At 48.4% G+C, this 262574-nt stretch overlaps 3 protein-coding genes across 5 annotated transcripts; 1 reads left to right on the forward strand and 2 right to left on the reverse strand.

Moving 5' to 3' along the window:
• Nucleotides 1–10170: 10170 nt before the first annotated feature.
• On the reverse strand, nt 10171–51256 carry UBXN1 (UBX domain protein 1). Of its 3 annotated transcripts, none has more exons than XM_075326368.1 (10): nt 51173–51256; nt 48671–48731; nt 44279–44332; nt 44079–44203; nt 43119–43164; nt 32940–33131; nt 14418–14469; nt 13327–13455; nt 12972–13155; nt 10171–10410 (listed from the first exon to the last, which is right to left on the reverse strand). In XM_075326368.1, the coding sequence occupies exons 2-10, from the start codon at nt 48727–48729 to the stop codon at nt 10370–10372; spliced, it is 882 nt and encodes a 293-aa protein (XP_075182483.1). In that variant the 5' UTR covers nt 48730–48731; nt 51173–51256; the 3' UTR covers nt 10171–10369. The 3 variants fall into 3 exon arrangements, with proteins under 3 accessions (XP_075182483.1, XP_075182484.1, XP_075182485.1); XM_075326369.1 differs by lacking the exon at nt 51173–51256 and adding an exon at nt 48824–48914; XM_075326370.1 differs by lacking the exon at nt 32940–33131.
• Nucleotides 51257–51281: 25 nt separating this feature from the next.
• Nucleotides 51282–167193, forward strand: LOC142254963 (tesmin-like). Its single transcript, XM_075326367.1, has 13 exons — nt 51282–51430; nt 55758–56079; nt 66794–66905; nt 69066–69106; nt 103457–103609; nt 115008–115158; nt 125679–125752; nt 133352–133428; nt 135789–135851; nt 152977–153079; nt 154720–154857; nt 158300–158409; nt 166636–167193. Exons 2-13 carry the CDS (start codon nt 55813–55815, stop codon nt 166805–166807), a joined length of 1461 nt encoding a protein of 486 aa, XP_075182482.1. The 5' UTR covers nt 51282–51430; nt 55758–55812; the 3' UTR covers nt 166808–167193.
• Nucleotides 167194–183594: 16401 nt separating this feature from the next.
• On the reverse strand, nt 183595–207158 carry LOC142254915 (spexin prohormone 2-like). Its single transcript, XM_075326270.1, has 6 exons — nt 207019–207158; nt 206859–206933; nt 206668–206725; nt 199590–199667; nt 199288–199384; nt 183595–184134 (listed from the first exon to the last, which is right to left on the reverse strand). The coding sequence occupies exons 1-5, from the start codon at nt 207037–207039 to the stop codon at nt 199293–199295; spliced, it is 324 nt and encodes a 107-aa protein (XP_075182385.1). The 5' UTR covers nt 207040–207158; the 3' UTR covers nt 183595–184134; nt 199288–199292.
• Between the last annotated feature and the right edge of the window lie 55416 nt (nt 207159–262574).

The following is a 262574-nucleotide window of genomic DNA, read 5'->3' on the forward strand; positions in this document are numbered from 1 at the left end:
ACCGCTTGCCTACCCACCGTACTACATGATCTGTATAATTAACTTCTATTTATATATGTATTTATTGATGTGTCACATGGAAATACAAATTGTATTTCATTTTTAAATTGTCTTAATAAAATTGTATTTTTAACCTTTTTCACCTTAAAAACTCCGTTGTCCTCTCATGTCTATACAAATACTCAACATGTGGACATGGCCTTAAAGGGGACCTATTTTTGTTGCTTTTCTAATAGGTGTCAGCCTACAAATCAGAGTGTGTGTGTGTGTGTGTGTGGTGGTGGTGGTGGTGGTGGTGGGGGGGGGGGGTCTGTGTTCTGAGATCACCACCAATTGTGTTAAAGGTAAGCAGGTTTTTGCTGTGTAATCTGAAGACAGCATGCTGCAGGGGTTAACACAGATTTCAGGTATGTGTCTCTTATCAATGTCATTGCTGTTTACCTACAATGTTTCAAGAGATTATCATTGCTGGACTAGGTCGTCTATTCTGGCACAGCCCCTACTGTGATTAGCAGTTCACTAGCTATAGACATTGTATACAGAGCTTGGTGTGGGCGGGGTTAGCTTTCTCAGCTCTGCTGCATTGCTAGATCTAAACACTGATTGTGTCAAAACGGCTGCACCTAGTAATCTTGTTACAGAATAATGTTCTTCTGTCAACTCTACTGTCTTGTCAATTAAGTAATTCATGTTATTATTTAAGTGGTGCTGCGGTGATACCAGAATTTCCCACGGGATCAATAAAGTGTATCGTATCTAAGTGATACATCATGGGATTCAGGATCTCTTTGCCTACGTTATGCTGCTGTCGGATGAGGTAGAAAAAAACCTGCTGACACATTTTCTTTAACCTCTTGGCACAGCTCATGAAGTTAGAGCGCACTACTCCTGCAGGACAGCATGCACAAAGTGGTGTGCGGTCTCATAGAAAGCCTCCAGGATCTGGTGTGTCCATGCTTTACTTAGAAGCTACTCGTGAGAAGGACTCAAGAACTCCAATAACCTGAAGTAATTAGTAGGAATCTCCCATAAGTTTCTTAATTGGCTTTTTATTATTAGGACGGTCTTTCAGATCAAGCATGAACACAGTCCCCGTCATGCGGCTTCTATGGGGAGTGAGTCCTGTTTACTTTAAAGGGAACCTGTCACCACTTTTTTGGCCTATAAGCTGCGGCCACCACCACCGGGCTCTTATATACAGCATTCTAACATGCTGTATATAAGAGCCCAGGCCGGGAGTATAACATAAAAAACACTTTATAATACATACCTAATGGTCGCGCGGTTGACCATATGGGCGTCACCGTTGTCCGGTCCCGGCGCCACCTCTTTCGGCCATCTTCGTTCTCCTTCTTCTCTAGCCGCGGTGCATGATGGGTCCGACGTTATCCACACTCGCCAGCATTTAGGTCCTGAGCAGGGCAGATCAAAGTATTGTAGTGCGCCTGCGCAGGACCGGCGAGTGTGTATGACGTAGCTGCGTCATGCACCCAGGCTTCAGAAGGAGGATGAAGATGGCCGAAAGGGGAGGTGCCAGACAACGGAGACGCCCATACGCCCAACCACGCGACCGTTAGGTAAGTATTATAAGGTGTTTTTTATGTTATACCCCCGGCCTGGGCTCTTATATACAGCATGTTAGAATGCTGTATATAGGAGCCCGGTGGTGGTGGCCGCAGCTTATAGGGCAAAAAAGTGGCGACAGGTTCCCTTTAAAGCCTTATGGAGAATGTCTGGCCGAAGTTCATGGTTATTAAGCAAAGGGGTAAAGACCTGAAAACTGACCCCAGACCCATCAGTGCTGTGATAGTTACAGGGCCCTTGTTTGTGCTGCAGATTCCCTGAGTCCAGCACCTGTCACATCCCATAGAGATCAGCCATCTGCACGGTAAACGGAGATTTGTCATCACAAAATAACCCCATGCTTCAATCATAATTTAATATTATATTATTATTTTTCAATTGGCGAAATCTAAACGCCTGCGCAGACATATCCGGCTTGCGCATGCGCACTTATGTATTGTGTATTGGGCTTTGCCTACAGTAGGGCGGAGCATAGTGCGCATGCGCGAGCTGGCGTTGTCTCTGTGCATGCGTGAGATTTTGCCCGGCTATGTAGTGGCATCATCCAAAGCAAGAGGAGGGAAAGACGCCGAACCAAGGACACCCATCAGACCAATCCATCCGCGGGAAAATTTAAAGGGGGAGTCAGGGCCTAATATACACCTTTATGGACTGCAGCACAGGAGCCGCTGAAGAGGCTCGTCTATGTTCAGACGCAAAAAAAGTTGGTGACAGGTTCTCTTTAAAAGGGGTGGTTCACCCATATTTTGTATTTGTCTAGTTCGGTATTATATTGAGAAACAATGTTTCTCTCAAATACCTTGTGTTGGCAATAGTGCCTGTGAGAGGCGCTATTGCAGACCGCTGTTCCCGCTCCAGTGACGTCACCGTCAAGTGCCGCACACGTCACATCCGTGCAGCCGGCTACAGTCTTTCAGACTCACTGAGCTGTGGGCGGCGTTTCACCGCTGTCACAGCCCACCTGCTCCCTCGCAGCACAGAGCGTCGCATCTCCTGCTTGCAGCGTTCTGCTGTGAGGGAGCAGGTGGGCTGTGACAGCAGTGAAACACCGCCCACAGCTCAGTGAGTCAGGAAGACTGCAGCTGGCCGCAGGGATGTTACGTGTGCGGCACTTGACGGTGACGTCACTGGAGCGGGAACAGCTGTCTGCAATAGCACCTCTCACAGGCACTATTGCCAACACAAGGTATTTGAGAGAAACATTGTTTCTCAATATAATATCGAACTAGACAATAAAAAAGAGAATTTTGTTACTTACCGTAAATTCTTTTTCTTATAGTTCCGTATTGGGAGACCCAGACCATGGGGTGTTTAGCTCTGCCTCCGGAGGACACACAAAGTACTACACTTAAAAGTATAGCTCCTCCCTCTGAGCTTATACACCCCCTGGAGAACCAGATCTAGCCAGTTTAGTGCAAAAGCTGAAGGAGAATAGCCACCCACAAGTAAGAACCGGAACAACCGGAGACTCTGTCAACAACAACAGCCGGTGAAAAACACGCGGAACAAGAAATTGCCAACAGGCAACAGGGAGGGTGCTGGGTCTCCCAATACGGAACTATAAGAAAAAGAATTTACGGTAAGTAAACAAAATTCTCTTTTTCTTCATCGTTCCTTATGGGAGACCCAGACCATGGGACGTCTCAAAGCAGTCCATGGGTGGGAATAAACAGAAAAACTAAGAAGTAGGCAGAACCTAACTTCACAAATGGGCGACAGCCGCCTGAAGGATGCGTCTGCCCAAGCTCGCATCTGCCGAAGCATGAGCATGCACTTGGTAGTGCTTTGAAAAGGTATGCAGGCTAGTCCAAGTGGCAGCCTGACAGACTTGTTGAGCCGTAGCCTGGTGCCTGAAAGCCCCAGAGGCACCGACAGCTCTGGTCGAGTGTGCCTTGATCCCCGGCGGGGGAGGCACCTGAGAACACTGGTAGGCGTCCGAAATGGTCGACCTAATCCAACGGGCTAAGGTCGGCTTAGAAGCAGAGAGGCCCTTGCGCCGACCTGTGGTTAGCACAAAGAGAAGTGCACCGCCTAAGAGCAGCGGTGCGAGACAGATAGATCCGGAGAGCACGCACCAGATGCAGAGTATGCAGCGCTTTTTCAAAGCGATGAACAGGAGCCGGACAAAAGGAAGGTAGGGTAATGTCCTGGTTAAGGTGGAAAGGAGAGACCACCTTAGGAAGAAAGTCCGGAGTCGGACGGAGAACCACCTTGTCTTGATGAAAAAACAAAAAAGGTGACTTCGAAGAAAGCGCAACCAAATCGGAGACTCTCCTGAGGGAAGTTATGGCCACTAGAAAAACCACTTTCTGAGAAAGACGAAACAAGGAAACCTCCCTAAGAGGCTCAAAGGGGGGTTTCTGCAAAACCGTGAGAACCAAATTGAGGTCCCAGGGATCCAAGGGCTGCCGGTAAGGCGGAATGATGTGAGACGCGCCCTGCATGAAGGTGCGGACCTGAGCCAGCCGGGCGAGACGCCGCTGGAACAGCACTGACAGAGCTGAGACTTGTCCCTTGAGAGAGTTGAGGGACAGTCCTAGCTGCAGACCGGACTGTAGAAAGGACAGAAGGGTCGGCAAGGAGAACGGCCAAGGAGAATGGCCGGAAGAGCGACACCAGGATAGGAAAATTTTCCAAGTCCTGTGATAGATCTTGGCGGAGGAAGACTTACGGGCCCGAGTCATAGTGGAGATGACTTCAGGAGGGATATCAGAAGCCGTCAAGATCCAGGACTCAAGAGCCACGCCGTCAATTTGAGAGCCGCAGAATTCAGGCGGAAAAACGGACCTTGTGAGAGAAGGTCTGGACGGTCCGGAAGATGCCATGGCACCTCTACGGACAGATGGAGCAGGTCTGGGCCAGTCCGGAGCAATGAGGATGACTCGACGGCCCTCCATTCTGATCTTGCGCAGGACTCTGGGCAAGAGAGCTAGAGGGGGAAACACGTAGGACAGACGAAACTGGGACCAGTCTTGAACCAGAGCGTCCGCGGCGAATGCCTGAGGATCGTGGGAGCGAGCCACGTAAACGGGAACTTTGTTGTGACGGGATGCCATTAGGTCCACGTCCGGAGTGCCCCATTTGCGGCAAATTGACTGAAAAACTGCCGGGTGCAGGGACCACTCGCCACTGTCCACGGTTTGACGGCTGAGATAATCTGCCTCCCAGTTTTCCACGCCTGGGATGTGGACTGGGGATATGGTGGACTTGGAGTCCTCCGCCCATTGAAGGATGCGTTGTTCCTCCAACATTGCCAGGCGGCTGCGTGTCCCGCCTTGGTGATTGATGTAGGCAACCGCTGTCGCGTTGTCTGACTGAATTCGGATGTGCCTGCCTGCCAGCAGATGGTGAAAAGCTAGGAGAGCCAGCAGCACGGCTCTGGTTTCCAGCACATTGATCGAAAGGGCTGACTCGGACGGAGTCCAAGTGCCCTGCGCTCGGTGGTGGAGACATACCGCTCCCCAGCCGGATAGACTGGCATCCGTGGTGAGGATCACCCAGGACGGGGCCAGAAAGGAGCGCCCCTGGGACAGAGAGAGGGGCCGAAGGGGAATAACGTCGGGGCCTCAGCAGAGAGCGCACCGCCAGTTGGAGGGACTGCTGTTTGACTAAGGGCAATCACAAGTGCCGGCAAAGTCTCAAACTGCATCCCTAGGTACGTGAGACTCTGGGTCGGAGTCAGAGTGGATTTGGGAAGATTGACAAGCCACCCGAATTGGGCTAGAGTGGCGAGAGTGAGCGAGACACTCCGCTGACAGTCCACGCTGGATGAAGCCTTGACTAGAAGGTCGTCCAGGTAAGGGATCACTGCCAACCCCTGTAGGTGCAGGACCGCAATCACTGCTGCCATGACCTTGGTGAATACCCGAGGAGCTGTGGCCAACCCGAAGGGGAGAGCCACGAATTGGAAATGTTCCTCTCCGATTGCAAAACGTAGCCAACGCTGGTGTGAAACTGCAATTGGCACATGCAGATAGGCATCTCTGATGTCGATGGATGCCAGGAAATCCCCTTGGGTCATTGAGGCAATGACTGATCGCAGAGACTCCATGCGAAAATGCCGCACCTGAACATGCTTGTTGAGAAGCTTGAGATCCAGGATGGGCCGGAAGGAACCGTCATTTTTGGGGACTAGGAAGAGATTTGAGTAGAAACCTCTGAACCGTTCCCGGGCAGGAACCGGTACAATTACTCCGTTGGCCTGCAAGGATGCCACGGCCTGTGAGAAGGCGGCGGCCTTGGAGCAGGGGGGAGTTGAGAGAAAAAATCTGTTTGGCGGGCTGCAAGAGAATTCTATCCTGTAGCCGTGAGAGATGATATCCCTCACCCACTGATCGGAGACGTGTTGAAACCACGCGTCGCCAAAGTGGGAGAGCCTGCCATCGACTAAGGACGTTGCTGGCGCGGACAGATAGTCACGAGGAGGCTGCCTTGGCGGCAGCACCTCCTGCGGTCTTCTGTGGATGCGCCTTTGCGCCGGAGCGAAGAGAGGGGGCGGGGCTTGCTTGAGGAGCGGGATCTGGAGGGCCAAAGAGACCTACAGGGGAGGGGACACACACTGTAGTGGGAAGCGTTCCTCCCCTGTGTAGAACGGCCGCCGGGCAGAGCCGAGCCTGTCCCTCTGCATGAGTGACATGCAAGGGCAGTGAAACCGAAACTAGGCCTCCGGCGAAGCCGGGGCCTAAATTTGAGCGGCGCAGCCGGCGCGCAGGCACCATCGGCGCGGTTCTCAGGCGACAGCCAGAGAACCCGCCGGAAATGTCATAAAACACAATCAGCACACTCTCCCACAACAATAAAGTACAGGGACCCCCAATATATAGACGTCTCAGGTACTTAGCTTGCTGAGACGCAGGGTTCCAAGTCCCTGGGGATGAGTGCTCCGGTCCAGCAGGGTCCTGAAGGGCTGCGGATGGAGACCGGTCTCCTGCCAAGCATGGAGACCGTGCTGGCTCCCACTTCAAGCCAGAGCCCAGGAGGGATGGTGAAGGAGCGCGGCATGTAAGGCTCCAGCCTTGGAATCAACCTTAAAGTGAACCTGTCATCAGAAATTTAGCTATAAAGCTAAAAGTTCCCCCCTCTGCAGCTCCTGGGCTGCATTCTAGGAAGCTTCCTGTACTTCTTGTGGCCCCTTTTATACCAAAATAAACACTTTGTAAACTTGTACCTTTTCTTATGCAAATTTCGTAAATCTTCCATGGGGGCGGGCTGCCTGGGGTCCGTTGCTGTCCTCCAGCAGATTTACGCCGCCCCCGAACGCTGAATTTCAAAGCTCAGGACGCCGCCCCTGGGTGCCCGTGGGCCCGCGCATGCGCTGTTCCACTGTAGCAGTGCCGTGCACTGTGTGCACGTGTGACCGCTGGTGACGCTTTGCGCAGGCACGAGGTTATGGGCGGCACTGTGAGTGTCATCAGCAAGTGCCGCCCATAACCTCGTGACCGCACTTTCCCCTATTACTCCAGCGTTATGCGCAAGCGCTCGCTGGCCAGATGACCGGACGTCACCTCTTTCCCATCCTGCTCAGCAGCAGGTGACGTCCGGTCATCTGGCCAGCGAGCGCTTGCGCATAACGCTGGAGTAATAGGGGAAAGTGCGGTCACGAGGTTATGGGCGGCACTTGTTGATGACACTCATAGCGCCGCCCATAACCTCGTGCCCGCGCAAAGCGTCACCAGCGGTCACACGTGCACACAGTGCACGGCACCGCTACAGTGGAACAGCGCATGCGCGGGACCACGGGCACCCAGGGGCGGCGTCCTGAGCTTTGAAATTCAGCGTTCGGGGGCGGCGTAAATCTGCTGGAGGACAGCAACGGACCCCTGGCAGCCCGCCCCCATGGAAGATTTACGAAATTTGCATAAGAAAAGGTACAAGTTTACAAAGTGTTTATTTTGGTATAAAAGGGGCCACAAGAAGTATAGGAAGCTTCCTAGAATGCAGCCCAGGAGCTGCAGAGGGGGGAACTTTTAGCTTTATAGCTAAATTTCTGATGACAGGTTCACTTTAACAACACCGCCGACACAGTGGGGTGAGAAGGGACATGCCGGGGGTCCAGACTTGGACCCGCTTTTCTTCAAACTCTTTCCAAAAATCAAAAATCAGATGAGAATGCATGTGTGGATGTATGCCTCCTGAACACAAAGCGATAAACTGACTAAGTCTTCTCACCAGGGGGTGTATAAGCTCAGAGGGAGGAGCTACACTTTTAAGTGTAGTACTTTGTGTGTTCTCCGGAGGCAGAAGCTAAACACCCCATGGTCTGGGTCTCCCATAGGAACGATAAAGAAAAATATGGGTGAACCACCCCTTTAAATAGAAGCCTTATATGAGCATGCTGTAATCATGTCCGAAGATACAGGAGGAGGAGAAAGTGAGCTGTGACATTTGCTACTAATAGAGGTATTAACACCAGATCCACTATCCACAATAATGACATCACAGCTCACCTCCTCATTCCTTAAAGGGGTGGTCCACTACTTGTTCAGCCCCTCCACATTCTCCATGTGCGCCTTCATAACAATAATAAAGTCTATACTAACCTCCGGTGCTGGCGCGGTTCTTGCGATGTTCGATCGCGTGTTCCTCGGTTCATGTGACATTGGTATATCACGAAAGACCCGTGACCAATCACCGCCGGCTTTTATCCCCCCGCCGTTGGACACAGGAGCAACCAACAGGAAGTGAGCACCAGCCGCAGCGCTCACTTCCTGTTAATTACTTAACCGTCCGAAGGCGAGGAGACAGAAGCCGGCGGTGATTGGACGCGGGGCTCTCGTGTTATAACAATGTCGTAGGGCCCTGGGAACGCGAGATCCAACATCGCAAGAACCATGCCGGAACCAGAGGGGAGTATAGGCTTTTTTTTTTTTCTTATGAGGGTGCACATAAGGAATGAGAAGGGGCTGTCCAAGTACTGGACAACCCCTTTAAGGAATGAGGAGGTGAGCTGTGATGTAATCTACTGTGTATAGTGGATCCGGTGTTTATACCTCTATTATCAGCAGATCTTACAGCTCACTTTCTCCCCCTCCTGTACAATGACTGATAACACCTATATATGGTAGATAACACAGGATTCACCATTTACAATAGGGGATGTCACTGCTCACCTCCTCCTACTCCAGTACAATGACTGATAACACCTCTATATACAATAACACAGGATCCACCATTCTGAATAGGTGATGTCACAGCTCACCTCCTGTAAAGTGGCTGATAACACACCATTCACAATATGTCACAGCTCACCTCCATGCCCTCCTGTATAGTGAGAGTATAATAGGGGATGTCACAGCTCACCTCCTCCTGTACAATGACTGATAACACCTCCATATACAGTAGATAACACAGGATCCACCATTCACAATCATTGATTATACAGCTCACCTCCTCCCCCTCCTGTACAATGACTGATAACACCTCTATATACATGAACACAGGATCCACCATTCACAATAGGTGATGTCACAGCTCACCTCCTCCTCTGCGACTGAGAACTCCTCTATATACGGCAGATAACACTGGATCCACCATTCACAATCGGTGCCACCACAGCTCACATCCTCCCACTCCTGTACAATGACTGATAACACCTCTATATATGGTAGATAACACAGGATTCACCATTTACAATAGATGTCACAGCTCACCTCCTCCCCCTCCTGTACAATGACTGATAACACCTCTATATATGGTAGATAACACAGGATTCACCATTTACAATAGATGTCACAGCTCACCTCCTCCTACTCTTGTACAATGACTTAGAACACCTCTATATACAATAAATAACACAGGATCCACCATTCACAATAGGTGATGATACAGCTCACCTCCTCCCCCTCCTGTACAACGACTGATAACACCTCTATATACATGAACACAGGATCCACCATTCACAATAGGTGATGTTACAACTCACCTCCTCCTGTTCGACTGAGACCACTATATACGGTAGATAATACTGGATCCACCATTCATAATAGGTGACATCACAGCTCACATCCTTCTCCTCCTGTACAATGACTGATAACACCTCTATATACAATAACACAGGATCCACCATTCACAATAGGTGATGATACAGCTCACCTCCTCCCCCTCTTGTACAATGACTTAGAACACCTCTATATACAATAAATAACACAGGATCCACCATTCACAATAGGTGATGTCACAGCTCACCTCTTCCCCCTCGTGTACAATGACTGATAACACCTCTATATATGGTAAATAACCATATTCACCATTCACAGTATATTATGTCACAGCTCACCTCCACCCCCTATTGTATAATGACTGATAACACCTCTCTATATAGTAGATAACTCAGGACCCACCATTCTCAATACAATGACCTTTGCACACGCTCATTAGACACTTCAATAGACAACAAGGTGTGTCTCTGACTATTGTGGCCCAGTACCTGTATTGTTGACTGAAACAACAGGAGGTCAGAGTGTAAATAGCCCTGGTGGCCGGTGTGAAAGCTGCAAGATTACTAATTTTGATGTCAGGATAGTTTCTCGGTCCTTCTCGTCCCTCGCTGTGGGTGGAAACACTGAAGTAACAGACATGAGACCAGAGAAGATTTCACACGACGGCTTTATTCCCCGGCAATACTTAATCTAGCACATGGCGTTCTGGAGGTGAGGGCGTCGGTCTGTGTCGTCCTCCTTATGGCATCGCTCGCTGATTTTCCTCCGTGTTGCTCTCCGCTTTCAGGTGTTCTCCAGATTTCGTTTTTTTTTGGTTGATTTCAGACAGGAAAGAACTTTGTGCAGTTTTATTTCTTAGCAACAATCAAAACTGCAGAAGGCACCAAACCTGGAGAAGAGTCAGAACAATCAAAACCGGCGAGACACAAATGACTACAATGTATATTTAACAAAAAAAAAAAAAGATAAATCTGCGAGGACCCCTGGATACCAAATACAAAAACGGGGTATGGTAATGAGGCAGAGCTGCTCATGGCGGTACAATGTACAAGTATATGAATGATATTTTACAGCTCGGCCTGCAAACATGACAAAAGGGAATCCTCTATGGCTAGAGGAAAAAAGGTTTAATCATCACAAACAGCAATTGTTTACTGTGCGAACAGTGAGACTAGATTATTTACTGTAAGAGCAGTAAGACTATATAATCTTCACCGTGAGGCCACAGATTCTTTACTGTACAAGTAGTGAGGCTACAGATTCTTTACTGTACAAGTAGTGAGGCTACAGATTCTTTACTGTACAAGTAGTGAGGCCACAGATTCTTTACTGTACAAGTAGTGAGGCTACAGATTCTTTACTGTGAGCAGTGAGGCCACAGATTCTTTACTGTACATGTAGTGAGGCCACAGATTCTTTACTGTACAAGCAGTGAGGCTACAGAGTCTTTACTGTACAAGCAGTGAGGCTACAGAGTCTTTACTGTACAAGCAGTGAGGCTACAGCTTCTTTACTGTGAGCAGTGAGACTACAGATTCTTTACTGTGAGCAGTGAGGCTACAGAGTCTTTACTGTACAAGCAGTGAGGCTACAGAGTCTTTACTGTACAAGCAGTGAGGCTACAGATTCTTTACTGTACAAGCAGTGAGGCCACAGAGTCTTTACTGTACAAGCAGTGAGGCCACAGATTCTTTACTGTACAAGTAGTGAGGCCACAGATTCCTTACTGTACAAGTAGTGAGGCCACAGATTCTTTACTGTACAAGTAGTGAGGCTACAGATTCTTTACTGTACAAGTAGTGAGGCTACAGATTCTTTACTGTACAAGTAGTGAGGCTACAGATTCTTTACTGTACAAGTAGTGAGGCTACAGATTCTTTACTGTACAAGTAGTGAGGCTACAGATTCTTTACTGTACGAGCAGTGAGGCTACAGATTATTTACTGTATGAGCAGTGAGGCTACAGATTCTTCACCGTGAGACCACATATTCTTCACCATGAGAGCAGTGAGATTACAGATTTTTTACTGTAACAGGCGTGAGACTACAGATTCTTCACTGTGAGAAGTGAGGCTATGGACTCTACTGTACGAGCAGTGATACTACATATGCACTGTGCGAGCAATGAGACTACAGATTCTTTACTGTAAGAGCTCTGAGACTACATATTCTTCACTGTGCAAGCAGTGAGACTATGGATTCTTTACTTTATGAGCAGCGAAACTACAAATTATTTACTGTGCAATTAATCAGACTACGGATTCTTTATGAACAGGGAGACTACAGATTCTTTACTGTACGATCAGCGCGACTAGTGATTCTTTGCTGTACAATCAGCAAGACTACGGATTCTTTACTGTACAATCAGTGAGACTAGTGATTCATTACTGCACAAGCAGCGAGACTAAGGATTCTTTACTGTTCAAGTAGCGATACTCTGGGTTCTTTACTGTACAAGCAGCAAGACTACGGATTCTTTACTCTGCGAGTAGTTAGTTAAGGGAAGTTGTAGGTTGAATTTACTTAACCTATGCCTTCTTTCAATTTTAAACTCTATCTACATTTCATTTTGCTTTTACGTACTGTCACACATGGCAATAATGGCTCTAAATTGTGATGGACGTGGTTAGTGAATTTCTCCCCACAGCAAATAAGATATTTTGGAGTAAAATGCACACAATAAAGGCAGAAATTCAGTGAGAAATGTGGCCAAGGAGATCATTTCTGTCTGTCTGTCGGACTATTATAGACGTTGACGTAACCACTGACTGCAAATGATTAAAATATCCACCCATAGTGAGACTATCGGGACCCCCAGTGTAGTACCCCCTTAGGTAGAAGGTCCTGGTGTGTATTCTTCACTCCCTTTTTTGCAGGTCCTCTGATTTGCACAACTTCTCGCCATGTAAAAGCAAAGCTCATACGACCAAACAGAACACGGGCTCCAAAGGCCACGGAGCCGCTGTACGGCCCCCGTGGTACGCACGCCCTTGGAGAGGACCATTATTATTTATGATCTTATCAAGTCTGAGCTAATAACAGATTGTGAACCGAGTCTAAGGAAGAATAAGGAGGAGGATTTTTTAAGGATGCCCGTCCCTGGGTGGTGTCCACACTATCTATGGTAAGGGTCTATTGATTTGGATACAACACATTTACTAAAAAATCCACGTGTGTGAATAATGGATTATCAATAGGGATGATCGAATACCTCAAATATTCGGCAACACCCATATTTACCGAATAAGTCGCCGCTATTCGACTATTTGCGAATATTCGATGCACAATGTAAGTCTATGGGAAACCCGAATAGCAACTATTCGGGCTTCCCATAGACTTACATTGCACATCGCATATTTGTATCGCGGCGACCTATTTGTCGGATATTCGCAAAGCCGAATATTTGAGATATTCGATCATCCCTATTTATAAACTAGAATTACTTCTCACCAAGTTCTTGTAGCGGTTTCTCCATATCTTCCTCTGTGAAGACGCGGCGAGGGAATGAAGTCAACAGGTTGAAAGGCCCCTCTGGACCACCGGGCCAGTTTAGTTCCACATATAACCGGACAGCTGCCAGTTGTTCCCGGGCACGAAACGTCTGAGACAAGGCTGTGCCATCAAGTAGGCGCACCTGTGGGTGTAGAGGACTATTAAGATATGGTTCTCCAGTCCCTCCCCCCCGCCCCCCCAAAAAAATCCACTTTGTTTCATGGCCTCAGCCTTGTGGATTAGATTTTGTGAAGCAAAAATTGCCCGATCTTGCAGATTTTATATCCTGTGTCCCCCCCGCTCCCCAATTTACCTGAATTCGGCACTCATCGTATTCCTTCTTGGTGGGCGGCTCCTGTACGGGGGACGATGGGGAGGGCGTGGGCGCTGCCAGAGGCGATTCTGCAGGGGGGGATATTGGATCTGATGTGGACCCTCCGTACTAAATTAAAAATTGTAGGATAAAGCAGAATAGGTTGCAGCGCGTCAGAGACTACGATGGAGATTTGCATTAAAGGGAACATGTCAGGTGCAATTACCCGGCATTACGAGCAGTTCTGGTGCATATTGCTAATCCTTGCCTAACCGTCCCTGGATCTAGTAGCATAGATAAAGAGATCTTTAGAAAAAGTATTTCTAAAGATCTTTTATCGTACGCTAATGAGCGCAGGGACTAGTCCCGTGGGCGTTACTTCCCCTGGCTAGTCGGCCCCATTAGCATGTTAGTACACCCCTGTGGGTCTGCTATCATGCTAATGAATGTGCAGCATCACAGGAAGATCTCACTTCTCCACCGCCATCGCCGCCAGACACTGGATTTTGGTTCAGTTCGCATGACCCCGGAGTTTCAGGCATGCGTACTATGAAGCCGGGTGTACTCGTCCTGGCTTCAAACTGAAGAAGTGCTCATGACCGAACTGCTCGTGGTTCTGGATGCAAATTGCACCTGACAGGTTCCCTTTAATATCAATTAATAAAAGTACAAAAGAGGAAATCTGAATCTGATCAATATTTGGTGTGACGGGTAGAGTTGGGTGGATCAATCTACAGGACCCGGTCCATCGGTAAGGTCGGTGCTCCGTGATTACTGGACATGATGAGGTTCGCTAATCTCATACCTTCCAGGATCCCGGCCACGGCTTATGATTAGCCTCTATGTCACAACGTTATCTGTGTCATGCCACAAAAATGACGACGTGCCGGTGTCAACTTGTCAAAAGTGGTAACGGGGATCCCGGAAGGGAAGCTATTTGTGAGCCTCCCTTCCAGTTGCGCAGGTCTCGATCTGTCAAAAGCTGCGGCGGAAACATTGGAACGTAAGAGATTCGTGAGCAGCAAGAGACTCCTGACCTCACTGATCAATGAATGGAGGTGATGTACCCAGGATCAAACAATTGCACCCACCTTTCTCGCTCGTTCTGCTTTGTCTCGTGCAATCTTCTCTTTGACGCGTTCTCTATAAGGACAAAAAGAAAGGTGACGCGTAGTCTACACCACAGTATCGCACAGCGTCATCTAAAGGGTCAACACCAATTCTGAATCCCAGATTCCTAATGTAAACTTTTTGCCTTACTAACCCCAACAGGGTAGGGGCCTTTTTTCTTTTTTTCTGCATGTACAGGTCTCATATACTATATCTAATATATATAAAGCTGAGTGTGTGTGTATGTCCCAACACAGAATGGTTGTGCACCACTGCGCGTCACTAGCGGTACCGCATATGCCCGGGGTATTTTACTTGCCGGTGATTCAATCCAGAGCGGGGTGCGTGTCACAAAACAAGATCCAGAGATGATGATGAAAGAAGAGAGGGAACTGCACTCCTTCGCTGTGCTGGAAATTTTTTATTTAAACAGGTGCAAGGTAAAAAGCTGGAGGCAACCTGTATGCCAGCTCCTGCTATGGACGACGACCGTTTCGCCTATTAATTAGGCTTCCACGGGTCCACATGTGGTAGTAGAGCACCACCCCTTTTATAGGAGTGCATACAGGTTACGTCACAACCACGTTAAAAACAATGGGGAGTAACATAACATTAAAAATACATGAATGATGCATACAAATGCAAAAAACATCATGATATTTGTATTAAAAAATAATGAGGAAGATTATGCTGTTTTAGTTGCTGAACTTGATGATTTGAAACATGATACTCGTATGCGGATGTCTAATGATGAATGGATGTCATTTTGTCAGAAATTAGATAAAAAACTGGTGATTGTGCAAACTGAGATAAAAAACAGGAAAAGGGAGAAGTTCCCGAGGGATAAGAGAGATTATGGGGTCATTCCGTGTCAAGTGGACCAGTTTTAAAAATCGTCCCCACTCGACGTTCTCCGATTTTGCTGAAAATTTATAAGGATGTACATGTATGTTTGAAAAGAGGTTCTGTAAATTTTTAGGGCCAGATCTCCAATATATTGGGCACTGTTGACCTTTCACTGGAGGCCCCCCCCAAGGCTGCGGCTTCAGCTAAGAGGATTGTGCACACTTTGGCACATAGCCATTAGAGTTCTATACTGGCTATGATGCTGAAATTTGGCATACTAGCTCAACTTTTGCTGCTAAACGCGATAAAATTATTACCGGCTATGACAAAACAATATTTCGGCCGCAATTTTGTGTCAAAGTAGCTTGCAAAACGCCTCGCATAAAATTTATGCCAAACTTTGCCCATATATAACTCAAGGCCAAAAACCAATAGGAACTGGTGCTTTACCCTGTACAACAAACATCTTCATGACTTTGCATTGCTGCAATATCACGGTCAAAGCATATGTATTTGTGGAAATATTCACACCCACATATGATGAAAAACTTAAAAAAAACGAATTTTACCTATTTTTAGGTCAAATTTCCCAAAAAGGGTACCCCTAAAATATATTCTGTTATCATTTGAAATAGCACATTTTTCTCTACAAGGATCATTGGGGTTTTTTTTGGAGTCTCTCCATTTAAGAAAAGAAAAATGCCACTGAACATGGTGTTATTTATTAATACGCAATGAATTGCTAACTGCACTATTCAAACCCTTGCGTTGGTCCATGGTGGTTATACCACAACCAATTCCCTAAGAATTGGTATTATATTCCTATTAATTGTAATAATGCTGTCTTTCAAGAATTGGCAGCCCCATCGCCTAGGAGCCATGGCCGATAGCCGTGCAAGGCCAGTCGCGGGTGGTCTCTTTATCGCAGGTTCCAAAGCCTGAGGGTGGGTGTCTTTGCCTAGGATCCCAAGCCTAATATTGGGTATCTTTTGTTGGTTCCCAAGCCATAATGTTCAGTCTAAGTAAGTGGTCTGGAATTGTTGCTGAATTTGCAACATAAATCGGTTCAGAGAAGCTGTATTGTCGGCCCATTGCTGTTGCAGCTGGTGCTGGAATTATTGCAATGATCGACTGCTCGGGAATCCAGCATGTAGCATTTCTCACAGGCCAGTGAAAGAAGCGAGCTGCTCCATGAGGATGCATAAAATGTATTAATGCTTCATGGTCGTCGACTGAAATTTCAGAAATATTTCCAATAGACCAGTTCCTATCGTAAATGCAGGCAATGTATTGCCCTGGCTGGAGGTTTGCAATTGGCACAAAAGGCATTTCTGATCTGACAGATCCATCTACATGGGCAATGAAAGATGAAGGGTCATTTCACACCCTTGAAATGCGAATCTTTTTGTCATCAATTTCATTCTCCATCAATAAAAAATAAATAATATATGCATTAAAATGTAACAATAGTCAATAGGTTTATAGGTTTTTGATTATAATAGACATTGCTAGCAACAATACAACTCTGTAACATGTGATAAGAATCTGAAAATCAAACACAAAATCAATGCATTACGTGCATACATAACACCATGTTCAGTGGCATTTTTCTTTTCTTAAATGGAGAGACTCCAAAAAACCCCCCAATGATCCTTGTAGAGAAAAATGTGCTCTTTCAAATGATAACAGAATTAATATATTTTAGGGGTACCCTTTTTGGGAAATTTGACCTAAAAATAGGTAAAATTCGTTTTTTTTAAGTTTTTCATCATATGTGGGTGTGAATATTTCCACAAATACATATGCTTTGACCGTGATATTGCAGCAATGCAAAGTCATGAAGATGTTTGTTGTACAGGGTAAAGCACCAGTTCCTATTGGTTTTTGGTCTTGAGTTATATATGGGCAAAGTTTGGCATAAATTTTATGCGAGGCGTTTTGCAAGCTACTTTGACACAAAATTGCGGCCGAAATATTGTTTTGTCATAGCCGGTAATACTTTTATCGCGTTTAGCAGCAAAGAAGGGAATTTTGTTTACTTACCGTAAATTCCTTTTCTTCTAGCTCTAATTGGGAGACCCAGACAATTGGGTGTATAGGCTATGCCTCCGGAGGTCGCACAAAGTACTACACTTAAAAGTGTTAGGCCCCTCCCCTTCTGCCTATACACTCCCCGTGCTCCCACGGGCTACTCAGTTTTGGTGCAAAAGCAAGAAGGAGGGAAAATAATTATAAACTGGTTTAAAGTAACTTCAATCCGAAGGAAACTCGGAGAACTGAAACCATTCAACATGAACAACATGTGCACACAAAAAAACAGGGGCGGGCGCTGGGTCTCCCAATTAGAGCTAGAAGAAAAGGAATTTACGGTAAGTAAACAAAATTCCCTTCTTCTTTTTCGCTCTATTGGGAGACCCAGACAATTGGGACGTCCAAAAGCAGTCCCTGGGTGGGTAAAATAATACCTCGTAAGAGAGCCGTAAAACGGCCCTTTCCTACAGGTGGGCAACCGCCGCCTGAAGGACTCGTCTACCTAGGCTGGCATCCGCCGCAGCATAGATATGCACCTGATAGTGCTTCGTGAAAGTGTGCAGGCTCGACCAGGTAGCCGCCTGACACACCTGTTGAGCCGTAGCCTGGTGCCTCAAAGCCCAGGACGCACCCACGGCTCTGGTAGAATGGGCCTTCAGCCCTGAGGGAACCGGAAGCCCAGCCGAACGGTAAGCTTCGATAATTGGCTCCTTGATCCACCGAGCCAGGGTTGATTTGGAAGCCTGTGATCCTTTACGCTGGCCAGCGACAAGGACAAAGAGTGCATCCGAGCGGCGCAGGGGCGCCGTACGAGAAATGTAGAGTCTGAGTGCTCTCACCAGATCTAACAAGTGCAAATCCTTTTCACATTGGTGAACTGGATGAGGATAAAAAGAGGGTAAGGAAATATCCTGATTGAGATGAAAAGGTGGATACCACCTTAGGGAGAAATTCCGGAACCGGACGTAGAACCACCTTGTCCTGGTGAAAAACCAGAAAAGGGGCTTTGCACGACAACGCTGCTAGCTCAGACACTCTCCGAAGAGAAGTGACTGCTACCAGAAAAACCACTTTCTGCGAAATTCGTGAGAGGGAGATATCTCTCATTGGCTCGAATGGTGGTTTCTGAAGAACCATCAGCACCCTGTTTAGATCCCAGGGTTCTAACGTTCGCTTGTAAGGTGGAACGATGTGACAAACTCCCTGCAGGAACGTGCGTACCTGTGGAAGTCTAGCTAGGCGCTTCTGGAAAAACACAGAGCGCTGAAACTTGTCCCTTAAGGGAGCCGAGCGACAAACCCTTTTCCAGTCCAGATTGAAGGAAGGACAGAAAAGTAGGTAATGCAAATGGCCAGGGAGAAAAACCCTGAGCAGAGCACCACGACAGGAAAATTTTCCACGTCCTGTGATAAATCTTGGCGGACGTTGGTTTCCTAGCCTGTCTCATAGTGGCAATGACTTCTTGAGATAACCCTGAAGACGCTAGGATCCAGGACTCAATGGCCACACAGTCAGGTTGAGGGCCGCAGAATTCAGATGGAAAAAACGGCCCTTGAGACAGCAAGTCTGGTCGGTCTGGTAGTGCCCACGGTTGGCCGACCGTGAGATGCCACAGATCCGGGTACCACTGTTGTTGTGCCGGGACGCCATGAGGTCGACGTCCGGCACCCCCCAGCGGCAACAGATCTCCTGAAACACGTCCGGGTGAAGGGACCATTCCCCTGCGTCCATGCCCTGGCGACTGAGATAATCTGCTTCCCAGTTTTCCACGCCTGGGATGTGAACTGCGGATATGGTGGAGGCCGTGGCTTCCACCCACATCAAAATCCGCCGGACTTCCTGGAAGGCTTGTCGACTGCGTGTGCCGCCTTGGTGGTTGATGTATGCCACCACTGTGGAATTGTCCGACTGAATTCGGATCTGCTTGCCTTCCAGCCACTGCTGGAACGCTTTCAGGGCAAGATACACTGCCCGAATTTCCAGAACATTGATCTGAAGCGAGGACTCTTGCCGGGACCACGTACCCTGAGTCCTGTGGTGGAGAAAAACCGCTCCCCACCCTGACAGACTTGCGTCCGTCGTGACTACTTCCCAGGATAGAGGACGCAGGTGAAACTGCGCGAAAGGGACTGTGTCAGATTTGACTTTGGAAAATTGATGATCCACCCGAAACTCTGGAGAGTCTCCAGGGTAGCGTCGAGGCTGTGTTGGCATGCCTCTTGAGAGGGTGCCTTGATCAACAGATCGTCCAAGTACGGGATCACCGAGTGACCCTGAGAATGGAGGACCGCTACTACAGTAGTCATAACCTTGGTGAAAACCCGTGGGGCTGTTGCCAGGCCGAATGGCAGTGCCACGAACTGCAGATGTTCGTTTCCTATGGCGAAGCGCAAGAAGCGCTGGTGCTCTGGGGCAATCGGAACGTGGAGATAAGCATCTTTGATATCCATCGATGCAAGGAAATCTCCCTGGGACATTGAGGCGATGACGGAACGGAGGGATTCCATCCGGAACCGCCTGGTCTTTACGTGTTTGTTGAGAAGTTTCAGGTCCAGGACAGGACGGAAGGACCCGTCCTTCTTTGGGACCACAAACAAGTTGGAGTAAAAACCGTGGGCCTGTTGCTGAAGAGGAACAGGGACCACCACTCCTTCTGCCTTCAGGGTGCCCAGCGCCTGCCGAAGAGCCTCGGCTCGCTCGGGAGGCGGAGAGGACCGGAAGAATCGAGTCGGGGGACGAGAGATGAACTCTATCTTGTAACCGTGAGAGAGAATGTCTCTCACCCAGCGGTCTTTTATTTGTGGCAGCCAGGTGTCGCAAAAGCGGGAGAGCCTGCCATCGACCGAGGATGCTACTAGAGGAGGTAGAAAGTCATGAGGCAGCCGCTTTGTTAGCGGTGCTCCCAATGGCCTTTTTAGGACGTGACTTAGACCGCCATGCATCAGAGTTCCTTTGTTCTTTCTGAGACCTTTTGGACGAGGAGAATTGGGACCTGCCCGCGCCCCGAAAGGACCGAAACCTCGACTGCCCTCTCCTCTGTTGGGAGAGGTTCTGCTTGGACTGGGGTAAGGAAGTATCCTTTCCCTTGGATTGTTTGATGATTTCATCCAGGCGCTCGCCAAAGAGCCTGTCGCCAGAAATTGGCAAACCGGTTAAACGCTTTTTGGAAGCGGAATCTGCCTTCCACTCCCGTAGCCACAAGGCCCTGCGGACTACTACCGAATTGGCGGTCGCAACTGCCGTACGGCTCACAGAGTCCAGGACAGCATTCATAGTGTAAGACGCAATTGCCGAGGTCTGGGAGGTAATGGAAGCCACTTGTGGTGCGGCCGCTTCAATTTTCGCTTGACCTGCTGATATAGCTGGTAGCGCCCATACGGCTGCGAATGCTGGGGCAAAAGAAGCTCCGATAGCTTCATAGATGGATTTCATCCAGAGCTCCATCTGCCTGTCAGTGGCATCTTTAAGCGAGGCCCCATCTTCCACTGCAAGTATGGATCTAGCCGCCAGTCTGGAGATTGGAGGATCCACTTTGGGACATTGAATCCAACCTTAAACCACTTCCGGGGGAAAAGGAAAACGTGTATCCTTAAGGCGCTTAGAGAAACGCTTATCCGGACAAGCATGGTGATTCTGGATTGCCTCTCTGAAATCAGAGTGGTCTAGAAACATACTCTGTGTACGCTTGGGGAACCTGAAGCGAAATTTCTCCTGCTGAGAAACAGACTCCTCCGCCGGAGGGGCTGAGGGAAGAATATCCAGCAACTGATGAATGGATGCAATAAGATCATTCACTATGACGTCCTCGTCTGGAGAATTAAGATTGAGAGCGCTCCCAGGATCAGAATCCTGATCAGCTGTTTCCGCATCATCAACCAGAGAATCCCCCCGCTGAGACCCTAAACAATATGATGTCGAGGGAAATTCTAAGCGGGCCCGCTTAGACGATCTGGGGCTAGGTTCTAAGTCCGAACCCTCCGTCTGGGATGTATGAGATACCCCGTGAGGACATTGTTGGTCCAACTGAGGGGGGTCAGGGAACAATGATTCAACAGAGTCCCTTTGCTGAGATACCGGTCTGGACTGCAAGGCTTCTAGTATCTTAGCCATAGTCTCAGAGAGTTGATCCTTAAGGGCTGCAAACTCAGTCCCCGTCACCTGGACAGTGTCAACAGGTGGCTCCCCCTGGGCCCCTCTTAGCAGAGGATCCGGCTGAGGAAGTGTCACAGGGGTCGAACACTGTACACAATGAGGGTCAGTGGAACTTGCCGGTAGCTGGGTCTTACATGCGGCGCAGGCAACATAATAAGCCTGTGTTTTGGCACCCCTGCCGTTTATGGGCGCCATGCTATAGTTTTCCCTGAGTAACACAATAGGGTATATAGCCAGAAAGAACTGTGCTCATACAGTGTAAATTATATACAGTACACAAATAATGTACCAATACAATACAGCACCATGGGGCTAGCACCACATGTGCTGCTTACCAGCCGCCTAAGCGGTTGTGAGGCCACCAGAGACCGTGTCTGGGTCTCCCATGAATATGTCCCTCTCTGCAGCGTCGGTGGAGCTGACAGGAATGGCTGCGGCGTCCTGACGAGCTGAGGAAGCTGTGGGCGTGGCCTAGAAAGAGCGCGAAACGGGCGCTCATACTGTGCACAGTGAGGGGAGTGGAGCATGTAAATCATACTCCAGCCCTCATTGCTGCTCGCTCCATGCAGCGTCCCGCCCTTCCCCTGCCTGTCAGGGCTGAGGGCGGGAGAAAACAAGGGAAACTAGGCCGCAATGAAGCCGGGGACTGTAGTAATAAACGCGGCCGCCGTAAAAGCGCGGTCGCGTGAAAGTCCCCGGCGAACTACAAGTCCCAGCCGCGCCGCAGTGTCCCGTGGCAACGGCGGTCAGTGCGGTAGCCCTTACATATAAACACACTCAGCGACGCTGAGTGTGTAATGGCACATATAGACCCGGTCAGCGCCGCGGTCCCAGGTGCACTAGCACACCCAGCAAAGCTGAGGTGATGCCGTGCGCGGTCCCCATAGGGATACAGAGTACCTTTAAGATGCAGGGCCATGTCCCTGAACGGTATCGGCTCCTATCCATCAGGCTCCACAGGAGTTGTGGATGAAGCCCGGTCTCAGTGCCTGGAGACCGATAAGATCCCACTTCACCCAGAGCCCTAAGGGGGATGGGGAAGGAAAAACAGCATGTGGGCTCCAGCCTCCGTACCCGCAATGGATACCTCAACCTTAACAACACCGCCGACAAAAGTGGGGTGAGAAGGGAGCATGCTGGGGGCCCTATATGGGCCCACTTTTCTTCCATCCGACCTAGTCAGCAGCTGCTGCTGACTAATCTGTGGAGCTGTGCTGTGCGTGTCTGACCTCCTTCGCACAAAGCAAAAAACTGAGTAGCCCGTGGGAGCACGGGGAGTGTATAGGCAGAAGGGGAGGGGCCTAACACTTTTAAGTGTAGTACTTTGTGCGACCTCCGGAGGCATAGCCTATACACCCAATTGTCTGGGTCTCCCAATAGAGCGAAAAAGAAAGTTGAGCTAGTATGCCAAATTTCAGCATCATAGCCAGTATAGAACTCTAATGGCTATGTGCCAAAGTTTGCAAAATCCTCTTTAGCTGAAGCCGCAGCCTTGGGGGGGGCCTCCAGTGAAAGGTCAACAGTGCCCAATATATTTGAGATCTGGCCCTAAACATTTACAGAACCTCTTTTCAAACATACATGTACATCCTTATAAATTTTCAGCAAAATCGGAGAACGTCGAGTGGGGACCACTGGTCCACTTGACACGGAATGACCCTATGAGAAAAATCAGGATTTTCTGCTGGACTAAGGACAAGGCTAAAAACTACAGACAAAAATCCTATATTAAAAGGAAAGGCACCAGTGGCTCTAACAGAGGATACTGGACCACGGACTCTGAATCTAGTGGTTCTGAGGATGTGATACCAGGGCCCTCTAGTATAGCACCTGCCCTACCTAGACCTGCCGCCCCTGTAGAAAACGCACCCGACGGGGGGTGGGAAGAGGCAGAGGCCACAAGAGGAAATCGGTCTCTTGGAGGAATTGAATCATGACCTCCAATCTCCCCCTGATTCAATCATCAATTTGTCTTCGCATACGTTGTCCCCGGATATGATTTCTGTATTATCTAAAGGGTTCAAGTTTTGCATTCCTGAGGAGTTTGATTTTGCAGATTTTAAGGTGGATTTATTTAAGGCTATCAGGAAGATCCACTTATATAAACATTTTCAAATGGCACCCAGCACATCTGGCATGATTCCAGAGGGGCATTTACCTTGTGTGGTGGATAATGATGTGTTTGATATCACCGGGGCGTTTGACTCAGCCACGGTCCACGATGCAGGACTTTTGCTGAGTCTAAATGAACCCGAAGTGGTATCACACCCTGAGTTAGTTACTGCTGCCAGTGAACCTCCAAAATTCACAAAAGGAATAAATTCAGATTTTTCCCTGCCACTACACCTGGTAACCTCATTGATGTTTTTCAGGACTCGGTCTTGAAGGACATTGAGGCATTGATTTATAAAAAACATATACAAAATCTTAGCCAGGCGGAGCTTTCTGCTATACATACTATGCGGGGTTGGGAGGACACGGTGTTCCGGGAAGCAGATAAGGGGGGCAACGTTGTCCTCCTAACCAGTCAGAAGTATGTCCAGGAATGTTTGAGACAATTGTCGGACAGAACCACCTATACTCCTTCTTTGTCTTCTAATCCTATCCAGGGGTATAAGAAACAGCTTGTGCGTTTCTTGGATAGATATGTAAGTTTGGGTCTCATCTCGCGTGCGCAGGCTGGCAAGTTGATCCCTCCTCACCCTAAAAAACCCACTGGTACTGCATACCCAAGATACATAAGAATAGGGATGATCCACCTGGCCGTCCGATTGTGGCAGGGATTGGCTGACGGAGCCCCTGTCACATTATCTGGATTGGCTGCTCAGACCTATTCTGAAGCATATCCCTTCTTATGTTAAAGACAGCGGTGACTTTTTGACACTTCTCAAGGGTATGACGTGGCAGGAGAATTACAAATTGACATCCATTGATGTGGAAAGCCTGTACACCCGTATCCCACAGGATATGCGGGTGCAGGCGGTTAAAGAGATGGTTGCACAGAGTGGCAAGAGCGAACATTTTTGTAATTTTGTGGGGGAGGCCCTGGAATTTGTTCTAGCAAAAAACACTTTTATGTTTTTGGACCAATGGTACTTGCAGTGCGGGGGTACCGCTATGGGTACCCCCGTATCTTATGCCGTGGCCAACATATTTTTGGGGGCCTTCGAACGCAGATATGTTTTCTCGGACACCAATCCATATTTGAGATATATTTGCCATTTTATGAGGTATGTGGATGACATTTTCATTGTGTGGGACGGTGCGGAGGCCTTGTTCTCTGACTTTGTGTGTCATCTCAACACCGTCAACACAATGAATATGTCCTTCACTTCCTCCTTTGGTGGCCATACCCTGAGTTTTTTAGATGTGGAGGTCTCTATTGATAATGGTGAGATCCACACTAAAGTGTTCAGAAAGCCCACAGCGACAAAGAAGGGAATTTTGTTTACTTACCGTAAATTCCTTTTCTTCTAGCTCCTATTGGGAGACCCAGACAATTGGGTGTATAGCTTCTGCCTCCGGAGGCCACACAAAGTATTACACTTTAAAAAGTGTAACCCCTCCCCTCTGCCTATACACCCCCCCGTGCATCACGGGCCCATCAGTTTTGGTGCCAAAGCAGGAAGGAGGAAACTTATAAATTGGTCTAAGGTAAATTCAATCCGAAGGATGCTCGGAGAACTGAAACCATGAACCAAAAGAACAATTCAACATGAACAACATGTGTACACAAAAGAACAACAGCCCGAAGGGAACAGGGGCGAGTGCTGGGTCTCCCAATAGGAGCTAGAAGAAAAGGAATTTACGGTAAGTAAACAAAATTCCCTTCTTCTTTGTCGCTCCATTGGGAGACCCAGACAATTGGGACGTCCAAAAGCAGTCCCTGGGTGGGTAAAAGAATACCTCGATAAAAAGAGCCGAAAACGGCCCCCTCTTACAGGTGGCAACCGCCGCCTGAAGGACTTGCCTACCTAGGCTGGCGTCTGCCGAAGCATAGGCATGCACCTGATAGTGTTTTGTAAAAGTGTGCAGACTCGACCAGGTAGCCGCCTGACACACCTGCTGAGCCGTAGCCTGGTGCCGCAATGCCCAGGACGCACCCACGGCTCTGGTAGAATGGGCTTTCAGCCCTGAAGGAATCGGAAGCCCAGAAGAACGGTAGGCTTCAAGAATCGGTTCCTTGATCCACCGAGCCAAGGCTGACTTGGAAGCCTGCGACCCCTTACGCTGGCCAGCGACAAGGACAAAGAGCGCATCAGAACGGCGCAGGGGCGCCGTGCGAGAAATGTAGAGCCGGAGTGCTCTCACCAGATCTAACAAGTGTAAATCCTTTTCACATTGGTGAACTGGATGAGGGCAAAAAGAAGGTAAGGAGATATCCTGATTGAGATGAAAAGGGGATACCACCTTAGGGAGAAATTCCGGGACCGGACGCAGAACCACCTTATCCTGGTGAAACACCAGGAAGGGGGCTTTGCATGACAGCGCTGCTAGCTCAGACACTCTCCGAAGTGATGTGACTGCCACTAGGAAGGCCACCTTCTGCGAAAGGCGTGATAGAGAGACATCTCGCATCGGCTCGAAAGGTGGTTTCTGAAGAGCCGTTAGCACCCTGTTAAGATCCCAGGGTTCCAGCGGACGCTTGTAAGGTGGGACTATGTGGCAAACTCCCTGCAGGAACGTGCGGACCTGCGGAAGCCTGGCTAGACGCTTTTGAAAAAACACGGAAAGCGCCGATACTTGTCCCTTGAGAGAGCCGAGAGACAAACCCTTGTCCATTCCGGATTGAAGGAAAGAAAGAAAAGTGGGTAAGGCAAACGGCCAGGGGGTAAAACCCTGATCAGCGCACCAGGATAAGAAGATCCTCCAAGCCCTGTGATAGATCTTGGCGGACGTTGGTTTCCTGGCCTGTCTCATGGTGGCAATGACATCTTGAGATAACCCTAAGGACGCTAGGAGCCAGGACTCAATGGCCACACAGTCAGGTTGAGGGCCGCAGAATTCAGATGGAAAAATGGCCCTTGAGACAGCAAGTCTGGTCGGTTTGGGAGTGCCCACGGTTGACCCACCGTGAGGTGCCACAGATCCGGGTACCACGACCTCCTCGGCCAATCTGGAGCGACGAGGATGGCGCGGCGGCAGTCGGACCTGATCTTGCGCAACACTCTGGGCAGCAGTGCCAGAGGAGGAAATACATAAGGCAGTCGAAACTGCGACCAATCCTGAACTAATGCGTCCGCCGCCAGAGCTCTGTGATCTTGAGACCGTGCCATGAATGCCGGGACTTTGTTGTTGTGCCGAGACGCCATGAGGTCGACGTCCGGCGTTCCCCAGCGGCAACAGATCTCTTGAAACACGTCCGGGTGAAGAGACCATTCCCCTGCGTCCATGCCCTGGCGACTGAGAAAGTCTGCTTCCCAGTTTTCTATGCCCGGGATGTGAACTGCGGAGATGGTGGAGGCTGTGGCTTCCGCCCACAGCAGAATCCGCCGAACTTCTTGGAAGGCTTGACGACTGCGTGTGCCGCCCTAGTGGTTGATGTACGCGACCGCCGTGGCGTTGTCCGACTGTATGCGGATCTGTCTGCCCTCCAGCCACCGATGGAACGCCTTTAGGGCTAGATACACTGCCCTTATCTCCAGAACATTGATCTGAAGGGAGGACTCTGTCGGAGTCCAGGTTCCCTGAGCCCTGTGGTGGAGGAAGACCGCTCCCCACCCTGACAGACTCGCGTCCGTCGTGACCACAGCCCAGGATGGGGGCAGGAAGGATTTTCCCTTCGACAAAGAAGTGGGAAGAAGCCACCACTGAAGAGAGGTTTTGGCTGCCAGTGAAAGAGAGACGTTCCTGTCTAGGGACGTCGACCTCCTGTCCCATTTGCGGAGAATGTCCCATTGAAGTGGACGCAGATGAAACTGCGCAAAGGGAACTGCCTCCATTGCTGCCACCATCTTCCCTAGGAAGTGCATGAGGCGCCTCAAGGGGTGTGACTGGGCCCGAAGGAGAGATTGCACCCCTGTCTGCAGCGAACGCTGTTTGTCCAGCGGAAGCTTCACTATCGCTGAGAGAGTATGAAACTCCATCCCGAGGTAAGTCAGTGATTGGGTCGGTGTCAATTTTGACTTTGGGAAATTGATGATCCACCCGAACCTCTGGAGAGTCTCCAGAGCAATGGTCAGGCTGTGTTGACATGCCACCCGGGAGGGTGCCTTGACTAGAAGATCGTCTAAGTAAGGGATCACCGAGTGGCCCTGAGAGTGTAGGACCGCCACCACTGCTGCCATGACCTTGGTGAAGACCCGTGGGGCTGTCGCCAGGCCGAAAGGCAGTGCCACGAACTGAAGGTGTTCGTCCCCGATGGCGAAACGCCGGAAGCGTTGATGCTCTGGTGCAATCGGCACATGGAGATAAGCATCCCTGATGTCGATTGATGCTAGGAAGTCTCCTTGGGACATCGAGGCGATGACAGAGCGGAGAGATTCCATCCGGAACCGTCTGGTTCTCACGTGTCTGTTGAGCAGTTTGAGGTCCAGAACGGGACGGAATGATCTGTCCTTTTTTGGCACCACGAACAAGTTGGAGTAAAAACCGCGACCACGTTCTTGAAGGGGAACGGGGATCACAACTCCTTCTGCCTTCAGAGTGTTCACCGCCTGAAAAAGTGCATCGGCTCGCTCGGGGGGCGGAGATGTTCTGAAGAAACGAGTCGGAGGACGAGAACTGAGCTCTATCCTGTAACCGTGAGACAGAATGTCTCTCACCCATCGGTCTTGGACATGTGGCCACCAGGCGTCGCAAAAGCGGGAGAGCCTGCCACCGACCGAGGATGCGGTTTGGGGAGGCCGAAAGTCATGAGGAGGCCGCCTTGGAGGCGGTTCCTCCGGCGGTCTTTGTAGGACGTGACTTAGACCGCCATGCAGAAGAGTTCCTCTGGCCCTTCTCTGACCTGTTGGACGTGGAGGAATGGGACCTGGCTGAGGGCCGAAAGGACCGAAACCTCGGTTGTATTTTTCGTTGCTGAGGTCTGTTTGGTTTGGACTGGGGTAAGGACGAGTCCTTTCCCTTGGATTGTTTAATAATTTCGTCCAATTGCTCGCCAAACAAACGGTCGCCAGAAAATGGCAAACCGGTTAAGAACTTCTTGGAAGCAGTCTGCCTTCCATTCGCGTAGCCACATGGCCCTGCGGACTGCCACCGAATTGGCGGATGCTACCGCTGTACGGCTCGCAGAGTCCAGGACGGCGTTCATGGCGTAGGACGAAAAGGCCGACGCCTGAGAAGTCAAAGACACAACTTGCGGAGCAGAGGTACGTGTGACCGCATTAATCTCAGACAGACAAGCTGAGATAGCTTGGAGTGCCCACACGGCTGCAAAGGCCGGAGCAAAAGACGCGCCTATGGCTTCATAGATGGATTTCATCAGGAGCTCTATTTGCCTGTCAGTGGCATCCTTGAGCAATGAACCATCTGCCACTGATACTTCGGATCTAGCCGCCAGTCTGGAGACTGGAGGATCCACCTTGGGACACTGAGCCCAACCCTCAACTACGTCAGGGGGGAAGGGGTAACGTGTGTCATTAAGGCGCTTAGTAAAGCGCTTGTCCGGAAATGCTCTGTGCTTCTGGACAGCATCTCTGAAGTTAGAGTGATCGAAAAACGCACTCCGTGTACGTTTGGGAAACCTAAACTGGTGCTTCTCCTGCTGCGAAGCCGACTCCTCTATAGGTGGAGTTGGGGGAGAAAGATCTAGCACCTGGTTGATGGACGCTATAAGGTCATTTACTATGGCGTCCCCTTCAGGTGTATCAAGATTGAGAGCAACGTCAGGATCAGAGCCCTGAGCTGCGACCTCCGCTTCATCCTCCAGAGAGTCCTCATGCTGAGACCCCGAACAGCGTGATGAAGTCGGGGAAGGTTCCCAGCGAGCCCGCTTAGCCGGTCTGGGACTGCGGTCCGTGTCGGAGTCCTCACCGTGGGACCTAGGTGTCACCCCAGGAGCACTTTGCTGCGCCGACCGAGAGGGGCCTGGGGGCGATGAACTCACAGTGCCCTGGGCCTGTGTTACCGATCTGGACTGCAAGGCTTCTAGTATCTTAGCAGACCATTTGTCCATAGACTGAGCCATGGACTGTGAAAGCGACTCAGAGTTTCTCAGCCAAAACTGCAAACTCTGTCCCTGCCACCTGGACAGAGGAAGCCGGCGGTTCTACCTGAGCCGAGGGTCCCACCAGTGCCCGAGGCTCCGGCTGAGTGAGTGCCACAGGGGCCGAGCATTGCACACAGTGAGGGTAGGTGGAACCTGCAGGTAACATAGCCGCACAAGAGGTACAGGTTGCAAAATAAGCCTGTGCCTTGGCACCCTTGCTCTTTGCGGACGACATGCTGTTGTCTCCTCTGAGAGTGATCAGTGAGGGTATATAGCCAAAAGCAAAATAATGCGGCCGAACAGAGAAAATGTATACTAATATATATATATATATATATACACACTTCTGCAATCCTAGGGGGGCCAGCACCGGGTAACCGGTGTGGCTTACCGACCGCCCAAAGTGGTTGTGTGTCCACCAGATTCCCTGCCTGGGCCTCCCAGAGCTGCAGAGCTCGTTCTGAAATCCTCCACCGGCAGAAGTGATTGTAACAATGGCTGCCAGAGTTCTCAGGGGAGGAGGGAGCCGTGGGCGGTGACTAATAAAGTGCGGGAATCTGGTGCCCCACAGTGCTCAGTGAGGGGGGAGGAGAACACCTAAGTATGCTCCAGCCCTCACTGCCGACGTCCAGTCGACCGTCCCGCCCTTACCCCTGACTGGCAGGCCCGGGGGCGGGAGTTATGGTACTAGGCCGCAGAAGCCGGGGACTAAATTTAATAACGCGGCCGGCGAACAGGCGCGGTCGGCGCGGTAGTCCCGGTCGTCACAGAAAAACACCAGCCGCTGCAGCGTCTGTAACACAGGCGCTCCATGCACCGTCCCCAAGGGGACACAGAGTACCTTTTAGATGCAGGGCCTGTCCCTGATGATACCCAGTCTCCTGTCCGTCAGATTCCCCCAGGGGCTGCGGAGGGAGCCCGGTCCCAGTGAAAGGTGACCGGTTAGGATCCCACTTCTCCCAGAGCCTCTAAGGGATGGGGAAGGAAAACGGCATGTGGCTCCAGCCTTTATACCCGCAATGGGTACCTCAACCTTGACAGCACCGCCGACTTAGTGGGGTGAGAAGGGAGCATGCCGGGGGCCCTCTTTTCTTCCATCCGATACAATCAGCAGCTGCTGCTGACTAAAATGTTGAGCTTGCGTGAATGTGTGCCTCCTTCAACACAAAGCATAAAACTGATGGGCCCGTGATGCACGGGAGGGTGTATAGGCAGAGGGGAGGGGTTACACTTTTTAAAGTGTAATACTTTGTGTGGCCTCCGGAGGCAGAAGCTATACACCCAATTGTCTGGGTCTCCCAATGGAGCGACAAAGAAATTCGCTCTTGCACTTTCAGAGTGCCCATCCAGTCCACACCAAAAGGGCCCTGCCTTATAGCCAGTTTTTGAGAGTGAGGAGGGTCAACAACATAGAAGAGTCATTTTTACAACAGTCTTTGGATCTCCAAGAAAGATTACAACAAAGGGGTTATCCCAATAAATTAATCAGCAGTGCGTACGAGAGAGTGAGATCCACAGGTGACCAACCCGATGGGGGTGTTGATGTTAGGGACAAAGATGACAGCTTAAAGAGGTTCATATTTAGTTTTAAGTTTGGACCCCTGGAAAATGTTATCAGGACAACGTTGTGTAAGAATTGGCACATTCTTGAGAAAGACTCCGACGTAAGTGAGATGACTAAGGCGAAACCCTTGGTCACGTTCAGACGGTGCAACAATCTGCGGGACATGGTAGTAAAGAACAGAATTACCAGCCCATCGACATGGCTGGATAAATGTTGCCCACCAGGTAATTACCGGTGTGGGAACTGTAGGTTCTGTAACCTGCGTATTACTGGCCGGTCCCTGCAGATTGGAGCACACATGCATAAGATCCAGGAATTTATTTCGTGCAAAACCAAGTTCGTTGTCTGTGATTCTCTGTCCATGTGGCAGATTTTACATAGGCAAAATGATAAGGTGTTTGTACGTGAGATTCAGGGAGCACTACAATTCAATTGCATCCGAAAAAGGGTCACCTAGGTTGATTTCCCATATACGGGACCACCATGATGGTAACCCGGACATTTTACGCTTCGCAGGCCTCAAGAGAGTCACCCTCCCTCCTCAGGGGGTGATTTACAGAAATTATTATTATTACAGATAGAGGCAAAACTAATAATAAACTACGGAGCGCAGGGTGACCTAGGGTTAAATGACCGTGTCGATCTCGCAATATTTTTGTGATAATGGAACTCTCATTTTTTCTGTACCTCGTGTCTAGGTTTTTTAATACAAATATCATGATGTTTTTTTGCATTTGTATGCATCATTCATGTATTTTTAATGTTATGTTACTCCCCATTGTTTTTAACGTGGTTGTGAAGCAACCTGTATGCACTCCTATAAAAGGGGTGGTGTTCTACTACCACATGTGGACCCGTGGAAGCCTAATCAGTAGGCGAAACGGCCGTAGTCCATTACAGGAGCTGGCATACAGGTTGCCTCCAGCTTTATACCTTCCACCTGTTTAAATAAAAAATTTCCAGCACAGCGAAGGAGTGCAGTTCCCTCTCTTCTTTCATCATCATGTGTGTATGTCCGCTAAAGAAATCCGCACCGCTTTTACAATCATGAAATTTTGCACAGATGCCCCATGTGACTCAGGGAACATCAGACTATGTTTTGATGGGAAAATTTAACCCCGCGCTTTACAGTTACTCTCCAAAAAACCTGCCTCCATTAAAGTCAATGGATCTGCGAGCTATAAGGTTAATAATAGCAGCTGTGATTGGTTGCTATTGGAACAAAATACATTGTTAGTATAAGAAGCTTATGTGTGAGGTAATAAGATGCCGGAGGGGAGACGGGGAAAGAGAGAGACACAGACGGGGAAAGAGAGAGACACAGACGGGGAAAGAGAGAGACACAGACGGGGAAAGAGAGAGACACAGACGGGGAAAGAGAGAGACACAGACGGGGAAAGAGAGAGACACAGACGGGGAAAGAGAGAGACACAGACGGGGAAAGAGAGAGACACAGACGGGGAAAGAGAGAGACACAGACGGGGAAAGAGAGAGACACAGACGGGGAAAGAGAGAGACACAGACGGGGAAAGAGAGAGACACAGACGGGGAAAGAGACAGACAGACGGGGAAAGAGACAGACAGATAGAGACAGAAAGACTGATACAGAGACAGACTGATACAGAGACAGACAGACACAGACAGACAGACATGGACAGACACACAGAGATAGACAGAAAGAGAGACAGACAGAGACTGGGAGAGAGACAGAGAGACAGTTACTATCCCGGGCAACGCCCGGGTACTACGGCATATACATACCTTGCCATCCTCTCCTCCTGCTTCTCCCTCCTCCTGTCTTCTGCCGCTTTCTGCATTTCTTGCTCCTGCATCTTCTGTCGGATTACAGATAGTTCCTGTCCTTGCTTCCGCCTCTGTTTCTCCTGCTCAATCCTCTCCCGTTTTTCTCGCTCTTCCCGCTCTACTTGCTTTTGTGCTATCAGCTCCATCATCCTGAAGACAAATGTCGGTAAAAATTCATTCCCAGCATTTAGCGTCAGATACAATCCCAATATACTTTATAGATCGTGTGCTTCCATTTCCTCTATAACTGCCATCAATGTGATATTCGCTATCAAGGTGATAGGAAATTCCTAAATTTGAAGACCTGATAATATACCGCGCTATACACAGACGTCACAGTCTATGTCATTAGCTTGACAATTAAAGGGGGACATTCCGGGACTGTTCGGTGACGGCGGTCACACGTGCTCAGTGCCACCTCCTGGATGTTTGCACACAAGAACTACAGAGGGACGTCTACTAATGTACAGGCTGCCAATAAGACTCGGCAACTTCCTATCACGAGCACATCACACAGACGTTCTGAGAAGGAATGAAAAGAACAGCAGGGGGCGCCGTAACCACTGTGTAATGGTGATATCTAGGCAGAAATAATTCCCATAAAATGAAGAAAAAACAATGTTCTGTTTTGCCTATTTTTTTATTATATATTAATATATTATTATAATATATTAGAAATCATTTTAATATAATCATTTTTTTATTATATTAATAAATTCTAATAAAATCATTTCTCGTCTGAGGCAATTTTACGTTTTTAATTTTCGCTTTATATTTTTCCATTTTACAATATAAATGTACTAAAAATGGGGGAAAGAAAGTAAAAAAATATTAGGTGGGGGGGAAAAAAAAAAAAAAAAAAGTTATTCTGCCTTTGGTTTGTTCCGTCATTTTCTGAGCACGGGACGAAAAGTCCAGCTCACCGATCACACCCGCTGTAATATTGTCAAGTCCTGCCCTCGGAATGGTGCGGCCACCAATAGTATAATAGAAGAGAAATCCAGCGCTGGACATAAGAATTAAAAGTCCATCTTTTATTTGGGAAGAATATTAAAATCCAGCAGGGCAAATAACATCATAGGGAACCGTGCAGAACAACGCGTTTCGACGCTTCAGGTCTTAAGCCTGCTTTACACGCTAAAAATGTATCTTACAATGTGTCGGCGGGGTCACGTCATAAGTGACGCACATCCGGCATAGTAAGGTACATTGTAGCGTGTGACAGTTACGTGCGATTGAACGGTAAAACGTTCATCGCACGCACGTCGTTCAGTTCCTAAATATTGAACGTTAGGTTGTTCATCGTACCCGGGGCAGCACACATCGCAGTGTGTGACACCCTGGGAACGATGAACAGATCTTACCTGCGTCCAGCGGCTCCCGGCCAGCAATGCGGAAGGAAGGAGGTGGGCGGGATGTTTATGTCCCGCTCAGCTCCGCCCCTCCGCTTCTATTGGCCGGCTGCCGCGTGACGTCGAACGTCCCTCCCACTCCAGGAAGTGGACGTTCGCCGCCCACATCGAGGTCGTATGGACGGGTAAGGACGTGTGACGGGGGTGTTACTCGTTTGTGCGACACGGGCAACAAATTGAACGTACCACACATACGATGGGGGAGTTTACGATCGCATACGATATCGTATGCTAAATCGTAACATGTAAAGCAGGCTTTAGTCATGTTTGAGAACAGCATGTCCATTCTTTCTGCGTTTTTACCATTAAAAGCAATGAAAAAAAACCTCTGCAAATTACTGCAAAAAAAGCTAATTTTTTCCGCAGAATTTTTCCTGCCATAACATGCACACTGTCCGCAACCAAATCTTTAATGTGTGTATATAAGACTCATTGTCTGGACTACTATAATATAAAAATAATTAATCTATACGGTAAACAGTAAAAAAATGTAGATGGCAGAATTGCTTTTTTTTTTAATATAATTATTATTATAATAAATAAATAAAAAAAGAAGGGAATTTTGTTTACTTACCGTAAATTCCTTTTCTTCTAGCTCCAATTGGGAGACCCAGACAATTGGGTGTATAGCTTCTGCCTCCGGAGGCCACACAAAGTATTACACTTAAAAAAGTGTAAAGCCCCTCCCCTTCTGCCTATACACCCCCCGTGCCTCACGGGCTCCTCAGTTTTGGTGCAAAAGCAAGAAGGAGGAAAAGTTATAAATTGGTTTAACCCTTTCACGACCGGCCGATTTTTCGCTTTCCGTTTTTTTTTTTCGCCATTCTTTTTCTGAGAGACGTAACTTTTTTATTTTTCAGTCAATATGGTCATGTGAGGGCTCATTTTTTGCGGAACGAGCTGTACTTTTAAATGAAACCATCAGTTTTACCATATTATGTACTAGAAAATGGCAAAAAAATTCCAAATGCTGAAAAATTGCAAAAAAAGTGCGATAGCACTATGGTTTTTGAGATATTTTATTCACTGTGTTCACTATATGGTAAAACTGATGTGTGGGTGTGATGCCTCAGGTCAGTGCGAGTTCGTAGACACCAAACATGTATAGGTTTACTTTTATATAAGGGGTTAAAAAAAAATCGGAAGTTTGTCCGAAAAAAGTGGCGCACATTTTACGCCATATTCCGTGACCCGTAGCGTTCTCATTTTTCGGGATCTTAGGCTCAATGACGGCTTATTTTTTGCGTCTCGAGCTGACGTTTTTAACGGTACCATTTTTGCGCAGATGCTACGTTTTGATCGCCTCTTATTGCATTTTGCGCAAAAGTTGTGGCGACAAAAAAACGTCGTTTTGGCGTTTGGAATTTTTTTGCCGCTACGCCGTTTACTGATCAGATTAATTGATTTTATATTTTGATAGATCGGGCGTTTCTGAACGCGGCGATACCAAATGTGTGTATATTTTTTATTTTTTTAACCCTTTAATTTTTAATGGGGCGAATGGGGGGTGATTTGAACTTTTAGGTTTTTTTGTTTTTTTTTAATTTTTTAAAACTTATTTTTTTACTTTTTTTTTTTATTTTACTAGTCCCCCTAGGGGGCTATTGCGATCAGCATTCCGATCGCTCTGCAGTATCTGCTGATCACAGCTGGAAGGCTGTAAACAGCAGATACGCTGTCTTTCTCTTTTGCTGTGCTCCGGGCACAGCGAAAGTGAAACCAATTCATGTGTAGTACAGGAGTCATCACATGACCCTGTACTACCATGGCAACTATCGGGAGTCACGTGATCGCGTCACGTGACTTCCGGTTTCGGCGGTAAGTAAAACTTTACCGCGATTGCGCTTATAATGGCGCTGTCATGTATTGACAGCGCCATTATAAGGGGTTAATCGGCACGAGCAGATAACGATTCTGCTCGTGCCTAGCAGGCACACATCTCAGCTGTGAAAATCAGCTGAGATGTGTGCCGATCGCGGCATGCTGCCGCCGGAGGACCGCGGGCAGTAAGATTATGTCATTTAGGACGTAATTTTACGGCCCGCGGTCGTTAAGGGGTTAAAGTAAATTCAATCCGAAGAAATTTCGGAGAACTGAAACCATTGAACATGAACAACATGTGTACACAAAGAACAACAGCCCGAAGGGAACAGGGGCGGGTGCTGGGTCTCCCAATTGGAGCTAGAAGAAAAGGAATTTACGGTAAGTAAACAAAATTCCCTTCTTCTTTGTCGCTCCATTGGGAGACCCAGACAATTGGGACGTCCAAAAGCAGTCCCTGGGTGGGTAAAGTAAAACCTCGAAATAGAGCCGTAAAACGGCCCCTTCCTACAGGTGGGCAACCGCCGCCTGAAGGACTTGCCTACCTAGGCTGGCATCTGCCGAAGCATAGGTATGCACCTGATAGTGTTTCGTGAAAGTGTGCAGGCTCGACCAGGTAGCTGCCTGACACACCTGCTGAGCCGTAGCCTGGTGCCGCAATGCCCAGGACGCACCCACGGCTCTGGTAGAATGGGCCCTTAGCCCTGAGGGAACCGGAAGCCCAGAAGATCGGTAGGCTTCGAGAATAGGTTCCTTGATCCACCGAGCCAGGGTTGATTTGGAAGCCTGTGACCCTTTACGCTGGCCAGCGACAAGGACAAAGAGTGCATCCGAGCGGCGCAGGGGCGCCGTACGAGAAATGTAGAGTCTGAGTGCTCTCACCAGATCTAACAAGTGCAAATCCCTTTCACATTGGTGAACTGGATGAGGACAAAAAGAGGGTAAGGAGATATCCTGATTGAGATGAAAGGGGGATACCACCTTAGGGAGAAATTCCGGAACCGGACGCAGAACCACCTTGTCCTGGTGAAACACCAGGAAAGGGGCTTTGCATGACAGCGCTGCTAGCTCAGACACTCTCCGAAGTGATGTGACTGCTACTAGGAAGGCCACTTTCTGCGAAAGGCGTGAGAGAGGAATATCCCTCATTGGCTCGAAAGGTGGTTTCTGAAGAGCCATCAGCACCCTGTTCAGATCCCAGGGTTCTAACGGCCGCTTGTAAGGAGGGACTATGTGACAAACCCCCTGCAGGAACGTGCGGACCTGTGGAAGTCTGGCTAGGCGCTTCTGAAAGAACACAGAGAGCGCTGAGACTTGTCCCTTGAGGGAGCCGAGCGACAAACCTTTTTCCAATCCGGATTGAAGGAAGGAAAGAAAAGTGGGCAAGGCAAATGGCCAGGGAGTAAAACCCTGATCAGAGCACCAAGATAAGAATATCCTCCACGTCCTGTGGTAGATCTTGGCGGACGTTGGTTTCCTAGCCTGTCTCATAGTGGCAATGACCTCTTGAGATAACCCTGAAGACGCTAGGATCCAGGACTCAATGGCCACACAGTCAGGTTGAGGGCCGCAGAATTCAGATGGAAAAACGGTCCTTGAGACAGCAAGTCTGGTCGGTCTGGTAGTGCCCACGGTTGGCCCACCGTGAGATGCCACAGATCCGGGTACCACGACCTCCTCGGCCAGTCTGGAGCGACGAGGATGGCGCGGCGGCAGTCGGACCTGATCTTGCGTAACACTCTGGGCAACAGTGCCAGAGGAGGAAACACATAAGGGAGTTGAAACTGCGACCAATCCTGAACTAAAGCGTCTGCCGCCAGAGCTCTGTGATCTTGAGACCGTGCCATGAATGTCGGGACCTTGTGGTTGTGCCGGGACGCCATTAGGTCGACGTCCGGCATCCCCCAGCGGCAACCGATCTCCTGAAACACGTCCGGGTGAAGGGACCATTCCCCTGCGTCCATGCCCTGGCGACTGAGAAAGTCTGCTTCCCAGTTTTCTACGCCCGGGATGTGAACTGCGGATATGGTGGAGGCTGTGGCTTCCACCCATAGCAGAATCCGCCGGACTTCCTGGAAGGCTTGCCGACTGCGTGTTCCGCCTTGGTGGTTGATGTAAGCCACCGCTGTGGAGTTGTCCGACTGAATTCGGATCTGCTTGCCTTCCAGCCACGGCTGGAACGCCTTTAGGGCAAGATACACTGCCCTTATCTCCAGAACATTGATCTGAAGGGAGGACTCTGGCTGAGTCCAAGTACCCTGAGCCCTGTGGTGGAGAAAGACCGCTCCCCACCCTGACAGGCTCGCGTCCGTCGTGACCACAGCCCAGGATGGGGGCAGGAAGGATTTCCCCTTCGACAGAGAAGTGGGAAGAAGCCACCACTGAAGGGAAGCCTTGGCTGCCCGAGACAGGGAGACGTTCCTGTCGAGGGACGTCGACTTCCTGTCCCATTTGCGGAGAATGTCCCATTGAAGTGGACGCAGATGAAACTGCGCAAAAGGAACTGCCTCCATTGCTGCTACCATCTTCCCTAGGAAGTGCATGAGGCGCCGCAAGGGGTGTGACTGGCCTTGAAGGAGAGATTGCACCCCTGTCTGCAGTGAACGCTGTTTGTCCAGCGGAAGTTTCACTATCGCTGAGAGAGTATGAAACTCCATGCCAAGATATGTCAGTGATTGGGCCGGTGTCAGATTTGACTTTGGAAAATTGATGATCCATCCGAAACTCTGGAGAGTCTCTAGAGCAATGCTCAGGCTGTGTTGGCATGCCACTTGAGAGGGTGCCTTGACAAGCAGATCGTCTAAGTAAGGGATCACCGAGTGTCCCTGAGAGTGCAGAACTGCTACTACTGTTGCCATGACCTTGGTGAAGACCCGTGGGGCTGTCGCCAAGCCGAAAGGCAGTGCCACGAACTGAAGGTGTTCGTCCCCTATGGCGAAACGCAGGAAGCGCTGATGCTCTGGAGCAATCGGTACGTGGAGATAAGCATCTTTGATGTCGATTGATGCTAGAAAATCTCCTTGGGACATTGAGGCGATGACGGAGCGGAGCGATTCCATCCGGAACCGCCTGGTTTTTACATGTTTGTTGAGCAGTTTTAGGTCCAGAACAGGACGGAAGGAACCGTCCTTTTTCGGCACCACGAACAAGTTGGAGTAAAAACCTTGACCCTGTTGCTGAAAAGGAACAGGGATCACCACTCCTTCTGCCTTCAGAGTGCACACCGCCTGAAGAAGAGCATCGGCTCGCTCGGGAGGCGGCGATGTTCTGAAGAACCGAGTCGGAGGACGAGAGTTGAACTCTATCCTGTAACCGTGAGACAGAATGTCTCTCACCCAACGGTCTTTTACCTGTGGCAGCCAGGCGTCGCAAAAGCGGGAAAGCCTGCCACCGACCGAGGATGCGGTTTGGGGAGGCCGAAAGTCATGCGGAGGCCGCTTTGGGAGCGGTTCCCCCGGCGGTCTTTTTAGGACGTGACTTAGACCGCCATGAATCGGAGTTCCTCTGATCCTTCTGAGGCCTTTTGGACGAGGAGAATTGAGACCTGCCCGCGGACCGAAAGGACCGAAACCTCGATTGTACCTTCCGTGGTTGAGGTCTGTTTGGTTTGGACTGGGGTAAGGATGAGTCCTTTCCCTTGGATTGTTTAATGATTTCGTCCAATCGCTCACCAAACAGACGGTCGCCAGAAAATGGCAAACCGGTTAAGAACTTTTTGGAAGCAGAGTCTGCCTTCCATTCCACGTAGCCACATGGCCCTGCGGACTGCCACCGAATTGGCGGATGCTACCGCCGTACGGCTCGCAGAGTCCAGGACAGCATTAATGGCGTAGGACGCAAACGCCGACGCCTGAGAGGTTAAGGACACCACTTGCGGAGCAGACGTACGTGTGACTGCATTAATCTGCGCATGACAAGCTGAGATAGCTTGGAGTGCCCATACGGCTGCGAATGCTGGAGCAAAAGACGCGCCGATAGCTTCATAGATGGATTTCAACCAGAGCTCCATCTGTCTGTCAGTGGCATCTTTGAGTGAAGCCCCATCTTCCACTGCAACTATGGATCTAGCCGCCAGTCTGGAGACTGGAGGATCCACCTTGGGACACTGAGCCCAGCCCTTGACAACGTCAGGGGGGAAGGGATAACGTGTATCCTTAAGGCGCTTGGAAAAACGCTTATCTGGACAAGCTCGGTTTTTCTGGACTGCCTCTCTGAAGTCAGAGTGATCCAGAAACGTACTCAATGTACGCTTGGGAAACCTGAAACGGAATTTCTCCTGCTGAGAAGCTGACTCCTCAATTGTAGGAGCTGGTGGAGAAATATCCAACACCTGATTGATGGTCGCTATAAGGTCATTCACTATGGCGTCACCTTCAGGTGTATCTAGGTTGAGAGCGGCATCAGGATCAGAATCCTGATCTGCTACCTCCGCTTCATCATCCAGAGAGTCCTCCTGCTGAGACTCCGAACTCTGTGATGAGGTCGAGGGAATTTCCCAGCGAGCCCGTTTAGGCGGCCTGGGACTGCGGTCCGTGTCAGAGACCTCACCCTGGGACCTATGGGTCACCCTAGGAGCACTTTGCTGCTCCAACTGAGGGGGGCCTGGGGTCAATGATTGAACAGTGCCCGTGGCCTGAGTCACCGGTCTGGACTGTAAGGCTTCTAGTATCTTAGCAGACCATTTATCCATACTCTCAGACAGTTTGTCAGCAAATACTGCAAACTCCGTCCCTGTCACCTGGACAGTGGTAGCAGGTGGTTCCACCTGGGCCACCAGTAGCAGAGGCTCCGGCTGAGTAAGTGCCACAGGGGCCGAGCATTGCACACAATGAGGATCGGTGGAACCTGCCGGTAGTATAGCCGCACATGAGGTACAGGTTGCAAAGTAAGCCTGTGCTTTGGCACCCTTGCTTTTTGCGGACGACATGCTGTTGTCTCCTCTGAGTACAATCCAGGAGGGTATATAGCCAAAAATCAACAGTGCGACCGTACAGTGTAAATGTATAGCATATATATATGTACACTTCGGCACTCAGTGGGGCCAGAACCCAGGTGCTGCTTACCGACCGCTCAAAGCGGTTGTGTGATCACCAGATTCCCTTGCCTGGGCCTCCCAGAGCCGTGTTGTCTCTCCTCTCCAGCGTCAGAAGTGCTGACAGGAATGGCTGCCGGCGTTCTGTGGGGAGGAGGGGGCCGTGGGCGTGCCCCAGAAAGTGCGGGAATCTGATGGCCCACTGAGCTGAGTGAGGGGGGAGGAGGATACAGAGTATGCTCCAGCCCTCAGCGCTGACGTCCTGTGCAGCGTCCCGCCCTTCCCCTGACTGGCAGGCCTGGGGGTGGGAATATGCGATACTAGGCCGCAAAAGCCGGGGACTAAAGTTATTAGCGCGGCCGGCAAATAAGCGCGGCCGGCGCGGTAGTCCCCGGCGCACTAACACACCCAGCAGTGCTGCAGTGTGTATGGCACAAGCGCTCCATGCGCGGTCCCCCAGGGGGACACAGAGTACCTCACAGTAGCAGGGCCTTGTCCCTGACGATACCCGGCTCCTGTCCAGCAGATTCCCCAGGGGCTGCGGAGGGAGCACGGTCTCAGTGCCTGGAGACCGATTAGGATCCCACTTCACCCAGAGCCCATTAAGGGATGGGGAAGGAAAACAGCATGTGGCTCCTGCCTGTGTACCCGCAATGGGTACCTCAACCTTAACAGCACCGCCGACCAGAGTGGGGTGAGAAGGGAGCATGCTGGGGGCCCTGTTATGGGCCCTCTTTTCTTCCATCCGACCTAGTCAGCAGCTGCTGCTAAGATGTGGAGCTATGCGTGGATGTCAGCCTCCTTCGCACAAAGCATGAAAACTGAGGAGCCCGTGAGGCACGGGGGGTGTATAGGCAGAAGGGGAGGGGCTTTACACTTTTAAGTGTAATACTTTGTGTGGCCTCCGGAGGCAGAAGCTATACACCCAATTGTCTGGGTCTCCCAATGGAGCGACAAAGAAACAGCAATTCTGCCATCTACATTTTTTTACTGTTTACCGTATAGATTAATTATTTTTATATTATAGTAGTCCAGACAATGAGTCTTCTATACACACACATTAAAGATTTGGTTGCGGACAATCTGCATGTTATGGCAGGAAAAATGCTGCGGAAAAAACGAGATTTTTTGCAGTAATTTGCCGAGTTTTTTTCATTGCTTTTAATGGTAAAAACGCAGAAAGAATGGACATGCTGCAGGTTTTTTTCTGCAACAAAACCTGCAAGGGAAAAAAATTCTGAATCTGTGCACAACTTAGACTTTGCTGGCAATCAGGATTTTCTTGCAGATTCCTGAAAATCTGCAAGAAAAAACACGGCAAAAAGACACCGTGTGCACACAGCCTTGTAACCCTGCCAATATCCGATATGCTTTTGTTTTTTTGCTTCACAGTTATTTTTGAACTGGGGAAAAGGGGGATAATTCACAGTTAGGATTATTTGATCGCTTGTTTTATATACTATAGCCAAAATAACGATCAGCCCTCCCCTCCCCAATCTAGTTACGGCAGTTGGGTTGGTGTTGAGCTCCAAAAGTGATACATCCCCAAAATGAGAGGTTGACCGTGGGATTAAAGTGGTTGAAGAGCAGCAATCTAAGCTAGCTCTGGTTGCTGCTGATAACGATAGGTGCAGGCGGTATTACACAGTTGCCACCTGCTGTGTGAGGAAGAAGCCCAGCACTTGAGCCCGGTCAATGCACCCAAGCCCAATGTATAAGGTAAATATATGTCACACTTTGGGAAAGGTGATATTTTAGCTTTCTTCTGTATGGCGGCTGCCTAGGGCATCTTTTTCCACCTATCACCCGAATATGAGCCCCTCCTTCCCCGTCTTCCAATCCTACAAACCCTGGTGCCTTATTAAAAAGTACCTTCTTGTCTGCCGCTCCTTTTCCTCCTCGGTTAATGATGCTCTTTCTTTAAAAGGAAATAAAAATGTGAACACAAATCAATAAATCTGTAAAATCATCAGGCCCTACTGCACCTCTGATTTTATTAGCAGACATTGGAGATATCGTGGGACACTGGGATTTGTCCACTTTCACATTTTGTTTTTAAGTTAAATACATTTATTTGGAGTTAAAAAAAAATATTTTTGCAATTGCATTAAATCATTTTGCACCATTTGCCTTCTATAACCTCTGTGTTGCACTGTTTAATTCTGGCTGCAGAATGAGTTAACTGAGAACAAGCCAGGAAGCTCCAACAATCTGATGGGAAGTGTGTAACTCTTATCTGTGTTTTTCTGAGCTCCTCTAAGCTGATTCATGGCCAGACACCACATCAAAGTTGGTAACAAAGACGCGCGTGGAGCCCCGGCAGAGTGGAGCCCCGGCAGAGTGGAGCCCCGGCAGAGTGGAGCCCCGGCAGAGTGGAGCCCCGGCAGAGTGGAGCCCCGGCAGAGTGGAGCCCCGGCAGAGTGGAGCCCCGGCAGAGTGGAGCCCCGGCAGAGTGGAGCCCCGGCAGAGTGGAGCCCCGGCAGAGTGGAGCCCCGGCAGAGTGGAGCCCCGGCAGAGTGGAGCCAAAGCAGAGTGGAGCCCCAGCAGCGTGGAGCCCCAGCAGCGTGGAGCCCCAGCAGCGTGGAGCCCCAGCAGCGTGGAGCCCCAGCAGCGTGGAGCCCCAGCAGCGTGGAGCCCCAGCAGCGTGGAGCCCCAGCAGCGTGGAGCCCCAGCAGCGTGGAGCCCCAGCAGCGTGGAGCCCCAGCAGCGTGGAGCCCCAGCAGCGTGGAGCCCCAGCAGCGTGGAGCCCCAGCAGCGTGGAGCCAAGGGCCCTATATGTCTCCTTGTACACAGCTAGGACAATGGTAAACTGTTATCGGTATAACGTCTGACCTAAACTTGCGTCCGTTTCCAGTGAACCCGTGTCCATTTCTTGTGGATCCTGCCCGCTCGTGTCCTCTTTGGTGTCCAGTACATTGGGCTCATCGATGTCTGGATCGTCTTCATGTTCCATCAGCCTGGAACAAAGAGAACGAGTCTGCAGCAAGCAGTAGGATACGTCGTATCATGCACACAGAGATAACGCTACTTACCAGTCCATGGCTGACTCTATGCCTTGATTTCCAGTGGCGGCAACGGCCTTTTCTCTGTTCCGGGAAGAGATAGCACAAAGGTTTATATAACATAATGACCTCTGGAAAGTTTCGCCAGGTCGGGCGCCTTTCCTATAACTCTGGACTATGAGGCAAAAATCATGGACCCCGTGCAAAATCTCCAACAGAGCCCCCAACTATCACCAGCTGATATGAGAAGACCAATGTTATTAAAGGGAACCTGTCATCAGAAATTTTGCACTAAATCTAAAAGCTTCCCCCTCTGCAGCTCCTGGGCTGCATTCTAGCAAGGTTCCTGTTGTTCTTGTGCCCCCTTTCTGACCAAAATAAAGACTTTGTAAAGTGGTACCTTTTTGTATTCAGAGCTTGATAATGGTACACGGGGGCGGGCTTTCTGGTGTCCGTTAGTCTGCCTCCTGTCGCTTTAGGCCGTCCCCCATCGCGCAATTTCAAAGAGGTGACATGAGGTAAGCTGGCCAGCGCTTGCGCAGAATGGTGGAGGCGGCGGTGAAAGCGCGAACACGAGATTATGGGCGGGTACTTGCTGATGAAAATCACAGCGCCGCCCATAGTCTTGCGCATGCGCTGTGCCACTCTCACGGGACTGTGCAATGTGCACAGTGTGACCGCTGGTGACGTGTTGCGCATGCGCGAGATTATGGGAGGCGCTGTGACTTTCATCAGCAAGTACCCGCCCATAATCTCGTGGTCGCGCTTTCACCGCCGCCTCCACCGTTCTGCGTAAGCGCTGGCCAGGTTACCTCACGTCACCTCTTTGAAATTGCGCGATGGGGGATGGCCTAAAGCGACAGGAGGCAGACTAACGGACAGCAGAGAGCCCGCCCCCGTGTACCATTATCAAGCTCTGAATTCAAAAAGGTACCACTTTACAAAGTCTTTATTTTGGTCAGAAAGGGGGCACAAGAACAACAGGAACCTTACTAGAATACAGCCCAGGAGCTGCAGAGGGGGAATCTTTTAGGTTTAGTGCAACATTTCTGATGACAGGTTCCCTTTAAAGGCCTATGGGACATTTTGAGCCCCCAAATTCTCTAGGGTCTGGTTGCAACTGTAACTATTGCACCCACAGTAGTTACGCCCTTGGCCCAAGTCGACTCTGATCAAAGGGCACATATGCCCTCTGCACCTAACAGCATTGTACCCCTTCACAAAATCGCAGTCAGTGTTTATTATACTGTCCTCTATTGTTTCTCCCCTGGTCCACCACTAAAGGGGGCTTTACACGCTACGATATCGTTAATGTTTTATCGTCAGGGTCACGTTGTTATTGATGCACATCTGGCGTCATTAACGATATCGCAGCGTGTGACACTGACCAGCGACCTTAAAAATGGTGAAAATCGTTCACCATGGAGAGGTCGTCCCAAACTCAAAAATCGGTAAGGGTTGTTTATCCAGGTGGTTCATCGCTCATGCGACAGCACACATCGCTATGTGTGACACCGCAGGAGCGAGGAACATCTCCTTACCTGCCGCCGGCCACAATGCGGAAAGAAGGAGGTGGGCGGGATGTTACGTCCCGCTCATCTCCGCTTTGATTGGCCGGCCGCTTAGTGACGTCGCGGTGACGCCGAACGTCCCTCCCCCTTGAGGGAGGGATTGTTCGGCAGTCACGGCGACGACGACGACCAGGTAAGTGCGTGTGACGCTGCCGTAGCGATACTGTTCGCTGCGTCAGCGATCACACGATATAGCATGTGCGACGGGGGCGGGTGCTTACACGCTCGATATCGCTAGAAATTGCTAGCGATGTCGTAGCGTGTAAAGCCCACTTAAGTGTCCACCGCTGCGTCCTGTGTCTATTACTGTCTGCAGCGCTGACGTCACATTGACTGCAAATCAGTGCGGTATGTCCCATCTACACGGGCCGAGATCAAAGATTGGCTGCTGACCTATGGATGTGACGTCAGTACAGCAGCCGAAAAGTGACAGCAGGAGCGGCCGTAGAGACTCAGCACTGGCCCCGGGGAGGGTGAGAAAAACACGGACTGTCCCCTTGGAGCGGGATTTTCTGAAATAAGACAACCTATTCAGAGGAATTGATTGAGATCAACTAACAGACGCCCCAGTAGTTCTTGTCCTTAGCCCTGATTGCAATGGTGTTATAACTAGTCATGAGTGGGCACTACCATGCTCAGGTGCTTAGTACTCGTAACTAGTGATAAGCGGGCACTACCATGCTCGGGTGCTCAGTACTCGTAACTAGTGATGAGTGGGCACTACCATGCTCGGGTGCTCTGTATTCATAACTAGTGATGAGCGGGCACTACCATGCTCGGGTGCTCTGTACTCGGTAACTAGTGATGAGCGGGCACTACCATGCTCAGGAGCTCAGTACTCGTAACTAGTGATGAGCGGGCACTACCATGCTCGGGTGCTCAGTACTCGTAACTAGTGATGAGCGGGCACTACCATGCTCGGGTGCTCTGTATTCATAACTACTGATGAGCGGGCACTACCATGCTCAGGAGCTCAGTACTCGTAACTAGTGATGAGCGGGCACTACCATGCTCGGGTGCTCAGTACTCGTAACTAGTGATGAGCGGGCACTACCATGCTCGGGTGCTCTGTATTCATAACTACTGATGAGCGGGCACTACCATGCTCGGGTGCTCAGTACTCGTAACTAGTGATGAGCGGGCACTACCATGCTCAGGTGCTCTGTACTCGTAACTAGTGATGAGCGGGCACTACCATGCTCGGGTGCTCTGTACTCGTAACTAGTGATGAGCAGGCACTACCATGCTCGGGTGCTCTGTACTCGTAACTAGTGATGAGCGGGCACTACCATGCTCAGGTGCTCTGTACTCGTAACTAGTGATGAGCGGGCACCACCATGCTCAGGTGCTCAGTGCTCGTAAAGAGCAGTTGAATGCTCAGATGTGCACAACTCAAGTACCTGAATATAATGGAAGTCAATGGGGAACTCAAACACCTTTCCGAAAAAGTTCCCAGAAAAATACTCATGTTACCAATTGACTTTCAATATACTCAGTACATGAGTCGCGCCCATCTGACCATCCAGCTGCTCTTTACAAGTACTGAGCACCCGAGCATGGTAGTGCTCACTCATCACTAGTTACAAATATTGAGCCCCCGAGCATGGTAGTGCCCGCTCATCACTAGTTACGAGTACTGAGCACCTGAGCATGGTAGTGCCCGCTCATCACTAGTTACAAATATTGAGCCCCCGAGCATGGTAGTGCCCGCTCATCACTAGTTACAAGTACTGAGCACCTGAGCATGGCAGTGCCCGCTCATCACTAGTTACAAGTACTGAGCACCTGAGCATGGTAGTGCCCGCTCATCACTAGTTACAAGTACAGAGCACCTGAGCATGGTAGTGCCCGCTCATCACTAGTTACAAGTACTGAGCACCTGAGCATGGTAGTGCCCGCTCATCACTAGTTACGAGTACTGAGCACCTGAGCATGGTAGTGCCCGCTCATCACTATTTACAAATATTGAGCCCCCGAGCATGGTAGTGCCCGCTCATCACTAGTTACAAGTACTGAGCACCTGAGCATGGTGTTGCTCACTCAGCCCTAGTTAGCAGGATCCACACCAGTCTACTGGTTCTGACTGGACCCCTACCCTGAAAACCAGAACGATAGGCCTGCTACACCATTCACACCTTCCTGTCCTGGGAAGACCAGAGGACTCTCACTGGTCTAACAGTTAACACCTATCCAGTAGATAGGTTACTTAGGCAATCCTAGTCGGCCGGCACGCGAGTGCCAACATCAAGGGCATCTCTTATGATCACTTGACCCCCCATGACATCATGTGAGAACTAGTGACTTGGCTACATGCACCGTCACAGGGTCCTAGTAATCATAACATTTCCGCATCTGAGTGCTGGCCAAGGATGTTGGCACCACCTTGGTCCGGCAGCCACGGATATCGACAGACACCGGACCAAAGTCTTGTTAATCTTTTTGCTCAGCTATAGTGTCCCCTTTAAGTTAAAGGGCTATTCCCATCTTCATAGGTGAATAGAGCTTGTAAAAACAAGAACTTTTGTAATTTACTGCTATTTAAAATTTGCAGCCATTTTTGAGATATTAATACTTTCCTCTCTCGTTTCGTCTCGTCTCGTTTACTCTCGTTGCCTAGGAGACCGACCACTGCTGCTGTCTAGCTTGTAAGCACTGCACAGAAGCTGCCCAGGATTTGGCGGTAATGGGACTATGTAGCGATCCTGGCCAGCTTCAAAGCACTGCTTACACACTCAGAAAAGATCTTGTAAGAACTGTGCATGTTTCGCTGTCTGGGTGGCACTTTTTCAGGAGGTATTTTTGTGCTCATACTGTACCACAGAGAAGGCGAATAATAAATAATATATATTACGCTCTGCTCGGGGGGAATCCCATCTCTATGAGGCTTTCCAGCGCTGAACACTCCGACATTTCTAGAAATAGGAAATACAAGGGGAGACGATGACACATTATGTACGGTTTTATTTAAAGTTTGTATCAATAATACAACTTATCATCTATTTACCTGTAGATAAGTGAATGATCAATAGGGATCCTACGAATAGGACCCCATCATAAGACAGGGGTGCAGGGTACCCTGTTTAAATGAAGGAGTGGTCCAACACGTATAATGGCCACTGAAAATGCCGTGGGAATGATGGAAATTTCCCATAGGAAGGTTTCACAAATCCAAGTGTTTCGCAGCGCAGATAAGTTGTCATCTTGGTAAAATCCTTTACAGGATCGTACAAACCTAATTATATATTCTACATATGGATATGATAGAATATTCTAACAACCTCGGGTCTTTAAAATAAACCATTCAACCGACCTGTACAGGCTTGGAGACATTTGTTTCAACTGGGCTTCATCAGGGGGTTTATGTACAGACCATGGACATTTGTCTTGAGAGTTTGGCAATGGTAACACACTGAGGTTCACAAGAAAGCATCTCCCCTGTTTGAATGGAGCTGAGGTCAAGCATTCACCCCACCATTCGATTCAATATCTGAAGCTGAGGTCAAGCATGCACCCCACCACTCGATCTAATGTCTGGAGCTGAGATGAAGCATGCACCCCATCACTCAATTCAATGTTGGGACCTGTGGTCAATGTCTGAAGCGGAGGTCAAGAATGTGCTCATCACTCGATTCAATGTCTGGAGCTGAGGTCAAGAATGCACCCCACCACTCGATTCAATGTCTGGAGCTAAGGTCAAGAATGCGCCCCACCACTCAATTCAATGTCTGGAGCTAAGGTCAAGAATGCACCCCACCACTTAATTCAATGTCTGGAGCTAAGGTCAAGCATGTACCCAACCCCTCGATTCAATGTCTGGAGCTGAGGTCAAGAATGCGCCCACCACTCGATACAATGACTGGAGCTGAGGTCAAGCATGCGCTCATCACTCGATTCAATGTCTGGAGCTGAGGTCAAGAATGCGCCCACCACTCGATTCAATGTCTGGAGCTGAGGTCAAGAATGCGCCCACCACTCGATACAATGACTGGAGCTGAGGTCAAGCATGCGCTCATCACTCGATTCAATGTCTGGAGCTGAGGTCAAGAATGCGCCCCACCACTCGATACAATGGCAGGATCTGAGGTCAAGAATGCGCCCCACCACTCGATTCAATGTCTGGAGCTGAGGTCAAGTATGCGCTCATCACTCGATTCAAAGTCTGGAGCTGAGGTCAAGAATGCGCTCATCACTCGATTCAATGTCTGGAGCTGAGGTCAAGCATGCGCTCATCACTCAATTCAAAGTCTGGAGCTGAGGTCAAGAATGCGCTCATCACTCGATTCAATGTCTGGAGCTGAGGTCAAGCATGCACCCCACCACTCGGTTGAATGTCAGGAGCTGATGTCAGGCATGCACCCCACCACTCGATTCAATGACTGGAGCTGACATCAAGCATGCATCCACCACTCAATTCAATGTCTAGAGCTGAGGTCAAGCATGCACCCACCACTCGATTGAATGTCAGGAGCTGAGGTTAGGCATGCACCCCACCACTCGATTCAATGTCTGGAGCTGAGGTCAAGAATGCACCCCACCACTTGATTCAATGTCGGGAGCTGAGGTCAAGAATGCAAGGTGCTCGCTCATCCCTAGTTATAAGTATCGGTACACGGCACCATCACCTCCGATCAGCGGTCACCAGCTCCGGTGCCGGCGTTGTATAGAGGCGGCTGACCCCAACCATGAGATTTTGATGCTTATGGTTGGTACTTTTCGATTTGCAGGACCCGGACCACCAGACGCTTTTAGTAACCCGTGGCTATTGGACGGGAGCTCTGAGACTCGCTTCCTACTTCCCGGTATTCACGGTTCTCTTTTTAGCCGGCCTGGCGCCATATCACACGTAAATCATACCGCAACCATGACGTCACACCAGTCTGGCCGATCAAAACAACAGCAATGGATGTCAACGGTCGCATCTGTATGGAGAGGGTCCTGCACACCACTGTCCTAAGGAGAAGTCATCAATATTACATGCCCCCCTTAAAAAAAAACCCCTTTAACATTTCCAGAAAACCCCTTTAATCAGACCAGATATAGAAGATAACCATTGGAGGGATGAACAGGCTCTTGCCAGACTCCCAAAAAGACAATGGGCTGGTGAGGAGTCCAGTCAGGTCCATAGTGAGGCACCGACCAGCCCCCTCCTCATCCCAATCCAGCACATACAGTGTTAAAACCCCCACCCTCCTAGTACTGACACACGCGTGTGTATGAGCGCAGACAATGCGCCGGTACCGCTATGAATGAGCGCTCCGCCCGCCTCCTGCACCGGAGAACGGGACAATAACGCCATTCTGTGCGATATACAGAGACGTATAAGGGGCCAATGACGTCACGTGATCTCACTCACCGGCGGCTCCTGGAAACCACGTGACGCTGCACCCGGAGAGGGGCGGGGATACAACGCTTCCCACTTTGTACGGAAGCCGGAAAGGGACAATCGCTGAATGGCTTTTTTTTTTCTTCTGCGTAGTGCGTAACGTAGCGCGTACGTCGTAGTTGGAGGCCTCAAACCGCCGCTTAGCAACAGAAGCGGTTACATCAGTGCGCCTGCGCGCTGGTTATTCCTCATCTCATTGTTATTTATCGGCTGAGCTCAGCAGTCTGGGTGGGTGCGTGTTGGGCCCCTATGTGTGTCGGTGTCGCTTTTTATATCGTGCAGGGCAAGCGACATAGGAAAAACGGCCTCTTATCTGACACAAAGTCATTTGAGCGCTTCTGAAGTAAATGTCTTTGACTTAATGGAGCGTAACAAGGAGAATTATAGGAAATTGAATGTTAAACTCCAATAGAAAATGTTAAAAGCAAGTCTGTCAGCACAGAACGACTGTACAAACCGAGCACAGGAGCTCGGGGCATCATGGTGCCCTCCGGGTGACTGGAGGAAGTGAGCGGCTGCAGGGAGAATAACACTGAGTGTTCTCCTGACAGCTGCGTATTTTCATGCAGATTACCTCTATGGCTGAACGTATACAACGGGTTGTGGTTTGCTGACAGGTTTTCTTTGAACTTTTAAGGCCATGTACACACAATGAGCATTTGATGAGTTTTTTACCTCAATATTTGTACCCAAATCCAGGAGTGGGTGATAAATGCAGAAGTGGTGCCCGTGTTTCTATTATACTTTTCCTCTGATTGTTCCACTCCTGGATTTGGCTACAAATACTGAGGTAAAAGACTCACCAAATACTCAACATGTGTATGTGGCCTAAATGCTGAGGTAAAAAAAACACCAAATACTCAGTGTGCACGTGGCCTTACAGATACCGAGGTAAAAACTCACCTAATACTGAACGTGTGCACGTGGCCTAAATACTGAGGTAAAAAGTTCACCAAGTACCGAAAGTGTGCACGTGACCTAAATACTGAGGTAAAAAGCTCACCAGATACCCAAAGTCTGCACATGGTCTAAATTCTGAGGTAAAAAACTCATCAAATACTCAGTTTGCACGTGGCCTTACAGATACTGATGTAAAAAGCTCACCAAATATTCAATGTGTGCATGTGGCCTAAATACTGAGGTAAAAAACTCACCAAATACTCAATGTGTGCACGTGGACTAAATACTGAGGTAAAAAACTCACCAAATACTCAACGGATGCATGTGGCCTAAATACTGAGGTAAAAAACTCACCAAATACTCAATGTGTGCACGTGGACTAAATACTGAGGTAAAAAACTCACCAAATACTCAACGTGTGCATGTGGCCTAAATACTGAGGTAAAAAACTCACCAAATACTCAGTTTGCACGTGGCCTTACAGATACTGATGTAAAAAGCTCACCAAATATTCAATGTGTACATGTGGCCTAAATACTGAGGTAAAAAACTCATCAAATACTCAACGTGTGCACGTGACCTAAATGCTGAGGTAAAAAACTCACCAAATACTCAACGTGTGCACGTGGCCTAAATACTGAGGTAAAAAACTCACCAAATACTCAACGTGTGCATGTGGCCTAAATACTGAGGTAAAAAACTCACTCAATATTCAACGTGTGCATGTGGCCTAAATACTGAGGTAAAAAAACACACCAAATACCCAGTCTGCACGTGGCCTTACAGATACCGAGGTAAATACTCACCAAATACCCAACGTGTGCACGTGACCTAAATACTGAGGTCATAAACTTACCAAATACTGAACGTGTGCACGTGGGTTTACAGATACTGAGGTAAAAACTCAGCAAATACTCAAGAATCAAGTAGCCAGGTCATTTCTACTGCATAATGAACACAACATAAAAAATAGAAATGCATTAACTAATGGTGGAATTGTGTTTTGGTTTTTTTTTTTATATTTCACCCCATTTGGAATTTTTTCCCATTTTGTGTACATTATAAGGTAAACTGAATGGTGTGAGTGAAAAGTACAAATGGTCTCACAAATAAAAACAAGCCATGTGGACGGAAAAAATAAAAAAGTGGTGATGGTCCTTGGAGGAAAAAACGACAGCACAAAAATTGTCCTGTCATGAAGGGGTTTAAAGGGACTCTGTCAGCACAGGATGACTGTTCACACCAAGCACAGGCACTCAGTGCATCATGGTGGAGCTAATCATTTAAATTCACCTTCCCACCTGCTGGTTTTATATCTCCTCCCTTCTCTTCTCTATGAAGCCAGAGCTGTCAATCATAGAAGAGGGGCGGGTGGAGAGAGGGAGGAAACCCAGCAGGTGTGAAGGTGAATTTAAATGATTACTTCCACGATGATACACTGAGTGCCTGTACTTGGTGTGAACAGTCATCCTGTAGTGATAGAGTCCCTTTAAGTGAGTCTGTCATCACAGAATGACAATTCACACCAAGCACATGCGCTCGGTGCATCAGGGCGTGGTCAAACATTTAAGTGCACCTTTCCACCTGCTTATTTCCTCTCTATCTCCTCCCTACCTCTCTTCTTTGATTGTTGGCTCTGACTTCATAGCACCAGAGAAGGGAGGACATAGATGGAAAACAAGCAGATGGAAAGGTACACTTAACCCTCCGTCACATACAATAGGCCTGACAGGCACATCTCTTTTACTTTCATTTCTCCTTCCTCACCAGATTGTGAGGAAATCCCCTCCCTCCAGGTAGTCTCCTGTCTCTAGCAGCTCTGTGAAACCTCATGCCACAGTTGGATTGCAGAGCTTCAGGAGGACAGATATAACTGCGCTAATCTCTCAGGCTCATTGTATGTGAACACGTCACACTCAATAAGGTTGGTATTTTATGTTTTTATTCATCACATGCTCTGCAAGTGTAATTTTTCTGGGGAAACTTCAGGATCTAATTCTGATTGAATATGTGTTTAATAGTACTTAAGGTAACTTAAAATTAAGTTTGTTTCCATAAATTTTCTTTGTAGAGTTTTTTAACAGAGTTGAACTGGGGACTATTTGGCGGGAGTTTTGAAATGTTTTGTATTTCAGAGTTATTAGTTTTATGTTAAGTAAATGTTTTTTTTTGCACCTGATTATGTGTAGTCTCTTTTATTACATCCCTATGAAGGTCACTGATCACTTTTAGAGCACTGAAATTGCAAACATTAGATATTATAGGTATTTTTCTAGCCTATGCCTGACAGTCACATTGTATGTGAACTCGTTAGAACCGATATTGTATGTGACGGAGGGTTATATGTTTGGGCCCTCCCTGATGAACCAAGCACACATGCTTGGTGTGAACAGTCATTCTGTGATGACAAACGCCTTTTAAGGCCTCTTTCACACGTCCTTGTCTCCGGTACGTGTTTGGTCCGTTTCCTCATGTACCGGAGACACGGCACACGTAGACCCATTAAAATCAATGGGTCTGCGCTCATGTTCGTGTTCTGCCATGGTACGTGTGGAGCATACGTGTGCCCATGTGCTCCACACGTCAACATGTCCGTTTCTCTGCGGCATCACGGGTGTCAAACGGAACGCAAATGGACCACACAGTGGTGTTCCATGTGACATGCGCCGAAGAAAACACACGTGTCTTAGAAAAAATAACAAAACTTTACTCACCTTCTCCAGCCCTGCAGTCTCTGCCGCTGCTGTCACTTGCTTCCGACCGCCGCTCATTATGCTCATTGAATATTCACTTCACTGCGGCCGGAAGCTGCAGCAGCGGGGAGTCGGCAGGACCGGAGACCGAAGATCAGCACCACGGACAGCAACGCCAGGGACAGGTGAGTAGAAAGTTCCCGTTCTCCATGTGTTATCACGGAGAACACACGTGAGCCATAAACACGGCTCACGGAGGGCAAAACACACCTTTGACACGTCCGTGGAAAACGTGCGTGGTTTTTCACGGGCGTCTGAAAGAGGCCTAAAGGGTAGTATTGCCATCTTCAAGATCCTATCCCAATATGTAGTAGGTGTAGTAATAATAATAATAATAATAATAATATTTTTAAATCTTTCTAATTAGAAATGTAGTATAGTTCTCCTGATATAGCCAGGTTTCTTACCTCATGTGCAAGACATTGCAGCTTAGGTATCCACGATTACATACATCCCCTCATACAGTGACAGTTAATTGCTTGTAGATGTTACCATGGATACCTAAGCTGCAATGCCCTGCACATGAGGTAAGAGACCTAGCTAATCAGGAAATCTATACTACATTTCTAATTGGAGGTATTTGCTAATATTATTATTATTATTATTATTATTACACCTAATACATATTGGGATAGGGTCTTGGAGATGAGAATCATGCTTTAAGTCGTCTTGGCTGTGTGCAGCAAGTGATCCACAACCTGGCTGCTCTGATCTCAGAGTGATGACAGTTGTTGCAATCATTTTGGTCTATAAAAATAATGTACCAATGTGCAGTATATGCGCTCTTTTGTTTGAGAATGCATATCTATGGATGGAGTATATAAGACATGACAAGTACTATAAGATATAGATTATATAGGAAACGAATCAGGAAATTAAATTTGTTTATTGTTTTTCCACAGGACATTTCTGATTCAGAGCTGGTTTCCCGTCTCTATCAACTAATACATTTATGAAATGGGCAGAAACACAACGCCCGTGATCACCAAAGATTCAGGAAAGAGAATGGAGAGATATAGATATTCACATTTTAGTGGCTTTGGGAACCTTCAGCCAGGAGCAGATATGACCCAGGTTACCTGTGAACCCGGGCGTGAGAGTTCACGTCTATATGGGGTACCTCTGTGCTCGTCTACAGTAACACAGGGCGATAGCTCCATCACGTGCCCTGATACTCTGTGCAGTCAAAGCGGAAGATTTCAGTATGGCGACAGAGTATATCCTGTAAGCCTAAATTATTGTTTTGTGATGCAATACACATTACCGCTGTATATAACGAATGGGTGCTTGAGAAATAAAACTCACTAAGGCCACCTTCACACATCCGTGTCTCCGGTACGTGTGACATCTCTTCTCACATGTACTGGAGATACAGACACACATAGACCCATTAAAACCAATGGGTCCGTGCACATGTCTGTGTTTTGACATGGACCATGTGTTTTGACATGGACCATGTGTTTGTGGGGAGCACACGCGTGTCTGGGTGCTCCACACTGACACATACGTGTGCTCCACACTGACATGTCCGTTTTCTGCCGGGAGCATGGGTGTCACACGGACCTGATGTGATCCGTGTGACATCAGTGCTATATGTACAGGAGAGAACACAGGTGACTTAAAAAAAATGAATTTTTATACTTACCGGTCCCCGGCGCTGCCATCTCTGGCGCTGCTGTTATTTCCGGGCCCACTCATTATGCTCATTGCTTATTCACTGCACTGGACCCGGAAGCAACAGCAACGCGGGAGACAGGTAAGTATACCAGCTCATGCTGTCCGTGTGCTATCTGGATGTCACACGCATAGCACAGGGACAGCACATGAACACTCACACACACGCATACACATATGCACCTACAGCACGGACCGTGAAACGTGTGTATTTCTTTGTCGCTCCATTGGGAGACCCAGACAATTGGGTGTATAGCTTCTGCCTCCGGAGGCCACACAAAGTATTACACTTTAAAAAGTGTAACCCCTCCCCTCTGCTATACACCCTCCCGTGCATCACGGGCTCATCAGTTTTTATGCTTTGTGTTGAAGGAGGCACACATGCACACAATGCTACACATTTTAGTCAGCAGCAGTTGCTGATTATATCGGATGGAAGAAAAGAGGGCCCCTAACAGGGCCCCCGGCATGCTCCCTTCTCACGCCACTCAGGTCGGCGGTGTTGTTAAGGTTGAGGTACCCATTGCGGGTACACAGGCAGGAGCCACATGCCGTTTTCCTTCCCCATCCCTTAGGGGCTCTGGGGAAGTGGGATCCTAACCGGTCATCCAGCCACTGGGACCGGGCTCCCTCCGCATCCCCTGGGGGAATCTGCTGGACAGGAGACGGAGTATCGTCAGGGACATGGCCCTGCATCTACAGGTACTCTGTGTCCCCGTTGGGACGGCGCATGAAGCACCTTGGCCTCAGACGCAGCTGCGACTGCGGTGTGGATTTTTTGTCTGGGACTACCGCGCCGACCGTGCCTGTTTGTCGGCCGCGGTTTATACTTTAGTCCCCGGCTTTTGCGGCCTAGTGTGTTAAACTCCCGCCCCTGAGCCTGCCAGTCAGGGAGAAAGGCGGGACGGTCGGTATGATGCCGACAGTGAGGGCTGGAGCACACTTCGCTGTCCTCCGCCCCCCTCACTGATCTCTATGGGCCACCAGGTTCCCGCACTTTTGCGGTGCCGCCTACGGCCCTCTCCTCCCCTCGGAACGCCGGCAGCCATTGTTATAATTCTGCCGGTGGAGGATCTCAGAATCTGCAAAGGTTTCCCACTGCTCTGGGAGAGGGGGATCCTAACCGGTCGCCATGCAGGGACCGGGCTCCATCCGCAGCCCCTGGGGGATTCTGACGGACAGGAGACTGGACATCATCAGGGACAGAGCCCTGCATCATAAGGTACTCTGTGTCCCCTGAGGGACGGTGCATACAGCATCTGTGTTACAAATGCCGCAGCGGTTGCTGAGTGGTTTGTGAGACTGGGACTACCGCGCCGACCGCGCCATGTTTGCCGGCCGCGTTTTTAAATTTAGTCCCCGGCTCTTGCGGCCTAGTACCATATACTCCCGTTCTCAGGCCTGCCAGTCAGGGGTAACGACGGGACGGCCGACTGGACGTCGGCAGGGAGGGCTGGAGCATACGTTGGTATTCTCCTTCCCCCTCACTGAGCACTGTGGGGCACCAGTTTTCAGGTGCTGACCCCCTTGGTGCCGCAGTGTATATATATATATGTTTATTTATATGGTATATGATCTCACTGTCCGGCAGCATTATTTGCTTTTGGCTGTATACCCTCACTGAATACTCTGCGGACGACATGCTGTTGTCTGCTCTTAAAGAGTAAGGGTGCCAAGGCACTGGCTTTTTTTGCAACCTGTACCATATTACAGGCAGGTTCCACATACCCTCATTGTGTACAATGCTTGGCCCCGAGGGCACTCACTCAGCCGGAGCCTCCGGCACTGGTGGGACCCTCGGCCAGGTGGTACCGCCGGTTTCCACTGCACAGATGACAGGGACAGAGTTTGCATGTTGGAATCAGCAAATCTCTGAGTAGCTTTCACATTCCAGGACTCAGTCTATGGACAGAGGGTCTGCTAAGATACTGGAAGCCTTGCAGTCCAGACCGAGAACACAGGGCCAGGGAGCTGTGAGTTCATCGCTCCCGGGTCCCTCTGGGTCGGTACAACAAGGGGCTCCTGGGGTAACACCCAGATCCCACGGTGAGAACTCCGTCACGGACCGCGGCCTCTGATAGGCTAAGCGGGCCCGCTGGGAACCTTCCCCGACTTCATCAGGAGTGCGTGTTTCGATCACTCTAACTCCAGAGGGGCCGTCCAGAAGCACAGAACTTTACGGACAAGCGCTTACTAAGCGCCTTATGGACACGCGTTACCCTTTTCCCCCCTGACGTTGTTAAGGGTTGGGCTCAGTGTCACAGGGTGGATTCTCCAGTCTCTAGGCTGGCGGCTAGATCCGTAGTATTAGTGGCAGATGTCCATCTCTCACGAATGCCCTGACAGGCAAATAAAGCTTATGATGAAATCCATCTATGAAGCCATAGTCGCATCTTTTGCTCCAGCCTTCGCAGCCGTGAGGGCACTCCAAGCTATCTCAGCTTCTCTGGCTGAGATTATTGCGGTTGCACATACCTCTGCCCCGCAGGTTGTGTCCTTCACTTCTCAGGCGTAGGTTTTTTCGTTCTACGCCATGAACGCCGTTCATGGACTCTGCGAGCCGTACAGCGGTAGCATCCACCAATTCGGTGGCAGTCTGCAGGGCCATGTGGCTACGTGAATGGAAGGCAGGCTCTGCTTCCAAGAAGTTCTTAACCGGTTTGCCATTTTCTGGCGACCGTTTGTTTGGCGAGCAATTGGATGAAGTTACTAGACAGTCCAAGGGAAAGGTCTCGTCCTTGCCCCAGTCCAAAGGTTTCGGTCATTTCGGTCCTCAGCAAAGTTCCGTCCCTCCACGTCCAACAGGTCAGAGGAGGGCTAGAGGAACTCTTCTGCATGACGGTCTAAGTCACAAGGCGGCTTCCTCATGACTTCGGCCTCACCAAGACCGCGTCCTCGGTCGGTGGCAGGCTCTCCCGCTTTTGCGACGCCTGGTGGCCACATGTCCAAGACCGATGGGTGAGAGACATTCTGTCTCACGGTTACAGGATAGAGCTCTGCTCTCGTCCTCCGACTCGTTTCTTCAAAACATCTCCGACCCCCGAGCGAGCCGATGCACTTTTTCAGGCGGTGAACACTCTGAAGCCTCGATGTCACAAGGAGACTTCCTAGCATCAATTGACATCAAGGATGCTTATCTCCATGTACCGATCGCACCCGAGCTTCAACGCTTTCTGCGTTTCGCCATCAGGGATGAACACTTCAGTTCGTGGCACTGCCATTCGGCCTGGCGACAGCCCCACGGGTCTTCACCAAGGTCATGGCAGCAGTGGTGGCGGTCCTACACTCTCAGCACGGACCGTGAAACGTGTGTATTTTACGCAGAAGTGTGAAGGAGGCCTTAAGCGGATCTGCCACCAGAGTTCACAATAAAAAATTGTATGCATTGCTAGATATATCTATTAGACTTGATGAGACCAGTGTGCTTACTTTGAAAATTTATGGCAAAAAGACTTTACAATACGTTCTGAAAAATTTCAAGCTTGATGAGACCAGAACATGAGTTATGTTCATCTTTATTTCAGGACTACACAGGATTTCTAATATGGATTTTCAAAGTAATTATACCAGCCCCATAAGGTTTAAGATGTATTTAATAATGTAGACAGTTTGTATTGCCTACATTATTGTTTTCTTTGAACAATTGTACCTACTGATTCTAGGTCTTTGTGTAGCTCTCCACAGGTGGTCTTTGGCTCTTTGACAACTCTTCTGATAATTATTGTTCATCCTCTGTTTGAAATCTTTCTGTGAGAACCTAGTCGTGGCCGATTTATGATGAAATGATGTTCTTTCCACTTCCAATTTATCACCCAAACAGTGCTCACTGGGACCTTCAGTAGTTTAGAAATTCTTCTTTAACCCCTTCAGCCCCGGGGCACTTTCCGTTTTTGCGTTTTTGTTTTTTGCTCCCCTTCTTCCGAGAGCCGTAACTTTTTTATTTTTCCGTCAATCTTGCCATATGAGGGCTTGTTTTTTGCGGGACAAGTTGTACTTTTAAATGAAACCATAAGTTTTACCATATGGTGTACTGGAAAACAGCAAAAAAATTCCAAATGCAGAAAAATTGCAAAAAAGTGTGATGGCACAATAGTTTTTGGGATGTTTTATTCACGGTGTTCACTATATGGTAAAACTGATGTGTGGGTATGATGCCTGAGGTCGGTGCGAGTTTGTAGACACCAAACATGTATAGGTTTACTTGTATCTAAGGGGTTAAAAAAAATTCACACGTTTGTCCAATAAAAGTGGCGCACATTTTGCGCCATTTTCCGAAACACGTAGCGTTCTTATTTTTTGGGATCTATGGCTCAGTGACGGCTTATTTTTTGCGTCTCGAGCTGACGTTTCTAATGGTACCATTTTTGCGCAGATGTTACGTTTTGATCGCCTGTTATTGCATTTTGCGTAAAACTTGCTGCGACCAAAAAACGTAATTTTGGTGTTTGGAATTTTTTTTGCCACTACGCCGTTTACCAATCAGATTAATTGATTTTATATTTTGATAGATCGGGCATTTCTGAACACGGCGATACCAAATGTGTATATTTATTTATTTTTTAACCCTTTAATTTTCAATGGGGGGAAAGGGGGGTGATTTGAACTTTTAGGTTTTTTTTTTTAAAAACTTTATTTTTTATTTTACTAGTCCCCCTAGGGGGCTATAGCGATCAGCAATCCGATCGCTATTATCTATCTGCTGATCACAGCTATACAGCTGTAAACAGCAGATACAGTCACTTTCTTTTTCCCTCTGCTCTCGGCCGAGGGAAAACGAAAGTCAAACATCATAGCTGCAGGCATCATCACATGACCCTGTGCTACGATGGCAACCACCGATAGTCACGTGATCACGCACGTGACTTCGGGTGGGGCGGCGGTAAGTAAAAAACATGGCCGCGCGCATTTATATCTTGCTGCCAGACTTTGGCAGCAAGATTTAAGGGGTTAATGGCCGCGGGTGGAAGCGATTCCACCCGCGGCTAGCAGGCACACATGTCAGCTGTTGAAAACGGCTGATATGTGTGCCGACCGCCGCCGCCTGCCCGTGGCAGGGGGCGGGGCTTAACGGGACACGCTCCATGACGGATATATCCGTCCATGGTCGTGAAGGGGTTAACCAATGCCATAAATATGTTTTAAAACAAGAAGTATGTGAAGATCTTGAGACATCTCTCTGGTATTACCCATCATGAGATGTTTCTTGTGTGGCACCTTGGTAATGAGACTTTCCTTTAAAAGCAATCAGTTGAACCAGCTATTAATTTTCACTAAGTGGCAGAATTGGTTTCTAACTATTGACAGATTGCAGCTGATGTTATGTCTTTTTGCACCTCTCTTTCTTCTTGTGTTCAATACTTTTACCATGTGTCATTTCTACACATAAGATATGGACATCTACGGTTTTATTTCCTTATCTTTGTGGATTGGAAGTGTTGTTAACGACATCTGGTGAGAAATTCATGTCAATAGCCCCTTTAGAAATATATTTACTTAGAATATTGGTGACATGTTCAATACTTATATCACCTGCCATATATATATACTGCTCAAAAAAATAAAGGGAACACCAAAATACAAAATCCTTGTTTAAGTGTTTCCATTATTTTTTTTCAGCAGTATATATACTGTATATATACACTGGGTGCAGAATTATTAGACAAGTTGTATGTTAGTGGATTTTTTTTTATTATTGATCAACAACTATGTTCTCAATCAACCCAAAAGACTCATAAATATCAAAGCTTAATATTTTTGGCAGTTGGAGTGTTTTGGTTTTTTTTAGATTTGGCTATCTTAGGAGGATATCTGTTTGTGCAGGTAACTATTACTGTGCAGAATTATTAGGCAACTTAATAAAAACCAAATATATTCCCATCTCACTTGTTTATTTTCACCAGGTAAACCAATATAACTGCACAAAATTTAGAAAAAAACATTTCTGACATGCAAAAACAAAACCCCAAAAAATTAGTGGCCAATATAGCCCCCTTTCTTTATGATGACACTCAGCAGCCGACCATCCATAGATTCTGTCAGTTGCTTGATCTGTTTACGATCAACATTGCGTGCAGCAGCCACCACAGCCTCCAGACACTGTTCCGAGAGGTGTACTGTTTTCCCTCCCTGTAGATCTTACATTTTATGAGGGACCACAGGTTCTCTATGGGTTTCAGATCAGGTGAACAAGGGGGCCATGTCATTATTTTTCATCCTTTTAGACCTTTACTGGCCATGCTGTGGAGTAGTTGGATGCATGTGATGGAACATTGTCCTGCATGAAAATCATGTTTTTCTTGAACGATACCGACTTCTTCCTGTACCACTGCTTGAAGAAGTTGTCTTCCAGAAACTGGCAGTAGATCTGGGAGTTGAGCTTCACTCCATCCTCAACCCGAAAAGGCCCCACAAGTTCATCTTTGATGATACCAGCCCATACCAGTACCCCACCTCCACCTTGCTGGCGTCTGAGTCGGAGTGGAGCTCTCTGCCCTTTACTGATCCAGCCTCTGGCCCATCCATCTGGCCCATCAAGAGTCACTCTCATTTCATCAGTCCATAAAACCTTTGAAAAATCAGTCTTGGCCCAGTCTTGACGTTTTATCTTATGTGTCTTGTTCAGAGGTGGTGGTTTTTCAGCCTTCCTTACCTTGGCCATGTCCCTGAGTATGGCACACCTTATGCTTTTTGATACTCCAGTAACGTTGCAGCTCTGAAATATGGTCAAACTAGTGGCAAATGGCATCTTGGCATCTTCACGCTTGGTTTTCCTCAATTCATGGGCAGTTATTTTGCCCCTTTTTTGCCCAACACGCTTCTTACGACCCTGTTGGCTATTTGCCATGAAACGCTTGATTGTTCGGTGATCACGCTTCAAAGGGTTTGGCAATTTCAAGACTGCTGCATCCTTCTGCAAGGCATCTCACAATTTTGGACTTTTCAGAGCCCGTCAAATCTCTCTTCTGACCCATTTTGCCAAAGGAAAGGAAGGTGCCTAATAATGAAGCACCCCTTATATAGGGTGTTGATGTCATACACCGCACCCTTCCTCATTACAGAGATGCACAGCACCTGATTTACTTAATTGGTAGTTGGCTCTCAGCCTATACAGCTTGGAGTAGGACGAAATGTATAACAAGTATCATGTGATCAAAATACGCATTTGCCTAATAAATCTGCACACAGTGTATGAAATGCTGCAGAACATCTCTGTGAAGAGGAGATTGGAGCATCATGCCATTCGGTAATAGAATAATATAAATTACACTTTCCCGTTTCAAATTTAGGCTCTGCAGCAAATAAGGAGAGTGAAATCCCATAACTGTATGAGCTACAATGCCTCCGACAGGTGTTATCCACAGTCCTCCATATACAGTGTTAGTTATTGTGCCTCAAAACAATGCTAACCAATGTGCCTAAAAATTATCCTCCAAGAACTTGCAGCCACTTTGCTCTATATACAGTGCCAGTTACAATGGCCATCTCCAAACAGCGTCAACCACAATATGCTCCAAACTACAGCCGGCTATATATACTCCTCTATTACTTGTGAATTATGTTTCTACAGTATATATGTTGTCAAATTGGACTATATGATTTTTTTTTCCCTATTTGCCAAAATTGTTAGACAGTACGTCCACTTCTTTTCCTTCCTATGTGTTGTATTTTGAAACACACCCTTTTATGACTATTTGTGTTTCATTTTAAAGTGGATCCATCACCAGATTTCACAACACAAATTGCATACATTACTAAATAGATCTCAGACCTGATGGAGCTGGTGTAAACTCAGTCTTTGCCCACCTAGCCTCATTCACAGCACCTCAGTGTCTCTCCTCCCTGCTGCTTCTGAATCTCCACCCACCTAGCCTGATTCACAGCTCCTCAGTGTCTCTCCTCCCTGCTGCTTCTGAATCTCCACCCACCTAGCCTGATTCACAGCTCCTCAGTGTCTCTCCTCCCTGCTGCTTCTAAATCTCCACCCACCTAGCCTTATTCACAGCTCCTCAGAGACCTTCCTCCCTTCTGCTGCTCAATCTCCACCCACCTAGCCTGACTCACAGCTATTCTTTGACCCTCCTCTCTCTTCTGCTGCTGAATCTCCACCCACCTAGCCTGATTCACAGCTCCTCAGTGTCTCTCCTCCCTGCGGGGAGATAAGGTATGCACACCAGTGACTATGTAAGGGGAATACATGAAATAGCAGAAACTGCTGTGTGAATACTGACTTGAAAAATCCAATAGCTATATGTAAGAGTGAATATGTGAAAAATGGAATCTGCATTACTGCCATGAACATATGAATCAAGAGAAATTTAGCTACTGAATTGATCAATGCAATAGAGCCCCAACACTACGCCAAAGTATTTCTCTACGTTGGGGTCCCTAGCTTGTGTGTGTCCTCTCATGCAGTTAAAAAAAACTTACCGTGTATGGGAAGCTGAGACCCAGGCTATTTATGCGTATGATATGGATTGGCAATAGGTGTGGTTGGGGAGGGTTCACAAACGAAAAAATACTAACAAATAGGAATAACGTTTGGAACACCATTCTAAGTCCGAACTGGGTGCAAAAACCTAAAAAAACATCACTATGGGGAGATAAGGTATGCACACCAGTGACTATGTAAGGGGAATACATGAAATAGCAGAAACTGCTGTGTGAATACTGACTTGAAAAATCCAATAGCTATATGCAAGAGTGAATATGTGAAAAATGGAATCTGCATTACTGCCATGAACATATGAATCAAGAGAAATTTAGATACTGAATTGATCAATGCAATAGAGCCCCAACACTACGCCAAAGTAGGTTTTTTAACTGCATGAGAGGATTCACAGCCCCTCAGTTACCCTTCTCCCTGCTGCTTCTGAATCTCCACCCACCTAGCCTTATTCAGAGCTCCTCAGTGACCCTTCTCCCTGCTGCTTCTGAATCTCCACCCACCTAGCCTGATTCACAGTTCCTTAGTGTCTCTCCTCCCTGCTGCTTCTGAATCTCCACCCACCTAGCCTGATTCACAGCCCCTCAGTGACCCTTCTCCCTGCTGCTTCTGAATCTCCACCCACCTAGCCTGATTCACAGCCCCTCAGTGACCCTTCTCCCTGCTGCTTCTGAATCTCCACCCACCTAGCCTGATTCACAGCTCCTCGGTGTCTCTCCTCCCTGCTGCTTCTGAATCTCCACCCACCTAGCCTGATTCACAGCCCCTCAGTGACCCTTCTCCCTGCTGCTTCTGAATCTCCACCCACCTAGCCTGATTCACAGCCCCTCAGTGACCCTTCTCCCTGCTGCTTCTGAATCTCCACCCACCTAGCCTGATTCACAGCTCCTCGTGTCTCTCCTCCCTGCTGCTTGCTTCTGAATCTCCACCCACCTAGCCTTATTCACAGCTCCCCAGAGACCCTCCTCTCTTCTGCTGCTGAATCTCCACCCACTTAGCTTGATTCACAGCTCCTCAGGCACTCTACACCCTGCTGCTGAATCTCCACTCACCTAGCCTTATTCACAGCTCCCCAGAGACCCTCCTCCCTGCTGCTGCTGAATCTCCACATAGCCTGATTCACAGCTCCTCTGTGGCTCTTATCCCTGTTGCTCCTGAATCTCCACTCTCCTAACCCGATTCACAGCCCCTCAATGATACTCCTCCCTGCAGCTGCTGAATCTCCATCCACCCAGCCTACTTCACAGTTCTCCAATGACCCATCACCTTACCATGGAATTTGCACCCACCTTGATTGACAGCTCAGTGACCCTCCTCATTGCAACTGAATCTCAACCCACCTATCTGGATTCATAGCCCCTCAGAGACCCTTCTCCCTGCTACTGAATATCTATACACCTAGCCCGATTCACAGCTCCTCAGTATCCTCTTTCCTGATACTGAATTTCCAACCACCTAGTCTGATTCAAACCTCCTCAGTGTTCCTCCTCCCTGTAGCTGCTAAATCTCTGCATAGCTAGCATGATTCACAGCTCCTTTATGATCCTCGTCCCTGCTGCTGAATCTCATCTCCACCCATCTAGCCTTATGGACAGCTCCTCAGTGCCTCTCCTCCCTGTTGCTGCTGAGATCTCTCACTACTCAGTACAAACTGCAGCTGTCAGTCAGGCTGGGTTGCTGGTGACTGAATACAGTTGGACTCGTAATAAGTTCTTTCATTCTATAGCTGGATTAATAAAATACCTATTTTAATATCACATTATGTAACTTCTGTTTATTTAGATGTATAAAATGTAAGTTTTAATGTTTCTTTTCCTCTAGGACTTCAGGCCATATACAGCGTATCATAACGACAATCCTGGATTGCTGGACTTTTATGTTTATCCACTTAGTGGACTCATTCATCCTGCTACTGCTTCAGATTACAGTGCTGGTATGTAGACTCAAATATGCGGATTATGCAAGTAACGTGAGGGTGGAATGACCACTGAGCAGTGATCTCTACAGAACAGGCAGTGTCAGGCTATTGTGAAGGCCAGCGGCCAGAGTACGAACTGCAAGATGTCAGGATTTTTTTTTTTTTTTTTACATATAGATAAGAAACATGGAAAATTACAAAAAAAATCATATATATATATATATATTAGTACAGACCAAAAGTTTGGACACACCTTCTCATTCAATGAGTTTTCATTATTTTCATGACTCTGAAAATTGTAGATTCACATTGAAGGCATCAAAACTATGAATTAAAACATGTGGAATGAAATACTTAACAAAAAAGTGTGGAACAACTGAAAATATATCTTATATTCTAGGTTCTTCAAAGTAGCCACCTTTTTGCTTTGATTACTGCTTTGCACACTCTTGGCATTCTCTTGATGAGCTTCAAGAGGTAGTCACCGGAAATGGTCTTCACTTCACAGGTGTGCCCTGTCAGGTTTAATAAGTGGGATTTCTTGCCTTATAAATGGGGTTGGGACCATCACTTGTGTTGTGCAGACGTCTGGTGGATACAGAGCTAATAGTCCTACTGAATAGACTGTTAGAATTTGTATTATGGCAAGAAAAAAGCAGCTAAGTAAAGAAAAACGAGTGGCCATCATTACTTTAAGAAATGAAGGTCAGTCAGTCCGAAAAATTGGTAAAACTTTGAAAGTGTCCCCAAGTGCAGTGGCAAAAACCATCAAACGCTACAAAGAAACTGGCTCACATGAGGACCGCCCCAGGAAAGGAAGACCAAGAGTCACCTCTGCTGCGGAGGATAAGTTTATCCGAGTCAGCAGGTTAACAGCAGCTCAGATTAGAGACCAGGTCAATGCCACACAGAGTTCTAGCTGCAGACACATCCCTAGAACAACTGTTAAGAGGAGACTTTGTGCAGCAGGCCTTCATGGTAAAATAGCTGCTAGGAAACCACTGCTAAGGGCAGGCAACAAGCAGAAGAGACTTGTTTGGGCTAAAGAACATAAGGAATGGACATTAGACCAGTGGAATCTGTGCTTTGGTCTGATGAGCCCAAATTTGAGATCTTTGGATCCAACCACCGTGTATTTGTAAAAAAGGTGAACGGATGGACTCTACATGCCTGGTTCCCATGGAGAATCATGGAGGGGGAGGTGTGATGGTGCGGGGGTGCTTTGCTGGTGACACTGTTGGGGATTTAGTCAAAATTGAAGGCATACTGAACCAGCATGGCTACCACAGCATCTTGCAGCGGCGTGTTATTCCATCCGGTTTGCGTTTAGTTGGACCATCATTTATTTTCCAACAGGACAATGACCCCAAACTTACCTCCAGGCTGTGTAAGGGCTATTTGACTAAGAAGGAGAGTGATGGGGTGCTACGCCAGATGACCTGGCCTCTACAGTCACCAGACCTGAACCCAATCAAGATGGTTTGGGGTGAGCTGGACCGCAGAGTGAAGGCAAAAGGGCCAACAAGTGCTAAGCATCTCTGGGAACTCCTTCAAGACTGTTGGAAGACCATTTCCGGTGACTCCCTCTTGAAGCTCATCAAGAGAATGCCAAGAGTGTGCAAAGCAGTAATCAAAGAAAGCAAAAGGTGGCTACTTTGAAGAACCTAGAATATACCGTAAGACATATTTTCAGTCGTTTCACACTTTAAGTATTTCATTCCACATGTGTTAATTCATAGTTTTGATGCCTTCAATGTGAATCTACAATTTTCAGAGTCCTGAAAATAAAGAAAACTCTTTGAATGAGAAGGTGTGTCCAAACTTTTGATCTCTACTGTATATTTATATTTAAAGTAGTTTAATAATGTTTAAAAGCCTATGTGAATGATTTTGTTTAAATTTACATACAGAGCTTTACATACCAATCTACCAACCCCCTGCTCCGACATCGGCTCGCTGCTCCTGGTGATTGTTTACAGGCTGTAGTAGTCACCCTATGACTACAGCGCACGTCACCAGTGCTGACAGTCACTGGGCTCAGCAGCTTGTGCTGTCTACATCCGATTGGCTGCAGCGGTAAAGCAATTTGTAGTCATGATGAAACTGCATTGGTGATAAAAAAAATGTGAAAACGTGACTGTTTAAAAAAATAAATACATTTTTTTTTCTCAACAGAAAATTTTCAGAGTTTGTACACACCTTGTAACGACCAATACGTAAGTACATCGTTGACTCTGATGTTCATCTTCTGTAATGTGCTCTGCTCGTAACTCATCTAGCTTTTATCTTCGTTGTTACATTATGATAGTAGAACTGCAAATATATATTTCTTTGTCGCTCCATTGGGAGACCCAGACAATTGGGTGTATAGCTTCTGCCTCCGGAGGCCACACAAAGTATTACACTTAAAGTGTAACCCCTCCCCTCTGCCTATACACCCTCCCGTGGGTCACGGGCTCCTCAGTTTTATGCTTTGTGTGGAAGGAGGCACACATCCACTCATGCATTCTCATATTAGTTATGTCGGTTGGAAGAAAAGAGGGGCCCCCGGCATGTTCCCTTCTCACCCCACTACGTCGGCGGTGTTAAGGTTGAGGTACCCATTGTGGGTACAAAGGCCGGAGCCTCATGCCGTCTCCTTCACCATCCCTTAGCGGCTCTGGGAGAAGTGGGATCCTGAGCGGTCATCCATTTACTGGGACCGTGCTCCCTCCGCAGCCCCTGTGGGAATCTGCCGGACCGGAGTCTATTCAACCTCAGGGACCAGGCCCTGCAACTCTAAGGTACTCTGTGTCCCCATGGGGACTGTGCAGGGAGCGCACCTTCTTCCCGGACGCTGCGGCAGCTGCTGAATTGAGAAGGCCGGCGGACTTCCGCGCCGACCGTGCCTGCTTGTCGGGCGCGGTCTCAAATTTAGTCCCCGGCTTCATCGCGGCCTAGTCGCAAAAATCCCGCCCCCGGGCCTGCCTGTCAGGGGTAAGGGCGGGACGGCCGACCTGACGTCGGATGTGAGGGCCGGACCATCCTGCATGTTTCCTCCCCCCTCACTGATCACTGTGGGGACCCCAGATTCCCGCACTTTCCTGGCGCCGCCCATGGCTCCACTCCTCCCCTGAGAGCTCCGGCAGCCATTTTTTGGCATTCTGCCGGTGGAGGATTCTCAGTGAAGAGCTCTGCAGCTCCGGGGGACCTAAGGCAGGGAATCTGGAGGACACACACTCCGCTTTTTAGCGGTCGGTAAGCCACACCGGTCACCCGGTGCTGGTCCCCCTAGGGTGCCGGAATAGATACGTATTTATATATATACTAGAAGGTGGCCCGATTCTACGCATCGGGTATTCTAGAATTTACGTATTGTGTAGTTCATGTATGATTTTTGTTATATATATAGATGTTGTTGTGTGTAGTTACCAAGTGTTTGTGTAGGGCGCTGTACATGTTCTGAGTGTCGCGGGGGGTGAGAGCGGTGTTGTATGTGTGTTGCGTGTGTTGCGTTGTTTGTGGAGCGCTGTGTGTCTGTAGCGTTGTGTGTGTGTTGTGCGGTTTGTGTGGGTGTGGTGTGTTTTGGGGGGAGGTATGTTTTGAGCAATGTGTGTGTTGTGCAGTATGTGCGTATATTTGTGTGTGCAGCGTTGCCTGTGTGTGTGGGTGTCTGTGTAGGGCGTTGTTTGTGATTCCTAGTGTGTGTGTGTTGTGCAGTGCGCGTGTGTGTGTGTGTGTTGGGGGGAGGTGTGCACCTCCCATCGTGCTCCATCCCCCATGCTGCGCACCCCCCATCGTGCTGCATCCCCCATGCTGCGCACTCCCAAACGTGCTCCATCCGCCATGCTGCGCACTCCCAAACGTGGTCCATCCGCCATGCTGCGCACTCCCAAACGTGCTCCATCCGCCATACTGCGCACTCCCCATCGTGCTGCATCCCCCATGCTGCGCACTCTCAAACGTGCTCCATCCGCCATGCTGCGCACTCCCCATCGTGCTCTATCCGCCATGCTGCACACTCCCAAACGTGCTCCATCCGCCATGCTGCGCACTCCCAAACGTGCTCCATCCGCCATGCTGCGCACCCCCTATCATGCTCCATCCGCCATGCTGCGCACTCCCAAACGTGCTCCACCCGCCATGCTGCGCACTCCCAAACGTGCTCCATCCGCCATGCTGCGCACTCCCAAACGTGCTCCATCCGCCATGCTGCGCACTCCCAAACGTGGTCCATCCGCCATGCTGCGCACTCCCAAACGTGCTCCATCCGCCATGCTGCGCACTCCCAAACGTGCTCCATCCGCCATACTGCGCACTCCCCATCGTGCACCATCCGGCATGCTGCGCACTCCCAAACGTGCTCCATCCGCCATGCTGCGCACTCCCAAACGTGCTCCATCCGCCATGCTGCGCACTCCCAAACGTGCTCCATCCGCCATGCTGCGCACTCCCAAACGTGCTCCATCCGCCATGCTGCGCGCTCCCAAACGTGGTCCATCCGCCATGCTGCGCACTCCCAAACGTGCTCCATCCGCCATGCTGCGCACTCCGAAACGTGCTCCATCCGCCATACTGCGCACTCCCAAACGTGCTCCATCCGCCATACTGCGCACTCCCCATCGTGCACCATCCGGCATGCTGCGCACTCCCAAACATGCTCCATCCGTCATGCTGCGCACTCCCAAACGTGCTCCATCCGTCATGCTGCGCACTCCCAAACGTGCTCCATCCGCCATGCTGCGCACTCCCAAACGTGCTCCATCCGCCATGCTGCGCACCCCCCATCATGCTCCATCCGCTTAGGAGTGCGCAGCATGCCGGATGGTGCACGATGGGGAGTGCGCAGTATGGCGGATGGAGCACGTTTGGGAGTGCGCAGCATGGCGGATGGAGCACGTTTGGGAGTGCGCAGCATGGCGGATGGACCACGTTTGGGAGTGCGCAGCATGGCGGATGGACCACGTTTGGGAGTGCGCAGCATGGCGGATGGACCACGTTTGGGGAGTGCGCAGCATGGCGGATGGACCACGTTTGGGAGTGCGCAGCATGGCGGATGGACCACGTTTGGGAGTGCGCAGCATGGCGGATGGACCACGTTTGGGAGTGCGCAGCATGGCGGATGGACCACGTTTGGGAGTGCGCAGCATGGGGGATGCAGCACGATGGGGAGTGCGCAGTATGGCGGATGGAGCACGTTTGCTCAGCCTCTCTCCTTCCAGCCTCCCTGAGCATCAGCCCCCCCCTCCCAGCCTTCCCCAAGATCAGCCTCTCTGCTCCCAGCCTCCTCCAGCACGCCGTGCTCCTCTGCCGACACTCACCCACACCCGATCGCATCCACTCACCCACACAACCGATCGCATCCACTCACCCACACAACCGATCGCATCCACTCACACACACAACCGATCGCATCCACTCACACACACAACCGATCGCATCCACTCACACACACACCCGATCGCATACACTCACACACACACCCGATCGCATACACTCACACACACCCGATCGCATACACTCACACACACCCGATCGCATACACTCACACACACAGACACTGACGATATTGCACATACGCGCTGATACTCACAACATCCGGGGATATCACATGCTTCTGGCCATGTGATCCTCCCGGCAGGTCCTGGAAGCTCACAACAGCACAGTATCGCTGCCGAGAAGCAAGCGATATCCCAGGATGTTGTGAGTATGTGGATGCGATGTGATGTGTGTATGTGAGTGAGTGTGATCTGATTTGTGTGTGTGTGTGTGCTGTTATGTTATGCATGTTCTGCAGCTGCAGTACCTTGATGTGTGGATGCGATGTGATGTGTGTGTGAGTGTGAGCCGGTGTACACTGGTAACTATGATGCACATCGGGTAACTAAGGGACCTTAGTTACCCGATGTGTATAATGGTTACCAGCTTTCACGGCCTCCGTTAAGATCCCAGCATCGCAAGGTTATGTGTGGCGCTGCCGGGATCCTGACGGAGCCGGTGTAGAAGCAAGCGATATCCCAGCATGTTGTGAGTGTGTGGATGTGATGTGTGAGAGTGAGTGTGATCTGATGTGTGTGTGTACTCACCTGGGAATCGGAGCCCCGTGTCAGTTGGGCCACAGCGAGCGTGCATTGCGTGAGGGGGCGGGGCCTGCAGAGAGCCGGGGCGAGAGGCCAATCCGTGTGGGGGGGCGGGGCCATGGCGAGCCCAGCGGCCAATCAGCTTTGTGTCACCGTAAGGACACAATTTCGGAGCATGACAGACAGACAGACAGACAGATAGACAGACAGATAGACAGACAGACAGACAGAATAAGGCAATTATATATATAGATATATATTTCTGTTCGGTCGGGCTGTATACCCTTTTTTTGCCCATATACCCTCAGTGATCATTCTCCTAGGAGACAACAGCATGTCGTCCACAAGGAGCAAAGCTGTTAAGGCACAGGGTTTTTTTGCGGCCTGTACCTCTTGTGGGGCTATGTTACCTGCGGGTTCCACCTACCCTCACTGTGAGCAATGCTCGACCCCTGCTTCGCTTGCTCAGCCGGAGCCTCGGTCACTAGTGGGCCCCTCGGCTCATGTAGACCCCCCTGCTCCCCCTGTCCAGGCGGCAGGGACAGAGTTTGCCTCTTTTGCTGAGAAACTCTCTGAGTCACTTTCACAATCCATGGCTCAGTCTATGGACAAGTGGTCTGCCAAGCTGCTAGAAGCTTTGCAGTCCAGACCGGTCCTTACACAGGCCCCGGCCCCTGTTGAATCGTCGCCTCCAGGCCCCTCTCGGTCCGCGCCGCAGCGCGCTCCCAGGTTGGGCCCTAGGTCTCACGTGGAGGACTCCTGCCCGGACCACAGTCCTAGACAGGCTAAGCGGGCTCGCTGGGAATCTTCCCCGACTTCTTCACGCTGCTCGGGTTCCCAGCTTGAGGACTCTCTGGAGGACGAGGCGGACGTCGCCCTTAACCTTGATACACCTGAAGGGGACGCCTTAGTGAATGATCTTATCTCGTCCATCAATCAGGTGTTGGATCTCTCTCCCCCGCCTCCTACTGTAGAGGAGTCGGCGTCTCAGCAGGAGAAACACCAGTTTAGGTTCCCCAAACGTACACGTAGTGCGTTTTTCGATCACTCTAACTTCAGAGATGCTGTCCAGAAGCCCAGAACGGTTCCGGACAAGCGCTTTACTAAGCGCCTCACTGACACGCGTTACCCCTTCCCCTCCGAGGTCGTTAAGCGTTGGGCTCAGTGTCCCAAGGTGGATCCTCCAGTCTCTAGATTGGCGGCTAGATCTGTGGTATCGGTTGCAGATGGCTCATCGCTAAAGGATGCCACTGACCGGCAGATAGAGCTTCTGGTGAAGTCCATCTATGAGGCCACGGGCGCGTCTTTTGCCCCGGCTTTTGCAGCCGTGTGGGCACTCCAAGCTATCTCGGCTTGTCTGGCTGAGATTAATGCTGTCACACGTAATTCTGCTCCGCAAGTTGCGTCTTTGACTTCTCAAGCGTCAGCTTTTTCTTCCTACGCCATGAACGCAGTCCTAGACTCTGCTGGCCATACAGCTGTGGCATCCGCTAACTCTGTGGCAGTCCGCAGGGCCATGTGGCTGCGCGAATGGAAGGCAGACTCGGCCTCCAAGAGGTTCTTAACCGGTTTGCCGTTTTCTGGCGACCGATTGTTTGGCGAACGATTGGATGAGATTATTAAGGAATCCAAGGGAAAGGACTCCTCCTTACCCCAATCCAAACCTAAGAGACCTCAGCAACGAAAAATACAATCGAGGTTTCGGTCCTTTCGTCCCTCCGCCAAGTCCCAATCCTCTTCGTCCAGCAGGCCGGAGAAAGGCCAGAGGAACTCCTATGCGTGGCGGTCCAAGTCAAGCCCCCAAAAGGCCGCAGGAGGCACTGCCTCCAAGGCGGCCTCCTCATGACTCTCGGCATCCCCTAGCCGCATCCTCGGTCGGTGGCAGGCTCTCCCGCTTTGGCGACGCCTGGTGGCCACATGTTCAAGACCGATGGGTGAGAGACATTCTGTCTCACGGTTACAGGATAGAGTTCAGCTCTCGTCCTGCGGCTCGTTTCTTCAGAACCTCTCCGCCCCCCGCTCAGGCCGACGCACTTTTTCAGGCAGTGGACGCTCTGAAGACAGAAGGAGTTGTGATCCCCGTTCCCCTTCAGGAACGTGGTCGCGGCTTTTACTCCAACTTGTTCGTGGTGCCAAAAAAGGATGGATCATTCCGTCCCGTTCTGGACCTCAAACTACTCAACAGACATGTGAGAACCAGACGGTTTCGGATGGAATCTCTCCGCTCGGTCATCGCCTCGATGTCACAAGGAGACTTCCTAGCATCGATCGACATCAAGGATGCTTATCTCCACGTGCCGATCGCACCCGAGCATCAACGCTTCTTGCGTTTCGCCATCGGGGACGAACACCTTCAGTTCGTGGCATTGCCTTTCGGCCTGGCGACAGCCCCATGGGTTTTCACCAAAGTCATGGCATTCGTTGTGGCGGTCCTACACTCTCAGAGCCACTCGGTGATTCCCTACTTAGACGATCTCCTAGTCAGGGCCCCTTCTCGGGTGGCGTGTCAACACAGCCTTACCGTCGCTCTGGCGACTCTCCAGCAGTTCGGGTGGATCATCAACTTCCCGAAATCCAAGTTGACACCGACCCAATCACTGACTTACCTCGGGATGGAGTTTCATACACTGTCAGCGGTAGTCAAGCTACCACGGGACAAACAGCTTTCTCTGCAGGCAGGGGTGCAATCTCTTCTTCGGGGTCAGTCACACCCCTTAAGGCGCCTCATGCACTTCCTGGGGAAGATGGTGGCAGCGATGGAGGCAGTGCCGTTTGCGCAATTCCATCTGCGGCCACTCCAATGGGACATTCTCCGCAAATGGGACAGGAGGTCGGCTTCCCTCGACAGGAAAGTCTCTCTTTCCCTTGCAACCAAGACGTCTCTTCAGTGGTGGCTCCTTCCCAATTCTCTATCGCAGGGAAAATCCTTCCTACCCCCAACCTGGGCTGTGGTTACCACGGACGCGAGCCTGTCAGGGTGGGGAGCGGTTTTTCTCCACCACAGGGCTCAGGGAACCTGGACTCCGATAGAGTCTTCCCTTCAGATCAATGTTCTGGAGATAAGGGCAGTGTATCTAGCCCTATTGGCTTTCCATTGGTGGCTGGAGGGCAGGCAGATCCGTATCCAGTCGGACAACGCCACTGCCGTCGCATACATCAACCACCAAGGCGGCACTCGCAGTCGTCAAGCCTTCCAGGAAGTCCGGCAGATTCTGCAGTGGGTGGAAGCCACAGCCTCCACCATCTCCGCAGTTCACATCCCGGGCGTAGAAAACTGGGAAGCAGATTTTCTCAGTCGTCAGGGCATGGATGCGGGGGAATGGTCTCTACACCCAGAAGTGTTTCGAGAGATCTGTCGCCGCTGGGGAACACTGGATGTCGATCTCATGGCGTTACAGCACAACAACAAAGTCCCGACATTCATGGCTCGGTCTCTGGATCACAGAGCTCCGGCGGCGGATGCGTTAGTTCAGGATTGGTCGCAGTTTCGACTGCCTTATGTGTTTCCTCCTCTGGCGATGCTGCCCAGAGTGTTACGCAAGATCAGATCCGACTGCCGTCGCGCCATTTTCGTCGCTCCAGATTGGCCGAGGCGGTCGTGGTACCCGGATCTGTGGCATCTCACGGTGGGACAACCGTGGGCGCTTCCAGACCTCCCAGACTTGCTGTCACAAGGCCCGTTTTTCCATCTGAATTCTGTGGCACTCAACCTGACTGTGTGGCCATTGAGTCCTGGCTCCTAGCGTCTTCAGGGTTATCTCAGGATGTCATTGCCACCATGAGACAGGCCAGGAAGCCAACGTCCGCCAAGATCTATTACAGGTCTTAGCAAATCTTCTTATCCTGGTGCTCTGATAACGGTTTTCCTCCATGGCCGTTTGCCTTAGCCACTTTTCTTTCATTCCTTCAATCCGGAATGGACAAGGGTTTGTCACTCGGCTCTCTCAAGGGCCAAGTATCGGCGCTCTCCGTATTTTTTTCAAAAGCGCCTAGCCAGGCTTCCGCAGGTCCGCACGTTCCTGCAGGGAGTTTGCCACATAGTCCCACCTTACAAACGTCCGCTGGAACCCTGGGATCTTAACAGGGTGCTAACGGCTCTTCAGAAACCACCTTTCGAGCCGCTGCGGGATGTCTCTTTATCACGTCTTTCGCAGAAGGTGGCCTTTCTAGTGGCAGTTACATCACTCCGGAGAGTGTCTGAGCTTGCAGCGCTGTCATGCAAAGCCCCCTTCCTGGTGTTTCACCAGGATAAGGTGGTTCTGCGTCCGGTCCCGGATTTTCTCCCTAAGGTGGTATCTCCTTTTCATCTCAATCAAGATATCTCCTTGCCTTCATTTTGCCTTAATCCAATTCACCAATGTGAAAAGGATTTGCACTCTTTGGATCTAGTGAGAGTACTCCGGTTCTACGTGTCTCGCACGGCGCCCCTGCGTCGTTCAGATGCGCTCTTTGTCCTTGTCGCTGTCCAGCGTAAGGCTTCGCAGGCTTCCAAGTCAACCTTGGCTCGGTGGATCAAGGAACCGATTCTCGAAGCCTACCGTTCTTCTGGGCTTCCGCTTCCTTCAGGGCTGAAAGCCCATTCTACCAGAGCTGTGAGTGCGTCCTGGGCATTGCGGCACCGGGCTACGGCTCAGCAGGTGTGTCAGGCAGCTACGTGGTCTAGTCTGCACACCTTCACGAAACACTATCAAGTGCATACCTATGCTTCGGCAGACGCCAGTCTAGGTAGGAGAGTCCTTCAGGCGGCGGTTGCCCACCTGTAAGAGGGGGCCTTTGCGGCTCTTTTTATTGAGGTATTCTTTTACCCACCCAGGGACTGCTTTTGGACGTCCCAATTGTCTGGGTCTCCCAATGGAGCGACAAAGAAGAAGGGAATTTCTTCATCGTTCCTTATGGGAGACCCAGACCATGGGTGTATAGCTTCTGCCTCCGGAGGACACACAAAGTACTACACTAAAAGTGTAGCTCCTCCCTCCGAGCATATACACCCCCTGGATGACAAATCTAACCAGTTCAATGATTTGTGTTCAGGAGGTCACACACACACATGCATTCTCTGATTTTTGATTTTTATGATTTTTGATTTCAAAGATTTGGAAGAAAAGCGGGTCCAGCCTGGACTCCCGGCATGTCCCTTCTCACCCCACTGTGTCAGCGGTGCTGTTAAGGTTGACTTTACAAGGCTGGAGCCTTCACATGCCGCGCTCCTTCACCATCCCCTGAGGCTCTGGCTTGAAGTGGGAGTCATCACGGTTCTCTCTGCTTTGCAGGAGACCGGTCTCCATCCGCAGCCCTGTCAGAATCCTGCCGGACGGAGCGTTTACCCCCCCCCCCAGGGACCTGGCCCTGGCCCTGCGTCTCATAAGCTAAGTATTGAGACGTTATTCAGGGGTCCCGGGTATATTTATTGTGGGGAGAGTGTGTTTTGTCACTTTACTATGATTTCCGGCCGGTTCTCTGGTTTTTTCCTGAGAACCGCGCCGAGGGTGCCTGCTCGTCGGCCGCATAGAAAAATCTAGGCCCCGGCTTCAGATGCGGCCTAGTTTCGTTTCCAGTTCCCCTGCATGTCAGTCATGCAGGGGAGCAGTGCGGCGCCGCCCACCGGCCGTTCAGCAGAGGGGAGGACACTCCTCTCTGAGGAGATGTTTCCCTCCCCTGTATCTCTCCTTGGCCCTCCGGTTCCCGCTCTTGGGCTAAACTCCGCCCCCCCTCCTCATTCCGGCGCCATTTTCTCAGCGTTCACATGCTTATCGGCGCTGGCTGCTGCAGCTACTGCATCTGTCTGGGGGTCCGAGCTGTGGAATCCGGAGAGCACACAAAAACCGGTCTGGTAAGCCACAACCTCTGGTTGTGGGCTTTATTATACGCTCTCAGGGGGTCATTCTAAAGGAGTGTATTTTTACTGTAGAAGTGGGCTCACCACCTCAGCAGCATGGCTGTCACTAGGAGCAACGCTGCAAGGCTATATGCTATATGCACTGCATGTAAGCTCATTCTGCCTGAACCGAGCACATATCCACATTGTGATGCCTGCTCTAACATGGTGGTGCCTCAGCCTGCAGCCTCCTCAGGGGTCCCTCCGGCTGCTCCGGCCCCGGTGGCTGAACCCCCGGCTTGGGTAGCATCGTTTTCTAATGCAATCTCCCAGTCTTTTGCCGACTCCATGGGACAGCTGTCTCGGACTCTGCTGACCATGCATCAGCCCCCTTCTCAGGGAGCCTCTGCTGCTCCGACTTGCTCTGCAGAGCTAACAGAGCATGTTTTAGGACCCCGTCCTCCTAAACGGAGACGCAGGGATTCTTCTCCTTCCTCGTCCCACGGCTCTGATTCACGAGCTGAATTGCAGGGCGAGGAGGATACTTTTACTGTGGGCTCAGATGCTACCTCTATGTACCCCATTGATCTATCTGAGGGTGATGCGGATGTTAGTGATTTGATTGCATCCATTAACTCCGTTCTGAACCTCAATCCACCAGTGTCAGAGGAACAAGCCTCTCTGGTAGAAAGACACCAGTTTACCTCACCTAAGAGAGCAAGGAGTATGTTTTTCAACCACTCCAGTTTTCAGGCCACTGTGACTAAGCCCAGGGCCTGTCCTGACAAACGCTTTCCAAAGCGTAGTTCTGATGACCGTTTTCCCTTTCCACCAGAGGTGGTCAAGGAGTGGGCTCATTCACCTAAGGTAGACCCTCCAGTGTCTAGAATCTCAGCCCGGACAGTTGTTTCTGTGGCGGATGGCACCTCACTTAAAGATCCCACTGACCGCCAGGTTGACCTGCTGGCCAAATCTGTGTATGAAGCGGCAGGGGCCTCGTTCTCCCCGTCTTTTGCAGCAGTGTGGGCTCTTAAGGCCGTCTCTGCTTCTCTGGCGGAGATGCATTCCCTCACCAGAGACTCTTTGCCCGAAATGGTGGCCTTAACTTCCCAGGCTTTGGCTTTTTCATCCTATGCCATGTCTGCCGTTCTGGAGGCTTCTCACCGCACGGCGGTGGCTTCCGCTAATTCCCTCGCGATCCGAAGGATCTTGTGGCTTCGAGAGTGGAAAGCAGATGCTTCTTCCAAGAAGTACCTTGCTGGGCTCCCTTTTGCTGGGTCCCGGCTGTTCGGTGAACAACTGGATGAAATTATTAAGGAAGCTACTGGCGGGAAGAGTACTTCCTTGCCACAAACTAAAACCAGGAAACCTGTCCAGGGCAGGAACCAGTCGAGGTTTCGTTCCTTTCGTTCCTCTAACTGGTCATCCTCTAAGCCCTCAGCCTCGTCCACTAACTCAGCCAAGGATCGTAAACCCAGCTGGCGCACGAAGCCGCGTCCTCAGAAGAACGGAGGAGCCGCTGCCATTAAGGCAGCCTCCTCTTGACTATTTGGCCGCGCCAGCAACGTCCTTAGTCGGTGGCAGGCTCTCCCACTTTGGCGACGTGTGGTTTCAACACGTCTCAGATCAGTGGGTGCGGGATATCATCTCCCACGGCTACAGGATAGAATTTTCTTCCAGCCCGCCAAACAGATTTTTTCTGTCCACTCCCCCCTGCTCCAAGGCCGCCGCCTTCTCTCAGGCCGTGGCATCCCTGCAGGCCAACGGAGTAATCGTACCGGTTCCCGCCCGGGAACGGTTCAGAGGGTTCTACTCAAATCTATTCCTAGTCCCCAAGAAGGACGGTTCCTTCCGGCCCATCCTGGATCTCAAGCTTCTCAACAAGCATGTTCAGGTGCGGCACTTTCGCATGGAATCTCTGCGTTCAGTCATTGCCTCAATGACCCAAGGAGATTTTCTAGCATCCATCGACATCAGAGATGCCTATTTGCATGTGCCAATTGCAGTTTCGCACCAGCGTTGGCTACGTTTTGCAATCGGAGAGGAACATTTCCAATTCGTGGCTCTCCCCTTCGGGCTAGCCACGGCCCCTCGAGTATTCACCAAGGTCATGGCAGCAGTGGTTGCGGTTCTGCACCTACAGGGGTTGACAGTGATTCCTTACCTGGACGACCTTCTAGTCAAGGCTTCATCCAGTGCAGACTGTCAGCGGAGTGTCTCGCTCACTCTCGCCACACTTGATCAATTCGGGTGGCTTGTCAATCTGCCCAAGTCCACTCTGACCCCGACACAGAAACTCACGTACCTAGGGATGCAATTCGAGACTCTGCCGGCACTTGTGAGGCTGCCCTTAGTCAAATAGCAGTCCCTTCATTTGGCGGTTCGCTCTCTGTTGAGGCCCCTCCGTCATTCCATCAGGCACCTTATGCAGGTGCTGGGTCAGATGGTGGCGTCAATGGAAGCGGTTCCCTTTGCCCAGTTCCATCTGCGTCCTCTGCAGCTGGACATTCTCCGCTGTTGGGACAAGCGGACCTCTTCCTTGCACAGGCTAGTGGCTCTGTCGCCACAGACCAGGAGCTCTCTTCAGTGGTGGCTTCAGCCCCTCTCTCTGTCCCAGGGACGCTCCTTTCTGATCCCGTCCTGGGTGATTCTCACCACGGATGCCAGTCTATCCGGCTGGGGAGCAGTATTTCTCCACCACCGAGCACAGGGCACTTGGACTCCGTCCGAATCAGCCCTCTCGATCAATGTGCTGGAAATCAGAGCTGTGCTCCTAGCTCTCGTAGCCTTTCACCACCTGTTGGCGGGCAAGCACATTCGAGTCCAGTCAGACAACGCGACAGCGGTTGCCTACATCAATCACCAGGGCGGGACTCGCAGCCGCCTGGCAATGTTGGAGGTTCAACGCATCCTTCAGTGGACGGAGGACTCCAAGTCCACCATATCCGCAGTCCACATCCCAGGCGTAGAAAACTGGGAGGCAGACTATCTCAGCCGTCAAACCGTAGACAACGGCGAGTGGGCCCTGCATCCGGCAGTATTCCGGTCAATCTGCCGCAAGTGGGGCACTCCGGAAGTGGACCTAATGGCATCCCGGCACAACAACAAGGTTCCGGTTTACGTGGCTCGCTCCCACGATCCTCAGGCCTTGGCAGCGGACGCGCTGGTTCAGGATTGGTCCCAGTTCCGTCTGGCTTACGTGTTTCCCCCTCTAGCTCTCTTGCCCAGGGTCCTGCGCAAGATCAGGATGGAGGGCCGTCGGGTCATAATCATTGCTCCAGACTGGCCCAGGCGAGCTTGGTACCCAGACCTGCTCCGTCTGTCCGTAGAGGTGCCGTGGCATCTCCCGGACCGACCAGACCTTCTTTCTCAAGGTCCGTTTTTCCGCCAGAATTCTGCGGCTCTCAGATTGACGGCGTGGCTCTTGAGTCCTGGATCCTGACAGCTTCCGGCATTCCTTCTGAAGTCATCTCCACTATGACTCAGGCTCGGAAGTCTTCCTCGGCCAAGATTTACCACAGGACTTGGAGGATTTTCCTGTCCTGGTGTCATCCTCCGGCCATGCTCCTTGGCCTTTTTCCTTGCCGACCATCCTGTCTTTTCTACAGTCAGGTCTGCATCTAGAACTATCCTTCAATTCCCTCAAGGGACAGGTCTCGGCGCTGTCAGTGTTGTTCCAGCGGCGTATCGCCCGACTGGCCCAGGTGCGCACCTTCATGCAGGGCGCATCTCACATCATTCCCCCATACCGGCGGCCTTTGGATCCCTGGGACCTTAATCTGGTCCTCACGGCTTTACAGAAACCCCCATTTGAACCTCTTAAGGAGGTTCCCTTGTTTCGACTTTCACAGAAAGTGGTCTTTCTGGTGGCCATAACTTCTCTCAGGAGAGTCTCTGATTTGGCTGCGCTCTCTTCGGAGTCACCCTTTTTGGTTTTTCACCAAGACAAGGTGGTTCTCCGTCCGACTCCGGACTTTCTCCCTAAGGTGGTGTCTCCTTTCCACCTTAACCAGGACATTTCATTGCCTTCCCTTTGTCCGGCCCCTGTGCATCGCTTTGAGAAAGCGCTGCATACTCAGGATCTGGTGCGGGCGCTCCGGATCTATGTGTCTCGCACCGCTGCTCTTAGGCGGTGCACCTCTCTTTTTGTGCTGACAACAGGTCAGCGCAAGGGTCTCTCGGCTTCTAAACCGACCCTAGCTCGTTGGATTAGGTCGGCCATCTCCGATGCCTACCAATGTACTCAGGTGCCTCCCCCGCCGGGGATTAAGGCGCACTCGACCAGAGCTGTCGGTGCCTCTTGGGCTTTCAGGCACCAGGCTACGGCTCAGCAAGTCTGTCAGGCTGCCACTTGGTCTAGTCTGCACACCTTTTCGAAGCACTATCAAGTGCATGCTCATGCTTCGGCAGATGCGAGCTTGGGCAGACGCATCCTTCAGGCGGCTGTCGCCCATTTGTGAAGTTAGGTTTTGCCTACTTCTCAGTTTTCTGTTATTTCCCACCCATGGACTGCTTTGAGACGTCCCATGGTCTGGGTCTCCCATAAGGAACGATGAAGAAAAAGAGAATTTTGTTTACTTACCGTAAATTCTTTTTCTTATAGTTCCGACATGGGAGACCCAGCACCCTCCCTGTTGCCTGTTGGCAGTTTTTGTTCCGTGTGTTTTCACCGGCTGTTGTTGTAGACAGAGGTTCCGGTTATTCCGGGTTTTACTCTATCTCTACTTATGGGTGGATGTCCTCCTTCAGCTTTTGCACTAAACTGGTTAGATTTGTCATCCAGGGGGTGTATATGCTCGGAGGGAGGATCTACACTTTTAGTGTAGTACTTTGTGTGTCCTCCGGAGGCAGAAGCTATACACCCATGGTCTGGGTCTCCCATGTCGGAACTATAAGAAAAAGAATTTACGGTAAGTAAACAAAATTCTCTTTTTTGTTTACTTACCGTAAATTCCTTTTCTTCTAGCTCCTATTGGGAGACCCAGCACCCGCCCCTGTTCCCTTTGGGCTGGTTGTTCTTTTGTGTACACATGTTGTTCATGTTGAATTGTTCTTTTGGTTCATGGTTTTCAGTTCTCCGAACATCCTTCGGATTGAATTTACCCTAGACCAATTTATAAGTTTTCTCCTTCCTGCTTTTGCACCAAAACTGAGGAGCCCGTGATCCACGGGAGGGTGTATAGGCAGAGGGGAGGGGTTACACTTTTTTAAGTGTAATACTTTGTGTGGCCTCCGGAGGCAGAAGCTATACACCCAATTGTCTGGGTCTCCCAATAGGAGCTAGAAGAAAAGGAATTTACGGTAAGTAAACAAAATTCCCTTCTTTTTTAATTAAAGGGGTTGTCTGGGACTTTAACATTGATGACCAATCAATTTTTGGGGGTGTGACACCTGACACTTCTGCCGATCAGCTGTCCCCGGTGCTGCCGCTATCATTTGTAGTCGCTCAGTTGCGGAGCTGCACAGCAGTGGTGGCCGGGTACTGCACATCCCCTATTGATTAGAAAAGGGAGAGGATAAGCAGTATCCAGTCGTGGCCGTTATACAGTAGACAGAGCTGTGCAGTTTCCAAACTGAGAAGTTGTGGACGACGTTGACAGCAGGAACAGCAGATTGGCGGGGGTGCCTGGTGTCGCACCCCCACCGATCAGACATTGATGACCTATCCTAAGGCAGGCTTTGCACACTACGACATCGCAGATGCGATGTCGGTGGGGTCAAATTGAAAGTGACGCACATCCGGCATCGCATGCAACATCGTAGTGTGTAAAGCCTAGATGATACGATTAACGAGCGCAAAAGCGTCGTAATCGTATCATCGGTGTAGCGTCGGTGTAATTCATAATTACGCTGACGTGACGGTCCGATGTTGTTCCTCGCTCCTGCGGCAGCACACATCGCTGTGTGTGAAGCCGCAGGAGCAAGGAACATCTCCTACCGGCGTCACCGCGGCTTCCGTAGGATATGCGGAAGGAAGGAGGTGGGCGGGATGTTTACATCCCGCTCATCTCCGCCCCTCCGCTCCTATTGGCCGCCTGCCGTGTGACGTCGCAGTGACGCCGCACGACCCGCCCCCTTAATAAGGAGGCGGGTCGCCAGCCAGAGCGACGACCCAGGACAGGTGAGTCCATGTGAAGCTGCCGTAGCGATAATGTTCGCTACGGCAGCTATCACAAGGATATCGCTGCTGCGACGGGGGCGGGGACTATCGCGTGCGACATCGCAGCATCGGCTTGCGATGTCGCAACGTGCAAAGTGCCCCTAAGGATAAGTCATGAATGTTAAAGTATTGGATAATCCCTTTAAATGTATGTACTTTTGCTGAGAAGCACATTTGTCATAGGGCTTTGGCATACCCCAGGGCTGTGGGGTACTCAGTCCCGGGCCTTAAATCACAGGGCTATGTCACGGGTACTGGCCGATGCCCGCTTCCGTGACCCTCGGGGTCACTAAAGAAAGGGGAATAATGGAAAAATAAAAATGAAATTTTTTTTTTTTTGTGACGCCGCTTGCGGTATGCGGCTAGGTTAGGGAAGCTGCTGCTGCAAAGTCTCTCACTGCTGGGGCTGGTGGTATTGAGCAGCTTGGATGTTAGGGCCCTCTGCAAGTAGAGCTGAGCCCCAGGGGGAAATGATGGTGGTTGTAGTATGGTGAAAGTTGGTAAAAGAGGTGCAGGAAGAATTCAGACAACACAGGGGCTATGGTTTAACTTGTACTTTACTCACTGGTTCAGTGCAGCTGCAACCCGGCTGGTGCTGGTCTCTACCAATCTGGGCCTCAAGTTATCCGCCATGCCTTTTGTCCCTGTGCCGATGTTGTGACCTGGTGAGGTTTACTTCCATGCACCCTTCTGTAGTTGGTGGGTCCCCGTGGCCTGAAGCGTTTTGGGGTCCCCTCCTGTTGTCACAGTCCTGGCCCGTATGGCAGTCAACTTGAACCTCTCTTGGGTTGGACCTCTGTCTCAGTCCCTGAGCTCCCTCTTTGCTGCCGTGCCCCGAACACTAACGTTGGTGAGGAACCCTGATGATTCCCTCACCGGGCAGATTTATCAGGTGAGCCTGAAGCACCTTCCTGAACTAGGGCTCTGCACCCTGCCGTTGCTCGGTCCTGTGAGTACACACACTGTACTCTCCCTGGCAACCATACTCCTTTAGCTCAGCAGACCACTTCACACTTGCTAACCGTCTGACTTCCTTCTCACTCTCTGTCTTCTGACTCTGTCAAGATGTCCGTCTACTGTCATCTGCACAGACTAGCCCCTCCCCCTAGACTAGCGGATTGGATAGTCCCAACTATAGGTGGCTATCCATCAGACCTGTCTCTAGCCTGTTACCCAGTGTGGAATAAGGGCAGAGTGGTGTGTGGGTTTAAATGGTATTTACCGGCACTGGTCTTCCAGGAACCCGAGGTTAGCACTGCACCTGTTACTGGGTGCAATACCCTGTGGCACCTGACACCTCAGGGGCGCCACAGTTTCATTCAAAGTTTTGCTTTGTTCTACAGCCTCTATGTGTTTCTGTACATTGCAGAATGCAGTAATGTCCCTCCCTGATTCCTGGGGTCTACAGCCCTTATCTATCTTTTGCTGAATAATCTTCATTCATTCATCACAACATCACAGTTCAACTCAATCAACTCAGAAGATTATTGAGGCACGCTTACAAACCTGAGCCATTCTCCAGCCAGCTATGTACTATGATAAATAGAAGCTTCAGAAACCAAATTAACAAAATGTTTTATTAAAACCCAATTGCAAAAAATGCTTTCTTTGTCGCTCCATTGGGAGACCCAGACAATTGGGTGTATAGCTTCTGCCTCCGGAGGCCACACAAAGTATTACACTTTAAAAAGTGTAACCCCTCCCCTCTGCCTATACACCCTCCCGTGCATCACGGGCCCATCAGTTTTATGCTTTGTGTTGAAGGAGGCACACATTCACGCAAGCTCCACATTTTAGTCAGCAGCAGCTGCTGATTTTATCGGATGGAAGAAAAGAGGGCCCCCCACAGGGCCCCCGGCATGCTCCCTTCTCACCCCACTAATGTCGGCGGTGCTGTTAAGGTTGAGGTACCCATTGCGGGTACAAAGGCTGGAGCCACATGCCGTTTTCCTTCCCCATCCCTTAGAGGCTCTGGGAGAAGTGGGATCCTAACCGGTCACCATGCACTGGGACCGGGCTCCCTCCGCAGCCCCTGAGGGAATCTGACGGACAGGAGACTGGGTATCGTCAGGGACAGGCCCTGCTTCTAAGAGGTACTCTGTGTCCCCTTGGGGACGGCGCATGGAGCGCCTGTGTAACAGACGCTGCAGCGGCTGCTGTGTTTTTTGTGACGCCGGGACTACCGCGCCGACCGCGCCTGTTAGCCGGCCGGCGTTATTAAATTTAGTCCCCGGCTTCTGCGGCCTAGTACATTAACTCCCGCCCCCGGGCCTGCCAGTCAGGGGTAAGGGCGGGACGCTCGACTGGACGTTGGCAGTGAGGGCTGGAGCATACTTAGGTATCCTCCTCCCCCCTCACTGAGCACTGTGGGGCACCAGATTCCCGCACTTTATCAGTCACGCCCACGGCTCCCTCCTCCTCTGAGAACGCTGGCAGCCATTGTTATAATCACTTCTGCCGGTGGAGGAATACAGAACGAGCTCTGTAACGCTGGGAGGCCCAGGCAGGGAATCTGGTGGACACACAACCGCTTTGGGCGGTCGGTAAGCCGCATCGGTTACCAGGTGCTGGCCCCCTTGGGTGCCGAAGTGTGTATGTATATATATATATATATATATATATATATATATTGTATACATTTTCTCTGTTCGGCCGCATTATTTGCCCTTGGCTATATACCCTCACTGATTACTCTAAGAGGAGACAACAGCATGTCGTCCGCAAAGAGCAAGGGTGCCAAGGCACAGGCTTATTTTGCAACCTGTACCTCTTGTGCGGCTATGTTACCTGCAGGTTCCACCTACCCTCATTGTGTGCAATGCTCGGCCCCTGTGGCACTCACTCAGCCGGAGCCTCAGGCACTGGTGGGACCCTCGGCTCAGGTAGAACCACCGGCTTCCACTGTCCAGGTGGCAGGGACAGAATTTGCAGTTTTGGCTGAGAAACTCTCTGAGTCGCTTTCACAATCCATGGCTCAGTCTATGGACAAATGGTCTGCTAAGATACTAGAAGCCTTGCAGTCCAGACCGGTAACACAGGCCCAGGGCACTGTGCGTTCATCGCCGCCAGGCCCCTCTCGGTCAGCGCAGCAAAGTGCTCCTGAGGTGACACCTAGGTCCCATGGTGAGGACTCCGACACGGACCGCAGTCCCAGACCGGCTAAGCGGGCTCGCTGGGGACCTTCCTCGACTTCATCACGCTGCTCAGGGTCTCAGCATGAGGACTCTCTGGAGGATGAAGCGGAGGTCGCAGCTCAGGGCTCTGACCCTGACGTTGCTCTCAATCTTGATACACCTGAAGGGGACGCCATAGTAAATGACCTTATAGCGTCCATCAACCAGGTGCTAGAACTTTCTCCTCCAACTCCACCTATAGAGGAGTCGGCTTCACAGCAGGAGAAACACCAGTTTAGGTTTCCCAAACGTACACGAAGTGCGTTTTTCGATCACTCTAACTTCAGAGATGCTGTCCAGAAGCACCGAGCATTTCCGGACAAGCGCTTTACTAAGCGCCTTAATGACACACGTTACCCCTTCCCCCCTGACGTAGTTAAGGGTTGGGCTCAGTGTCCCAAAGTGGATCCTCCAGTCTCTAGACTGGCGGCTAGATCCGTAGTATCAGTGGCAGATGGCTCATCGCTCAAGGATGCCACTGACAGGCAAATAGAGCTCCTGATGAAATCCATCTATGAAGCCATAGGCGCGTCTTTTGCTCCGGCATTCGCAGCCGTGTGGGCACTCCAAGCTATCTCAGCTTGTCTGTCTGAGATTAATGCGGTCACACGTACCTCTACTCCGCAGGTTGTGTCTTTGACTTCTCAGGCGTCGGCCTTTTCGTCCTACGCCATGAACGCCGTCCTGGACTCTGCGAGCCGTACAGCGGTAGCATCCGCCAATTCGGTGGCAGTCCGCAGGGCCATGTGGCTACGCGAATGGAAGGCAGACTCTGCTTCCAAGAAGTTCTTAACCGGTTTGCCATTTTCTGGCGACCGTTTGTTTGGCGAGCAATTGGACGAAATTATTAAACAATCCAAGGGAAAGGACTCGTCCTTACCCCAGTCCAAACCAAACAGACCTCAGCAGCGAAAGATTCAACCGAGGTTTCGGTCCTTTCGGCCCTCAGCCAGGTCCCATTCCTCCACGTCCAACAGGTCAGAGAAGGGCCAGAGGAACTCTTCTGCATGGCGGTCTAAGTCACGTCCTAAAAAGACCGCCGGAGGAACCGCCACCAAGGCGGCCTCCTCATGACTTTCGGCCTCCCCACACCGCATCCTCGGTCGGTGGCAGGCTCTCCCGCTTTTGCGACGCCTGGTGGCCACATGTCCAAGACCGATGGGTGAGAGACATTCTGTCTCACGGTTACAGGATAGAGCTCAGTTCTCGTCCTCCGACTCGTTTCTTCAGAACATCTCCGGCCTCCGAGCGAGCCGATGCACTTTTTCAGGCGGTGAACACTCTGAAGGCAGAAGGAGTTGTGATTCCCGTTCCCCCTCAGGAACATGGTCACGGCTTCTACTCCAACTTGTTCGTGGTGCCAAAAAAGGACAGATCATTCCGTCCCGTTTTGGACCTCAAACTGCTCAACAGACACGTGAGAACCAGACGGTTCCGGATGGAATCTCTCCGCTCTGTCATCGCCTCGATGTCCCAAGGAGACTTCCTAGCGTCAATCGACATCAGGGATGCTTATCTCCATGTGCCGATTGCACCAGAGCATCAACGCTTCCTGCGTTTCGCCATCAAAGACGAACACCTTCAGTTCGTAGCACTGCCTTTCGGCCTGGCGACAGCCCCACGGGTCTTCACCAAGGTCATGGCAGCAGTAGTGGCGGTCCTACACTCTCAGGGCCACTCGGTGATCCCTTACTTAGATGATCTTCTAGTCAAGGCACCCTCTCGGGTGGCATGCCAACACAGCCTGACCATTGCTCTGGAGACTCTCCAGAGGTTCGGGTGGATCATCAATTTCCCAAAGTCAAAATTGACACCGACCCAATCGCTGACTTACCTCGGGATGGAGTTTCATACTCTCTCAGCGATAGTGAAGCTACCACTGGACAAACAGCGTTCACTACAGACAGGGGTGCACTCTCTCCTTCAAGCCCAGTCACACCCCTTGAGGCGCCTCATGCACTTCCTAGGGAAGATGGTGGCAGCAATGGAGGCAGTTCCCTTTGCGCAGTTTCATCTGCGTCCACTTCAATGGGACATTCTCCGCAAATGGGACAGGAGGTCGACGTCCCTAGACAGGAACGTCTCCCTTTCACGGGCAGCCAAAAACCTCTCTTTAGTGGTGGCTTCTTCCCACTTCTTTGTCAAAAGGAAAATCCTTCCTGCCCCCATCCTGGGCTGTGGTCACGACGGACGCGAGTCTGTCAGGGTGGGGAGCGGTCTTCCTCCACCACAGGGCTCAGGGAACCTGGACTCCGACAGAGTCCTCCCTTCAGATCAATGTTCTGGAGATAAGGGCAGTGTATCTAGCCCTAAAGGCGTTCCAGCGGTGGCTGGAGGGCAGGCAGATCCGAATACAGTCGGACAACGCCACGGCGGTTGCGTACATCAACCACCAGGGCGGCACACGCAGTCGTCAAGCCTTCCAAGAAGTTCGGCGGATTCTGCTGTGGGCGGAAGCCACAGCCTCCAACATCTCCGCAGTTCACATCCCGGGCGTAGAAAACTGGGAAGCAGACTTTCTCAGTCGCCAGGGCATGGACGCAGGGGAATGGTCTCTTCACCCGGACGTGTTTCAAGAGATCTGTTGCCGCTGGGGAACGCCGGACGTCGACCTAATGGCGTCTCGGCACAACAACAAAGTCCCGGCATTCATGGCACGGTCTCAAGATCACAGAGCTCTGGCGGCAGACGCATTAGTTCAGGATTGGTCGCAGTTTCGACTGCCTTATGTATTTCCTCCTCTGGCACTGCTGCCCAGAGTGTTACGCAAGATCAGGTCCGACTGCCGCCACGCCATCCTCATCGCTCCAGACTGGCCGAGGAGGTCGTGGTACCCGGATCTGTGGCACCTCACGGTGGGTCAACCGTGGGCACTCCCAGACCGACCAGACTTGCTGTCTCAAGGGCCATTTTTCCATCTGAATTCTGCGGCCCTCAACCTGACTGTGTGGTCATTGAGTCCTGGCTCCTAGCGTCCTCAGGGTTATCTCAAGATGTCATTGCCACTATGAGACAGGCCAGGAAACCAACGTCCGCCAAGATCTACCACAGGACTTGGAGGATTTTCTTATCCTGGTGCTCTGATCAGGGTTTTACTCCCTGGCCGTTTGCCTTACCCACTTTTCTTTCTTTCCTTCAATCCGGAATGGACAAGGGTTTGTCTTTCGGCTCTCTCAAGGGACAAGTATCGGCGCTTTCCGTGTTTTTTCAAAAGCGTCTAGCCAGGCTTCCGCAGGTCCGCACGTTCCTGCAGGGGGTTTGCCACATAGTCCCACCTTACAAGCGTCCGCTAGAACCCTGGGATCTTAACAGAGTGCTGACGGCTCTCCAGAAGCCACCTTTCGAGCCGATGCGGGATGTCTCTCTATCACGCCTTTCGCAGAAGGTGGCCTTCCTAGTGGCAGTCACATCACTTAGGAGAGTGTCGGAGCTAGCAGCGCTGTCATGCAAAGCCCCCTTCCTGGTGTTTCACCAGGATAAGGTGGTTCTGCGTCCGGTCCCGGAATTTCTCCCTAAGGTGGTATCCCTTTTCATCTCAATCAGGATATCTCCTTACCTTCTTTTTGCCCTCATCCAGTTCACCAATGTGAAAAGGATTTGCACTTGTTAGATCTCGTGAGAGCACTCAGGCTCTACATTTCTCGCACGGCGCCCCTGCGCCGTTCTGATGCGCTCTTTGTCCTTGTCGCTGGCCAGCGTAAGGGGTCGCAGGCTTCCAAGTCAACCTTGGCTCGGTGGATCAAGGAGCCGATTCTTGAAGCCTACCGTTCATCTGGGCTTCCGATTCCTTCAGGGCTGAAAGCCCATTCTACCAGAGCCGTAGGTGCGTCCTGGGCATTGCGGCACCAGGCTACGGCTCAGCAGGTGTGTCAGGCGGCTACCTGGTCGAGTCTGCACACTTTCACAAAACACTATCAGGTGCATGCCTATGCTTCGGCAGATACCAGCCTAGGTAGGCGAGTCCTTCAGGCGGCGGTTGCCCACCTGTAAGAAGGGGCCGTTTTTTCGGCTCTTTTTATCGAGGTATTCTTTTACCCACCCAGGGACTGCTTTTGGACGTCCCAATTGTCTGGGTCTCCCAATGGAGCGACAAAGAAGAAGGGAATTTTGTTTACTTACCGTAAATTCCTTTTCTTCTAGCTCCTATTGGGAGACCCAGCACCCGCCCCTGTTCCCTTCGGGCTGTTGTTCTTTTGTGTACACATGTTGTTCATGTTGAATTGTTCTTTTGGTTCATGGTTTCAGTTCTCCGAACATCCTTCGGATTGAATTTACCTTAGACCAATTTATAAGTTTCCTCCTTCCTGCTTTGGCACCAAAACTGATGGGCCCGTGATGCACGGGAGGGTGTATAGGCAGAGGGGAGGGGTTACACTTTTTAAAGTGTAATACTTTGTGTGGCCTCCGGAGGCAGAAGCTATACACCCAATTGTCTGGGTCTCCCAATAGGAGCTAGAAGAAAAGGAATTTACGGTAAGTAAACAAAATTCCCTTCTTTCAGTCGAAAGTTCATGCATTTCAGTTAAAAAAAATGCCCCCATAACTACAGTATTTACTAAGAAAAACAATTATTGAAATAAAATCTCCAAATGTAAACTATCATATCACTGATACATCCGGCAACTCACAGGGGTAACAGTATTGTCCATTCCTGGGTTCTCTGAGATTAGATTCCCCCCCCCTTTCCTACAAACAGCGCCTCTTTTGCCCATGGATGTAACTGCTTTTGTTGCTTTCATTGCTTCAAACAGGTTTTTTTTTCTAACCTAGACCCAGTTAACCATTTTGATTTCTATGCAATTTTTATGTTTTTAGACTAAAGTGAAATTGTTTTTTTTTTTTTCTTTGCCTGAAATCAACATGATTGCAAAATTGGGTCGTAAGGCCCCCGTTACACACATCAACGTATCTAACAATATATCGCCAAGGTCACGGATTCCGTGACACACATCCAGCATCGTTAGCGACGTCGTTGTGTGTAACAGCTCCGAGCGAGTGTTAACGATCAAAAATACTCACCTTATCGTTGATCGTCGACACGTCGTTCATTTTCATAAAATCGTTGCTGTTGAAGGACGCAGGTTGTTCGTCATTCCTGCGGCAGCACACATCGCTGTGTGTGACACCCCAGGAACGAGGAACATCACCGTACCTGCGGCCGCCCACAATGAGGAAGGAAGGAGGTGGGTGGGATGTTACGGCCGCTCATCTCCGCCCCTCCGTTTCTATTGGGTGGCCGCTTAGTGACGCCGCTGTGACGCCGAACGCACCTCCCCCTTAGAAAGAAGGCGGATCGCCGGCTAGAGCGACGTCGCTAGGCAGGTAAGTCCCGTGTGACGGGTCTTAATGATGTTGTGCGCCACGGGCAGCGATTTGCCCGTGACGCACAACCGACGGGAGCGGGTGCTTTCACCAGCGACATCGCTAGCGATGTTGCTGCGTGTAAAGCCCCCTTTAGACCGAATGCAGATGTCTGTGAAACACGATCTGAGTACGGACGGCGATATTTGGATCTGCCGCATTTCTCTTGACCCAAATTCAACAGCCTTAGGCCTCAGTCACACGTCCGTGATAAAAACATGTTTTTCACAGTCTGTGGATGGTGCATATGTGTGTGCATGTTCTGTATGTGTGTTCAGCGTGTGCTCTCCGTGTGCTATCTGTGATAGCACACGGACAGCAGGAACTTCTATACTCACCTGTCCCCGGCGCTGCTTTCTCTGGTGCTGCTGCTTCTGGGTCCGCGGGTGCAGTGAATATTCATGAGCATAATGAGAGTGCCAGGAATGAACAGCAGCGCCGAAGACAGCAAGGCCGGGATCAGGTGAGTATAGAAAATCATTTTATTTCAAAGACATGTGTTTTCTCCGGTACGTGTCACACTGGTGTCACATGGATCACATCAGTATGTGGTCTGTGTGACACCCGTGCTGCCGGAGAAATACATACATGTCGCCGTGTGGAGCATACAGACACGCATGTGCACCATATGCACACACGACCACAAGAAAACAGGGATGTGTGCGCCGAGTAGACCATTGATGTTAATGGGTCTACATGTGTCTTTGTCTCCGGTACATTTAAAAACTGACGTCATACGTACCGTAATCACTGACGTGTGAAGGGGGTCTTATAGGCATATATGGTGCTGATTATTTGGGTCAGGAGACACCACTGTCCGCACTTGTACTGTAATTTATGGGTGTCTAAATTCAGCTATAGGGCACATACACAGTGTGGTGTAATAATGTATTATGGCAATGGACCTGCATAAAAGCACAAAGTCAGTAGGTAAAATGACAAACCACTTTTGCTTATGATAGGGATCATAAATCGTTTTTATAAGTGAAAACCCCATGGAGCTTGCGGTAGTGTAATGAGCTTATCCGCAGTACCATTTTTGATATATCGGATTTTTTTAGTTAGTTAATACCACTTTTGACCACAAGAGGTCACCGAAGACTTACTTTTTTTATGCAACTGCCAAACTATAGGATTGAGGGAGATAAGTGTGAAAAATATTAAAGGGAATAAGTCACATTTGTGCTGCTCCAACCACTGGCAGCATAAATTAGACACTGGCTGCAGTCTTTTCAGAGAAAACATACATTTCAAAGCTGTCCGGGGACGATGTGTCTCAGCTGACTGGTTTGAGGCAGGTCCTCGGCTGGTTTCTTCCCACCCCCATCCAGTTAACTGACGGGTCTTTACCTATATGTGCACAGACATGTCAGTGAAAGGTAGGGAGGTGAACCCTGATGTACTGAAGAGCCGTCTGTCAGTCAGTGCTGGGGTGTACTTGCATCTGCCACTCTCAAGTGACCATTCACTGTAACTGTGCTGCCACGCCTGCATGACTGAAAGCTGGCTGCTCCCAGAAGAAATAAAGTTGACTTTCTCACGGGTGCCACACTTTCAGTAGGGCAGCTGGGCACCCTCATAACATCATTAATCTTCAATTTAACCCTATAACTATGTTAAAGGGGTGTTTCAAAGGCTGAAGAAAGTTTAATCTAAATCCCTATCTATTTATTGCCATAATCTAAGCTAATCTCTAATATGGCTGCATTAAAAATTCTCTACCCTTTCCTCACTACACTCTCTAACTGTTTTGATATTTTTTCTCTACTTCCTTTCTGATGACGATTTGTTTGAGAATCCCAGTGCATGCTAGTATACTGAAACTAAGCGTCATCAGTGGGCAGAGGCTGCTACCTGTTTCCTCCCTGAAACAAAAACCCCAAAGAAAAACACAAAATGAGCATAAACCCGTAAATAAGATAATAGTAGTAGTATATTTAAATAACTTAGGGCACATGGTTAACACTATTTCATCAAAAAGCATAAAAGCCATCGCTTTTTGTATTAAAAACCTTACCTTGCATAAGTGGGATCAGTGTAAATAAGGGGAGAGAAGGACAACGCCCCCGTTCTGGGAATCTACATAGATGCAATGTCTGGCCCAGAGGAATTGATCACACCCCCATTTGTACAGAGTACAAAAAACACATTTACTTTATTATAGGTCACATGCTCATTATGTGTTTTTATTTTGGGTTTTGTCTGTGAAATGACCATAGTGTGAACATGCACCTATTGTACATGTGCCAACTTATACTCTGGCTCTTTTTTTAATTTGTTTTGTACTCCCCTGCCTGAAACAAAACATTATCAATGGCGTTTGTTTCAGGTGCTTGTTTGGTCCTTGTGCACGCTCTTTGTGCGATCTGCACAGTGACAGTGCACTCTCATGCCAGCTCAGACCGGTAGAACTGGCAACAGAACAGTGCGTTCTGTTAGTGTGCGGTGTCAGAGTACTTGATGGTGTGGAGAGACCAGCGCCGCCCCCCGAGTGACATAACTTGAGGGTCTCTGCACTCTGCCGGGTACTCTGACACCGCACACTAAGGCTATGTGCCCGTGGGGAGTGTCTGTACTTGCTAAAACTGGCAGATTTATCTAGAAAATCCAGATAAATCCGCAGGTTTTCCGCAGCAAAATCCGCGGGTACATAGTCCCGTGGGCACATAGCCTAACTACGCGCCGCTCTGTTGCCAGCTCTACTGATCTGTCTTTGTGTACAGTTTGCAGGGACAGAGAATTGATCCGATCAGCCCTTGAAACGAGCATCGCTTATGACACTTCATTTGAGAGAGGAGGCAGGGACTGTGTCAATTTCACAGCCTATGCCCCCTCATGACACTTCATTTGATGGAGGAGGCAGGGGCTTTGTCAGTTTCGCAGCCTATGCCCCCTCATGACACTTCATTTTAGGGAGGAGGCAGGGGCTGTGTCAATGACTGCAGCCTTCGGCTCCTGATGATACTTTGTTTGAGTATCTAAGCATACACTGGGGATTCTCAAATGAAGCATCATCAGAAAGGAAGCAGGGAAAAAAAATCAATAGTAATTAGATAGTGTAGTCAGGGAAGGGTAGGGAATTTTTAATGCAGTCATTTTACAAATTCGGTTAGATTAGAGCAATAAATAATTAGAGATTTAGACTGAAACTTCTTCAGCCTTTGAACCATCCCTTTAATCGCATTATCGGACATGATAGGTTCCCTTTGATTGCTCATTTCATAAACCTATTATTTCTGCACTGAATTTCCCTATTATTTATGGCCCTTTTACACCAGTACAGGCCATTAATCGATTAACGATCGGCTATACACAAACTGATACAATAGTTCACTGTGCATAGAATAGCATGTTATCAGCAGCACATCGCCTGTTAACACCGGAAAATGTTCTGCCGATATCAATGATTTTTATCCTTTTTTTTTTTTTTTTATCCTATTAATATCATCGCACATGGGCCATTGCTCTGCATGTCTTTTGTGTGTATATGTATTGTATATTCTTGTTGATTACACAGTATAGGGTTCTGCATCTTATTCTTGCTCTGATGTCGTCCGTTATTCGCCCGCTCCACAACTATTTTATTCTTCATTTATTAACATAGCATTTCCTTGCTGTGTGCCTCAATAATTAAAACAAAATTTACTTTTCAGTTTTTGTTTTGTTTTTTTATTCCTTTTTTAATAAAATTTCAATTTCTTATTCCAGTGTAGCCAGTGTAATGGGTAGTCGGATGTTTATTGGGCTATGTTTACATGCAAAGATGGACAAAATCTATATTAATGCCTATGGATGAAAAATGATTGTGCCAGCAAAGCTCCTGTAGGTGTAATGTATAAACTGCCAGTTGTGTCCACATATTGTATGTGCTTTTTCCCTTTATAGCCAAGGCCATATTATATCGCCCCCGTAGCAGCAGCCGAGCCGCTCGGATCAGGAGCCGCGGTGGCTCTAGGGGTCTCCGGACCCGGGGGGTCCACGCGGACACTCGAACTAAAAAGGAGTGGGGGAGTATATACACGGGATTAGGAAAGTTCGTGACGCCACCCACGGTGCGTGGTAAGATATGGTATCACCGCTGCAGTTGGGGACGCCCGGTGGCGGTGGTATGGCAGCAAGGTGTTTTAACCCCTCCGTGGGTAGGTGATTCTTGCCCCGGGAGCCCGGTGATGGCGGTGTAGGGGTGCCATTGGGGTTAGGAGAAGGGTTTTTCAGTGTACTCACTCAGTCCATAAATAACCACACCGACAGCTTGTAAACCAGAGTTCTGAGCACCACTGCAGCTAGGAGTAAGCACGCTTGGGTCAGTGTTCTTGGTGTTGCAGTTAGTCTGTGACCCTTTCCTTGGCACCTGTGTTTTCTTCTTTTCATCCTCAAGTCTGAAACTTTTCGGGTCCTGCTCACCCGTGTAGCTAAAGGAGTGAGCTTGCTCTCAGGGTTCACGCGTAGGATTTCTTTGGACTGTATTGGGAGAGTCCTATCCCATCGGTGCACTAGTACCCCGATTTTGGAGCGGGTTGGGTATTACACTTGAAGTCTTCACCCCCGTCAGGTAAATTACCAGGACGCATGAAGCTACTTCCTGGCCTAGGGTTCCTTCTACCCCGTCGTGCCCTGGCCCCTGCCCGGTGATAGCTCAAGGCCGCCGGCCGCCCTCCTCGGCAGTCCGTGCCCCCTGACACTATCCCCTGCAACCGGGGTTCCAGCTCCTACCAGGCCCTGACCAATGTCTGCCAACTAGTACTCGGGAGCCCTGCTCCGCCCATGACCTCTCTTCGAGAGTCACTTCACCTCCTTCTCCTTCCACTACCACTTCACTTCTCTCACTTTTCCACTCTCCCCTACCAACCCCCCATGTGGGCAGCCCTATTCCCTTCAGGTCCCCAATGGTGTGTCTGGTGGGTACAGTGTAAAGTGTTCCTAGGGTTTTGATTGGCTAAGCTGTTAGCAACACCAAAGGACCAGGATCCGTAACCAGGGTGGGTGGATACTGTGCTGAAGGGCAGATTGCACAATACCCTGTGACGACCTGATAGGCCAGGGCATCACAATATGTACTCAGATTCTGAGATCCAAATTTATGCCACATTATTCATACAACCAAGACCAGTCCTATGCCCAAGGCCAGTGCAAACAGAAGAGGGCTCTTACAGTCCAATAGCTCATCATAATGCACAATTTCACTTTCATTGGAAGTGTTTATAAACCCCTAAAAGCTCTTGAACCCCTGTTCGGCTGAACAGGTTGCACCAATGGTCCGCCACTGTCCAAGGCATCTAAATTTTGGTGTGCACTGGTTTACTAAAACACTCAGGCTCAAGAAGTAAGCGCAATCATACTCATTCATAGGGTCCGTTGACACGAGCCATATGACTCGCTCGAGTATCAGATTGTGAGGGCCGGGGAGGACTGGTAGGCCCAGGAGGTGGATCCACTGGACCGAGCACCCCACCTGGAGGGCAGGGTACACGGTAGCTGGAGAACTAACGTGGCAGGAACGGGTGCAGGTATCAGGAAGCAAAGACAGGACCAGGTCACTAAGGTCACAGCGTACTTTAAGACAGTAATAGGAAACAGGAACAAAGACCTGAGCACCTAGCTCACAAGACAAGGCATAGAAACACAAATGATGATCAGGCCCCGCCCACATGGAAAGGCCAGTCTTATATACTCAGCACAGCCTCAGGTCATTTCCTGTTGCAGCAGTGCTGGGGCTATAAGACCAGGTGAGTGGGCGAGGCCCGGTCCTATACAGAACATTAGTCAGAATCAGACTCCTGAGACCAGGAACAGGACTCTGGGGAGCATGAGCGGGAGCGGCAGCCATGACTGGTGGACACGTGGACTGGATCAGTGGGTAAGGAGTGGTGCTGGGACACGGGGAACGTGACAGTACCCCCCCCTTGAAGCCCCCCTCTCCTCGGCCGAGACATGAAGGCGCACCGAAGAGAGGCAGCAACGTACTTCCGGGACAACCAGGACCGGGCCTCAGGACCGCAATCCACCCAATCGACCAGGAAGGACTGCTTACCCCGGACCGTTTTCATGGCCACTATGTCCCGTATCGGGGAACCCATGTCAGCGGCAAGGGAGGCAACGGAAAGGGAAGAAGCAGGACAGGAATCAATGACGACCGGATCGGGCGTCTCGGACCGGGTATCAGACAATGTCTCATCCTGGGCAGCCGGTGGAGTCAAAGTCATATCTCCAGAAGATGGTGGAGTCAAGGTCTCAGAGGCTGGGGACGATGGAACGACACTGGATAGCGTTGTCTCTTCTTCAGGGGTCGGTGGTTCCAACGGTTCAGGTGACAGGGACCGAGGAACAGGCTGTAGGCAGTGGTCATGACACAAGGGTCCCCAGCGGGTAATAGCGCCAGAGCGCCAACTAATGGCAGGGTCATGGATTTGAAGCCAGGGCAGACCCAGCAGGAGCTCAGGAGCCATCCTCGGGATGACATAGAAGGCGATGGTCTCCGTATGCGAAGTGCCAACCTGGAGGCTCACGGGCTCGGTGGTAAACCGGACAGGTTCGTAGAGCGGTTTGCCATCCACTGAGGCGAACCAGAGAGGCTTCTTCAGCGGAGTGACAGGGACCTGGTATTTGTCTACCGTGGCCTGGTGAATAAAGTTGCCTGCTGCCCCGGAATCGATGTGGGCCTCAGCTGAAAACTGGGTCCCCTCTGTCGTCACCCGGACAGTCTGTTTAACTGGAACCAAAGGGATTTCGGTGGCAAGGGTGGCGGTTCCCACCATCCCTTGGACCTGGGGTCTACCTGGTTTCTCCGGGCAAGAACGGAGCATATGTGAACCGTCTCCGCAATAGAAGCTCAGGCCCCGGGCGAGCCGTTCTGCACGGCGTTGCTTGGCTTGGGTTAGACGGTCCACTTGCATGGATTCTGGTGACAATTCGCGGAAAGGCAGGGACGAGGGTGTGGTAGATTTCTGTGGGGGCAAGGCGTGGCAAGGTGGTCGCCTCTCCCGGACTATCTCTTTGGTATGCTCCTGAAAACGGAGGTCAATCCGAGTGGCCAGGGAAATCAAAGCGCCCAAGGTTCGTGGAACGTCACGACCGGCTAGTTCGTCTTTGATGCGGCCAGAGAGACCTTCCCAAAAGGCCGCCGTCAAGGCCTCATTGTTCCAGCCCAGCTCAGAGGTGAGCGTGCGGAACTGGATGGCGTATTGGCCGACTGTCAGGGTCCCTTGGCGTAGCCGGAGAAGCGAAGAGGTCACTCCGGTAGTTCGTCCGGGCTCATCGAAGGTACTTCGGAAAGCTTGCAGGAACTCCTGGATGTCGGTGATCATCGGGTCCTCATTTTCCCACAGGGGGTTAATCCAGGCCAGGGCTTCGCCTTCCAGGTGTGACATCAGGAACGCCACCTTGGCCTGGTCTGAGGCAAACAAGTGCGGGAGCAACTGGAAGTGCAGGGAGCACTGGTTCAGGAAACCGCGGCAGGACTTGGGATCCCCTGCATAGCGAGGCGGAGCAGCAAGGCGAAGTTGCGAGGCTGTGGAGGAACCTGGTTCAGACCTGGAGACTGGTTGCTGCGTGGACTCAGACGAGGCGGCGGTCTGCAGCGTATATAACCGGTGGTCCACGGATGCCAGGAATTTCAGCATCCGGTTCAGGGTTTCACGCTGTTGTGCCAGCTCCTGCCGCAGCTCAGCCAGCTCTGATGTTTGCGCTCCAGCGGGATCCATGGCCTGATCATACTGTGAGGGCCGGGGAGGACTGGTAGGCCCAGGAGGTGGATCCACTGGACCGAGCACCCCACCTGGAGGGCAGGATACACGGTAGCTGGAGCACTAACGTGGCAGGAACGGGTGCAGGTATCAGGAAGCAAAGACAGGACCAGGTCACTGTCACGCTCCCCGGGTCCTCTGCTCCGCTCCCCGGCTCACCTGCCACGCTCCCCGCTCTCCAGCCTCCATTGGCCGCGCTTCCCAGGCCTCCTGGTCCCCGCTCCCGGCGCCCGTCGGCTTCCCAGCCCCTGGCCGGCTCTGCTGCTTCCTCCTCTCAGCTTCCTGCCCTGGCTTCTGGCACCCGAGCCGCGCGCATGCGCATTAGGGCACGCGCGCGGTCACTGACCCTTTCTTAAAGGGCCAGTGTCCACTGACAGGAAATGATGCACACAGGTACAGGGTATAAAGGGGATTAATGTCCAAGGGGGCGGGGCCTGTTCTTCATGTTTCCCAAGCTAGGAGTCAGGTCTCCTTGTGTTCCTGTGAGATACTTACCTCTCTCTCTTTTAGAGCCGATCCTGCATTGCCATCCGGTCCTGCTGTATCTCAAACCCCGAACGCTGCCTATCTACCATCCTGACAGTCCGTACCATCCCGGTTCCCTGCGGTGACCCGCCATCTCGCTCCAACGGTTCCGGACCCCGCCTGACATCATCCCGGCTTCCGAACCTGAGCTCCGTCACCCGGACCACCATCAGTGACCCCGTGGTCCCAGGGACTTCTCCATTGTGTTCTAAGTGCACGGACTGTTTTGCTACCTAAAGTGCTTCGGCTACCGGACTCCGTTCCCTCTTCGGGGAGTTCGGTCCAGTGGATCCACCTCCCGGGTCTGCCCATCCATCTGGCCCTAACAGTCACTAAGGTCACAGCGTACTTTAAGACAGTAATAGGAAACAGGAACAAAGACCTAAGCACCTAGCTCACAAGACAAGGCATAGAAACACAAACGATGATCAGGCGCCGCCCACATGGGGAGGCCAGTCTTATATACTCAGCACAGCCTCAGGTCATTTCCTGTTGCAGCAGTGCTGGGGCTATAAGACCAGGTGAGTGGGCGCGGCCCGGTCCTATACAGAACATTAGTCAGAATCAGACTCCTGAGACCAGGAACTGGACTCTGGGGAGCATGAGCGGGAGCGAAAGCCATGACTGGTGGACACGTGGACTGGATCAGTGGGTAAGGAGTGGTGCTGGGACACGGGGAACGTGACACAGATCTCATCACCCGTTGTAGCCGGCTTGTCTCCTGACAGGAGCGGGTCGGCTGCATGTATTTCTATGTGCCGGGTGACGCGATGTGAGACACGTGCGAGTCATGCGGCTCGTGTGAACGCATCCATACAGCCTGAGTAAGGCGCTTGCTAACTTATCTGAACAGTTAGTGTCAGTTATTTGCTCACTTGTCAACCGGACAATAAATGCCTGGTGCCTGTTACATGCACAAACAACCTACGCCAGGCAGCTGCTCACTCATTCTCGTACCTTGGCACCGGCTCCCTTGTATTTACACAGAGGTTCCTTTGTCACACTACTACTGCACTGATCTACTACCTAAGGCCTTTTTCAGACGTCAGTGATTCTGGTACGTTTGTGCTTTTTATAATCAATGGGTCTGCTCACACATCAGTGATTTTTCACTGACTGTGTCTCTGTGCGGCGTATACGCGTGTCCATGATTGCCGCACGATGACATGTCCATTTTTTTTCTGGCATCACAGATGTTTCACGGACCACACTATGGTGTGATCTGTGAAACACGTACCAGAAAAACACGGACATTGAAAATAATAAACATTTTCAACTCACCTATCCAGCACCACTCTCTGCAGCTTCCTGACCGGCTCATGCATATTCATGAATGCAGCCAGAGCCGACCCGGAAGTAGCTGCAGAGAGCGGTGGACGGCTGCTGCAGAGCCGAGGAGTTCAGCGCCATGGACAGCAGGAACGTGACAGGTGAGTAATGTCCATGTGCAATCACCGATAACAGATCACGTATCACGGATTGCACATGGACAACCCACGTGCGCCGTGAATCACGGCACACAGAGGGACATGTGCGTGTTTTACACATCAGTGAAGAACATCTGTGTTTTTCACTGACGTGTGAAACAGGCCTAAAGCAAGGAATTCATGTTGACTACTGCTCGCGTCGTATCATTTATAGCCTTGATTTTACAAGATCCTTTAGCTTAGTTTACATCATGTTGAATTGTTAATGCACCATAACATGTCATCTTTTATTTCTTGATATCAGTCCCAACTCAGCAGATCAGCCGACACAAGAGATACAAATTTTGAGAAAAGATATTTTCAGAACTTCACCATAGATGACAGCGGACGACTGATTCCTTCCTCTGGACTTTTTAGTGAACATCCATATCTTCAACAAAGTGACTGTAACTCAATGGTAACCATGTATTTCATATTATATTGGGCATCCTACATGATCTCCACTCAATGTGAACTGTAAATATGCTCATGCACATATGTGTTATTATATAGTATATTATTGGTAATATTATGCCTTGTATATTATTATATATATGCGCAGTGACTGGCCACACTATTAGAGACCCTGGCCCTTTCAAAATTCGAGCTTCCCCGTATGGAATTATGACCCCAGCGTGCAGCATAAAATCAAGTGATTTGAGGTTTTTTGGGATCATTTAAAGTGTAACTCCACATTAAAAGGTAGAAATCGATCAATCTGAGCGACTCTGAACGAGGCCAGGGCATCAGTACTTGATACTTGGTACTCAGTAATTCCAATATTTTTAAAACTGCAGAGATTTTGCATGCTGAGATTATATCAAGAATGGTGTGATTGATGGAAACCAACAAAGTCATTCTGATAAACACAGACAAGAAAACGGCAGCCAAATACAACAGTGGTCTCCAGCTAATGCATCCACACACACAACTCATTGTCCTATGGCACGGATTGACTGTAAAAGCAGCTCCTGTGCCATGGCTGTTTAGGGGGTAAAAGAAAAACAAGGCTCTTGTGGTCAGAAATTGGATCATTGAACAGTGGAAAAACATTGACTAGTCAGATGAATCCAGATTTTTGCTGCACAATGCTGATTGAATTTGGAGCAAAAAAACACAAATCTATCATCTGACCATATCTGGTGTAAACAGGTTGTCAAAGGTAATGTAATGATGTAGGGAAGGTTTGTACAATAGCGTTTTCCTAAGTATTGTGGCTGATTAAATACATCCCTTCATGGCAGCTGTTCAAAAGGGTTGTCTGATACCATAATAATAATAATATTTATTCATTTATATAGTGCGCTGTTAATTCCACAGCACTTTACACACATTGCCATCACTGTGCCCATTGGGGCTCACAATCTAAATTCCCTATAAATATGTTTTTGGAGTATGGGAGGAAACCCACACAAACAAAGGGAGAACATACAAACTCCTTGCAGATGTTGTCCTTGGTGGGAATTGAACCCAGGACCCCACGCGCTGCAAGGCTGCAGTGCTAACCACTGAGCCACCGTGCCGCCCCTGAAATTGCCCTTTATAAACAGATGAGAAACTGTGGAAAGAAAAGCGCATTAGGGTCTTACCCTAAAAAAGGGGAGGAAGATATGTAATAAAAACACACTCACCTATAATGGTTGTGCCAGTCACAACCACTATACAGGCATATATAAGATCCAGGTCCAGGCAGCAGTCCCAAAGTTGGCTGATAACAGAGAGTGATAGAAGAAGGGTCTTAATTCCGCGCCAAGGACTCAAAGAATCCAGGAAGAGATTAATGTTTCTTTAATAACATGCACAAGTCTACGTGTTTCTGGAGACACAGCTCCCTTCATCAGGACATTGGCAAGAGAACATCAAATCTGGTTTCAAGTGAGATGGTGAAGTATAAAAGCATGCAATGATGTCATAGGAAACACCCATCCTGAAAAAAACTTTGAAAGCGGGCGGGATCCTGATCATTCTAGAAATCTGTATGTTCCAACAGTTCCCTGAATATTGAATTATGATCAAAAACAGTTATATACACTTCTACTAACATACAGTAAACATGTACAATACTCCTGACAAAGGAAAAACAAAATAGATATATAATAGATATACTGAACGACATACACGGGGTTAGAACCTGGTGTAAAAGGAAGAAAAACAGCACGATGTCATGGAGGAGCAGAGACATCAACCACAGGACTACCGCCCCGATTCATAATCTATCATCGTCCTAAGGTGGTTTCTTATTAGGCAGGCAGCCTAAGGGTATAATGATGGAGCTCAAATTGCTGTCAAGGAACTGCTAGAAGAGAGCGGATGGCCGAAGGCTATGTGTGGAGTATATTGTGGAACCTTCAATGAAATGCAGGCAGTACGGAGCTAGTGTCAGAGAGGTGAACAAAGTTCAAGAGGCGTGGGGAAAAAAACACAACCAAAGTACGCCTGCGCAGACTGGTGCTAAACATATATATATATATATATATATATATATATATATATATATATATAAATATATAAGAAAATCTGGTTTAAGACATATATAAAAAATGTAGTGGAATCATTAATAAATAAGAGAAAATTGAAAAATTATTATTACGGGTATATATAACCTAAAATCAATAGAATAGATCAGTGACCTCATTGAGACCCGACGGTTTAAGTGTACGTAGCCTATAGATCCAATAGGTCTCCTTTTTGTTGAGCATTTCCATATGGTTCGGGATAAAAGGAGGGATCTGTTCAATAGGGGTGACCCTAAGCTTAGATTTTTTATTGTGTGCTATAGTGACATGCCTAGACAATCCGTGTAGGAGAAAGCCTTTTTTAATGTTGTGACGATATGAATTCAATCTATTGTGTAGTGGTTGTATCGTTCTGCCCACATACTGCTTATTACATTCACATTCGATCAAATAAATGACATAGTTAGATTGGCATGTTAGGTGGGTTTTGATAGGAAAAAATTCCTCCCCTGAACCAGAACAGAATTGTGTCCTCCTATGTTGTATCGAGTAACAACAAAGGCAGTTCCTCATGAGACATTTATAACCACCAGAGGGTTTGACAGAAGACTGGGAGATGGGTACCTCCCTGAGTCTACTGGGGGCTAGCATATTCTTTAGGCTAGAGGCTCTCCTGAAGGTCACTCTGGGTTGTGCCGGTAAGCACCCCCCTAGGACCGGGTCATTTAGGAGAACCCCCAATGTTTGGAAAGAATCTTCCTGATCCTCTCACCATCATTACTGTAAGTGGTGAGGAAGTTTGAGGAAAAGTCACAGGGCTTTGTGTCCCCAATCCCTGTTACTTTTTGTCTGATCAAATCCGTCTGGGTCAGGGTACTCGTAGCTTTATACGCTCCCTTGACAAGGTTAAGGGGGTATTCTTTCTCAAGGAACCTCTCCTTTAAAATGTCAGCCTGTTGTTTAAAATCAATGTTGAGTGAACAGTTCTTACGGATTCTTTTGTATTGGTTCTTTGGTATATTACTAAGCCACTTGCTGTAGTGACTGCTGGAAAAATGAATATACCCGTTGCTGCCAACCTTCTTGAAATAGGTTTTTGTCGAAATCTGCCCATTGTTGTGCCAGAGGGTCAGATCCAGAAAATCAATACTGTCCTTCTGTATATTGGGTGAGAAGGACAGACCCCAATTGTTACTCAACAGGTGTTCCAGAAACAACCCCACATTATTACTGGTATTATCCCATATGACGAACAGGTCATCAATATAACGTTTATACAAAATGATGTGTTTAAAAAAATTAGAATTATAAATGTATAAAAGCTCAAAGGCCCCCATAAATAAATTTGCGAACGTCGGTGCGACCTTTGAGCCCATCGCGGTCCCGCAGTGCTGATGGTATATTTTATCTTGGAAAGAGAAGACATTATTAGTTAAAATGAACTCCATCCCTTTCAGGATGAAGTCGTTCTGACCCATCGGTAGGCGATCATCTACCATTAAAAATTGTTTAAAACACTCCAGCCCAAGGTCATGCGCAATATTGGTATAAAGAGCCGTAATATCTAGAGAAATGAAAAGATAGGATTCCTTCCATTCAATATCTTTAGTTAGAGTGATGAGCTGTGTGGAATCACGAAGGTAACTCTTCAAATTCAGTACATGGACCCTCATGATACAGTCTATATAGGCAGCTAAATTAACCGTGAGGGAATCTATCCCTGAGATAATAGGTCGCCCTGGGGGATCCACCAAGCTCTTGTGAATTTTTGGTAAATGATAGTAAAAAGCCATTCTTGGATTATCAATCTCCAAGAAGGCTTTCTCATTTTTATTGAGTATCCTCATGTCCACAGCTGTTTGTATGAATATACGGTAATTGGCCACTGCATTATCATATTCTTCAATCCCTACTGTTTTATAGTGTGATGGATTAGATAAATTCCTCAATGCTTCTTTTATGTATGTCTCTTTATCCTGCAATATATGCCACCTCCCTTGTCAGCATTCCTGATAACAAGTTCATGATTATTTTTGAGGGACCGGAGACCTTTTTTCTCTTCTGAACTAAGATTGGGTTTACGGGGGTAACTGGAACAGGTCAATCTCTTGAAATCCTCCAGCACGAGATTGCTGAAGGTTTTCAGATGGTGTCCTTTGCTCTGCAAGGGGTAAAACCTAGACTTTGGTCTTAGATCTGTATGTAAAAATCCCTCAGGATCTCCCGAGGATTCCATGGGGTTATATTTATTCAACTGGAAGTGTCTGGTCAACGTCAACTTCCTGATGAACTTCTGGAAATCCAGATAGATGTCAAAATCATTGGCATGAGCGGAGGGGCAAAAGGAGAGACCTTTGCTCAGTACTTGGTCTTCCCCTTTAGTCAGAATATGGCTGGATAAATTAAAAATACTGGATTTTTGATTAATTACTTTAGACTTTTTTTGTCTTTCTTACTGGACCCTGCGGCCAGCCCGTCGCCCTCTCCGTAATCTTTTCTCTTCCCTGATCTGGGGGTGAGAAAATCCGTCATCTGCACCTGCGTCGTTTTCAGGGCCGTGTTCTTGGCCATGGCTAAAAAAGGGACGCACATATTGTTTTTTTCTGTGTTGTCTATTGTGATGATATTCTGTGTGGGATTACTCCGGACCAACTCTTGAGATGGGAGGGGGTTGAATTCTTCCACCCCAGGTAGGGTCTCTGGGAGTGGAGTGTACTCATCATAAATGGAAAGATCTAAGAGATCCATATCTTCCTGGACCGTGGGGACAGTACCTGGAAGACTGGGGGTATTGTTCTCAGAGATCTCCATTGACTCTCTTTCCTTACGAATCTTCTCAATCTGGAGTCTGATCAGGGCCAGCTGTTCCCTGGTTTTTTCAAAGTCTCTGGGCAGGGTATTAACCTTTTGGATGTTACTCGGGGCCTTTAAACCTAGATCAGGAATGAAAACCTCATCAGGGATTAGAGGTGCAAGAGTGGGATTGGGAGCTACATGGGCAGGAACAGGGGGTTCACTAGTATTGGAGTGCTGTTCTTTAGTGTTAGAATTATCTTTATTAGTCGTGTTCTTATGAAATTTGCTATTAAAGAAATTTCTGTTGAAACTGGTGGACCTAGTCCTTTTGTATGTCTCCTTTTGGAACCCTCTAGGGCCCCCATCCCTAGGTGGATTCTTCCCAGGGGGAGTGGGTTTTTTATCTGAGATTCTATCCTGCCTGTCTCTCTGCAGTTTCTTTGATTTTGTAAAGATGGAATCTTGCTCCAACTGGGTCAATTTTGTATTAATGTCTGTATTCAAAATCCTAAACTCGGCAGGCATGCAGTTCAAATCGGCTGAGTTCCTCGTACACCTCAGCTATATTAGCAGTGGCTTCTTTTGCCAAAATGGATCTTTTTTTGTGAAGGCACTGAAGCATGCCCTGCATACAGGTGTTTAAAATGTTTCCCCATTCAGCAGAGAAGAATGAGGTCACTGATCTATTCTATTGATTTTAGGTTATATATAATAATTTTTCTCAATTTTCTCTTATTTATTAATGACTCCACTACATTTTTTATATATGTCTTAAACCAGATTTTTTTTATATATTTATATATATATATATATATATATATATATATATATATATATATATATATATATATATATATATATATATATATATATATATATATATATATATATAATTTTTTTATTTTTTTTTTCAATAATTTTTTAGGGTAATTTGCTTTTAAACACAGAGATAGATGCTTCCTAGTTTTTTAATGTTGTAATAAAAATTAATATATATTTGTTTAACCATTTTTTTTTTTTTTGTGGTTGATGTCTCCGCTCCTCCATGACATCGTGCTGTTTTTCTTCCTTTTACACCAGGTTCTAACCCCGTGTATGTCGTTCAGTATATCTATTATATATCTATTTTGTTTTTCCTTTGTCAGGAGTATTGTACATGTTTACTGTATGTTAGTAGAAGTGTATATAACTGTTTTTGATCATAATTCAATATTCAGGGAACTGTTGGAACATACAGATTTCTAGAATGATCAGGATCCTGCCCGCTTTCAAAGTTTTTTTCAGGATGGGTGTTTCCTATGACATCATTGCATGCTTTTATACTTCACCATCTCACTTGAAACCAGATTTGATGTTCTCTTGCCAATGTCCTGATGAAGGGAGCTGTGTCTCCAGAAACGCGTAGACTTGTGCATGTTATTAAAGAAACATTAATCTCTTCCTGGATCCTTTGAGTCCTTGGCGCGGAATTAAGACCCTTCTTCTATCACTCTCTGTTATCAACCTTTATAAACAGAGTCAGACTGACCTACCAAGGGCCCACCAGAAACACTGACTCTGGGGCCGCACTGCTCAGCTAGCCTCATTCTCTCATTAATCTGTGCTTCTATGTAATAATGCACTGGGTAGTTTGTTGAGTAAATGATAAGCTGCTGCTTTATTTCTGGACATAGTGAATAATGTAATGGGGCCAAATACTGCTCATATTGGGAGGGTAAGTGGCTCACACCAGCACAGGGGCCCACCGGAGAATTCTCCTTTGGGTCAATCCATGCCTGTTTATAAACATCTATTTTTAACCCCTAACTACTTTTTTAATTTGCTTTATTTTAACATACCATACTCTCTATACAGCTATTCCCTATATGTACTTTTTTTTACTTCATGCCCTGTAACGTTTTGTTTAAGGGGAGTCTTAAACTTTAACAGGAGGATGGCCCTGCACTCACCTCTCCCTTCTGTCACCCCATGCCTAACAGGACATCATTGGAGACTGTGCTGCAATCACTTCCCACACTTTCTTTTATCGACGCACTCTAATAACATTCAGACTCAATCGCGATGATAGAGTTCTTAGGACAGGTGAATGCAGCGTTTGCACACTTTTTCTGTCATAGCCGGATCACAACCTGTTTTTTTTGGAACAAGACGTCATCAGTGGTCAGTGATAGAAGCAGGGTGAGTGACACCAGTGTGCCGCCCCCACGCCTGTAGCAGCCGGGCTGCTCGGATCCGGACCCGCTGTGTGGCTCGAGGGATCCTCCGGACCCGGGGGTCACGCGGACACGCCACATGAAAAGGGGGACGTAATTGTACGGCCTTGGCCGTATTCAGTTCGTGACGCCATCCACGGTGTGTGGTGAAAGGTGGCACCACCGCTGCTGTTGTGGCGCACCCGGGAGAGATGTAGTGGCAGCTGGATGTTAACCCCTCCATAGGTAGGGATGGTTGTCCCGGGACCAAGTGTCTCTGTGCAGGGTATGGCGATGGCAAGGGATTGCGCGCCCGGACGTACCAGGGAATGTTTGGTTACTCACAATTAAATTAATCACACGAGTCTTTTAGTAAACCAGGGTGCTGGTGGCCGGCCGCCGCGGCCGATTGTACTCTGGTACCCCACCCGGGCTGATGGTTGCCGTCTTTTCCTCTGCACTACTTCTGTTGTTTGTTTAGACTTCCCGGTATGGAACACGGGAGTCTGCTCCTGGATTTTTGTGTACCTGAGGAGCCGTGCCCGCTGACGCTATCCCGTGGGATCTATGGGCCCTGGCGGTTGCCTTATCCCTCTCTGTGGGTGGTTGTCTGCTTTTGGGACTTTGGTTGGGACAGGACCTATAATCCTGCACTCAATCGGTTGATTAGCTAGGCCGTTGGTTCCGGTCCTGGCTTCAGGGTCCGAGTACCCCCTCTGTGCACAGTTTCCGGGTCAGGTCTTTGGTGTCAGTACCGGCGGGCTCCAACCCTGTCCCGGTCCACCTCGGATCTCCGGCTGTCGTCTTCCCGTCGCCTGCCGACGGAGACCACCATCTGCCACCTAGCCAAGGTACCAGGGCTCCAACCCTGGCACCACTCAACTTGAACTTCACCTCCGCTGGAGCTCCACCTAGCCCCAGCTTCCACTCCTCTTAACTTGAACTCCAAACTTAATCTGCTTGTTTTCCCGCCCTCAGCTGTCTAGACCCCTTGGTGGGCGTTCCCTAACCGCCTGGTCCCACCCACTGGTGTGCCTGTCTTGCCCTGAGGGGGGTTACTAGGGTTTCAGGTCGGCTGTAAGGAACCCTGCGAGGGATGGTGTAATGCGGGGGCCTATGTGTGACTACCTGGTTTTGCCAGGGCATCACATTAGCACGTTCTGACAGCTTCTTTGGCCTCCAGTCCTTACAAGTGACCACAGCATAACCCCTTGATGATATCATATTCCAGGTAAGGTGATAGAAAAGTGAAGTGACTGCAGGGTCATCCTCTTGTGAGAACCCATTTAGGACTCCCTTGAAATGAAATATCACATGTGATGCTAGTGACTATTTACGGATAGTATAGCTGGAAGGGTAGTCATACAAGCCGGGGTCAGTAAATAGAAGGACACGACACGGCACAGGGAGTAAGCAGAAACTCAGTCAAGTCACAGGCTGATGATCAGAATTCCAGGAGAGTGCGTATTTGATTCAGGGAGCATACAGAGACGTGGTCAGGTAACGGTCTGAGGTCAGAAGCCAGGAGGTAAGGACAAGAACAGGGAGCGGGCAGAGAGGAGTCAAACAACATTCCGGGGTTACGAAACGTAGATCAGAACACAAGCACAAACACAAGCCAAGAGCACAACTGCAGAACCAGAGAGTATGACTGGCGAGGTTCTGGGAGAGCATGCTCAGTAATAAACAGAGCAATTACCAGGAAGGTGGAACACCTGAGTAATCCGCACCTCCCAGAACCTGCATGGAATCCTGTGCTGTCAAAAAACCTGCCAGCTAGTGCTCAAAGAAACACAGGAGAGCATCTCCAAATGCAAGATGCTCTGCACAAAGGAAACATGTTACTGCCGGCTATGTAGTTCAGGAAGGCGCGGTAGAGCATCACCTATGTGCAAGATGCTCTGCACAGAGGAATCATGTCACTGCCAGCTCCGTAATTCAGGAAGGTGCAGCAGAGCATCATCAGTGTGCAAGATGCTCTGCACAGAGGAATAATGTCACTGCCAGCACCATAATTTAGGAAGGTGCAGCAGAGCATCATCAGTGTGCAAGATGCTCTGCACAGAGGAATAATGTCACTGCCAGCACCGTAATTCAGGAAGGTGCAGCAGAGCATCACCTGTGTGCAAGATGCTCTGCACAGAGGAATAATGTCACTGCCAGCACCGTAATTCAGGAAGGCGCAGCAGAGCATCACCAGTGTGCATGATGCTCTGCACAGAGGAATAATGTCACTGCCAGCACCGTAATTCAGGAAGGCGCAGCAGAGCATCACCAGTGTGCATGATGCTCTGCACAGAGGAATAATGTCACTGCCAGCACCGTAATTCAGGAAGGCGCAGCAGAGCATCACCAGTGTGCATGATGCTCTGCACAGAGGAATAATGTCACTGCCAGCACTGTAATTCAGAAAGGCGCAGCAGAGCATCATCTGTGTGCAAGATGCTCTGCACAGAGGAATAATGTCACTGCCAGCACCGTAATTCAGGAAGGTTCAGCAGAGCATCACCTGTGTGCAAGATGCTCTGCACAGAGGAATCATGACATCATGGAAGTAAAGTAAAAAAAAGCACATATTAAGGATTAGTTGATAAGGGAGAAGAGTATAAAATAATGCAAATTACAAAACTGGTTAGGATTTTAATTTTTTTTTTTAATAAAAAGCCATTTTAGGTATAGGGCAACTCCTTAAACCTATGGCACAATGATGGATTTAGCAGACAATGCACCTTGCCAAAAGAGTCGTATAGTCAAGGGGTGCTTCCAGGAACATGAGAGGTCTTTTTTACTTACCAGGACTTTACAAATCTTAGACAAGTAAGAAAAGACGTCGAGTGAAAAGGAAACTCTGCGGCATTAAAACTTCACATTTATTATGAGTAATTAAAAAACTCCACCCAGTAATCCAGTAGGTGCTAGAAGGAAGGCTACATGCCGAAATGCGTGGGTCTAATATTTACTTTTTTTTTGTGTGATCTGACTACTAGGTGGAGTTTTTTAATTATTCATAATAAATGCAGAGTTTTACTGCCACAAAGTTTCCTTTTAGCCGTTTGTCTTTTTCTTTTTTGCATTTAATGTAGCTGCTCTGTCTGGTCCTTGCGATGTCTCCTGCTCTGGCCATATGCAATTACCGAGTTTGGTTAGCTGACCCTCCATTGCACATTTGCAAATCTTAATCTTATAGAGCTTATCTGGGATGAGGTAGAACAGACTGTCCAAAAAAGCAGGTTAGCATGTCAGTACCTCCATCTAATTGCATGAACTATGAGAAGTTATTTGTGGTGCTGAGTGGAAAAAACAGCATATACAATACGTTTATGGCAATCCAAAAGATATGATGCTTAACGCCTGGCACACACAGGGCACTATTTCCCTTCTTCAACCCAAACTAACCAGTAAGGGAAAATTATAGCTTTATTCAGGTGATGTATTTGTCATACACAGACACTTGTAGTGCCAGACGGAACACCACTGACATTAACAAGATGTCTGACTATGTATGATTAGAGCCTAAAGTAGTTAATTAAAGAGGTTATCCACTACTTTTACATTGATGGCCTATCGTTTGGATAGGTCACCACTCACCAATGTCTGTTTAGCCGGGGTCCGACATACTGCACCCTAATAGATCAGCTGTTCTCGGTCCGGGCAGCGGTAGCAGATGGCCAGAAATGCTCAGTTCTGAAGCTGCCCCGTGTTCTGATAGCGGCAGCAGCCGAGCACTGCACATCCGCCTTCCATTCAAATCAATAGGAGGTGGATGTGCAGTACCGGGGCGCGGCCGCTATCAGAACACAGGGCAGCTCCAAAACGGAGCATTTCCCACCCCCTGCTGCCACCGCTGGCATCAAGAACAGGTGATTGTCAGGGGTGCCGAGTGTTGGACCTCGGCTGATCAGATATTGATGACCTATCAATGCAAAAGAAGTGGATAACTTCTTTAACGGGAACCTATCACTGACTATAAGCTGCGGCCACCAGCACTAAGCCCTTATATACAGCGTTCTAGAATACTGTATATAAGAACCCTGGCCGAGCTGTATAACGTAAAAAACACTTTTATAATACTCATTTAGGTGCTGAGGGCAGATGAAAGTACTGTAATACGGCAGGTGCGAGGAAAGGTTAAAGACCAACCGCACGTGTGCACTGCAATACTTTGATCTGCCCTGCCTCAATGCCGGCTAGTGTGGATGACGTAGGACACGTATCCTGGAATACTGTATATAAGATGCTACTGATGGTGGCCACAGCTCAAATAGAAAAGCCTGGTGACAGGTTTCCTTTAAGTAATATGGGAATTTGTAAGGCTGGAGCTTGTGTAACCACATTGTAAAATTTGATTATTCCTATTTCCACATTGCTTTAGGGATTGGGTAGCAGTAATAGTAAAATTCTGTATGTGAACAACCCCGATACCGGAGAAATAAAAACCTACCAAGTTTTAGCTCAGAAAAAAAACCAGCTTCAACATGGGGCTCCAAATCCAGAAAGGACTGAGAAAATTGGAAGATTTTCAGGTATCGGTTAAGCCATATTAATAAAGTTAGATGTAACTTATCTTTTTATTTTATATATAAGTTATAGTATTCTTCTTAAAAAAAACATATTCTGCCATTTTTGAACCTCCTTCACCATACTTAGTATTATAAAATGTAAGCGCTCTTTTAGAACCTTTTTGAGATGTCATAGAATTATTTTAAGGATCCATTGGCAGGAGTCCAAGAGCTAAAGACCTCAACAATCACTAATATGTCTACTTTGAGCATGTTTTTTATTTTCAGGCACTTTAATTGCCTGCAGATCTGTGGGGGTCATGGTCCCAAAACCCCCATTAATCGCACAATAGACCCTCCAACAGACAGTGCACAGTATGGATTCAATAGAAAGTAATGATTACGAAGCCTATACTTTCTATTGAATCCATACTCCCCTCTGTATGCAAGCTCAAGCAAGAGATGTGCCCAGTGATGGTATTTGGCTGATAGAAAAATGTAACATTGAGTACAAGGTGAGCGAGTGGAGATTCTTTATTGATTCAGTCCAAAAATAGGTCTGAAAGCTGTGCTACAAGGACCAAGGATGATCAGTATGTGGTGATATGAATGTTCTCTCCTTGCTCCTTGGACAGCAAGGAGGATACAAGAAGAACTCATGGTTTTTGCGTGAGTGGGTCAGACGGAATAGAACCCAAAAAAGTTGGTCAACGAGAATATCTTTGCAACCTGAACTCAAGAACGTAGTTGCGGAAAGTTAAGTTGATCCCATTAAAGTTCTCCTGCCACCGCTCCACATTAATCTTGGACTGATGAAGCGGTTTGTGAAAGCTCTACTGAAAGAAGGAGAGACTTAAGTATCTGTGTATCAAGTTTCAGAGATAGTCCAAAGAAAAACTGGAGAAAACCATTTTTGTAGATCTGGATATTCAGAAAGTCATGAAGGACGACATGTTCGAAACAAAAATGAAAACTGTTGAGAAAAGAAGTCATGAAAAAATTTCTAGGTAACAAGAAAGATCCAATATTTTAAGTCCATCGTGGAGAACATGGTGAAGCACTTCAAAGCCTTGGGTTCTCTGACGAAATTGAAGTTACATTCTTTACATTCCCATTTGGATGACTTTCCTAAAAACCTTGGTGCTGTTAGCGAAGAGCAAAGAGAGAGATTTCATCAAGGAGATGGAACGATGATAACAAAGTACATGGAAGGTGAACATGATGAGGGACGACTGCTGGAAGCTTCACAGAGAAGATCTGCAGCCTTCTATAAAAGAAAAGGGATCAAGAGAAGCTTAGAAGAGAAAAGGAAAAAGCACAAGAATTAATTTCCAATAAAGTTTCTGAATGAATGTTCAATAAATTTTTATAAATAATATTGTGTACATTTTTGGCTGCAATGAAAAAATATTTCTTGTTCATCTCGCTTGTACATTATTTCATGTGCGTTTTGTGCAAAATTATATGTGACAGTTAAAAAAGTGTTTTTGAAATTCGGGGATAAAAAACCCCACAATAATCAGTCATTGCATTTGAAAAAATTTTCATAAACCCAAATTTTGCATACTTGTGTAATTTATGCAGTTTGTGATATAAAATCTGGTAAATGTCTCCCTTCGAGGAATTGCACTAAATGAGAAAAATAGTAAGTCTACGTTTTTCAGGAAACAGACACATTTTGGGACTTTAAGTTTTTACAGCCCAGCCTTAATACAGTTATTTTTGTTTCTGTCCCTAAATGTGGGAATGAGGCTGTGGAAAAGGAGTATGACTTATCATTAAGGCTATGTGCGCACGTTGCGTACTGTCACTGCAGAAATTTCTGCAGCGATCTGAAGAGCACACGTGTGCTTCAAATCGCTGCAGAAAATGTCCGTAGTGAAAAAAAAGCCAATTCCATGCGCTCTGCCTGCAGCCCCTGCCAGGGGCTGCAGGCAAAGCGCACGGAAGAAGTGACATGTCACTTCTTAGAACGCGCGCTTCGGGCAGCACGGCTCCTGCATAATCTATGAAGATTATGCAGGGGACGCAGGACGCATGTAGTTACGTTGCTCTACAAAGCGCAGCGTAACTGCATGTAATTACGAAACGTGCGCACATAGCCTAAGGATAATGCTCAGTTGTGCATGGTTTCCATTAAAGGGAATCTGTCAGCTCTTTGACTGTTTTAAGCTATTACTATGGGCATACAGGTAATAGGATGGTGAAATTAGTCTTAGGATGGAGGCTGCGACCCCTGAAATGCGTTGACCTGTACCTAGCTAATACAATAAAGATATGGAATAATTTATTTTGGATTTGAATTGGTGATAAGTGCAGCGTGACACCCAGTTTCTTAGTATTTTCTACATAGTAAGAGCTTAAAACAGTCAAAGGAGTGACAGATTCTCTTTAAGTCATATAAGGAAGGGTATGTGCTCACCTAACGTTTTTTGTGACATCAAAAATGCTGCGTTTCTGGCTGCTAAAAAGTGCACAAAAACGCAAAATGCATAAAAAAAACGCATGCATTTTTACCGCAATTTGGTGCATCTTTGGCTGCGTTTTGCTGCGTTTTTGTTCACTGCGTTTTTATGCGTTTTTTTCTATCAGTGAACAATGCCATTAAAGATTGGCGAAGAAAAAAAAAAAGATCTGATGTAATTTCCTGCTTCAATCTGTTCTCCTTCATTCTCCACTAGTGTATGCATGAGAGCAGACAGCAACTTCAGAACTACAAGGCTCAGCATCCTCCATCCAGGACTGTATGCAGGAGTTTTTTGCCCCAAAATGTAAAAAGAAAATGACGTGGGCTTCGCCATATTTTTGTATGCTAGCCAGGTACAGCAGGCAGGTACGGCTGCCCCCAACCCCCAGCTGCCTATTTGTACTTGGCTGGGAACCAAAAATATAGAGAAGCCTTTTTTTTTTTTTTTTTTTTTTAATTCATGAATTTTATGAAATAATTAGAAAAAATGACGTGGGCTTTGCCCAATTTTTGTGTCCAGCCAGGTACAACTAGGCAGCTGGGGTTTGGAATCCGCAGTGCAGGGTGCCCAAGCTTTATGGGCACCCCTGCTGCGAATTGCAGTCCGCAGCCGCCCTAGAAAATGGCGCTTTCATAGAAGCGCCATATTCTGGCACTGTATCAAACACTTCAGATGCCCTGGTGCCGGGTGGCTCGCTGGTTAATAATGGGGTTAGGGCTAGCAGTGTATTATCAACTGGCCCTAAGCCCGAAATTCATGGTGTCACACCAATGTGCAGACAGCAAAACTGAAAACTCATAGACTTTGCTTGTGAAGCAAAGTCATGCAGTTTTCTGAACAAAAACGCACCCAAAAAACGTGCAAAAATGCGGTAAAAAAACACCTAGTGCGCACATAGCCTAAGTGAGTGAAGGTTTGAGGATATTTCTTCCACAGTAAAGGCCCCTTTACACACTGAGACTTTCAGCGATCCCAACCTGGCCGGGATCGCTACAAAGTCTCTGGTGAGTCTCTGGTGAGCTGTCAAACAGGCAAACCTGGCCAACGACGCAACAGCGATCCGGACCTGCAGAACGACCTAGCTAGTCAAACACTGGAAACGAGTGATGTGTCACAATATCTGTCAATCACTATTCTCTGTCAGTCGGTCTCTCCCTCTCGGTCTCTATTCTCTCTCTGTCGGTCCGTCACTATCTCTGTCCCTCTCTCAGTCTGTCGGTCATTTTCCCCTCCTCTCTCATACTCACCAATCCCCGATCTCCGGCGCGGCACTGCACGGCATTCACACTGCTGCGGCGGCTTTTACTATTTTGAAAAAGCCGGCCGCTCATTAAACAATTTCGTATTCCCTAGTTTCAGAACCCACAGGCGCCTATGATTGGTTGCAGTGAGACACGCCCCCACGCTGAGTGACAGGTGTCTCACTGCACCCAATCACAGCAGCCGGTGGGCGTGTCTATACTGTGCAGTGAAATAAATAATTAAATAATTAAAAAAAACGGCGTGCGGTCCCCCCCAATTTTAATACCAGCCAGATAAAGCCATACGGCTGAAGGCTGGTATTCTCAGGATGGGGAGCTCCACGTTATGGGGAGCCCCCCAGCCTAACAATATCAGTCAGCAGCCGCCCAGAATTGCCGCATAGATTATATGCGACAGTTCTGGGACTGTACCCGGCTCTTCCCAATTTGCCCTGGTGTGTTGGCAAATCGGGGTAATAAGGAGTTATTGGCAGTCCATAGCTGCCAATAAGTCCTAGATTAATCATGGCAGGCGTCTCCCCGAGATACCTTCCATGATTAATCTGTAAATTACAGTAAATAAACACACACAACTGAAAAAATCATTTATTAGAAATAAAAAACACAAACACATTCCCTCATCACCAATTTAATCAGCCCCAAAAAGCCCTCCTTGTCCGGCGTAATCCACGGACCTCCAGCGTCGCATCCAGCTCTGCTGCATGCAGGTGACAGGAGCTGCAGAAGACACCGCCGCTCCTGTCACCTCCACGCAGCAACTGAGGTGAGTAGCGCGATCAGCTGAGCTGTCACTGAGGTTACCCGCTGTCACTGGATCCAGCGGTGGCCGCGGGTAACCTCAGTGACCGCTCAGCTGATCGCGCTACTCACCTCAGTTGCTGCGTGGAGCTGACCGGAGCGGCGGTGAGTAGCGCGATCAGCTGAGCTGTCACTGAGGTTACCCGCGGCCATCGCTTCATCCACCGCTGGATGCACCGCTGGATCCAGTGACAGCGGGTAACCTCAGTGACACCTCAGCAGATCGCGCTACTCACCTAAGTTGCTGCGTGGAGGTGACAGGAGCGGCGGTGTCTTCTGTAGCTCCTGTCACCTCCATGCAGCACAGCTGGAAGCGACGCTGGAGGTCCGTGGATTACGCCAGACATGGAGGGCTTTTTGGGGCTGATTAAATTGGTGATGAGGGAATTTGTTTGTGTTTTTTATTTCTAATAAAGGATTTTTTCGTGTGTGTGTTTATTTACTGTAATTTACAGATTAATCATGGAAGGTTTCTCGGGGAGACGCCTGACATGATTAATCTAGGACTTATTGGCAGCTATGTGCTGCCAATAACTCCTTATTACCCCGATTTGCCAACGCACCAGGGCAAATCTGGAAGAGCCGGGTACAGTCCCAGAACTGTCGCATATAATGTATGCGGCAATTCTGGGCGGCTGCTGACTGATATTGTTAGGCTGGGGGGCTCCCCATAACGTGGAGCTCCCCATCCTGAGAATACCAGCCTTCAGCCGTATGGCTTTATCTGGCTGGTATTAAAATTGGGGGGGACCGCACGCCGGTTTTTTAAATTATTTAATTATTTATTTCACTGCACAGTATAGACACGCCCACCGGCTGCTGTGATTGGGTGCAGTGAGACACCTGTCACTCAGCGTGGGGGCGTGTCTCACTGCAACCAATCATAGGCGCCGGTAGGCGGGGAAACTAGGGAATACGAAATTGTTTAATGAGCGGCCGGCTTTTTCAAAATAGTAAACGCCGCCGCAGCAGTGTGAATGCCGTGCAGTGCCGCGCCGGAGATCGGGGAACGGTGAGTATGAGAGAGGAGGGGAAAATAACCGACAGACTGTGAGAGAGGGACAGAGATAGTGACGGACCGACAGAGAGAGAATAGAGACCGAGAGGGAGAGACCGACTGACAGAGAATAGTGATTGACAGATATTGTGACACATCACTCGTTTCCAGTGTTTTAAGTCCCCTTTACACACTGAGACTTTGCTGCACAGCGGGAAACAAAGGACCAAAGAATGGTCCTGAACGATTTGTAGCGATCAGCAACTTCACAGCAGGGGCCAGGTCGCTGATGTGTTTCACACACTGCAATGTCACTGGGGAGGTCGCTATTACGTCACAAAACCGGTGACGTTACAGCGATGTCATTGCGATGTTGCAGTGTGTAAAGACACCTTAAGCTGCTTCTCAGCCAAAGTCTAAGCAACCCATGCACTTTCTTGTTCACAAACCTATTGTTCAGGTTATTGCAAGGAATGAGAGATAAGCAGATGACAGTTGGAAAATGTAAAGAAAATGTATTGTTTAGTTTTTGTCTTTTAAAAAAGAAGCCGTCATGGTAACTGTCGTGTCTTTATAATTTCATGTTCTATTCCTTCATATCAGTTTTCTTTTATCATCAATTCTAAGTAGTAAAAGGAATATGGCTTGAAAACCTGGAGAGCAGATCGTTATAGCAAACAAATGACCAAGAAATAATGAACATTAATGTGAGCACTTAAACCCTTGGGGCTCATTTGCAGAGGCTGATTATGCTATAGATTTACAATAACAATCATTCCTACCTTGAGGCAACATTTATATATATAGATTATAGTAAAATATAAATGTAAAGACGTTCTCCAATTATATTTTTATATATGTACCTCTACCTGATTGTCTGTCACACTATGCACTCCTTGTATTCATCATTAGGCCCGTTTCACACGTCAGTGAAAAACAGTGACGTTTTTCACTGGCGTGTAAAACACGCACATGTCCCTGCGTGTGCCGTGAATCACGGCACACGTGGGTTGTCTAAGTGCAATCCAGGCTCCGTTCTCCGTGGCCCGTGATTGCACTTAGAAATCAACTCACCTGTGCCCGCTCCCGCTGTCCGTGGTGCTGAATCCTCCCGCGGTGCAGCATCCGGCCGGCGGTGACCCCTGCAGCAGCTGCTTCCGGGTCGGCTGTGTCGCGCATCATTAAGATGCGCGACAGTAATCAGCCAGCTTAGAAGCAGCAGGGAGAACGGGCTGCAGAGGACATCGCTGGACGCCGGGTGAGTTAAAATGTTTATTATTTTAAATGCACATTTTTTTCTGGCACGTGTTTCACGGATCACACCACTGCGTGGTCCGTGGGACATCAGTGATGCCAGAAAAAAATGGACATGTCTCCGTGCAGCAATCACGCACACGCGGGTACGCTGCACGGAGACACGTGCAGTGAAAAATCACTGACGTGTGAGCAGACCCATTCATTATAATGGGTCTGCGTATGTCAGTGATTCTGGTACGTTTAAAAAAAGCACAAACGTACCAGAATCACTGACGTGTGAAAGGGGCCTTAGATAGCACTCGTACGCAATGGTCGGACGTGTGAATGAGGCCTAATCTCCTGTTACCTAAACTACAAAAAGCCTGTATAATCTGCACTAGTATAAGCCAAATATTAATTGCATCATATTCTGTCTTAGAGTAAGTACTCACGATCAACGGGTCCTGACCTGCCGGGCCGCAAGTCTCCTCCGCAGGAGACCGCAGCTGCCCATGCCCAAGATCCGGCAGTTGTGGTCTCTCTTTTCTGTTCTCTCTGCGGAAAATGCTTGCGACTCTACTGCAAAGAATTGACATGCTTGGGACTCAGAAAGCCGCACCGAGGGCAGTTTACACTGCGGGCAGTACACGCACAGTGGGCTTGAGATTTCTATAAATCCCATCCACTGTGCTTGCATGTATATCGCAGCATTTTAGACACAGCTGCAGCAGCATGCTGCGTCCAAAACACTGTGAACACTGATCGTTGACACGTACCCTTAATGTACTGCTGTTGCTGCTAATAACAGTTCAGTATGTAAATATATCACATGCCTTTCTGCACTAGTATTATCAAGGAAATGTATCTAGAATTACCTAATTATACTTCTATTGTTACACAAACAATGTGTAGCTGTAATGTGGTTCTATCAGTGGTGACGTGGCAGCATTAAAATGGCTACCATGGTTAGACGTGGGTTAAGTCACTCTGCTTGTCAGATCCCTGGGGTTGCTCTGGCCTCCACCCTTTAACCCCTGTACAAAGATATGGACTTACACATGGGCACCTAGGATGGGGCTACAGAGTCAGCTGCTGGCTGGTGGTGCAAGTTGGCAGAAAGAATGGTCCGGTAGCCGGGTCAGAACCAGGAGGTTGGTGCATGGACAAAATCATAAAGGCAGGAGTAGAGTCAAAATAATAACCCGAGGTCATAATCAGGAATGAGAATCCAAGCAAGATACACAAAAGTTCACTGAAGCAAGTCAAGTTACAACTCAAAGTGTTCAGCAAGACCTCAGGAGCCCAAATATCGTGCAGCCCCGCCCAGGCCCAACAACAGGGAGAAAACGCCCTCAAAAGTCAACTCTCAGGCTCTGAGCTCAGACGCAAGCACAAATCCCAGAGAAGACAGATGTAGAGTTGTTGCCTGGCGGCGCCTGCAAGAGAGAGTGCGGTGTCAATGTGTCACCCAGGGTTATGGGGTACTTGGTCCCAGGTGGTGTATAACTGGGGAAATGTCACTTTGGTGGCCGTTGCCCGGTTCCGTGCCCTGGGTGCTTTTTAAAAGGGGAATATTTTCATGGGAATTTAAATGCAAGTTTATACGTGACGCCACATGCGGTTTGCGGCTATGTGGATGGAGCCACCGCTGCACAGTTCTTGCTACTGGGGCTGGTGTTAGTGGCAGCCTGGATGTTAGGCCTTCCGCAAGCAGGGCCAGGCCCCAGAGGATAGGTGATATAGATGGGTGTTGAAAGAAGGCAGGCCACACAAAGGATTGCAATGTAACTGGTTCCTTTATTCACAGTAAGCTGGAAACTGGTCACCCGAGGAAGGTTGGTCTTAACCGCAGGTCCCCTTAGTCCCAGTGCCGGTTTAGTGACCTGGTGGCTTCTTTCCCCTGCACCTGCCTTTGGTTGGTGGGTCCCCATGGCTTGGAGCAACTGGAGGTCCCCTCCTGGTAGTCTCTTAACGGTAGTCCGTATGACGGTAGCATGAACCCTGTGGGGTCGGAGTCTCTGGTCCTGGTCCCCGGTTCTCCCGTTGCTACTGTGACAAGAACTTTAAGGTCAGTGAGGTTCTTGATGGTCCCCTCACTGTGCAGATTTGATCAGGTCTGCCTGGAGCGTTTGCTTGACCTAGGATTCTGTACCCCGTTGGTGCGTGGTTCCGGGAGTACTCCACCGTACTCCACCTGCAACCAACCTCCTGGGCTCCCAGGTCACTGTCACACTCCTGTCAGTGCTTCCACTTGCTCCCTCCGTCACCGACTCTCACAGACTGTCTTTTTGACTGTCCACTGTTTGCCCCTCCCACCTGGTCATCTAGTGGACTGGATCAGCTCCACCTCTAAGTGTCCATCCATAGGTCCAACCCTAATTTGGTACCAGTCTATGGGGAATTTGAGGAAAAACAGGGATTAACTGGAATGTTTTTGTTGTTACCGGCACTGGTCTTCTGGGTCCCAGGGGGTAGGCCCTGCATCCTGGTGGGGATGCAGTACCTTGTAGCTCCCTGATAGCTTCAGGGGCGCTACATCTACAAGGGAGAGTGATGTGTTCACAAGGGAGAGTGATGTGCCCGCAAGGGAGAGTGATGTGTCCACAAGGGAGAGTGTGCTGCCCGCAAGGGAGAGTGCGGGTTGCGACCGGCAACAGAAGCAGAGACAGGAAAAACAAGTTCCAACACTGATGTCACAGTACAGATGCCTCAACAAGTTTCTAAACGAAGTAAACTGTGGAGAGAAAAAGCGCAATAGGGTCTTACCCGGTATATATCCGGGGAAAAATAAAAAGGAATGCACTCACCTCAAGGAGTTGTGACAGTCACAACTCCTATGAAAGCTTATGTTGTAGGGATGAAGTCTGCTGCAGCCCCCGTGGTTGATAACAGAGAACAATAGAGAAGGGGTTTATGCCGCGCTATTCATCAGGAAGGAGAACAGAGAGATGATCAATGTTCCTTTATTGTAGCTTGTGTCTACGCGTTTCAGGAGCTCTGCTCCCTTCATCAGGACATACAGCACAAAAACAACATATCTCATAGAGATATGTTGTTTTTGTGCTGTATGTCCTGATGAAGGGAGCAGAGCTCCTGAAACGCGTAGACACAAGCTACAATAAAGGAACATTGATCATCTCTCTGTTCTCCTTCCTGATGAATAGCGCGGCATAAACCCCTTCTCTATTGTTCTCTGTTATCAACAAGTTTCTAGACATTGCTTTCATCACCTTGCACTGAAGTTGTTTTTTTGCCTTTCGTCGCCATATTCATCATATAATAACCATTGCTAATAATAAAAAAATTAAGACATAATTGCAGCAAAATACTGCAATCTGCTATGCTTTTTTTTATATTAAGCAAAGTCTAAAATTCGACCTACTTTCTGGTATGTGTCCTAGAACAGCTTTTTTAAGTCAAAAACTGAAAAGTAAAAAGAAGCAATAAAAAATATTGCTTCCCATATCAGCTCCATTTTTAGCCCTGGTCTCAAGACAATATCATGTAGCTGCTGATCAGCGGCAGCGGTACTGATGGGCAGTAGCCTTCACATTGTCTGAGCAGATTGGTGGCTACTGATTTGGCTGCAGCAGTCACATGCCACATTAAATTTTTATTTATTATTATATAAGCATTTTCCATTTAGGTTTTCTTATATTTTTCTGAATATTACATATGCGCTAATTGATATAGCGTTAACGTATTCTGTAGTATCCATATTGCTTTGTTGTATGTGCTTTTAGTTTTATCAGATGGTCATGTTATTTATGTATTTCTTTCAAGATGGCTCAGATCCACCACCTATGCTACGAGGGGTCCCATCTGCTGCATCTGTGCCACACTTTACCTTAGATGATGTAAGTTTATGTATAAAAAATATAGAGCGATAGATAGATTGATCGATTGATCTAAAGAGTCATATGAGTCTGGGGATTGAAGGAATTGTATGAAATTGAATAAATGATTTTATATGACACAATCCATAGAAACAAAAAGTGGACCCCTTGTAGAACCTTTCTTGCAGACTTGTGGAGGGTGACAATTAGGGTTCACTTATATCTGCATATATAAAATTGCTCTGATTCTCATCAAGAAAAGTGGGAAAAGTGTCATGCATATGTCAGTCTGTATGACGCGTATTTAACATCATCTTTTACATCCTAGAATACTCTATGTATATTAAAGATAGTTGGCATAATTAATAAAGCAATCTTATATATAGATTTAGATAGACAGATATCCTGCAGATATATAATGTCACAGCAATTCACAGCTGACATCAACCTCAAACACTATTACCCAGATTGTCAAAAAACCAAGGCCGAGGCGAAGGGCCAAAATTGGCACATGTAATGTGATGCTTCACTTCTGGGGTGGCTGTGGGCTGCTATTTTTAGACTGGGAAGGGCCAAATAACCATGGGCCTTCCCAGCCTGATAATATCTTCCCCCAGCTGTCTGCTTTATCTTTGCTCCTTTCATAAAATATGGGGGACCCACGTAATTTTTTTCCCATTTATTTATTTATAGAATAAACAAACATTAAACAACTGTAGAATAAACTGGCACTACAGGATGCAAGTTTATAATATGTAGAGGTGTTGTGGCATTATATATCTGCAAGATGTCTGCAATTTTTTCCTCAGCCCAATTCCAGCTGACAAAAGTCTTACAGAGGAACACTGCCTCACTGAATTACATTGGTACAAGTGCAATGCATTTTTTCTTATTTATATGCAGATGTGAGGGAACCCTTTTTTACATTTTGTTTTGTTGTTTCATTTGATGCCATGTGTAAATGAAAGGTATTGACCTTTTCAGGGGCAATATTTTTTTCTTAAATGCATATATTAGGTGGGCTAAAAATAATTATTGAATTTGGATTTCCTTAAATAGTTTGCGCTGTTTTTCTTTTACAGTCTTTTGAATCATAGAATGAAGTTGGAAGGCACCTCAAGGACCATTGGGTCCAACCCCCTGCGAGTGCAGGTTTTCCTAAATCATCCCAGCTATATGTTTATCCAGTTTCCACTTGAAGATTTCCATTGATGGAGAGCTCACTGCCTCCCGTGGTCGCCTGTTTCACTTCCTGACTGCTCTCACCACCTCCCGTGGTAGCCTGTTTCACTCCCTGACTGCCCTCACTGTCAGAAAGTTTTTCCTAATGTCTAATCTGAATCTCCTTCCTTTAGGTTTCATCCCATTGCTTCTTGTACTTCCTTGTCTTAATGAGAATAGGGTGGTTCCCTCTGCACTGTGACTTCCTTTCAGATATTTGTAGACCGCTATTAAGTCTCCTCTCAGCCTTCTCTTTTTTCAAAGTAAACATTCCTAATTCTTTTAGTTGTTCTTCATAGGACATGGTTTGCAGACCTTCTACCATCTTGGTTGCTTTTCTCTGCACTTGCTCCAATATATCGATGTCTTTCTTGTATTGGGGCGCCCAAAACTGTACACAGTATTCCAGGTGGGGTCTGACCAGGGCAGAGTATAGGGGAATAATTACCTCTCTTTTGATTCCTTGCACATTTCTGACTACTATAAAATATTATTATAGTATCAAATTGTATCAAATACTAGCTTAAATTTTGGGAAAACACTAATTTTATCCTTCCTTCAAAACATCCTAAGTATCCAGTCAGTGAGGATGAACTGTGATCTCCTACATTGTAATTGTGTGACAGGAGCTGTGCAATCATCATCATTATTTTGATAGCAGCTTTTGAAATGTGACAGCGCACACCTGAAGGTGTCCATATACTTTAAAGTTGGAGTCAATAAACAACATTTTAAGGCATATGGTACTAATAAGATGTTTTTTCGCAGATCCGACCCCCCCTCAATCAGCCAGAGCAGAGAGCTGCTAAAAATGTTGTCCCATATTTACTAATACTGTTGCACCTAGTTAAATGCACCTAGGTAAATGTTGAAATTTAACAGCTAAATTTTATAGCAAAATTCACTATTTTATTCTGCTATGGTCACTTTTATTTTTTCAGATAGGCCTGGTTAATTACAGTCATTAGTTTTGCTAAATTTGCTGTATGCAAGATTTTTGGTGCACTGATCTCAATGAATGGTATGTAAGTGGGATGCCCTGGACTAGCCAGGTAGTCACAGGTAGGCCCTTACACAAACACCCCCCCCTTAATAAGGTGACAGCACCCAAACTACAAAACCCTTGTCACCCCCCTCCGGGTTTGATGTTCACACCAGGGGGGCAGAGCCAGGTGGTAGGCTCCGCCCACCGAGGAGTTCACAAGCCCTGAGGCGGGAAAAACAGTAGATGAGCTTTGACAGTGGAGTGGAGTGAAGTTCAAGTGTAGACCTGTGTCCAGGTCTGCCATAGTCTACACCAGGTGTCTGGGTTGGAGCCCAGTCACCTCTGGCAAGGAGGCAGACGATGATGGCCGTCTGCAGGAGCTGGGATTACAGCCGGTGGAACCGTAGGGACCGGGGACGGGCGGTGGCCCGTCGGTACTGAACCGGGGAACCGATTGGAAACCGGAGCACTAGGAGGGGTACTCAGACCCAGTACGAGGCCCAGAAACAACCGGGCTGAGTCAAATCAACTGATTGAGGACTGGACTTTAGGACCTTTCCCACTTAAGACCCGACTGAAGACAACAGCCCGACCATTAGGGTAAAGCCACCGCCCAGGCATAGAGACCCGACGGGCCAGCGTCTGCGGGCAAAAAGGGCTCTCCCGGCACATACCAGGTTAGTGAGCGGACTACCGTTGCTCAGGCATAGGAGTCGTGATTGCTACATAAGTGAGGTGCAGGAGAAAGGCGGAAACCACCAACCTGATAAGGGGAAAAGCGCAGCCGGCTGCGGGCACCCTTCATCATCACGTTTGGTTTACCAGAGACTCCAGCGTGTTTGTAATAGTGAGTACAACAGTGCCTTCAGGCCGCGCACCGCGCCGCACCGCGCCGACGCGCCAGTACCATCTGTCCCCCCGCCTCAGCACCTCCCTCGGGCCCCCGGGACCATCATCCCCCTACCCACAGAGGGGTCAACACCAAGCTGCGCAACACCGTCCCCGGGAGCCTAGTCAATGGCAGCGGTGGTGTCCATCCATTCACCACAACCCGTGGGTGGCGTCACAAACTCCCACCTACTAACAACCGTGGCCCCGGCCGTGGACCTCCCCACCGAAGTCCCTACGTGTAGCGCCAACCCCCTTTCAGAGCGGCGTGATCCCCGGGTCCTTGAGGAGCTCGAGCCACCCACCGACGAGCACGGATCCGAGCGGTTCGGCAGCGGCCGAGCCCCGGGGCGGTACATAAGAATGCATCACTTTTCTAAGCACTGCCTTGGTAGCTCAAATAAGCAAAAAGATCTTCTTGTTAAGGTCCTAGCAGCATGATCAGCAGCTAGAGAGCCACGTATTTGTAAGTTATCCCCTATCAATGTTATAGAGAATGACTTCCCGATTACTAACAGTCTGATCACTGAGATCCCTGCTGATCTTAAAGACAGGGCATTGAGGAGCCCCAACTGAAAAGGAGTAAACACCGTGCATGAGAACCCCTCACCTGTAGAGAAATGTTCCCCAACTCCAGTCCTCAATGACCAACAACAGTGCATGTTTTCAGGATTTCCTTAGCAATACACAGATGTTGAAATCATCACCTGTGCAAATGATTAATTTACCACCTGTGCAATACTATAGAAATTCTGAAAACATGCACTGTTGGTGGGTAGTGAGGACTGGAGTTGGGGAACACTGATGCAGAGCATGAAATCCCTGTGCCTAAACCCCCACTATATGCTTGAAAAAAAATGTTAAAAGCGGAGCTCAGCACTTCTCCATTCACCAATGGCTGGTCTTCTAGGTAAGAAGCACAAAGCTTGCATGCTCTTTACTATAGAGCTTGTAAGCGCTGCTCTAAAACTGTCTGGATTGCTGGTAGGGGAATGGAGCGCTGCTGATGAAAGATCATAGGGTCAGCCCCTTTAAAGAGACCGCCATGCTGGTATAGGGAGACTTATAGGCCATGCAGTGCTTCCCATGACATAAATATGCAGATAGCCTCTTAACAAAAAGAACAGGGTGTTTAGTGCCACAATACGAAGTAGCAATTCTATAAGTCAGTAATATTAAAGGGAACCTGTCAGGTGCAATATGCACCCAGAACCACGAGCAGTTCTGGGTGCATATTGCTAATCCCTGCCTAACAGTCCCTCTATACACTAGCATAGGTAAAGAGATCTATAGAAAAAGTATTTATAAAGATCTTTTACCATATGCTAATGAGCGAGGGCTGTAGCCCCAAGGGTGTTGCTTCCCTTGCTAGCATGTTAGTATGTCCCTGTTGGCGTACTAACATGCTTATGAATGCGCAGCATCAGAGGATAATGTCACTCACTTCTCCAATGCCATCGTTGCTTGATGCTGGATTTCAGCTCAGTGCGCTTGACCCCGGAGGTTTGGTCATGCGCACTACTTCAGTTTGAAGCCAGGAAGTGTACACCTGGCTTCATAGTGCACATTACCGAAACTCTGGGGTCATGTGCACTGAACCAAAATCCAGCAACGATGGCGGCGGAGAGGTGAGATTTCCTCTGATGCTGCACATTCATTAGCATGTTAGCACACCCACAGGGACGTACTAACATGCTAAATGGGGCGACTAGCCAGGGGAACTACCCACTACCCAGGGGCTACTGCCCTCGCTCATTAGTATATGATAAAAGAGCTTTAGAAATACTTTTTCTAAAGATCTCTTTATCTTAGCTACTATAGGTTAGAACTGCTAGGCAGGGATTAGAAATATGCACCCAGAACTGCTCGTGGTTCTGCATGCATATTGCACCCGACAGATTCCCTTTAACCCTTTAAAGATCTTTGCCTCAAGTCAAGACCACTCTCCTAGTTTGCAATGACAAGGGGAAAAGACTCCCAAACCAGCTGTCTGCAAATGTAGTACTTTTACTTTTGGAGAAGATTTTGGCTTGGTTTCATATCTTAAGCAGAGATGAGTGGACTCTTGGAAGGTTTGGTTTGGCGGGTGCAGCCGGACTTTTGAAAAAGTTTGATTTGGGACCTGGACTTGACCTGAACCCCAATAGAAGTCACTAATTGGGCAGTTTGGGTCTCCGCCCACATGCAGCCAGCCATAAACAGACCATTGGGGTGGGTAAGAAGGGTTTTTCCATTAATTTTTGTTTGGTGTACACTACATCCGATCATGCTGCTGTTACCCCCAGTGCAAGACGATCAAACATTGCAAGCAGCTCACACTGGACTGAGCACCAAGCGTACCCGAGCACAGGGATGCTCACACATGCGGTTTGCATACGTAAAGCACCCAAGCTCTGAACCCAAACTCTGTTTTTTTTTGTAAAGCCTGTGTTCGGTACGAACACCGATCATCTGGTTCCCTCATCTCTAATCCTAAGCCAATGTGCTTTAAAGGGTCAATATTGATATTGAATTGTTATTGCCAATGGGTGGGGCTATTCACATTTTTTTCTGTGATGCTTTGTTTGTGTTACGTCGCCACCGGAGTCTGCTCCAGCGACTTCTGCTCCGATCGCCAGGCGATGCCGTGTTCCTGCCGTGGATGGTGCTGGTGATGGGAGAGGAGTCAATGCCAGCGGCACCGGTTGGCGCAGGCTCCGATCATCCACTGGGCTGGGTTATCTTGGGATCTGCAGTACCGCTGGCTGACTGTGGGTGGCGTGTCTTCCAGCTGAAGTTGCTGTGAAGCCCCTCCAGTGTTGTGTCGGTGCATTACCTTCAGGGACTCCACGTAGCTGGATCTTGTCACAGGTAAGAGATCTTCTTTTAGGATTGTCGTGACGCCACTCTCAGAATTGCGGTCAGTGGGGACCGCCACTGCAGGTTAAGGGATGCCTGGGGCTGATGGTGGGTGCAGCCAGTTGTAATAGCCTCCTGAGAGTGAGGCAAGCCCCAGGGCCCTGTGTAGGTGTGTAGAACCACAAGGCGCAGAATAACTCCACACAAGCAGAATGTCTTTCAGGGGTTTTACTCACAGTTGATGGCAGGGTGAGTAACCCGGGCGTAGCTGGGATGAACCAGGCTGGAACCAGGTATCCTTCAGGCTGACTGATGAGGGTGGCTACCGACTCGCCTTCCTTAGCCCTTCTGTGGTTTGTGGTAACCCCGACTTTTAGTCCCTATGGGGGTCACCCAGGGAAGTAGCTGCTCCCATCGTTTGTTTGCCGTTTGCTTGTCGCCTGGACCAGATCACTCCAGCTGCTTGCCTCCTGTGAACTATGGGCCCTAACTGTGGCTACGTGGCTGCGGCTTTTGTGGTGTTGTGGCGTGGGCTTTAAGGGCCCCACACCGGCAGGTTTAGCAAGGAAAGGTGGATCTATCCCCGCACCGGGATCTGCCGCCCGTTTGGGCCTGGTACTCCCTGACAGTCTCCTTACTTTCCACTACACTGCTCTCTCTCCAGCTGTGTGTGGTGTTCGGGCAGCACTACCAGGTGACCGTTCTCCCCCGTCGGTAGTCACTGCGCGGACGCTGTTAGACTGCAACAGCTCCAGGGTCTGCTTCTGCTCTTCCTGAGCTGCACACTAAACTGGCTCACTCGTGGGACCTGCACTGCTGCTCCTGTCTGAGCTCCACTTCCATGCTCCTCACTCCTCCACACTCTGCTTCAGACTGTTTACTCCTCCTTCTCTTTTCCCCTTGTGCCTGCCTACGCCACCTAGCAACCAGGCTCTTTACCACACCCCTTGAGTGGAGATGGAGGCTTCGCCCCCTCCTGGGATCCCCAGGGGTCCTCCCAAAGGTACATGTGTGAGACCTGATCACTATGCGCCTGTGTAGTCACACCTCGGTCAGCCTTCTGGATTACCTGTTTGTACTGTCCCCAGCATGGGTGCAGTACTCAGTGGTGCCTGACCAGGTCAGGGGCGCCACATTGCCAGCATTCAGCTACAGACAATGGCAAGACACCGCACCCTTCTTAGTTCCCCTCCTGTCTGCTGACCTCTGCCAGAGATAGTTCTGATTTCCTGGCTCCTGGTCTGCCCTATTCTGTTTTGTGATTCCTGTGTGCTGACTTCTGCGTGTTTTTTGACTACCCTCCTGCCTGCTGTTTTTGTACCTCGCTGCCCGATCCGGATTTGACCTCTGCTACGTTTTCTGATTACGTCCTTGTCTGACGATTCTGTCCCTGTTCTGCAATTCCTGGTTTGACCCTGCCTGACGACTACTCTCATCGGACTGCAGCCTTCCACAGGTAGTGATCTCCAGGGCCCTGTGTAATTCCAAATCCCTGTATAGGGGTTAAAGGGTTTCAGGGTTCTGGGGGTCCTGCTTGGTCAGTGGCTTCCCTCTAGTCTGTCCATTACATCCCACCTGAGTCTGTGGATCCAGGCAGGCGTTACAGTTTGATTGTGATTTATAAAAACTATTAAAGTGCAAATTCTCTACAACAATCTGTTCCTTGTTTTTATTTTTATTTTTCATAGATGGATAATAGACCTGTATACACTTTACATGCCAATGTTGCAGATGTGGAAGGAACCACAAGCCTAACCCTACCAGGGTAAGAAGAATTGAATCGTCTATTACATCTTGAGGTTTATGTTTATTTCTTGACAATGCGTATCTTTAGTGGCTATCTTTAGTGTAGCTCAAGAAATTGCAATTTTGTTTGCCAAAAATCTCAAATTTATAATAGTACAGTTTGGAATTTTTAGTGCAGTGCACATCTTATAAAACATGCCATTTTGAGTTTAGTTGGCTTTCTTGTTTTTTGTTTTTTGTTTTTTTTTTTTTTTTTGTTTCTTTTTTGTGGGATCAATCCCTGTATATCCGCAAATGATGGTAAAAATTGCATAGATTTGATTCCTACGCTAATTTTTACAATGTTCCTACTATATGTTGACGTTCACCGCTTCTAAATTTGTTTCAATTGATTCCAAGAAAATGAAGCACCCGATTGTTTGCACGTTCCTTCCATATTAAATCACCACAGCGTTCTTCAGGCAAAACTGTAATCCGATATACACAGGAAACTGGAGAAAGGGGTCTAAGGAGTGCAGAAACACGGTCCATTAATGAACGAGGTCATGAAGCTCCAATTAGGCGAGGCAAACATATGAAAATGATAATATTGCAGAATCCCGGAGATCGTGAGAACAAAGAACAGAATTTTCCTCCTAAGGCGCAGAGATGTTCTGTCACCTGTGGTTACAGTGATCGATCTTTTAAACTTTTATTGCATTTCCTTGTCATTTTGTGTACGTACGCTATTCATTTTGCAGCATTCAGTGATATACGTTTCTAATGTATCCAGCTAATGCCTGACAAGTAAAATTGTTTTTTGTTGTAACCCCTTTAGGTGTTCCTCTTAGCAACAATTTAGGTCATTTAGAAGTCTGATTAAACATTTTTTTTTTTTATGGTAGTAGCACTATTGTGAGGGAATTAGTGACGTTTGTGATTTGAATAGTCATTTTGCACAGTATTCATAGAAGTTGATTTCTACAGCCCATAACGCTATTCAACAATGACAGTAGTTGCCATCACCACAGCATTGTATCTAAGCTTACATATTTTTTTCCCATTATCCTTTCTGCAATTTGCATGTTGAAGAAGGTCCGATACAACAAGCGAAATGTCACTTAACCCCTTTACGACATCTGCTGTGTATTTAAGGTGCATGTCAGAAGCGGGAGCGGGTGTATGGAGGGGGCTCTTTGGATGAGATCCTCCCATACCTGGCAGGTGATGGCTGAGTGTTACAGCCAGGACCTGCCGCTAACAATCATGGGCGGAGCTTTAAAACTCTGACAGCGGGATTTAACATGCGCTAGTGTGGGGGCGCACCATTCTAAGCGCCCATAGGTACACCCGTGATGTGATCCTAGGGCACCGATGGGTTGCTTTGACAGCAGAGGGTCTGCTGAAGACCCCTGTGCTTCTCATAGCAGCGCTTCTCTGAAAAGAGGCTGTGATTTGTGTTATATACAGCAATGCTCAAAACACTAACCATGACATACAAAGCCATCCACAACCTGTCTCCTCCTTACATCTGTGACCTAGTCTCCCAGTACTTACCTGCACGTAACCTTCGATCCACACAAGATCTCCTTCTCCACTCCTCTCATCTCCTCTTCCCACCATCGCATCCAAGATTTCGCCCGTGCCTCCCCCATACTCTGGATTGCTCTGCCACAACACATCAGACTCTCGCCTACCTTGGCAAGCTTCAAAAGGAACCTGAAGACCCACCTCTTCCGACAAGCCTACAACCTGTCGTAACCCTCAGTCTGATACAGCGCCGCACAACCAGCTCTACCCTAACCTACTGTATCCTCACCTATCCCTTGAAGACTGTGAGCCCTCGCGTGCAGGGATCTGTATCCTCCTGTACCTGTTTGTGTCTTATATTGTTTATGATTATTGTACTTGTCGCTATTATGTACACCTCTTTCACATGTAAAGCGCCATGGAATTGATGGCGCTATAATAATAAATAATAATACAGCAAAAGTGATCAGATGTTCACAGATTATAGTCCCCCAAGGAAACTATTAAAAAAAGTGGAACGTTTTAAAAAAAAAATATTTTTTAAAGGATATGAAAAAAACACCCCATAAGTTCAACTCAACCCAAAAAATAAAAAATATACGCATGTGGCATCGCCGGATTCCGAAAAGTGCAAGTTATCAAAATATAAAAATATATAATCTGATCTGTAAACACTGTAAACAAAATAAATAAAGAATGCCAAAATTATTTTTTTCAGTCGCTGAAATACCACAAAAAAAACGCTGTAAAAAGTGATTAAAACATCATAGCTATGGATAGGGCATAATTGTCCATTGTGGGAAAACTTCTTTGTGTACCGTATGTTTTTTTTTTTTTTCTTATTTAGTTCTTATATTATTTGTATTACAGTTCTGCATTGGACAATAAGTCTAAAAAACCATGCAGCTGTTTAAAGACCCAATGCCTAAAACTGTAAGTAGGAATCATTCTACGTTCCTGATAAGTCAATGAGTACAAATTGTTTAATAAATGGAATATGATCAATTTCATTTTAGTAGCCGTGAGCCTCACCAACACCTAGAGGGGTCTCACCACTCAAACTCACCGTTAAGTTTGAGAAAAACTGCTGTAGATACCTGACAAATGTTTATTTCGAAACAACCTTCTTAAGGTGGTGACACCAAGCTCTGTAGGGAAGGTGGAGATCAGGAGATGTCATCGGAGTTTGGGTTAGATGAAGAAGAAACAGAAGAGAATGACTCCAATCAGAGAAGACTTTACCTTTGAATGGTTTAGGTTGCTTTCACACATCAGTTTTCTTCGGCGCTCCATTGGGAGACCCAGACGATTGGGTGTATAGCACTGCCTCCGGAGGCCACACAAAGCAATTACACTAAAAAGTGTAAGGCCCCTCCCCTTCTGGCTATACACCCCCAGTGGGATCACTGGCTCACCAGTTTTCTGCTTTGTGCGAAGGAGGTCAGACATCCACGCATAGCTCCACTGTTTAGTCAGCAGTAGCTGCTGACTATATCGGATGGAAGAAAAGAGGGCCCATATGGGGCCCCCAGCATGCTCCCTTCTTACCCCACTTGTGGTTTGTAAGGTTGAGGTACCCATTGCGGGTACGGAGGCTGGAGCCCACATGCTGTTTTCCTTCCCCATCCCCCTGTGGGGCTCTGAGGAAGTGGGATCTTACCGGCCACCAAGCCCTGAGGCCGGGCTCCATCCACAGACCCATAGAACCTGCTGGATGTGGAGCGGGAGTGCCGTTCAGGGACAAGGCCCTGCAACTTTCAGGTACTCTGTGTCCCCGTATGACAGGCCACGCACATCCCAGACTTGCTGGGTGTGCTAGTGCGCCGGGGACTGTAGCGCTGTGCGCTGGGCTTATAGTCCCCGCAGATTACTGGGGGACTTTATGTGTGTGGATCGCCGCGCCGACCGCCCCTGGAGCGGCGGCGCAGCTGCGACTTGTAGTGCGCCGGGGACGCGCCGACCGCGCTTTTACGGCGGCGGCGTTTCTAACTTTAGTTCCCGGTTTGTTCTGCGGCCTAGCTCCGCTTCGTTAACGCCCCCCACCCTGTCAATCAGGGTAGGGGAGAGACGTTGTTCAATCGGCAGCGCCGAGGGCTGGAGCACGATTTACATGCTCCAGCCCTCTCACTGAGCACAGTAGGACACAGGCTTCGCGCTTTTTCTCTGTGCACGCCCTAGGCCCGCCCCCAGGCTTGCAGCTCCCCAGGACGCCGGCAGCCATTATACACATGCAGTCTGGCTGGAGAACGGACGCAGGCTCTGGGGGACCCAGGCTAGGGATTTCTGGCGACCACACACCCGCGCTAAGCGGGCGGTAAGCAGCACATACGTGCGGCCCCACTAGTGCCACAGTGTTATATTTGTGTACTGTTTTTCGCTGTACCAGATATATTTATATATATATATATACTGCACTGTTTGGTCGCTTCTTGGCTGTATACCCTATATTACTCTGGGGAGACAACAACATGTCATCCACAAAACGCAAGGGTGCCAAGGCAAGGGCTGCTTACACTGCTTGTACAGCATGTGGGGCTAATCTACCAGCAGGCTCCAACGACTCCCATTGTGTGCAATGTTCAGTCCCAGTGGCACTTCGTCAGCCAGAGCCTATGGTGGTGGTAGCCCAGGCAGAGTCGCCTGCGAACCCTGCCCCGGTGACGGGGTCAGAATTTGCAGTTTTTGCTGATAAAATGTCTGTGACTATGGCAAAAATCCTGGAAACCTTGCAGTCCAGGCCAGTTGCTCAGACCATGGACACCGCTGTGTCTATGTTCCCCGGCCCCCCTCAGCTGGAATTAATCCGTAATTCAAGGGGGTCCCAGGCATCACAGGCTGAGGGCTCTGACTCCGATGACAGTCCCAGTCCGCCTAAGCGAGCTCGCTGGGAGAGACCCTCCACGTCATCACGCGGATCAGGGTCTCAGCGAGAAGGGTCTCTATATGATGACTCAGAGGTGGGTGATCAGGAGTCTTGTCCTGACGCCGCACTCAATTTGGATACGCCAGATGGTGACGCCATGGTAAATGACCTTATAGCGGCCATCAATAGGCTGTTGGATATTTCTCCCCCAGCCCCTTCAGCAGAGGAGGCAGCTGCACAGCAGGAGAAATTCCATTTCCTGTATCCCAAGCGTAAATTGAGTACTTTTCTGGACCACTCTGACTTCAGAGAATCCATCCAGAAACACAATACTTATCCGGACAAGCGTTTTTCTAAACGCCTTAAGGATACACGTTATCCTTTTCCCCCTGACGTGGTCAAACGCTGGACCCAGTGTCCAAAAGTGGACCCTCCAATATCCAGGCTTGCAGCTAGATCCATAGTTGCAGTGGAGGATGGGGCTTCACTTAAAGATGCCAATGACAGACAGATGGACCTTTGGTTGAAATCTGTCTATGAAGCTATCGGCGCGTCGTTTACTCCAGCATTCGCGGCCGTGTGGGCGCTCCAAGCTATTTCAGCTGGTCTAGCACAGGTGGACTCTCTCATACGTCCAGCAGTGCCGCAAGTGGCGTCCCTAACTACACAAATGTCTGCGTTTGCGACCTACGCTATCAATGCGGTACTGGACTCTACGAGCCGTACCTCAATGGCATCCGCCAACTCTGTAGTTTTGCGCAGAGCCTTGTGGTTAAAAGAATGGAAAGCAGATTCTGCTTCTAAAAAATGTTTAACCAGCTTGCCATTATCTGGAGACAGACTGTTTGGTGAGCAATTGGCGGAAATCATTAAACAGTCCAAAGGTAAGGACTCCTCCTTACCCCAGCCCAGATCAAGCAAACCTCCACAGAGGAAGTGGCAGTCAAAGTTTCGGTCCTTTCAAGGCTCGGGCAAGCCCCAATTCTCCTCGTCCAAAGGGACTCAGAAAGAGCAAAGGAGCTCTGATTCCTGGCGGGCTCACTCACGCCCCAAGAAAGCAACCGGAGGTACCGCTTCCAAGGCGGCTGCCTCATGACTTTCGGCCGCCTCCCTCCGCATCCTCGGTCGGTGGCAGGCTCTCCCGCTTTTGCGACATTTGGCTGCCACAGGTCAAAGACCGGTGGGTAACAGACATTTTGTCTCACGGGTACAGGATAGAGTTCAGTTCTCGTCCTCCGCCTCGGTTCTTCAGAACTTCCCCACATCCCGACCGAGCAGATGCCCTTCTGCAGGCGGTGAATTCTCTAAGAGCAGAAGGAGTGGTGGTCCCTGTTCCTCTTCAGGAACGAGGTCAAGGTTTTTACTCCAATCTCTTTGTGGTGCCAAAAAAGGACGGCTCAGTCCGTCCTGTTCTGGACCTAAAACTGCTCAACAAGCATGTGAACGCCAGGCGGTTCCGGATGGAATCCCTCCGCTCAGTCATTGCCTCAATGTCTCAAGGAGATTTCCTAGCATCAATAGACATCAAGGATGCTTATCTCCACGTGCCGATTGCTACAGAGCACCAACGCTTTCTACGCTTCGTGATAGGAGACGACCATCTTCAGTTCGTAGCTCTGCCATTTGGTCTGGCGACAGCCCCACGGGTGTTCACCAAGATCATGGCGGCAGTGGTAGCAGTCTTGCACTCTCAGGGACACTCTGTGATCCCTTACTTGGACGATCTACTGGTCAAGGCACCCTCTCAAGAGGCATGCCAACTCAGCTTGACTGTTGCACTGGAGACTCTCCAGACGTTCGGGTGGATCATCAACTTCTCAAAGTCAAATCTGTCACCGACCCAATCACTAACGTATCTTGGCATGGAGTTTCATACTCTCTCAGCGATAGTGAAGCTTCCGCTGGACAAGCAGCGGTCTCTACAGACTGGGGTGCAGGCTCTCCTTCAAAGTCAGTCGCACTCCTTAAGACGCCTCATGCACTTCCTCGGGAAGATGGTGGCGGCAATGGAGGCGGTTCCGTTTGCGCAGTTTCATCTGCGCCCACTTTAATGGGACATTCTCCGCCAATGGGACGGGAAGTCAACATCCCTGGACAGGAAAGTCTCCCTTTCCCAGACGGCCAAGGACTCTCTGCAGTGGTGGCTTCTTCCCACCTCATTATCACAGGGAAGATCCTTCCTACCACCGTCTTGGGCGGTGGTCACGACAGACGTGAGTCTGTCAGGGTGGGGAGCAGTTTTTCTCCACCACAGGGCTCAGGGTACGTGGACTCAGCAGGAGTCCACCCTTCAGATCAATGTTCTGGAAATCAGAGCAGTGTATCTTGCCCTACTAGCCTTCCAGCAGTGGCTGGAAGGAAGGCAGATCCGAATTCAGTCGGACAACTCCACAGCGGTGGCATACATCAACCACCAAGGGGGGACACGCAGTCGGCAAGCCTTCCAGGAAGTCCGGCGGATTCTGATGTGGGTGGAAGCCACGGCCTCCACCATATCCGCAGTTCACATCCCCGGCGTAGAAAACTGGGAAGCAGACTTCCTCAGTCGCCAGGGCATGGACGCAGGGGAATGGTCCCTTCACCCAGACGTGTTTCAGGAAATCTGTCGCCGATGGGGAAGGCCGGACGTCGACCTAATGGCGTCCCGGCACAACAACAAGGTCCCAACCTTCATGGCACGGTCTCGCGATCAAAGAGCGCTGGCGGCAGACGCCCTAGTGCAAGATTGGTCGCAGTTCCGGCTCCCTTATGTGTTTCCACCTCTGGCACTCTTGCCCAGAGTGCTACGCAAGATCAGATCCGATTGCAGCCGCGTCATACTCGTCGCCCCAGACTGGCCGAGGAGGGCGTGGTATCCGGATCTGTGGCAGCTCACGGTCGACCAACCGTGGGCACTACCAGACCGACCAGACTTACTGTCCCAAGGGCCGTTTTTCCATCGGAATTCTGCGGCCCTGAACCTGACTGTGTGGCCATTGAGTCCTGGATCCTAGCGTCTTCAGGATTATCCCAAGGGGTCGTTGCCACCATGAGACAGGCTAGGAAGCCCACGTCCGCTAAGATCTACCACAGAACGTGGAGGATATTCTTATCCTGGTGCTCTGCTCAGGGAGTGTCTCCCTGGCCATTTGCATTGCCTACCTTTCTTTCTTTCCTGCAATCTGGGTTAGAAAAAGGTTTGTCGCTCGGCTCCCTTAAAGGTCAGGTCTCGGCGCTATCCGTCTTTTTTCAGAGGCGTTTGGCACGCCTTCCTAAGGTGCGCACGTTCCTACAGGGGGTTTGCCATATCGTACCCCCGTACAAGCGGCCGTTAGATCCATGGGATCTGAACAGGGTACTAGTTGCCCTCCAGAAGCCGCCCTTCGAGCCTCTGAGGGAGGTTTCACTTTCTAGACTATCACAGAAAGTGGCTTTTCTGGTAGCGATCACATCTCTTCGGAGAGTGTCTGAGCTGGCAGCGCTGTCATCCAAGGCTCCCTTCCTGGTCTTCCACCAGGACAAGGTAGTGCTGCGCCCCATTCAGGAGTTTCTCCCGAAGGTGGTATCCTCTTTTCATCTTAATCAGGATATCTCTTTGCCTTCGTTTTGTCCTCATGCAGTTCATCAGTATGAGAAGAATTTACATTTGTTAGATCTGGTGAGAGCACTCAGAATCTACATTTCCCGCACGGCGCCCTTGCGCCGTTCGGATGCACTCTTCGTCCTTGTCGCTGGTAAGCGCAAAGGGTCGCAGGCTTCTAAGGCCACCCTGGCTCGATGGATCAAAGAACCAATTCTTGAAGCCTACCGTTCTGCTGGGCTTCCGGTTCCATCAGGGCTGAAGGCCCATTCTACCAGAGCCGTGGGTGCGTCCTGGGCATTGCGACACCAGGCTACGGCTCAACAGGTGTGCCAGGCAGCTACCTGGTCGAGTCTGCACACTTTCACCAAACATTATCAGGTGCATACCTATGCTTCGGCGGACGCCAGCCTAGGTAGAAGAGTCCTGCAGGCGGCAGTTGCCTCCCTATAGGGGAGGGCTGTCTTGCAGCTCTAACATGAGGTATTCTTTACCCACCCAGGGACAGCTTTTGGACGTCCCAATCGTCTGGGTCTCCCAATGGAGCGCCGAAGAAGAAGGGAATTTTGTTACTTACCGTAAATTCCTTTTCTTCTAGCTCCTATTGGGAGACCCAGCACCCGCCCTGTTGTCCTTCGGGATTTTTGGTTTGTTTGCGGGTACACATGTTGTTCATGTTGAACGGTTTTCAGTTCTCCGATGTTACTCGGAGTGAATTTGTTTAAACCAGTTATTGGCTTTCCTCCTTCTTGCTTTTGCACTAAAACTGGTGAGCCAGTGATCCCACTGGGGGTGTATAGCCAGAAGGGGAGGGGCCTTACACTTTTTAGTGTAATTGCTTTGTGTGGCCTCCGGAGGCAGTGCTATACACCCAATCATCTGGGTCTCCCAATAGGAGCTAGAAGAAAAGGAATTTACGGTAAGTAACAAAATTCCCTTCTTTTGCCATCAGGCACAATCCAGCAAAAACATGAAAAAAATGCATCCGGCGTTTGTTGCCACCGGATGTGGTTTTTTTCCCTCATAGACTTCTATTAGCGCCGGATTGTGCCGGATAGATTTGCGTTCCATCCAGCTTTCGCCGAATACGACAAAATTTACTTGTTCGGCCGCCGGATGGAACGTTGATGGGAACGTTTTTTGTCTACGGCTTTTTTTATAATGGAAGCCTAAGGGCGCCGGATTCGTCGTCATCCGTCATATGCCGGAAACCAACGATGGATCCGTTTTCTTCATCGTTCCTTATGGGAGACCCAGACCATGGGTGTATAGCTTCTGCCTCCGGAGGACACACAAAGTACTACACTCAAACGTGTAGCTCCTCCCTCCTAGCATATACACCCCCTGGTAGCCAGTCCTAGCCAGTTTCAATGCTTTGTGTTCAGGAGGTCACACACACACACATGCATTCTCTGATTTTTGATTTTTTTGGATTTCAAAGATTTGGAAGAAAAGCGGGTCCAGCCTGGACTCCCGGCATGTCCCTTCTCACCCCACTGTGTCGGCGGTGCTGTTAAGGTTGATTTTCCAAGGCTGGAGCCTTCACATGCCGCGCTCCTTCACCATCCCCTGGGGCTCTGGCTTGAAGTGGGAGCCATCACGGTTCTCACTGCTTTGCAGGAGACCGGTCTCCATCCGCAGCCCTTTCAGGATTCTGCCGGACGAGCGCTCACCTCCCAGGGACCTGGCACCTGCGTCTCACAAGCTAAGTACTGAGAAGTTTTTACCACAGAAAGTGGTCTTTCCAGGGGTCCCTTGTACTTTATTTATTGGGGAGAGTGTGTTATCTGACTGTGTTAACATTTCCGGCCGGTTCTCCAGTTTTCACTGGAGAACCGCGCCGATGGTGCCTGCACGCTGGCCGCATGTTTAAATCTAGGCCCCGGCTTCGCCTGAGGCCTAGTTTCAGTTTTCACTGCCCCTGCATGTCAGTCATGCAGAGGGACAGTGCGGCTCCGCCCAGCGGCTGTTCAGCACAGGGAACGGACACTCCTCACTGAGGAAGGATTCCCTCCCCTGTCTACCTCATTTGCCCGCTCTCAGAGTAGGCCCCGCCCCCTCTCCTCGCTCCGGTCGCCATTTTCTCAGCGTTCTCAGTGTCTGCATAGGCACAGAGATTCCACATTGTGACAAATGGGGGCCTGGGCTGGGGGTCTGGAGGGCACAGAAGTGTATGTTAAACGGTCTGGCAAGCCACAACCTCCGGTTGTGCAGCTGCTTATATTCTCTGTTTATATACTCTGCTGGGGGTCATTCTGGACAGAGCCCCCACTTCTGCAGCATGTCTCACATCAGAGCAAGGCTGCAAGGCTGTTCTTAATATGCACTGCATGTAGACTCGTACTGCCTGTACCGAGCACATAAAAACAGTGGTCCCTCAGCCTGGAGGCTCATCAGTGGTCCCTCCAGCTGCTCCGACTCCGGTGGCTGAACCCTCGGTTTGGGTAGAATCCGCTCTTCCAGGGGACAGCGGTCCCGGACTCTGCTGAGCATGCATTAGCCCCCTTCTCAGGGCGCTTCTGCTGCTACGGCTCGCTCAGCAAAGCTCACATGGTCTCAGACCCCGTCCTCCTAAAACGGAGACGCAGGGTCCCCTGTCCTTCCCCGTCCCGCAGCTCTGATTCACGAGCTGACTCTCTTGACGGGGAGGATGTCTTACTAGGGGCTCGGACACTACTTCATGTACCATTGATCTGTCCGAAGGTGATGCAGATGCTAATGATTTGATTACGTCCATTATACTTGTACTGGACCTCCATCCGCCTGTATCAGGGGAGCATCCCCCTCTGGCAGAAAGGCATAAATATACCTTAAAGAGAACAAGGAGTGTGTTCCTTAACCACTCCAGTTTTCAGCCCACTGTGACCAAGCCCAGAGCTTGTCCTGACAGACGCTCCCAAAGCGTGGTTCTGATGACTGTTTCCCCCTTCCACCAGAGGTGGTCAAGGAGTGGGCTCATTCACCAAGGGTGGTCCCTCCGGTGTCTAGACTTTCAGCCCGGATAGTTGTATCAGTGGCTGACGGCACCGCTCTATGGATCCCACTGTACATTAATTCTGTACTGGACCTCAATCCGCCAGAGTTTACCTTGCCTAAGAGAACGAGGAGTGTGTTCCTTAACCGCTCCAGTTTTCAGGCCACTGACCAAGCCCAGGGTCTGCTCTGACAAACGCTTCCCAAAGCGTGGTTCTGATGACAGTTTTCCCTTTCCACCAGTGGTGGTCAATGAGTGGGCTCATTCACCAAAGGTGGCTCAGCCCGGACCGTTGTATCAGTGGCTGATGGCTCCTCACTTAAGGTTTTGCTGTCCGCCAGGTTGTCCTTCTGGCCAAATCTGTATGGAGGCGGCAGGGGCCTCGTTCTCCTCAGCTTTTGCAGCAGTGCGGGCTTTCAAAGCCATCTCTGCTTCTCTAGAGGAGATGCATTCCCTCACAGGGACTCTATGCCCGAAATGGTTGCCTTAACTTCCAGACTTCAGTCTTTTCATCCTATGCCATGTCTGCCATGCTGGAGACTCTCACCGCACTGCGGTGGCCTCGACTAATTTCCTCGCTATCCGCAGGCTCCTGTGGCTTCGGAAGTGGAAGGCAGATGCTTCTAAAGAAGTTCCTTGCTGTGCTCCCCTTTGCTGGGACCAGACTATTCGGGAACAACTGTATGAAATTATTAAGGAAGCTCTTGGCGGGAAGAGTTCTTCCATGCCACAAACCTAAACCAGAAACCTGTCCAGGGCAGGAATCAGTCGAGGTTTCATTCTTTTCGTTCCTCCATCTGATCGTTCTCTAAGCCCTCGGCCTCGTCCACTAGCTCAGCCGTAAACCCAAATGGCGCACGAAGCCGCGTCCTCAGAGGACCGCAGGAGATGCTGCCACTAAGTCAGCCTCCTCCTGGCTATCTGGTCACGCCAGCAACGTCCTTGGTCGGTGGCAGGCTCTCCCACTTTGGCGACGTATGGTTTTAACACGTCTCCGATCAGTGGATGCGGGATTCCATCTCCCACGGCTACAGGATAGAATTCTATCCAGGCCGCCAAACAGATTTTTTCTGTCAACTCCCCCCTGCTCCAAGGCCGCCGCCTTCTCACAGGCCATGGCATTCTTGCAGGCCAATGGAGTAATTGTACCGGTTCCCGACTGGGAACGGTTCTGAGATTTCTGCTTAAATCTATTCCTAGTCCCCGAAGAGGGCGGTGCCTTCCGACCTGGATCTCAAGCTTCTCAAGCATGTTCAGGTGCGGCATTTTCGCATGGAGTCTCGGCGATCAATCAATGACCCAAGGAGATTCCCTAGCATCCATCGACATCAGAGATGCCAATCTGCATGTGCCAATCGCAGTTTCACACCAGCGTTGGCTAAGTTTTGCAATCGGAGTGGTCCAATTCGTGGCTCTTCCCTTGGGGTTAGCCACGGCCCCTCGAGTATTCTCAAGGTCGGGACAGCTGTGATTGTGGTCCTGCACCTCTAGGGGTTGGCAGTGATCCTTTTGCCCTGGACGGCCTTCTAGGCTGGCCTTCATCCAGTGCACACTGTTAGTGGAGTGCCTCGCTCACTCTCACCACTCTAACCAATTCGGGTGGCTTGTCATTCTGTCCAAGTCCACTCTAACTTCGACCCAGAAGTTCACGTATCCAGGGACGCAATTCGAGACTCTCTCGGCACTTGTGAAGCGGCCCTTAGTCAAACAGCAGTCCCTCCGCTGGCGGTCGACGTCGTTCCATCAGGCACCTAATACAGGTGCTGGATCAGATGGTGGCGTCAATGGAAGCGATTCCCTTGCCCAGTTCCACCTGCGTCCTCTGCGGCTGGATATTTTCCGCTGTTGGAACAAGCGGACTTCCTCCTTCCACGGGGTGGTGGCTTCGCCACAGACCAGGGGCTCGTTTCAGTGGTGGCTTCGGCCCCTCTGTCTCAGGGACGCTCCTTCCTGGCCCCGTCCCGGGTGATCCTCACCAGGCTGCTATTCTATCCGGCTGGGGAGCAGTATATCTCCATCATGGAGCGCAGGGCACTTGGACTCTGTCCGAATCAGCCCTCTGGATCAATGTGCTGGAAATCAGAGCTGTGTTTCTAGCTCTCTAAGCCTTTCACCATCTGTTGGCGGCTAGGCACATTCGAGTCCAGTCAGACAACGCGACAGCGTTTGCCTACATCAACCTCCAGGGCGGGACACTCAGCCGCCTGGCAATGTTGGAGGCTCAACGCATTCTTCAGTGGACAAAGGACTCCTAGTCCACCATATCCGCAGCCCACATCCCAGACGTGGAAAACTGTGAGGCAGATTATCTCAGCCGTCCAACCGTGGTCCACGATCCTCAGGTTTTTGCGGCAGACGCACTGGTTCAAGTTTGGTCCCAGCTTCGTCTGTCTTACGTGTTTCTCCCTCTAGCTCTTGCCCAGAGTCCTGCGCAAGATCAGTAAGGAGGGCCGTCGGGTCATTCTCATACTCCAGACTGACCCAGGCAAGCTTGGTACCCTGACCTGCTCCATCTGTCCGTAGAGTTGCCATGGCATCTTCCGGACCGTCCAGACCTTCTCTCAAAAGGTCCGTTTTTCCGCCAGAATTCTGCGGCTCTCAGATTGACGGCGTGGCTCTTGAGTCCTGGATCTTGACGACTTCTGGTATCCCTCCTGAAGTCATCTCCACTATGATTCGAGCTCCGAAGTGTCCTTTGGCCTTTTGGCCTTGCCGACCCTCCTGTCCCTTCTACAGTCCGGTCTACAGCTAGGACTATCCCTCAATTCCCTTAAGGGACAGGTCTCGGCTCTGTCAGTGTTGTGCCAGCGGCGTATCGCCCGGCTGGCTCAGGTGCGCTTCTTCATGCAAGGCGCATCTCACATCATTCCGCCTTACCGGCGGCCTTTGGAGCCCTGGGACCTTAATCCGGTCCTCACGGCTTCCGGAAACCCCCCTTTGAGCCTCTTAGGGAGGTTTCTTTGTTTCGTCTTTAACAGAAAGTGGTCTTTCTAGTGGCCATAATTTCCGTCAAGAGAGTCTCTGTTTTGGCTGCACTCTCTTCGGAGTCACCCCCTTTTTTGGTTTTTCATCAAGACAAGGTGGTTCTCCGTCCGACTCCGGACTTTCTCCCTAAGGTGGTTGCTGCTTCCACCTTAACTGGGGCATTTTCCTTGCCTTCCTTTTGTCCGGCTCCTGTTCATCGCTTTGAAAAAGCGTTGCATATCCTGGATCTGGTGCGGGCGCTCCGGATCTATGTGTCTCGCACCGCTGTTCTTAGGCGGTGCACCTCTCTTTTGTGCTGACCAGTGGTCAGCGTAAGGGCCTCTCGGCATCTAAGCCGACCCTGGCTCGTTGGATTAGGTCGGCCATTTCCGATGCCTACCAGTGTACTCAAGTGCCTCCCCCGCCGGGGATCAAGGCACACTTGACCAGAGCTGTCGGTGCCTCTTGGGCTTTCAGGCACCAGGCTACGGCTCAGCAGGTCTGTCAGACTGCCACTTGGATTAGTCTGCATACCTTTTCGAAGCACTACCCAGTGCATGCTCATGCTTCGGCAGATGCGGGCTTGGGCAGACGCATCCTTCAGGAGGCTGTCGCCCATTTGTGAAGTTAGGTTTCGCCTACTTCTCAGTTTTTCTGTTTATTCCCACCCATGGACTGCTTTAGAACGTCCCATGGTCTGGGTCTCCCATAAGGAACGATGAAGAAAAAGAGAATTTTGTTACTTACCATAAATTCTTTTTCTTATAGTTCCGACATGGGAGACCCAGCACCCTCCCTATTGCCTGTTGGCAGGTTTCTTGTTCCGTGTGTTTTCACCGGCTGTTGTTGTTGTAGACAGAGGTTCCGGTTGTTCCGGGTTTTACTCTGTCTCTACTTGTGGGTGGATGTCCTCCTTCAGCTTTTGCACGAAACTGGCTAGGACTGGCTACCAGAGGGTGTATATGTTAGGAGGGAGGAGCTACACGTTTGAGTGTAGTACTTTGTGTGTCCTCCGGAGGCAGAAGCTATACACCCATGGTCTGGGTCTCCCATGTCGGAACTATAAGAAAAAGAATTTACGGTAAGTAACAAAATTCTCTTTTTTTGTTTCTGGGCATGGCCAGACGTTGTGTAAATAGTCTCTCTCTCTGTCGATGTGTCGGTCGGTCCGTCGGTCTCTCTCTCTGTCGGTCGGTCTCTCCCTCCCTCCTTTTATACTCACCGATCATGGGCGCGGCGTTGCACAGCTGTCACACTGCTCTGGCGGCTTTTCCTCTTTTTAAAATGCCGGCTGCTCATTATTCTATCTCGTATTCCCTGCTTCCTCCACCCAACGGTGCCTATGATTGGTTGCAGTCAGACATGCCCCCACGCTGAGTGACTGCTGTCTCGCTGCAACGAATCACAGCCGACGGTGGGCGTGTCTATATAGTGCAGTAAAATAAATAAATAATTTAAAAAAAACGACGTGCGGTCCCCCCCAATTTTGATATAGCCAAGGTAAAGCCACACGGCTGAAGGCTGGTATTCTCAGGATAGGGAGCCCCACGTTATGGGGATCCCCCCAGCCTAAAAATATCAGCCAGCATCTGCCCGTTATTGCCACATCCATTAGATGCGAAGTCCCGGGACTCTACCCGGCTCATCCCTAATTGCCCTGGTGCGGTGGCAATCGGGGTAATAAGAAATTAATGGCAGCCCATAGCTGCCACTAAGTCCTAGGTTAATCATGGCAGGCGTCTATGACACACCCGCAATGATTAACCTGTAAGTGAAAGTAAATAAACACATACACCCAAAAAATCCTTTATTTGAAATAAAAGACCAAAAACACCCTCTTACACCACTTTATTAACCCCCAAATACCCCTCCAGGTCCGACGTAATCCACACGAGATCTCACGACGCTTTCAGCTCGGCTACATTGGAAGCTGATAGGAGCAGCAATAGAACACCGCTGCTCCTGTGAGCTCCACGCAGCAACTGAAGTGAGTAGCGTTGTCAGCGGTGACGTCACTCAGGTAGTGCCGGTGTGTGTGCGGTGATGATGGGTGCAGTAGTATTTGCATGTGTGAGGTGATGATCAGTAGTGCCGGGGTGTGCGGTGATGATGGGGCGGTAGAGCCTGCTTATGTGCAGTGATGATGGGGGCGGTAGTGTCTGCGTGTGTGCGGTGATGATGGGGTGCGGTAGTACCGGTGTGTGCAGTGATGATGGGGGTGGTAGTGCCGGGGTTTGCGGTGATGATGGGGCGGTAGTGCCTGCTTATGTGCAATGATGATGGGGGCGGTAGTGCCGGTGTGTCAAGTGATGATGGGTGCGGTAGTGCCGATGTGTGCAGTGATGATGGGGGCAGTAGTCCCGGTTTGGGCAGTGATGATGGGGGTGGTAGTGCCGGTGTGTGCGGTGATGATGGGGGTGGTATTTCCGGTGTGTGCAGTGATGATGGGTGCGGTAGTGTCGGGGTGTGTGCGGTGATGATGGGATCTCTCTCTCTCGGCATGAAAAAGGAAAAAAAAACACAACAAATTTGTTTTTTGTTGGATCCGTCGCATCAGTTTTTACACAATCTGCGACGGATCCGTTGCATCAGGCACATGCCGGATTGTGCCTGATGACAAAAAAAACTGATGTGTGAAAGCAGCCTTATTCTACTTATGATCGTGTCTGGTCAGTAATGAATTTTCCTGTGAGACGATGGGTGGAACTTAGAGATGAACAAATCACTTTACAGGAACCCTTCATACGTCCTCTTACCTGCCGACGTCCCTGGTACCCCTTCAGATTAGTAGGCATGCGTCACACCGCAAGAATGACAGCAATGATAATTTGTACACCAGCCCTACAAATTAGGATAGGCGCAGAGCCTTGTTCCATTAGACCTTTGGTCATTCCGGTCTTGTCTTCATTCACAGATGATTGGTCCTCTTCACACCATGGTTCCTGATGTATTTTCAGCACTCGCTAGGTCTCCCAACATAATGACATAAAGGCCCAATGCATGTTATGACATCGTAAAGCCAAGTAGGCACCGCAGGCCCTGAAGACCCAACTGGAACTCTGGAGTGAAAAAGACTAGTGGTTTGTGAATGGAGACCAGAGTGAAATGACCAAGCGGGTAGTTGTACAGACAAAGTGATGCGTGATGAGGGCATTATTCTTTTTTTTTTTTCTTTACTCTTTTTCCACTCCCTTTGAATACAGCAAAATTGGCAGCTGATCAGCCAACATTTTGCTGGATCAAATAGTGAAAAAATTCAGATTTTGTAAATTCTGATTTATTTTTTTTTTGTGAAATTCAAAGTTAATTTTAATTACACATCTAAGGGGTACTTTGCACACTAAGACATCGCAAGCCGATGGTAGCGATGACGAGCGCGATAGTCCCCGCCCCCGTCGCAGCTGCGATATCTTGTGATAGCTGCCGTAGCAAACATTATCGCTACGGCAGCGTCACATGCACTTACCTGCCCTGCGACGTCGCTCTGGCCGGAGAACCGCCTCCTTCCTAAGGGGGCGGGTCGTGTGGCGTCACAGCGACGTCACACGGCAGGCGGCCAATAGAAGCAGAGGGGCGGAGATGAGCGGGACGTAAACATCCCGCCCACCTCCTTCCTTGCTCATTGCAGCCGAGACACTGGTAAGGCGATGTTCCTCGCTCCTGCAGCTTCACACACAGCGATCATACGATTTCGACGCTTTTGCGCTAGTTAATCGTAGTAAAAAGGATTCACATACTCCGATGTCGACAGTGACGCCGGATGTGCGTCACTTTCGATTTGACCCCACCGACATCGCACCTCCGATGTCGCAGTGTGCAAAGTACCCCTAAGTGTGAATTTGATATGATCATATCTAAAGCCTCATCTAGACATTTTGTTCTTCACCTGTTCCCATTAAAATTTATGGTGTATTCACAAGTTTATTTTTTTGTGAACCATGTGTCTGCAAAAAAAAAAATCTAATTTTTGGGTTGGAGTAAAGGCCACTTTACACGCTGCGATATCAGTACCAATATCGCTAGCGTGGGTACCTGACCCCATCTGTTTTGCGACACGGGCAAATCGCTGCCCGTGCCGCACAACATCGCCCAGACCCGTCACACTACTTACCTGCCCGGCGACGTCGCTGTGACCGGCGAACCGCCTCCTTTCTAAGGGGGCGGTTCGTTTAGCGTCACAGCGACGTCACAGCTGCGTCACTGAACCGCCGCCCAATAGAAGCGGAGGCGCGGAGATGAGCGGGACGTAACATCCCGCCCACCTCCTTCCTTCCGCATAGCGGCCGGGAGGCAGGTAAGGAGAGGTTCCTCGTTCCTGCAGTGTCACACGGAGCGATGTGTGCTGCCGCAGGAACGAGGAACAACCTCGTTACTGTTGCAGTAACGATTTTTGAGAATGGACCCCCATGTCACCGATGAGCGATTTTGCACATTTTTGCAACGATGCAAAATCGGCCATAGGTGTCACACGCAACGGCATCGCTAATGCGGCCGGATGTACGTCACCAATTCCGTGACCCCAACGAGTTCGCATTAGCGATGTCGTAGCATCTAAAGCCCCCCTTTAGGTTACGGTTCCGTGAAAATCATGGACTTTACATGGATGACATCAGTGGGCTGTCTGTGTGCTGTCCATCATTAACATTTGAAAGAATATAGGGGTGTTTTGTCATTTATAAGTGAAAATCAAAAGTGATACACTGATGGTAAAAACTGAAACACTGACCAAACACTGATGAAACTCCGATGAAAACCACACATTTTATGCATGTATGAAAGCGCACTGACTTCTCAATGAGGCCTAATATTTATTTACTATGTTTAGGTCTGCACTCGAATTTATCCATTTGGCTTCTCCCACTGCTCATAGTGAGCATGGATGCCTATAAGATTAATGTGCACATACAAGTTTAAAATGGATAGGTTTAGGCATATAACCAATACATGGCATGTCTTATGCAACATGTGTTCATGAGTTTTATACATTTGCAATCAGAATCGGTCTGGCTACCGGAGGAACCTCCAGTAATATCAGTCCTGGCTGCGGGTTCCTGCGTTGCACTCCAGAGCTTTCACCTGAGCTCCGGAGTGCTGCCTGGACTGAACTCAGGGTTTGCAGGACTGAACCGCGAGCACCGACTGATTCCATGGCGATTGCGGGTCAGTTCATGTCACAGCTGTGGACAGGCCAGGCTGAACTCCGGAGCTCAGGTGAGAGTTTCGGAGCTCAGCCCAGCTTGTCCGCAACTGTCATGAACTGAACTGCAATTTCCGTGGAATCAGTCGGCACTCGCGGTTCAGTCCTGTAAACCCTGAGTTCAATTCAGGCTGCACTCCGGAGCTCAGGTGAGAGCTCCGGAGTTCAGTGCAGGTAACCGCAGCCAGGACTGGTATTACTGGTAGTTCCTCCAGTAGCCACTCCGACAATGTTTGCAATAAACAAATTTCTATAATCTGTAAGCATAAAATTCTTTTTCTTACACCACCTGTACTTTATTTCTAATGTCCACCTGTGGGGGTTAGGTACTCAATATTTTACGGTTTGCTTCAGCACCCTTGAGATGGTGTCATGGCCTTTAGGTGGAGTTAGCCTTTAAATGTTACTACTACCATTCTGTGTTTAGTGATGAGATGTGCAGCTATACAGTAAAGGTTTTATATTCTTATATAACATCATTTTTTCTTATATCCCACACAGTTATTGTGAGTGCTTCGCAAATGGTGAATATTGCAGTGGTTGCAACTGTAATAACTGTTACAACAATGTATACCATGAGTATGAACGGTTCAAGGCTGTAACGGTAAGACAACACCACTAACAGAGCAAAATTTGTGTACCTAAGGTTACATTCACACTTCCGTTGTTTTGCTTCCGTCAGGTCCATCGTTGCGAAGCAAAGACAGATCCGTCGTTTTTTAGATGTCAACTGACGCGACAGACGTGTTATTTCACAGGATTCCGTTCACAGGAATCCTGTGAAAAAACTGATTTGTTGCGTCCATTACAAACGTTGTGCGGCCGTTTATTGACGGATCCGTCGTGATCCGTTTTTGCTTGGAACAGCCCAATGGGTGTGCCAGACATGCTGGGCATGCTCAGTAGAGCATGACGGAATCCAGCAGCATAGACATCTATTAAAGCTTTTTACGGATGGCGACGGACACCTGTGGAGTGCGTTTTTTGGCGTTCAAAAATTTTTACATTCAGCTTTGCGCCCGCCTGAGAGTCAGTAAACGACTGATCTGTCACGCGGCGGATGCAACGGAGGGCCATGAGTCACAACCCGTTGCTAATAGAAGCCTATGGGGAAAAAACGGATTCCTGCAAAATATTTTGCAGGATACCGTAATTCCTCAAGGCGACAGATTGCGACAGAAGCAAAACAACAGAAATGTGAACATAGCCTAATAAACAAGCTCATTTCCATGGCTTCTGGGCTTCTAGTGTGTCTTTTGGCAAGACGCCATTTCCGTGCTGTGATATTTTTTTTTTTTTACAGCAGTGTGAACATGTCTTTACCATGTGCACAAGGCCTTAATCTTTGCAGCTAGATATTTATACTCCTACTAGCTGTACTACTCGGCTTCGCCCGGGTTAATAACTGCTGTTAACAAAATAGAATGTATTAACATTCCTGGGATAGAATGTATAAATACAATATATTAATGCCCTGGATAGTAACTGTCTCTCTGTTTCTCTCCCATCCTCTGTCTGTCTCCCCCTCTGTATATATCTCCCTGTCTCTCTCTCTATCTTTGTCTGTCTGTCTCTTTCCCTGTCTCTCTCTCTTTGTCTGTCTGTCTCTTTCCCTGTCTGTCTCTGACGGTCTCTGTCTCTTTCTCCGTCTGTCTCAATCTCTTTCCTTGTCTGTCTATCTCTGTCACTTTCCCTGTCTGTCTCTTTCCCTCTCTTTCTCTGTTTGTCTCTTTCCCTCTCTTTCCCTGTCTGTCTGTTTCCCTGTGTCTGTCTCTGTCTCTTTGTCTGTCTCTTTACCTGTCTGTGTCTGTCTCCTAACCTGTCTCTCTCTTTCCCTCTTTTTTCCTGTCAGTCTGTCTCTTTGTCTGTGTCTGTCTCTTACCCTGTCTATGTCTTTCTCTTTCCCTGTCTGTGTCTGTCTCTTTCCCTGGCTGCATTGTGACACGCCAACATTCCATATAAGGGCGTGGCTGCGCATTCTTCTGAAGTTCTGACTGCACTGTGGCTCCCAGCTCCATTCGCTTTAATGGAGGCAGTTTTTTTGGTGAATAACTGTAAAGAGCGGGGTTAAAATTTCCCCTCAAAACATAGCCTATGACGCTCTCGGGGTCCAGAAGTGTTGGTGTGCAAAATTTTGTGGCTGTAGCTGCGATGGTGCGGATGCCAATCCCGGACATACACACACATACATACACACATTCAGCTTTATATATTAGATATCTATTTTTTTTCTAATTGTTCCAGGTGTATCTAAATAAAAATCCAGAAGCTTTCCAACCTAAGATTGGATTGTCCAAAACTGGTGATGTCAAACCTAGACACACAAAAGGATGCAACTGCAAAAGATCTGGGTGTCTTAAAAATTACTGTGAATGTTATGAGGTTAGTAAAGTTTAAGGTTTGTGATTAACAGGGTTCAATATTATCAACAAAATCGAAAGAACGGAAGTGCCCTAATTTGTAATAGAAGACCTGCACCTGTAAGCTGACAGAACGGACAGTATTGATTGTGTACATTCAGTGTGTGCATGAAGAAAGTTTATGATCTTATCATTTCTGCACGACAGGATTTATAATTTTTATTCAAAGAGAACTTTTCATCAGGATTTTGTACCCCAAACTAATGGCATGTATGTAATGGCTCAATGCGTAATTGTCACATACATGCTTCTCAGCAAGTGATGCAGGGTGTGACTACATTCAGGGGTACTTTGCACACTACGACATTGCAGGTGCGATGTCGGTGGGGGTCAAATCAAAAGTGACGCACATCCGGCGTCGCTATCGACATTGGAGTGTGTAAATCGTTTTTGATACGATTAACGAGCGCAAAAGCGTCGAAATCGTATCATCGGTGTAGCGTCGGTCATTTCCATAATTTCGGAAGGACCGATGTTACTCTGTTGTTCCTCGTTCCTGCGGCAGCACATATCATTGTGTATGAAGCCGCAGGAGCGAGGAACATCTCCTACCTGCGTCCCGGCTGCAATGAGGAAGGAAGGAGGTGGGCAGGATGTTTACGTCCCGCTCATCTCCGCCCCTCCGCTTCTACTTGTTGCCTACCGTGTAACGTTGCTGTGACGCCGCACGACCCGCCCCCTTAGGAAGGAGGCGAGTCACCAGCCAGAGCGTCGTCGCAGGGCAGGTAAGTGCATGTGACGCTGCCGTAGTGATAATGTTCGCTATGGCAGCTATCACAAGATATCGCTGCTGCGACGGTGGCGGGGACTATCGCGCTCGGCATCGCAGCAATCTGCTTGCGATGTCGTAGTGTGCAAAGTACCCCTAACTCTGTCTTGTACGAAACCTCCATTATAGACAGAAAATTTACCATAAACCAAACCGGAACACAGTCCACACACTCCAGATACAAATATGCTACCAATATTCATCAAACAGGGTGATGATTCCTGAAAATACACACAGCTGTCCGACAGTCAAATAGTTACACACTCTGTGAAAGGGTTCGGTTCTTCTAGCGTATAGCTTCCAATCTGAGAGCATTGGAAGTGATATGCTAATGATCCTCTGCTGCGAGCGTCAGCCGAGGGTCAAGCGACTTGCGATCACATCACAGGTCTGGAGAAGATGGAGGGAGCACTTTCTCCCCATCTCCTCCACTGCCTGTATCTACGTATATCGCACTGCACTCGGATTACATGTGAGTGCAGTGCGATGTTTCACACACTCCCATAGACTTGCATGGGGGTGCGTGAGTCGAGACTCGCTGGAAAACGCAGTATGCTGCAATTCATTCCGCATGCCGCTATTGCATGAGAAATCAGTCGCAGATGGACACTGCCCCATAGTTTTGCACTGGTGCAAGTGCAATCCGATGTTTTATCAGATTGTACTTGCCATGAAAATCGCAAGTGGAACTGAACCCAAAGTCTATAAATCCTTGAGCATACAGGATCAATCTTATTAAAGTTTTAATCTTCAATATAAAAGTTCAGTACTTATAACAAAATGAATGAAAAGAGAAAAATAAGGTGACACACAACAAAAAGGAGAAATGGCAGAAGGACAACTATAGACAGAAACATTTAGGTGTTTCTGTTTCCTTGAGGGTTGGGAAGGAGTATGGATCACACTCAGCGCAGATGACCCCCAACATGTGAACACCTTGTTTAACCCATCTTATTATATCACTAGACCTGAGCTCAAGTTTCCAGGTTTGCTTATATTTTAATAGGATAATAGCAAGTCTGTAACCAGACCATAGGCTAAAAAGGAGTTGGAGTACACTGCATATTAAATAGCTCTGATTCTTCCATCCCTCCTTGCTTATAGTCAACGGGGGATGGACAGTTTGGATGCTTAGGACTATTTCCCCAACTTTTAAAGCTCAGATTCTCTGACTCAAGGTGTCAAGAATGACACTTTCAGTTGTCTCAGCGATAACCCCCTCTGTTTTTGAGTTTCTGTTAGCCTCCTAACCTACAAATTTTAGGACAGAGTTAACCATGTCAATGTCAAACTTATCTGTTACGGTCATCTCCCTGTTTTTGGAGACGATTGACAGCTTTAAGACTGGAGCCTCTCATCTCAATCTGGGACTCTACATTTACTGTAAATGTTTTGGGTTTTTTTTTGTTCTGAAACAATGTCAGTTTTGCTGCTAACAGCTTTCCAGCAGTGCAGCTCAGCTGCAGCTGCTCTATAGTTATGCCCATTTGTGTTTAAGTAGCTAGGTTTCCCAGCAATCCTTGCTGATTATACAAAACCTTTTTTATTGTGGCCGCCTGGGTGGAAGGTGCTGCTGTGGATTCGTCCTTATATCTTATCTTCTACCTTTTGGTTGTTTATCCCCTGTTTGTTTCACCTACCCTCTTGCCTTATTAGTGCAGCCGTGGGTCTAGTGAACCTCACCCCCCTCTCACTAGTCAGGGCATTTATAGGGTCTCAGGGTGCTGCTCTGCGACAGTTGTGGAGACTGTATAGTAACTGGCTAGGAGAGTAGGGATATTTACAGATGAGGATAGGAGGTGTCCAATCTACCCTCTCACTAGCACCAGGGCCCACCATTGTAATTGTATTCTCGGTGTCGTCACCCCTTGTTTGTGCTGTTGTTGTGTGTCGAAAATAGCAAAATGAATTTCTACAAAAAATGTAAGGATTTTCTGTAAGGGAAAATATAATATTTGGAATATAACATTAGAATAATGTCACGCTACAAGAGTGTCGAGCGCGTTCCGACCAATTGATGTCTGGCGCACAACTAAGTTGTGCGCCAGATATCAATTGGTCGGAACGCGCTCGACACTCTTGTAGCGTGACATTATCCTAATGTTATATTCCAAACATATTTTCCCTTACAGAAAATCCTTACATTTCTTGTAGAAATTCATTTTGCTATTTTCGAGAGATTCATAGTTTAAATTGTATGCTAATGAGTTGCAATGCATTGGGGTTGGACATTGCACTAGAAGCTCTCCTGCCCTCTTTCCCCATTGCCTGCCTGCTGCTTACCTCTTGTCTCTGACCTGTCAGTCAGCATTGATACCAATGTAGTCGATATAGCCTACCACCAGTGATTGACTGCAGTGGTCACGTGCTCTGTAGTCATGACTTCACTGTAAACATAGGGCAGCAGCGAAAGATGCAGGAGAAGGTGAATAAAGTTCTGTTTGTTATTTTTAACCTTCCAAGCCTGGGGCGTAAAAGAAATAATTATTGGAAAACCTCTTTAATCCCTAGTGCGGCTATCCTGCTGTACTGGTAATGTCTCTGGCTCTACAGTATCAATTCAGATTATACGCAGAGTGATGCCCATGAATTAAGTTACTTTGTAAGAATAGTTTCTTTGTCTCATTTATTATAGGCTAAAATATTGTGCTCCACTATATGTAAATGTATCGCATGTAAAAATTATGAAGAGAGCCCTGACCGCAAATATCTTAGGAATAAGCAGCAGTATGCAGATACAGAGAGGTACGATAATACTGTATCACATGTACCATATATATGTAGCAGGAGCCACATCAGGTCTGGGAATATCTTTTAAATAATGTGCATTTTCCTAACGTATAGTTCACATTTAGGCTATGTGTCCACGAGAGAATGTTGCTGCGGATTTTTGTGCCTCAAAATCCGCAGCTTTCCCCCAGAATCCGCACCTTAGCATAGCTGCGGATTTGACGCGGATTTCGTTGCGGATTTTGTCCATTGTACTCTAATGTGTTTCTGAATAAAGCTTTGACTGTTTTGAAGGCAAAAAAAGTCTTTGTGTCATGACGCATCTATAAGGGATAAGCAGGTTATCCTGCAGAAACACCTCCCCGTACTATATCTCCCTAAATAAAGACGAGAACCACGACTTTATTGCAGGAATGGCCACAGTTTTATTTTACCGTATATATGTATACCAAAACTCGTGGCCCAACATGCCACTCAATTGTTCAACTTAACCTTATACATATATACCCGTATAACCAGAAACACCGATAGATCCGTCCGAGAGGCAAACCATCATTCCTAACCCCCCGGCCGTAACCTCCAAACCGGCCCAGAGGACCACCTCGGCCGTGATCACCCGGCCCAAGGTGAGGGGTAACAACGTTCCATCGTTAATTACCCCTACCCAGAACCTGCGGGACCTCCGCCCACAAGTTCCCATCCACTCCGAAGCCACTCCCCTTGAGCGACTTCGTACCAAACAACCGACTGTCGGTACTCCCAACCTCTCAGACGGACCTATCACCCCGCTGTGACAACAATAGATTAGCAACTCAACCTTGTATTCACCTTTATTCCTTTTTTTTTTTTTTTTACATTTTTTTTTTTTTTTTTAAAAAACCATCACCGTTTCACTTTTTTTTTTTTTTTTTTTTTATAAACATATACATAAAAATTATATATCAGGGCGGGCGGGTGGGACACAGAGATCAAGCGACGAAAGGGGAGGTGATCAGTACACCCCCCTCTCTTATACCTCTCACAACACCCCACCCCATCCTTGCTCCCCCCCAATCCCCTTACAGCTCCCTTCTACCAATCCTGTACTCCCACATATCCCCCATCCCATGCAAACCCCATTAACCCTTTCCTAACCTTGCACCCTCCCGATCGTCATGGGGTCCATTCACCCCTATGGGGCTCATTGCCCTTCTTTTCCTGTCCCAACCCTCCTTTCTTCTCCATTATCCATTTTGTTAGCAGTCTCACAGTGTGCTTATACAGAAAAGCTGCGGCCAACACCACTGGGCTCTTACATTCTAACAGGCTGTATATAATAACCCAGTGGTGGTGGCCGCAGCTTATAGCCAAAAAATGTGGTCCCATGTTCCCTTTCACTGTTATTTAAAAAAAAAAAAAAAAAATGTGCTCCGCTGTATTTTCACTGTCCAGCCCGATGCAAGCAAGCAACTGGGGGCTGTGCTTCTCAGCGGGATAAGGCTGAAGCATTCTCTGCCCCTCCCGCTGAGAAAAACAGTCCTCAGCTGCCCCTGAAAATGGCGGCTTCATTGTGAAGCGCCATTCTCAGGTGCTGTACCGAGGCTCATCCAGCCGCCCTGATGCATTTGGCTGGCTGGGTAATCTGAAGGAGTTAATGCCAGTTTTCTGCAAACTGGCACTAAGCCCGAGGTTCATAATGTCATGCCTGTGTAGACACGGCCATTATGAACCTCCGTTTGGTAATAAAGAAAAGAAAACACTTTTTGAAAAATTTTATTTGAAATAAAAACACACAAACATCCCTGATTCCCATCTTTATTACTCCCAAGCCTCAGAGGTTAATCCAGGACAATATCACAGGAAAGCTCTCTGCCGGCTGCTAGGAGCGGCAGAACTCACTGGCCGGGTCAGCTCAGTTCATAGCTGAGCTCGGGTCAGCTGACTTCACAGCATCAGCTGACCCGGGCACAGAAGTCAGCCGGTCAGCTGACTTAATTCGCGAGCGCGGGCGGGTCAGCTGAGTGCACATCGACAGCTGAATAGTCGGCCGATGTGCACTCATCTGACCCAGGCACGGACGTCAGCCGGTCCCAGCAGACGGAAGAGAGCTTTGCAGCATCTCGTACACTGACGGCTGCTGGGACCGGCTGACGTCCGTGCCCGGGTCACATGACTGCACATCGTCAGCTGACTTAATTCGCGAGCGCGGGCGGGTCAGCTGACTGCACACCGACCAGCTGATGTGCCGGGCTCCGATGTGCACTCATGTGACCCGGGCACGGACGTCAGCCGGTCCCAGCAGACAGAAGAGAGCTGTGCAGCATCTCGTACACTGACAGCTGCTGTGACCGGCTGACGCCAGTGCCCGGGTCAGCCGGGTGCACATCGGAGCTGTCATGGATTATCGTCGGGGGATTCAGGGAGTAATAAAGATGGCAATCAGGGATGTGTGTGTGTTTTTATTTCAAATAAATTTTTTCAAAAAGTGTTTTCTTTTCTTTATTACCAAACGGAGGTTCATAATGGCCGTGTCTACACAGGCATGACATTATGAACCTCGGGCTTAGTGCCAGTTTGCAGAAAACTGGCATTAACCCCTTCAGATTACCCAGTCAGGGCGGCTGGATGAGCCTCGGTACAGCACCTGAGAATGGCGCTTCACAATGAAGCCGCTATTTTCAGGGGCAGCTGAGGACTGTTTTTCTCAGCGGGAGGGGCAGAGAATGCTTCAGCCTTATCCCGCTGAGAAGCACAGCCCTCAGTTGCTTGCTTGCATCGGGCTGGACAGTGAAAATACAGCGGAGCACATTTTTTTTTTTTTTAAAAAGAATTGTGAAAAAAGAGCTGGGATCCTGTTTTGCCAGCTAAAAGCAAGCAGCCTGTAACTAGCTGCTTTTAGCTGGCAATCCAGAGTCCGGACACAACACGACTACACTGCCACTACTCTACACTACAAAATGGTGAAACTTCCTCTTCCTGAACTATCCTACATCACTTCCTGCGGATTTGTTTGCGAGATCCGCACCAAATCCGCAGGAAAAAGAGCCTGTGGGAACAGACCTGCGGATTTCTTGCGGATTTTACACCTTGCATTGACTTGCATGGGAAAAATCCGCACCAAAATCCGCAACAATAATTGACATGCTGCAGATTTTTCTGCATCAAAATCCGCGGCAAATCCGCCGCGGAAAAATCCACAGCATGGGCACAGCATTTCCAAAATGCCATTGAAATGGCTTGGAAGTGCTGCTGCTGCAGATTTTCGGCAAATCCGCAGTAAATCCGCGGCAAATCCGCGGCAAAATCCGCGGTAAATCCGCAGCGTGGGCACATAGCCTTATTGGTTTACTATAATTGACTTTATTTTGTCTTATATATGTGTCGCGGGCGGAGGAGGGGACGCTGCGCTCTCCCACTGCTCGGGTCCGGCCGCTGCTACTGCTGCTCGGTGGTGGCTCGAGCGGTAGGCCGGATCCCGGGGACTCGAGCGGCGTTCCTCGCCCATGAGTGAAAAGGGGAATGTTTGTGGTTTAGGGATATTGTCCGTGACGCCACCTATGGTTGTGGTGAAGTTGGTGACACCACCGCTGCTCTGGACGGGGATCCCGGGAGCGGTGACAAGGAGCAGCTTGGCTGTTGGTTCTCCCCTCCATGGGTAGGGGGGTTGGTTGTCCCGGGGCCCGGTGATGGGGTAGGGATGGTTGGCAGGCGGGTTACGGGGCCTGGCGAGGTGCAGGGTCGCGGGGGCAGCGCTGTGCTGCACGGCACAGTGGTACTCACTCAGCCAATGATGAATACAAAGTCTCCGGTAAAACAAACAGCTGGATGGACGGGTCCCATAGACGGCTGCGGCGTTTCTCCTCCCGGCAGGTTGATGGTGACTGCCTTTCCCTGCACCTGTGTAGCGTGTGCGGTTCAAATGGGTTCCCACCAGTAACCCGCTCCCCAGCTTGGATGGGTGCTGAAGGAGCCCCTTTTGCCCGCAGGCTCTGGCCCTGGGAACTTTAGCCTTGGCGGTGACTGTGTTTCCCTTCACGGTTTGAGCTGTCGCCTTCTATCGGGACTTGACTGCTGGGAAACCCCGGAGGTTCCCTTCGCTAACGGATTTGACAATTTCAACGGCGACTCCTAGCCTTGTCGGGGTCCGTAAGCCCTGCCGGATGGTGCTGGCTTCTCTTTGTTCACCGGTCCGGTACCACCGGGCCACCGCCCGTCCACGGTCCTTACGGCTCACTCCAATCGGCCTCTCCTGCAGATGGTCACCACCGTCTGCCAACCTTGCTGTTGGTGCCCGGGCCACACACCCGGACACGGTCAGTCTCCTCCTTTACCACTTCACTTCTCTACCTCCAGAACTGAACTAACTCACTTTTCCCGCCTCCAGGACTGTGAACTCCTTGGTGGGTGGGACCAACCACCTGGCCCACCCCCTGGTGTGGACATCAGCCCCTGGAGGGAGGCAACAAGAATTTGTGTTTGGCTTCGGTGTGCCTAACCGGGGTGTGGGGTGTGTTGGTGTAGTGCTTGTGACGACCTGGCTTGTCCAGGGCGCCACATATGTCCTTCCAAAACATGGTGATGGTGAAGGGTTCTCTTAGGTCGGAGTCACACTTGCGAGAAACTCGCGCTAGTCTCACATCGCATCACCCGGCACGGCCTCACACTCTCCTGACAGGAGTCTCTAAGCTGCACAGAAATACATGCAGCTGACCCGCTCCTGTCAGGAGAGCATGCGGCCGTGCCGGGTGATGCGATGTGAGACTAGAGCGAGTCTCTCACAAGTGTGACTCTGGCTTTAAACTACTTTTGGAGCAGCCCAATTTTTTGTACATTGGGCTTGTCTGCAGAGGACTTTAAATGGTTTTTCAACACCTCTGATGGGGCTGTGCATGCATAGAAACCATCCAACCCCAGAGGAGAAAAACAGCTGTATGTACCTCTATGATAGCTGGAAACACCACACCATATTGCCAATAGTTGATCCGTTGATAGAAAACAAATGTACTGGGTAGGTGCAGCAGTGAAAGACCCAGATTAGCTTTTTAAAGGAAATCTGTCAGCAGGTTTTTGCTATCTAAACTGATAATAACATGATTTAGTGGCTTCTTGCAGATTCAGTGAAATCACTGTTTTATCGGCAGGAAATTATCACTAAATAACTAGGTGACTTGTGCCATGTAGTCTTCCTGCTCTATGTAATCCCAGCCCCAGCACTGATTAGCAGCTTTCTGTCTATACAAAGTCTACACAGAAAGCTGCCAATCAGTGGTGTGGGTGTGCCGCCCCAGCAGCGGATCAAACCGCTCGGATCCGGGGGTAGTGTCCGTTCGTGGCTCGAGGGTCTCCGGACCCGGGGGCTTAGGGGCCACACTCTAAAGTAGAAGGGGGATATTGACATGGGAGTTATAGTTTGTGACGCCACCCGTGGTGTGCGGTAACTTGGAGTACCGCCGCTGCCGTTGGGAGTACCCAGGGTGATGCAGTGGGGCAGCAAGGTGTCGTTACCCTCCACGGGTAGGGGTAGGCCTCAAGACTCTGAATGATGCTAGTGTGTGCCGTGAAGGGGAAATCACCCAGGTACTCACTCAGCCAATAAGCAGACGCTGACAACCGGGTAAGCCAAGTCTCTGGGTGCCGCTGCCTCTCAGAGGGGAGCTTGTCCGGGTCCTGTCCACTGCAGCACTGCCTGGTGGTCCGTGACTTGCCTCCTGGCACAAAGTTTAAATTCACGGTAGTGGCCCAGTAGTCTGAAACTTGCCGGGCCCCGCTCCCCACTGTGGCTAAGTGTGGGAGCCTACTCTCAGGGCTCACGCTTGGGATTTTAGTGGGCTGCTTGTATGGAATGCCCTATCCCCCTCGTTGTACTAGTGCCCCGTTTCTGGAGCAAGTGGGAACAGTTCATAAAGGCTCCGTTCTCCACAGGTTGATTGCCGGTTGCCTGAAGCTTCTCCCCGACCTAGGGTTCGTGTACCCCGCCGTGCCTTCGGTCCCGTACCGGTGATATGACCAGGCTGCTGACCGTTATCTCTTTAACAGGTCCAGGCATCTTGTCTCAATCCCCTGCGACCAGGGGTCTGACTCCTCTAGGTCCAGACCACCATCTGCAACCTAGTCAGCTTCTCCTGGGAGCCACCACTCCCAACCTCCTCCACTTCACTACTCCTCTTTTACTACTGCTCTACATACCTCACCTCCACTTCCTGACCCCTAGGTGGGCGACCCTATTCCGCTCAAGCCGCCCACTGGTGTGTCTGGTGGGTGTGGTGCAGGGTGTATCTAGGATTTGATTTGCTGTTGGAGGCAGCACTGTAAGATGGGGACCCAGAACCATGAGGGATTTGAATACTGCACTAAAGAGAAAGAGCGTGCAGTACCCTGTGACGACCTGATAGTCCAGGGGCGTCACATGGGCGGGGCTATACAGAGCTCAGTATTTAGAGAACTGCTATATCGGCAACAAAGAAATCATATTTTATCAAAACTGCACCAAGTAGCCTAATTAGAGTAAGTGGCATATCACTGGAATCAGGGTGCTCCCCTCTACATCATGCTGCTGTCAGTTTACATATTAAAAACCTGCTGACAGATTACCATTAATGGAAAGAGATGCCATATTACCCTCATCACTGAGGTTAAAATGCCAACAACGGACAGGACAAAGTTATAATTAGAGTTGTGCAAATTGATACTATGCTAACCAATACATGTTAGATACATTTTTAGGAATTTTCTGGACCCAGCAAATTCAGACAGTATACGATCCGCTACTCGACAATTTCCTAATTTAACCTTCACCATTTTACATACTGCAGAAGATTGCACCAGCTAGAGAAGGTTCACATTATATTGGGCACAGCTACTCTGGCTTACCCATATTGCCTTCCAGTCATCACATCACATGGTTTAGCACAGCCAATAAAGAGGGACTCTCATAGGCTGTATAAAAGCAGAAGCTGGAAATGCAGCATCCTTTTTTTTTGTGAATCTAGATAGTGAGAGGACATCACTTTTCACAGTTTAGCTATAAATATAGGAAGAGAAGAGATAAAACACTGAAGAAACTGTACAGATAGTGTGTGAAGAAGAGAACAATACAGATTTTATCAATAGGAGGATAGAGATAGATAGGAGAGTGACTGTGTCTATTAGTCCCCAGAGGGACACACAGCTGCCGCTCCTTTGTGCTTAACCATTTAGGTTATATAGTGCTGCTTCAATTCAGTCATAGACTTCTTTTCAGGGCAACTGGAGGATTTGGGGTACTTTCAATTTGCGGAGGATTTAGGGTACTTTCAATGTGTGGAGGATTTGGAGTACTTTCAATGTGCGGAAGATTTGGGGTACTTTCAATTTGCGGAGGATTTGGGGTACTTTCAATTTGCAGAGGATTTGGAGTACTTTCAATTTGCAAAGGATTTGGAGTACTTTCAATTTGCAATGGATTTGGAGTACTTTCAATTTGCGGAGGATTTAGGGTACTTTCAATTTGCGGAGGATTTGGGGTACTTTCAATTTGTGGAGGATTTAGGGTACTTTCAATTTGTGTAGGATTTGGGGTTCTTTCAATTTGTGTAGGATTTGGGGTACTTTCAATTTGTGTAGGATTTGGGGTTCTTTCAATTTGCGTAGGATTTGGGGTACTTTCAATTTTTGCCGGATTTAGGATATTTTCAATTTATGGAGGATTTGGGGTACTTTCAATTTGCAAAGGATTTGGAGTATTTTCAATTTGCGGAGGATTTGGGGTACTTTCAATTTGCAAAGGATTTGGAGTATTTTCAATTTGTGGAGGATTTGGGGTACTTTCAATTTGAAGAGGATTTGGGGTACTTTTAGTTTGCGGAGGATTTGGGGTACTTTCAATTTGCAAAGGATTTGAAGTACTTTCAATTTGCAGAGGATTTGGAGTACTTTCAATTTGCAGCAATCAATTATATGCAAATCAAAGTTCCTGCCAAAATTCTGAGAATCTGGTGAATTCGACTTTCAAACAATTGGCTTATTTTCTAAAATGTCTTGTAAAAGTGTCTGCTGACCTTAAGGAGTACATAATGATTTAAAAAGAAGTAAAAAATAAGTTCATAACATAAAGCCCCAAAAAATATGTAAAAAAAGTGAAAGAATCAATAGCCTGGCATGTTACTGGTTAAGCGCCTTTCCTTTAAAAGAAGTAGAACTAGTGAATTATCGACTTGATGCATCAATGTGAATTATACACGAGGCATTGCACATCAATTACAGTAATGTTATTCTTTGTTATAGTATTTTACGGACTTGCGCTTCATTAGAAGTTGTGAGAGCAACATGTGCCTGTCTTTTAGCACGGGCTGAAGTAGCCGAAAGAGAACGGTATTCAGCTAGCTTTGCGGAGCGGATGATAATTGAAGAATTTGGTAAATGCCTAGAACAGATATTACAGAAAGACCTGGACTAATGAAAGCTGTCCATGGTGTACTCTTATAGCTTTGTAACTCAATATTTAGTATGTTATTCAACGGAAAAGGAATCTGTCACAAGGGTTTTCTACCATATTTGAGAGCAGCATAACGTAGGGGGAGAGATCCTGATTCCAGCAATGTGTCACTTGCTGAGCTGCTTGCTGCAGTTTTGATAAAATCACTTTTCTCTGCAGATCTAACCGTTCTCGGAATGCTGAGCTCTGTATAACCCCGCCCACACCACTGATTGGCAGCTTTCTATGTACACTGTGCATAGGTAGAAAGCTGACAATCAGTGGTGGGAGCGGGGTTGTGCAGAATTCATGAATATGGTGGACTACCTGGCTCCAACTGAAAAAAAACCTGTGATTTATCAAAACTACAGCACACAACCCAGTAAGTGATACAAGGCTAGATCAGGCTCTATTTCTGTTCATTATGCTGCTCTCAGATTAGGTGGGAAAAACCTGGTGACCGATTCCTTTCAATATTGTTATTCTTTTGACATAAACTAATTTAGCTTTTTTCAGATGTCAGTTTTGTTTGTTTTTTTTGCGTAGAAGAAAAAAAAATGGACCATTAGTGTGCTGGATACAAGATTCAGCCACTTTTGGTTGTGTGTCCATTTTTACCATCAGTGTGATATATATTTTTCTCGTATGCAAAAAAAAAAATATATTTTCTAAGTTTGTGCTTCCTGTTTTTTCATTTTTCAAGTTTGATTAATGAGTTGTCCGGTCTTCTGCTAAGGCCAGAGTCACACTTGCGAGTGCCTCGCGTGTAACTCGCGCGAGTCTCTCATTGAATCATCCGGCACAGACTCGCACTCTCCTGACAGGAGCGGGTCGGTTGCATGTATGTCTATGCAGCTGAGATGCTCCTGTCCGGAGAGTGTGAGTCCATGCCGGGTGATTCAAGGCACTCGCAAGTGTGACTCTGGCCTAAAAGTCTATCTAATTGCAGACTATCTGAGAGCGGGACCACAAGAGTGTACGACTTTGGTGTCACACACACCGGTTTTTATGGCAGTTTTTTCGTGTGTATTTTTTGGACCAAAAGTTGAGCTAAGATGTCAATTTATAGTATTTGGTGCTTGAACAGTTTTATTTGTTATATTTGTTTTATTGTATAGTATTATTTTCACACCTGATTAGTTAGATAAGACAACTGGCTCCGAGCTTCTGGCACCAAGCTTTGCCTACGAAAACCTTGGTAGGTCCACCAGTGTCTTAAAGACGTCATGTACACATATCATATGGGGGGTTTCACACATGCTACTTCACTTTTTTGTAAATTGTTTGAGTCAATAAGTGGATCTAGCAAAAAGTCCTTCCTTTATTTTTCCCTTTCTACACTGCGTTCCTCTCCCCGTTCAGTGGGCCCATCAGGGCTTCCGTCCGGACCACCCGCGAAACGGGTTTCGGACGCATGCGCCGGTGGGGCCACTTACTATAATGGTGCAGACGGAGTTACCCTGTGTTCTTTCATGCACCATTTTCGGGAGTATACGGCTGTTGGAGGCAGACACCCAGACATAGTAGACTGCATCTGGGTGTCTGCCTCCAGTAAGTGTATTTTTGTAACTGGAAATTTTCAGCATCTTTCACCACCTATCTATAATACATTTGCATCTCAGTTTAAATATTTTTACTCTTTGTTTTTCTAGTTACACCAAATTTTAGGTTACTGTGTTTACTCTTATTGTTTTCTCATCTACAATAGAGAAGTGTTAGGCTTTTTGTTGCCTCAATCATTTGATTGTCGAAAATGTTCAATAAAAAATGTATGTAATAAAAAATCATGAAGTCATGTAATCTTGTGTCACCTCACAAAAATACAAAAAATTCTAGCTGCCGTTTACATTGATAACTGCATTAAAATATTTTTCAGGCTTCCTCTTATGTATTAGATTTTTGACCCCAGTTAGTCTGTTAGTCTGTCGATTGCCTGCCTTTACAGACAATAAACTGCACAGATCATGCCAGCCTTATAAATAGGATAGACACGTGTTTCGCCTAGACACTGTATGTCGATATAGCATTTAGATTGCGTTTATCTACCATAGACACTGTGTATATAGCATAGAAGCTGTGTATATATAGTATAGACACTGTGTGTATGTAGCATAGAAGCTGTGTATATATAGCATAGACACTGTGTGTATGTATATAGCATAGATGCTGTATATGTAGCATAGACACTGTGCATATATAGCATAGACAAAACAATCACTGATTTCGGGGAGACCAGCCAGAGAAAACACTGCTGGCAGCCAACGAAGGCGCTCAACACAGTGAAATCCTAGGTGCATTGCCCCCTGGGAAGTATGCAAATCAAAAAGGTCCGTGGAGCCTCTGTTAGGAGTCTTGACATGGAAAATAGCCAGATATTCCTCCGGGAAAGACCTAGCCAAGGAGTGGCTCTTTTTAGGAGACCACCATAACCACCATATTAAGTGGCCCTTTTAGTCAATATCCAACTCTTGACGAGTTTAAAGATATGACAAGGGAAATACCAAGGCCAGGTATCCATCCACAGACAGCTGTTTCGGGGTGTTGCCCCTCATCAGTGTGGAGTAGAATTCTGACCAGGTGGGAGCAATGCCTAGTAGACCAGCAAGACAAAACAATCACTGATCTCGGGGAGACCAGCCAGAGAATATCTGGTTATTTTCCGTGTCGAGACTCCTAACAGAGGCTCCATAGACCTTTTTGATTTGCATATTTCCCAGGGGGGAATGCACCTAGGATTTCACTGTGTTGAGCGTTTTTGCTGGCTGCCGGCAGTGTTTTCTCTGGCTGGTCTCTCAGAGATCAGTGATTGTTTTGTCTTGCTGGTCTACTAGGCATTGCTCCCACCTGGCCAGAATCCTACTCCACACTGATGAGGGGCAATACCCCGAAACAGCTGTCTGTGGATGGATACCTGACCTTGGTATTTCCCTTGTCATATCTTTAACCTTGTCAAGAGTTGGATATTGACTAAAAGGGCCACTTAATATGGTGGTCTCCTAAAAAGAGCCACTCCTTGGCTAGGTCCTTCCCGGAGGAATATCTGGCTATTTTCTGTGTTGAGACTCCTAACAGAGGCTCTACGAACCTTTCTGATTTGCATATATAGCATAGACACTGCGTATATAGCATAGACACCGTACGTATATAGCATAGACACTATGTGTATATAGCATAGTTATTGTGTGTATATAGCATAGACATTGTGTGTATATGTCATGACTGTGTCACGGCCTGATGTGATCTCAGGCGTTCTGGGATCAGAAGGTCACAGCGCCGCATTGTGGATCATAGATCCGCTTTAGTGCCCACTCGCCATTTACTCTTAGTTGGAGCATATTAACCTACAATTTGGCCACCAACCATACCAAGCCAGTTCAAATGCTAGTATAACCGGGTAGTAACACAGTGGCAAAACTTTAACCTAAAATACTACCTAGAAAAAAACACAAACGAATGCATAGAAATATATAAATTTTATTGTTTTAAAAGTATTGTTACTTTTTTAAAAAAAATATCTTTAAAAGGTAGTACAGCAGAAGAAAGTATGAAAAAAGTGTCAACAGTAGACACCATTAATTGATTACAAAAAGAATCTGTCAGTTCATAATAGTAATCCTGATAACATTAATTCATGACAGAATATCACATATTCCCATAAAGAATTTTTACACAAAGGAGGATACAGGTTATTAAATGTGTTTTGCAACCGTGATTAGATGGTATTGATTAAGCAGGGATGTTCAAAGTGACTAAATAATACAAGAAAGGGCTTAAAATAGAGCCCAAAGTAATCAAGAGACAGTAACATCAAAGGACATGCCTGCTGGAAGGAATATCATACACAGTGCAAAATTGGATTATAGCCTCACCATTCACACCCTGACGCGTTTCGCCGTGGCTTTCTCCAAGGGCGCCCTTGGAGAAAGCCACAGCGAAACGCGTCAGGGTGTGACTGGTGAGGCTATAATCCAATTTTGCACTGTGTATGATATTCCTTCCAGCAGGCATGTCCTTTGATGTTACTACTGTCTCTTGATTACTTTGGGCTCTATTTTAAGCCCTTTCTTGTATTATTTAGTCACTTTGAACATCCCTGCTTAATCAATACCATCTAATCACGGTTGCAAAACACATTTAATAACCTGTATCCTCCTTTGTGTAAAAATTCTTTATGGGAATATATGATATTCTGTCATGAATTAATGTTATCAGGATTACTATTATGAACTGACAGATTCTTTTTGTAATCAATTAATGGTGTCTACTGTTGACACTTTTTTCATACTTTCTTCTGCTGTACTACCTTTTAAAGATATTTTTTTAAAAAAAAGTAACAATACTTAGTTGGAGCATACTTAATTCCATCCGGTACTGAAGGGGTTGAGGTGCATTTCTATCCTGCAGTGATCTAACAGGTAGTTATAACCTCAGGTGCAGCCAATCCCTTCTGCTATTAATATCTGCTCCTTACTCCTCCCTATGCCAGCTATAGCTCATGTTAAAGGAGCTTGTTGCTGCATAGCTGTGAGGTTGTTACTAGATTGGCGTAAGGGGAGAAGAACCTGTCTAGGGACACCAGGGAGTGCAGGGATCTCACTCAGCTGAGTGTTAGAAAGTGTCCTTTCTCCTGTCTCCATAAAACCTGGACCTACTATTATATCGTTTGCCTCGTGTACCCTTTGTGTTGTGTCGCTCGTTGGGGGTCCTGCCTTTCCCCAGTGTCATATTACCCTGGTGTTCCCGCTCACTGGGGGTCCTCTTGTTCCTTGCGTGACACCTGCAATCATACCGTGACATTATAGCCTGCCCAAAAAATATTTTTTTTTTATGATTTCAATATGAATACAGTACAGTCGCACAGAGTTTAGCTCTTGAAGTGACGGAATTGTAGTCACAGGTTGTGCAGCAGGTAAAGCATATAGTGTGTCTGCTGGTCTCAGCTTGCATCCGGACTCAACCAGAACCCAAAATTGCCCTTCCGAACAGGCTCTCTTGAGGAGGGATACATTTGTAGGTTTCAGGGATGCTTGTAAACTGTGTATAGCATAGAAATTGTGGGTCCTAGTTGTCGCGGGCGGAGGAGTGGAAACGCCGCTCGTCTGGGATCGCCGGCGCTCGGGTCCGGTGCTTCTGCTCCTCGGTGGCTCAAGCATGGGGCCGGACCCGGGGCTCGAGCAGCGCCTCCTCGCCCACGAGTGAAAAAGCGAGGTTAGTGGTGGGATGTTTGGGGATGTCGGTCGTGACGCCACCCACGGGTTGTGGTGATGGTGGGCACCACCGCTGCTGGTGACGGGGGATCCCGGGAGCGATGGCGAAGAGCAGCGAAGGTGTTGACCCCTCCGTGGGTAGGGGCTGTTGGTCCCGGGGCCCCGGTTGGGGAGTGGGTAGAAGGTATAGGTGCAGGTGCCGATGCGGGGAGGCAGCGTCGGCGCGGGTGCAATGTTGTAATGCAGGGCTGTGCCGGATGGCACTGTTGTACTCACTCAGACACAGAAGGACAAAGTCTCTGGTAAACCAAATGGCTGGATGGACCGAGCCCACAGTCGGCTGCGGTGTTCTCACTCTCCCCGGACGGGTTGGTGGTGGCTGTCATTTCCTGCACCTATGTATGTATATTTGACTCTTATGGCTTCCCACGGGTAGTCCGCTCCCCGGCGTGTACATGTCGGCAGAGCCCGGTTGCCCACAGGCGCTGGCCATTGGATCTCTGGCCCTTGGCGGTGGCTCTTATCCGGACGGGTTGGGCTGTTGCCTTCTGACGGGACTTGGTTGGGAATGAACCCCTGAGGTCCAGACCGCAATCAGAGAATTTGACCTTTTCGGCAGCTCCTAGCCTAGTCGGGGTCTGAGTACCCTGCCTTGGTGCTTGGCTTCAATCTGCTCCCTGGTTCGGTACAGGCGGGCCACCGCCCGACCCAGGTCCATCGGTTCCGCTGACCTCCACCAACTCCTGCAGACGGCCACCACCATCTGCCGACCGTGCTGATTGTGCCTGGGCTCCAACCCAGACACACACAGTCTTTACTCCTCTCACTTCCACTCTCAACTCCACAACCCAACTAACTCAACTAACTGCTTTTTTTTCCCACCTCCAGGCCTGTGAACTCCTCGGTGGGTGGGGTCAACCGCCTGGCTCCACCACACCTGGTGTGGACAACAAGGATTTTGTTTGACTGGTGTCACCTAACCAGGGGAGGGGGTGTGTGTATGTGGTGTTATTCTGTGACCCCTGGGGGTCCAGGGCGTCACATATTCATCAAAGCTTTTGCGCCCATAAAAAGCTTTGAAAAGTCGCCTGAGTTTGGCACAATGTTGAGGAGTGTATTTTGGAGAGGATAAACAGCACTTTTCATAGACGTTTTTTCTACATCACAGATTCCTATTAGTGATGTGACTAAAGGCTGCTTTACACGCTACAATTTCATATGCGATCTCGTATGCGATGGGACACGCCCAGGTCGTATATGCGATCTCCAGAGATCGTACATAGGTCATCTAGGAGCCGTCACACGTGCATATTCTACATGATGCCACATCGATCAATATCTCGTTAGATCTAGGAGATCGTGTTTACGATGACACCAGCATATTACTCCCCTTTTCCGGGAATGAAAGAGTCGTAGCTTCGCACATAGTTTACACCCTTGCGTGTGTGAAGTCTCGCCCTACCCACGCACATACGTCCTTAATTTCTTCATTTCTGTTCACCTAATGTTTGCGTTTGGTCGTCTTGACTATAAAAGGCTTCATCTGCGGCAGAGTTGTTACACAAATACCGGTGACGCACGTGCGTTCTGTGGTCTTGGTTCCTGTGCTGATTTCATTTTTGTGTTTGCGTATTTTAAGGTAATTTTTTTGTTTTTTTCGTTACGCAGTTGGTAACACCAATCATAGTGGTGGGCGTGAGGCATGGCGTGTAAAGACACGCTCGCGTCGCATATGACTTACATAAGAACGATGAGGCTCGTCGTTGGCAGGGTGTCAAACGTTACAATACACCGGTTTCGTTCAACAAGACGAACAATATTTAGAAAATGAACGACGTGTATGCGATCAACGTTTTTGCGAACAATCTAGGTGTCACACGCAACTAGGTCACTAACGATGCCGGATGTGCGTCACTTATGACGTGACCCCGCCGACACCTCATAAGATATATTGTAGCGTGTAAAGCCCGCTTTAGACTGACCTCTCACATCATCTACTAAAATCCTGTATGTATATATACAGTGCCCCATATTGTAGCACATTGCCGATTCATAATTTGTATTGTTTATTGCAAGATAATCCCTGTATTAATGTAAGTGAAGTTTTATAGAGGTTACGTCTGCGACTCATCCAATGGTGACCGCTACATCTGCTTTATTAGCACAAGGCTGTTTCTGTCACACTTCCTAAGAGCATATTCCATATTCATGACGGTGAAGTCGTACGTATTGATGCCCAGATCTTATTCTTTTTCTACTGCAACTGAGCAAATGAATACACATTGCAGAGTTTACTAGTAATATATTCTGTGGACTAAAAGGAGAAAAAAAATAGAAATACAAAATCTAAACATTTCCATGATTTGCAAATACTGTGCATAAAGCGTCTGTCTGTCTATCTATCTCATATCTGTCTTTTTTTTTTTTTTACATGAAATAATGTGAAAACAACATATTTTATAAACAGTATATCACAAAAGTGAGTACACCCCTCACATTTGTGTAAATATTTTATTGTATCTTTCCATGAGACAACACTGAAGATCTGACACTTTGATCCAATGTAAAGTAGTCAGTGTACAGTTTGTATAAAGGCCGCTTTACACACCACGACATCGCTAGCAATTGCTAGCGATGTCGAGTGCGAAAGCACCCGCCACCATCGTACATGCGATATCGTGTGATCGCTGCCGTAGCGAACATTATCGCTACAGCAGCGTCACACGCACTTACCTGCTCTGCGACGTCGCTGTGACCGGCAATCCGCCTCCTTTCTAAGGGGGCGGTTCGTTCAGCGTCACAGCGACGTCACAGCAGCGTCACCGAACCGCCGCCCTATAGAAGCGGAGGGGCGGAGATGAGCGGAACGTAACATTCCGCTCCAACTCCTTCCTTCCTCATTGCGGGCGGCCGCAGGTAAGGTGAGGTTCCTCGTTCCTGCGGTGTCACACATAGCGATGTGTGCTGCCGCAGGAGTGACGAACTACTTCGTACACCGAGCAGCAGCGATAATCGAGAATAGGGGGGCATGTCACTGATGAGCGATTTTGACCGTTTTTTCGACAATTCAAAATCGCTCATAGGTGTCACACGCAACGACATTGCTAAAGCGGCCGGATGTGCGTCACAAATTCCGTGACTCCAACGAGATCGCTTGAGCGATGTCGCAGCGTGTAAAGCGGCCTTAACAGTGTATATTTGGTGACCTCTAAGGCTACTTTCACACATCCGGCTTGAGCCCTGCGGCTCAATCCGGCTGTGCAAGCTATGCAACGGATGCGGTGAAAACACCGCATCCTTTGCATAAGTTTTTCCCATGCGGCCCGCCCGGTTTTTGCCGCTTGCGGCATGCTACTGAGCATGCGCAGTGGCAAAAACCGCATGCGGCGGCCGGATGCGGTATTTGCCGCATCGCGCCGCATCCGGCCGCCATAGGCATGCATTGAGAGATGCGCCACATCGGCCGAATGCGGCGCGATGCGGTTTTTTTTGCCGCACGAAAAAACGTGCCAGGCAACGTTCCATCCGGCCGCCGCATCGGCTAAATCTGCCGCATGCGGCAAAAAACGGATGGAACGCAAGCCCATGCGGCACTAATTAAAGTCTATGCAGGAAAATCGCAACCGGCAGCACAAAAAACCGGTTGCGATTTTCCTGCAAAGTGCCGGATTGTGCCGCAGAAGAAAAACCGGAGGTGTGAAAGTACCCTTAATAACTCAACACACAGCCAATAATGTCTAAACTGCTGGCAACAGAAGTGAGTACACCCCTAAGTGAAAATGACCAAAGTGTCAATATTTTGAGTGGCCACCATTATATTCAAGCATGGCCTTATCTCTCTTGATATAAAGACCAAAGAAAGAATCCCCTAAAAAAAATACTTTACTTTATTTAATACTAATTAAAACAGTATACCCTAGAACCATCAATATAGTCCTACCAGACCGTGGTAAAGTGAAGGGGGGGGTGCACAACACAAAAAATAAGGTACAGAAAACAGGGTAGTGGTGAAAAGGGTGACAGTATTCACCGATCCTTTCAAGAATTATGATGATTATGAGGGGCGCTATCTGACAATTAGCCCTCACTGTCACCTACCTACCAGCGGAGTTGCACCATGATGTTTTGGGTGCCCCCCGCTCCTCGTCAACTCTTCCCTACCTTACCCTAAAAGAATATTTGCCAAATATTGACCCCCCATCACCATACATAATTGTGGAAGTGAGTCGTGCCAAAAATCTGTCAGTGGTCAAAAAAAAAAAAAAAATCTTTTTATTTGCTTTTGTGGCACCCTGGACAAGCCAGCACGTCACAGGTACTGCAACAACACACCCTACACCCCGGCTAGGCACATCAAAGTCAGACAAAAATCCTTGTTGCCTCCTTCCAGGAGCTGATGTCCACACGAGGGGGTGGAGCCAGGTGGTTGGCCCCACCCACCGAGGAGTTCCCAGTCCTGGAGGCGGAAAAAGGAGAGAGTTGAAGTGGAGAGTTTGAGGAGTGGAGGAGTTAAGTGGTAGCGGAGCAGACTGACGGTGTCCGGGTGCGTGGCCCGGGCACATACAGCAAGGTTGGCAGACGGTGGTGACCGTCTGCAGGAGGGGCTGATTGACGCGAACCGTAAGGACCGGGGACGGGCGGTGGCCCGCCGGTACCGGATCGGGGAGCGAAGAGAAGCCAGCACCATTCGGCAGGGCCTACGGACCCCGACCAGGCTTGAAGTCGCCGTAAAACCGGTCAAATCCGTTAGCGAAGGGAACCTCCGGGGTTTCCCAGCAGTCAAGACCCGATTGAAGGCAACCGCTCAAACCGTGAAGGGAAATACAGTCACCGCCAAGGCTACAGTTCCCAGGGCCAGAGCCTGCGGGCAAAAGGGGCTCCCTCAGCCTCCATCCAAGCTGGGCAGCGGGTTACCGGTGGGAAGCCACCAGAACCGAGAACATAACACAGGTGCAGGGAAAGGCAGTCACCGCCAACCTACCGGGAGAAGAACCACTGCAGCCGTCTGTGGGACCCGTCCATCCAGCCGTTTGTTTTACCGGAGACTTTGCAGTCATCATTGGCTGAGTGAGTACCACCGTGCCGTGTGGCACCGCGCTGCCCCCACGACCCTGCACCTCACCAGGCCCCCTAACCCTCCTGCCAATCCTCCCTCACCGGGCCCCGAGACATCCAACCCCCCTACCCAAAGAGGGGAAAAACAACATCCAAGCTGCTCCCTGTCATCGCTCCCGGGATCCCCGTTCAGAGAAGCGGTGGTGTCACAACCTCACCACAACCGTGGGTGGTGTCACGGACAATAAATCCCCAAAACCATTCCCCTTTTCACTCATGGGCGAGTAGCGCCGCTCGAGTCCCCGTATCCGGCCCACCGCTCGAGCCACCGAGCAGCAAGCGAAGCAGCAGCAGCGCCGGACCCGAGCGTGGTGAGCGCAGTGTCCCCTCCCCGCCCGCGACACTTTCATTTTCTCATCTCTCTTGGGCATGGACTTCACTGGAGCTTCACAGCAGCCGCTAAATTCTCTTTCCCTCCTGCATGACGACATCATAAAGCTAGTGGTTGTTAGAGACCTAGTGCTCCTCCACCTTCTGTTTGAGGAGGCCCCGCAAATGCTCAATAGGGTTTAGGTCTGGAGATGCTCGGCCAGTACAGCAGCTTTACTCTCAGTTTCTTTAGAAAAGCAGTGGTCATCTTGGAGGTTTTCTTGGGTGTTATCATGTTGGAGTATGATGGGAGGGGATCATGCTCTGCTTCAGTATCTCACAGTATATGTTGGCATTCATGGTTCTCTCAATGAACTGTAGCTCCCCATAGTGGGCAGCATTCATGCAGCCCCAAACCATGACATTCCCTCCACCATGCTTGACTGTAGGCAGGACACACTTGTCTTTGTCCTCCTCACCTTGTTGTCACACACGCTTGACATCATATGAACCAAATGAGTTTATCTTGGTCTCATCAGACCACAGGACATGGTTCCAGTAATCCATGTCATTAGTCTGCTTGTCCTTAGAAAAGGCTACCTTGTGAAACAACAGTCATGCAAACCAATGTGATGCAGGGTGCGTTGTTTGGTTTGAGCACTGACAGGCAGACAACCCACCCCTGTAACATCTGCAGCAATGCTGGCAGCACTCAAACACAACCTCTGGATATTACGCTGATTACGTGCACTCACCTTCTTTGGTTGACCATGGCAAGGCCTGTGTTGAGTGGAACCTGTCTTGCTGAATCGCCATGTGGTCTTTGCCACTATGTTGCAGCTCAGTGTCAGGGTGCTGGCAATCTTCTTATAGCCTTGGCCATCTTTATGTAGAGCAACAATTCTTTTTTTCCGATCATCAGAGAATTCTTTCCCATGAGGAGCCATGTTAAACTTCCAGTGACCAGTATGAGAGTGTGTGAGCGATAACACCAAATGTAACACACCTGCCCCCATTCACACCTGAAACCTTGTAACACTAATGAGTCACATGACAAGGTACACCGACATGTGCCTCATTTTCATTACAATTTTCATCTACCAAAACAATATTGTAATCGTGAATTGTTGCCAGTCAAGTAAGTCTTTGAGTAATAGTATAATTTCCTTTAAGATGCTAAACATAAGATCCCTGTCATAAAACCCTTAAAACATGACTTATTGGGAATCAGCCATGAGACTCAACACTAGTCAAACTAGATGGGCTCTGTTCTTTTCTAGATTTGACTTTGTGGTGACATTCAAACCTGGTACTAACAAAATAAAAGCAAATGTGTGTTCTTGAAGTTTCTACATGAGGACTCTAAGTAAGCTCCTTCTTTTGCTGAAGGTTTAGTTGTGTCCTCTAAAGAGATCCATAAATCTAAAAATCTAGCCCTGGACCATACTCTCACCCAAAAATTGTTTCTCTTTCTCAGTTCTGTCTACAAATCATACAGGAATCACATGTAAGACACCCCAGGAATTAACAATACTCTTCGACTTGTAGGTAGGTACCAGTATTTTTGGTGGCCAACTATAGCTCAGCACTGTAGGGAATTTTTAGTTCCAAATGGATTCTGTATGCAAGCTAAAATACCCCCAACTCATCCTGCTGGACTATTCCAATCCTTACCTTTTCATAAAAGTCCCTGGACCCACCTCTCCAAGGACTTTATTAATTACTGATTTGCCACTGTCTGTTTATGCACATGTATAAAATTATTGTTACGTCACCACCGGAGTCCGTTCCAGTGACTTCTACTCTGATTGCCAGGTGACGCCGTGTTCCTGCTGTGGACAGTGCTGGTGATGGGAGAGGAGTCAATGCCAGCGGTGCCGACTCCGCTCATCCACTGGGCTGGGTTTCCTTGGGATCTTCAGTACCACTGGCTGACTGTAGGTGGTGTGTGTCTTCCGGCTGAAGTTACCATCATTCAGCTACAACCAATGGGAAGACACCACACCCTTCTTAATTCCCCTCCTGTCTGCTTATCACTGCCAGAGATAGTTCTGTACTCCTGGTTCCTGTTCCGCCCTGTTCTGTTTAGTGATTCTGGTGTTCTGACGTCTGCGTGTTTTCTGACTACTCTTCTGCCTGCTGTTTTTGTACCTCGCTGCCCGATCCGGATTTGACCTCTGCTTTGTTTTCTGATTACGTCCTTTCCTGCCGATTCTGTCCCTGTTCTGCAATTCCTGGTTTGACACTGCCTGACAACTACTCTCATCGGACTGCAGCCTTCCACAGGTAGTGATCTCCAGGGCCCTGTATAATTCCAAATCCCTGTATAGGGGTTAAAGGGTTTCGGGGTTCTAGGGGTCCTGCTTGGTGAGTGGCTTCCCTCTAGCCTGTCCATTACAGCCCGTCTGAGTCTGTGGATCCAAGCAGGCGTTACAATTATTTTCTGAATGTGGATTGGATCGGAAAACGATCTCTTTAGAGCAGACTGGATCCTGCATTATGGTTATACCTATATTTTCCCATCCTTTGATTGAACTCGATGGACCGGTGTCTTTGTTCAGTTTAAACTTTGTACCAGATTCCAAAACAAACTTTAGAATTAAGGCCGCTTCACACATAACGAGATCGCGAACGGGATCGTTGCTACATCACAGTTTCTGTGACGCAACAACGACTTTACTAGCGATCTCGTCATGTTTGACATGTACCAACGATCCGTCCCCTGCTGTGAAATCGTTGGTCGATGCTGAACAGCCTGGGCCATTTTTGGCTCGTTGGAGTCCTACTGGGCAGGATGGATCTGTATGTTTGACACCTACCTACGATTTCGTTAACGACCTAGATTAGAACTTTAGTGTGGCACGTAGGCGTGTAGTTGCGTCCCCGTTTCCGCGCCCCCTCTGCACCGATTGGTTGGCGCTGATAAACACTCGGGAACGAAGGAGGGATGAATCCGGGTGCAGATGCAGCTTCGATCCGAAAAGCAAGCAAGCAACCGGGTACAATGTACGAATGAATCAGGGTGGAGTCGCAGGTTCTATTCTCAAAGCAAAGCTCAAAAGAAGTGACAAAGTATGACGCAATACAAAAGTTACCTTTTAGGCCCGCCCACCCGCCCAATCAGAACGCAGTATTGGCCACCAATCGGAGCGGAGGGATGTGGAAAAGGCGACGCAAATGCACACCTATGTGGCTCACTGCGTTTCACTACGCCCCTAATCGAGATCGGAATCGTTACCACAGCTGTTGTGTGACAGGGTCCCGACGATTTACAAGATCGTTATACGGGTCGCATGCTCGTTCCTAAAGTTGGTGTGTGTGACACCTCACATACGATTTCACCAACGACTCAGCAACGATCCGGGAACTGTGACGTAGTAGCAATCTCGTTCACGATCTCGTTATGTGTGACTGGACCTTTAGTCAAAATATTTATTTTCCAAGTACAATGGATGTTTCAATGAATATCTACAAGTATATGTAAATAAAGCTGGCCGTACCCGACAGATGGCTATTGGCCAATGCATCATTCGGCAAACAGCCATCTCAACTATACAATTGGTAGCCTAAAATCGGACATTCACAATCCACATGTCTTCCATCAGTCCGCCGGCACCCCCATACACATTAGCCCATTTGCTGACCCCAACAATATCAGCGGGCTCAGCTTATATTAATCTAATGTGTATGGGGGACTTAAGAATGGTATTGGATTAGTTCCTTTATAGTGTGGATCATGCATTAGCGAGGTATCGAACTGTTAATTGTTGCTGTCATTGTAGAATCCAGACATAAGACGATCTGCCCTGTTCTTATGTATAAAAAGGTTTTAGCATTAAGATTATAGATGGAGTTATTGCTACTTTTAATGCAAATGCAAATCAATAATTGGACTTGAGTTTGTACTTCTGTAAGAACAACAATGAACCATCATTTCATGTTTCTAAGCTAATTATGTTGGGGATAGCTTGTTACAAAGCTATCTCGTGTTATTATTATGCATAGCACCATAATTAGTCTACATATCACATCTGCTCATTCACATAAGGAGTTTTTAACAATAAATGTCTGCTATACTCAGTAATGGAGAACACCACAGAAATGCCATCTCTAATATGTTAATGTGATTAAAACATATTCGTCTTTGAATCCTTGCATCAGACTTGCTTTCAGCTCTCGCAGCATCTGAATTGTACCAAAGGTCATTACTTGATGGGCCTATTTTTCACAATGATGCCGAATATTAGTAAATTGAAAGAAGTCAAAGTAACCCCTCTGGTTCCATTTTACAGATTTGTATGCAGAGTTACATTCTTTGCGCTCTGTGCTGTCACACGGTGTTTGGCTCTAAACTCTCCTAGTGTCATGGCGGCATTTGATGCTGTTCGCACTACAGAATCTGACACTCCACACTATGCTTTCTTTGGTGCATTTGAGATACACAGACAAGCTTGGACGTTTGACCAGGTGTGTTCTCATTAGTGATCGGGCTTGGAGGAGTTAATTTCTGCTAGTCTTCTGGTTATCTTTCTGATCACATGTTGTGGGAGACCTATTACAGTCACTCACCGCCTTTTTAAGATGGTGGAGCTTGGCTTCCCATGCTGACTATAGCTTTTACTAAACCGGTGCTGTTGTATCCCAGTCCTGCTGGTGATTGTATTACCTTATGCGTGGAGTTGTTGTTGAGTTCTCCCGTTGTCTTGTTGTTTCTTCTCTGCTCTTATTTTCCTCCTAAGCTCTTTTTATCTTATGCCTCTGTGTGTGCCGTGAGATAGAGGTTTGGTTTCCTCTGTTTGTCTATTTCTGTTGGCTTTATAACTCCTGCCCCGGCCCTCCCCAGGGGTTGGGGAGAGGAGGTATAAGATCAGGTCAGGAATAGGGCAAATAAGACATCCCAGATATCCTCACCCTTAAAGGTAATTCTGGCATTAGGGATAGCTAGGGTCCATTAGCCTGACTCACTCACCACTGTGGCTGAACTGCACTGCCCAGACTCGTCTTCCTGCAGACCTCCACATGTGAGTCTCCTTCCTTCTGCTCCGAGGGCCTGTGCAGGCTGCAGAGGCTCCACGGGAGTATGCTTAGGGCGCGCACACAAACGAACGCTCTCTTAAGAAGTCAATTATAATATTAATATTTAACCGTATATATAGCGCTATTAATTCCACATCACTTTACATACATTGGCAACACTGTCCCCATCGGGGCTCACAATCTAGTCCCTATCTGTATGTCTTTGGAGTGTGAGAGGAAACCGGAGGAAACCCACACAAACACGGGGAGAACATACAAACTCCTTGCAGATGGTGTCCCTGGTGGGATTCAAACCCAGGACCCCAGCGCTGCAAGACTGCAGTGCTAACCACTGAGCCACCGTGCCGCCCAACACACCTATTCCCGGAATTGTATCAGCCTATGGCTGAGGGCCACTATGTACTTAATTTCACTGTCCGTACCTGTACCTGTGTCCACCTCCCTGTTGCCCACTTTCCATTACCTGTACCTGTGTCCGCCTACCAGTACCTGTTACCCTGTCACAGCCATGCCATCTGTACCCCGCCTGCTTCTGCTGTCCTGTCCGCCTCACTCATCCTGGTTGCACCTGTCAGCATCTTATACTATGCCTGTCTGTACCTGAGCTCGTCCTTGTCCTGGGGGTCAGCTGCCACAGTCCCGGACACTGCCCTGGGAGTGGTACCTAGTGTCTACCCGGTAGGCGCTTAGTCAAGCCCCTCCAACAACAGAGTGAGCCCGGGTTCCCCCTGTGGTCCAGTGGGTCCACTTCCACTCTCCGCCTTATCACCATCTGTGAGTGTAACAAGAAGACAGAGGATGGGTTTACAAGTTGGAGAACAAAGTGATGCCAAGAACCTTCGGAAATGACCAGATCATGAGTGAGGCCGTTTCAGTGGGTGGTGGGTTGGAGGCCACATTGTAAGTGGTTGAAAAGAAAGTAAAATATCTCTAAGGCAGACACTAACTTTAATAGAAAAAAAAATAAATCATGATTCAAAGCAATATCTTCTTCAGAATTAGTTTATTGTGTATGTTTGATATATTTCCAGAAATTTATGTCTGATTGCTTAAACAAGAGAATATAAATTGATTTTTTTTTTTTATAAAATCTACATTCAGCATTCATTCTTGATTACAATTGCACAAAAGCTATTACAATTTCTAACTTTTCAGGAAATACAGACTGTAACAAAATATTTCACCCAACCATTGAAGTGTATAAGAAGAGAAATGGCCTATAAAAGCAAGGTTTGCCCTAAAAGAGAACTCAATCGAATATGTTCCTGCTAAAGATTTCATAGGCAGCAATGACTCTTGAGCTTAGTGAAGGAAAACTAAATGGAAAAATATGCTTAATTTTTTTGCTCAGAGAGCAATTGTCTGAGATTTTGGCAATATCATGTATATTGTTGGCTTTACATACATGTGTCTGAATCCTCTTTATATGGAAAATATGTCTTTACTATGATGAATGACACATGATTCTCAGCCAGTTTTGTATTATTATTTTTAGTTATGTTGCAGAAAGACGTTTTGGATTACAATGTACTGTCTTTTACAAGTAGAATTACTATAGTTTCTAGTGTGGTGAGGCCCAAAGGTTTAGCGGATGAAAAACTTCTAGTATTCTTATTTTTCACAGAAAATATCTTCTGTAACCTAGAAAAAAAAGGAAACAATTATAGTTTATAGTCGTAGTATTTTCTAATCTATTGGAAACGCACCTGCCGAAAAAAACGCTGCTGTCATTTCTATCTCTTCTCTTAGTCTCACAGTGCTGCTGTTTGCTTTATCTCCTCTCTGGCTCTCAGAGTGCTGCTGTTACCTCTATCTCCTCTCTGGCTCTCAGAGTGCTGCTGTTACCTCTATCTCCTCTCTGGCTCTTACAGTGCTGCTGTTACCTCTATCTCCTCTCTGGCTCTTACAGTGCTGCTGTTACCTCTATCTCCTCTCTGGTTCTCAGAGTGCTGCTGTTACCTCTATCTCCTCTCTGGCTCTTACAGTGCTGCTGTTACCTCTATCTCCTCTCTGGCTCTCAGAGTGCTGCTGTCACTTTCATCTCCTCTATGGCTCTCATAGTGCTAATGTCGTCAGTATCTCCACTCTGGCTCTCACAGTGTTGGTGTCGCCTTCATTCCTTGTCTGGCTCTTACAGTGCTGCTATAGCCTTCATCTCCTCTCTGGCTCTCACTGTGCTGCTGTCACCTCTATCTCCTCTCTGGCTCTCACTGTGCTACTGTTGCCTCTATCTCCTCTCTGGCTCTCAAAGTGCTGCTGTTACCCATATCTCTCTCTCTGGCTCTCAGAGTGCTGCTGTCACTTTCATCTCCTCTATGGCTCTCACAGTGCTGCAATCACCTCTATCTCTTCTCTGGCTCTCACAGTGCCGCTGTCGCCTCCATCTCCTCTATGGCTCTTAGAATTCTACTGTCGTCTCTGTCTCTTCTCTGGCATTAACCCCTTTACCCCTGGCCACTAAAACACCGTAATGACCGGGCCATTTTTTGCAATTCTAACTAGTGTCACTTTGACAGGTTATAACTCTGGAACGCTTCAACGGATCCTGGCGATTCTGAGATTGTTTTTTCGTGACATATTGTACTTCATGTCAGTGGTAAATTTAGGCCGATATTTTTTGCGTTTATTTGTGAAAATTTAGGAAATTGTGCGAAAATTTTGAAAATTTCGCAATTTTCAAACTTTGAAAATTTATGCCCATAAATCTGAGAGATATGTCACACAAAATAGTTACGAAATAACATTTCCCACTTGTCTACTTTACATCAGCACAATTTTCGAAACAAATTTTTTTTTCGTTAGGAAGTTAGAAGGGGTCAAAGTTCATCAGCAATTTCTAATTTTTCCAACAAAATTTACAAAATAATTTTTTTAGGGACCACATCACATTTGAAGTGACTTTGAGAGGCCGAGGTGACAGAAAATACCCAAAAGTGACCCCATTCTAAAAACTGCACCCCTCACACTGCTCAAAACCACATCCAAGAAGTTTATTAACCCTTTAGGTGCTTCACAGGAACCAAAGCAATGTGGAAGGAAAAAATGAAAATTTTACTTTTTAACACAAAAATGTTACTTTAGCCATAAAATTTTCATTTTTACAAGGGAGAAAAGAGAAAGTGCACCCTACAATTTATTTTGCATTTTCTCCTGAGTACGCTGATACCCCATATGGGTTAAAAATCAATTGTTTGGGTGCACGGCAGAGGTTGAAAGGCAAGGAGCGCCATTTGAATTTTTGATCGCAAAATTAGCTGCACTCATTAGCGGGCGCCATGTCGGGTTTGAAGACCCCCTGAGGTGCCTAAACAATGGAGCTCCCCCACAAGTGACCCCATTTTGGAAACTAGAGCCCTCAAATAATTTTTCTAGATGTTTGGTGAGCACTTTGAACACCTGGGGGCTTCACAGAAGTTTATAACGTTGAGCCGTGAAAAGAAAAAAAATTTTTTTTACCACAAAACTGTTGCTTCAACTAGGTAGCTTTTTTTTCACAAGGGTATCGGGAAAAAATGCAACATAATATGTATTGTCCATTTTCTCCTGAGTACGCAGATACCTCATATGTGGTGGAAATCAAATGTTTGGGCACACGGCAGAGCTCGAAAGGGAAGGAGCGCAATTTGAATTTTTAAACGCAAAATTAGCTGCACTCATTAGCGGACGCCATGTCAGGTTTGAAGACCCCCTGAGGTGCCTAAACAATGGAGCTCCCCCACAAGTGACCCCATTTTGGAAACTAGAGCCCTCAAATAATTTTTCTAGATGTTTGGTGAGCACTTTGAACACCTGGGGGCTTCACAGAAGTTTATAACGTTGAGCCGTGAAAAGAAAAAAAAAAATTTTACCACAAAACTGTTGCTTCAACTAAGTAGCTTTTTTTTCACAAGGGTATCGGGAAAAAATGCAAAATAATATGTATTGTCCATTTTCTCCTGAGTACGCAGATACCTCATATGTGGTGGAAATCAAATGTTTGGGCACACGGCAGAGCTCGAAAGGGAAGGAGCGCAATTTGAATTTTTAAACGCAAAATTAGCTGCACTCATTAGCGGACGCCATGTCAGGTTTGAAGACCCCCTGAGGTGCCTAAACAATGGAGCTCCCCCACAAGTGACCCCATTTTGGAAACTAGAGCCCTCAAATAATTTTTCTAGATGTTTGGTGAGCACTTTGAACACCTGGGGGCTTCACAAAAGTTTATAAAGTTGAGCTGTGAAAATATTTTTTTTTTTTTTTACCACAAAACTGTTGCTTTAACTAAGTAGCTTTTTTTTCCACAAGGGTATCAGGAAAAAATACACCATGAAATTTATAGTGCATTTTTTCCTGAGTGCGACGATACCTCATATGTGGTGGAAAGTAATTGTTTGGGCGCATGGCGGGGCTCAGAAGAGAAGGAGCACCATTTGACAGCAACATTTGTTTGAATCATTAGCGGATACCATGTCACGTTTGGAGACCCCCTGAGGTGCCTAAACAGTGGAGCTCCCCCAAAAGTGACCCCATTTTGGAAACTAGACCCCTCAAGGAGTTTATCTAGATGTTTGGTGAGCCCCAAGGGGCTCCACAGAAGTCGATAATGTTGAGCCATGAATACAATTTTCTTTTGTTTTACCACAGAACTGTTACTTGAACCAGGTAGCTTTTTTTTCACAAGGGTATCAGGAAAAAATGCACCATAAAACGTATTGTGCAATTTCTCCTGAGTACGCAGATACCTCACATGTGGTGGAAAGTAATTGTTGGGCGCATGGCGTGGCTCAGAAGAGAAGGGCACCATTTGACAGCAAAATTGGTTGGAATCATTAGCGGACGCCATGTCACGTTTTTAGACCCCCCCTATGGTGCCTAAACAGTGGAGCTCCCCCACAAATTACCCCATTTTGGAACTAGACCCCTCAAGGAATTTATCTAGATGTTTAGTGAGCCCCTTGTACCCCCAGGGGCTCCACTGAAAGTTGATCACGTTGAACCGTGAAAATTATTTATTTTTTTTTAAATTTTTGCAGCAACAAGATAGCTTTTTTTTTTTCTTTTTACACAGGTATCAGGAAAAAATGCACCATAAAACGTATTGTGCAATTTTTCCCGAGTACGCAGATACCTCATATGTGGTGGAAAGTAATTGTTTGGGCGCATGGCGGGGCTCAGAAGACAAGGAACGCCATTTGACTTTTCAAACGCACAGACGCAGTGCACTGATCGGCCGCTGCAGGACGCACGGTCGGATGAGATACAAAAAGCGCTGGGGATACGGAAAAAAAAAAAGTCACGCCAAAAATTGAGCAGGGATGCTGATCCGCGCTCAGCGGGACGCACGGACAGATGCGATACTTTTTTTTCCGTATCCCCGACGCTTTTTGTATCGCATCAGTCCGTGCGTCCTGCCGAGCGCTGATCAGGGATGCACATAACGGATTGGCATCCCTGCTCAATTTTTGGCGTGACTTTTTTTTCCGTATCCCCGATGCTTTTTGTCACGCCAAAAATTGAGCAGGGATGCCGATCCGTTATGTGCATCCCTGATCAGCGCTCGGTGGGACGCACGGACTGATGCGATACAAAAAGCGTCGGGGATACGGGAAAAAAAAAGTCCCGCCGAAAACTGACCACGGATGCAGATACGTTATCTGCATCCCTGATCAGCGCTCGGCGGGACGCACGGACGCACGAGGTGTAAAAATGGACAGGGGATAGAGGAAAAAAAAGAAAAAAAAAAAAGTTATACTCACAGTACCCAGAGGATTAGCAGGAGGAACAGCTTTACAGCAGCAGCAGGCAGGAAGTTGGACAGCTCAGCAGAAGACCCAGGAAGAAGGACCCAGCGATGGAGGCAGATGTGATCGGCCGGTGAAGACAGGTAAGAGGATGTCGGGAGGACAGCAGAGGTCAGGGGGACAGCAGAGGGGGGGGGGGGGGACAGCAGAGGGGGAGTGGGAGAGCAGAGGGGGAGGGGGAGAGCAGAGGAGGAGGGAGATACCGGAGGAGCTGCAGAATAGAGATCACGTGGGAGGTCGGCAGATTGGGATGTCGGGGGGCAGATCGGGATGTCGGGGGGCAGATCGCAGGGGGGCACGGGCAGGGGCCATTATGGGAGCGCGCAGGAGCAATCGCAAGAGCGCGCAGGGGCTGCAAGGAGAGCAGAGGAGGAGGGAGATACCGGAGTAGCTGCAGAATAGAGATGGCGGGGGGCAGATCGGGATGTTGGGGGGCAGATCGGGATGTCGGGGGGGCAGATCGCAGGGGGGCACGGGCAGGGGCCATTACGGGAGCGCGCAGGAGCAATCGCAAGAGCGCGCAGGGGCTGCAAGGAGGAGGAGGGAGATACCGGAGGAGCTGCAGAATAGAGATGGCGGGGGGCAGATCGGGATGTCGGAGGGCAGATCGGGATGTCGGGGTGGCAGATCGCAGGGGGGCACGGGCAGGGGCCATTACGGGAGCGCGCAGGAGCAATCACAAGAGCGCGCAGGGGCTGCAAGGAGAGCAGAGGAGGAGGGAGATACTGGAGGAGCTGCAGAATAGAGATGGCGGGGGGCAGATCGGGATGTCAGGGGGGCAGATCGGGATGTCGGGGGGGGGCAGATCGCAGGGGGCACGAGCAGGGGCCATTACGGAAGCGCGCAGGAGCAATCGCAAGAGCGCGCAGGGGCTGCAAGGTGAGCACAATACTCACCGCTCCTGCTCCTGCTCCGTGACAGCAGCGGCAGCGGCAGCAGCAGCGGTGGCGTGGTACCACTAGTACCAGCCAGTGCTGCACGCTGGAGACATGTTGGGGGAGGGTCCCCAGACCAGCACAGGCCTGGGGAGGGCGGCCACCGGCAGATCAGACCGCCCCACTGCACACTGATTGGAGCGATTGCGCGTCATAGCACGATCGCTCCAATCAGTGCTGCAGGGGCTGGGGGCGGCATGTTTGAGATCCACCTATGATCTGCTGTGCCTGCTACAGCACATCATAGCCGGATCTCACAGTATCGCACTAATTCCGGCATTATTTTTACCGAAATCAGTGCGAAAGATGTGGTTGGCGGTTCAGATTTGAACAGCCAATCACATCGATCGTCGATGGGGGGTGGCGATGCCACCCCCCCTGGGGTGAAGCAAAGGTCCCCTGCTGTAAGAAACAGCAGGGGACATCATTTGAAAGCCGTTGCTATGGCCACGGCAATCAAATGAACTTTAGGCTGTAAAATTACGTCCCTGGTCGTTAAGTCACATTAAAATAGGACGTAATTTTACTGCCCGCGGTCGTGAAGGGGTTAAGAGTGCTGCTGTGTTTAAATTCCAAATTTCCCCTCTCACAGTTCATGTAATAGTACAGAGAGTAAGATTTTATTTTTAGGGCTGACATCTCATTGGTCACTGCAGTAGATATTTAAATTGCAGCATGTATAATCCTGGCAGATTGCTTTGTATCCTCCCACTGAAAAGTGTGGATGATTGATATCTGCTAAACAATGTAGGGGCTTTTTGCATGAAAAATATCACTGGTGTGCTCTACCAGGAGACAGGACAGATGGATATATTGATATTTTGCTGAAACATTCAAGATAGGTAAAAAATTGCAAACATTTGCAGAAGAACAGACATATAAAAAAAATGTGTTGTTTTTTTTTTTTTTTTTTTTTTTTAAATCTATAACAGTGATATGAAATCTTGATTAATGTCAGGCCAAGTTTGACCTGGCCATTAAGAATCTCCAATAAAGGGTTTAAAAAAAAAAAAAAAGACATCACACAGAGAAAAATACTTTATTAGAAATAAATACACAGACACAGTAGGGACTCCATGTTTATTACTCCCTCTCACCCCTCCACGATGGAGAGATTTCTGTACTGACCATGCCAGGAGAGAGCGAGGGAAAAGAGAGAGAGAGAGCGAGGGGGGAGGAGGAAAAGAGAGCTAGGGGGAGGAGAAAAAGAGAGCGAGGGGGGGGAGGAAAAGCGAGCGAGGGGGGGGAGGAAAAGAGAGCGAGGGGGGGGAGGAAAAGAGAGCGGGGGGGGGAAAGAGCGAAAAGAGCGAGGGGGGAGGAAAAGAGAGCGAGGGAGGGAGGAAAAGAGAGCGAGGGAGGGAGGAAAAGAGAGCGGGGGGAAGGAAAAGAGAGCGAGGGGGGAGAAAAAGAGAGAGAGGGGGGAGGAAAAGAGAGCGAGGGAAAAGAGAGCGAGGGAAAAGAGAGCGGGGGAAGAGAGCGAGGGAAAAGAGCGAGGGAAAAGAGAGCGAGGGAAAAGAGAGAGAGAGTGAGGGAAAAGAGAGAGAGCGAGGGTAAAGAGACAGAGAGTGAGGGAAAAGAGAGAGAGAGCGAGGGAAAAGAGAGGGGAGAGGAGAGAGGGATAAGAGGGGGGCAGAGAAGAGGGGGAAGAGGGGAGGGGGAGAAGAGTGGGGGGAGAGAAGAGAGTGGGGAAAGAAGAGGGGGGGTTAGAGGTGCTCTGTCATTAACTGTCTCCACTCTGTGACTTCTGGTGCAGGTGACAGAGTGCAGACAGTTGGTCCCATGCAGCAGGACAGGTCGCAGAGCACAGCGGTGACCTGCCTGTCAGTGTCTTGCTGCGTCCTGCAGTGCTGCTGGGAGGAGCAGATGATCACACTGCCCGACACCGGCCACTCTCCTGACATCGCAGTAGAGCGGGCGGGTGGAGAGTGTGATCACATACGTGCAGGGGGGGATTTCAGCTGAAGAACCCCCCCCCGCTGTACTGCACACTGGCGCCCCGTGCCTCACCATCTGCAGGACGCCGGCTCCACACTGACGTCCTCCGGCTCCTCCCCTCGATACTGGGCTGTGATGTGCGGTAGTCACCGCCCACAGCCCTGTCACTCAATCTGAGTGGTGCCAGCCTCCTCTGACGTACCCGACAAGTTTGAGAGCCCGGAATTGCCGGGACGTCAGAGGATACTGGCGGCCACAGCTCCAGGGGGTCATGTGACAGGCACTGAGCGTGCAGGATAGCGCCGCTCAGTGCCAGAAATGGAAACAGAAGCCAATGGAGAAAACGCCTAGAATGGTAAGTAGAACTCATACAGAAAAAAAAAATGAGTGAACCACCCCTTTAAGTTTGTAAACTAAAATTAATAAGTAAATGCTCTATGCAATTTTTAAGTCTAATTCACTTGCTGGCTGCACACTCCATTTACCTAATTGTAGGACAGAATAGGGGGAGCCTTGAATTACTAGAGTTATTTACATTCTTTTTGCTGGCAAATGTGCAGCTATAATCTTTGTAAAACCAAATTACAGCAACATCAGCACTGATTCAATCATGTAGTCTCCTACTCTCCGCAGTGTGACAATAGCATGATATTAGGAGCGTACTTTGCTAATGAGAAGAAAAGAAGAGCCTTGTAACACTGACTGCAGATGAAGATCTAAGGGGTACTTTGCACGCTGCGACATCGATAGCACCCGCCCCCGTCGCAAGTGCGATATCTTGTGATAGCTGCCGTAGCGAACATTATTCACACGCACTTACCTGCCCTGCGACGTCGCTCTGGCAGGTGACCCGCCTCCTTCCTAAGGGGGCAGGTCGTGCGGCGTCACAGCGACGTCACATGGCAGGCGGCCAATAGAAGCGGAGGGGCGGAAATGAGCGTGACGTAAACATCCCGCCCACCTCCTTCCTTACGCATAGCCGGTGGACGCAGGTAAGGAGATGTTCCTCGTTCCTGCGGCTTCACACACAGCGATGTGTACTGCCGCAGGAACGAGGAACAACATCGTATCTCCTATTGGTGCGACATTATGGAAATTTCCGACACAACACAGATCACCGATTTTCGACCCTTTTGCGATCGTTTATCGGTGCATCTAGGCTTTACACGTTGCGATGTCGTTACCGGCGCCGGGTGTGCGTCACTTTCGATTTGACCCCGACGATATCACAGTAGCGATGTCGCAACGTGCAAAGTACCCCTAAGAGCTGTGTACATTTTTTTTGTTCTTTTTTTACTGCTACAAATTAAAGAGTTTTGTCAGGGTCAAAAAAAGCCTTACAAAAACCAGAGCTACAGCAAAAGATAACCACAGGGTATATATAAGCAGAAAGACCTCAAAAGAAAAACCCTGTTAAAAATGAACTTTTAATAATTAAGTTAAAAGGCCCAAAGAGGACACACATTTAAATTAAAATTTGAACAAGGTACCATAATAGGTCAGGGGGCAATGACAGTCAATGAAAATATTGTTACTACTCAAAGACATATAATGACATATAATAACGTGCTAGGTAGGAAAACAATGAGTAACAATGAGTAACCAATTCCAATCAGTAGGTATTTAACACTAGAAGTCCCAGAGAGGGGTCATTTAACATTTCTACCTTTTGGAACCCAGAGACGGGTCGAATGACCTGAAGGATTTTAGCTAACATCCTATAATCACCGTCTTTTGTTCTGTGATTAAGGCCATTACTGTCGCACCACAGGAGGTTGTTGTTTTCCATTGAGTTTAGCCATTTAGTTTCTAGTTAGTTCTATTCAGTTTATCATCAGTCATTTGACCCTCTTTCGAGACTTCAGGGGGGAGCTCGAAATTTCTGGGACTTCTAGTGTTAAAGGGAAAATGACCCTAATGAGCCCTGAAAATCTCTACCTAGCAATGGAGGGTGTGACACCATAAAGGCCCCGTTACACGCAGCGATATCGCTAGCGTGCTTTCTTGCCCCCGTCGGTTTGCGTCACGGCAAATCGCTGCCCGTGGCGTACAACATCGCTGGGACCCGTCACATGGACTTACCTGCTGAGCGACGTCGCTGTTGCCGGCGAACCGCCTCCTTTCTAAGGGGGCAGTTCGTGCGGCATCACAGTGGCGTCACTAAGCGGCCGCCCAATAGAAGCGAAGGGGCGGAGATGAGCAGGCCGAACATCCCGCCCACCTCCTCCTTCCGCATTGCCAGCGGCTGTAGGTAAGCTGTAGTTCGTCGTTCCCGAGGTGTCACACAGCGATGTGTGCTGCCTCGGGAATGACGAATAACCTGCGTCCTGAACCAGCAATGATTTTTTGAAAAGGAACAACGTGTCAACGATTGACAATTTGGTGAGTATTTTCCATCGTTAACGGTCGTTCATTGGTATCACACACAACAACGTCGCTAACGAGGCCGGATGTGCGTCACGAATTCCGTGACCCCAGCGACATCTCGTTAGCGATATCGTTGCGTGTAACGGGGCCTTAACTGTTTTGGGCGCCCCCATTCACCGTCGGGAAGCCCTAGGCCTGTTGTATCATCCTCATTTCCAGATCTTGGCACACAGCTGTCTTCTTTCTGGAGTCTCCGGATTTGGGACTCCTGAATATCGATTGTTTCTGTCCCCTGATGGAACCTGGTACACTGGAAACTAGGGAGTAACGCATCGGGACGCTTTGGATATGAAATTTCAGATAAGTAATCTTTATTACCTCTGGTAATAGGTGTGTCAGTTTGGACAGGGTCACTGTAGGGTTGGCCTAGGGCTTCCCGACCGTGAATGGGGGCGCCCAAAACAGTTATGGTGTCACACCCTTCATTGCTAGGTAGGAATTTGTACGGCTCATTAGGGTCATTTTCCCTTTAAATACCTACTGATTGTAATTGGTTACTCACTGTTTTCCTACCTAGCACGTTATTATATGTCATTATATGTCTTCGAGTATTAACAATATTTTCATTGACTGTCATTGCCCCCTGACCTATTATGGTACCTTGTTCAAATTTTAATTTAAGTGTGTGACCTCTTTGGGCCTTTTAACTTAATTATTAAAAGTTATAACAGGGTTTTTCTTTTGAGGTCTTTCAAAAAAGCCATAACATTTTCTGTAAAGGTTACAAAATAAAATAAATAGATTGTTACATTACCCCTATTGGGTAATACGCAATAATTTGGATGAGAAAATGCTACATTTACAGATGAAAAATAAAGGTAATATTGTCTATTTTCTGAAGAGATTATGCAAGCAGACAAAATAAGTTCAGAACAGTCTAAAATAGTTAAAAAAAAAAAAAAAAAAACATACTCAAGTTAAAATCTTTTACTGATCTTGATTCTTTCCGGGTCTCCCCATTGGTCTCCACTGTGTGCTCCAGCAATGACATCCCATATCCAGACACGTGACCGCTTGTGTCAATGACTGGCCGTGGACTGTGATTGGATGCAGCCGTGACTTCTGGGTCAGAGACGTCATTGCTAGAGCACCAATTGAAGACAGGTGGGGTAGCTTGGAAGTGTTAGGAGATCGTTAAGGTGAATTTATTTATTTATTTATTCTAATTTTAAGCATTTGTGAACTGTTTTCAAAATAATACTACCTGGCTTGATAACACCTTTAAAGGGAACCTGTCACCAGATTTGGTGACTATAAGCTTTGGCCACCACCACTGGGCTCTTATATACTGCATTCTAACATGCTGTATATAAGAGCCCAGGCCACTGTGTAGAACGTAAAAATGACTTTATAATACTCACCCAAACGGTCGGTGGGGTGCAGACTGGTCAGATGGGTGTCTCCGTTCTCCGGGTGCGGTGCCTCCTCTTTCTGCCATCTTTGTCCTCCTTCTTCTGAAGCCTGGGTGTATGACGCGTCCTACATAATCCACACTGGCCGGCATTGAGGTCCTGCGCAGGAGCACTTTGATCTGCACTGAGCAGGGCAGCTCAAAGTATTCTAGTGCGCCTGACACTCCCTGACAGAAGTTCTGTTGCTTATCCATGTTATGTAAATAAAAGCTTATAACATGACTTTAAATTCATCCATTGGTTTTATAAATTACTCTTTTGAAAGCTGAAACCCTCCCAAATTTGGTTTAGGTTATGAAAATAAAGTTGCTGCAAAGCTGAAATATTGATCATTTAATGAACACAGAAAGGTCAGATTTTGGCAAGAAAGCCAATAGAGCTTAAAGTGTCAACTCTCCCTTTCTATTGGCTCTCATGCGTGGGGCTCCTCTTCTGACTGTCTGGTTATCTGAGGGTTCCCCGGTTTTCGTAGGTATAGCTAGGGCGGTAATCAGAAGAAGGCTGGGTGCAGGCAGATGGGGCTAGACCCCCCGAAGATTGGCTGGTAGGGGCATTGGTGTGGCTCTCGGCTAACCCCCTTTCCAGTTGGGGATGGTTGGCTTCCGAACCTCAGGTGTACAATTGACAAGATAGATATCAACGATTTGTGCTGCCTTGGCTGCCTCCTATGGCTCCGAGTCCATCATGATCTGTCGCACCTCCGTAGGACAAAGATGCAGAAATTGGTCCTTCACGATCAGGTCCTTCAATTGCTCAAAAGTGGTAAGCGCTAGTCCTTGGACCCAATGCTCCAAGCTGATTTTATGTCTGTCCACCATGTCACCATAGCTGTCGTTAGGGGCACTTTGGAGGGTCCATAATCTTTTGCGGTACACCTCTGGAGTCAACTGGTATTTCCATACTAGAGCCTGTTTGATGACCTCATAGTCTCCATCTTATTTTCTAGGGAGAGCAGTCAACACCTACAGAGCTTTGCCTAGTAGCCCTGGGGTTAAGTATTGGACCGACTGATCATTGAGCAACTGCTAGTGTCTGGAAGTTTTTTCAGATCCCCTCAGAAATATTTCCAAAGTCCCTGTTCTTTTCCATGATTGGAAAATTATCTGGTCAGGTTTTAAGTGTGTTGACGTTACTGGACTCACAGTTCAGTGAGTAGATTGCTCATTGTGCAGTCGGATTAACTCCATCTAGTGCTCTCTTTTTGCTTCACGCTCAGCAGCTTCTTGTTTGGCTTGTGGTGCCACTCGCTCGGCCTAGGTCTGTTGCTCGGCTTGGGCCTACCGCTATGCAAACTCATGCTCTGCTTTGCGTTCTTTTAGCACCAGCTGCAGGCGTGTTTGAGTGTCACATTCTCCCATTTGCTACAGAGTGAGTGGCATGCAAGTGTTCATTCCACTCTAGGAGCTGTGGTTGCTGCCAGCCTCCTCTGAGTCTGACATTTCTGCTGACAATTCTGAAACCAGATCCATTGCTAGGTTTCCTGGTGCTCCACTGCTCCCAGGTCTGGCATCATCCTCCTCCAAAACACAGAGCAACATCTCTTTGGTTTTGTTGGAGCCATCGAGACCTCGCTCTTCACGCATATGGAGGATCAGTACCACTTTTTCGTGTCTCCTATAAGCAGTTGCCATCTTAGCAGTTCTAGCACCCACGGGGTGGGGGTTCAATACTTGTCGCCAGGCCTAGTGATTTCGGGTCTGGAGATATCACGTGGTGGCCCTTGTGCCCGGTCTCGTGGCCCCGAGGTGTACAATAAAGGGGCTCTTGACTTGTTGTCTCTCGTTCCATATGCAGGTGCCGCGGGTCCGCAGTGGAGCCGGACTCAGATCACGGCTCTGGACCCTATGTAGCACTGTGCTTCGGGAACTGTGGTGGCCAGAGGGACATGCAATCCCCATGTCCGGCAGATTCTGGTTACCGAACCTGAAGTATGGTTCACCCTATGGCTCTGCACCCTGAACTGTGCTGGTCCCAAGGGAGCAATGAAGCTCTCCCCTTGGCAACCGTCTTGACTCCTGTGTCCCACCAGAGCCACCGGTAAGACCGTCTGCTCCTTTCCTCTTCTGCTGGAGAACTCCTAACTGTTGTGTTGGCTCCTGACTCCCCCTAGTGGCTGCTCCTCCCCAAGGTCCCTGTCACTAGTGGGTGGCTGCCCCCAATGTTTGGTGACTGCCTTAAAACTTGACCCTAGCTCGAACCCCAGTGATCCCCTTAAGTGAGGTGCAGTACGCTGTAGCGACTGAAGCCTCAGAGGCACCACACAGTCACTCGTCAAAAGATGGAATAGAAAACCAAAAAAGGGTGGAGGCTTGTAACTGCTACAGTAATGTCTCAGGTGTAATTAAACACTTTGATCCTCAATACTCTGCACAGAATCCTCGCAGAGACCATGCAAGTTTTTAGTAACAGGAATGATTGCTCACACCAGATCATTAATGCTCTTTGATATCTCACCGCTGCCACCAATTGCCATGAACAGCACTCTGCTACCCCTATCGTCAGAACAATTACGCAGTTGACTGACGATTTATGGACGAGGCGATGGCTGTTTCCACTACTAGGCTGATTATTGGGGAACTCACAGTGAGCTTATTGTATATATACAAATTATTTCATAGCATGGAACATACTGTTTATATACCTCAGTAATGGTCACTGTGAAACCCCACAACATCTCAATTTCTGTTTTTTTTTATCAAAGTTACTTCCAAATACCTCCCCATGAAGGGCTGATGTGGGGTTGTTTGTGGGATGTGCTCAGACCTTCAGAATTTTATGACATTCCCCAATGTACAACATATCTTTGCCCCTGGAGGTCCCAGGTGGTAGATATTGTTGTCATGTATCTTATTACTATTTTATCCTTATATAGAGAAGAAAGCTGATATGTGTAGCATATCTGTTCGACCAATATCACTTTGGGGCTGAAGCACTGATTACAAAATTATCTAAAAATATGCATTTTCTTCACCTCATAATAGCGATGCTGAAAATCTTTCTCCCTAAAGCTGGGGTCACACTAAACGACAGCGACAAGGACGTCGCTGTTACGTCACCATTTTCTGTGACGTAGCAGCGACCTTGTAAGTCGCTGTTATGATCGCTGCTTAGCTGTCAAACACAGCAGCCGAAGCAGCGATCATAACGACACGCGTCGCTGTGCTGCAACATGTGCAGAGAGCAGGGAGCCGTGCACACTGAGCGCTGGCTCCCCGCTCTCCTAGCTACAGTACACATCGGGTTAATTACACGATGTGTACTGCAGCTACATGTGCAGAGAGCAGGGAGCCGCGCACACTGCTTCGCGCTGGCTCCTTGCTCTCCTAGCTACAGTACACATCGGGTTAATTACACGATGTGTACTGCAGCTACATGTGCAGAGAGCAGGGAGCCGCGCACACTGCTTCGCACTGGCTCCTTGCTCTCCTAGCTACAGTACACATCGGGTTAATTACACGATGTGTACTGCAGCCACATGTGCAGAGAGCCAGAGCCGGCGCTGGCAGCGTGAGAGCGGCGGAGGCTGGTAACGAAGGTAAATATCAGGTAACCACCTTGGTTACCCGATGTTTACCTTGGTTACAGCTTACCCCAGGTGCTGGCTCCTGCTCCCTGCTCGCTTCATTTCGTCGCTCTCTTGCTGTCACACACAGCGATCTATGCGTCACAGCGGGAGAGCGACGACCAAAAAATGAAGCTGGACATTCAGCAACGAGCGGCGACCTCACAGCAGGGGCCAGCTCGTTGCTGGATGTCACACACAGCGACAGCGACGGGACGTCGCTGCAACGTCACAGAAAATGGTGACGTAGCAGCGACGTTGTTGTCGTTGTCGCTGTGTGTGACACCACCTTTAAATATCGGATCCATGCAAAGCCCTAGTATTCATATCTAAACAAATGTCTAGAAAAGGTGCTTTGATGAGAGGAAGTTTATGCCTGGGAAAGTAGTTCTCCTCCTCTGCGTAAACGAATCTCAGCCTTGCTGTCTGTTTCCCAAGCATTCTTTTGTTGTAAGTACCTGTCCACACTAGGAGGTCTTACTTCAATGGACCTTGAAGTGTCAGGTCTTCCCGAGTTATAATTAATCCCATTTGTTCGACGTGAGGGATTAATATGTCCTCTCTTTAGAGACCTAAGAGATGTCTAATGGATTTTATCATTTCTCTATGACAATAATAATTATAACAATTGCTTTGCTTTAATATGATACAGACAGCAGTGATATATGTGTGTATGTAATAAGTGTTTAGCCTCACAGCTCAGAAAACATATTGCCATCTTCTATTGTAAACAATCGTTATACCTCATCTATGAAGCCCACTGGGTTTTCTTTCTTTTGAAGCCTAAATTCCATAGAAGCCTTGTGTACTTATTTTCAGTTCCAAAAACAAAAAGGTATCCTGTAAAAATAAATGGACATTATTTAATGGTTCCAGTGTCAGTTTCATAATCAACCTCTTCCTAACATGTGATGTAAATGTACTTTAAATGTCGACGGGGAGAAAAAAAACGCAAGCACTAAAATTGTATTTTTTATGGATCTACCTTCCTTTCTCATTAGCAGTGAATTAAAATGTATCCTTGATGGTATTACCCTTTACTTACTTTTAAGAATTGCATTCCAAGTATCCAGATTCAGCTTCTGATATTCCTCTTCATAGTCTGACACAAATCTTCTCCCATCTGTAATGGAACGTTGGAAATTGAGATATTTGTATATTTGTGGCTTAAAGGGGTATTCACATTTTTCTTAGTGTTTATTGTATATCCACAAGATAAACGCTATGCTATTAATATCTTTAAATGAAAGCATAAGAAGCAGGGGTGTGCCATGTGTGAAATCGGGGAGGTAAAACTGAGAAATAAAGACTCAAGGGAGCTGATCACCTGGTAAGGTTATGGGAATTGCAAGCACTACATTACAATGGGCTTAAAGAGGCCAAACCAACAGGATTTTCATATATAAACTAAAGCCAGTGCTATACTGGGGGTATCAGGCTGATTCTATACATACCTTTTAGTTGTGAGATCGGATGTATACTTTCTGAAATATAGGCAAGTAAAGTTTGTGAAATGCACTGTTATTTGATGAGAGGTGCATCGAAATATCTAATAGGCGAGTTGGGTTTTCCTAGTTATTCCCACCTGTGTCTGTCCTTCCTCCCCCTGTCTCTGCTATTTATGCTAATTACAGTATCTTTTCACTTAGATGGCAACAGAGACAGGGGAAGGAAGGAGAGACATGGGTAAGAATAACTAGGAAAACCCAACCCACCTATTAGATATTCCATTGTACCTCTCATCAAATAGCAGTGCATTTCACAAACTTTACTTGCCTATATTTCAGAAAGTATACATCCGATCTCACAACTAAAGGTATGTATAGAATCAGCATGATAGTGCCAGTATTGCACTGCCTTTAGTTCACATATGAAAATCCTGGTGGTTGGTTCCCTTTAAGGAATGTTAGGACATGGCTGCTGCTGCTCCACTGTGTGTACCTGATGAAGACTTTAGAACAGTGGTTCCCAAACTCCAGTCCTCACGACCCCCAACAGGTCATGTTTTTCATGTTTTCAGGATTTCCTTAATATAGCACAGGTGATGCTTTGATAATGATTCCATCATCTGTTCAATAGTGAGGAAATCCTGAAAACATGACTTGTTGGGGGCCATGAGGACTGTAGTTTTGGAAACACTGCTTTAGAACAATGCAAAATACGTATTCAAAATTCCCCTCTTTCCAATCTCCTGCTACTATGGACCCGGCTGTGACCGCAAACACGCATTTTCCATTTTTTCTCTATGAATAACTTTAAGGCACTCACCTAGCAACAGAATGAATGAGGACCAATGACCCTACTGTGTAAGTATCTTGTCCGCGAACCTACCATACAGGTCAATGTAAGGGAGCTAGCATTCTCCATTAAAATCTGTTTCTCCATCTCTCTTATGAACTGCATAAACATCCAAGAATGGGCAAAAAAAAGTCACCACACCCCTGTTCTCCTGATAGGTGAATGTTCCAAAGGAGGAATCCAAACTTGTCACCGAGTGAATTTTCCATAAATTCATCAGACGAGAACAAGCTAGTAGTAAGAATTAGAGACACATCTGGCTCGATCTGAATGCAATTTTGTGCCGTGTTTGTCTCCAAAAACATCCAAGGAAACAGTAGTGTTGTTTGTTACCCTCTGCCAGTAGACACATATGATTACATTTCCAGCGCACAAGATATGGCTATCCTGTACCTATCAACTCTCATGGTGAAAGGATAGACCTTCTAGATTCCTGAAAAATAAGGCAAAATATACCGGGTACCAAAACCTTCTGTAAATCAACATTTCTGAAATGTGTCCCAGGATGCTCCACCTGATGACAGAGCCTTGGTTCAAGAGGCATGGAGGGGATGTGGAAGAGGTTCAATCAGAAAAGAAAATGTAGCTGTAGGGAAATATTTTTCAACAACCCGCCTAGAGTATCTCATCAATGGGAAGTGCGTCTCTAAAAGTTGGAAAGTATGGTATGACCTATCCTGGAATGATTATAGGTTGTAACACCCATATCGACGTCCTCGAGCTGTCCTGCCCCCCTCCCCAGGTGGGGACGTTGGTTCTCTCACCTGCCCGGCTGTCCTGCTGTAACTGCCTTGTACCCAGTCCCTGCACAGGTTTCCTGTTTCTTCCCAAAGCGTGTGCATATGGCCACAACCCCTTTCTTAAAGGGCCAGTGCTCCTCCACCCGGAAGTGCCTCTCAGGTGAGCTGAGAGGTTTCTGTCATTTAAGGCACTTTCCCCATAAAGGAGGTGCCTGGGCAAGAAGTTAATTATGGTGCTGGTTCCCAGGTCCTCAGTGCTGTGGCTGCTGCTGATATTGTGTTTCTTTCTGCTGCTGATTTGTACCTTTGTTGCAGTGTACTCCTTATCTACTGCTGCTGCTCTAGCAGAGACTGTAATGTATCCGTATCGCCAGCTGCCGGGGTATTGCAGATCCCCTGGAGCTGCCCTCTGCCGGCTGCTTACCAGCATGTGAAAACTCAGCGGCCGGTCCAGTTTGCTCCCCCAGACAAGTGAGCGGTACTTTGGTCCAGTGGACCAACTAATACAGTGCTCGCCCTGTGCGCATAACATAGGTCAGTGGGAAGGGATAGCTGTGGGAATACTAGATGTCTAATTGTCAGGAGCCAGAACCTACTTTAAGCCACAAAATGATGCAAGTCAGAAGTTACGTCACAAGCTCTCAATGTAAGGACGGCTTTGCATGTTGCAACATCGCACGTGCGATGTCGGTGGGGTCAAATCGAAAGTTATGCATATCCGGCGTCACTTTCGACATCGTAGTGTGTAAATCCTAGATGATATGATTAACGAGCACAAAAGCGTCATTATCGTATCATCGGTGTAGGCTCCGACTTTTTCATTATGCTGCCGCGACAGGTACGATGTTGGTCCTCATTCCTGCGGCAGCACACATCGCTGTGTATGAAGCCGCAGGAGCGAGGAACATCACCTTACCTGCCGCCGGCGGCTATACGGAAGGAAGAAGGTGGGTGGGATGTTTACATCCTGCTCATCTCCGCCCCTCAGCTTTGATTGGCCGCCTGCCGTGTGACGTCGCTGTGACGTTGTACGACCCGCCCCCTTAGGAAGGAGGCGGGACGCCGGCCACAGCGACGTCGCAGGCCAGGTAAGTGCATGTGAAGCTGGCGTAGCGATAATGTTCGCTACGCCAGGAATCACAAGATATCGCTGCTGCGACGGGGGCGAGGACTATCGCGTGCGACATCGCAGCATCGGCTTGCGATGTCGCATTGTGCAAAGCCCGCCTTAAGGTCCAGTCACACTAAACAACTTACCAGCGATGCCAACAACGATAGGGATCGCTGGTAAGTTGCTAGGAGGTTGCTGGTGAGATGTCACACTGCGACGCTCCAGCGATCCCACCAGCAACCTGACCTGGCAGGGATCGCTGGAGCGTCGCTACACGAGTTGCTGGTGAGCTCACCAGCAACCAGTGACCAGCCCCCAGCGCCGCGTGGAAGATGCTGCGCTTGGTAACTAAGGTAAATATCGGGTAACCAACCCGATATTTACCTTGGTTACCAGCGCACGCAGCTACACGTGCAGAGAGCAGGGAGCAGCGCACACTGAGCGCTGGCTCCCTGCTCTCCTAGTTACAGCACACATCGGGTTAATTACCCGATGTGTACTGCAGCTAAATGTGCACAGAGCAGGGAGCAGCGCACAATGCTTAGCGCTGGCTCCCTGTTCTCCTAGCTACAGCACACATCGGGTTAATTAACCCGATGTGTCCTGCAGCTACATGTGCACAGAGCAGGAGCCGGCACTGACAGTGAGAGCGGCGGAGGCTGGTAACAAAGGTAAATATCGGGTAACCAAGGACAGGGCTTCTTGGTTACCCGATGTTTACTGTGGTTACCAGCCTCCGCAGAAGCCGGCTCCTGCTGCCTGCACATTTAGTTGTTGCTGTCTCGCTGTCACACACAGCGATCTGTGCTTCACAGCGGGACAGCAACAACTAAAAAATGGCCCAGGACATTCAGCAACAACCAACGACCTCACAGCAGGGGCCAGGTTGTTGCTGGATGTCACACACAGCAACATCGCTAGCAACGTCACAAAAGTTGTTCGTTAGCAGTGATGTTGCTAGCGATGTTGCTTAGTGTGACGGGGCCTTTAGTCTATGAGAGCCAGAATGAGGCCAAAACAAGACTCTCATAGACTTACATTGACTTGTGACCTCCGGCTCCATGAAACACTGGAGCTGCCAACAGGTCACAAATCACAGAACACCAACCTGAGCGATGCTGGAAAAAGATGAAGATGCCGCAGGTGAGTATGAGACAGAGGGCTTACATTTAAAGTGCCACTCGAGTGGTGAAATTCAAAAAACATGCTGGAGTGGTGCTTTAAATGGTTTATTCATCCATGTCAGATTTTTTTTTTATTATACACAGTTTCTTGAAAAAATATTCACACCCTGTGAACTTTGCTAAATTTTTTTCAAACTACACCCACAAATGTAAATGTATTTTTTGGGGGGTTTTATGTGATATACCAACACAAAGTAGCAAGTATTTGGGAAGTGTTAAGGAAATGATACATGGCTTTCTAAATATTTCGAAAATATAAGTCTGAAAATTGTGACATGTAATTGTATTCGGATTTAGGTCAGGACTTTGACTGAGCCATTTAAACACAAGCAATATTATTTGATCTAAAACATTCAATTGTAAGTCTAGCAGAATGCTTAGAGTCATTGTCGCTGTCCTGCTAGAGGGTGAACCTACCCCCAGTCTCAAGTCTCTAACAGGTTTTCCTCCAGGATTTCCCTGTATTTAGGGGTGGTGTTTTCAAGGTGATGTGCAGTGTTAGTTTTCTACCATACATAGCTTCTTGCATTTAGCCAAAAAAACTTACTTTGGTCTCCTTTAAACAGAGCACCTTCTTCCACATACCAAGTATGGGAAAAAGCAAAGCTAGCTTGTGGAAGAAGATACTCTGGTCAGATGAGACCAAATTAGAACTTGTTAAGCTAAATATAAAACACTATGAGACAGAAAAGTAACCCTGCACATTACTTTAAAAACACCATCCCCACAGTCACACATGGTGGAGGCAGCATCCTGCTGTGGGGAGTCTTTTTTTCAGTCGGGGCAGGGAAGCTGGTTGGAGTTGATTGAAGTGTGGATGGAGCTAAATACAGGGCAATCCTGAAGGAAAAACTGTTAGAAGACTTGAGATTGCAGCATAAGTTCACCTTTCAGCAGGGCAACGACCCTAAACATCCTGCAGAGCTACAATGGATGAGTGTGAATGGCTCAGTTACAGTCCAGACCTAAATCCCAATAAGAAACAATGACAAGACTTGAGAATTGCTGTTTACAGACGTCTCCATCCAATTTCACTGAGTGAGAGCTCGTGTGCAAAGAAGAATGGGCAAAAATTTCAGCCTCTTAGATGTGCAAAGCTGGAAGAGACATCCCCCAAAAGACTGGCAGCAGTAATTCCAGAGATAGGTGGTCCTACAAAGTATTGACTCGGGGAAGCCCAATACAAATGCAAATCACATTTTTCAGCTTATTTTAAAATATTTAGAAAGCCATGTATCATTTCCTCCACACTTCACAAATACATAAAATACCAATGTGGAAAAATTTGCATTGTAGGAATACTTTTGAAGGCACTGTACAGTGGGATATAGAGTCAGTCATATGAGGCTTGCTCCCTGGTCACATTTTTTTTTAATATAGAGCTGATTTGTTGTTTTCGTACACATCCATCTATCTGTCTGACCGCCCGTATGTCTATCTTTCTTTATAGTTTAATACAGCAATTTCTTTTTTTATGTAATATTTTCCCTTAAATGTATTTCTCTCATTATTTATCTGTTCCATATCTATCTATCCCTCTATCTATCTATCTATCTATCTATCTATCTATCTATCTATCTATCTATCTATCTATCTATCTATCTATCTATCTATTCTTCTTTCTTTCTATCTATTCTACCTATCTATCTACGCTATTTATCTATGTGTCTATATATCTTTCTATCTATCTATCTATTTATCTTTCTATCTATTCTTAGATAGATAGATATAAGAATAGATAGAAAGATAAATAGATAGATAGATAGATATAAAGATAGATAGATAGATAGATAAATAGATAGATATATCTATCTATCTATTTATCTATCTATCTTTATATTTATTTATCTATGTATCTATATACCTTTCTATCTATTCTTTCTTTCTATGTATCTATTCTTCTATTTATCTATCTTTCTATCTATTCTTATATCTATCTATCTTTCTATCTATATTTCTATCTATTTATCTATATATCTATCTATCTATTCTTCTTTCTATTTATTATATCTATCTACCTATCTATCTATTTATCTATCTATATATCTTTATATTTCTTTATTTCTTTATCTATTTATTTATCTATGTATCTATATACCTTTCTATCTATTCTTTCTTTCTATCTATCTATTCTTCTATTTATCTATCTTTCTATCTATTCTTATATTTATCTTTCTATTATTGTATCTATCTATCTATCTATATTTCTATCTATTTATCTATATATCTTTCTATCTATTCTTTTTATTTATTCTTATATCTATCTACCTATCTATTTATCTATGTATCTATGTATCTTTATATTTCTTTCTTTCTTTATTTATTTATCTATGTATCTATATACCTTTCTATCTATTCTTTCTATCTATCTATCTATCTATCTATCTATCTATCTATCTATTTATCTATCTATTCTTTCTATCTATCTATCTATTTATCTATCTATCTATCTTTCTATTATTGCATCTATCTATCTATCTATCTATCTATCTATCTATCTATCTATCTATCTATATTTCTATCTATTTATCTATATATCTTTCTATCTATTCTTCTTTCTATCTATTCTTATATCTATCTTTCTATTATTCTATCTATTCTTTCTATCTATTTTTTTCTTCTATCTCTTTATCTATCTTTCTATCTGTCTATTCTTCTATCTATTCTTTCTTTCTATCTAGCTATATATTCTTTCTTTATTTCTATTTTCTATTCAAACTAAAAAAAAGATATATTTTTCAAAAATCCGAACAATCAAAAGTTTATGATTTAGGGTAATGTATAACTTACGTCTGCCTTTGAGATACAACATTGACTGAGGCCCCCAATTTCTTGCCATCAGCTTATTCTGTAAATAATAGCAAAATCCAAATCTGAATTACTCAAACTAAAGAAGAAAAAAACTAACTAGAAATGTATAAGGCACCAAGTTTACCATAACACTGAGTGTACACAATGGTCAGTCACCATATCGGTGTTACCTTAGGAATAGACATCGATTCAGATAGAATAAACACAAAGACTGCACAGGTAAAGAACAGCACAGCTTTCCTGGTCTAAGAAGAAAAAAAATAAAATAAAATATTTTATGAAACACTGTATCTGTTCTAAAGCTGTATAAGTATAAAAGAGTTTCCTTACCATTATAGACGCTTCTCTCATGGGCTAAGCCAATGTGAGAGATGTTCCCTCATCAGAAACCAGTCAGACGCCTGGATGTCTTGCTAATGAGTGTAAGTCATGCGGACCCTTGATAGGCTATGATCAGCGTCTTCTAGTCATGTACTTTTCATTCACCTATTTGTTGAATGACAACACTGCATAGTATGAGGGAATTAGATGCATTCATCTCCCAGTAATGATCAAAAGAGCCAGATCTGTGTCAGGCTCTTTTATTTCAGTACTTAATAACAGTGAGGTCCTATGAATGAATCTGGATCCCAAAAAGGCATAATAACAGCAGACAATGGGCAGCTGGATACACACAATAAGATGTAACTGCTACTGTGCCTGGTCTCAATTTCTGGGGAATTATATAACCTGTAACACTTATACAGGCTTATAGGAAGATTTATTGGTGACAAGACTAAAGGCCCCGTCACACGCTACGATATATCCGGCGGGGTCACAGAATTCGTGACGCACATCCGGCATCGTTTGACATATCGTTGCGTGTGACATCTCCGAATGACTGTTAATGAGCAAAAATACTCACCTTATCGTTTCTCGTTGACACATCATTCATTTTCATAAAGTCGTTCCTCCTTCTGTGCGCCGGTTGTTCATCGTTCCCGAGGCAGCACACATCGCTCCGTGTGACACCCCGGGAACGACGAACACAGCTTACCTGCGTCCTGCGGCTCCCGCTGGCAATGAGGAAGGAAGGAGGTGGGCGGAATGTTACATCCCGCTCATCTCCGTCCCTCCGCTTCTATTGGCCGGCCGCTGTGTGACGTCGCTGTGATGCCGAACTTCCCTCCCCCTTCAGGAAGAGGATGTTCGCCGCCCACAGCGATGTCGTTAGAGAGGTAAGTACGTGTGACAGGGATTAACGACATTGTGCATCACGGGCAACTAATTGCTCGTGACGCACAAACGACGGGGGCGGGTGTGATCGCTCATGCAATCGCACGATATATCGTACCATGTGACGCCGCCTTAAAGGCCCCGTCACACGCAACGACGGATATAACGATATATCGCCGGGGTCACGGATTCCGTGACGTACATCCAGCATCGTTAGCGACGTCGTTGCATGTGACAGCAAGGAAGGACCGTTAATGATGGAAAACACTCACCTTATCGTCCATCGTTGACACGTCGTTCCTTTTTAAAATATCGATTGTTGAGGACGCAGGTTGTTCATCGTTCCCGAGGCAGCACACATCGCTACGTGTGACACCTCGAGAACGACGACCTGCAGCTTACCTGCAGCCACCAGTAATGCGGAAGGAAGAAGGTGGGCACGATGTTACGTCCTGCTCATCTCCGCCCCTCCGTTTCTATTGGGCGGCTGCTGTGTGACATCGCTGTGACGCCGAACGTCCAACCCCCATCAGGAAGAGGATGTTCGCCACCCACAGCGACGTCGTTAGGGAGGTAAGTACGTGTGACAGGGGTTAACGACATTGTGCGTCACGGGCAACTAATTGCCCGTGACGCACAAACGACGGGGGCGGGTGCGATCGCTCATGCAATCGCACGATATATCGTCGCGTGTGACGCCTTAAGAGTGAGACTATAATTCGTTGGAGTGTACAACAGCTGTAGGCTTATGCTGTGGAGGGACCAGCTTGAGCAGACCTCAAATGGTACATGTAGTTCCTCCAGATTGTAGTGTATGACTTCTCAGGTTTTTGTAAATTTATTTTGTAATTCCACATGTTGTGATGATGCAGATAATGGTCACTGTATGTCTTAATTAAATTACTAGTGAGTACTGATGATTCTGCTGAAAGCTGAAATTTACAACAAGCTATTTACCCAAATACACACAGAAAGAACACAATTTGGTGAACAGACTGATACAGAGACTTATATTCTTTTTTGCTTTGAAAAATGTGCTAGGGCTTTTTTTTTGGGGGGGTGTCTTATATTTGCCTGCTTGATTAGTGCCCGAAGATCGTACCACAATTGTCAGTATGTCTCATTAGCTGAGAGTGACAGTTGCATAAACATACACACTGTCACTTTCAGATCAGGAGTGCCGGCTATTTAAGTGAATGAATATTCACCCTCTTCCTCACCCAAAATCCCCCCCACTGCTCTGAGTCCTGCACGGCACCGATACTTTATGCCTACTATACTGTATCACTGTACCAGGATCGCATCTCGATCCTTTGTGGCTCATAGAAGGAATCTTCTGAAATTTCCCATCTCCTTTACCAGCAGTTCTGAACACTTTAGAACTTTTTCTCCTCAATATAATTTCTAATACTCTATTTCCCTACTTCTGAGCACATCATATGGCCATATATTACTGACCCTTTGGCTGGTTTCTATTTTTTTACATGCCTGTCAACCACTATTGCTGACTATTGCTTGTTCTTCCCTGCTGACCCAGTTCTGCATATGACAGCATCAACGTCTTAAAGGGGTTTTCCAACAAAGTTCATTTTTTATCAATAGATCTTGGAATAATAATAATATCCACAAATGGATGTGTTTGCAAAAAATGTTCTTGCTATGTACTGTGTAATGGCCATGTCTGACCGTACAGGGACATGGAACAGGAACATTCAATTGTAAACATTATTATTCCAAGAGCTATTGATTAAAATTAACTTTAAAATTAACATTGTTGGTCGGAAAATGCTTTTAATGGGAATCTGTCACCAGGTTTTTGCGCATAATGTAGAGACAGAGACCCTGATTCCAGCGATGTGTCACTTACTGAGCTGTTTGCTGTTATTTTGATAAAATCAATATTTTCTCTGCTACAGATCTAGCAGTTATACAGAGCTCATGAATATGCTGGACTACCTAGCAGCACATCAAGTAGTCCTCTAATGATAATCTACTGCTGATTAAACAGTGATCTCATCAAAACTACACTAAGCAGCGCAGTAAGTGACACATCGCTGGAATCACGATCTTTGCGCCTACGTTATGCTGCTCTCAGATTAGGTGGCAAAAAACTTGTGACAGGTTCCCTTTAAAGGGAATCTGTCAGCAGGTTTTTGCTATGTAATCTGAGGATGTAGGGATTAAAACACTGAATTCAGTGAAGTTTCACCTATGCTCTATTATTTGGCCACACTGAAAGTTTTATCTCCAGAAGATTATCACTTCCAGAACTACAGTGCTCGTGAACAGTTGTCCGATCACACCCCCTCCTATGTTAAGCAGCTCACTGTCAATAGACAATGTACATAGAGAGCTGTGTTGTGGGCGGGTTTATGTTTCTGAGCTCTGCTACATGCTACATATATGAACTCTGATTCTGTCACAACTGCTGTACTCAGTAAACTACGTGATACATAGTTGGAATCAGGGTTTCTTTTCTACATTAAGCTGCTTTCAGATGAGGTAGCAAAAACCTTCTCTTTAAGGAGCGGACAATAGTTTTAATTTTTTCCCCATTTTTTTCCTCCAAGAGACATAACCTTTTTTATTTTTCCACCAACATAGTCATATGAGGTATTATTTTTTGCAGAACAAGTTGAAGGTTTTAATGACACCTCTCATTTTTCCATATGCTGTAATGACACCTCTCATTTTTCCATATGCTGTAATGAAAAACTGGATTAAAAAAGTCAAGTAAGGTCAAATTGCAAAGAAAGTGCAATTCTTCTTCTTTTTTTTTTTTTAAAGAGGTATTGTTTTATTGGCATTCACTGTGCAATAAAAATGAGCTCTTTGATATGAGCAGGGGGTATATTGATTGATAGCACTGGCCCATGTAAATGCAACAATGAAATGAGGGCCTAATAGACAGAGGGTGGTGCTTTGGTTTGTCCACGGTTTGTCCATATTTATTCAAAATTTTTTTTCTAAAGCCCGCTTTACACGCTACAATGTATCTTACTATCTGTCGGCGGGGTCATGTCGTAAGTGACGCACATCCGGCATTGTAAGTTACATTGCAGTGTGTAACAGCTACGTGCGATTGCGATTGAACGGTAAAACGTTCATCGCACGCACGTCGTTCATTCCTCATGAATTGAACGTCAGGTTGTTAATTGTACCCGGGGTAGCACACATCGCACAGTGTGTGACACCCCGGGAACGATGAACAGATCTTACCTGCGTCCTGCGGCTCCCGGCCAACAATGTGGAAGGAAGGAGGTGGGCGGGATGTTTACGTCCCGCTCAGCTCCGCCCCTTCGCTTCTATTGGCCGGCTGCCGCGTGGCGTCGCTGTGACGCCGAACGTCCCTCCCACTCCAGGAAGTGGACATTCGCCGCCCACAGCGAGGTCGTATGGACGCGTAAGTGCGTGTGACGGGGGTTAATCGTTTGTGCGGCACATTCAACAAAATTGAACGTGCCGCACATACGATGGGGGCAGTTACGATCGCATACGATAACGTATGCAGAATCGTAAAACATGTAAAGCAGGCTTTAGTAGGCCACAGATTTTAGAACTAGAAGTATTTTTCTTCTTTTCAGGCAAGGTTGCCATACATAAAGAACTTAATTTTGGCCCTTAAAGACTCCCCTTATGTTAAAGTTCTTGAGAGAATAATCCATTGAAAAATCCCATCACACCAACATGTAGCATACTGGTTTCTCAAATGAAGGTAAACCAAACACAACAATTTTGGTAATAATAGCTCGAAAGTTGAGTTGGGCCTGAAAGTTGAAATTGGGGAAGATAAAGATCGTAAGTTTTAAGCTGACCATACACTTTAGATGCACACAATGCTTCAGTCAATCATTGGGCCGGCAGCCATCTCTCCCATATAGTCAATTGTGCGGTGTTGAGTTCTATATGAGAATGACGCTAGCTGACATGTCGGCCGACAACATATCTCCTTTGAACAATGTGACGCTCTACCCCAGAATATCAGACTTTCACCTACCGTGGAGACCTTCAAAAGGAACCTGAAGACCCACCTCTTCCAACAAGCCTACAACCCACAATAATCCTCAGACCAGTACACCACTGCGCAACCAGCTCTGTCCTCACCTATTGTACCATCACCCATCCCCTGTAGACTGTGATCCCTCACTTGCAGGGTCCTCTCTCCTCCTGTACCAGTCTGTTTTTGTAATGTTCATAATTGTTGTACTTGTTTTTATGTATACTTTTTTCACTTGTAAAGCGCCATGGAATAAATGGCACTATAATAATCACTGTGGGTTCTCAGAAAACTAAAGATGATTCTCCTTTTCAATTGTCATATTGCTGGGATATAGAGATGAGGATTTGTAGGACCCTGATACAGCAGGTATTTCAGGAGTCCTGCAACCTGCCTGCTACCTCCTGACATCCCCAGCGTATTTTCTGTTTAGTAAAACTGGCACCATATCATGTGTGCACCATGCCACAATGATGATGTCTCACCAGGCCTACAAATCAGAAGTCCTGGGGATTCCGGAAGATTGAAGGTGGTTCACAGGGTTCCCGTCTGGCAGCCACTGATTACAGATGGAGATGCTCTGTAAGAGGTAGTCGGACCCCTGGTAGTGAAGGAGCGGTTTTTCCCCCCCTGAAGACGCCACAGTAGTATGGTGGCAAATTGTAAATGTTTATGGTAAAATGTTACCTGTCATAAACTGTTTCCCCACTAGGTGCCAGTGTAGAGCAGTGGTTCCCCTGGTAACAGTGGCAGGGAAGGAGGGGCAGGGCAGCCTAGGTGGGGAAGGGAGGTCTCTGAATGCAGAGTCCAGTGTGCAGTGAGATGTGAGAGACGAGCAAGCTCGGTCTGAGGTGACGGGGCAGAGTGTGGAAGTGAGACGAGGCAGTCAGCCTGAGTGAGTACTCTTGGCTAGAAAGCAGAGGAAACCCATGAGAAACGGTGGAAGAGTTGGGACTAGTCCGGAGCCGGTGGTGTGTACTAGAGTGGAGTGCAGCTATCAGGGGGATAACAAGTGGCCCCTGCAGGCGAAGGTTAGTGCCCTGACAAAGAAGTGGAGAGGTGAGAACTTATCCGGAGCCGGTAGAGTGTGCTAGATCTGCCCTACAGTGAAACAGGGTTCAGTGTGCAGCTACTAGGGGGTTAACGTATGTCCCCTGCAGGCGAGGGAAAGTTACCGGGGAAAGAGGAAACCGTCAGCAAGAAGTTTAACCTGTAAACCAAAGTGACTTGATGCTGAAAGGTGTAAAGAAGAGCGGAAGTTGTGTTCAATAAAATGTTTCTTGGTTCATCAACTGCCTGTCTGTGGCTCTTTACTGGGAGTGGTGAAGAGGCCTGTGAGCCCAGAGAAAAAGGTGTTACCAAGAAGCAAATGGCTCACATGGAAGCATCCCTGCCACCCACACTCTGCCCCACAAACAACACCTCCGTTTTAACAGTGACGGCCGGGCCGGGGGTCAGCCTGCCGCCCCCTGGGCGGGAGACTGCGACTACAACCCCCGAGGCGCCCCCTGCCCCCGTTACAAACTGGCGTAGTCGGCAGGATCAAGCCTGCATGCAAGAAACCACGACCAGAGACTGTGAGGAAGATCAAGTGGTGCCTGACGTGCTGAACGGGCCACAAGATGGCGGCAAAATGGCGGCTGTCCTCATGGACTCAGCAGAGGCGCGAAAAGTTGGCGCCAAACGAAAAGCGCTGGGCTTGCCTGGGAGGAAGAAGCCCGGAGTGCGCCGCCCAAAGAGGGGAGGTACTTGCCCCAAGAAGCTGCAGAGGTCTAGAGACGTGGGCGGCGCCGCAAGAAAGAAAAGGCGTCGCCAACGCTATGCAGACCTGGTGGGTGAAGCCGGGGGCGGAGTGTGTGCTAAAGCGGGAAAAGAAGAACCGCCTCCACCTTCCCCGGCGCCATTGCAATCCCAGCAGCAGAAGCAACAGTTCCAGTTACCTGTGCTACACAAAATGGAGGCCAGGACAGACAAGCAAGCCGTAGCGGGCGCGCTGGTGCCCGTAGGACGCGGAAGAGGACGTCCGATGGAGAGCTCGGTGGGAGAGTTACCCACCATCACGTTGCCGGCAAGCATGATACCGGCCATGACTGGAGTCTCGGAGAAACCAGCGAAGGTCACGTTTTTTACCTCATGGGATGCCGTTACCGGGGAAACAAAGACGGAAGTCCGGGCCACCTACAAGTCCCGGCTGACTCTGGGGAGCGGGCCACCAGGAGCATCCGTACAGATTCCGGAGGCGCCCGCGTCTGTTAAGGTAGGCCCTCTGCCCCCCTCAGGAGTTAAGGCCCTGTACTGGCAAGATATCCCAGAACCAGAGGTAATCGTCCGGAAGAGAGTGATTTGTTTGCCGTTGAAAACCGGTACTGTTGAAAGTCGGTGAATGTTTCCAGTTACAGTAACGTTAAAAGTACTGAACCCAGGAGGAGCTTAATGCAGAACTGTACGTGGACTCCTTCCGTGACTGTTAAGAAGGAATCTTGGTGTCTTGTTGTTTTCTGCCCACCCAAAGACCGGGAGCGCTTGGAAATAGCCTCCGGGCAGAAGGTCAGCTAAGACCGGGAGCGCCTGAGGAGGGCCTCCGGGCAGATGTGCGACTAAGACCGGGAGCTTCCCTGGAGGGACTCCGGGCACCAAACTTGTGTGCCAGTCTGTGTGTTTTCCTACATGTGTTGTTTTGCAGGTACGAACCTCGCCAGGAGGCTGAGGTTAAAGAGGGGAGGAATGTAAGAGGTAGTCGGACCCCTGGTAGTGAAGGAGCAGTTTTTCCCCCCCTGAAGACGCCACAGTAGTATGGTGGCAAATTGTAAATGTTGATGGTAAAATGTTACCTGTCATAAACTGTTTCCCCACTAGGTGCCAGTGTAGAGCAGTGGTTCCCCTGGTAACAGTGGCAGGGAAGGAGGGGCAGGGCAGCCTAGGTGGGGAAGGGAGGTCTCTGAATGCAGAGTCCAGTGTGCAGTGAGATGTGAGAGACGAGCAAGCTCGGTCTGAGGTGACGGGGCAGAGTGTGGAAGTGAGACGAGGCAGTCAGCCTGAGTGAGTACTCTTGGCTAGAAAGCAGAGGAAACCCATGAGAAACGGTGGAAGAGTTGGGACTAGTCCGGAGCCGGTGGTGTGTACTAGAGTGGAGTGCAGCTATCAGGGGGATAACAAGTGGCCCCTGCAGGCGAAGGTTAGTGCCCTGACAAAGAAGTGGAGAGGTGAGAACTTATCCGGAGCCGGTAGAGTGTGCTAGATCTGCCCTACAGTGAAACAGGGTTCAGTGTGCAGCTACTAGGGGGTTAACGTATGTCCCCTGCAGGCGAGGGAAAGTTACCGGGGAAAGAGGAAACCGTCAGCAAGAAGTTTAACCTGTAAACCAAAGTGACTTGATGCTGAAAGGTGTAAAGAAGAGCGGAAGTTGTGTTCAATAAAATGTTTCTTGGTTCATCAACTGCCTGTCTGTGGCTCTTTACTGGGAGTGGTGAAGAGGCCTGTGAGCCCAGAGAAAAAGGTGTTACCAAGAAGCAAATGGCTCACATGGAAGCATCCCTGCCACCCACACTCTGCCCCACAAACAACACCTCCGTTTTAACAGTGACGGCCGGGCCGGGGGTCAGCCTGCCGCCCCCTGGGCGGGAGACTGCGACTACAACCCCCGAGGCGCCCCCTGCCCCCGTTACAAACTGGCGTAGTCGGCAGGATCAAGCCTGCATGCAAGAAACCACGACCAGAGACTGTGAGGAAGATCAAGTGGTGCCTGACGTGCTGAACGGGCCACAAGATGGCGGCAAAATGGCGGCTGTCCTCATGGACTCAGCAGAGGCGCGAAAAGTTGGCGCCAAACGAAAAGCGCTGGGCTTGCCTGGGAGGAAGAAGCCCGGAGTGCGCCGCCCAAAGAGGGGAGGTACTTGCCCCAAGAAGCTGCAGAGGTCTAGAGACGTGGGCGGCGCCGCAAGAAAGAAAAGGCGTCGCCAACGCTATGCAGACCTGGTGGGTGAAGCCGGGGGCGGAGTGTGTGCTAAAGCGGGAAAAGAAGAACCGCCTCCACCTTCCCCGGCGCCATTGCAATCCCAGCAGCAGAAGCAACAGTTCCAGTTACCTGTGCTACACAAAATGGAGGCCAGGACAGACAAGCAAGCCGTAGCGGGCGCGCTGGTGCCCGTAGGACGCGGAAGAGGACGTCCGATGGAGAGCTCGGTGGGAGAGTTACCCACCATCACGTTGCCGGCAAGCATGATACCGGCCATGACTGGAGTCTCGGAGAAACCAGCGAAGGTCACGTTTTTTACCTCATGGGATGCCGTTACCGGGGAAACAAAGACGGAAGTCCGGGCCACCTACAAGTCCCGGCTGACTCTGGGGAGCGGGCCACCAGGAGCATCCGTACAGATTCCGGAGGCGCCCGCGTCTGTTAAGGTAGGCCCTCTGCCCCCCTCAGGAGTTAAGGCCCTGTACTGGCAAGATATCCCAGAACCAGAGGTAATCGTCCGGAAGAGAGTGATTTGTTTGCCGTTGAAAACCGGTACTGTTGAAAGTCGGTGAATGTTTCCAGTTACAGTAACGTTAAAAGTACTGAACCCAGGAGGAGCTTAATGCAGAACTGTACGTGGACTCCTTCCGTGACTGTTAAGAAGGAATCTTGGTGTCTTGTTGTTTTCTGCCCACCCAAAGACCGGGAGCGCTTGGAAATAGCCTCCGGGCAGAAGGTCAGCTAAGACCGGGAGCGCCTGAGGAGGGCCTCCGGGCAGATGTGCGACTAAGACCGGGAGCTTCCCTGGAGGGACTCCGGGCACCAAACTTGTGTGCCAGTCTGTGTGTTTTCCTACATGTGTTGTTTTGCAGGTACGAACCTCGCCAGGAGGCTGAGGTTAAAGAGGGGAGGAATGTAAGAGGTAGTCGGACCCCTGGTAGTGAAGGAGCAGTTTTTCCCCCCCTGAAGACGCCACAGTAGTATGGTGGCAAATTGTAAATGTTGATGGTAAAATGTTACCTGTCATAAACTGTTTCCCCACTAGGTGCCAGTGTAGAGCAGTGGTTCCCCTGGTAACAGTGGCAGGGAAGGAGGGGCAGGGCAGCCTAGGTGGGGAAGGGAGGTCTCTGAATGCAGAGTCCAGTGTGCAGTGAGATGTGAGAGACGAGCAAGCTCGGTCTGAGGTGACGGGGCAGAGTGTGGAAGTGAGACGAGGCAGTCAGCCTGAGTGAGTACTCTTGGCTAGAAAGTAGAGGAAACCCATGAGAAACGGTGGAAGAGTTGGGACTAGTCCGGAGCCGGTGGTGTGTACTAGAGTGGAGTGCAGCTATCAGGGGGATAACAAGTGGCCCCTGCAGGCGAAGGTTAGTGCCCTGACAAAGAAGTGGAGAGGTGAGAACTTATCCGGAGCCGGTAGAGTGTGCTAGATCTGCCCTACAGTGAAACAGGGTTCAGTGTGCAGCTACTAGGGGGTTAACGTATGTCCCCTGCAGGCGAGGGAAAGTTACCGGGGAAAGAGGAAACCGTCAGCAAGAAGTTTAACCTGTAAACCAAAGTGACTTGATGCTGAAAGGTGTAAAGAAGAGCGGAAGTTGTGTTCAATAAAATGTTTCTTGGTTCATCAACTGCCTGTCTGTGGCTCTTTACTGGGAGTGGTGAAGAGGCCTGTGAGCCCAGAGAAAAAGGTGTTACCAAGAAGCAAATGGCTCACATGGAAGCATCCCTGCCACCCACACTCTGCCCCACAAACAACACCTCCGTTTTAACAGTGACGGCCGGGCCGGGGGTCAGCCTGCCGCCCCCTGGGCGGGAGACCGCGACTACAACCCCTGAGGCACCCCCTGCCCCCGTTACAGCTCTACTAGGATCTTGCTAATCGTTATGCTTATCTCTACCTACATACACAATAGACTAAAGGCCCCGTCACACTAAGCAACATCGCTAGCAACATCGCTGCTAACGAACAACTTTTGTGACGTTGCTAGCGATGTTGCTGTGTGTGACATCCAGCAACAACCTGGCCCCTGCTGTGAGGTCGTTGGTTGTTGCTGAATGTCCTGGGCCATTTTTTAGTTGTTGCTGTCCCGCTGTGAAGCGCACATCGCTGTGTGTGACAGCGAGACAGCAACAACTAAATGTGCAGGCAGCAGGAGCCGGCTTCTGCGGAGGCTGGTAACCAATGTAAACATCGGGTAACCAAGAAGCCCTGTCCTTGGTTACCCGATATTTACCTTTGTTACCAGCCTCCGCCGCTCTCACTGTCAGTGCCGGCTCCTGCTCTGTGCACATGTAGCTGCAGCACACATCGGGTTAATTAACCCGATGTGTGCTGTAACTAGGAGAGCAAGGAGCCAGCGCTAAGCATTGTGCGCTGCTCCCTGCTCTGTGCACATTTAGCTGCAGCACACATCGGGTAATTAACCCGATGTGTGCTGTAACTAGGAGAGCAAGGAGCCAGCGCTAAGCATTGTGCGCTGCTCCCTGCTCTGTGCACATTTAGCTGCAGCACACATCGGGTAATTAACCCGATGTGTGCTGTAACTAGGAGAGCAGGGAGCCAGCGCTCAGTGTGCGCTGCTCCCTGCTCTCTGCATGTGCGGTGGTAACCAAGGTAAATATCGGGTTGGTTACCCGATATTTACCTTAGTTACCAAGCGCAGCATCTTCCACGCAGCGCTGGGGGCTGGTCACTGGTTGCTGGTGAGCTCACCAGCAACTTGTGTAGCGACGCTCCAGCGATCCCTGCCAGGTCAGGTTGCTGGTGGGATCGCTGGAGCGTTGCAGTGTGACATCTCACCAGCAACCTCCTAGCAACTTACCAGCGATCCCTATCGTTGTTGGGATCGCTGGTAAGTTGCTTAGTGTGACGGTACCTTAAGGATACCGTCACACTTTAGCGATGCTCCAGCGATCCCACCAGCGATCTGACCTGGTCAAGAACGCTGATGCGTCGCTACATGGTCGCTGGTGAGCTGTCAATCAGGCAGATCTCACCAGCGACCAGTGACCAGCCCCCAGACACCAGCGACGCGTGGAAGCGATGCTGCGCTTGATAACTAAGGTAAATATCGGGTAACCAAGCAAAGCACTTCGCTTGGTTACCTGATATTTACCTTGGTTACCAGCGCACACCGCTTAGCGCTGGCTCCCTGCACTCGTAGCCAGAGTACACATCGGGTTAATAAGCAAACCGCTTTGCTTATTTACCTGATGTGTACTCTGGCTACGTGTGCAGGGAGCCGGCACTGGCAGCGTGAGAGCGGCAGATGCTAGTAACCAAGGTAAATATTAGGTAACCAAGCAAAGGGCTTCACTTGGTTACCCGATATTTACCTTGGTTACACCTTACCGCAGGCTGCCAGAAGCTGGCTCCCTGCTCCTGCACATTCAGATCGTTGCTCTCTCGCTGTCAAACACAGCGATGTGTGCTTCACAGCGGGAGAGCATTGTCCAAAAAATGAACCAGCACTGTGTGTAACGAGCAACGATCTCACAGCAGGGGCCAGATCGCTGCTCAGTGTCACACACAGCGAGATCGCTAATGAGGTCACCGGTGCGTCACAAAAACCGTGACTCAGCAGAGATCTCGCTAGCGATCTCGTTATGTGAGAAGCACCCCTAAGATCTGTTCAAGTCTATTAGTTGGCCAATGCCCACAGGGTTCCTCATGGTTCTCCACCAACACATAATGTTGAGGGGATAATGATCCGGCATGTCTGATTCCCAACTGTCAATCCTTTTGTTCTCGGCAAGATAGACTGCCACCAGAAGAGTCTTGTGTAGGGTCTCACGTAAAAGACATTTGGAGGTCTCAACAGAGTGAGTTCTCCTATGCATAGGTAATTCAGGAGAAGTAGCTGCCAGCTGAATCATCATTTGGCCAATAGCTATCTACTTTGTATGGGACACAATTTGGGACCAGAATACATATCACTAAGCAAAAGATCCAATGCAGATAATAAGATGCTAGTGTTTAATTTTTCACTGCCACTCCCTGCTGACATGCATTTTTTTTTGGCATTGACGAGATACCAGAAACAGGAAGACAATAGTAGGAAAACAACATATTTTATAAGAAAGAAAAATCAAAGCATTGTCTGTCAATATTTGTAGAGATTTAGTTTCTTGTATATCTGTTGCAGCATTGACTTTGGCCCCCGCGAACCTAAAAGAAGAGCAATAGCTGTTATACATGACTGAATAATTCTTAGGTCATAAATGGTCATTAAGTTATTATTTATTTTTAGAGCACCAATAATTCCATGGTGCTGGACATGAGAAGGGGTTACATATTAAACAAAATTACAATAAACAAGTTAACAATGGCGACTTGTATAGAGGGGAGAAGTCCCTGCCCTTGCGAGGTTACATTCTATAAGTTAATGGGGAAGGAAACAGTAGGTTGGGGGGACGGATTCCAGCAGCTCCAGTGGTGCTGTGGTGGCAGCAGGGTCATTGCAGGCTGTAGCTTTCTCGAAGAAATGGATTTTTAAGTTCCATCTGAATGTCCTGAGTGTGGGGGACAATCGGACGTGTTGGAGCTCAAAATTTCAGAGGATAGGGGGATGCTCAGGAGAAGTCTTTGTAACTTCTGTACTTGACCACAAACTCTTGATGACTGTCACAGAAAGACTAGGGCTAGCCACCAAGTCAGCATGATCTCAAGAACCCCGAAAGCCTTTAAACCCTGCACAGGGATTTGGAATTACACAAAGTCCAGAAGATTGCTGCTCATGGAAGGCTGCAATCCATTAAAGAGTGGTTGTCAGGCAGGATCCAAACCAGGAGGCACAAAAAGGTACGAAATCGGCAGGCAGGAGCGTAGTCAGAAAATCAGGCAGAAGTCAAAACCGAAAATGGCGGCAAGGTACAAAATGGCAGGCAGGAGAGTAGTCAATGAGCAGGCAGAGGTCAAAACACGGATCAAAAGTCAGAACAGGAACCAGACACTAGCAGAAATACCAAACTATCTCTGGCAGTGACCAGCAGACAAGAGGGGAATTAGAAGGGTGTGGTGTCTTCCTATGGGCTGTATCTGAATGGTAGTAACTTCAGCTGGAAGACACATGCCACCTACAGTCAGCCAGTGATACTGCAGGTCCCAGGGAAACTCAGCTTAGTGGATAAGTGGATCCAGCACTCACCAGAGCCACTGGCACCGGCTCCTATCTCCTAACACAGCACAGTCCAAAGAGGGAATACCAGCACAGTCCAAAGAGGTGGCGCCTGGCCTGGTGACCGCAGCAGAAGTCACATCCGGTTCGGATGTGACAGTCTTGCAGGCGATTGGGAAAGGAATGTACAAGTGTTGAGGAGAAAAAGTTTCTTTGGAAAACCAAAGATTACGAGTTGGAAAATATCTGGAGATTATTTCTGAGATATACAGGGGAGACAGATTCTGGACATCTTTGTAGATGAATGTTAGTGATTTTATAGGGATACATTGGGGAATTGGGAGCTAAAGAAGAGATTTCCAAAATGTAGAAGTAGAGGAGTAGCGAGGAGGTTTTAGGTGGATTAATTGGGCAGCAGAGTTAAGGATGGACTGGAGAAGTGTGAAAGTGTGAGCAGGGATGCCACAGAGCAAGATATTGCAGTAGTCAAGGTGGGAGATGATGAGGGCATGCAATAGCATTTTATTAGAGTCAGTGTTGAGGAAATGATGGATTCTGGAAATATTTTTGAGTCGGAGGCAGCAGGAGGTGGTAAGAGCTTGGATCTGCAGTTTGAAGGACAAGGCAGAGTTGAAGGCTTTTCTGAGGCAACATGCTTCGCATTATGGTGTTGTGATAGACAGGTTGGGTAGGGGAGTTAGGTGAAATGGAGGAAATATGAGTTAAATTTTGTCTACATTGAGCTTTAGGAAGCAAAAGTAGAATATTCTGACCACAGCATCCTCTCCTTCATGCTCACTAATCCTCGCCCACGCCAGCACACTCCCACCTATCACACATTCAGAAATCTACAGGTCATTGACCCTCATACACTTACAGACGCTCTACACTCATCACTGTCCCCAGTCTCTTCTTTTTCCTGTCCGGATCTAGCTGTAAATCACTACACTGACGCTCTCAGAAGCACACTGACAGCAACAAAGATCTTGAAAATGGTGTAAACTTAGAACACAACATTTTCATGGAACAACATACATAGCATCTTATTCACACATGTATAAATGTTGTTAGTTTCTCCGACCCACCTAGAATGCCTTTCTGATTTTCATGTCCTAATACTGGGAAATCCTGTTCCATTTGTAGCACATCTCTTCTGCCATCTAAAGAGAAAACGGATTATTACAGATTATGTATAGCATGTGGGTTAGATGCACAATATACACTTTTTAGGTAGCATGTAATCAGGATGGGACACATCATAGTGGTTGGCAGCTCCAGCTCTCTGGTTAGAAGATAGGCTGCTGTCTGTACCCTGTGCTGTACATTGCAGAGATTGCATCAATGCATTCTGCTATCAATTAGAGACTAAAGGCTCATGCAGACGTCTGTGCCATTCGGTCCAAGTACCGCTAATGCACGGACTGTCCGCGAGACTCCTGACCCATACTCGGAAGCCTCATAGGCATATATGATGCTACTGAATACGGACCGATTTTCATGGATGTCTGAGGAAAAGCATCCGTTTAGGAAAATGAGAGAAGATGTCTACTCTACTGGCATGACCCAGCAGTCACCAACACTCAATAAGTATGGACAGCGAGGCAGCAGTACCAGTGTGAATTAATCTTCTATTCACTGACGAGACTGGTGAATAAAATGCAAGGGGTAATATTTCTCCTTGTGGAGAGAGATGTGTAGCATAGCTAGGTGAGGAGGGTTATAAGCCAATGCTCTTTTTACATTTAATTTCCCAGAGGAGCATTGGATGGCTCACAAACCTCCTCACCCAGGCATGCTAAACATGTCTCTTTCCACAAGTAGAAATGTTGCTTCTTGAATGCCATTCATAAGTCTCTTATATAGCCAAATCAGATCTCATACTTTGCATTAACAAGGGGTAACATCCTGAAACACTGTCTGCAAACTGAGATTCTGTTTTGGCTTTTATCCTAAGTCCTATGGTAAAGGTTTAATAATGGCTATTAGGATTGTTACTTCCAATAAGTGGCAACAGAGTTCAAGTCCTGTTCCTCTGAAGAGGCAAGTTGCATAGTTAATTTCACTGAATATACTACCTCACTCTACTATATGGTATCAGTAAGGTGTTATGCTATTTTTGAGGGGACAAACACCAGCCAAAGCACCTAATTGGGTATTCTGGTTACAATAAATCATCACCTATTCATAGGTCCACAGGATAGGTCCATAGGATAGGTCCACAGGAAAGGTTATAACGTAAATAATGGTGCAGAGAACAATGGAACAAGCTGAGTACAGCTCTCAGCTTACTCTGGAGGTTCCATAGAGAATGAATGTAGTAGCGGCCAAACATGCACACTGCTGTTCCATTATGTTGGGGAACAAAGTTGCCCTATTTGGAAAATCAGTGTCTGATTGGTAGGTAGACCCCTACCAATCTAGAAGCTCTTACCCACCCTTTCTTGTAATCAGAATTCCCCTTTAAATGGTGCACTGAAGGTCCTACGATATCACAAGTCAATGATTCTGCCTAAACAAGCAGCTACAACATGTACAAGGGGAGGGAGCTGTCAGAATGGCTACATCTTGTTCTAGAACTTCTACTAGGCTTGTCTGTGTGGCAGGTCTACAAGTCTACGAGTCCTAAGGTAGCCAACTTCTACTAGACTTGTCTGTGTGGCAGATCTACAAGTCTACAAGTCCTAAGGTAGCCAATGTCTACTAGGCTTGTCTGTGTGGTAGGTCTACGAGTCCTAAGGTAGCCAATGTCTACTAGGCTTGTCTGTGTGGCAAGTCTACGTGTCCTAAGGTAGCCAACTTTTACTAGGCTTGTCTGTATGGCAGGTCTACAAGTCTACGAGTCCTAAGATAGCCAACTTGTCCATACATATACTAATGTTGAAAAATAAAGAAAATAAGCATTAGCTCTCATATATTGTCACTTTTTTTATTTTAAAATGAAAGGCTCACTCACGCTTTCCTTTAAGGTACAGTGTAGATTGCGGACCCCAATTTCTAGTTAAAACCTGGATATAGGAATACAAATACAATCGTAGACTCAGATGGCATTCTCCACTCCATTCTCCAAAGACCCCAACAAGTTACAAATCCATGCATGACCTTTCTTACCTTTGTGCCTCCACTGCTGTCTGCTACGAGGGCTATTAGGAACATGGTAGATATCCACGCAATTGCCTTTTGTGTGCACTAAAAAAAAAATGTGAATATGAAAATAAGTGTTATCATCAGTGACGATGCCCTAATTTTCTTGAAGTGTCCTCACCATTGTTCTAGTTATTTATCTAAGGTAGCTTTGTCCTTTCATGAAGATGCAATTATGTATTTTCCAGACTCGATCCTTTTATGTAAGAAAATCGGTGGTATTCAGTTTGCGGTTGTGGATGTAACGGTCTAGGAACCTTGCCCTTGTTTAGTTTGTGCACATGTATTTATACAGTACAAATTGGACTATAAACACGTCATGGTACATTGGAAAGGTCCTAACACCCCCCTAGGCCTAATTAGGTTAACATAGAACATCCTGATGCAATTGTGTGTTCCTCTATTATCATTAATTGCGGCTGTGACAGGCGCTTTCTAGTGTAATAGTGTAATGTCATTCTGTTTATACCGTGCGGCATTTATATTGCGTCACTGTACGGGCGTCAGTCACTTCATTGGCTCCTCTTATCGACTACGGACTATAGAAAATCGTAAGCTTAAAATACTATAATTATAATAATCTATGGTTAAAAGAAACATAACATGCTGAATTTATTTGTTAATACTTTGCATTCTTTTTTACTTTATTCCTTTTTTTTATTATATGATGTTTTAACTGATAATATCGAAGTTTTTCTGAATCCTATTTCATGAGATCATTCTGGTAGCTATGATAGCAGGCTGAAAGTTAGAACCAGGGGCCGAGAATTAGTGGCTGTAAATCTCGTCAGCCAAGATAGTTGGGTTTTTTTTCTGTAATTTATGTAAAGTAATTCATACCAGCCAAACTTGAGACCCATCTTGGAATTTTTGCAATGCCTTAAAAATAAGTTTCCATACATAATTGAGTCTCTTCAAGAGAGTTGGTGTAACGCTCACAACCCGTGTAGAGGTAGCGAGCAGAGTTAGTAGCCCCACTTAACTAAGCGCCCACCGCGAGGCAGATGCCAGTTACCACTCCCAGGGCAGTGACTGGAACTGTAGTAGCTGACCTCAAGGACAGGAGACGGGATGACTGAGGCAGGCGGGTATAGCCAGGAGTGGTGGGCACAGCAGGGATAGACAGGTATTGGAAGGCAGTTACTAGAAACGACACAGAGATAACGGGACAGGAGCTCAGAACCTGACAACTAGCTAAGTAGCAAACTGTAGAGTGACTGACTAACTAGAAGTGTTGCACAGGTACCTCTGTCAAGGAGAAATTCCATAGTTTCGGAAATTTCCTTCTTAACAGTGAATGTCTGCTGAAATCTCTGATTAATAGTCACTGAGTGCCGGCGGAGAAATTTAGACCACACAGATAACATCTGGTATGAATTCCTTCACAGTGAAGGCGCCCATGTCCAGTGCCTTATTTTTTTCCAAGCCTTTTATAAAGAAGTAATGGGTTAATCTTTTAGTAAAATTCCTAAGTATGCCATTGGCTATATAAAAAACATATGCAAAAAGTCTGTGACGTTTATCCATTTTTGGAATTTCCTCTCTCCGTCCCTTCCATTGCTCGTGGCGCCGTTGTCACGTAGCTCCGGAGTGCCTTATCTTGAATCCACCATAGATCGAGGGGCCTTTGTCTCATGATGCCAGCTGCTGACCTTGGTATATACATACTTGCTTTCTTGATATGCAGCAATAACCAGAAAACAGGCTCTCTCTTCTAACTCATATAAAAAAAGAAAGCATATAGAAAAAATATATAATATATATATATATTCTCACAGTAAAAAGCATATAGGAAAATATTTTGTATTCTCACACCTCCCCTAATGGGAGGGTGCCCTATATACACAGGAATTTTCTAGAAATGGCACACCAGCCCTTTAAGAGGAGAGCTGGTGTGCGCACATCTTAGGTGCACTCCTGAGAACCCTGTGCAGCATGTACAGGACCCGGGATGGGAAGGAAGCAGCAGTACATGTGGATGGCCGGGAGAGTGAGGGGAGGACACGACCTGGGGCTGTGAGTAAGTAGGTGTCTCTGCAGAGACACCGGCACTACAGTTGGTAGTGACTAGAGCTACATCTACTCATTGGAGCTAGTAACCTGCTCTTTACTGATGAGAGGCAAAAACACCTCAACAGTGTTGTCTACAGATGGGTTTCTAGCTTGGCTGGAATGAGTTACTTTGCATCATTTTTTCCTATGGAAAATTGCCTTGAAACTAAAGGCCGCTTTACACGCTGCAATATCGGAAACCAATATCGCTAGCGTGCGTACCGCCCTCATCGGTTGTGCAACACGAGCAAATCGCTGCCTGTGGCGCACAAAATCGCGCGGACCCGTCACACTACTTACCTGCCTACCGTCGTTGCTGTGACTGGCGAACCGCCTCCTTCCTCATTGCGGGCGGCCGCAGTTAAGGTGAGGTTCCTCGTTCCTGCGGTGTCACACATAGCGATGTGTGCTGCCGCAGGAGCGACGAACTACATCGTTACTGCTGCAGCAGCGATAATCGAGAATAGGGGGGCATGTCACCGATTAGCGATTTTGAATGTTTTTGCGACGATTCAAAATCGCTCATAGGTGTCACACGCAACGACATCGCTAAAGTGGCTGGATGTGCGGCACAAATTCTGTGACCCCAACGAGATCGCTTGAGCGATGTCGCAGCGTGTAAAGTGGCCTTAAGTCTTCATATGTAATTGGGTATCTTCTGAGAGAGCCGATACCTCACTGAGGTACATCTAAGGCAGGTCATTCAGGCAATCAGTACCCTGCTCTATAATGGTAAGCAATGCAGCTTTTCAGTACTGGATTCCTGTGTTCAAATCCCACCAAGGACATAATCTGTAGGTTCTTCCTGTGTTTGTGTAGGTTTTCTCCAGGTTTCGTTCGACACTTGAAATACATACCAATAGGGAATTTAGACTGTGAGCCCCATTTGGGACTGTGATAATGATGTCTGTAAATAATAGCATCATATAAGCAAATAAAATAAATATATACTGATGAGGGGCAAAAACCCCAAAACAGTGATGTCCGCAGAACAGGTCAGGACCTTTGGTTTGGCTGAAATGAGTTTACATATTTTTTCTCAACTGAGTACTGCCTTGAAAATATTTCGGCAATAAATATGGTTTCTTCAATGAGATCCGGTATCCCCAACCCTGCAGTATACTTTCCATTTAAATTTGTACTTGGCATCTTCCGATAGTTTGCTGACCTCCAATGCTGCACAGTTATCCTGTAGAAACTCTGCATTTATAGTGATGTTGTCACATAGAGTTTTGCTTAAAACTTGCTGAGTGTAATGGTGGTATCAGACGCTATTCACACTACAGAGTCCGACAGTCCACGATATGGTTTCTCTGGTGTTTCTGAGTTACACAGGCAGGTTCGGGCGTCGACCAGTTGTGTGCTCATTAATGGCCAGACTAACAAGAGTTAAACTGTGCTAGCCTGCTTGCTACATTTGTGATCAGATGTTGAGGGAGGCCTATCACAGTTACTTCCTGTCTTTTTAAGATGGAGGAATCTGTCTCCTCATGCCGACTATAGCTTTTGCTAATCCAGTCCATGTGCTGTTGTGTTCCAGTAATTGGTGATTTACTGCATGTTGCTTGGTGTGCTGTGAAATTTCTCCTGTCGTCTGGTTGTTTCCTCCTTGCTCTTTATTTTCCTCCTTATTATTTGTTGTCTTGTACCTTTTGTGTGAGCGTGCTATGAGATAGAGTTTTGGTTTCCCCTGTTTGCCTATCTTTGTTGGTTTTATCACACTCCTGTCCCGGCCCTCCCCTGGGTTTGGAGGAGGGGGGTATAAGATTAGGGCTGGTCAGGAGCAGGGTCAGGTTGGCGGCTCAGACATCCTCACCTTCACCTGTAACTCTGAGATAAGGGATAGCTAGGGACGCCTTACATGAGAGCTAGTCTAGGAGCTCCTGTCACCTGCGTTCTCCCCAGTCATCGTGACAGATGTCATGTTCCACACAATGGACATGGAACATTATTGTGCTGTAGACAAAAACGAAAATATCTTTTTACAGTACTTGGTAGTAATAGATGGAGTGCATATATTACTTTTTTTCCTTGTTTAAATTATAAAAATAATTGAAAAACGTTGTGAAGGAAAATAAGGACAAACATAACATTTTTTTATGTGGGATGTGGGCCATTTGAGGGATACAAATAGTATCCCTCAAATGGCCCACTTAAACATGTACTTTTGAAGTACACTATTAATTTTACCATATAGTGTATAGGAAAATGGGAAAGATTCAAAAGTGTTATTGTTTTATTTTTAATGGGGAAAAAGGGGGTGGTGATTTGAATTTTTGTGGGGAGGTTTTTTTCTACATTTTTTTTTTCAAAATTTTTAAATCTTTTTTATTTTTTACTTTTTACGTCTGATGCACTGTTCTGTATAGCAAAAACTACTATCTCCTATGAACACAGGCCATGGGCCGGTATTCACAGGAGAAACATTATAACAGGCACTGGGGTTGTCAGCAGACAACCGGCTGTCATAGCAACTCATCTGTGTCCCATGATCACGTCACGGGGTCAGTGATGATGCAGGCTTGGAGTGCGAGACTGCATGAAAGGCAGAGACTTTTGATGTACATATTTGGCGCCCCTGAGGCTTCAGGCGCCACAGGATACTGCACCTCACCTGAGGTATGGTGCTCATCTCAGATACAGAGGAGGTCATCACCAGTAGCCACCAACAAAACACTCATCCAACACATAACACGGGGGTTCTGTCACTGGGACCGGGCTAGGGTAGGTGCTGGGGTGGCCATCATGAGGTATGGGACCCCATGCCCACTAGCTTAGGAATCCAGGAGGCGGGGCGCCCACAGGGGAAGTTAGGATCCACCACTCACACAAGTCAGTCCGAAGTTAGCTCAGGGCGCAGCAGCATCTGGACGGACTTGGGGAACAAAGCAAGAACGGACACGGATAGTTTAGGGCCCGTGGTCTGGAGCTGGGAGCTCGATCCGGGTTCTTAGGGAGGAAGGGGGATCCCAGGGTTCGCAAGGAGTGCAGAAGGCACCCGTGACCCATTCCACAGCCCAGGAGCTGGGGTGGAGGGAAACCATCAAAAGGAGACGCACAGAAGGAAACCCTGGCCTTGACCTCTGAAGTATCTGGGATCGGCTGAGGCCCATCACAGCGTAGACAGGTACTCCAACGGCAGTGTACTTCCCGTGCATAAAGAACTTGAACTGCACCATCTATGTCGTCTCATCCCTGCCGGCGCTCCCATCATCACGCCCCTCCACCATAGGTGAGTACTACTACCACCACCATCCTGCCTTGGGCCTAGCTCTACCTGTGGAGAGCTGAAACACCCGAGCTGCATCACCATCCGCCCCAGAAGAGAGAAGCACCCACAGGTGGCGTCACGAACAACAACCCCCATCATCCCCATCCCCAAAAGCCTTTTATTGACACCGGACGGGCTCACGGAACCGGGCGAGGCCACCGTGGTGACCCAGGAGAAGAACCACGGCCCGGTGACGGGTAACCTCCGACCCTGTGGGCGCGTCACATACATGTCAAAATTTGTGAAGGGTCTTAGGGGTACTTTGCACGCTGCGACATTGCAAGCCGATACTGCGATGTCAAGCGTGATAGTCCCCGCCCCGTCGCACATGCGATATCTTGTGATAGCTGCCGTAGCGAACATTATCGCTACGGCAGCTTCACATGCACTCAGCTGCGGTGCGACGTCGCTCTGGCCGGCGACCCGCCTCCTTCCTAAGGGGGCGGGTCGTGCGGTGTCACAGCGATGTCACACGGCAGGCGGCCAATAGCAGCGGAGGGGCGGAGATGAGCAGGATGTAAACATCCCGCCCACCTTCTTGCTTCCGCATTGCAGCCGGGACGCAGGTAGGAGATGTTCCTTGCTCCTGCGGCTTCACACACAGCGATGTGTGCTGCCGCAGAAACGAGCAACGACATCGTACCTGTCACTGCACGGCATTATGGAAATGTCGGACCCTACACCGATGATACGATAACGACACTTTTGCGCTCGTTAATCGTATCAAAAAGGATTTGCACACTACAATATCGACTGCGACGCCGGATGTGCGTCCCTTTCGATTTGACCCCGCCGACATCGCACCTGCGATGTCGTAGTGTGCAAAGCCCGCTTAAGTATGAGCGCTAATGTGACGCCCTGGGCAAGCCAGGGGTCACAGGTCATAACACCACCACACCCTACACCCCAGATAGGTACACCAAAGCTAACCAGAAACCCTTGTTGCCTTCCTCCAGGGGCTGATGTCCACACCAGGGGGTGGGCCAGGCGGTTGGCTCCGCCCACCGAGGAGTTCACAGCCCTGGAGGCGGGAAAACCAGGCAGATCAAGGCTGTCAGAGTTTGAAGTGAGAGTGAAGTGGTAGAGGAGCAAAGGAGAGGAGTTAAAGTGGAAGAGAAAGTGACAGTTGAGAAAGCCTGAAGTTGGTCCGGGTGTGTGCCCCGGACTGAGAACAGCAAGGTTAGCAGACGGCGGTGACCGTCTGCAGGAGAGGCTGATCGGAGGTTGCCGAAAGGACCGTGGACGGGTGGTGACCCGGCGGTACCGGAGCGGTATACGAAGTGAAGCCAGCACCATTGGCAGGGGCCTTTCGGATCCCGGCAAGGCTAGGAGTCGCCGTGAATTTGCCAAATCCGTCAGTGAAGGGGACCTCTGGGTCTCCCAACAGCTAAGTCCCGATTGAAGGCAACAGTCCAACCGTAGGAGAGAGACACCGCCACCGCCAAGGCACCAGTTTCTCAGGGCCAGCGCCTGCGGGCAAATAGGGGCTCCTCCGGTCCATAATCAAGCCGGGGAGCGGGTTACCGGTGGGAACCCATCGCTACCAACATTTCATTAGGTGCAGGGACAGAGACCGTCACCGTCAACTACCGGGGAAAAGCAACAGCAGCCGTCCGTGGGAACCGTCTTTCCAGCCGTGTGTTTTACCGAGAACTGTGTCAACGTCTCAGGCTGAGTGAGTACCACCGTGCCGTGCGGCACAGCGCTGCCCCCGCGACCCTGCACCTCACCAGGCCCCGCACCTGGCCTGCCATCCATCCCTACCCCATCACCGGGCCCCGGGACAACCAACCCCCTACCCACGGAGGGGAGAAATAACAACAAAGCTGCTCCCTGTCACCGCTCCCGGGATCCCCATACAGAGCAGCGGTGGTGTCCACACAATCACCACAACCGTGGGTGGCGTCACGGACAATAAATCCCCAAAACCAATCCCCTTTTCACTCACGGGCGAGGAGCGCCGCTCGAGTCCCCGGGATCCGGCCCACCGCTCGAGCCACCGAGCAGCAGAGGCTGCAGCAGCAGCGGCAGCCGGACCCGAGCAGTGGGTGAGCGCAGCGTCCCCTCCTCCGCCCTCAACACTACTAGCAGAGGATCTTGATGATTTGCGTGCCTAAGTGCATTCAGAACGGTAGATCATTCCTCAGATAAACATTAAAGATATCCTGTCAGAACAATTTTGAAATGTAATGTAAAAATATGACAATGGTGCTTTAATGCTGATTAACTTTGATATCTTTGGTGAAGAAATCCCCCTTGTGGTTCTTTAATCACCATTTCAAGTTTTCTGCTTATTAGATTTCAGTGCACAGTGACTTGACCATGCACTGGGTCTTCTCCTCCCTTTCTGTGATTCCCCTGCCCCTCCGGTCTGTGAATGACCTTCCTACTCTGTTTGATAACTCAGCAGCGACCGGTCATTCACAGACTGGAGACAGGTAGAGGGGTCGGGAAATCACAAACAGGGAGAAGACCAGTGCACAGTCCGGCCCCTGTGCACCAAAATCTAAATTAGAAGAAAACTTCAAGTGGTGTATCACACTTAAATATATCCAAAATTTTAAAAGACATGAAAAGATTGAATTAAGACAAATGGAGGTTGATGCAACCTCCATTTGTCTTAATTCCATCTTTTCATGTCTTTTAAAATGTTTGTATATATTTAATAAAGGTTATCGTCTTTTGCACATTTCAGGCTCCACTTTGTTCTTCTTGAATTCATAAGTGATATTGGGGTTCATTTATAAATTTAACACAGTGTGCTGATGCACATGTCACATAGTATATTTATGCCTATGTACATTAATTTATACTAAAGGTGTGTGAGCTCTTTTTTTTCCTATTTTTTATCCTATTTTTTAACATTTTTGTAAGGATGATGGGAAAAATCTTTTAAATCAGCTGAGAACTTTTTTGTCCTATGATTTAACTGATTAGTCAATATTTTGTCACATTACAGCCTGCCAATCAACGTAGTAAACAAAATAATACCAATGTATTATTTAAGAACTTTAGGGATCATGATCAGTTACAGAAAAAAACTACACAGGGTTAATGAAGTCTTTATATTGTAATCAAAAGTAGTCTACTTGTTATACAGAGGAGACCTCTAGTGGTCTCATACATTGTAAGCAGTAATGAAAAACTCATGTTATGTCCTACACAGAGAGATTACTGAAATGTCCATGCGACTGTCGTACATGGCAAAATAAAGTAAAACTCACAATCTTGACCGCAGAATGCCATGGTCATCTCTCTGCTGTTTTGAGACTAGTGACAGCCTTAAGCGGGCTTTACACGCTACGATTTCGCTACAGCGATCTCGTTGGGGTCACGGATTTTGTGACGCACATCCGGCCGATGTCGTAGCGTGTGACTCCTAGGAGCAATTTTGGATCGTTGCAAAAACGTCCAAAATCGCTCCTCGTTGACATGGGGGTCCGCTGCCAGTTATCGCTGCTGTCGCAGGGGCGAAGTTGTTCCTCGTTCCTGCGGCAGTGCACATCGCTACATGTGACGCCGCAGGAACGAGGATTATCTCCTTACCTGCCTCCAGCCACAATGCGGAAGGAAGGAGGTGGGCGGGATGTTACGTCCCGCTCATCTCCGCCCCTCCGCTTTCATTGGGCGGCCGCTTAGTGACGTCGCTGTGACGCCGAACGGACCGCCCCCTTAGAAAGGAGGCGGTACGCCGGTCACAGCGACGTCGCTATGCAGGTAAGTATGTGTGACGGGGTGCCAGATCTTGTGCGCGACGGGCAGCGATATGCCCGTTTCGCACAAACGATGGGGGTGGGTCGCATGCTAGCGATATCGGGCTGGATATCGCAGCATGTAAAGCCACCCTTAGGACTGGAGCCTCCCATCTCCATCTTGACTCCTCATTTAGGCCCCCTTCACACGCACGTGAAAAAAAATGAACTGTTTTTTCACGGACGTATTAAAGGGTGGTTTGCTCCCCGTGTGCCGTGTTTGTGGCACATGCGTGTTCTCCGTGTGTTATACGTAATAACACACGGAGAACGGAAAGTCCCGCCTTACCTGATTCTTCTGGAGCTGTCTGTGGTGCTGAATGACAGTGTCCGGCACAGGCCACGCCCCGCTGACGTTGCTTCCGGCCCCCAGTGAAGAATATGCGTTGTTCAAATTCACTGGGGGACGGATGCAGGTGACAGCCGCGGCAGAGACTGCAGGGCTGGTGGAGGTGAGTATGTGTTTTTTTTTATTTTTACAATAACACGTGTGTTTCTCCGGCGCGTCTCACGTGGGACCGCATCCACACTACATCCGTGTGGTACGGGTGCGGGCAGCATGACACCTGTGCTGCCAGAGAAAACGGACATGCCTCCGTATGGAGCACACGGGCTCACGTCTTATCCACACGGAGGCACGGGTCAATGGCTGAACACGTGCGTGCACATATACCCATTGATTTTAATGGGTATATGTGTGCCCGTGTCTCCGGTACATGCGGGAATGGACCTAGCACGTACCAGAGGCACGTGTGTGTGAAGCGGGCCTTAAGCAAGTTTCCTTTCCTTTGGCATCTCATAAGTTAATTTCAGGCTTTGTTGCCAGCAGCTTTGAGCAGTGCAGGTCAGCTGTAGCTGCTTTGGGTCCACACCAATTTAGGTTAAATACTAGATCTTTCCCAGCAGTCATTGCTGCTGTTAGAATTCATTCTATTCTGGTGGAAGGAACTGCTGAGGTTTTGTCCTGTGCCCATCCACCTGCCACTTTAGAGTCTGTCTGCTACGGTGAGGTTTGATGTTTTGTATCCTTCTGTTTATTCCCCCTGTCTGTCTTTACTTTCCCTCCTTGTTTATTAGTGTAGTGGTGAGTCTAGTTTACTCTTCGGAGTAATCACTAGATAGGGTGAGTTTAGGGTCAGCTGAGGGTCCCAGGTATCCTGCTCACTGACAGGTTGAAAGAACCTGTATAGGGACGCTAGGGAGCTCAGGAGTCAGCTTGAGGTGAGTTCAGGAGGTGCCCCCTCACCCCACTCACTAGTGACAGGGACCTCCATTGTATTGTGACCCCGGTGTTCCCCCCTTTTTGTGGTGTTTTTTGTAGTGCGTCAGACGCCCGTTGGTCTGGTCACATGTGTTACGCATTACATACAGACATCTCCTATTCCGTGCGTGACACAGAACACTGATAGAATTACGGTAATTGTTCTACTTTCTTTTTTTATTGTGACTACTCTCAATCAAGGTCTAAATGGAGTAAACCTGCTACTATTACTACTACAGTGCACATGCATGCAAGTCCAAAAGGGGAAAGACAATCCAAGCATACCCCATAACACTAATTCTAAGTCTAGGCTATGGATCACTTATTTGATTAAGAGTAGTGATGGGGGACCCGGACTGTAAAAGGATTCAAATGTACCCGAGTCCAGCAACTTGGGAAATAAAACAAAATAATGGAAAAATAAAGAAAATACGAATGAAGCAAGTGGGCTGTACTTACCGAGGCTCCGGAGTGGCTGTAACTTCTTCCTGGCCACTCATTCACTTCCGGCGCCACTCATTATCGTCATTGTATATGCAGCTGGAGGACTGTGGGAACCCCCAGCTGTGCCCGCAACTTACCTGAGTGACGTCACCACTGATCGCCTTGGCTCAGTGTTTGCCTGAAGTCTGCAGCAGGCGGTCATGTACCATGATTGCGCACTGTGCCATAAGTAATGTAGCAGAGCTGAAATTGTTGTGGGACCTCATGCGGATTACGTCGCACCTGCAGGGGTGTTTTGGGGTTAATAAATTGGTGAAAGAGGGTTGGTTTTTTTTGTATTTTATTTGGTATACATGCAACTTATAAGCTTATGCTCACACTGGCCACAAGATAAAGAAAACCCAAGATGAAAATAATATGGACTTATACCCTCCTGTAACTAAGTAAAAGCGTAATCCATATAAACAAACATAGGTTACTTAGTAAACACTATTTTTGATCAAAAAAGCGTAAAGCCATCCCACCGCGACAAGGTGTACCCAATTCAGGATGATACAGTGGAACCTTGGTTAACGAGAACAATCCGTTCTGGGAGTGTGCTTGTTAACCAATTATTCGTTCAGCAAAGCAAGATTTCCCATAGGAAATAATGCAAGATCAGACAATTCGTTCCACAACTTGTTAAATGTCCCATCCTGGTGCCCTATTGTGCCATTCCACACACGTACAAACACGCACAAACACACACGCAGAAACACACACGCACAAACACAGATTATGCTCACCTTACCTTCCGTTCCCTCGCCAGTCTCCTGGCACTTGCAGTTCACCCATACAAGATGTGTATCGGGTAACCAAGGCGACCGATGCCGGACCTTCCACACTCAGCACGCTGACGTCAAAGGCAGGAGCCGCTTGCCTCTGATTGGCCAGCGAGCTGCCTTTGAATAGCACCTGACAGGGGAAGTTCCTCCCTCGTCGCGATGGTTACCGGATACACATCCTGTGGAGGGAGGACCTTCCCCTGTCAGCCGCTACTCAAAGGCAGCGCGCTGGCCAATCAGAGGCAAGCAGCTCCTGCCTTTGACGTCAGCGCGCTGGGAGCTGAAGGTCCGGCATCGGTCGCCTTGGTTACCCGATACATGCAAGTTCCAGGAAGCCGGGGAGGGAACGGAAGGTAAGGTGAGCATAATATTTGTGTGTGCGTGCGTGCGTGTTTGTGTGTGTGTTTGTGCGTGCTTGTGTGTGTTTGTGTGAACTGCAAGAGCGGGTTAGAGCATGGTGGATGTACGGAACCGGAAGTGTGTGCGGTGAGTATTTTGCTCATACAGCAAGGCTTTCTCGTAAACCGAGTTACAAATGTATAGAAAGCCTTGCTCGTTAGGCGAAATACTCGCTAACTGGGTTACTCGTTAAGCCAGGTTCCACTGTACTTAAAACGCTCTAGTATTAAAACCATGTATCAAAACAGACCTTAATCTGAATAAGAGCAGAGAGTGACTGGGTCCCGACTATGGGCACACAGCCATGGGAGGCACTATAGATGAAATGCCTAGCTCAGGGAAAAAGGGGCCACACCCTATTTGTACTGAGTACAATAGACTACAATGAAAATTAAGGAAATGAAGTGAATAAGCGGCCAGGTAGCAGTTACAGCCGCGCCGCTTTTCTCTTATGTTGAGCCTGAATGTTAAGCCTAGGATGCTGAGTTGATAGTCCTCACTGGTGCTTGTAAACTGGCTGAAGGTGACTGCTAATATGTTTATGTCACGGGGTATGTAATGATAGAAAAGGGGCCCCTAAACTGGCCCTCAGACTCAAGACCCTGTGTTGTCCTTTATCTCGGAGGTAGGCTTGATGGTAGCCAGGTCCGAGCCCCCAGCATGACTCTAACTCCTGTGCAAGCCCTGATTTTACTCCCCCTCTCCCACACCCTTGGGGCGGGGCAGAAAACACAATAACAAAACCCCACAAAAATGACATGGACAAGGGAGAACGAAAATTTGTACACACTGCACTCAAAACATACAGGAGAAAAAATATGTGTACTGGGGAGCAATGAACAGGGGAGAAAGTAATTCACAACAGGGGAACACTCACCACTCAATACCACAACAAAGATCACAATAAACAGATTCACCAAAAAGACAGGGATCGCTGGAGCTTATGCTGAAGCTATCATCAACGCATTCTGGAAGAAAGCCGGGCCTTAAATAGGAAAGACACAGCTTCACATGGCAATTAGCAACCTGAGCTCTAGCACCTGCTCACCAGTCTGTGGGAATTAACTCCTGCAGAGCTGAAAAGCAGTGAACCTGAACCAGCCGATGCCCGGCTCTGGCTGAACACTCCAGAAGCCTCAGGTTGCTTGCCAGACTTTATAGTGTGAACAGACGACGCCATGCCAACAGATGTGTGCAGAACTGAACACCGCTTGACAGTTTATGAACTTGAGGTATGCTTTTGGGGTTGGTCGCGATTACATGTTAGCTTCTCTGACAAATCAATTGATAATGCAGACTAAACATTTAAGTTATTCAATAATCTTAAACTCCATAAACAGACAGCCATCAACAAGAAAAACACCCCTTAAGGCAGAAGTAACAGTAGGTTGGATGAAATAGGCTCCTGCCCATCCAATTCTCCAGGTGGTATCTGTTTGAACTGTACAGATACATGACGTATCTATAGGGATAAGCGGGTCTCCAATGTAAAACTTCCCCTTACCAACTGTACCTAAAATAACGACACAGACTACGACTTTATTGCACGAATGGCCACAGCTTTATTTAACAGTATATATGTACCCAAACTCGTGGCTCAACATGCCATCCATTGATAACACATAACCTGTACATATATACTTATTCTCCACAAACCACACCTGATAGATCCGTCCGAGAGGCCAACCATAATTCCTATCCCCTGGCCGTAACCTCCAACCGGCCCAGAGGACCACCTCGGCCGTGACCAACCGACCCAAGGTGTGGGGTAATAACGTTCCATCGTTAATTACCCCTCCCCAGAACCTGCAGGACTTGCGCCCACAAGTTCCCATCCAAACCGAAGCCACTCCCCCTGAGTGGCTTCATACCAACAAACCGACTGTCGGTACTCCCAACCTCTCTGAACGGACCTATCACCCCGCCACAGACCGGCCAAGTGACACCTTAGGCTATGTGCGCACTAGGCGTTTTTGCCGCGTTTTTAGCGGCGTTTTTTACCGCGTTTTTGTGCTGAAAACGCAGTGACATTGCTTCCCCAGCAATGTCAATGGGTTTTCAGAAGTGCTGTCCTCACACAGCGTTTTTTTTTAGCTGCGTTTTTGTGGTGACCACAAAAACGCAGCATGTCAATTATTTCTGCGTTTTCCACTGCGTTTTTCACTCATTGAATTCAATGAGATGTTAAAAACGCAATGAATAACGCATATAGCCGCGTTTCTATGACTAAAAACGCAGCTATAAACGCAAGGGGTGGGTACTACAGTGACGTGTACAGGAAGAGGATTCCTTCTGTTGGTAAACACAGAAGCATGAATCCTCCCGGTACCGTCACCGCTGCCTCCACCTCCCGTCCTGTGCATGTCAGCTCCGTGCGGCGCCATGTCTGGGCGGGAGGTGGAGGCAGCGGCGAAAAACAAAGTGAACAGTAGAAAAAAAAAAATGTCATATACTCACCTGTCCGCAGGGTCCCGGTGCCATGCCCGCTCCCAGCTCCTCCCGGTCCCGCCGCTCTGGCTGTGTGCAGTCTCCCCGGGGCAGGACCTTGCTTGCAGGACCTGGCGGTGGATCACCTGATGCAGTCACCTGACGCATCAGCTGATCGCGGTGTCGCCGGCTTTTTCGCGCCCGGCCGGCTATCAGCTGATTCTGCCGTCAGGGGACTTCATCAGCTGATTACCGGCAGCTCCTGCAGCGATGGGACAGGATCAGACTCCTGTCCAATCGATCGCTCCAGGAGCTGCCGGTAATCAGCACAGCACATAAGTGAGTATTATTTTTTTTTTTTTTTTCTACTGATGCATCAGCTGATTGTATAATCGGCTTTTATACAATCAGCTGATGTGTGATGGGATTCAGGCACTTGATCCTGACACATCATCTGATCGCTTTGCCTTCCAGCAAACCGATCAGATGATATTGGATCCTGATTGGACGGCGTGGGACCCTGACCCAGGATTACTGCGGAGGGGGGTTTATTTCAATAAAGATGGAGTCACTAATTGTGTTGTGTTTTATTTCTAATAAAAATATTTTTCTCTGTGTTGTGTTTTTTTTTTATCATTACTAGAAATTCATGGTGGCCATGTCTAATATTGGCGTGACACCATGAATTTCGGGCTTAGGGCCAGCTATACAGCTAGCCCTAACCCCATTATTACCTAGCTAGCCACCCGGCTTCAGGGCAGCTGGAAGAGTTGGATACAGCGCCAGAAGATGGCGCTTCTATGAAAGCGCCATTTTCTGGGGTGGCTGCGGACTGCAATTCGCAGTGGGGGTGCCCAGAAAGCATGGGCACCCTGCACTGTGGATTCCAATCCCCAGCTGCCTAGTTGTACCCGGCTGGACTCAAAAATTAGGCGAAGCCCACGTCATTTTTTTTTTTAATTATTTCATGAAATAATTAAAAAAAAAGGGCTTCTCTATATTTTTGGTTCCCAGCCGGGTACAAATAGGCAGCTGGGGGTTGGGGGCAGCCCGTACCTGCCTGCTGTACCCGGCTAGCATACAAAAATATGGCGAAGCCCACGTCATTGTTTTTTTCTTTTTGGGCAAAAAACTGCATACAGTCCTGGATGGAGGATGCTGAGACTTGTAGTTCTGCAGCTGCTGTCTGCTCTCCTGGATACACTAGTGAATGGAGGATGCTGAGACTTGTAATTCTGCAGCTGCTGTCTGCTCTCCTGCATACACTAGTGAATGGAGGATGCTGAGACTTGTAGTTCTGCAGCTGCTGTCTGCTCTCCTGCATACACTAGTGAATGGAGGATGCTGAGACTTGTAGTTCTGCAGCTGCTGTCTGCTCTCCTGCATACACTAGTGAATGGAGGATGCTGAGACTTGTAGTTCTGCAGCTGCTGTCTGCTCTCCTCCATACACTAGTGAATGGAGGATGCTGAGACTTGTAGTTCTGCAGCTGCTGTCTGCTCTCCTGCATACACTAGTTCTGCAGCTGTCTGCTCTCCTGCATACAATGAACATTTTGAAGAAGGAAATGACATCAGACCTTTTTTTTTTTTTTTTTTCATCAACAATCTTTAATGGCATTGTGCACTGATTAAAAACGCAGTGAGCAAAAACGCAGCAAAAACGCACCAAATCGCGGCAAAAACGCATGCGTTTTTGCCGCGTTTTTTAGCCGCGGGTGCGTTTTTTAGACAAAAACGCACATAAAAACGCAGCGTGAAAAAAACGCCTAGTGCGCACATACCCTTACTTGGCCCGGGCCCTCCACACCCCCATTGCTTGCTTTAAGCCATCCCTCAAACCCAACATCCACAATTCCAAACCTATGCCCGTGAGATGGACCCCATCTCGCCTCAAATACTGCTCGGTGGACTCCTCCAGCTCTCTATGTCGGACCACCAATCCTCCATTTCGCACTCTGACCCTGCCAATTGCCCGGTTCAATTTTTTGCCCGGGCCCTGTTAATACGATCCACCGACCTCGCGAAACGCCCTGCTTCCGGCTATGATATCGGACCCTACAATCAAAATACCAGGGAATGCCTTCCAAAAATGCAACAAGTTAAACTTGATATCCCTCTTCAACTCTCTCGCCACCATCACTCTAAGGTCATTCCCTCCCACATGCAGAATTAACACATTCCAGTTCCCGAGCAATACAGCTATAATACGCCACCTCAGGGCGAACTCTCCCCCAGGTCATGCCCCGACTTCCGAGCCATTTCAGACGGGCTTCCGTCATCGCCACTGCGAGCTGCCGACCGTCCCAACGAACATCCGCCCGCAAAGCTTCCCACCATCTCCCAATCCACCGAATCCAATCCTCACTCAGCCCCCACCTAGCGGCTTCAGTCGCTGCCCCAATCCGGAAGGAGTGGGACTCTCAATCCCTTGGCTCCTCCCACACCCGTACTAAAGCCGTCTTCAGCACTGCGATAAACTGGAATCGCTATAAAGCGGATCCATCCACATGCCTAAGGAAAACAACGGGGTAACCACCCCGCACCTTCAACAACTCCGTCACTTGTACCACCGGGCATATACAATAGGACCAATTGAGTTCAATATACGAAAAACAAAAAACCTCAATTTCAATTAATATTAAGCTTTTATTGATATATTTTAAAATTTAGACACCCATTAATAGTGAACACACAAAGGGCGTAGATGATGAAGGGGAGGAGCTAAATATATGGGGTCCCTATAGCACCCTATGGGACCTTGTCCTGGTTTTCCTGATAGCAAGCTGTTATCTATCACAGTGTGATTATATGAGCACTTTGTTGTACCATGTACTAATTTGTACTGGATCATGTACTATGGACTAATTTTTCTGCAGAAGCCTACCTATATTGGGGCTTAATTTTTGATTTTTTGTCCTGGTTTTCCTGATAGGAAGCTGTTATCTATCAGACAGTGTGATTACATGAGCACTTTGTACTTAATACATTCTAGTACTATTGTATGGCCATCCGTAGTGTAATTATTATTTTAATTCACTAACTATCTAGGGCAACTAGAGGGTGAGCCGACGTGGAACGGGGGCGCCCAAAACAGTTACGGCGTCATACCCTCCGTTGGTAGGTAGGAGCAAGGTCCCATAGGGTGCTATAGGGACCCCATATATTTAGCTCCTCCCCTTCATCATCTACGCCCTTTGTGTGTTCACTATTAATGGGTGTCTAAATTTTAAAATATATCAATAAAAGCTTAATATTAATTGAAATTGAGGTTTTTTGTTTTTCGTACCACCGGGCATAGCTGGTGCCCTGGAAATTCAACAACACCACCAGGTGTCCGCAGCCCACTTGATCCGTCTTTGAAAACCGTAGCCAGCATTCCACTCTATCCATCCCAAGCATCACACCCTCCATCAGCAGTCCGCCTCCCGCTTGCCCATCCGGGCTAACCAATTCTCCGATGCGAAAGGCCCCAAGGAACGCCCATATGAAGGCAACCGTGAACAAGGCTCGTTCATAAGGAGACGAGCATAGATCCCCACAAACACCCCACCAAACGAACCAACAATGAGAACGGTATAGGCCGCCTTGTGTCCCGCGACCACGCCCCTTGTTCGAAAACCCCCTCATCGCCTGCCGCTCCAGAAAAATTCCTTGTCGCGTCCCGAACCCCTTGCATTTTAAACAAGAAAGCCCACGCCTCCACTTGTAACCTATGACCGAAACAGACCAACCAGCTGAAAAATCCCCACTAATCAACGACAAACCCCCAACACTCATCCCGTGTAACCAGGCTCCATAAATCCACCTTCACCAACTCTACCGATTCCTGCCACACCGACTGGTATCGGCAACAAGTAGCCTCGGCCACCGATCTCCCAATTCCCTCAAATGCTACATAGACGCCAGGTCCCGCAGCCATTCCGGGCATAGTTCTCCACCCTCGTCTGCTCCCAGCACCAGTCACCGGAACCTGTGAAACTGCAACCGTGATAGCGCATGAGCTACCTCATTTTGAACCCCGGCACATACCGCGCCACCACACAAATGTTTAGCGCCAAGCAACGCAACACCAGATGCCTCAAGTACCCCCACTACTGGAGGTGATTTAGCCGACAGTGAATTGCTAGAATGCATCACCGCCATGTTATCACAGTGCATGCAAAGCTTCTAGCCTGCAAATTCGGGGCCCCACAACTCCACTGCCACTAAGATGGGAAACAATTCCAGCAGCGCGAGATTCTTTACCAGCCCCTTTTTCCACTCAAAGCCGTGGCCATTTCCCAACACACCAATGTGTTTGAAAAATTGTCCCAAAACCCGACGCCCCCCCCCCGCGTCAGTAAATAATTCCAGCTGTCTATTTGACAATGCCTTGCTCATCCATAACAGCTTTCCGTTGTATTGGTCGAGAAACACCTCCCACACCAGCAGATCTCCTTTCATCACCTTCGTCACTCTGACAAAATGATCCGGAGCTGTCACCCTTGCAGCTGCGCTCGCCAATCGCCTATTAACTATTCGCCCCATCGGCACAATGCGACAGGCAAAATTCAATTTTTCAAGCACTGACTGCAAATCCCGCAACCGCACCTTCTTAGCCTAATACAAAAACTGCACTGACGCCATTAAATCACGCAGCTTGCCCCACCGACAATCGGCAGTCCATAGCCACCATATCAATTTCGATGCCCAAAAAACCCCCGAGCCGTCACTGCCCCTTCCGCTTTCTTTAGCCGACGAAATACCCAGGCTTCGCGCTATCCTCCCTAACGTAAATAACAACAAGGAACAAACCAAGGAGCCCGCCGGGCCAACGCAAAGAAATCAAACAAATAGTGGATCACTGAATGGACTCCTGCCACATCCCTGACTACCCATTCCACAAAAGAACTAAAACGCTTCAAAATAAACACTTGAAATGGAACCACCCCATGGGCAGGCACCGATCCACACAGTATTCACCATCCCCCATGCACCCTAACAGCTGAAAAACTCTCCGGATGCCGGAAGTAAACTAAAAGCTGCGTCCCCGTCCGCCTTGGCCATCAGGGCCCCCTGGCCGGCTACCCGCACTGACTCCAATGCCGTGTCAAACGAGACATACAGACCGCAGACAACTCAGGTGAAATCCCATCGTTCACTGACAACCCTGCCGGATAGGATAAATGATGAATGAGCCAAAATTTGTTCGGCTCCTTCTTGGGTACCACCCCAAGTGGTGAAAATCATCAAGCTGGAGGATGGCGGGTCCTTGAACAGGCCCACCATCATCCCCAACTACCCCCCCTTCTGCAGCTTTTTCCCTACCACCTCCGGACGTTTTTTTTTTTTTTAGCGGACCTCAAATTACCCGGGCGAAACACCGGCACCTTGGATTCAAACGGAATCCGGAAACCCACCTTAAAACCTGTCGCCAACAGCTCTGCCGCCCAAACATCCGGATATCTATTTAAATAGGGGACCATCGCCTCTACCCTCCCTGGCGTCCTCCCTTTCCAGACCTCTCCCCCAACTTACCCTTAAACTTTTGTGAAACACCTGGCCAAAGAGTGGGAACCTCCACAACCGGAACACTTGTATTGTACCCAATACGACGCCCCAAACTTACATTGCCCCTCATTAAATTGCCAGCATGCCCCTTTTTCTGACCAGCCGGGGACCCGCCGCTCGCACCCGGGCTCCCGGCACCCCCCCGAAAGGGCTGGGCCGGGGCCGTCATTAACCGCATCCACAAGGAAATATCTTTGTAGTCCCACTGGATGCCAGGCCGCAGAGCTTTCCGTTGCCGGAACTGCTCATCATATCGCTGCCAGCCTAAACCACCATACCCTCTGTACGCCTCGCCGATCGAGTCCATGTAACCGAAAGGGGGGGTGGGGGTGGAACAATGCTCCGGCTCCTTTTTCCCAATCACACTGGCTAGGGTCACAAAGGCCTGCAGCCAGTTAGTAAAAGTTCTCGGGATCAACCTATACTTCCTTTACTCCTCATCCTCCTTTCCCTTCTTGGAGTCACTTGGCTTCACTTTGTCCAAGTTAAACTTTTCCAAGGGGAGCAGGGAAAAATTTTTCCACCTACTCCCCTTTCCGTATCTTCTCCCTCACCTCCCTTTTTTTTTTTCAAATGTACCCCTAACGGACTTTCAAAGCACACGTATACTTCACTCCGTGCCCTATCATCCAAACGCACAACCTCATCCTCCTTTTCTTTTTCCTTTTCCACGTCCTTGCTAACCACTGCCTCAGCCGCCGCGCCGTCCGCCTTACCCGCAACAACCGCCAGCACAGCTTCCTGAGCCTCTACCTCGCGTACCGGCACAACCGGCAGCACACCCACCGGGGGGCCCACCCAAGCCCCCGCCGGAAACCCAGGCCCGCTCCGTCCTAACCGTTCAGCCCAACAACCCCTGCAACACCCCCCAACAGCTGACCCCAAAAATTCCACCCCGGGTAACCCCCGACTGACTGACCGCACCCAGCATACTACCCCCCGCGGAAGAACCCCCGCCCCCGCTACCCACAACATTAAACCTAGTGGTCGTCCTCTCACCGAGCTGCCTCTGAACCGAATCCGGAGCAGCCGTAACACGAATGTCCTGCTGTTGCTCCCTCCGTCCAGCTGCCTCCTCTGGTCCTTCTTCCTCACCGGCTTCAGAAACGCCGCTGAAGTCCTCAGGGGGGACCAGCGAGGGGACAGCCTGCCTCCTGCGGCCGTCAACCCCCACGGTCACCGCACCCTGCTCCTCCGGGTGTCTCCCGCTGGGCCTCTGTCTTGTCCGCGACGCGGCGTCCTGACGCCGTTCTTCTTTTCTGCCTCCACTCCTGCCTGCTGCGCCGTCCCCCTGCAGACATTTGTACAGGTCTCCCTCCCTGCCGACTGCAGGGAGGCCGTGCCGCTCCGACGTATGCAGGGAACTCCCCCCAGCCTGATCCCCGCTGGGGGGGACCGTTATTACTGACCGAAGCATCCGGCCCTGTGGATTGCAGGGCCCTGCTCCCAGTCCTCTCTGGCTGCCGCTCCGATCTGCGCCGCCCCTCACTCACCGATCGCCGCCCTGCCGCCTGCAGGGGGGGGGCTCCGCTCCCGCTCCATAACGCTGGGCACCACCCCCAGCCAGCACTTCACTGGGGGCTGCCGTCGCTCGGGGCCGTGCAGGCCGCAAACCGGAAGTAGGCCTCGCCGAAGCTCCACCCACTTCCGGCCCACGGGATCTCCAGCGAGGATTCCTCACGGCGGCCGGTGACTCTCCAGGCAGGTAAGGAGAGCTCCGCTGCCCCGGAGGGTCCCCGAGGGGGCTCCCAGATCTGTTCCTCCTCCCCCCGCCGGGGGAGTAGCGCTCCGGTGGTCACGCCCGCCGAGCGCGCAGCGCAGGCCCGGGTGCAGGAGCAGCAGGCCTAACCGCTCCAGCCCCCCAGTCCGCCGCCAGCTGCTCCCGCAGCGCATCCACGATGGCTTCAGAGGCCCCACCAGTAGTGCAGCCAGGACCCCATCTTGCAGGTCAGCGATGCAGCAGCACAGGTGGGACACACTGGTTGTAGGACAAAAGAGGCAGTGACCTATGCACAGCCCCCTTTATACCCCCTGCAACACCCCACCCCTTCCAGTCTATCCCCCAATCCCCTTTGCCGTTTCTCTCACCAATCCAAAAGCCCCATATACAACCTTCTAGCCATATACCTTAACCCTTTCCTACCCTGAACCCTCACGATCGTCATGGGGCCTATTCACCCCTATGGGGCTCACTGCCCATCTTGAGGGGAGGGGTAACTTATTTATGTTGCATATTTTCCAGAAGCAAGCTCTCCACACTGAAAGTCACAATGTAGTGTGACAGAAGCCTCCATTTCCATGGGAATAACAAGTACAACAGTGCATGCACATGGCAGTTTACTTGTGGGTCTAAGTTATGTGTTAATAGCAAAAAACTAATTGCACATAGTAAAAGTTACTACATAGATCCATCATCAAATGGAAAGACAGTGCACATAAAAAGGCAAAGTTGCCAACAGAACTCACCCATAGACACCCCAATGTTAGTCATGCACCAGAACAATCCCAGTGCATGTCTCGTGTGGTCATCTGGCAAGACCTGCTCTACTGCAACATTGCATCTGGACTGTGCAGTTCATTCAGCTTAAAGAATCATCCTCAACAGATGATCCCATAAAAATCCAGCTGCCAAAGGTAGGTGGACACGAGAATGTCCTGATCTGTATTTCTACCGCCCCGCGTTCGGCCGCAGCCGAGCCGCTCAGATCCGGGCTTGTTTGGTGGGTGGCTCGAGCGCCTCCGGACCCGGGGTCACGTCGCTCTGCAAGGGATTGCTGGCGATCTCGATGGGGTGGTTAGGTAGGTGTACAGCCGGAGCCGTGTTGTGTGTTCGTGACGCCACCCATGGGACATGGTGAAGGTGTAGACACCACCGCTGCAGTTACGGGGCACCTGGGGGAGATGGTCGTTCAGCAAGATGTTAACCCCTCCGTGGGCAGGGATGGTGGCCCCGGGACCCGTTTGGGAAGTGTGTAGTGGCTGGGCAATGCAGGGCGGTGCGCGGCCAGATGGCACAGTTGTACTCACGATAATTGATACACGCAAGTCTCTGGTAAACCAAATTGGTGATGGTCGGTGCCCGCAGCCAGCTGCTCTTGTCTCCCACCCGGGTTGGTGGTCCTGGCCTTTCTCCTGCACCTCTTCATGTTGTGTTGACTGCCTATGCCTCAGCAACGGGAGTCCGCTCCCCGACTATATATGTGCCGGAAGAGTCCGTTTGCCTGCAGGCGCTGGCCCGTGGGATCTCTCTGCCTGTGCGGTGGCTTTCTATCCCCCTCGGTGGGCTGTTGCCTTCTTTCGGGTCTTGGGACGGGAAAGGACCTAAGGTCCAGACCTCAATCAGTGAATTCAATGTGGTCCAGTGGCTTCTGGGCCTTGTTCTGGGTCTGAGTACCCCCCCCTGGTGCTCCGGTTTCCAATCGGTTCCCCGGTTCGGTACCGGCGGGCCACTACCCTGTCCCGGTCCCTTACGGTTCCACATGGCCGTCTTCCCGGCTCCTGCAGGCCAGGCCACCACCTGCCTCCAAGTCAAGGTACCAGGGCTACGACCCTGGCACCTGTCAGTTTTCCGCTGCAGACCTGGGCACAGGTCTGCTGCACTCTACTCCTGTCACTGACTACTCAACAACTTGACTGACTCTGTGCTCCCCACCGGGAACTGAACACTGTTTTCCTGCCTCAGGCCCTCTGGACTCCTCGTGGGCGTGGCCAACCACCTGGCTCTGCCCCCTGATGTGACCATCAAGCCCCTGAGGGAGGTGACTAGGTTTTGTGTGGTTGGCTGTTGTTACCTTATTAGGGGACAGGTGTTATGCAAGTGTACCGCCCCGCGGGCTCGGCTGCGACCGCCGAGCCGCTCGGATCTGTGCTCGTACTGCGGGTGGTGGCTCGAGCCTCTCACGGACCCGGGGGTCACGTCGCTCTGCAAGGGAGTTGGCGCTGCACGCAGGGACTTGGGTGGGGAGTTCCACTGCCGGGGCCTCGGTTGTTTGGTTTGGATTGTAAGTTCGTGATGCCACCCCCGGGTCGTGGTGAATGGATGGACACCACCGCTGCCGTTAACTAGGCCTCCCGAGGACGGTGTTGCGCAGCTTGGTGTTGACCCCTTTGTGGGTAGGGGAGCGATGGTCACGGGGGCCCGAGAGAGGTGCAGAGGCGGGGGAGCGGGTTGGACGCTGGTGCGATGCAGCGCGGTGCGTGGCCCGAAGGCACTGGCGTACTCACTCTGACACAATATACTCGAGTCTCTGGTAAACCAAACGGAGTGATGAACGGGGCCCGCAGCCGGCTGCAGCTTCTCCCGGTATAGGTTGGTGGTTTTCGCCTTTCTCCTGCACCTCTGTGTGTAAATGTTTGACTCCTGTGCCTAGACACCGGTAGTCCGCTCCCCGACTTGTATATGCCATAGGAGCCCATTTGCCCGCAGACGCTAGCCCTTTGGGTCTCTATGCCTTGGCGGTGGCTTTACCCTGTATGGTTGGGCTGTTGTCTTCTAACAGGTCTTGTGTGGGATAGGTCCTTAAGTCCAGTCTGCAATCAGTTGATTTGACTCGGCCCTGTCGGTTCGGGGCTTCGTCTGGGTCTGAGTACCCCTCCTGGTGCTCCGGTTTCCAATCGGTTCCCCGGTTCGGTACCGGCGGGCCACCGCCCGACCCCGGTCCCTACGGTTCTACCGGCTGTAATCCCAGCTCCTGCAGGTGGCCACCACCATCTGCCTCCTTGCCAAAGGTGACTGGGCTGCGACCCAGCCACCGGAATAGTCTATGGCAGGCCTGGGCGCAGGTCTGCCCTTCGACACAACCTTCCTCCTTCACTGTCAGAACTACTCTTTTCCTCAACTTGAACTTGAGTTAGTGTCTTCCCGCTTCCAGGCCTGTGAACTCCTCGGTGGGCAGAGCCAACCGCCTGGCTCCGCCCCCCTGGTGTGGACATCAAACCTGGAGGTTGGTGACAAGGTTTTTAGTTTGACTGATGTCACCTAATCGGGAGGTGTTGTGGTGTTGTGTGTGTGACTACCTGGGACGACCTGACTAGTCCAGGGTGTCACACAAGGGCATACCTGTGACTACCTGGCTAGTCCAGGGCGTCACATGTTGTCCACTTTTCTGGATGAGTGGAGGTGCAGTCGGTAACCTCAGCTACTGCCATGTTTACAATCAAGATGCTCTTGAACAAAATGGTCTGTACATGTGGAATACCAATGGTAATTGAAGGTGTTAGAGGTACGTACTTCACTGGTATGCAGGAGATCATGACAGCCTTGGGAGTTGGCAAACTATTGTACACTCCATATCACTCCAAAAGCAGTGGTAAAGTATAGAGATTAAACTAAGGACTCAGAAAGCTTTGGATAACCCTGGACTGAGTGCTTACCCTTACACTATTGCTCATTCAGGACAACCCCCAATGGAAAAAAAACAGGTCTTAGCTGGTATGAGAGACTGTTTTGGTCAGGGCCGAGGACAGGATTATACTTTCCCCAACAGTTGCAGACTTTGCGTTAAGACTTAACAGGCTATATGGGGGCATTACATGATCAGCTGACCAGAATAAATGGACATTTTTTTTTTATTTAGTCCCAAATTCCGACTCAATTTAAGTAATCCATTCCCTCAAAGCAGGAGATTGCATGGTCCTCAAGACAAACGGGAGCAAGAGTCTGGAACCAAGCTTTTACTGTTCTTACCAAGTACGGTTGACAATGCCTACCTCTGTCATGCTCGAATTCAAAGTTATATGGATGCAGAAATGTTTGATGTTATTGAAATAGTTTTAGATGCCCTTTCAGGGGTTGCCACTACTGGAGCAACAATTTCTCATTCCCTATGTTTGGCTCCATTAAAATAAAAAAGTTTATTCTTACCTTCTGTGCTGATGCCTTTCCAGCGATGCCGGCACTCGCATTGCCGGGGCTCACGTGAGGTTGTGACTTTATGCGAGCCCTATGCCCAAACGCTGACATCTTCTCTTTCCGCACCTTCAGACGTATAAGTAATCAACAGAAAGTGAGAGCTGTGGCTGGTCCTTTTAGCGTATTTGTGGCAGAATTAGATTATGGTAAGGTTTTAATATTAGAGAGTATAGGTATTATCACGATTTGGGCACACCTTGTCGTTGGTGGGATGGCTTTACACTTTTTTAATCAAAAACAGTGTTTACTAAGTACCCTATGTTTAGTTATATGCATCATGTTTTTTTTATTTTAGTTACAGCAGGGTATATGGTTATATTTTTATCTTTTGTTTTTTTATGTCTTATGGCCAGTGTGAACATGAGCTTACAAGCTGCATGTACACCAACTCATACTGCGGCTCCCTTTTTTTGTTTTTGCATGATTATTTTTTTCTTGTTTGGAAACCATGGAGCCGAAGGTGTCTAGACGGGGAAACTCTGCAGAGGTGAGTTGTAGAGTAGTTGTAAGGCTATGTGCCCACGCTGCGGATTTCTCGCGGATTTTGCCGCGGATTTATCGCGGATTTCCTGAAAATCTGCAGCAGCGGCACTTCCCAGCCATTTCAATGGCATTTTGGAAATGCTGTGTCCATGCTGCGGATTTTCCGCGGATTTTGATCCGGAAAAATCTGCAGCATGTCAATTATTGTTGCGGATTTTGGGTATAGAATGGGGGAAAAAAAAAAAAATCTGCATCAAAATCCGCGGAAATTCCGCGGTAAATCCGCGGCAAATCCGCGGCAAAAAAAAGGTGCGGATTTGCCGCGAAAGTCGCGGATTTTCATGCAGAAAAATCCGCAGGTACATTCTACCGTGGACACATAGCCTCAGGGTATGTTCACATGTTATGTTTTACAGCCGACTTTGTGCACTAGAATCCAGAGTGATAGAAGGGAAATAGATGCATACAATACACATATTTTTGTTGCATTTTTACGTGTTTTTTGCCTTTTTGTTTATGTTTTTTCCCCAGTCATTTAAACTAGAGAAAAACATTGCAAACATGCTAAAAAGAATTGATACGCTGTGGATTTGAAAATAATAATAATAATAATAATAATAAATCGACAAAAATATTTTATGAATCACACACCTTTCCCATTCTTTCTCTTCCATTTTTTTTACAAACATTATATTATATAATTATAAAGGTTTGTGATTTATTTTAATTAGAAAGGCTCTTGCAGTCTTCGAGTCTTCACTAGGGTCAACAATTTTGCAGAAATACCCTCACTAGTGCCAGTATACTTATATTTTTGCCTATTCACCATATTGCATTAATAAGCATGAGCATGACATTTGCACATTTTCCCTTGATACACTGGAATTATATGTTAAATTAGACGCTGACTTATGGGACATGGCATATGATAACTTATGTTGTGAAGGTAACTGTTTACCCCCCGATATATTTTGCTAGCTGTCACAACAAGATATTGTCCAACTGTTACACTAGTTATGGGGAAGTACCAAGCGAACGGCTAAAGGGAAGTGAAACCCTGTGTCTAAGGAAGGGGGAGATGATGACCCCTGACCAAACGTACTGCTGGTCCCTGGGGTCCATCACCACCCTAGATAGGATCCGCACCTATGCACCAAGCGAGATATCTGACCCTAGATATCCCTAGTGCTGGACCCTTAATAGGGAACAGGTGGGATCAGCTCTTCATCAACCCCACTAAACGCAAATGGAAGACACAAGGAGGACACACAGGGAAAAATGCATAAACTACTTATCCACAGATGACTCAGGTAGAAGTTTAGCAAAGTAACAGCAACAACACCACAGATGAGTACAAGCCGCCTTCTTGCATTCAGAGCTTGAATGTTCTGGATAATATCACCAGCACCAGTTCAAGTGCCACGCTGTACTAGTGAGACCACTGAGAAACACTGGAGAAGCTGTTTCTAGATGCGGTTAGCTGACTATCCACTAGAGGGCATAAAAACAATAGATAGTCAGCAGGTAGAGTCGGTACCAAGATGTCAAGTCAAAACCAGGGGAGAAGCAAATCGTGGTCAGGTGCTAGCCAGAGGTCGGGAACCAGGAAGTAACGCCAAAGTCAGAAGGGAGAAGCGGAGCCGAAGTCAGGTAAAACAAAGCAGAATCATAGGCCAGGAGATCAGAGCTACAAACAGGGACAGGAGATTCACGAGACGGAACTGGAAAGTTATGAGGAGCAGAGCAGAGAGGTAGTATGGGGAAATGCAGGAACAGGAGAGACACAGGACGAGACCAGGAAGTCAGGAGGAGCTGGGCAGTGAGATGATATGGGGAGGGCTTAGTTTAAGACAGTAGCTGGAAGGTACGACAGATCAGGGAACACTCACGGGAGCCAGACTCACGTGCTGCAGAGCAGGAACTATTACTGGTAGTGTTTCAGTAACAGCAGCACAAAGATATAGCGACCTGACATCAAGACGAGGCAGATTGGAATAAGCCCCTCCCATGACCTGTAACCCAGAGGTGAGATACATGCAATTGCTCAGTGGTGCCTGAGCTTGGTACAGATCATGACACCAAGGAAGATGAGAGTATTTAGGCAGCTGGACGGAAGGAGGGCTCCGCTGGGTCCTAAAGTAGAAGAGATGAGAACCCAGCAGGAAAGCTACCTAGTACAATGAACGCTAACAGCAGGAACAATAGAAAGTCAGGGAGCATTTTGTGCAGCCAAACACTGTGACTTTCTATTGCAAGAAACCACATGACTGTCTGTTACCTATGACACCAACTTAATGTATGCAGTATATCAACAGGCATCATCAGTTTCTGTACATTCATGTTGCTTTATCTTTTTGCTTTCTAGGAGAACTATTCTGATTACTTGGGGTCTAACTGCTGAGGTCCTAGACTGGGTGTCTAGGACCACAAGATCCCCGGTCTGTAGATCCCTGTCTTAGATGGAATGGAGGTGCATATGCTCAACCTCCACTCTACCCAAGGTCATTGGGACTGACTGTGTGCCGCCCTGGCAAAACCAGGGTGTCACAGAGGTCTGCATCCATCTTTTTGGTGCAGATCTCACTCTCCCTTGGGGAGTTTCCCACACAGATACACACCAGCCAATCAGGCCCTACTCACCCCCTCCCCAGGAAAATGGGAGGGGACGAGAGGAGCTTAGGAAGGGCAGAGCAGAGTTTGAGCTGTAGTCAGTCTGCAGGAGGAGAGAAGTCTGATAGGAGCTCCATTGTGGAGCTAGGAGGAGCAGCAGCAAGGGCCTCAGGAATAGGCCAGCCGCTTGTAGGGAACCGAAGTGGACCGGGACAGGGTAGTAGCCCGCCGGTGCCGACTTTCGGGACCCTGTCCGGACCTGTGCACGAAGCAGACACAAACACAGACATCAGGCAGGAGAAAAACACCTGAATTACACACACGTGTGTGGGACACGTCCTCACAGCATCCGTGGGCACCAGTTGCCAGCAACTTGGTTAATTCCTGGACTCGTGTCAGTTATTGCCTTATACTGTGAGTACTCCTGCACCACCCGGTCCAAGCCGTGGACTGCACCCGTCACTCCCCAATCCATTACACCGGGGTCCCGGGACATCAACACCCTACCCGTGGAGGGAAAATCACCACCTTGCTGCCCATCACCATCCCCGTGATACTCTGACCGGCAGCGGCGGTGTTCCATTACCTCACCGCACACCACGGGTGGCGTCACGGATCATAGACTTACAAATTTCCCTTACATAATCCCCTTTTTGTTGTGGAGCCTGGGATCACAGACCGGGTCACGCCACCGTGATACCTACAGAAGTGACCCCGTGGCCCGGGTCTGAGTACCTCCTATCCCTGGGTGACACATCTGTCTATGGGAAAGCCAAGTATAGTGATTTGCTAGATCCTGAGATCCAGCGAATGGAGCGGAGACAGAGCTTGGGCACCTTCATTCCATCCAAGATAGAGTTCTGCAGAACCCGGTTCTTATGGTTCCATAGTTCTATCTCCAAAATCACTGGGGGAGTAATTTGTAATTCTGGGTGCAACTTCTTAACATACAAATGATTGGGATTCCATATTTGTTTCTACTCAGATGTTATATATTCCATTTAGTATTCAAACCCAGTTCCAGACTAATGGAAAATGTCAGTCTGCATTCATTAAACTCAATCTATGCATTTTTTTTTACAAAAATCTTCTTTATTACAAGAACACTATTCTGTTTCATCAGTGTTGATGTGGTCAGCATCAAAAACATGCAAAATCCGTAACAGATGCAAATGAATCTAACAGTCAGAAGGCATTCTGAGACGTCTTATTATTTACCGTGAAATCCTATATGATCATAGATCTCAAAATAATATGTTCATAGAGCTGATAATACCTGAAAAACATGAAAACCCAAGTGGTTTCTAGTTATTCGAAATAAAACAGTGTAAAGAAGGAGAAGAGACTTCAACAACTGGAAGAGAGCACAGAAGTCATGCCATATAAAGTGCTATATAGGAAAGCTGTTTTTTATGGTCGCTTGTGAGCCGGGCTGAGACCAGGTACATGGGGCCTCTCATTGTTGGTAATGATGGTGGTCTTAAAGGATGCATCCTCTTCCTACTCTTAATAAAATAGTTTATAGGCGGGATAGGCACTCCTGCCAAACTCTCCCAACTTTGCCTTCATGGACCTTGTGCATTGGGAACAGTCATCGGGAACAGAAAACAGACTTCCTCAAACTGTTCCCACAGAGTTGAAACCCCCTGAAAAACAAGTCCATAGCATTATCCTTCCTCTACCAAACTTTACTTTAAAGGGAACCTGTCACCTGATGTCCATAATACTTACCTAACTGTCGGTGCGGGGCAGACTGGTAGGATGGGCGTCTCCATTCTCCAGGTCCCACGCCTCCTCTTTCGTCCATCTTTGTCCTTCTTCTGAAACCTGGGTGCATGACGCGTTCTACGTCATCTACACTAGCCGACAGTGAGGTCCTGTGCAGGCGCTCTTTGATTTGCCCTGGGGAAAGCAGATCAAAGTGCGCCTGCTCAGGACCTCACTTTCAGCTAGTGTAGATGACGTAGAACGCGTCATGCACCCAGGCTTCAGAAGAAGGACAAAGATGGCCGAAAGAGGAGGCGTGGGACCTGGAGAATGGAGACGCCCATCCTACCAGTCTGCACCGCACCGACCGTTAGGTAAGTATTATGGACATCCGGTGACAGGTTCCCTTTAACCTTCTGACATTCACCAAATCCAGACTTGTCCATCACACTATACTAAATAGAGAAATGTTATTCGTCACACCCCAAATGGTTTCTACACTAGTGCGTCCAGTGGTGACAGCTTTATACCACTTGTTCCAACAGTTGATATTGCGCTTGGTGATGTAAGGCTTGAATGCTCAACTCCTGGTGCACATTTTTTGTGCTGATGTTACCAGGGGAGGTCTGGACTCTGCAGTTATGGAGTCAGCAGAGCATTGGTGACTTTCCTGCTTTCTGCTCCTCAGCATATGGCCTTCTCAACTCTGTAACTTTATGTTGTCTACAATTCATGGTTGAGATGCTATGGTTCCTTCTACTTCTCAAGAATCAGTCAGAGGTGATGGGGGAGGATTTAGGAGAGAAGAAATATCATGACGTTAATTGTTACATCGGTGTGTTCCAATGACAGAACTGCATTGGTATATGTAAGCTCTTTACCACCAGCCATTATATCACATGTTAGTAAAGGTATATGGCATGGTGAGGGCTGGATGTTATACAGTGAGGGGCACTGAAGCCGGATGTTATACACTAATGTAATGAAATGAAAAACCTTTGTATTACCTATTACCCTCCCTTCGTATTACAACATCTTAATAAGCTCATACACAAGTCCAAGACGACCACTGTGGGTAAAGGTCCTGGACCGGTCAAGCGTCTCCAGACCTAAACCCTTTTGAGCATCTGTGGGGCCTTTTCAAAGGAAAGGTGGAGGAGCGCAAGGTCGCAAACATCCACCAGCTCCGTGATGTTATCATGGTGGATGGAAGAGGATCCAGTGAAGCTCTAGTGACCTCCATGTACAAGAGAGTTAAGGCTGTGCTTGAAAATAATGGTGGCCGCACAAAATATTCACACTTTAGGCTCAATTTGGCCATTTTCACTTAGGAGTGTGCTCACTTTTGTTGCCAACGATGTAGACATTAATGGCTGTGTGTTGCGTTATTTAGAGGGCACCAAATTTACACTGTTATACAAGCCGCACACTGACACTGTACATTGTATCACAGGGTCAGCTCTTCAGTGTTGTCCCATGTAAAGATATAATAAAATATTTACAAAAAATGTGAAAGGTGTACTCACTTTTGTGATCTACTTTATAACATCAGCTTCACCTAGAAATGAGTGCAGGATACAATACACACAGGAAGAATTCATAAAAAGCGTCCAACAAACTAATGGCTATGCTATAGGCACCAAAAACATTTTTCATGAACAGGCAGCAGATACAGTTAGGTCCAGAAATATTTGGACAGTGACACAATTTTCGCGAGTTGGGCTCTGCATGCCACCACATTGGATTTGAAATTAAACCTCTACAACAGAATTCAAGTGCAGATTGTAACGTTTAATTTGAAGGTTTGAACAAAAATATCTGATAGAAATTGTAGGAATTGTACACATTTCTTTACAAACACTCCACATTTAGGAGGTCAAAAGTAATTGGACAAATAAACCAAACCCAAACAAAATATTTTTATTTTCAATATTTTGTTGCGAATCCTTTGGAGGCAATCACTGCCTTAAGTCTGGAACCCATGGACATCACCAAACGCTGGGTTTCCTCCTTCTTAATGCTTTGCCAGGCCTTTACAGCCGCAGCCTTCAGGTCTTGCTTGTTTGTGGGTCTTTCCGTCTTAAGTCTGGATTTGAGCAAGTGAAATGCATGCTCAATTGGGTTAAGATCTGGTGATTGACTTGGCCATTGCAGAATGTTCCACTTTTTTGCACTCATGAACTCCTGGGTAGCTTTGGCTGTATGCTTGGGGTCATTGTCCATCTGTACTATGAAGCGCCGTCCGATCAACTTTGCGGCATTTGGCTGAATCTGGGCTGAAAGTATATCCCGGTACACTTCAGAATTCATCCGGCTACTCTTGTCTGCTGTTATGTCATCAATAAAGACAAGTGACCCAGTGCCATTGAAAGCCATGCATGCCCATGCCATCACGTTGCCTCCACCATGTTTTACAGAGGATGTGGTGTGCCTTGGATCATGTGCCGTTCCCTTTCTTCTCCAAACTTTTTTCTTCCCATCATTCTGGTACAGGTTGATCTTGGTCTCATCTGTCCATAGAATACTTTTTCAGAACTGAGCTGGGTTCATGAGGTGTTTTTCAGCAAATTTAACTCTGGCCTGTCTATTTTTGGAATTGATGAATGGTTTGCATCTAGATGTGAACCCTTTGTATTTACTTTCATGGAGTCTTCTCTTTACTGTTGACTTAGAGACAGATACACCTACTTCACTGAAAGTGTTCTGGACTTCAGTTGATGTTGTGAACGGGTTCTTCTTCACCAAAGAAAGTATGCGGCGATCATCCACCACTGTTGTCATCCGTGGATGCCCAGGCCTTTTTGAGTTCCCAAGCTCACCAGTCAATTCCTTTTTTCTCAGAATGTACCCGACTGTTGATTTTGCTACTCCAAGCATGTCTGCTATCTCTCTGATGGATTTTTTCTTTTTTTTCAGCCTCAGGATGTTCTGCTTCACCTCAATTGAGAGTTCCTTAGACCGCATGTTGTCTGGTCACAGCAACAGCTTCCAAATGCAAAACCACACACCTGTAATCAACCCCAGACCTTTTAACTACTTCATTGATTACAGGTTAACGAGGGAGACGCCTTCAGAGTTAATTGCAGTCCTTAGAGTCCCTTGTCCAGTTACTTTTAGTCCCTTGAAAAAGAGGAGTCTATGCATTACAGAGCTATGATTCCTAAACCCTTTCTCCGATTTGGATGTGAAAACTCTCATATTGCAGCTGGGAGTGTGCACTTTCAGCCCATATTATATATAGAATTGTATTTCTGAACATGTTTTTGTAAACAGCTAAAATAACAAAACTTGTGTCTCTGTCCAAATATTTCTGGACCTAACTGTAGGTGCCATTATCCCAGTGCTGTCCATTTTTTATTGTCTAATGGGTAGTAGAAGTTTGGAAATAAAAAAATCTGGCATATGAGAAAAATGGACGCCACACCGAAGGTTAAAATGGATACATGGATGACAATCTTAATCAGCACACTGACGAAAACGGTCTGGATTTTTTTTCAGTGACATTAAATTGAATGACTGAACACCAAAGCTAGAGCCAATCTCTGTCCGCGAGCTGGCAGACAGCACCTGAGATTAAAGATTGCTGTGGCGTTACAAAATATCATTAAAAATGAATTGCAAATTGCTTTTTTATTGATCATAGTCCTGAGGCTTCTGCAAAACTCTATAGCCATTAAAGTAGATCTGTCTTCAGGTATCACAATGTAAATTGAATACATTGTCAAATAGATCTCTCAGACCTGATGTGGTTGGTGTGCTTACTTTGACTATCCATGGCAGATTTGCTGTAGAATACTTTATAAAAAATTTCAAGTTCCAAATTTTAATGAGTAATCGACTCTTAAAATGCCCATTTTGCTATCAGGACTACACAGCATTTGTGATGTGGATGTTCTAAGTAAGTACATCAGTCTCAGCAGGTCAAACAGATCTATTTAACCATGCATACATTTTGTATATGTTTCCTCCATCATCATGAGTGACTGACAACATCAACACTGACACCCTCCAAACTCCTGTTCCTCGCTTCATCCTTTGGTCTTACTCAGTGGTCCTCCTCGGCCACCCACACAGATGGACATACATTAGCCCTTATATGTACCCGCATCTCCTCCCTAGCTAACTTCACAACCTCCTCCCTCCAATTATCTGACCACCAGCTTCTGGCCCTCTCGTTGTCCAGCCACGAGCACCCCTTCCCCCTGCAGAAACCTTGCACATGTAGACATTCACACCCTCTCTGACTCTATTCTACTACTGTCCTTCATATCTTCACTCCATGACACAGGCAGTACCACTGTTTTCTACAACATCACATCCACATCAGCTATTGATTCAGTGTATGGCAGAGTGCGACGAATCAATAGACAACCCTGGAACAATAACCTCGCTAAAAAGCTTTGGCAAGTGTCAGGGTTGCTGAGCGGCGGTGGAAGAAAACGCACTCCCAGGAAGACTTCACCACATTCAAAAAAAGCAATTTTTACATTCCTCATGGCTCTCACCTCTGCTAAATAGGATTACTTCAAAACCCTCGTATTGTCTTTATCTAACAAACCCAAGCAGATGTTCAACACTTTTAACTCTCTCCTCTGCCCATCACTGCCCCCTCTGACCGCCCTCATCTCTGCAGTTGACTTTGCTGCATATTTCAAAGGTAAAATCGACCAAACAAGGCAAGTCTTTTCTGCTCAATCTCCACAACCCCTCTGTGAGGCCCCTGGACTATCAGGTCGTCACAGGGTATTGTACAATCTGCCCTCCCGTGCAATATCCAACTCCTTCTTGGTTATGGGTCCCCAACTACATGGTGTTGCCTACATTAGCTAATTAAAGTCCTAGGTACACTCCACCACACCCATCAGACGGCCTGAGTGGAATAGGGTCACCCACTTGGGTTGGTTAGGGGAGGTCAGGAGCGTCAGGAGTGTTAGTAGTAGTAATAGAGAGAAGTAGTTTGGAAGTGAAGGAGAGAGGAGGTCAGGAGCTGGGCTCCTAGGAAGCCATCTAGGTAGCAGACGGTGGTCTGGGCCTAGAGGAGCCCCGGTCGTAGGGGACCCCCGGTCGCAGGGGATCGTGGAAAGGGGCACAGGTCTGTCGAGAAAGACAGGCAGCGGCCTTGCACCATCACCGGGCTGGGACCAGGGCACGATGGGGTTAGTGGACCCTAGGTCAGGGAGTAGCTTCAGGAAACCTGACAATTTACCAGATGAGAACAGAGCCTTCAAGATCCGCTCTCCACCCGCTCCAAAATCGGGGTACTAGCGCAACGAGGGGGATTGGACTTTCCACTAAAACGGTCCAGAAAATCCCAAGTGTGAACCCTGAAAGCAAGCTCCCACACTTAGCCATAATGGGGAGTGGGACCCGGCAAGTTCCATACTACCGGGACCAACAGAGAAGTAAACTTAGTGCCAGGAGGAAGGTCACGGATCACCAGGAAGTACCATTGGGGACGGGACCCGAACTAAGCTCCCCTCAGCGGCAGCAGTATACAGAACTTTGGTTTATCCAGTTGTCAGTGTCAGCTTAATGGACTGAGTGAGTATGAAAGTGACCCCTTCGCTTCCCACGGCACCCCCCAAACACTATCACTGAGTTCCAGGGCATCCTCCCTACCCGTGGAGGGTTCTAACACTTGGCTGCCCCATTCCATCTCCCCAGGTACTCCCAACTGGTGGTACTCCAAATTACTACATACCATGGGTGGCGTCACGAACTTTAACATTACCCTCTATAAATACCCCTTTCATTTGAGTGGCCGCGCAACCCCCGGGTCCGGAGACCCTCGAGCCATCGCAGATCCGGATCCGAGCAGCCCGGCTGCTGGCACGGGGGTGGCACACCTCTATATAACAGACCTTCACCCATAAACGTCCTCCCCACCATCACTGAAGGAGAGCTTACTCATCTTCTCTCCAAATCGTGCCTCATCATGCACTTGACACCATTCCATCCCACCTCCTCCTCAACCTCACTACTATGCTTATCCCAGCCTTAACTCAACTATTTAACCTATTGTTAACCTCTGGCACCTTTCCTTCTGCTTTCAAACGTGCAACAATCACACTCATCCTATAGAAACCATCCCTCGATCCAACTTCTACTAGCAGCTATCGCCCCATATCACTACTCTCGTTCACTTCCAAACTCCTCGAACACATGTCCATGGCAAACTTTGCTCTCACCGCTCATCTAACTCACTCTTTGACAACCTACAATCCGGCTTCCAAATTGTTGGTTGTCAAAGCAATAGCAATTAAATCCTGCCTATATGCCTGCTATAATCTAAACCAGTGGTTCCCAAACTCCAGCCCTCACAACCCTCAAAAGGTCATGTTTTCAGGATTTCCTTAATATAGCACAGGTGATGCCTTGATAATGATTCCATCACCTGTTCAATAGTAAGGAAATCCTGAAAACATGACTTGTTGGGGGCCATGAGGACTGGAGATTGGGAAATATTGATCTAAACTCTCCCTCCTAGATCAACTCTCCCTAAACTGATTACAGAGGACAGAGTGCCGAGCTTCACATTACATTATATAAGACCCGATAACGCAATACAGCCAGCCAATCCTAGCAATACCAGTAGCCAACTGTGTATGGCAGAAAATCCTGTCATTTCCTGGAAGTGCCTCTCAGTCTATCGCTGAGTACTTAAGGCACTTTCCCACAAGGGGAGGTGCCTAATCAATGTGATTAGTTAGTGGTTTGTTCTCTAGCCAGCTAGTTGTCAGGTCCCCTTTTCCGCTGTGCTTCCCATTACAGTGTCCTTCCCTGTCTCTCGGTCCTCTCAGTACCCCGGTGTCCCTCATTCCTAGCCATGCCATCTGCCTCAGCTACCCCTGTGGTCCCAGCTTTACTAGTACCTGTGTCCAACCACCCCTGCCGTGACATCTGCATCAGCTACTCCGGTGGTCCCAGCTTTACTAGTGACTCTGTCCATCCACCCTGGCTGTACCATCTGCCTCAGCTACCCCGTGGTCCCAGCTTTACTAGTGATTGTGTCTATCCACCCTGGCCGTACCATCTGCCTCAGCTCCCCCATTGGTCTCAGCTTTACTAGTCATTGTGTCTGTCCACCCTGGCCGTACCATCTGCCTCAGCTACCCCGTTGGTCTCAGCTTTATTAGTCATTGTGTCTGTCCACCCTGGTCGTACCATCTGCCTCAGCTACCCCTGTTGTCCCAGCATTACTAGTGATTGTGTCTGTCCACCCTGGCCGTACCATCTGCCTCAGCTACCCCGTTGGTCCCAGCTTTACTAGTGACTGTGTCTGTCCACCCTGGCCATACCATCTGCCTCAGCTACCCCGTTGGTCCCAGCATTACTAGTGATTGTGTCTGTCCACCCTGGCCGTACCATCTGCCTCAGCTACCCCGTTGATCTCAGCTTTACTAGTGACTGTGTCCATCCACCCTGGCCATACCATCTGCCTCAGCTACCCCGTTGATCTCAGCTTTACTAGTGACTGTGTCCATCCACCCTGGCCGTACCATCTGCCTCAGCTACCCCGTTGATCTCAGCTTTACTAGTGACTGTGTCCATCCACCCTGGCCGTACCATCTGCCTCAGCTACCCCCGTTGATCTCAGCTTTACTAGTGACTCTGTCCATCCACCCTGGCCATACCATCTGCCTCAGCTACCCCTGTGGTCCCAGCTTTACTAGTGACTGTCTGTTCACCCTGGCCGTACCATCTGCCTCAGCTACTCCGTTGATCTCAGCTTTACTAGTGACTGTGTCTGTCCACCCTGGCTGTACCATCT

Source organism: Anomaloglossus baeobatrachus, chromosome 10 (genome assembly GCF_048569485.1).
Source record: "Anomaloglossus baeobatrachus isolate aAnoBae1 chromosome 10, aAnoBae1.hap1, whole genome shotgun sequence".
Classification (NCBI taxonomy): Eukaryota; Metazoa; Chordata; class Amphibia; order Anura; family Aromobatidae; genus Anomaloglossus; species Anomaloglossus baeobatrachus.

Coding starts and splice junctions, on each gene's coding strand:
- LOC142254915 (XM_075326270.1), bottom strand. CDS start 207,039: ATGAGAGAAGCGTCTATAATG. Junction 206,934..207,018: donor TGAGAGAAGCGTCTATAATG/GTAAGGAAACTC, acceptor TTTTCTTCTTAG/ACCAGGAAAGCTGTGCTGTT. Junction 199,385..199,589: donor TTGGAATGCAATTCTTAAAA/GTAAGTAAAGGG, acceptor TTATTTTTACAG/GATACCTTTTTGTTTTTGGA.
- LOC142254963 (XM_075326367.1), top strand. CDS start 55,813: ATGGGCAGAAACACAACGCCCGTGATCACCAAAGATTCAGGAAAGAGA. Junction 133,429..135,788: donor ACAAGCCTAACCCTACCAGG/GTAAGAAGAATT, acceptor TTTGTATTACAG/TTCTGCATTGGACAATAAGT. Junction 135,852..152,976: donor AAGACCCAATGCCTAAAACT/GTAAGTAGGAAT, acceptor TATCCCACACAG/TTATTGTGAGTGCTTCGCAA.
- UBXN1 (XM_075326368.1), bottom strand. CDS start 48,729: ATGTCGGAGTGTTCAGCGCTGGAAAGCCTCATAGAGATGGGATTCCCC. Junction 43,165..44,078: donor GGAAACGGACGCAAGTTTAG/GTCAGACGTTAT, acceptor TTCCTTTTAAAG/AAAGAGCATCATTAACCGAG. Junction 14,470..32,939: donor CAGGAGGAGAGGATGGCAAG/GTATGTATATGC, acceptor TTGTCCTTATAG/AGAACGCGTCAAAGAGAAGA.